Genomic DNA, 288,358 nt, shown 5'->3' on the forward strand with positions numbered 1-288,358 from the left:
TATTAAATTTTAGCTGGATAATGATGCTTAACAAAGGCTCGTAGCCTGAAGTGCACCTTAGTGTGTTACAAGGGAGAAAACAAGTTTTAGAGAGCTATTTAAGACACACTGGCAGTGAACGGAGACTTTCCTCCTTGGAGTAATCAAGACTAAATGATAACTGGAAAATACTTGTCTAACATGTAACTTAATATTAGCCAAAATTATCTCCACTGGTAAGAGTGCCACACTATAAGATAATGAGAAACACTTACTTATACTGACCCACTGGCTGCTGCCTCACATAGGATTGTGTTCAGTTGCATGTAGCCATTATTCAACTCTTGTGGCTTAATCAAATAGGTGTTTTTATTTGTTCTCACATCAGTTGAAATCTGGAGATAGAGTGTAGGGATGGGGCAGGTGCGTGAGAAGGTGGTCCATGACCCAGCTTCCTTCTAGCTCTGCTCCTCCACCTAAGCCTCCACAGAGAAACACAAGTAAAAGGTGAAAGGCAAAGAGCAGCCTGCCAAGCCTTCCTTTCTAACATGAAAAATTTCATAGCTTATTCTTCAGGTGATTTCCATCTCATTGGTCAGAATACAAGGGCTTTGTGGCAAGTAAGTCTTTTTCTGCACATTTTCTCTCTGAACAAGTCTAGGGAACTACTAATAAAGATGAAGGGATAAAGCAGTATCTGACAACAACCATACCAAACATTTCTCCCTGGAATCACAAATTATTATCCTTGATACATCTTACTACTTAGAGAAATTTGTACCAGTTGGTATTCAGGGTCACAGGACAATACCATCAGTGACCCCATACTATTGCTGGATACCATCACACAAGAATGGATCTACCTAGGTGGCAATGGAAGCTACTCAGAAACTTGAGTTTAATATGCCCTGGGTATATTACAACCCAGGTTTGTCGCAACCCACAAGTAGTTCAGTGGCCCTTTTCTGCATGCCCTGATTTCTTCCTTTTCTGACTTTCTCATATCTACATTATCATTCAAGCACACATGACAATTCTATCTAAAATATATCAGTGATATCAACAAAAGTGGAGTGTGTTTTGGTAATCTTACTAAATGTACGTCTTAGTAAATGTCTCAGCTCTTTATAGTGTTGGCTGGTTTGTTCAGACATAGAGACCAGATACATATACACACGTGATATGTGTGTGTGTGTGTGTGTGTGTGTATAGGCAGTTACATATTTTCCTTAATTATATATATACATTTTTCTCTTTTGTCAATATATTTTCTCCCCTGATACTTTGTGGTCATTCATCTAACTGCATTCTGGGATCATCTGCTTACATGAGTGATTTATCTCACTCAAATGCACAGAAAAATATCCCCTCCAAAGCAGTTTGAATACCTTAGGGAAAAAAAAGAAAATACAGTTCAGAAAAATTTTCGTTCCCAGGAGTCTAAAGTTTTAGAAACCTCTCCTATGTTTTCCATTTTTCTGTAAAATCTAAGGCTTAATGTGAATAATCATTGTGGTTACATTTTATCCAGAGAGATTATATATCTGTCAAGAAACTAAATCCCCAAGTCTACTGTAGTTGAATGAAATGCAGCAGAAAAACAATTTATTTGATAAATCAAGATTTCCCATTTTTGTCTAAACTACCCAGAACATCTATGTAGAAGTGAGTTTTAAAAATTACCATTTGCCTAATGTTTGCCCCCAGTCTTTACTTTGTTGGACTATATCTGACTTAATGTTAGTAAAATTGGTATTTTTGTTATGCTTGACAGATTTAAAAGTATTTAACCTTACATAATCTAATTTGATTCTAATTTTTATAAAGTTAGTGGAAAGTATATTATCATCTACATTTTATAGATAAAATTGAAAGTGTTTTAAGTGTCAGGTGTAGAGTCTGCATTTAGTTCTATGCTTCAGCGGTTTGCCAGACCATTGGGAAACATTTCTTTTTCCTTAATAAAAGGCAGTCTGAATTGTTATATATATTGACAATGAGCATAAGGTCCCAGGACTAGACATTTCACTGATACAGTTTCTGTGTACAATGGATAAATCTGCCATGTTCCAGATTGAGGACAAGTACCTCTCTTTACTAATCTGGGAGATAAGGTTTGAAAGAATGAAGTGTGGTAGAAGGAAGAGGAGCAAAAATTATTTATTTTTTTCCTTCATGGTTTATAACTTTGGGCATCTTATTTAAGCAGATCTTTTCCCACCCTGAAATCTTAAAGATATGCTTCTATATTTTTCTAAGAATTTTCCAGTTTTGTTGGAAATTATTCTTTTATGTTCTTTAAATTACTTGGTATTTATTTTTATGAATGATGTAAGGTAGGGATCATTTCCCCCCCAATAATCCAAGTAATGGTCTTGGATTATTTATCGATGTGTCAATCTTCTCTCCACTAACATGTAATGCTACCTTAGTCATTTGTTATTTTTGTATGCATGTGTATTTTGTATGCATGCATTTGTTTGTTTGCATGCCTGTGGATCAGCCAGGAGACCAGTGTGGCTAGAGCAATTAACATGACATTGGTCCAGATGTAAAAGTTTCCACCAGTGATACACTCTATTAATTTTCAGACTTTATAATACGTCTTTATAATTTGATAAAGTACCCAATATTTAGGGGTTGGAGGCATCAGAGGAAATGAGCAGTGTGAGATTTGGTTGAATTACAAAGTGAAAGAATGATGATCTAAACATGAGTGGTAGAAAATAAGCTCACCTGAGGTACCACACTAATGTACTAGTCTTCTAAGCTTTTGTTCTTGTCCCCTTCACAATCTGTTTTATTCTCATCAGTCGCAGTCAAACCATGAAAATTAAGCCAGATCATGTAACTCCTCTCATCAGATTCTCCAATGACTTCCCAGCTCATTTGAACTAAATCCAAAATCCTTAACATTCAGACCTACACAGAATTACAAGAGTAATTCTGACCTCACCACTTATCACTCTCCACTTTTGACAATCTGCTTCAACTCTGCTGGCCTCATTTCAGTTCCTCAAACCTGATAGCCATAGTTCAGCTGTAGGGCCTTTGCACATGTTCTGCCTGGAAACCTTCTCTGCCAGATGGTTGCTGTCATCCTTCATTTTATTCTTATCCCTGTTAAAAAGGCACCTCACTAAAGAGTCTTTGGACTACAGAGCACTTTCCCACCATCGATGTTTAACCCATTACTGTGCTTTATTTTTTTCATAGCACTTCCTACTCCTAGAAATGTCACATATTGATTTTCTTACTGTCTGGTCTTCCTCCCTTCACAACATTTATATGCCCCATTTCAGCAAGGCCCTCATCTCTTCATGCACTGCTGTATCCCAGAAAGTTAAAACAACACCTTCACTGCAAGCACATCACTCAATGTAATTTAAATAGAGAAAGTGCCATTTACCTTTAAGCCAGTTCAGGACTCATGGAGAAATTCCAGCAAAAATCATGAACTTTGGGGTCACATAGAACAGGAATTTGAAACCCTACTCGAAGACTTATTGTGTCCTGACTTACTTTAAGCCTTGAAGACTGATCATCAAAGGGATTAAATAACTTGTTCAAAGCCTATCAGATAGAAGAGCAGATTCCCATTTAAGATTTTGCCTGACACTTTCCACTGTGCTAAGTGTTTTCAACACAGTAACACTAAGGGACTAATAAAGTATTTAGCATCTCTGCTCTGATAACTGGAATAAGTTGAACCAGACAATGGTATTAAAACCAATAACAAAGGTCTGGTACCACCAGTAAGCGAGAGAACAGTGACTTGGTTTTTAAAAGGGCAGCACTCAAAATGCAACTGTAAGATTTTTTGTTTCTTTAAGCCCTGTATTCTGCACTATTTCATAGGAAGAAAGTGACATTTGTATATTTTTTATTACCTAAAAACAAATCTGTTTCCATTTATAAAAGCAAACTAGGAATAATAGTAAATGAGACAATCTGTTTTTCTCAGTTGTCTGTGCAGAAAGCATTTGTAAGACATAAAAGAGCATTCAATGGAGTTTTGGGGAGTTGGTCACAGGGGAATTTCTATATGTTCTTTCCCAAGAGACCTCATGGAATCACAATAAATGAGTAAATCTGTCACGATCTGGCCTTCTTTGCAGACTTCCTAGATTTGTTCCTAGAATAGCTCCTTCTCCTGGGAAGTACTTATTTTTAACTGCCCAAAACTCATGTACATTATTTCTTTAGATGTATTGCCATATTTGCTCTGGTTATGTGCTAGTGTTCCTGGCCAGGAGTGATGATGACAATGATGATAGTAGCAACAATAATAACACTAAATGAAGAAAAAGCACTTTACATCTATTGCTACTAATGTAGCCTCAGAACAACATGATAAAGTACTATTACTTTAATCTCTATTTTAGAGATGAGGAAACAGAGGCACAAGTAGATTAACTAAGTTTCCCAGGTGCACACAACCAGAAGGAATGGGGCCTGAACTCATACCAGGCAGCCTACCACTGGTGCCTGTGCTCTTAACCACAAAGCTGGGCTGTTGCATGTAGGTGGTTGTATATCTCTGATGGGGTCTGATCTGATCTGTGTTAATTTTGCTGTTTCGGTGCCCAGAGAGGAATCCCATTTCCCTACTTCCGAGTTATGAAGAGGCTAGGCGGAGGCACAATATCACACATGTGCCATGAAAATGACCACATTTTCAGAAGCATGTAGTGGGGGCATGTGATGTATTAATGGATGTTTGCATCAATTGCAGGGTTAAAAGATCATTTAGAACTCTGCATGATCGCTTAGAAGCATGAAATGTGGGGATATTTTGGAAATTGTGTTGGTTTGTGGAAAAAGGCATGAGAGTGTTTGAGTTTGGAAGTTTCTGTCTATATGTATGGAGAGAGAGCAAGACAGAGACAGACACAGAGACAGAGCAGAGACAGAGAAAGTCCATACCCAAAGTAAATCTATCTGCCGACCTTCAGCTGCCCTAAAAATCTGGCAGCTGATCCCAGTTAAAGGCAAAAATACCTTAGGAGGATAAAGGAAACTTTCTAGTATGCACCCAGAAATCTCAGCATTTTTGAGTGATAGAGGGAACTTTATTTATATGGTGGAATTGGGGCCTGTCCCCCAATAATAGCAATGTAAAAACTTTGTACCATATTTTTTAGTGAAGTTTCATTTTAGTATTTCTTATACTTTGTTTTTCCCCTAGGGAAAGAAAAAAGGAGAAAGAAAATGAAGGGCACCTTTTATTCCTATAGTATCCTAACACAATTTCCCTATTAAGTTATATGGAATTGAAATTATATTTGCCCAAAGAAAATTGAAGAAAATGCAAAACTCATTACAAAGAATGGGGCTATTAAAAATTGAAATAATGATACTAACCTGGAATTGCAGAAACCACGAACCTCATAATCATTAATTTCCTGTGTTTCAGATGGTATGTGTTATTGCCTTTCTGAGGCAGAGCCTCATAAGACACAATGATGGAGCTGTCTGATTAGTCTTTTCTGAATGGTTTACATGTAAACCTCTTCATTCAGTTTATGGCTATTGTTACTGTTTATAGAACCCATTCTTCTCTCCTCTTTGGCTGTAGGGTTTTGTTTTTGTTTTTTTGGTTTTTTACCCTAAAACCCATTGTGTTAAACATATTCTTAACTGCTACTTGCCATGTTGATCTTTTTGTTGTTTTCAAGTATTTCCATCAATGGACAGGTTTTTGTATTGTTTTGTTTTGTTTTGTTTTGTTATGGAAAAAGTGCCTGAACTATAATTATGGGGAAGGTTAGAACATTTTCTTTTAAATAAAACTGTTTCTGTTACACAATCTTTCAACTTCTCACCCGTAAATAAAAAATGTATTAATGTATAATGTATCACACTAGTTCATGGTGGGTTTAGGAATATACTGACTTTATCAAATATGAGCCTCTGAATCATGTATGTCTAAGTAATATTCCTCACATCCTCCGTAGCGCTGAATTTTCAAAGTTGTAATTAAAGGTTCATATAATTGTCTTTTACCAAAGGTAATTTTAAGGGATGACTTAATATTACAAGTTTTTAAGGCTTTATTTTCAAAGGGAGAGGAGCAGGGAGGAAATGAGAAAGAGAGCCTTTGCTTTCAAGGCAAAGGGATCTACTTCGTGTGAAATCATCAGTCTCAAAAAGGGAAACACTCAATGCACACTCTGTTACAATTACGGGGTCCCCTGACTCGTCCTGCCCCCTTGAAAGGATAGCCACGTTCCCACTAATTCACCTGCCACAGGACCATTTCAGCTTCCAGGCCTGCATATATGCCACTCCCCAGTTTGTCATCTATTCACTTGCATTGTTAGGTTTTGTACAGTTTGAAATACACATCAATTTAATCCTTGTATTACTGTGCAAATGCACACTCAGTGGGACTCTTTAGATGAATAATGCTTGGTACTCAGCAGTAGCATCTACATCCAAGATATTTCCATTCTATCTTAAATAACCTCTGTACACATGAAGAAATGACTCTCTTTCCACTGTTCCAACCATCCTTTCTGTTTTGAGTCTATGAGTTCACATACTGTAGTTTCCGCATATAGGTGTATGCGTTTTCGTTTGTGTTTTCTTTCAAAAAGCGTATTACTTATTCAAGGTGCATCCATTTTGTAGCACCTTGTAACATTTATGATCTTTTATGTCTGAATAGTTTTCCATTGTGTGCATGGGTCAATTTTATTTATCTTCTCTTCACTTGATGGACTTTTGGGTGGTTTCTCCATGGCTACCATGAGTACTGCTGTCGTGGACATTTGGTGCACAATTTCTGTCTCTTACTATAATGCGGATACATGTCATTCTGCATTTGACAATCGCATAAAATCCTAAGACACATAGAAGGTCTTTCAATAAAGCCTGTGAACTTGATTTCAGAAGTATCGATGTCCTTTCATGAATTGTGACATATGTAATAAGCTCACGTAAGATGTTTTGAATGCGGGAAAGTGGAGGCTGGTATATTAGGACTTGCTGTATTATCAGCTCATATTTTATATTAATCAAATCCTGTTCTCAGTCATGTCTACTAATTTCAAAAAATCTGGAATCAGTGTTTCACAGGCAGATCTATATTTATCTTGTTCAAAAGGTAGCTAATGCGCATACATTACAGTACTACATACTTTTGTACTATTCAACATGGATCCTGTGTTAACATGGAAATCCTTCTTAATTTCTATAGTTATTGTACTATGATTGACTTTATGAATTTAACTTTGTAGCCATGAAATCACTGAAAAACCTGCCTCAGCATTTTATACTGTTCTGGTAGTATAGGATAATGAATGAAAAGAATTTTTCTTAATCAACTTAATGAGTAAATTTCTACAGTACCTTCCTCTGGTTCAGGAAGAGTGTACACACTGATGCACAAACAAATGCAGTCTCTTTTCCTTATGGATGTTGTTGTCCCGGGCGGCACATCTTCTTCATTTCCACAGCAATTTCCTGGGAAATGCAGAGAAATAGAGAGTAAGGTTGGTATCTTGCTGGAAGAAGACCACAGAACAATTTGTTATGTTTTACTCATAGTTTGACCTTCCAATCTCCCTGCTCACCAGCTGCCCGACAAATCTCATGCGTCAAAAATGGTCTTATAATCAATCTGGTGCATTACTTTGATTCGAGGATGTTAAACCAAATTTGTGTTTGACAGATAATGCCACTTGTTAATTGTATGTTATTATTTTGACATATTGTTGGATTCAACTTGCACATTTTAAAAATAATTTATGTGTCTATATCCATAACAGACAATGCTCTGTAGCTTACTTGTGATTTTTTTTTTCTTGATCTGTTTCCTGGGTAATAACTGACCTCAAAAAATGTCTTGGTAAATGAATTTGTCAATTTCCCAGTTGTTTTTCCTGTTTTGGAAATATTTGTAAAGTATTGGTATGTTAAATTATTTTAATTAAATGTTTCATAAATTGAAGTGGAAATCCACATGAGTCTGGGCATTTGGTTGTGTGCAGAAAAATATCTCTTAACTCTCTTTAGTATAGTTCTATTCATATTTATATTCCTTCTTGACTTTAGTTAGACAATGTGTATTTATATAGGAATTGAATTCTAGTTGGTAGCATTCATGTTGTTATATTTTTACCAGTTGTGATGGAATAATAAGGAATAGTGAAGTAGAAAAATAAGTTTTTGGGGCAACTATAATACCAATTTCATAGATCCCTCTGTTGTAAGAAAGAGTGTTACTACACTCCTAGACTTACTACTCATCTCTATTGTATGGGAGAGATATAATACATAATCCAAACAAATAAGGAACTGTGCCACTTGATTTTGGGCTTTATCAATACCATGGAATAATCCTAATTTTTCTCTTGCATGAATATTGGAGGACATAATAAATTTTTATAAGAACATTTAAATGACATATAGAATAGCATTGAGATATGAAATATTAATGAAAGAGAGTCGTTAACATTACATATCCAAAGTTAGGCAATATTCAAATGATATCCACATATAGATATAGTTTCACAGAATTTAATGTATAAAAAATAATCCATGTAAAACAGACACTAAGACATTTAAATTATATTAAGTGATGATAAAGTTATCATAGTAATAATGTGATATATATACATATATATATCAAACAAATAAACACTTTCTAAGTGCCAAATAACTGTATTATAAAGTTTTTACAGTTCAAGTCACAAATTTGAAGTATTGTTCATGACTAAGAGAAGATGTCACAGACACACATGCCAGAGAACATTAATTTAATTGGCACATTTTAAGGCCTAAAAAATCATAAAATATATGAAAGCAGAAATCTCACATGTCATATTCTCTGGGCTCTGTGAAATTACGATAGATACTGTCAATTTAAATGTAATCAAAAATTAGTATCAAACTAAATGAATATCTTAAGACATTTTGCATAATTACGACATAGAAAATCCAAACTGAGATTACTTCTACAAAGACTTGGAAGTAAGAATAAAGCATAGCAGGTGGAGGAAAGGACTTGAATTCACAAAACTAAGCTCTACCAAGAGTAACTCAATTTTCCAGAAAAACAGTAATGCATTGTGATGCACAGACTTCATTAATAGTCACAGATCATCCCACCAGAAATTTGCACAAAATGAAGGTATTTTCAAATATGATCAAATAATCATTTTCTACAAACAATATTGTGATATGGCAACTTAGAAGATAAAAGAAATGTTTGAAATTCATAACAGATAAAATTTTATAAGATACTGTTGTCTGCCCCTATACACACACACACACACACACACACACACACATATTGATATATTTTCCTCATGTGTACAATGTGGATTTCGTGGCTTTAATTTTTAAAAAGTGTGCAATTTCCAAAACTCCTTTCATGCTATTTTAAATAACTAAAATTACTCAAAATTAAAGGAATTGTTGGGAGTAGCTAAGGTGTCATAAAGTAACGGGACCCTGGGCTTTCCTCATACCTAAAACACAGCTATATTGAGATCAGATCACTTGGAACACCCTGGAAATCAATCTGCAGAGTGGGAAAAGGATCTCCACAGTTGGAGGTAGACAGTGTAGAGGGTGGGATGCTTAATTCAACATAAAATCAAAGCACACCTAGGTAAAGCTCCAAACACTACCCATGCAAGCAAAGAGATATTCTGAAAACAATGGACCAATGGGAAAGAGCAGCTAAAACACAACAATATAGTGCATACTGAGTACACCAGAAACACTTTCTGAAATTACAGGCCCTATACAGTGTATGGTCCCTTTTGAATATAGTAGTACTTTCAGGTGCAGGAAATATAACAAGCTTTTAAAACATGCAAAACACAGAAATTTAAGTAAGATAGAGGAAATTTCCCCAAATCAAAGTCCAAGAAGAAATCACATCCAGGGTCTTGCTCAAAACAGATGTCTGAATAAGAATTTTGAAGAAAGGGTCATAAGACTAATAGCTGGACTTGGAAAAAGATGCCAGAGAAAACACGACTGCATAGATCAAAGACCTAAAAACTAGTTGGGCTGAAATAAGAAATGGTATAACTGACTTTCAGTACTGATTGGATACAGTCACAACGAGGATTGAAGAAGCAGAGGAGAGAATATGTGATATAGAAGATAAAACTATGGAAAATAATTAAGCTGAAAAAGAAAGAGGTAGAGGAAAATACAAGATCATAAGGGGAAACTTTGAGAAATAAGTGATTCTATTAAATGAAACCATATCTGTATCATAGGAGTCCTAGAAGAAGATTAGGGAAATGGAGCAGAAGTTTTATTTGAGCAATTTATAGCTGTAAACTTACCTAATCTGGGGAAGTAAACAGACATTCAAGAGCAAAGGCACAGAGAACTTCCCTCAAAATCGACAAAAGTAGGTCAACACCATGAAATACCATAGTGAAACTTGCAAATTACAAAGATAAAGAGAGAATCTTGAAAGCAGCTAGGGACAAAATGTACTTAACCTGCAAGGGTATACACATAATATTAGTAGATTTCTCTCTGAGTGGAGAAAAAATTTATAAACAAAGCAAAAAAGACTACACAGGACCAGGATATATCACCAGAAACAACCAACTCTACAGGTAACAAAATGATGCTAAATTCATACCTTTAAGTAATCACTCTGAATGTAAATGGATTAAATGTTCCAATAAGAAGACATAGGTATCACTGGGTTATTTGTTTTTCGGGTGTGGAGTTTGATGAGCTCTTTATAGATTTTGGATACTAGCCCTTTGTCCCATATGTCATTTGCAAATATCTTTTCCCATTCCGTTGGTTGCCTTTTAGTTTTGTTGGTTGTTTCCTTGGCTGTGCAGAAGCTTTTTATCTTCATAAGGTCCCAGTAATTCACTTTTGCTTTTAATTCCCTTGCCTTTGGGGATGTGCCGAGTAAGAGATTGCTACGGCTGAGGTCAGAGAGGTCTTTTCCTGCTTTCTCCTCTAAGGTTTTGATGGTTTCCTGTCTCACATTCAGGTCCTTTATCCATTTTGAGTTTATTTTTGTGAATGGTGTGAGAAAGTGGTCTAGTTTCAACCTTCTGCATGTTGCTGTCCAGTTCTCCCAGCACCATTTGTTAAAGAGACTGTCTTTTTTCCATTGGATGTTCTTTCCTGCTTTGTCAAAAATGAGTTGGCCATACGTTTGTGGGTCTAGTTCTGGGGTTTCTATTCGATTCCATTGGTCTATGTGTCTGTTTTTATGCCAATACCATGCTGTCTTGATGATGACAGCTTTGTAGTAGAGGCTAAAGTCTGGGATTGTGATGCCTCCTGCTTTGGTCTTCTTCTTCAAAATTACTTTGGCTATTCGGGGCCTTTTGTGGTTCCATATGAATTTTAGGATTGCTTGTTCTAGTTTCGAGAAGAATGCTGGTGCAATTTTGATTGGGATTGCATTGAATGTGTAGATAGCTTTGGGTAGTATTGACATTTTGACAATATTTATTCTTCCAATCCATGAGCAGGGAATGTCTTTCCATTTCTTTATATCTTCTTCAATTACCTGCATAAGCTTTCTATAGTTTTCAGCATACAGATCTTTTACATCTTTGGTTAGATTTATTCCTCGGTATTTTATGCTTCTTGGTGCAATTGTGAATGGGATCAGTTTCTTTATTTGTCTTTCTGTTGCTTCATTGTTAGTGTATAAGAATGCAACTGATTTCTGTACATTGATTTTGTATCCGGCAACTTTGCTGAATTCATGTATCAGTTCTAGCAGACTTTTGGTGGAGTCTATCGGATTTTCCATGTATAATATCATGTCATCTGCAAAAAGCGAAAGCTTGACTTCATCTTTGCCAATTTGGATGCCTTTGATTTCCTTTTGTTGTCTGATTGCTGATGCTAGAACTTCCAGCACTATATTAAACAGCAGCGGTGAGAGTGGGCATCCCTGTCGTGTTCCTGATCTCAGGGAAAAAGCTCTCAGTTTTTCCGAAGAAATGGGCAGAAAACATGAATAGACACTTCTCTAAAGAAGACATCCGGATGGCCAACAGGCACATGAAAAGATGTTCAACGTCGCTCCTCATCAGGGAAATACAAATCAAAACCACACTCAGATACCACCTCACGCCAGTCAGAGTGGCCAAAATGAAGAAATCAGGAGACTATAGATGCTGGAGAGGATGTGGAGAAACGGGAACCCTCTTGCACTGTTGGTGGGAATGCAAATTGGTGCAGCCGCTCTGGAAAGCAGTGTGGAGGTTCCTCAGAAAATTAAAAATAGACCTACCCTATGACCCAGCAATAGCACTGCTAGGAATTTATCCAAGGGATACAGGAGTACTGATGCATAGGGGCACTTGTACCCCAATGTTTATAGCAGCACTCTCAACAATCGCCAAATTATGGAAAGAGCCTAAATGTCCATCAACTGATGAATGGATAAAGAAATTGTGGTTTATATACACAATGGAATACTACGTGGCAATGAGAAAGAATGAAATATGGCCTTTTGTAGCAACGTGGATGGAACTGGAGAGTGTGATGCTAAGTGAAATAAGCCATACAGAGAAAGACAGATACCATATGGTTTCACTCTTATGTGGATCCTGAGAAACGTAACAGAAACCCATGGGGGAGGGGAAGGGAAAAAAAAAAAAAAAAAGAGGTTAGAGTGGGAGAGAGCCAAAGCATAAGAGACTGTTAAAAACTGAGAACAAACTGAGGGTTGATGGGGGGTGGGAGGGAGGGCAGGGTGGGTGATGGGTATTGAGGAGGGCACCTTTTGGGATGAGCACTGGGTGTTGTATGGAAACCAATTTGACAGTAAATTTCATATATTAAAAAATAAATAAATAAATAAATAAATAAATAAATAAAAAGAAGACATAGGTATCAGAATGGAAAAAAAGGTCCATCTGTATCATGCCAACAAGAAATTAACTTTCAGTGTGAAAAGAACTTCAGATTGAAAATGAGATGGTTGAGAACCATCTTTTATGCTAACGCATGTCAAAAACCGCCAGAGTAGTCCAACTTATAACAGGCTACATTTTAAAAAATGTAACAAGAGAAGGGTTTTATATCATAATTAAGGGGTCTGTCTTTCACGATCTCACAGTTGTAAATATTTATGCTCCCAACTTTAAAACACCAAAATATATAAATCAATTAATAGCCAAAAATAAACTCAGTGATAATAATCCCATAATAGTAGGGGATTTTAATACTCCACTTGTACCAATGGACAGATCATCTAAGCAGAAGATCAACAAGGAAACAATGGGCCTGAATGACATTCAGGACCAGATGGACTTAATAGATACATTCAGAACATAGCCTAAAGTGACAGAATATACATTGTTTTCAATTATACATGGGACATTCTCCAGACAGGATCACATGGTGGATCATAAATCAGCCTTCAACAAGTACAAAAAGATAAAGATCATATGCATATTTTCAGAGGACAACACTATGAAACTTGAAATCAACTCCAAGAAAAAAAAATAAGAAAGCCCTCCAATGCATGGAGGTTAAAGAACACACTACTAAAGAATGAATGGGTTGGTGGAGGAAGCCAACATGGCGGAGAAGTAGGAGGATCCATACCTCCCGCATCTCACAAAGAAGTGACGAGGCCAAAGGACTTTGAACCTCAGAGTCTGGGAGCAAAAGAGTCTGAATCTACCAGGAATATAATGGATCAATTGGAGAAAAGATAGGTGGGTGATTGCAAACTGGGGGAGATAATACAGGCAATTTAGGCATGGAGGGGAGGGACCCATTTCTGCAGAGAGACACAGGGAAGAGAAAGAGCCGCTAGGGAAGTGTACGACCATATGTGGACAGGAGAAAGACCTCGGACTGGGAGTGAGAGGGATCCTATCTCTAACTGTGGGGCTTTCTTCCCACCGAGGCTGGATCCCTGTTCCTGCACCTGGGGAGGAGGGGAACCAGTCCTGGGTTAGGTGGTAGGTTGTGAGTCCACAGTTGGAGAAAGCAGTCCCCTCCCTGGAGGTCTGCACGATAGTACAAAGCCTGCCTGTGCCTGCCACCCCGGGGTTCAGTGGCTGGGCATAGTCTGCAGTAGGAGAAAGGGGCTCCCTCCCTGAAGTGCTGTGCGAAAAGACAAAGCCTGCCTGTGTCTGCCTGTGTCCACCACCCCTGGGGCTCAGTAGCGTGTTCTGTGGCACAGTCTGCAGTAGGTGAAGGTGGTCCTCCCTGAAGTGTGGCAGCACAGACAAAGCCAGTCGGGGCCACATATCGGGACACACTGAGAGGTGCTTCCCCAGTGCCAGAACACATGGAATGAGACATTGAATCCTGGGCAAGTGCAGGGTCAGGGAAGTTGGAAGAGCTAGAAGGACTGCCCCACCTGCTCCCAGGGCACAGTGAGGACGACTCAAACAGAGTCACCAGGTCCAGTTCCACGGAGATTACACTGGGGGATAACCATTTCCCCACCACCACCACCAAGGCAGGGCCTCAGGAATCACTCCTGGGGCCCATAGTGGAGGTGGGTCCAGACTGCTCCAAACCACTCCCCTTGGAACTGAGTAACTGCATATATACCTGAGCTGGACAGACCCTGCTGACAGCTCCCCAGTCCAGCATTACAGCATTGCCTGGATTAACTCTAGGTCAATTCTCGATATATAAATATATTCACCCACCACCACCATTTCTCCTTCTTATCTTTTCCTTACCCTAGACTGGTTACTCTGGTTATTGGCTTGTCTAAACAGACATATTTAATCCATTGTCTTGATACATGTTCTACACATCCTTCTTTACACTCCTTTCTCTCTCTCTGGAATAATCAAGCCATATAAGTTTCTCTGTCTGGGTAACTTTATCTTCCTTTCTTTTCCCCTGCCTCCTTCTTTGTTTTTCTTTCTCACTCTCTGGGTTAAGCTTTTTAGTCTCTCAGCCTAGTCAGTTTTTATTTTTTCTTTTCCCCAAGATCCTGTATTTGTCTCTTTGTATGTGCTCTTTCATCAGCTTTGCCACCACCCTGTTCTTTACTTGTAGTTGGTGTTTTAGGATTTTTTGTTTTTAGTTTTTTTTGTTTTTGTTTATTTGTGTTATTTGTTTGTTTATGTGTTTTTGACTCCTGTTTGTCTGTCTGTTTGTTTTCATTTACAGGGCTACTCCAAGGAACAAATCAAAGTGCATCTGGTGGAGGGTCCAAAATATCACTACAAGTAAGGTAATAAAATAACCAAAGTCACAACAACAGAGAAGCAAGTAACAATCTACAAAGAACACCTCCTGAAGGGCCAGGCCCTGGACAGTGTATGACCCCCTCCCACCCCAACCCCCATGATATAGCAGTGCTCTCAGGTGCAGAGCACACAACAAGCTTTTAAAATACATAAGGGACAGAAAACTGAGCAGATGACAAAACTGAAGAATTCTCCTCAAAAGAAATTCTATGAAGTAGCAACAGTTAACAAATTGATCAAAACCGACTTAAGCAATATAACTGACAAGAATTTAGAATAATAGTTATAAAATTAATTTCTAGGCTTGAAGAAAGCATAGAGGACAGCAGAGAATCTATTGCTACAGAGATCAAGGGACTAAAAACCAGTCATGATATATTATAAATGCTATAAATGAGGTACAAAATAAAATGGAGGTGGCCACAATGTGAATTGAAGAGGCAGAGGGGAGAATAGGTGAATTAGAGGATAAAAATATGGAAAAAGAGGAAGCTGAGAAAAAGAGAGATAAAAAAATCCAGGAGTATGAGGGGGGAATTATGGAACTAAGTGATGCAATCAAATGGAACAATATCCATATCATAGGAATGAAGAGAGACAGAGAAAGGGGTTGAAGGTGTACTTGAACAAATCATAGCTGAGAACTTCCCTTATAAAAAGAGAATTCTGAAAGCATCCAGGGATAAACAGGCCTTAACATACAAAGGGAGACACATAAGGATAGTAGCAGACCTCTCTACTGAAACTTGGCAGGCCACAAAGGAATGGCAGGAAATCTTCAATGTGATGAACAAGAAAAATATTCAGCCAAGAATCTTTATGCAGCAAGTTGTCATTCAGAACAGAAGGAGACATAAAGGTTTTCTGAAACAATCAAAAACTGAAGGAATTCATCACCACTAAACCAGCCCTACAAGAGATTCTAAGGGGGATTCTGTGAGTGAAATGTTGCAAGGACCACAATGTACCAGAGACATCACTACAAGCATGAAACCTACAGACATCACAATGACTATAAACCCATATCTTTTTATAATAATGCTGAATGTAAATGGACTAAATGTTCCAATCAAAAGATGTAGCATATCAGAATGGATAAAAAATATAAAAAATAATAAAAAAAGACCTATCTAGTTTCTCTCTACAAGAGACTCCTTTTAGACCCGAGGTCACCTTCATACTGAAAGAGAAGGAATGGAGAACTGTCTATCATGCTACTGGAAATCAAAAGAAAGCTGGAGTAGCCATACTTATATCAAACACACTAGACTTTAAATTAAAGGCTGTAACAAAAGATGAAGAAGGGCGTTATATAATAATTACAGGGTCTATCTATCAGGAAGAGCTAACAATTATAAATGTCTATGTGCCAAATACAGGATCCCCCAAATGTATAAAACAATTACTCACAAACATAAGCAACCTTATAAGAATGTGGTAATTGCAGGGTACTTTAATAATCCACTTATTAAAAGGATAGATCATATATGATAGATCATCTAATGAGAGAATCAGTAAAGAAACAATGGGCCAGAATGATACATTGGGGCAGATGGACTGGAGAGATATATTTAGAACTCTGCATCCCAAAGCAACAGAATATACTTTCTTCTTGAGTGCACATGGAACATTCACCAAAATAGATCACATACTGTGTCACAAAACAGCCCTTTGAAATATAAAAGAATTGATATCATACCATGCACACTTTCAGATCACAGTGCTTTGAAACTTGAAATCAACCACAAGAAAAAGGCTGGAAAACCTCCAAATAATGTAAGCTAAAGAACATCCTACTAAAGAATGAATGGGCTAAACAGGCAATTAGAGAAGAAATTAAAAAAATATATGGAAACAAATGAAAATGAAAATACAACAATCCAAACGCTTTGGTATGCAGCGAAGGCAGTCCTGAGAGGAAAATACATTGAAATCCAGGCCTATCTCAAGAAACAAGAAAAATCCCAAATACAAAATCTAACAGCACACCTAAAGGAACTAGAAGCAGAACAGCAAAGACACCCCAAACCCAGCAGAAGAAGAGAAGTAATAAAGATCAGAAAAGAAATAAACAATATAGAATCCAAAACAAACAAAAAACAAACAAGAAAAAAAAAAACAAACACAGTTGAGCAATGAATGAAACCAAGAGTTGTGTTTTTGAAAAAATAAACAAAATTGATAAACTTCTACCCAGGCTTCTCAAAAAGAAAAGGGAGATGACCCAAATAAATAATATCATGAATGAAAATGGAATTATTACAACAAATCCCTCAGAAATACAAACAATTATCAGGGAATACTATGAAAAATTATAGGCCAAAAAATGGACGACCTGGAAGAAATGGACAAATCCTGAAACTCCTACACACTTCCAAAACTCAAGCAAGAAGAAATAGAAAATGTGAACAGACCCAGAAGTAGTGAAGAAATTGAATCAGTTATCAAAAATCTCCCAAAAAATAAAAGTCCTGGACCAGGTGGCTTCTCTGGGGAATTCTTCCAAACATTTAAAGCAGAAATAATACCTATCTTTCTCAAGCTGTGGCAAAAAAGAAAGAAAGAAAGAAAACGAAGGAAAACTTCCAGGCTCATTCTATGAAGCCAGCATTACTTTGATTCCCAAACCTGACAGAGACCCAGCAAAAAAAGAGAACTACAGGCCAATATACCCGATGAATATGAATGCAAAAATTCTCAAAAAGATACTAGCAAATCGAATTCAACAACATATAAAAAGAATTATTCACCATGATCAAGTGGGATTCATTCTTGACCTGCAGGGTTGGTTCAATATTTGCAAATCAATCAACGTGATACACCACATTAATAAAAGAAAAGATAAGAACCATATGATTTGTCAATAGATGCAGAAAAAAAAACATTTGACAAAATAAACATCATTTCTTAGTAACAACCCTCGAGATATTTGGTATAGAAAGAACATACTTAAAATCATAGAAGTCATTTATGAAAAGACCACAGCTAATATTATCCTCAATGGGGAAAAACTGACAGTTTTCCTCCTTAGATCAGGAACACTACAGGGATGTCCATTCTCACTGCTGTTGTTTAACATAGTGTTGGAAACCTTAGAATCAGCAATAAGACAACAAAATGAAATAAAAGCCATCAAAATTGGCAAAGATGAAGTCAAACTTTCACTACTTGCAGACAACATGATATTCTGCATGGAAAATCCACCACACTTCACCAAAAGTGTGCTAGAACTAATACATGAATTCAGCTAAATTGCAGGGTACAAAATCAATGTAGAGAAATTGGTTGCATTTTTATATACCAATAATGAAGCAACAGAAAGAGAAATAAAGAATGTGATCCCATTCACAATTGCACCAAGAACGTTAAAATACCTGGTAATAAACCTAGCCAAAGATGTAAAATATCTGTATGCTGACAACTATGGAAAGGTTATGAAGGAAATTGAAGAAGATACAAAGAAATGGAAAAATATTCCATTCTTATGGATTGCAAGAAGAAATATTATTAAAATGTCAATACTACCCAAAACAATCTACACATTCAATGCAATCCCAATCAAAATTGAACCAGCATTCATCTCACAGCTAGAACAAGCAATCCTAAGATTTGTATGGAACCACAAAAGACCCAAATAGCCAAAGTAATATTGAAGAAGAAAACCAAAGCGGGAAGCATCACATTCCCAGACTTTAGCCTCTGCGACCAAGCTGTAATCAAGACAGTATAGTATTGGCATAAAAACAGACACATAGACTAATTGAATAGGCTAGAAAACCAAGAAATGGACCCACAAATGTATGGCCAACTAATTTTTGACAAAGCAGGAAAGAGTATCCAATGGAAATAAAGACAGTCTCTTTAAAAAATGGTGCTGGATGGGGCGCCTGGGTGGCGCAGTCGGTTAAGCGTCCGACTTCAGCCAGGTCACGATCTCGCGGTCCGTGAGTTCGAGCCCCGCGTCGGGCTCTGGGCTGATGGCTCAGAGCCTGGAGCCTGTTTCTGATTCTGTGTCTCCCTCTCTCTCTGCCCTCCCCCGTTCATGCTCTGTCTCTCTCTGTCCCAAAAATAAATAAAAAATGTTGAAAAAAAAAATTTAATAAAAAAAAAAAATGGTGCTGGAAGAACTGGACAGCAACATGCAGAAGAATGAAACTAGACCACATTCTTACACCATTCACAAAAATAAACTCAAAGTGGATGAAGGATGTGAATTTGAGACAGGAAACCATCAAAACCCTAGAAGAGAGAGCAGGAAAAAACCTCTGTGACTTCAGCTGCAGCAATTTCTTAATCGACACCTCTCCAAAGGCAAGGGAATTAAAAGCAAAAATGAACTATTCAGACCTCACCGAGATAAAAAGTTTCTGCACTGCAAAAGAAACAATCAAGAAAACTAAAGGGCAACCGATGGAATGGGAAAAGATATTTTCAAATGGCATCAGATAAAGGACTAGTATCCAAAATCTGTAAAGAACTCACCAAATCCACACACGAAAAACAAATAATCCAGTGAAGAAATGGGCAGAAGACATGAATAGACACTTCTCTAAAGTAGACATCCAGATGGCCAAAGGACACATGAAAAGATGTTCAACATCACTCCTCATAAGGGAAATACAAATCAAAACCACACTGAGATATGACCTCATGCCAGTCAGAGTGGCTCACATTAACAAATTGGAGACTATAGATGCTGGAGAGTATGTGGAGAAACGGGAACCTTCTTGCACTGTTGGTGGAAATGCAAACTGGAGGAGCCACTCTGGAAAACAGTGTGGAGGTTCCTCAAAAAATTAAAAATAGATCTACCCTATGACCCAGCAATAGCACTTCTAGGAATCTACCCAAAAGATACAGGAGTGCTGATGCATAGGGGCACTTGTACCCCATTGTTTATAGCAGCACTTTCAGCAATAGCCAAATTATGGAAGGAGCCTTATTGTCCATCAACTGACAAATGTATAAAGAAGATGTGGTTTATATATACAATTGAATACTACTTGGCATTGAGACAGAATGAAAGTTAGCCATTTGTAGCAACGTGAATGTAACTGGAGGGTATTATGCTAAGTGAAATAAGTCAGGCCAAGAAAGACAGTTACCATATGTTTTTCACTCTTACGTGGATCCTGAGATACTTAACAGAAGACCAGAGGAGAGGGAAATGGGGGAAAAAGTTACAGAGGGGTAGGGGCAAACCATAAGAGACTTAAATGCTGAGAACAAACTGAGGGTTGATGGCAGGTGGGGGAGATGGGAAAGTGGGTGATGGTCATTGCAGAGGGCATCTGTTGGGATGAACACTGGGTTTGTATGGAAACCAATCTAACAATAAATTATGTTTAATATAACAATTAAAAAAAAAGAATGAATGGGTTAACCAGGAAATTAGCGAATAAATTTTTAAAAATATGTGGAAGCAAATGAGCATGAAAACAGAACTGTCCACACACTTTGGGATTCAGCAAAGATCATATTAACAGGAATATACATTAAGGTAAATTCTATCTCAAGAAACAAGATAGTTCCCAAGCTCACACCTACAGAAACTAGAAAATGTGCAGCAAATAAAGCCAAAAGCCAGCAGAAGAAGAGGAATGATAAACATTAGAGCAGATATGAACAATATTTGAAACCAACAAACAAAACACAGTAGAAGAGATCACTAAAAATAAATGCAGGTTTTCTGAAAGAATTAAATAAAATTGATAACATCCTTAGTCACACTTATCAAGAAGAAAATAAAGAATACTGAAATTGAAAAAATCACAAATGAAAGAAGGGAGAGCACAATGTATGCCACAGAAATATAAACAATTATAAGAGACTACTATGAAAAATATATGCCAAAAATTTGAAATCTGGAAGAAATAGACAAATTCCTTGAAAATCACAAACTACCAAAACTGATACAGGGAGAAATAGAAAATTTGAAGGGCCCTAACCACCAATGAAATTGAAATCGCTTATCAAGTATCTCTCAACAAACAAAGATCCTGGACCAATTTTCTTCCCAGGAAATTTCTACCAGACATTTAAAAGAAGAACTAATACCTACTTTCTCAAACTGTTCCCCAAAAATATAAATGGAAGGAAGTCTAGCACACTCATTCCAGGAAACCAGCATTACCTTGAATCCAAAATCAGGCAAAGATGCCACAAAAAAGAAAAAAAAAAGAAGAAGGAGAATTATGGGACAATATCCCTGATTAATCTGGATGCAAAAATCTCAACAAGATGCTAGCAAATAGAATTCAACATTATATTAAAAGAACTATACACACTGATCAAGTGGGATTTATACATGGGCTGCAGAGACGATATAAATATTTGCAAAGTAAGTCAATGTGATACACCACATTAATAATAAAAGAAAGGATAAGAATCATGATACTCTAAATAGATACAGAATATGCATTTGACAAAATACAGCACTGTTTCTTGATAAAAACCCTCAAGAAAATAAGGATAGAAGGAAAATTTCTCAACATCATAAAGGCCATTATAGGAAAGACCCACACCTAATATCATCCTCAATGGTAAAAGCTGAGAGCTTCACCCTAATGTCAGGAACACGACAAAGATGTCCATTCTCACCACTGTTGTTCAGCATATTACTGGAAGTCCTAGCCTCAGTAATCACAGAACAAAAAGAAACAAAAGACATACAAATTGGCAAGGGAGAAGTCAAATTTTCACACTTCACAGATGGCATGATATTCTATGTTAAAATCCAAAAGACACCAAAAACTGCTAGAACTGATTCATGAATTCAGAAAGCTGCAAGGTATAAAATCAACATACAGAAACTGGTTGCATTTCTTTACACCAATAGTGAAGCAGCATGAAGAGGAAACAAGGAACCAATCCCATTTACAATTGCACCAAATAAAGTAAAATACCAAAGAATAAGCCTAACCAAAGAGGTGAAATACCTATAGGGTGAACAATATAAAAAGCTTATGAAAGAAATTGAAGAACACACAAAGTGGGGCCCTTGGTGGCTCAGTCAGTTAAGCATCTGACTTTGGCTTAGGTGATAATCTCTGGGCTCTTGAGTTAGAGCCCCATTTTGGGCTCTATGCTGACAGCTCAGGACCTGTAGCCTGCTTTGGATTTTGTGCCCTCCCCCCGACTCACACTTTGTCTCTCTCTGTTTCTCAAAAATTGATAAACATTTGAAAGATTAAAAAAAGAAGACACAAGGGGCGCCTGGGTGGCGCAGTCGGTTAAGCGTCTGACTTCAGCCAGGTCACGATCTTGCGGTCCGTGAGTTCGAGCCCCGCGTCAGGCTCTGGGCTGATGGCTCGGAGCCTGGAGCCTGTTTCCGATTCTGTGTCTCCCTCTCTCTCTGCCCCTCCCCCGTTCATGCTCTGTCTCTCTCTGTCCCAAAAATAAAAAAAATAAATAAAAAATGTTGAAAAAAAAAATGTTAAAAATAAAAAAAAAAAAGAAGACACAAAAAATGCATGAACATCCCATGCTTATAGATTGGAGGAACAAATATTGTTAAAATGCTTATACTACCGAGAACAATCTATACATTCAATGGAATCCTTATTAAAATAACATCCGCATTCATCACAGAGTTTGAAAAAAAATCCTAAAATTTGTATGGAAACAGAAACGTCCTGGAGTAGCCAAAGTAATGTTGAAAAGGAGAAAATATAGAGGCATCACATTGTGGACGTCAAGCTATAATCATCAAGGTGGTATGGTATTGGCACAAAAACAGACACATAGTTCAATGTAACAGAATAGAGAATCCAGAAATAGACCCACAAATGTATGACCAACTAATCCTTGACAAGGCAGGAAAGAATATCTAGTGGAAGAAAAGACAGTTTTTTCAGCAAATGGTGCTGAGAAATCTGGATAGTGAAATGCAGAAAAAATTAAGCTGGATCACTTTCATATAGTATAAAAAAAACTAAATTCAAAATGTATGAAAGCCCTAAATATGAAACAGGAATCCATTAAAATCCCATAATAGGAAACAGACAGTAGCCTCTTTGAACTCTGCAATAGCAAATTCTTACTAGACTTGTCTCTGGGAGAATGGGAAACTAAAGGAAAAATGAACTATTAGGAACGTATCTAGATAAAATAGCTTCTGCACATCACAGGAAACAAACAACAAAACTAAAAGACAACAGATGGAATGGGAGAAGATATTTGTAGATTACACATCGGATAAAGGGTCAGTATCCAAAATAGGTACTTCTTAAACACAACACCCAAAATACAAATAATCCAGTGGAGAAATGGGCAGAAGACATTCATACACAGTTTCCAAAGAACACACCCAGAGGACCAACAGACACGAAAGATGCTTAACATCACTCATTATCAGAGAAATACAAATCAAAACCACAATGAGATACTACATCACACCTATTAGAATGGCTAAACAAACAAGAGAGGAAACAACAGATTTTGGTGAGGATGTGGAATTAGGATAACCCTTTTACACTTTTTGCGGGACTACAAACTGGTGCAGCCACTCTGAAAACAGTATGGAGGTTCCTCAAAAAATTCAAAATAGACCTACCCAGCAATTGCATCAGTAAGTATATATCCAAAGGATACAAAAATGCTAATTCAAAGGGACACATGGACCACAATGTTTACAGCAGCACTATCAACCATAGCCAAAGTATGTAATGAGTCAAAAGATCCATTGACTGATGAATGGATAAATGTATCATATAATGGAATATTATTCAACAATCAAAAAGAATGAAACGTTGTCATTTGGAAACATATGGATGGAACTAGAGTGTATTATGCTAAGGGAAATGCTAAGTCAGAGAAAAACAAATATATGATTTCACTCATATGTGGAATTTAAGAAACACAATAGATAAACGTAAGGGAAGGGAGGGAAAATGAGATAAAAATGAAGAGAGCAAAACCATAAGAGACTCTTAAATACAGAGAACAAACTGAGGGTTGCTGGAGTGGTGTTTGTTGTAGGGATGGGGTAAGTGTGTGATGGTGATTAAGAAGGCACTTGTTCAGATGAGCACTGGTCATTATTGAAAGTGATGCATCACTCTGTTGTACTTCTTAGAACAATACTACACTATCAGTTAACTAACTTTAATTTAAATAGAAAATATATATACAATACAAAAGTAAAAGAATCCTTATAATGTACAGCAAAGGTAATAATAAAATATAAAAACATCCCAAAAAGTTAAGTAATTCAAGTTAAGGATCTAAAGAAGCAATCAAAATCAGAGACCATCTCGCCATCCAAATATTGGCTGACCACATGGAACTCAAACCTGTGCAGTACTCCAACTTGTCCTCAGGGTGATTGGTACAAAGAAATAGACTATAGATATCTGCACTATGATATGTCCCAAATTTTACAATGGAATTAGTAATGGTGAAACACAATTAAATGTGCTACTAAGTATAGGGTAGAAGAAATTACATGTCACAAAATAAATATATCAGCAATATGTTTAAAATATTTGATGGACATTGAGGAGGGCACCTGTTGGGATGAGCACTGGGTGTTGTATGGAAACCAATTTGACAATAAATTTCATATAAAAAATAAAACATTTAAGTAAAGACAGGAAAATAGGAAATGAAAATAATGTAGAAAGAAAAGAAACTATACACTTGTAAGATATATTGTGAAGAAGCCTAATATAAGTAAATCTTGAAAATTAAAGGAAATGAAAATTAAATAACTCAGTTTAGTACACAATATTTTAGTTAAATATTATATTAGTCTAAGTTGATGAGAGAAATAAACTAGAATACTGAACAAAAATATTGAAGCCACATACATTCAAGAGAGAACATTCATGGAGAATAGATTTGTCACTATGTTATATGAAGATCAGAATGGGAAGAAATAAGAATCATTTAATTGTTTCACTAGTGTGTACAAAATAATAAAACAAAACTAAAAAAATGATGATTATAATAAATTTCTAATTTCAAAACTAGGCATGAAGTTACAAATAAGAAATTAATTGTAGTAAAATCAGATAAGTAAAAATACTCACCATAAATATTAATCAAACTGTGTAAACAAAAGAAATTAATTAAAGAAAAGAATTAATCAAACTGTGTAAACAAAAGAAATTTGTATATATACATACAGAGGTGAGAGTACACTCTCTGCAGCCCTAATAGACGCCAGAACTCATAGAAATAAATATAAATAGTGCTGAGAAAAGTGTTACTCAATTAAAATTAGATGCACAGCTAAATATCTTGAAGTAAAAAAGTAAATACAATTTTCAAATGTTGCATTACCAATAGGTAATTACTAGCATTGTACTGTAGTACAATAGCCATGCTTTAGAGTGTATTTCTCTTGTACAGAGAAAAATTCTCCTTATATATAAATAAACACTATAATTTGAATAACATCAAAATGATCAGTTCTAGATAACGATTTCCAGAATATGTACCTATAACTTGATTGTCATTTTCCCACACTTCCGAAACACATTTTCTATCCTTTTATCAGAACTTATTAGCACCAACACACTGACAGTGGCATAGACATTGGGCACAAGCTTCTAGAAATCCAGAATGACTGTGTCATATGCCCATTAGAGAGTGGAGGAGAAGGAGATGATGATTCCCACCTAGTACATGACCACAAAGAAACTTGCCAACAGCAGGATGGTTTGGGTGGCCCTTCTCTCTGGGGAGACTCTTGAGGAAAGATTGGTGCTGTGAAGGTGCTGGCACTGCCTCTGATGCCAGGACAAAAGAATCACAATGTACACACTTGAGAGCAGCATGCCTCTAACAAAGGAAACATCCCTGGATATAGAAAAAGTGAAGAAAGGTACACTGATGATGGAGTTTAGCGAGAAAGTGAGCTGTATTTACTGACACGCAGTGATTGCTCTGGGACATTACAAGGAGTAGCAGTATACAAGATGCAGTTACTAATGAGAGACAAACTGAGAAACCATAAGATGATAAAAGAATGGAAGATGTACTTTTTGCAAGTATGTTTAAAGCTGGCCAACCAGGAGGTGCTAGGGCTGATCATGATGGCTTTGAACATGCTCAGGAGGCAGATGGTGCTCATGGAGAGACCCCGTGTCACCCTGATCATGGAGAATAAAGCCTTGCATTTGAAATCATTTAGAAAGTTCAGTACTTCAAACAGGTCTGAAGACATTAAAAACAGTGCAGCGAAGAGTTTCATTATGTGGACAAAGGCCAAGTGATAGATGATCAGGTCAGAAGGCTTATGCCTGTGATCCAGAAGTAGCATGAAGATGTGGAAGAGAAGCGGGAAGGTGTTGGCAAAACTTCCAATACCAACTTGTAAAAACTGGCCTATCTTCATAGTAATATAAATGGAAGATATCATCATCACAGTGACAAAGAAAAAACATATTTTGTGTATCCGAAAAATTAGACCTCACAATATCAATGTCATCCATTCTGTTGTCAAAATCATCACAACACATTTTTTATTTTACTCAATTAATCATTAAGTCTATATTGTATAAAGTCTTAGAAATACAGTCTCTAAATTATTTGTACACCATTTGACTGTGTGTATATTATATACATACATATCTATCTGTTATCTTTCTATATCTATCACTCTATCTGTCTATAATATATGTATCATCTAACTTGGGAAAGAGAGAAAGAAAGAGAGGAAGGTCAGAGAGACAGACAGAAAGAGAGATCTCATATCCATATTAATGCCAGTATGATGTACCTATTCCCCATACTGCCCATACGGTACTTTCATTTCTTTTTTTGAAAGTTTGCTTTCCTGTTCTGCATTCTCCTGTCTCATATTCAGCATGAAGAATCCTAATAGTCATTAAAGTATGCATAGGTGTTTGTATAGTTGAACTGTTGTACATTTTATGCTAATGGGGAAAGAATTACCAAAGAAACAATTGGGAAAAAAAATATGCCCAGGCAAGTCCCCATCACATACTGTGACACTTTTTCTTCTCCCTCCTTCCACATTTAGAGACCATATATATTACGTTTGGTCTATCCTGTTAATTCAGCATAATCTCACCTTAAAGTTAGATAATTATTAATCATCCTTCTATCAAAACCATGAACACTTAAATTCAGGAGAGAGGACAATTGAGTTTCCAGGACACTGGCCTTGCCAGGAACTTTTAGAAAATAAGCCTTGCAATTGAGCAGAGCACAAGACAATCAAGTCTCCAGAATACTGGTCTTGTCAAGAACCACCAGACCATAGTTCTTCCAAACCAGCTCTGCAAGGAATCACGAAGACAGTGGGCTCCCCATATGCCCTTGTACCTGGAGCCCTCCGACAGAAAAGGGCACAGGCAAACAAGTCTCCAGAAAACCAGGTTTGCAAAAAGTATTCAAACCATAAACCATCCTATCTAGCTCTGCACTAGGCCAGGTAGTGACCTGGACAGTGCACTCACCACTTGCCCTTGGACCTGGAGCCCTACTAAAGAGCAGAGGACAGGACAATCAAGTCTCCAGAACAGTGGGCTTGCCAACAGTCTTCAGACCACAAACCATCCAATCCTGCTGTACACTATGCCAAGGATTCATGTGGAGAGCAGGCTTATCATGTATCTTAGAAATGCTTCCAGGGGCGCCTGGGTGGCTCAGCCAGTTGAGCGTCCGACATCAGCTCAGGTCATGATCTCACAGCTTGTGAGTTCGAGCCCCATGTCAAGCTCTTGCTGACAGCTCGGAGCCTGGAGGCTGCTTCAGATTATGTGTCTCTCCCTCTCTCTGTCCCAACCCACTCGCATTCAGTCTCTGTGTCTCTCAAAAATAAATAAAACATTTTTTTTAAAAGAACTGGTTCCATCCACCACAGCTCTGCACAAGGAATGTAGTTACTTGGACAGTGGACTCAACATGTGCCCTTGTACCTGAGGCTCTCCAAGAGACCACAGCACAGAGGAATCAAGTCTCCAGAATACTAAGCATGCAGGAGTCTTCAGAGAAGAAGACATTAAATCCAGATCTTCCATAGGCCAAGGAGTCATGTGGACAGAAGGCTCACCATGTGCCCTTGTACCTGGAGCCTTCCAACCCAACAAAGCACAGGGCAATTAAATCTCCAGACCACTGGGCTTCTCAGGATCCTTAAGACAACAAGCCCCCCAACCCAGCTCTGCATTAGGCCAAGGTGTCACCTGGACAATGGCTTACCATATGCTCTTGTATCTGGGGTCTCCAAACCAGGTCAGGAGTAGGCCAAGGAGTATCTAGGACAGCAGGATCACTCTGTGGTTTTGGGTCTGGAGGGCTCCAAACCAGCTCTACACATAGCTGAGGAATCACCTAGAGAGTTGGCTTACCAAATGCCCTAGAACCTGGAACCTTCCAACCCAGCTTATCACCAGGCCAAGGAGTCACCTGGACAGTGGATTCACTATGTGTCCTTGGACCTGGAGCCCTATAACCCAGCTCTGCTCTTAGCCAAAGAATCACCTAGGTAGTGTACCCACCATCTGCCCTCGGACCTCAATGGCCCCAAATATGCTCAGCACTAGGCAAAGGAGTCACCTGGAGAGTGTGCCCATCACATACCCTTGGACTCAGACCCCTCCAATAGAGTAGAGCACAGGGCAGTACAGACCCCAGGACACTGGGTTTGTCACAAGCCTGCAGACCACAAGCCCTTCAAACCTGTTCTGCACTAGGTCAAGTAGTCACCTGTAAAGTAAGCTTAATGTGCCCTTGTAACTGGAGCACTATAATAAAACAGAGCTCAGGGCAAATGAACACTGGGCTTGGCAGCTGGCCTCAAGCTATGAGACCTCCAAACTAGCTCAGCACTGCACCCATATGTCTACTGAACCCATGGCCAAATGGGAGTCATCAAACTATGAGCCAGCATCTGAGAAAAAAAAAACTGGGAAAAAAAAAAAACCTCACTGGGACACGGTCTTACCCAACCCCCTCTGACTTGGAGCCCCCAAACCAGCAGAGAAGTGGACAGTCAACTTACCAGAATATCAGGCCCTCTGGGAGCCCTATGGGAGCCCTATGACCCCAAGCCCTTGATTTCAGCTTGGCAATGGGCCAATGAGTCCCCTGGACACTCTACTGACCAGGGGACCTTCAACCAAATTCTCTGCATCCCAGCAGAGCACAGGGCATTTGAATCCTTTCTCACCTGGAATTTACATCAACCTTATGTCCTTGAGGTCTGACACCTGTGCAGCCTTCCTCTTTTGGGGAGTTCTCCTTTCCAGAAGAAAATGACACCAGGCCCTAAAAGCTCAGCTCCATGTGGTGGAGAGATTCTTTGTGCTACAAAGGACTTCCTGGAAGCTTTTGCCCTGAAGGTAATGTCCAAGGGGTGATGCCACCAACCATCCACCCAAGATGGCATAAACAGGGAGGTGGGAAAAATATGGTCATCTCCAGTAGTGTAGGTGTGGCATGAGTTTAAAATTTACGTGATTTTTAAATAGTCTTAAATGATCATTTCCAAATAATTAATTTAAGGGAAACAATCCCTGGGTGATTGTAATGTGCAGCCCAGCTTACAGTCACCTCTGTGTTTTATTAGTCATATTGTCCTGATGGTGGGCAGCGGTTTCCATGGCTCTGAGAAAGTATTGGTGTGGGGCGCCTGGGTGGCTCAGTCGGTTAAGGGTCCGACTTCAGCTCAGGTCATGATCTCGCAGTTCGTGAGTTCGAGCCCCGCGTCGGGCTCTGTGCTGACAGCTCAGAGCCTGGAACTTGTTTCAGATTCTGTGTCTCCGTCTCTCTCTGCCCCTCCCCCGTTCATGTTCTGTCTTTCTCTGTCTCAAAAATAAATAAAGGTTAAAAAAAATTAAAAAAAAAAAAAAAAGAAAGTATTGGTGAACTACAGGGAGCTGACACTGAACACAATCTGCCTGTCCCCATTAACACTTTCCTGCACATTGACTTCTAGTACCCATGGGCAGCTGCTGATATCAGAACATTCTGATAGAAATGAAAAGAGAAGCAGAATGAGAGCAAATGTGTCAAGACTAGAGAGCCAGGGTGGAGGGAGTCCAGAGACATTGGAATACTCCCTGTCTCTGGTTAGGGTGTGTGGTATCAGTGTGGTAGGCAGAGAGAGAGGTATGAGGGACTATGATAGTGGGTTGTGTTCTGACCAAACAAGCACTTCAGGTATTGACGGAGACCTGTGGGATTCAAATTGGGTTCTTTAGGTGCAGAGGTTGAGGGAAAGAGGCAGCATGCAAGAGAAGTGGGAAGTAGATGAACTGTGGAGAATGTAAGGTGTGCACGGGCATGAAGGCAAGTGGCCACTTTCAAGAGACAGAGTTGAGATACCATGATGAATTGGGCACTGGAAGTTAGATGGGAGTTGGAAGTTAAGGTTCCATGCTCAGACCCTCTTAGAAAATGGTCACTTTTAGCTCCAGGGATATGGGGTGGAAGCTCAGGTGATGTTCAGATCCCAGTGAGATGGGGCCCATCTGTGGTTGCAGCTGAGGTACAAGGGATGAGACTTGTCCCATGGTTCTTGAGCTGAGCTCAAGGCAGGGTGCTCTTAGCACCTGGGCATAAAGTGATGGGGGCCATGCAGAAGGCAGCTCTGGAAGTGGAACATGAATTTCAGGGGGACATGGTAATTGGTGGCTCACATCTTGAAGATGGATGGTGTCTGAGCTTAAATGAGGGCTGCTGTTTTTAGGAGTCTGTGTGGAGGCTGGTTGAGTCCAGGTCACGTAGATGTAAGGCGAATGAGGGTCGCTTATGTGATCCCAGCACTTGGAACCTCCTGTGAATGGTTGCTCAGACCCTGTTCACCACACCCTGGGTTTCCAAAAACATCAGACTGCTAGATGGTCTGAGACCCCAGAACGGCTCACTCCTTGAGTCCCCATTCTTTCAGGTGTAAAACGCAGACAACTTGGGGGTAGTGGTTGTGTGAGCAGGAGGCAGGGAGCAGGGATGAGGAGGGGATCCACAAGGGCAAGGTACAGATGGGGTCCTGAAGAGGGAAGGAAGAAGGAAAGGTCCACTGTGAGGTCTTTGTCCTGTCCCTTCCTTCCCAAATGGAAAACGTCAGCTCTGGGAGGCCCGCAGTCTGGGTGCTGCCTCTGTCCCAAACCTGGCATTCTCTGACCCACAGGGTTACAGTCTGTCACAGATCAGCACCATCCCAGTACAGTTCAGCTCCAGACCCCTCCTGCCACTTTCACTGCTGCTTGATACCCTCAGGTTATGGTGCTGAGGAAGTTTGCAGCTCTAGGGAGCCAGGGTGGGACTTCTAGCTTTAGGGAAGTATTCTGAGATGTGATGATAGGTAGAGCATTAATATAGGTAGGTATGTATGCAGGTAGATAGATTTATAGATTCACAGGAAGCTGCAGGTGGTACAGGAAGTTCCCTTCACAAAGGCACCCTGTGTTCATTTTGCCCCATTGTAATATCTTATGTCACTACAGCACAATATTAACACCAGGAAATGGACACTGTATGATGGGCATGTCTGGTTCTTTCAGTTTGCCATGTACATTCACAAATCCATCAGCACAATCCAGGTGTGGAAATGCTACATCAGCACAATGCTCTCCCTCATCATACCCACCCCAGCCCCCACCATCCCTGGCCATGGCAATCACCTATTTGTTTTACATTTTGGGAGTTTTTGGCATTTTGTTACATGAAGGTTATCCTACAGCTGTTACCTTTGATGTTGGTTTTGATTGTTCATTTTCACTCAGGATAATACACCATGGATCCATCCAAGTTTTCTGTATCAGAACTTTATGGTGTCTTTATCACTGAGTAGAGTTCCATAGAGTAGATGTGTAAGTTTGTTCATCAAGTCACCTTTTGAGGGACAATTTGGTTATTTCTACTCTTTTGGCTATTAAAAATAATCCTTCAGTGAACATCTGCACACAGCATTTTTGTGGGATCTTAAGTTTTATTTTTAAAAATTTTTATATGTTTATTTATTTTTGATAGTGAGAGACAGAGCACAAGTGAGTGAGGGGCAGAGAGAAGGAGTCACAGAATCTGAAGCAGGCTCCAGGCTCTGAGCTGTCAGCACAGAGCCCGACGCGGGGCTCAAACTCACAAACCATGGGATCATGACCTGAGCTGTAGTTGGATGCTTAACCAATTGAGCCACCCAGGCGCCCCAGGATCTTAAGTTTTAATTCCATGGCATAAAGATCCAGGAAAACGTTTGTTGAATTTTAGGGTTTATATTTAAGTGAGGTAAAAGCTATCAAACTCTCTTACCAAAGTGGCTGTGCCATTTCATTGACATTCCCACCAGTGATGATTGAGAGTGTTGCCTTTTTCCAACATTTCATGTGTTTACTGTGTTAGTTTAAGCAGCTCTTCTAACAGATGGGTTTTTAATTTGCATTTCACTCATGGCTGTGATTTGGGGCATTTTCTCATATGCTTATTTGCCACATGCATGTTCACTGTGATATAATGTCTGCCCATGTATTTTTGCCTATTTTCTGTGTGGATAGTTTTGTTTTTCCTGTTGACTGTTGAATGTTCCTTAATATTCTAAATAGAAGTTCTTTGTCAGACACTTGGTTTGAAAATTGTTTACTTAGTCTATAGCTTGTCTTTTCATGATCCTAAAAGGAGCAAAAGTTTTTACTTCAATAAAAGTTTATAATTTTGGTATAATCCTGTTTATCAAGTGTTTTCATTTACGCACTGTGATTTTAATGCTATGGTTAGGAACCCACCTAACCCTAGGTCCTGAAAATTTTCTCCTGTGCTTCATTTCTAAAAGTTTTATAGTTTTACATTTTATTTTGAATCTAGGCTATGATAAATTTGAGTTTACATTTGAATAAGGGGTGAAGTTTAGGTTAAGTATTTTTGTTTGTTTTGATTTGTTTCTTTGCCAATGGATGTCTAAAGGCCCTGACACCTTTTGCTGAAAAGGCTCTCCTCACTAAGTGCATTATTCACCTTTGTCTAAAATCAGTGAGTCATACTGGCATAGGTCCATGTTATTGTTCCCTGTTCTCTATTGATCCTGTTCTTTGCCTCCACCAACACCACATCTTTAGATGGAGCATACTAATTCCTCCAAAGTTATTACATTTCAAACCAATTTGATCTCTCCTATTTCCTTTTAATTTCCATAGAAACGCTATAAAAAGCTTGTCTGTGTCTAAAAATAAATATTTCTTGGCTTTCCACAGGAAATGAGTGAAACCAGTTTATTGATCTGGAGAGACTTGGCATCATTACTATGTTGCACCTTCTAATCCATAAGCATGATATATCTCTCATTTATTTAGATGTTTGATTTCTTTCATCAGCGCTGTGTAAATTTCAGCATACAAGTCTTGTTCATGGTTTTTTAGCCTTTGATCTTAGTGTTGTAATGATGATAAATGGTGTATTTTAAATTTTCATTTGTCATGTTTTCATTGCTAGTGTATTCATTGCTAGCATATTCGCAATACAAAGGTGTTCTTCTATGTCTGCTCTGTATTGTGACAGCTTGCTGAATTCACATGTTACATCTAAAGCAGTTTCTGTTTTGTTAGTGGTTCACTGGAAATTTCTAGATAGAAAAAGACTGTAATTTTCTACATATGCAAATATGCTATCCTAATGTATGGACACTTTTATAAAAAATAAAAGCAAAAAGCTTTCCAGTCTGTATGCCTCCCCACACCTTTCTATGCTTTATTATCCTGTATAGAATTTTAGCACCACATTGAATAAGACTGGTGGGAGAACACAACCTTGCCTTGTCCTGATCTTAGGAGAAAACCATTAATTTTTCACTTTTGTGTATAACGTGAGCGTAACTTTATATAGAGATGCTTCATGATGAATTCTTTCCTATTTTGATGTTTTCTGAGTTTTATTTATTGAACGTATGCTGAAATCTGTGAGATGCTTTCTGCATCAACTGATGGGTTCATATGATTTTTTTTTAGTAGCCTCTGGATAGGGTGGGTTACATCAATTAATTTTTAAGTATTGAAACAGTCTCACATCTCTGAAATAATCCCCATGTGGTCATGGTGTATAAAACTTTTTTCTGTAGGGGTGAATTCTATTTGATAATGTTTTGTTTTGGATTTTGGCAGGTGTAATCATGAGGAATGTTAGTGTAAAGGTTTTTTTTCTTTCTATGGCATGTTTAGATTCAAGGTAATGCCAGCTTCACCAAAAATTCAGGAAGTGTGCTTCCTTGTTTCCTTTCTAATTGCTGGAAAATATTATGAAAAACACAGGTTAATTTTTTAAATGTTTAGAATAATTCTCCATTGAAACAATGTATGCCTGGAGATAACATTTTTGGGGTGTAAATTATAACTCCAATTTCTTGCATAGTTATAGGGATGTTTCAAATACCTATTTCAATGGAGGACATGTAGTAGTTTGTGCTTTTTGGTCCTTTCATCTCAGATGTCCTATTTGTGTAGGTAAGAGTATTGCCTTCTTAATCTTTTGATATGTGCAGAGTCTGATCTTATACCCCCAGTTCATTCCTGACCCTGGGAATTTGTGCTTCTCTTTTTATCAGTTTTCCTATACTGTGGTTAATTTTACAGATTACTGTTTCATTGGGTTCTTTCTTTTTGCCAATTTAATTCATTTATGCTCTTATATTTATCATGAATATTATTTTATGCTTGTCCTCAGTTAATTTTGTCCTTCTGTTTACTAAGTTTCTCAAGGTATGAATTTAGATGATTGGTTTGATGCTTTTCCTCCTTCTCAATGTAAGCATTATGTTAATACCCTCTCAGGGCAGCTTTAACTATGCTCCACAAATTTCAGTATGCTATATCTTATTATAATTTAATACTTTTTTTTCTTTCCATGTGGACTTCTCCTACATATATATACATATACATATACATATATATACACATATACACATATGTATATATATGTGTATATATATGTATATGTATATATATATTATATAGAGGTGTGTTTTTAGCTTTTAAGTGTTTGTAAGTTTTCTTGTAATCTTTTTTTTTATTCATTAGTATGATTTCATTGTGGTTGGACAATCTACTCTGTATGATTTTAATTCTTTTAAACTTGTTGAAATTTGTTTTGTGACCCAAAATATAGCCTAGTTTGCTATACGTTCTGCAGGCACTGGAAAACAATATGAATTTTATAGTTGTGTAGGTTGTTTCATAAATGTCTATGTCAATAAGCTAAACTTGTACTATAACAATCTACAAAAAGGAAAAGCAAAGTAAACCTAAGCTAAGTAGAAGGAAGGAAAAAATGAAAATAAGAGAAGACATCAATGAAACTGAAACAATATTTACCAACTTCTCGCTGTCTGCTCACATTGCCCTTCTTTGTATGAGTGCAAAGATTGAGAGAATGGACTCTCTGGTGTTTCCATCTTCTTCGTCCCCTGGAGACGTCCCTCAGGATCCTCACAGAGAAGGCACCCCCACACACTATCCTATATACCAGACCACCCCACCCATCCCATCTGTGCGCACACTAGCCCCGACAGGCTGTTACAGTAAATGTGATTGCTTCCTCTGTCTTTACCCCACAGAATGTGACATCCAAAGGTACAGGGACTGAACTCCTAAATATAGTCCATGCCCAGTAGATATTTTGCACTTATGGATGTTTTGTTCTTTTGGGTAAGCCAATGTAAAGAAACAAACTTAATGTAGTACTATGCAGTATAGAGTTGTAGTTGAAAAGGAACTTTATATCCAAGTGTTATAAGTTTTTTTTTTTAAATGCATTAAGTGTCTGTGCCATAAAATATTGCCCCAGTGCACAGGACAGGGTACTTCCCAGGACACAGCATGTTCCTGCTCTGTTGTTGGGTTAACCATGCATTGAATCCAGACGGAGATAACCAGTTCTAGGGATGATGGGAGGTGGACATGAAGTCATACTTCCTAGGGGACCCGGTTCCAGAGGCACTTTCATCTTCAAAGTGAAGTTCAAATGGCTTATACCATGTTTATAAGGTCTTACTTTGTGGGACTCCCATTTGCCTGTCCTTCTGCATCCTACAACTCTCTCCTGTCAACCTATATCCTACAGAATGTTAGGTCATCATTCAGTCCATTTCCATCCCCTTCCTGGCCTTTTCCTAGTTCTCTCTTTGATGAGGAGCACTACCCCACACAGCTCTCAAATTCACCTGGCTCATCCTGTTTAGTTTTTCCTGATCCTGTTGGTCTGGGTTTCAATGTGAGCCCCCCTGGAAGCTTCCCTGCCTGGCTTGGTGTCTGGTACATGGCATTGCTTTACCTGTGCTGGCATGGCTGTTAGTACACTTCCTTGTAATAACCTGTTTATTATCTTTTTTCCCTTCCTAGATGTTTCATTCACTATGACATCCAGTGATGTGTTATATAGCCTATGTGTACTGACAAATGAGAGGCTGTTGTCACTTTTCCTGATTCTGCGTCCAGTAACATCATGGTAGTAGTACTTAGGCCATGGAAATCAACAAATGCTACAAACTGATTTTTTAATATATTCACTTACATAATTTTGGGAAGCCAATGATTGAAAATTTTCCAGCCCACAGTGACTGTTTCTGTGGCCCCTTTAATAGTTGGAATGTCATAGATATTCAGTTAATATTGGATGGTAGAATGAATGAATGATAAGCTTCCATTTGACCTGAGATTATCCCGTTTCACAAGACTTTGGCCTCCATATTCCAATGTGTATGCTAGAATGCACTTACTCCTCATAAACAGAACAAAGCTCCAGGCCCTGAGGACTGGACTTCAAGCATGTCCCCCCTGGTTTAGGGACACCTGTAGCTTGCCCACAGGGACTTGCTCAGCTTTGCTCTAGTAGAGGTGGGACGACATTCAGGTAGGCATTTATCTGCACTATGTGCCACGTTTCCTCAGGATGGCAAGTAAGAGCACAGCCAAGTAGTTAGCTTTCCTGAGGTCAAAACTTGCTCTCTCCACTGACTGTACGACCCTGGGAAAATCATGTAACCTTTTTAGGGTTCGTGACTTCATCTGACTAGTTAACTTTAATAGTACTCACCATTTTTGGTTTTCATAAGGAGCCATTGAATGAACTGTGTGGAGGAGCCAGTAAACACGATGCACTCAGTAAATTTCAGCCTTTATTTCTGTGTCCATCTGCTTGTAATGAGATTGTAAAGGTGCATATTATGTTGAGATGTGAGAATTACCTCATTCCATGTGACTCTCAGCTTCACAGGGAATTCTGGAATGTCCCAGTGCTTGGTTCTTGAGGCTCCCCTTTTTTCCTTTATATTCTTTCTCTTGCTTTTTTTGTCCAAACATGTGATAATGTTCTCTGTACACTGATGACTCCTCAATGAATGCCTGCAATTCAGAATGCTGCCCTGCTTTCTAGGCCCATGTATCACCAGCTGTGCATACAGAAACCAGAAGATGAAATAAAGCACTTAGAAGAAGAGAGAACAGCCTTAAATGTGAAGCTCCAGAATTCCCTGCTGGAGGTGAATCCCTCATTGGTTCAGTACTTGGGGAGATGGTGCTGGCATTGGGAGCTTCTTGTGAACTGAGATGCCAGGAATCACAGGAAACTGTCCTCACCTTCTTGCACATCCTCACATGAAAGAAAAGGTCTTCATCCTTACAAGAAGCCTTTCTCAGGGGACATGAATTTAGTTTCCAGGAATAGAGAGGGTGATTTTCAGAGGCTTTAAAAGGAGACATTTAATGTGTCACATGAAAAAAAAATCATCAGGGTGCTGTTCATATTGATTCTGTGGCTAAATGATAGCAGGCCTGGTAAATCTGTGATTCTCTTGATCTCTCCTTTGCCAGGCCACATTATCACTTCACTTTTGCCTTTGTGGGCTCCTTCCTCTAGGAAACAAAAAAAATGAAATTGTACTTTATTACTACATTGGTATAAAGATTAATGTACCAGAGTTCTATTTTTCTTCTTATTTTAAAAGGAATTCAGACATTTTCATGGCCCCTAATAGTATCGTTGTCCCTCGGTACTGTGTCTGCCGTTTCTCTTGGAGAAATCAGCTCTGAGCCCTAGGCTTTGGAAATGGCTGTCACTGTTCCATTGTCACATACTAGTTTAATCCAGGGAATGAGGGGGAATATTGCCCAGGCCAGCCACTTCCTCAGTAAATCAGAAGCATATGCAGAGGCCCCAGCTGACTCCTACTTCCATGGGTCATATCTGACTCAGGTGGACTGGCTGGGAACACAAGGATTTAGCTGTTAAGCCTCCTTGGTAGAGGCAGGCAAGGGAGAAATGGGATGGTTATGGATGTAGACCAGTTGAAATTCAGACTTTACTACATAGTCCCATGGGTCCAGACCACCTAGAGATCATGGTCAAAGTTTTTTAAAACTGATGGCCATGTTACTGGGGAGAAGAAAGAATAGGAGGGATGGAAACAGCTCTTTCTTGAGCCTAATTACACAGAAAATATCAAGAGGTTTCCTTGATTCTCCTGCCCTCCTGTACACTTCCCAGATGAGCCTTGAGTCAGGCACCTTCTCAGGAGCCCATGAAATAAGTTCTTCATACCTGGTCGAGCACCACAACCTCCTGTGGGAGTCTGTAAGAATAAAGAATCATGTACTAAAGAGTATTGATTATTCAGTGGAGTTCAGTCTAGAGATAGGCATGAGAAACACACAGACAAATCTGAACCTGTGGCCATTTCTGGAAGGGAGAGAAGACCACGGGTCAGGAAAAGTGCAGGGGCTGCAGCTATATTACAGCAGAGTGATGCATATACAAATTATGTTTCTCTCCAGTGTTTTTTTTTTTCTGTCACATGTGTCATTTTTTTAAAAAAAGATGAGCATGCAATGCCTTAGATTTGTATGAGTTCTCTAGAGGAGAGGTCTTGGTGGCAAGTCTCTGCTGCAGAGTCTCTCTTCTTCTCATCCCATGGTTGGCTGCACAAAAAGGAGTCCATTTCTCTGTCCCTCCTGCCTCTCTCCCTGGTGAGTTATATGCCAGTCTTCACATTGGATCTGGACCACTCTGTTCTGCAGACTTAGGGTGGCTTCACATAAGTGTGGGACCCAGCACAGTTATTCTAATGAGGGACACTGGGGACAAACCCTGACTGTTTCTCTGAATGCCCCAGGACACCCCTCTCTAATAATGACAATGAGGAACCTTTGTCCAGTGCTTATTTTAGTTCAGGCAGTAAGTGGTTTCCATGTATTAACATTTAGTCCTCACAACTACCAAACAACGTAGTTCCTATCATTATCTCTGGTTTATAGATGAGAAAAGTGAGGCACAGAGAAGGAGAGTCACTTCTTCAAGGTTACACAGGGAATGAGCAGGGGATCTGGGTTTCAAACCCAGGTAATGTTTCTCTAGAGCCCTACTCCTAACCACTATGCTGACAATACCTCAGGCACAGATGCTGCATCTTTGCTGGCCCAGGATCATTCAGGACCTGAATATTTGCAGATGGCAAGGCATGACCCAGAGGGTGACCTTACACATAGTGCCTCAAGCTGCTCTTCATCTTTCATTTCTTCTACCATCTTAGTGGTGCCATTATCTATTCATCTGCTGACCAAAGCTTGACATGGAAGAGTCCTCCTGGACCACATTTACTTCTTCTGTTTGCCCATCCTCACCTGAGTCCCTATCCTGCCCCACTGTCACACCCAGTCACTTGTCAGGTCCTGTGGGTCCTATCACTGAAGCCTCTCAACCACTACCCTCTCTCTAGATGACCCTCAGGGAGGCTTGTCTAGACTCTTCTCTTTACCTGCTTATAGATACTACATGAACAGTGCACAGGGCTCATTTGAATATTCATGAGCCTTAGCAAGATTCAACATAAGTAGTTCCATAATCTTTAATGTCTCATCCCCAAACATCCCTCATGTAAAGCTGGGAAGATGTTATGATGGCCTTGTGATCTCTTGTGATGTTTCTAGTGTCTTTTGAGACCTTTGTCCTGTGTCTCCTGCCTCCATATTCTCCTTGGGCCAGGACATCCAGAAGTAGTGTTCTAAATCCCAAATTTCCTCAAGGTCCCACTCCTCTTTCCTACCATCTTTAAATCTCATATAATAAAAAAAAAAAAATCTCATATTTTCCGTAATTAGGGTCCAACTTACCTCACCACCAACCCTCCCACAGAACTGTGTTTCCTCCCATCTTTGGTGCTTGGTCCTGCAATATGGATCCTTTCTTCAGTCCTCACACACATTCTACCCTCCATCTGCCATTGTCCCTGCTATTCCTTCCTGTAATGTCCTTTCTCACTCTTGCCAGTGACTTAATCCTATGCATCCTTCAGTGCCCCTAAATCTGTCCTCAAGTGCCCTGGGCGGAGTTTATTGCTTTAAACTATCTGCAGTAATACTTATCTCATAGAGTAGTTGTTCTGAGATTAAGTGAGTTAACACTGTAAAATACTCAGGTCCATGCCAGGCACCAAGAAACCACACTGTTAATGACAATGTTATGATTTTGTGCTTATTTCTACTGATGTTGCTATGATTATAAGCATGCATCTCCCTCCTCCATAAGATGACAGCTCCTTGAAGGCAGGGGCCATATGTTATTCCCTTACTGTCTTGTTTTCACTTATCCCTCCCCCTTAACTCTTAAAGCCTGGCATGGTGCCTGAGGAGTATTCGCTTTCCTACAAATATATCTTAGCTCATCTGAGTTTCCCTTATGGTTATTGTTCTTGTTCTTCTCAAAGTCTAGTGGGATAACCCATTTATCCCATCCCCCTTCCCATCTCCCTCTGATAACCATCAGTTTGTTCTCTATAGTTAATAAGTCTGTTTCTTAGTTTGTCATTCTCTTATTTTCTCTTTCTGATCCTTTTTATGTTTCTTAAATTTCACATATGTTGAAACCATATATTTGTCTTTCTCTGACTGACTTATTTCTTTTAGCATAATATTGCCTAGCTTCATCCACATCATTGCAAATGGAAAGCTTTATTCTTTTTGATGCCTGAGTAATATTCAGTAGTAGATAGATCCTACATCTTTTTATTCATTCATAAATCATTGGACATTTGCGCTCTTTCCATAAATGCACTATTCTTGATAATGGTGCTTTAAATATCTGGTGCATGTTTCCCTTCAAATCGATATTTTCGTATCCTTTGTATAAATGCCAATTTATAGATTTTACCTGTGAAGCTGTCTGATCCTGGACTTTGGGTGGATTTTTAATTACTAATTCAATTTCATTATTAATAATCACTATGTTAAAATCTTCTATTTCTTTCTGTATCAGGTTTAAGAGATTGTACATTTCTAAGAATTTATCCATTTCTTCTCATTTTTCCAGTTGTTAGCATATAATTTTTCTCTATATTATTTTTTAATTATTTGCATCTTTATGTTTGTGTTATTTCAATTCTTTTTTTCTGATCATATTTGAGTCTTCTTTTTTTATAAGTCTGGTTGAAGTTTTTCTTTTTTTTAATTTTTAATGTTTATTTATTCTTGAGAGAGAGAGAAGCAGAGTGTGAGCAGAAGGGTGGAGAGAGAGGAAGACTGAATCCGAAGCAGGCTTCAGGTTCTGACCTGTCAGCACAGAGCTCGACATAGGGCTGGAACTCATTAACTGTGAGATCATGACCTGAGCCGAAGTCGGACATTCAACCAACGGAGCCACCCAGGTGCCTCTGAAGTTTTTCTTTAAGATTGTGCTTATCAGGGCGCCTGGGTGGCTCAGTCAGTTGAGCATCCAACTTTGGGTCAGGTCATGATCTCCCGGTTTGTGAGTTCCACATTCACATCGGGCTCTGTGCTGACAGCTCAGAGCCTGGAGTCTGCTTTGAGTTCTGTGTCTCCTCTCTCTGCCCCTCCCCCACTTGAGTGCGCACGCGCGCTCTCTCTCTCTCTCTCTCTCTCTCAAAAATAAATGTAAAAAATATCAAGAAAAATAAAATTGTGTTTATCATTTTAAGGATCATGTCTTGGGTTCATTTCTACTTTCTATTCGTTTTTGTTTATATTTTAGATGGTAGTTTACTGTTTAAATTTCATACCACCAAAAAATGCGGGGACTGTTGTTGATGACCTGGTTCATACTCTTGTGGCAGGTGCTGCCAATGAAGAGAACCTACTTCATTTGTTATGTAATATATCTTACATTTTTAATATCATATATTGGAAAAATAATTTTTATTCCCAGAAAAAGTGAGAAGAAAGTATAAAGAATTTCAGTATATGCTCTGCTTCCACACATGCATAGCTTCCTCCGGAATCATACCCTACCAAAGTGGTACATTATGTACAATTGATAAACCTACATTGATACAGTATAATCAACCAAAGAACAGCATTTACATTATTATTCATTCTTCGTATTGCACAGTTTTTGTGTGCTTGGAGAAAAGTTTATTAAGTTTTAAGCATCATTATGGAATTAAACAGAGAATCCTGATTGTCCTAAAATTCCTCTATGTTCCAAATATTCCATCTTCTCTCTTTTCGCAACCACTGATCTTTTTACTTTCTCTGTATTTTTAGTTCATCCAGAATGTCTTATAGTTGACAGCCTTAATAGTTTATAAAAAGTCACTACTCAAATACTAGATATTGTTTGATACAGGAGTGCACTTGTGATTTCCACTGGGTGTTGTATGGAAGTGTTGAATGACTAAATTGTACACTAAAACTAATACTGCACTGTCCATTAACAAACTAGAATTTAAATAAAAACTGCAAAAATGGACCATAAACACATCAAGCATGATAAGATTAAGGTAAAACTTGATCATAAAAAGTTGTTCTTATGGCTGTTATAAAAGCAATTTGTCAGTTTCTAAACTTGTTTCCCTATGTGTGAAATAAAAGAGCCCTATAAGAAGATTCAACTGAGGATACCGAAGGTTGGGAGTGACAGAACACACCACCATGGGACCCTATAGGTCTAATCAAATAATATACCTTGGTAAGGGGAGTGAATATCTCAATCCTAAATCCTGCTTGAATGGAAATACACATCTGTTCAAACAGGTGGAGGATTAGATGCTGGAAGGCAGGCTACAATTTTCTCGCCATGCAGGTGCCCTGGCACAGTGCTGAGTCCCCTATAAAGACGATTACTTCATGAAAGTGAAGCGGAGAAGACATTTTCTCACTCCACAAATGTGCTGTATCATCTAGTTATGCACCTGAAACCAATTTAGAACACTTGTGAAGACTGCCAAAAGCTGTTGAACCATGGGAGATACATTGGGGAATCTGACATGGTGTTCTAGCAATCCAAAATTAGTGTTGTTAAAAGACTTTTGGTTTGTTGACAGGTACCATACAGCTCACCAGAAGGGTTATCTATGAAAATGATTTTGCATAAACAAAAGTTTGGAACCCAGGGGTTTCTCTATTATTATCCAGGAATTAGGTGATTTCGGTTTTCCCTGTGGTTTCTCTCCTTCACAACATATCCTAAAGCTAGGGATGTTTTGTTTCTACCAGTGTTGTAATGCTTAAGGGCATCATGGAGACGAGCTGAAGACATCACTTCCTTATAACTATTTCTACTCCCATGTCATGTAAACAGGATAACTCTAAAGTCTAAGTTGAGCAATGTTTCTCGGCATCATTATGAGTGAGATGGCAGGCAAGACAAGGCAGGATTTTTGTTGAAGTGTTAGAATTATATTCTCATAATTTCAGCCTTATAATGTATTGAATTATTAGAATTATCTGATGTTTCGAGATTAAAGGTAAATTTAATTAATACTATTCATATATAAATTTATATATTTATAGAATTATATTTTCATTTCTATCATGTTCAATTTTAATTTGATTTTTTTTAGTTTTTCTCACTTCCATTGCTTATGCTTTTCCCCAGGATTGCTTACTTAAATGTTTTAAAATAATGATATCTTTGTCAGCCATCATTGTTTTTATCTGCACTGTACAATTGCCAAAGAACAGTAGATGCTTTTTAGTATCTTATAATATACTCATTATCTTGGTATTTGTATGTTTTACAACAATATTTTCATGGATTTCTTCTATTCAAAAGGGTTTTTATTTTCTTTTTTGAAATTTCCAGCTCTGTTTCTCATGGTGCCACTATCACCGCTGAACGAACCACCTGCACCTTGTCACTTCCAATCCTCATAATAACTTTAAGCTGTCAGTAACTAACCATGGTTTTGCAATGTTTTTTTTAAAGAATATACTAAATTGATGAGAAAAATTATGATATACAGGAGTTTAAATAATAAAACAGAAGAGAAGATGTGATTTTGCCATAGAGATTATATAAGTGTGTGCGAGTGTGTGTGTGTGAGAGAGAGTCAGGAAGGACTATATGAATATTATATAATTAAATAATACAGCTCTACATGCAGGACTTTTTAAAAAGATGAGGAAATACGTATTTATAAAACTCTACTTTCCCCTAAGTAACATATAATCTACTGAGAAATATCACTTAGGTCCTTGTAAATGACTTCTTCCTTTTATTACACATTATCATTTCATATATTTGATGTCAATACAAAGAACTTATGAGTATTTCCCCCAGGTTTATTTAATGATGATATTAACCCACCATCATCCATGATTATGTACATAACTTGTGTTTGATATATTGAAATAAAATATTGAGAATAGTCTGGAGTGAGAACATAAAAGGAGGAGGAACTTCAGCTGCATTATCTGTCTTCTGGGACTGCTCGGGGACTTCAACCTCAACCCCAGGAAAGACTAGCTGTTTCTTCTCAGAGTGACGGGCTAGGATGTGCACTTGGATATATAAATTTTCAAGATTTGAGCTGGTACCAAGTTCCCCTGTACATTCTCACCAGCCCATCAATTCTATAGACTTTTTTTTTTGTATATTTCATTTCTACTGATACACCCAATGTTTTCTAAGCCCCATGATTTTCCCATGGTACTATTTGCAGATTTACCACATATAAACACAAGTTAAAGAGAAGTTTGAAATTAAAAAAGACAGCAATGATTTGTACCACTCTGCAATATTGCCTTAAAGTGTATGAAATAGTTGGGACATACATATACTAAAAAATTACACATTTGCCTAATCAAATTTAACTGACTGTCTTGCACTTTATTGCTCACATTGTATATGAGAAACATGGTGCTTTCCTATCCAGGCTCAGCATTAACACCCTAAGATTGTCAGTGGAAAAAAGAATTATTTCTTCATCAGGAATACACTTTTTTCAGTGTATGGCCATTTACACAAAACAGGAATGACTAAGAGGTGGTCAGCCACATATGCCATGACCTGGTAAAAAGAAATATTAAAAATTTTATCTATGTTCTTTTATTGAATAGATTTCATTATCTCTTTTTGGGGTATGATTTTTGATACATACATTCTATCTTTAAAAATGATTTACATATACAGTTAATAATTCCACAAATATTAGTGGTCAACACCAAATGCTGTTTTACTGTACTGGACTATGATCTCTAAAACTTGATATCATTGTGCCTTAAAGCCAGTATCATCCTACTCTTCAGGGCCCAACATGACAGCAGAACCTAAGTGTCCTGTGGGTACAGATACATTCATTCAAAAACTTAAAGCCAGGGGAGATGTGATGATAAATTGAAAATATATAAAGGAAAACTTTCCAAACAGGAATATTATTATTACCAGAAAAATTGTCAATCAAACATAGGAGAAAGCTGTCCTTCAAACAAAGAGATATAATGATTGTCCCAATTAAACAAAAATGATGGAATATATACACACTAGACTTGGTTTAAAGATCTGATTTTAATTTTTTTAATTGAAATAAATGGACAGGAAAAGCAACAAAAGAGCTTATGAAATTAAAAATATCAATACTTACAGTAATTATATAGATAAACAGTATATTGTAATAGTGTTTATAGTGGTTGGTAAATCATTTATAACACCAACATGCAAGAAAATGAGCAAATGTACTAATAATAATCACAAAAGTCTTTAATACATACACAACGTAAGAAATCATTCTGCTATCAAAACAAATACTTTGGAGCAATGAGAGTGCACAGTACTTTAATAATTTTGAAGTTAACTTGTTAGCAGATTAAAGAGGCATTTATATCTCTAATAGCTTTATATCATGTCTCAAAAAATTATAGTAAAGACAAAGAGAAAATAATCAAATTCTATCACTAAAAAAGGATTAAACCTCTAAGAAAGACAGCATGAAAGGGGCGCCTGGGTGGCGCAGTCGGTTAAGCATCCGACTTCAGCCAGGTCACGATCTCGCGGTCCATGAGTTCGAGCCCCGCGTCAGGCTCTGAGCTGATGGCTCGGAGCCTGGAGCCTGTTTCCGATTCTGTGTCTCCCTCTCTCTCTGCCCCTCCCCGTTCATGCTCTGTCTCTCTCTGTCCCAGAAATAAGAAACGTTGAAAAAAAAAATTAAAAAAAAAAAAAGAAAGACAGCATGAAAAAAGAGAGGAACAAGAGATCTATAAAATATCAAGAAAATTATTAAAATAATGGAAATCATAAGTTCTTATATATGAATAGTTTCTATAAAGGTAAATGGAGAAATATACCAATCAATACACATATATAGAGTGTTGAATGACAAACAAAAACAAATCTAACAATATGTTATATACAGAAGGCAACTTAGATATATAAACACATAAATTTGAAAATGAAGGGATAGAAAAATATATTTTATGCAAATGTTGACATCACTAACACAAAAAGGCAGGGGAAAGTTTGCTGACTATACTTAAACAAACACCATTAAGTCAAAGTTTGCCACAAAATAAAACAAGTTCATTACATAAATAAAAAATAAACGTTTGGATCAATAACATGATATAACAGTCATGTGTATGTCCCCAACACCTAAATATACAAAGCAAATTTAAATACATATGAAGAGAGAAATAGACAGCAACAAATATATAGTAGGAGACTTCAAGAAACCTTTGTTATAATTGGTAGATCATCCAGAGAGAATATATGTAATAATATTAAAAATAAAAAGACATGTAAAAAAGTATAAACTGAATGTGCTTGCTTATAAATCACATACAGAAAGAACATACTACCCAACAACAGCAAAATACACATTCTCATCAAGCACACTTAAATAAAACATTCTCTAAGTTGGATCACATACTAAGTCACAAAGCAAATATAAACTGATTTAAAGATAATATAATTATCCCAAGGATCTTTTCTAAGTAAAATAAAAGACTGATTTCAATAACTTAAGGAAATGAGAAAAATCACAAATACATGAAAATTAAGCAAAACACTGTTGAACAAACATCAAGTCAAAAATAAGAAAAGTAAAAAGTTATCTCCAGACAAAAATAAAAATACAACATACTAAAATTTATGGGATGCAACATAAAAACAGTAAGGTGGAAGTTCATAAAAGCCTACATTTGGAAAAAAAACTTTAGTAAATAAGATAACTACATCTCACAACACTTGAAAAAGAAAAAATTCAGCTCAAAGATAGCAGAAGTAAATAAGTAGATAAATAAATAAATAAATAAGGTGTAGGTCAGAAATAAATTAGAGGACCACAAACTTGAAAAGTAAAAACAAAAAAAAATCTAATTAACAGATGCATTTTTTCTTGAAAATATAAAGTTTTCTTTTTTTCCCCTAGACTAAGTAAGAGACAGAAGAAAGGAAGGAAGGATGAAAGTAAGGTAGAGGAAAAAAAGATGGGAGATAAGATATTATTATAAATAATTATATGTCAATAATTTATTCAACTAAAGGGAGTAATTCCTATAAACATAAGATCTACCAAGACAGAAATGAAAGGAAGTTGAAAGTTTGAACAACCTAATAATAATCATTGAGACAGAGAAACCAAAGATCTTTCAATAAAATTAAGCCAGAACTAGATGTATTCAAGGAGAATCTTATCAAATAATTTTAAAACTACTTATTGTCAATTATTTTTCAACTCTTCCTAAATGATAAAGTGGAAGCAGTTCTTAAGTCATTTTATGTGACCACATTACACATCAGTGTAAAAAGCAACAAAAATACACTACAAAATGAGAAAGTTACATGTCAATACCCTTGATGAACTTAAATACAGATTTATTTTTATTTTTATTTTTAATTAATTAATTAATTTTTAAAATTTACATCTAAGGTAGTTAGCATTTAGTGCAACAATGATTTCAGGAGTAGATTCCTTAATGCCCCTTACCCATTTAGCCCATCCCCCCTCCCACAACCCCTCCAGCAATTCTGTTCTCTATAGTTAAGAGTTTACTATGTTTTGTCCCACTCCGTTTTTATATTTTTGCTTCTCTTTCCTTATGTTCATCTGTTTTGTGTCTTAAATTTCTCATATGAGTGAAGTCATGTATTATTTGCCTTTTTTTGACTAATTTCGCTTAGCATAATACCCTCTGATTCCATCCACATAGTTATAGAAAGCAAGATTTTATTCTTTTTGATTGCTGTGTAAAACGCCATTGAATATATATAAACCACATCTTCTTTATCCATCCTTCCATCGATGGACATTTGGGCTCTTTCCATACTTTGGCTATTGTCAATAGTGCTGTTATAAACATTGGGGTGCATGTGCCCCTTCAAAATAGCACACCTGTATCCCTTGGATAAATACCTAGTAGTGCAATTGCTGGGTCATAGGGTAGTTCTATTTTTAATTTTTTTGATGAACTTCCATACTGTTTTCCAGAGTGTCTGCGCCAGTTTGCATTCCCACCAGCAGTGCAAAAGAGATCCTCTTTCTCTGCATCCTCACCAATATCTGCTGTTACCCTAGTTATTAATGTTAGCCATTCTGACAAGTGTGAGGTGGTATCTCATTATGGTTTTCATTTGTATTTCCCTGATGATGAGTGATGTTGAGCATTTTCTCATGTGTTGGTTGGCCATCTGGATGTCCTCTTCGAAGAAGTGTCTATTCATATCTTTTTCCCATTTCTTCACTGGATTATTTGTTTTTGGGGGGTTCAGTTGATAAGTTCTTTATAGATTTTGGATTTTAACCGTTTATCATTTGCAAATATCTTCTCCCATTCTCTCAGTTTCCTTTTAGTTTTCTTGATTTTTTCCTTCGCTGTGCACAAGCTTTTTATTTTGATGAGGTCCCGATTGTTCATTTTTGCTTTCATTTCCCTTGTCTCCAGAGATGTGTTGAGTAAGAACTTACTGTGGCCAAGGTCAAAGAGGATTCACCTGTTAGGATTTTGATGGCTTCCTGTCTTATATTTAGGTCTTTCATCCATTTTGTGTTTATTTTTGTATATGGTGTAAGAAAGTGGTCGAGGTTCATTTTCTGCATATCGCTGTCCAATTTTCCTAGCGCCATTGCTGAAGTGACTATCTTCATTCATTGGATATTTTTTCCTGCTTTGTCAAAGTTTAGTTGGCCATATGTTTGTGGGTCCATTTCTGGGTTCTATATTATTTTCCAAAGATTTGAGTGTCTGGTTTTTTTTTTTTTTTTTTGCATACTGTACCATACTGTACCATACTGTCTGGATGATTACAGCTTTCTAATACAGCTTGAAGTCTGGGATTGTAATGCCACCAGCTTTGGTTTTCTTTTTCGAGATTGCTTTAGCTATTCAAGGTCTTTTCTTGTTCTATTCAAATTTTAGCATACTTTGTTCTAGATCTGTGAAAAATGCTGGTGTTATTTTGGTAGGTATTGTATTGAATATGTAGATTGCTGTAGGTAGTATTGACATTTTAACAATGTTTTTTTCTTACAATCCAGGAACATGGAATATTTTCCCATTTTTTGTGTCTCATTTTCTTTCATAAGGTTTCTATAATTTTCAGCCTATAGATTTTTTTCAACTATTTGGGTAGGTTTATTCCTAGGTATTTTATGGTTTTGGGTGCAATTATAAATGGGATTGATTCCTTGCTTTCTCCTCCTGTTGATACTCTATACGGAAAAACAAAAAGATTCCACCAAAAACTGCTAGAACTGATGCAAGAATTCAACAAAATCTCAGGATATAAAAATCAATGCACAGAAATCATTTCCATTCCTATACACCAGTAATTAAATGCAGAACATCTTTTTAAAAAGAGAAGAAAAACACATTAAACAGCACATAAAAATAGTGTGTCATGATCCGCAGAATGTCTTCCTAGTATACAAAATCAATCAATCAATCAGTTTGATAAGCTTCATCAAGAAAGTTATGGATTAAAATCACAGAATCATCTCAAATGAGACAGAGAAAACATTTGACAAAATTCAGCACCTTTCATGATAAAAACTCTTAACAAATCAGGTATAGTAGTAAGTTACCATAACACAATACAGGCCCTATAACTCAACCTCACAGCTTATATCATGCTAAATGGTGAAAAACTAAAGCTTTTTCTGTATAATTTTAATAAGGAACAAAATGTCGATTCTCATTCCTCCTATTCAATATCATATTGGAATTCCTAGCCAAAACAATGGATTAAAAAAATAGAAGGCATTGAAGTCTAAAAGGAAAAAGAAATTTATGTATGTTTGTAGATGGCTGAATTCTGGATATATGTACACAAAGTAAACACAAGTAGAACCAGTAAATAAATTTAGTAAATTTTCTGGATTTAAGGTCAACACATAAAACTCTTTATAGTACCTATGAAATATCTGAAAAGTATGTCACAAAGATCATGATCATATAGTCGTTTAGTACTCTGCATTGTGAAAAGTAGATCAGAAAAACAATCCCATATTCAACACCACCTAAAGGAATAAAATACTATTGAATAAACTTATTCATGGAAGAAAAATAATTGTACATAGAAAACTATAAATCATTTAAAACTTGTATAGACACAAATAATTATAAATATACCTTGGGTTTATACATTGAAAGCATCACTATGTAAAAACAACCATAGTAATAGTGTAAATTACATATTCAACTTAAACCCTATCAATATCCCAATGACTTTTGACTTTTTTTCAGACATAAAATCATTCGCTTAAAAGTTTTTTGGAACCATAAAATACAATGAGTATGCAAATCAGACTTGAGAAGACAGAACAAAATTGGAGAAATAACACTTCCTCTTTTCAATATATATTACATATTATAAGACTAAAGTGTAGCACTGGCATATAGACATACAGAATAGACCAAATAGAGTCCTGAAACTAATGGACATATATATAGTCAATTAATCTTTGAAAGGGGGGTAAAGATCACACAATGGGAAAAGAATAATCTCCTCAACAATTGTAATTTTGGAAATTTAATATCGAACTGTAAATGAATTAAATTCAACTATTTCCTTACACCATATGGAAACATAACATATAAAAGGAATAGCATGATTTGCATCATTAATATTTACATGAACACCTAAAATTGCAAATCTCCTGGAAGAAAATATAGGGTAAAATCTTCTTGAGTGTGTCTTTGGAAATTATTTCATAAATATGACACCAAGAGCATGTAAACACAAAATTTCATGTAAGCAAGACATAAGCTCTAGAAAGCTTCTGTACAACATTCTACTTATATTCAACAATAATACATTGTTCACTTAAAATTTGTTAATAAGATTGGTTTCATGTTAAGTATTTTTTTCACAATAAACAATCTAAAAAATAACAATATAATCACTTCGATGATTTAAGTATATTCATAGATTTATCTTAATAGATTTATTCATGAATAATTTAAGTAAAATCAGATAACAAATATACAATTCAACGATTTTGAAATAATAGTGACTATTATAATCATAGCAACATTATAAATGCAGAATAGTTTCACCTTCATCCCTAGACAAATGATCTGCATTCTTTTTTGAAACACTGATTTTTTTAAATGGATAACTTTTGTCAGTGAAATAATACAGTATATGGACTTTTTTATTTGGTTTATTTCATTTCATATAATGCAATTTTGAGGTTCATTCCTGTCATATGAACTATTATCTCTTCATCTTTATTGTGGAACACTATTCAATTGTATGGATGCACCACTTATTCTTTTTGCTTATATTATATATTATTATGTGAATAAACAAAAGTCAATTGTTTTCTAGAGGTGTGTGTAGATGATGACATAGCAGGAAGTCTGGGACTCACCTAACTCTTGAATACAGCTGGATAACTATCAAATCATTCTGCATGTACAAGAAATTGACCTGAGAACAGAACAAACTGCACACCTAGAAGGAGAGAAGAGGCTACATCAAGAACAGTAGGAAATGTGGAGATGTGGTTTGGAGAAAAAGAAGATCATGGATGCTGTGTAGGGTAGGGAGATCTGCTTATGAAGAAAGATTAGAAAAAGTGGAGTCCACAGGAATATGCACAAAGACAACACTTTTCCAAAGCCATTGGCTGAGAAAATGAGAGGGATTGTTTTTTGTGAGTTTTTGGAAACAGTAGGGCTCAAAGACTGGAGTTTTTAAAGGTCAGTGGGTTTGGCTGGGATAGAGACCTGTGGGCACTGCCCTACTCCTGGAGAGCAGGCATGCAAGCAACCCAGGGGCAGATGGTACCATCTGGGGATTGCCCAAGGTACCTGATGGGAGACTGTACCCTATATTTGGCATGTATCTGTGAGAGATGACATTTGTCAGGTTGCCTCTCTGGAGACAAAAGAAATGGCAGGTGCCATTAACTCCCCCATACTTCAGAATAGATGCAGAGACACACCTGGGCAACTAACCCAGGAACTGACTGTTTACCTGCTTTGCTCCAAATCCCACATTCCCAAAATCGGGCATGACTGCCCTTTTCAGTGAAACCTGCATCACATCCAGTGTGGAAACCCTACCCTAAAAGACCAGCAGAAGTCCCTGCCATAATGGGTCTCTAAAGTTGGGAGATTTAAGAGTTAGTAAGTTTGTGTATAGTCAAAATTCATTGTAATGTTACAGGCAGGCAAGAAACTGGGAGAATGAAAGCATGAAAACAGCAATATGAAAAACAGCTGAGTTGCACAGCAGATAATTATTTACTCTCCATGGAGTGTTTGGCTGAGAGTAGCAAGCACTGAGTCCCCTCTGCAAAGACAAGGATGGTGGGTTAATGCCATAACCTTCCTCTGCCCTCCCCCCACCTCAGCATAAACAAAATGCAGTAAATAGCACAGTGCCAACATTGGCTGCCTAAACTAGTTACACCAAGTCCCATTCCCTTGTGTGCTAATGGTATTGCTTTTCTTGTGCAAGAATGCTTAAGTGCAAGTTCAGTGGGCCCCATCCACAGAGGACCAGAAGAAACCTCCACATATACCATGTCTAACAGACCACTGAGTTTTTCAAGGCTTCAGTTCTAGTGGAAATAGTATAAGGCCTCATTTAACAAGCAGGAAACTTAGTTAAAACTTATACACTCTGGCCAAGATCCAAACACTGACCATTGCAGGCAAGGACCACCCCTGAATACGACTGGCCTGAGGGATGCAGTGACCAAAACGCAGCAGCAGCAGAGTGCAGACAGCACATATCAGAGACACTCCCTGAAGCACCAGGCCTTAGACACTACATGAACTATTCTTCATAAAACCATTATTCTTAGAAGCAAGAAACATAACAGGATTTCCTAATACACACACAAAAAGGCAGAGATGTAGGCATTTTGTCAAGACAGAGGAATTCATCCCAAATGAAACAGCAAAAAATCAGGGCCAGATTCCTTTTTATTTATTAATTTTTTAATTTTGATAGAGTGAGCAGGAGAGAGGGAAAAGAGAGAGGGAGACAGTCCCAAGCAGACTCTGTGCTAACAGTTCAGAGCCAATTCAGTACTTACACTCATCCACAGTGAAATCATGATAGCCAAAAACAAGTGTCAGTCACATAGCCAACTGAACCAACCAGGCAATTCAGTTAGGGTCAGATTTCTAACTGAAACAGATATAAGGAAAATACCTGATGGAGAACTTAAAGAAACCATCATAAGTATACTCACTGGACTTGATAAGAACATGGAAGACATCAGGGAGATATTTACCACAGACATAAAAGAGCTAAAAAACTATAAGGTAGAAATGAAAAATGCAATAACAGATTAGAAATCACCTGGATGCAATAACCACAAGGATGAAAGAAGTAGAGGAACAAATAAGCGATATAGAAGATAGAATTATGGAAAATCATGAAGCTTAACAAAGAAGAGAAAGAAAAATTATGGTTCATGACAATAAACTTAGGAACTCATTGATCACATCAAACGTAATAACATTCATATCATAGGAGTCCCAGAAAAAGAAAAGAGACAAAAGAGGCAGGTTTATTGAGCAAAGTATAGCTGCAAACATCCTTAATCTGGTGGGAAAACCAGACATCCAGGGTCTAGACGCACAGAGAATTCTGATAAAAATCAAGAAACACTGGCCAGGGGTGCCTGGGTGGCGCAGTCGGTTAAGCGTCCGACTTCAGCCAGGTCACGATCTCGCGGTCCGTGAGTTCGAGCCCCGCGTCGGGCTCTGGGCTGATGGCTCAGAGCCTGGAGCCTGTTTCCGATTCTGTGTCTCCCTCTCTCTCTGCCCCTCCCCCATTCATGCTCTGTCTCTCTCTGTCCCAAAAATAAATAAAAAACGTTGAAAAAAAAATTAAAAAAAAAAAACACTGGCCAACACAGACATAATAGTAGTAAAATTTGGAAAATACAGAGATAAGGAGAATAACCTGAGAGCAGCAAGGGAAAAGAAAACCTTAACTTACAAGGGAAAACGAATCAGGTTAGCAGCAGACTTATCAAAGAAACATGGCAGAACAGAATGCAGTTGCATGATATATTCAACATTCTGAATGGGAGAAATATGGAGCCAAGAATAGCTGATACAAGATGTCATTCAGAATACAGGAGAGATAATGAGTTTCCTGACAACCAAAAACTAAAGGATTTTGTGACCACTACAACAGTTCTGAAAAAAAAAAAGAAAAATCTTTAGAAACAGCAGCCAAACAATATAATGACACTAAATAAATATCTGTCAGTAATCACTCTGAATCTAAATGGAATTATCATTCCAATCAAAAGGCATAGGATGTAATGGCAGATTAAAAAATATCCATCTATATACTACCTAGAGGAGACCCATTTTAGAACTAAAAGTATCTGCAAATCTTAAGTGAGACAGGGAAGAACAATTTACCATGCAAATAGAAATAAAAAAAAAAAGAAAGCAAAGCAAAGCAAAGCAGAGCAAAGAAAAGACAAGAAAAGAAAAGAGAAGAAAAGAAAACTGGAGTATCAATACTTACATCAGACAAACTGGATGATAAACCAAAGAATGTAATTAGAAGGACACAATATCATAGTAAAGGGACTATACACATGAAAAGTAAACAATTGTATATATTTATGTCCCCAACTTAAGAGCACCCAAATATATAAAACAATTACTAACAAACATAAAAGAACTCATTAATAATAATATAATAATAGTAAGGAATTTTAACACCCCACTTACATCAATGGACAGATCATCTAAGCAGAAAAGGTTACACACAAGGTCACAAATTAGGCCTAGACAAGTACAAAAAGATGGAGATCATACTATGCATATTTTCTGATCACAACATGAAACCTGAGTTCAACTATAAGAAAAAAAATGGAAAGACTGCAAATACAGGGAGGTTAAAGAACATGCTACAAAACAATGAATGGGTCACCAGGAATTCAAAGAAGAAGAAAGACAAACAAACAAAACCAAATAAACAAGCGATAAAGTGAAATGAAAACAAGACAGTCCAAAACCATCAGATGCTGTAAAAATGGTCTTAAGAGGGAAGTATATAGCAATACAGGCCTACCTCAGAAAGCAAGAAAATTCTCAAACAACCTAAAATTCTATATAAAGGAGGTAAAAAAAAGAAAAAAACGAAGTCAAAATGTTACAAAAGAAGTGGAATAGTAAAGATTAGAGCAGAAATCAATAATGTAGAAACAAAATAATGTAGAAAAGAAAAGATCAGCAAAACCAGGGGTTGGTTGTTTCAAAGAACTGATAAAATTGATAAATATCTACCCAGACTTATCAAAAAGAAAAGAGAAAGGACTTAAATAAATAAAATCACAAATAAGAAAGGAGAAACTATAAACAACACTACAGCAATATAATATTCATAAGAGAATATTAGGAAAAATTATGCGGTAAAAAATTTGGTAGTCTGTAAGAAATGGTTAAAGTCTTACAGATATGTAAAGTACCAAAACTGAAAGAGGAAGAAATAGTAGAATTGAAGAGACAAATAACCAGCAAAGAAATTGAATAAGTAATTACAAATCTCCCAAGAATAAAAAGTCCAGGGCCAGATGGCTTCACAGGGGAATTCTAACAAATGTTTTAGAAGAGTTAATACCTATATTCCTGAAACTATTCCAAAAAAAGAAATGGAATGAAAACTTCAAAACTGATTCTAGCAGGTCAGCAGTACCCTGATATCAAAACCAGATAAATATTCCACTTCAACGAGAACTACATGTCAATATCCCTGATGAACATGGATTCAAAAATTCTCAACAAATTATGCAATGTGAATCCAACAGTGTATTAAAGGAATCATTTACCACCATCACGTGGGATTTATTTCTTGGATTCACAAATCATTCAACATGATACAAAACAATAATACAAGAAAAGATAAAACCCATATGTTTATTTCAATAGATGCAGAAAAATGATTTGGAAAGTACAATATCCATTTGTGATAGAAATACACCACAAAGTCTGGATAGAGGGAACATACCTACACTTATAAAGGTCATATATATGAAACCCATAGCTAATAACATCCTCAATGGGGAAGAACTTAAAGCTTTCCCTCTTTGTTAGCAGAGAGGGATCTCCACTCACTCTCATCATTGTTATTTAGCCTAGTACTGGAAGTCTTAGCCACAGAAGACAACTACAAAAATAAAAGGCTTCAAAATCAGCAAGGAAGGAGTCCAACATTCACTATTTCTAGCTGGTATGATATTTAATGTAGAAAAAATGAAAGACTACCAAAAATTTCCTAGACTGATACACAAATTCAGTAAAATCACATGACTCAAAATCAATGTAGAGAAATCTATTGTACTTCTATACACCAATAATGAAGCTGCAGAAAAAGTAATAAAAAAATCAATCCCATTTGTAAGTACATCAAACATAATATACCTAAGAATAAAACTAACCAAAAGGATAAATGATCTGTACTCAGGAAAGTATAAAATACTTATGAAAGAGATTGAATATGACACAAAAAATGGAAAAAAAAAAGTCCATGCTCATGGATTGGAAAAACAAATATTGTCAAAATGTCTATACTACACAAAGCAATCTAGACACTTAATGCATTCCTTATCAAAATAGGACCAGAATTTTTCAGAGAGCCAGAACAAACAACTCTAATATTTGTATGGAACCATGAAAGACTCCTAAAAGCCAAACAACTGCAAAAATATAAGCAGGGCTGGAGACATCACAATTCTGGACTTCAAACTATATTACAAAGCTGTAGTGATCAAGACAGTATGGTACTTGCTCTAAAATAAACAAATGCAACAGAACAGAAAACACAGAATTGACTCACAAGTATGTGGCCAATTCATCTTCCTCAATATAAGAAAGAATATCCAAATATTCAATGCAAAAAACAATGTCTCCTCAACAAAATTTGTCTGGAAAACTGGACAGCAACATGCAAAAGAATGAAACTGTACCACAGTCTTTCAATATACACAAAAATAAGTGCAAATGAATTTGATGATATAATCAAAATTTTAGAAGAGAACACAGGCAATAATCTCTTTGATATCAGCCATAGAAGTTTTTACTAGATGATTTCTGAGAGGCAAGTGAAACTGAAGCAAAAATAAACTATTGGGACTTCATCAAAATGAAAATCTGCACAGTGAAGGAAACAATCAACAAAAATAAAAGGCAACCTATGGAACAGGAGAAAATATTTGCAAATAAGATATCTGGTAAAGGGTTATTATACAAAACATAAAGAATTCATCAAACTCAACATCCAAAAACCACAAATAATCCAGTTGAAAAGTGGGTAGAAAATATGAGAAGACATTTTATGGAAAGAAGACATCCACATGACTAACAGATGCATGAAAATATGCTGAACATCACTCATCATCAGGGAAATACAAGTCAAAACTATAAGATATCACCTCAACCTGTCACAACAGCTAAAATTAACAAGAAACAACAGATGTCAATGAGGATGTGGAAAAAGTGGAACCCACTTAAACTGTTGGAGGAATATAAACTGCTATAACCACTCAAGAATAAAGTATGGAGGTTGCTCAAAAACTCAAATAAAGGTACCCTATGACCCAGTGATTGCATTTATCCAAAGGATATAAAAATACAGATTTGAAGGGAAACATGCACCATATGATTAAAGTATCATTATCAACAATAACCCAATTGTGAAAGACCCCAATGTCCACTGACTGATAAATGGATAAAGAAGACCCAGGATATATGTACAGTGGAATATGATTCAGGCATCAAAAATAATAAAACTTGTCATTTGCAATGATGTAGATGGGGCTAGAGAGTATTCGCTAAGAGAAATAAATCACTCAAAGAAAGTAAAATACCATATGATCTCACTCATAGGAATAATTTAAGAAACAAACAAGAAATTACACTCAGAAAAAATGAGAGACAAACTAAGAAACAAACTTGTTAACTATAGAGAACAAATGAAAGGAGGCAGAAGGGGATAGGCTAATTGAGTAATAGGTATGAAGGAGGACAATTGTTCAGATGTGCACTAGGTGTTGTATGTAAGTACTTAATCACTATATTTTACAACTGAATCTAATATTACACTGTATGTTAACTAGTTGGAATTTGAATAAATTCTTAAAAATGTGGTTGATAAGGAAAGGAACAGTATTTAAGATTTATGCCAACACAATGAGCCAAGAGTGAGTAGAAGATGGTATTACAAGAGTGAGTAGAAGGTGGTATTGCCTTAGTTGTGATGATGATTAATAACCAACTAATCACAGACTATCAATTACACATACTAGCTTCCCTGTTATAGAACTTGATAAGAACAAGACCAATAACCATAAAAGAAACTTGGATGTGGCTAAGAAACATTTGTAGGAAATTTAATATTCCCCAGGCAACATGCCAGGCTTGAAGAGGTAAGGGGGAAGAACAGTGAGAACAAGACAGTAAGGGAATAAAATATGGCCCCTGACCCCATGGGGCTGTCATCTTATGGAGGAGGCAGATGAATGTTTATAATCACAGCAATAATCAGTAGACATATGTAAAAATTATAACATTAATGGTATATTTGCTCAGTGACAGACATGGGCCTAAGCATTTTGCAATGTTAATTCCCTTAATCTTCACAACAGCTACTATGAGATAGCTACTACTACAGACATTTTAAGGCAATAAATTCTGCCCAGGGGAGCCTAGGGAGCTTTAGGGGCACCAAAGGATGAAAACTAGTCCATTAGTGGCAAGCCTGAGAAAAGATGTCTCAGGCAGCAGGAATAGGAAGAACAATGGCAGATGGAGGGTAGGATGTATGCGAGGATTGAAGGTAGGAAGTTATTGGGGAACACAGTATCAAGGATGGGAGGACACAAAGTCATGGGGGAGGGGTGGTAGCGAGTTAGTTTGGATCATAAATATGGAAAATAGAAGAATTAAAGATGTAGGGAATAGGAGTGGGGACTTGAGCAGATTTGGGATTTAGACACTACTTCTGGAAGTCCTGGCCCAGGTAGAATGTGGAGGCAGGAGACACAGGACAAGGGTCTTATGAGACTCTAGGCAACTCTGCAGAAGCACACAAGGCCATCAGAACGTTTTCCAAGCTTTACACGAGGAATAGTTTTGGACAAGACATTAAAGATTATGGAACTACTTGCATTGCATCTTGCTAAGGCTCACGAATGTTTAAATGAGTCATGTTTACTGTTCATGTACTATCTATAAGCAGGTAAAGAAAAGAGTCTAGATGATCTGCCCTGACTGTCATGTAGAGAGAGGGGAAGGGTCGAGAGGGTTCAGCTGTAGCACCCACAGGACCTGACAAGTGACTGGGTGTGACAGTGTGCAGAGCAGGGACTCAGATGAGGATGGGCAAGCAGGAGAGGAGAATGTGTTCCTGGGTGACTTTTCCATGTCCAGCTTTGGTCAGCGGATGAAGAGATAATGGCACCACTATGGTGGTAGAAGAAATGCAGGATGAAGAGAAGCCTGAGGCACTCTACCCAAGGGCATGCACCAGGTCATGCCTTGCCATCTGCAAATACTCAGGTCTTGAATGATCCTGGGCCATCAAAGACTCAGCATCTGTTCCTGAGTCAGGGTTACCATAGCAGTTAAGAGTGGGGTTTTAGGGCAGCATTACCCGGCTTTGAATCCCAGATCCACTACTCATTCTTTTTATGACTTTGAGGAAGTGATTCTCCTTGTCTGTGCCTCAGTTTTTTCCTCATTTGTAAACCAGAGATAATGATAGGACCTAACTTGCTATGGTGGTTATGAGGATTAAACACTTTTCTTTTAATATATGAAATTTATTGTCAAATTGGTTTCCATACAACACCCAGTGTTCATCCCAAAAGATGCCCTCCTCAATACCCATCACCCACCCTCCCCTCCCTCCCACGCCCCATCAACCCTCAGTTTGTTCTCAGTTTTTAACAGTCTCTTATGCTTTGGCTCTCTCCCACTCTAACCTCTTTTTTTTTTTCCTTCCCCTCCCCCATGAGTTTCTGTTGAGTTTCTCAGGATCCACATAAGAGTGAAACCATATGGTATCTCTCTTTCTCTGTATGGCTTATTTCACTTAGCATAACACTCTCCAGTTCCATCCACGTTGCTACAAAGGGCCATATTTTGTTCTTTCTCATTGCCATGTAGTACTCCATTGTGTATATAAACCACAATGTCTTTATCCATTCATCAACTGATGGACATTTAGGCTCTTTCCACAATTTGGCTATTGTTGAGAGTGCTGCTATAAACATTGGGGTACAAGTGCCCCTATGCATCAGTACTCCTGTATCCCTTGGATAAATTCCTAGCAGTGCTATTGCTGGGTCATAGGGTAGGTCTATTTTTATTTTTCTGAGGAACTTCCACACTGCTTTCCAGAGCGGCTGCACCAATTTGCATTCCCACCAACAGTGCAAGAGGGTTCCCGTTTCTCCACATCCTCTCCAGCATCTATAGTCTCCTGATTTGTTCATTTTGGCCACTATGACTGGTGTGAGGTGATATCTGAGTGTGGTTTTGATTTGTATTTCCCTGATAAGGAGCGACGTTGAACATCTTTTCATGTGCCTGTTGGCCACCCGGATGTCTTCTTTAGAAAAGTGTCTATTCATGTTTTCTGCCCATTTCTTCACTGAGTTATTTGTTTTTCAGGTGTGGAGTTTGGTGAGCTCTTTATAGATTTTGGATACTAGCCCTTTGTCCCATATGTCATTTGCAAATATCTTTTCCCATTCCGTTGGTTGCCTTTTAGTTTTGTTGGTTGTTTCCTTGGCTGTGCAGAAGCTTTTTATCTTCATAAGGTCCCAGTAATTCATTTTTGCTTTTATTTTTATTTTTATTTTTTCAACTTTTTTTTTTTATTTTTTTTTTATTTTTGGGACAGAGAGAGACAGAGCACGAACGGGGGAGGGGCAGAGAGAGAGGGAGACACAGAATCGGAAACAGGCTCCAGGCTCCGAGCCATCAGCCCAGAGCCTGACGCGGGGCTCGAACTCACGGAGCGCGAGATCGTGACCTGGCTGAAGTCGGACGCTTAACCGACTGCGCCACCCAGGCGCCCCTGATTTTTGCTTTTAATTCCCTTGCCTTTGGGGATGTGCCGAGTAAGAGATTGCTACGGCTGAGGTCAGAGAGGTCTTTTCCTGCTTTCTCCTCTAAGGTTTTGATGGTTTCCTGTGTCACATTCAGGTCCTTTATCCATTTTGAGTTTATTTTTGTGAATGGTGTGAGAAAGTGGTCTAGTTTCAACCTTCTGCATGTTGCTGTCCAGTTCTCCCAGCACCATTTGTTAAAGAGACTGTCTTTTTTTCCATTGGATATTCTTTCCTGCTTTGTCAAAGATTAGTTGGCCATACGTTTGTGGGTTTAGTTCTGGGGTTTCTATTCTATTCCATTGGTCTATATGTCTGTTTTTGTGCCAATACCATGCTGTCTTGATGATTACAGCTTTGTAGTAGAGGCTAAAGTCTGGGATTGTGATGCCTCCTGCTTTGGTCTTCTTCTTCAAAATTACTTTGGCTATTCGGGGCCTTTTGTGTTTCCACATGAATTTTAGAATTGCTTGTTCTAGCTTCGAGAAGAATGCTGGTGCAGTTTTCATTGGGATTGCATTGAATGTGTAGATAGCTTTGGGTAGTATTGACATTTTGACAATATTTATTCTTCCAATCCATGAGCAGGGAATGTCTTTCCATTTCTTTATATCTTCTTCAATTTCCTTCATAAGCTTTCTATAGTTTTCAGCATACAGATCTTTTACATCTTTGGTTAGATTTATTCCTAGGTATTTTATGCTTCTTGGTGTAATTGTGAATGGGATCAGTTTCTTTATTTGTCTTTCTGTTGCTTCATTGTTAGTGTATAAGACTGCAACTGATTTCTGTACATTGATTTTGTATCCTGCAACTTTGCTGAATTCATGTATCAGTTCTAGCAGACTTTTGGTGGAGTCTATCGGATTTTCCATGTATAATATCATGTCATCTGCAAAAAGTGAAAGCTTCACTTCATCTTTGCCAATTTGGATGCCTTTGATTTCCTTTTGTTGTCTGATTGCTGATGCTAGAACTTCCAACACTATGTTAAACAACAGCGGTGAGAGTGGGCATCCCTGTCATGTTCCTGATCTCAGGGAAAAAGCTCTCAGTTTTTCCCCATCGAGGATGATGTTAGCTGTGGGCTTTTCATAATTGGCTTTTAGGATCTTTAAGTATGTTCCTTCTATCCCGACTTTCTTGAGGGTTTTTATTAAGAAAGGGTGCTGGCTTTTGTCAAAGGCCTTTTCTGCATTGATTGACAGGATCATATGGTTCTTATCTTTTCTTTTATTAATGTGATGTATCACGTTGATTGATTTGTGAATGTTGAACCAGCCCTGGAGCCCAGAAATGAATCCCACTTGATCATGGTGAATAATTCTTTTTATATGCTGTTGAATTTGATTTGCTAGTATCTTATTGAGAATTTTTGCATCCATATTCATCAGGGATATTGGCCTGTAGTTCTCTTTTTTTTTACTGGGTCTCTGTCTGGTTTAGGAATCAAAGTAATACTGGCTTCATAGAATGAGTCTGGAAGTTTTCCTTCCCTTTCTATTTCTTGGAATAGCTTGAGAAGGATAGGTATTATCTCTGCTTTAAACGTCTGGTAGAACTCCCCTGGGAAGCCATCTGGTCTTGGACTCTTATTTGTTGGGAGATTTTTGATAACCGATTCAATTTCTTCGCTGGTTATGGGTCTGTTCAAGCTTTCTTTTTTTTTTTTTTTTTTAATTTTTTTTTAATGTTTTTTATTTATTTTTGGGACAGAGAGAGACAGAGCATGAACGGGGGAGAGGCAGAGAGAGAGGGAGACACAGAATCGGAAACAGGCTCCAGGCTCCGAGCCATCAGCCCCAGAGCCTGACGCGGGGCTCGAACTCACGGACCGCGAGATCGTGACCTGGCTGAAGTCGGACGCTTAACCGACTGCGCCACCCAGGCGCCCCTCTGTTCAAGCTTTCTATTTCCTCCTGGTTGAGTTTTGGAAGAGTGTGGGTGTTTAGGAATTTGTCCATTTCTTCCAGGTTGTCCAGTTTGTTGGCATATAATTTTTCATAGTATTCCCTGATAATTGTTTGTATCTCTGAGGGATTGGTTGTAATAATTCCATTTTCATTCATGATTTTATCTATTTGGGTCATCTCCCTTTTCTTTTTGAGAAGCCTGGCTAGAGGTTTGTCAATTTTGTTTATTTTTTCAAAAAACCAACTCTTGGTTTTGTTGATCTGCTCCACAGTTTTTTTAGATTCTGTATTGTTTATTTCTGCTCTGATCTTTATTATTTCTCTTCTTCTGCTGGGTTTAGGCTGCCTTTGCTGTTCTGCTTCTATTTCCTTTAGGTATGCTGTTAGATTTTGTATTTGGGATTTTTCTTGTTTCTTGAGATAGGCCTGGATTGCAATGTATTTTCCTCTCAGGACTGCCTTCGCTGCGTCCCAAAGCGTTTGGATTGTTGTATTTTCATTTTCGTTTGTTTCCATATATTTTTTAATTTCTTCTCTAATTGCCCAGTTGACCCACTCATTCGTTAGTAGGGTGTTCTTTAACCTCCATGCTTTTGGAGGTTTTCCAGACTTTTTCCTGTGGTTGATTTCAAGCTTCATAGCATTGTGGTCTGAAAGTATGCATGGTATAATTTCAATTCTTTAAACTTATGAAGGGCTGTTTTGTGACCCAGTATATGATCTATCTTGGAGAATGTTCCATGTGCACTCGAGAAGAAAGTATATTCTGTTGCTTTGGGATGCAGAGTTCTAAATATATCTGTCAAGTCCATCTGATCCAATGTATCATTCAGGGCCCTTGTTTCTTTATTGACTGTGTGTCTAGATGATCTATCCATTTCTGTAAGTGGAGTGTTAAAGTCCCCTGCAATTACCACATTCTTATCAATAAGGTTGCTTATGTTTGTGAGTAATTGTTTTATATATTTGGGGGCTCCGGTATTCGGCGCATAGACATTTATAATTGTTAGCTCTTCCTCATGGATAGACCCTGTAATTATTATATAATGCCCTTCTTCATCTCTTGTTACAGCCTTTAATTTAAAGTCTAGTTTGTCTGATATAAGTATGGCTACTCCAGCTTTCTTTTGGCTTCCAGTAGCATGATAAATAGTTCTCCATCCCCTCACTCTCAGTCTAAAGGTGTCCTCAGGTCTAAAATGAGTCTGTTGTAGACAGCAAATAGATGGGTCTTGTGTTTTTATCCATTCTGATACCCTATGTCTTTTGGTTGGCGCATTTAATCCATTTACATTCAGTGTTATTATAGAAAGATACGGGTTTAGAGTCATTGTGATGTCTGTACGTTTTATGCTTGTAGTGATGTCTCTGGTACTTTGTCTCACAGGATCCCCCTTAGGATCTCTTGTAGGGCTGGTTTAGTGGTGACAAATTCCTTCAGTTTTTGTTTGTTTGGGAAGACCTTTATCTCTCCTTCTATTCTAAATGACAGACTTGCTGGATAAAGGATTCTCGGCTGCATATTTTTTCTGTTTAGCACACTGAAGATATCGTGCCAATCCTTTCTGGCCTGCCAAGTTTCAAAAGAGAGATCAGTCACGAGTCTTATAGGTCTCCCTTTATATGTGAGGGCACGTTTATCCCTTGCTGCTTTCAGAATTTTCTCTTTATCCTTGTATTTTGCCAGTTTCACTATGCTATGTCGTGCAGAAGATCGATTCAAGTTACGTCTGAAGGGAGTTCTCTGTGCCTCTTGGATTTCAATGCCTTTTTCCTTCCCCAGTTCAGGGAAGTTCTCAGCTATTATTTCTTCAAGTACCCCTTCAGCACCTTTCCCTCTCTCTTCCTCCTCTGGGATACCAATTATGCGTATATTATTTCTTTTTAGTGTGTCACTTAGTTCTCTAATTTTCCCCTCATACTCCTGGATTTTTTTATCTCTCTTTCTCTCAGCTTCCTCTTTTTCCATAACTTTATCTTCTAGTTCACCTATTCTCTCCTCTGCCTCTTCAATCCGAGCCGTCGTGGTTTCCATTTTGTTTTGCATTTCGTTTAAAGCGTTTGTCAGCTCCTCGTGACTGTTCCTTAGTCCCTTGATCTCTGTAGCAAGAGATTCTCTGCTGTCCTCTATACTGTTTTCAAGCCCAGCGATTAATTTTATGACTATTATTCTAAATTCACTTTCTGTTATATTATTTAAATCCTTTTTGATCAGTTCATTGGCTGTTGTTATTTTCTGGAGATTCTTCTGAGGGGAATTCTTCCGTTTGGTCATTTTGGATAGTCCCTGGAGTGGTGAGGACCTGCAGGGCACTTCCCCTGTGCTGTGGTGTATAACTGGAGTTGGTGGGCGGAGTCGCAGTCAGACCTGATGTCTGCCCCCAGCCCACCGCTGGGGCCACAGTCAGACTGGTGTGTGCCTTCTCTTCCCCTCTCCTAGGGGCGGGATTCACTGTGGGGTGGCGTGGCCCGTCTGGGCTACTTGCACACTGCCAGGCTTGTGGTGTTGGGGATCTGGCGTATTAGCTGGGGTGGGTAGGCAAGGTGCACGGGGGCAGGAGGGGCAGGCTTAGCTCGCTTCTCCTTAGGTGATCCACTTCAGGAGGGGCCCTGTGGCAGCAGGAGGGAGTCAGATCTGCTGCCGGAGGTTTGGCTCCGCAGAAGCACAGAGTTGGGTGTTTGCGGGGAGCAAGCAAGTTCCCTGGCAGGAACTGGTTCCCTTTGGGATTTTGGCTGGGGGATGGGCGGGGGAGATGGCGCTGGCGAGCGCCTTTGTTCCCCACCAAACTGAGCTCTGTCATCCGGGGGCTTAGCAGCTCTCCCTCCCTTTGTCCTCCAGCCTTCCCGCTTTCTGAGCAGAGCTGTTAACTTATGACTTCCCAGATGCTAAGTCGCGCTTGCTGTCGGAACACACTCCGTCAGGCCCCTCCGCTTTTACCAGCCAGACTCGGGGGCTCTGCTTGGCCGGCGAGCCGCCCCTCCACCCCGGCTCCCTCCCACCAGTCCATGGAGCACTCACCGCCTCGCCGCCCTTCCGGAGACTCAGTTCTGCTAATCCTCTGGTGGTTTTCTGGGTTATTTAGGCAGGTGTAGGTGGAATCTAAGTGATCAGCAGGACGTGCGGTGAGCCCAGCGTCCTCCTACGCCGCCATCTTCCCAGCATTCCAGGAAAGAAAGTTTTAAGTAAATTATGAGTGCTTCGCTGTGTAGGTGTTGGAAGAGTTGGGGGTTCCAGTCAGCCTCTGGAGCACTATCCTGAATTCAGATTTTTCTCACAGGAACCGCAGATAAGGAACTGACCTAGGGGACCCTGTGTGCATTTGGCCTTCACCATTCATGGAAGGCTTCAAGCATAGACCTTACAAAAATTGTAAAATACACATAACATAAAATTTACCATCTCAACCACTTTTTTTTAATGTTTATTTATTTCTGAGACAGAGACAGAGAAGATCATGAATGCGGGATGGGCAGAGAGAGAGAGGGAGACACAGAATCAGAAGCAGGCTCCAGGCTCTGAGCCATCAGCACAGAGCCTGATGTGGGGCTTGAACTCACAAACTGTGAGATCATGACCTGAGCTGAAGTCAGTCGTTTAACCGACTGAGCCACCAGGCACCCTGCATCTCAACTACTTTTAAGCATCCAGTTCAGTGGCATTAAGTTCACTTCCATGTTGTGTGACTATCATCCATGTCCAGAATTTACACATCTTGCCAAACTGACTCTCTAAACATAGACTTTTTAATGACAATGGCAAATGAGGGGGCTCAGAGAGCTGAGATATATCACTCACATCCAGAAGAAGAAGATGCACATTATACAAATTTAAATTTGTGCCCTTTAACTACATACTATACAACAATTTATAATTGTTAATAAATACTACAATGACTTAACTCTGAGTTATATTTTTAAGCATTAATGTGCTCCATGTTTTTTTTAAATACTTTATTTATTTTTGAGAGAGAGAGAATGAGTAGGGGAGGGGCAGAGAGAGAAGGAGACACAGAATCCAAAGCTGGCTCCAGGCTCTGAGCTATAAGCACACAGCCCAACACGGGGCTCGAACTCACAAACCACGAGATTATGACTTAAGCCAAAGTTGGATGCTTAAGCAACTGGGCTACCCAGGTGCCCCAATGTGCTCTGTGTTAACATGTAAAATGTACAAGTTTTGTAGGCCTGTTTTGACATTTCTTCATCTTTTTAATATACTGCTAGCCCCCAGGCATGGAAGTGGTCCAGGCCTCTTGAGCCTTTGGGAGGAAATGGTCTGCATCTTACAGGTGAGGAGGCGGGCTTTCCTTAGGCTCTTGTTTCTGGTGAGTTGCTGACTCCTAGTCTTTTCCCCTCTGCCAGCTGCTCTTCCAAGTGAGGTCAGCAAAACTTGTGGGACTATTTTTAGTGGCAGATGCAGTGACCTTAGCCCTCCTTCTGGGGCCCTGAGGCTTCTTCCCAGTAGCCCAGGGGTTGTTTTTGAGGTTCCTATAACCCTTGAGGTGTCAGCAGCTTCGTGTGCTATCCTCCTTCGTGGGGGTATTCCCTCCTGTGTCCCCAGGCTGTCAGGAGCCTGGATGTGAGCCCAGTTGCTGTGACATTCCTACCCGGAGGGAAAACCAGCAGCTTCACTGAGGCCCACCTGAGTCCATGCCCCTACTGGGGCACCGTAAGTCTGCTTGCATGAATCTCAACAAAGACAAGAACGTCCCTGGCTGTTAAGCCATTTTGGGGGTGGAGAAGACTCCTCGGGTCTGCTGTAGGGAGGTTTTCTAACAGAGGCATGATCATCCCTCACATTGTAAGTCCAGCACTGCCAGACACTCTCTAGGGGCAAGTCTCAGTTTCCTCATTGGAAAATGGGAATGGTAATGTCTGTTCTGCCTGCCCCCAGGTCTGTCACAATGATTCAATGATATCATGGATGTAAGCATGTGTTGGAAAGTCCTAGTAAAGCGCAAGGTACTGTTTCCATTATAGCATGAACAGTGTTTTTAAGTTTTTTAATTTACTTTGAGAGACGGGGAGTGAAAGCACGAACAGGGCAGGGGCAGAGGGGAGGAAGAGAGAGCAACTCCCAAGCAGGTTCTGTGCTGTCAGCGTAGAGCCCAACGTGGGGCTCGAACTCACAAACCATGAAATGATGACCTGAGCCAAAATCAAGAGTTGAACGCTTAACTGACTGAGCATAAATATTTTTGTTCATGTTTATGCAAATTACAAGAGGCTTTTGAGTAGTGGCACTGTCTTCCTTCCTGGCAGCTCTCGACACAAGGGTGGTGGTCCGGGCCTAGGGCAGAGAGAACTGCTGCAGTCCTGTCCCACCTTGAGGCCCATGTGCTTCGTCCTGCTGTCACTGAGTCATGGGGTAATGGATTTGGCAGGACCAACAATAACAATAGCTCACTTCTCCACGTGTGCATGAAGCCCAGGAATGGCCTTTGGGTGTGGGTGGGCAGGCTGGGGTGGAGGGCAACTAAACCAGCCCTGGATTATTCAGCATGCCAAGCAGGGGTGGTAAGGGGCAGGCCCTGATTTTAAGATATCTTCCTCACCAGACAACAGATTTCTTACTTGGAATTTTATAGTTTCCTGTGTAAACTTGATTATAAATCAAAGAGCAGCTAATTCAGTCAGTAGTCATCTTTGAGCCAGAACACTAGATGAATCGGAGCCTCCCTGTATTTATAAAGCACTCATCCGTTCATGCCTTCATTCTCTTGTTCCCTTGTGTGAGAGAGGCAGCTTGGTTGATGGAATGGAAAATGTCATCTTTAGATTTAATTGGAATGGAGTTTGAATTCTGGCTATGCCTCTCAGGGCTGTGACCTCCAGCAAGTGGAGGAACTCTTTAGGACCTCAGTTTCCTCATCCATAAAAAAGGTAGGAGATATTCCCCTCACAGGCTTGATCCAGAGGTCAGCACTGATTTGCAGATGGCAATCTGCACCTGGAGTAAGTGGCTGGCAGGCACCCTTTGCCCTCTATCATTGCAACTTTTTATTTATTCTGCAATCAGCAAATGTCTTTCCAGTGCTGCAGATGTCCCTGCCACTGCCCCACTCAGGTTCCGCCTCCAGCCCCGGGCACACCTGTCTGACTTCTTAATGTGGGCCTGCAGCAATTCCCAGGAAAGCCTTCTCTGCTGTGGGAGCCACTTGGCCCACCTTGCCTGACAGTCCATCAGGCCTGAAGGACCAGGGCACTATTGTCCCCTGGAAGTAGTCCTCATGTAAAGATAGGTGGGAGTTAGGATTTGTACACCCTTCAGGGGCAATATCTCCGAGGCTCCCAGAATTCCAGGCAGGACTGAGCTCCAGATGCCCACGGAGGTAACTTGCTTGGTAACGAAACTTCATTGGCTGCCCTCCTTTCCCTGCTTCACCTCCTCCCTCTCCCACCAACGTTTTCTGGGATCATCTCCCAGATAAACTCCTTGCACTTAAATCCTCATCTCATGGTCACTTCTGGGGGCTGGGAGTGGGGGCAACCTAAAGCAAGTGTCCACTATGTACTAGTGGAGATGTTCAGAGATGAACAGACAGAGTCTCTTCCCTTGGGGAATTCACAGTCTGAGAGGCAAAAATATCCCACCTAATATAGCACAATGACATAGTTAAGAGGTGTTGGGGGATTCCAAGGAAAGAGGCTGAGGGGCATGTGTTTGACACTTCCCAGGGGAGGACAAGCCTGAGCAGAGGCTAAGGGAGTCATTGCAGAGGGCAACCACTGCAGGGACAGGACCAGGTAGGAGGCTGACCTTGCTGCAAGGTGTGGTCTCTGAAAGGATGGCTGAGTGGCAGCACAGGTGTTGGTGGGATTGTGGAAAGAAGGTGCTGTTCCTAAACTCCAAAGTGATTTGTAGTATCTATAGTATGTCTTTGTGGGGTCAGTCTGCGAGGCCGGGCGATGGCCCTCCACTCTGGGAAGTGGGGCAGTCAGGGCTTGGCCAGCCCATCATACGGGCCTCTGAGACTGTGGGGGACAGTGCAGTGGTGGAGCAGGGGGCTGGGAAGGATTTGAACTGGGGCTGCTGCCTCCAGGCTGAAGGCCATTTGGGGAAGACAAGGACTGGTTGGGAATGAAGGATAGACGGTATGATGGCAGAGCAACAGCAGGAAACTGGAACAGGCATGAGGAAAGCTGTGGGCAGGGTAAGGCCCTCCTTGTGCCCCAAGCCTGCTACAATGGTCCATCCATGTGCCTAGAATCACCCCCTGCTTGTGATTTGTCCTGTTAGAACATTAATGGTAATAGTAAACATAGTAGCAGGAAACATGAATTGAGCCCTTGCTACATGTGAGGCACTAGATGTGAGGACTTTACATGGATTGCTTCCTGTCGCCCTCAACCTTTTGAGGCAGGTACTAACATTAACTCTACTTTACAGATGAGAAGACTGAGGTTCACATCTTTCCTAAGCTCAGCTTGTGAAATTATTTTTTTTAAACTTAAAAAATTATTCATTTATTTTTGAGAGAGAGAGAGAGAGACAGAGCGAGCGAGCAGAGCAGGGGCAGAGAGAGAGTTAGAATCTAAAGCAGGCTTCAGGCTCCAAGCTGTCAGCACAGATCCTGATGCAAGGCTCAAATTCACGAATCATGAGATCATGAGCTGAGCTGAAGTTGGACACTCAACTGACTGAGCCACCCAGGTGTTCCTAAACTTGTGAAATTATTAATCCCTTGCATTAGTCAGCCGGGACAACCACAACAATGTACTCCAGACCAGGTGGTTTAAACAACAGACATTTATTTCTCAGAGTCCTGGAGCTTGGAAGTCCAAGCTAAAAGTGCCAGCACAGTTGGTTTCTGGTGACACCTTTACACTGGGTCCTCACAGGCCTGTTTTCTGTGGGCACAAGCAGGAAGAGAGAGAGATGAGAGATGAAAAGAGAGCACTCTTGATTCTCTTCCCCCCAGTTGTGAGCATTCCAGTCCTATAGGGTCAGGGTCCCACCCCATAAGACCTCATTTAACCTTTTTTATAAAAGTTTTTACACATTTATTCATTTTTGAGAATGAGAGAGACAGAGTTTGAGCAAGAGAGGGGCAGAGAGAGAGGGAGACACAGAATCTGAAGAAGGCTCCAGGCTCTAGAGCTGTCAGCACAGAGCCCAAAACGGGGCTCAAAATCACAGATCGTGAGATCATGACCTGAGCTGAAGTCAGATGCTTAACCAACTGAGCCATCCACGTGCCCCTCATTTAACCTTTATTGCATCCTTGTAGATATTATCCTCAAGTACAATCACATTGCGCATTAAGACCCACAAATTCGGGTGGGGAACAACACAACTCAGTCCATAAAATCCACTAACATTTTATCATTTACAAATGTATTTTGTGTCTATATATCTTAAATTTCCATCCCAGGACTACAGTTTGGTATAGTATCTCTTTGTAAAGCTACTCACTGCCAAAAGTTCAGCCAGGCCTGTGGACTCCCAAGGCAGCACTCTGGGCACTTCTAGATGCCCGTTAGTGAGGGGAAGAGAATGGGGCACGAGCTAGTTTGCAGGATTTGGTGCACACTGCCGGCCACTTACCAAGGCCCTGAAGAATGGGTCCTGTGTCCGGGTATTGCAGTTGTCCTTTGGAACTTAGCTGGGGCTGCCCCCTTTGCAAGAGTGCTACATTCTCCCTATGGTTTCTTTACTATTTAAGTCAACTATTTTTACTATTTACTATTTAAGTTGCCATTTATCCTCATGCTTTTGATGGTTTATTTTTCTTGCATTAGAAGTAGGTAGAAAATAAAATGTTTCTTATAAGTATATTGACACAAGATAAACTCACCTCAAAATTTACAGAACCCAGGGCAAGATTACAAATGGAGCCTGGGTGGCTCAGTCAGTTAAGTGTCCGACTTCGGCTCAGGTTCCTGGGTTTAAGCCCCGCATTGGGCTCCGTGCTGACACCTCAGAGCCTGGAGCCTGCTTCACATTCTGTGTCTCCCTCTCTCTCTGCCCCTGTCTTGCCCATGCTCTGTCTCTCAAAAATAAAAGTAAATAAAAGTTAAAACACACACACACACACACACACACACACACACACACACACAGTTGGGAGCCCCACAAACCATATGTTTAAATACATATGCAAATAAAATATAGCTGTAAAATAGAGTCTATTCTGTTTTCTGGCCTTGACAAATGTACTTCCATAGCAACCTGGGAGGCCAGTTCAAATGTAGAATTCTTGGACTCTTGTATAAAGACACAGGGCATGCTCCACAACTGGTTCATTCTCTGGGGCACTGATCTGAGTATATATCCTAGCAGTGGGCTTAGAGCCATTCAGAATTCCCAGGTCTGGGGAGCTGGAGCATCATCTGGAAAGTTTAGGGCAGGATTACTGGCTACCAGTAGACATGAACCCTCTTTCCTTGGGGAGTGCAGGAGGTGCCAGAGGATGGCTGGCCCCGGAAGCCTAGGTGGGTAAGGAGGTGTGCAGGCAGTACCCAACCCAGATATAGGGCAGGACACCTGCTGAAAATCAGGGTGTCTGTAAACCTATAGTATATAGAGATATAGATAGATATAGATATAGATATAGATATAGATATAGATATAGATAGAAAGATAGATCTATATAGATAGGTATATAGATATATATAGATATATCTATGTAGATAGATATATCTATGTAGATATATATGTTTGACAAAGATATATATATCTTTGTGTTTAGCATGCAGATTTGTCTTTTGCTGAAATAATATAGCATAGGACTAAATCTTATTAAATATCTAGCATCCACTTGCCCTTGTGTTTCCATTCATTTTGGACTTTTGTCTGGTTCCACTCATGTTCCAGCTCTGTGAGCATGAGAAGGTTTCTGGCAAAAACCATAAGGGTGAAATTTGCCTGAGGCTGTGTGCCTCCAAAATCTCTCATCCTTCTTGAGATGTTGGTCAGAAGAGGCCAACAATTAAGACTGTTTTGAGTCAATTAGGGAAAATAGAACTGGACGGGGTATTGCTAACTTTGTTGGGTGTGATACTGGTATTCTGGGGATGTTTGAAAAAACAAACCTTAATGATTAGAGAAACATACTCAAGAATTTAAAGGTGAAATACGTCTGCCGGAATGCTTTAAAAATTACTCTAAGAACAACAAAACAAACAAACAAACAAAAGGTGTGTGTAGGGGTATATAGACAGGAAAAAAAAAAAGGTCAAGAGGTAGACCATGATAGAAGCTGGCCTATCAGTGTGTGGGACCATTTTATTGTTCTACTTTTGCGTGAGTAAACATTTCTCATAATAAAGAAGTTAAACATAAGAACAAAATGCTATCCTGGAGAGCTGATGGACCTCTGGCTGCAGGCGAAGCAGCTGTTCCTGAAGAATGGCTGGTCTTCACACACCCTTTACAGATGGGATCCTCAAGCCCCCATTCCTCCTGGGTGGTTTCACAGCCCTAAACTCGGTTTCCTTCTTTGTAAACTAGGCCTCAGCATATGACCTCCCCGCAAGGGCTGTTGCCAGCATTGAGCATTGACTGCAACAAAGGAGGAGAGGAGCCTGGCACTCTCAGGAAGTGTTCAGTTTTACCCAGCCTGGAAATGACTTCTGGCTACACTTGTCCCATCACAAAGTCCAAACTCCTGGGCCCGGGGGTGGAGTCTGCGAGGCCCTGCCTTCCAGCGAAGTGGGGATCAGACACCACGACCTTGCAGCGGGGGCACCCCGGGCCCGCCTCCCTCGGGCCCTGGGCGTCAGGGCCCTGCCTCCAGAGCCGGCTCCGCCCAAGGCCCCGCCTAGGCCCGCCCTCGCCATGTTCTGCGGCTGCTGGGTATGGTGGCCTGAAGATCTGGCGTTCCCTGTTTCTTCATTGAGCCCTCCCCTTGGCCCGCGCGCCTTCTGCTCGCCTCTTTCGCGCTGCTGCCCGGGAGGGGATCGGGTAAACATGGCGCTGCGCCCCAAGCGGGCCTGAGCAGGGGTGCGGGAAGTCTGGGGTAAAGCGGCGATGGAGTCCAAAGGGGGCGGTCTGGGTGGGTGTACATGTCACACTGAGGAGGCCCGGCCCTGGGGAAGCGCTGGGGTTGGGGCGCAGAGTGGGGGATGAGCAGTAGAGGGAGTAAACCCAGAGCCTTTGCAGGGGGACCTCGGGACGGGGTGGGGCACACCTGGAAAGTCCGGGGCCTGGGCAACGCAGAAGAGGACGTGAACCCAGAGCGGGGGGAGTCCGGTGGGAGGCCAGAGGCCTGCAAGAAGGCGAAAATTAGGGAAAACGGGAAGGGGAAAGAGAAAGTGGTCCCAGAGGGGCCTTGGGCAGAGGGGGCGCCTGGGAAGGTATCCAGGTAAGGGCCCAGGGCAGGGTCCTGGATGACGGACCTGGGATGGAGGGAGACAAACCCAGGGCCCAAGGCGGGTTTGGTGCCTGGGGCGGGAGCGGGGAGGCTGGGGAGGCTGGGGAAATCCAGACTGAGGGTTGGGCAAGTCTTCACGTATTTCTGAGGCTCTCTCTCCTGCATATCCAGTATCTTGGCTTACTAGGCCTGCTGTCCCCCCACCTACTTATCAGAAACTACCCAGGTGAGTATTCCAGCTGATTCTGATGCAGCTATAATTTAAGAGGCACTGGTCTGAAACATTAGAGCTTTGAGGGATTTGAAGTGGGAGAACCAGCCAGGTGCCCTGTGATGCAAGTGCATTATTACATTAATCTTCACAGCCTTGTGAAGTTGGTGCTCTAGTCCCCATTGAACAGATGAGGCACAGAAATTTCACTTTTCCAAGGACCAGCATCTAGGAAGAGGAAGAGCTGGGATTCAGACCCTCAGGGCAGACTTCAGGGTGCTCCCACTGAACCAGGTCTCCTATAAAACTACCAGAGGTAGTTTGGCCTCACAGCAGGTAGTGGGCAGCTGAGTGGAGCCTATCCATTCCAGCATTTTGGCTGTGCAGTGAATAGTTAGGACTGGCCTTGTCTCTTGCCTTGGGGTGAGCACTAGTTTGTATGAGGTCCCGGTGACCAGGTCTCAGACCTGATGTGTTGGCCCCAGGGTGCCCAAAGGCCCTAGATTCAAGGCCAGCTTCTCCCTGACTCACGGGGAGGCTCCGCATCAGTGTCCTCCTCAGTCTGATGGGGACAGACTCCCCAGGAGGCATCTGCAAGAGCAATGACCTTACAGATTCCTGTGACTGGCAGCCAGGTGGGCCCTGGTCCCCCTGCCCAGCCCTTCTCAAGGCCTGTGCCCGAGGAAGGGGCTCCAAGCACACGGGCTGTGCAGGGCTCCCACTCCACACTCTGACACCTTGGTAGTTCTTTGTTGTGGGGGCCTGTCCTGGGGCACCGCCTCCATATTGTGTCCTCTGGGGGAAAGGCTGGGTGGGAACCTCTGCCCTGGAGTCAGTGCCACCCCCCCAGGTCCCCCCCCCTCTGGGGGCTACAGGACAGGGTTTTCCTGCGTCCACAGCCCACTCTCCCGACAGAGGCCGCCTTCACCAGCAGGCCTGTCCTTCAGGACCTGGTGTGTTCATCTGTACTCATTTCTGTCGATGCAAATGACATCTGAACACATTCTCCTTCTGACACACCCCCACGTTCCCAAGGAAGCTGAGTGCCCTTGACTACCATCCACAGGGTTGTGAGGTCCCTGCTGGGGATCACGGAGGCCCCACACTGTAAGGGGCACAGGGTAGGTGGGAATGTGTGCTGGGTGCTGACCACACTGGGCCTCTGGTGCACATTTGATGAGTTTAGAGGGCATTCTTCAGTGTGCTTCCCTCACACAAGTTTCTTCTGGAACTGTTCTGTGTGGTCCCCATAGCTCTGCCCTACACCTTGAGAGGAGGCCTCTTCCTTAGCAGTCAGGGAACCCTACAGTTTAGCTCGGCTGCTGGCACTTGCCTCCTGGTGCCTACCTGGTTTCTTGGCGTATTTGGAAACTCATTTGTATTCTGTCTGAATCCCACCGCCATGAGTGAGTCATCCAGAGGGTTTCACTCATTTTGGGAGGAGAGAACGAAGCTTTGTGGTTCATGCTTCTCTAATTGTCTAGTGTTTGTGAACGCTTTTGGGCCTCTTTATTTTTTTTAATGTTTATTTTTGAGAGAGACAGATGGAGCATGAGCAGGGGAGGGGCAAAGAGGGAGGGAGACACAGAATGTGAAGCAGGCTCCAGGCTCTGAGCCTTCAGCAAAGAGCCTGACATGGGGCTTGAACTCATAGCTGTGAGACCATGACCTGAGCCGAAGTCAAACACTTAGCATACTGAGCTACCCAGGCTCCCCATTGGGCCTCTTTTTAATTGTTTATCTTGTCTGATCTGTGCCCTTCAGCTGGTAAGCCTTCCAGCTCCCTGGTTATCCTGTGACTGTGGTGATGGGTGATTTCTCCTCCCCTTCCTCTGGTTCCTGCTTTTCCCAGCGCTGTCTTGACTTTTCCACTCCTTCCTGCTTACATGCGTGAGTCTTCCTGAAGTGATGCAGTTGTGATTAAGTTGTCAAAAGCAGCTGACTAAAGTCAACAAAGGAAGGATTCTCTGATAGGCTGTATCTCATCCTTTGTTGACTTTAATTAGTGACTGATTTTGTCTGCTGATTTATTTTATTCATTATTGGCTTTATACATTTTGTATTAATTTAACTTTTCTGTTTTGATATCATAATGAACTCATGGTCCTTTGCAGATTCAACTTGTGAAGTAGTAACTATACTGTATTATTATTAGATGCTGAAGTTGTCACCAATTGACAGTGGTAGTCTATTTATAATTTTGTTCCTTTGTCATTTTAGTCCCTCTTCTGACACCTTTGAAAACATCTTATTTTCTAGCAACACCAGAGGGTTCCAGAGCCGTCTCATCTTTTCTCGTGCCCCAAGTTATGGGATTCATTGTCCTCCAAGAGTCCTGTTTTGAGTATTAGACATGAAAATCTGAGTGCAGAGATACATGGTCCCCAGACTAGGGGGACATGTTGTTGCTTTGGACTACTTTTAGAAGTGTCAGAGCCAGAAAATACATCTTGTTTTCAGGTTAGAGTTCACATGGACTTCCAGCGGTTTGATGCTCTGTACCCAACTAACTATCTGTGAAGTACATAGTGTCACAGGCAGCTAAGATTTTTCTCCCACATTGGCAGTCCTCAGCTCAGCACCATCTCTCACCCCCAGAGGAGGGCAGCTAAACTGTAAATGAAATCACAGAGCTGGAACATTGTCAGTTATCTTTTGATGCATAACAAAGTACTGCCAAACCTAGGGACTTAAACAGACAGTGATTTATCATTTCTCAATGTTCTGTGGATTGCTGGGGTGTATCTTTGGCTTCACGGGGGTCATCTGGCGTCACTCAGGGGCCCTGATCCCTTTTTAGTGGGGGAAGCAACAGAGTTGTCTTTTGAAAACATAAACAGTCACTCTGAGAAAGAAGCATGTACTCCTTGCTCTGCCTGTAAGACCCTACGTGACCGGCTGCCTTGTCCTTCTTTCCTGCCATCCTCTTGTATCTACATACCCCAGATTTGTTGGCCTCTTTGCCTTTCCTTCCTTGGAAGCACCAAATTTGCCCTACCTCAGTGCCTCTGTACTCGCTGTTGTCTGCTTGCAGGGCTCTTCCCCTAGATCTTTGCACAGTGGCTTTTTTTTTAAGTTTTATTTATGTATTTTTTAGTAATTGCTACCCCCAGTGTGAGGCTCAAACTTGCAACTCCTAGATCAAGAGCTGCATGCTTTTCTGACTGAGCCAGCCAGGCACCCCTGCTCAGGGGAAATTTTTTTATACTTAGGGTTCATTAAAATGTCACCCTCTCTTCTTGAGTCTTTGATCCTCCATCCACACCCTACCCTACACTTTCCCAGGATAGTTCCTGTCAATTCACAGTATTTAATTTATCTTGTTCACTTACTTGTTCTCTTGTTTATTTCTGTCTCTGCCTCTAGAATACAAATTTCCTGAGAGCAGGACCTTTATCTGTCTTGCTTTCCACTGCATTCTTGGTGCCTAGAAAACTCCTTGCATAAAAGGAAGGAACAAAACATTTGTTGAATGGATGATAAATCATTCATGCACCAAAAGAGGAGAGGGATGAATAGGTGGAGCACAGAGGATTTTTAGGGCAGTGTAACTACTGTGTGTGATATAATGATGGATGCATGTCATTCTACATTTGTCCAACCCATCGACTGTACAACACAGGAATGACCCCTACTGTAAACTGGACTTGGGGTGATCATGATGTGCCAGTGTGGGTTCATCAGTTGTAACATGCTCCTGTCTCGTGTGGGATGTTGGGGTATATGGGAACTCTGTGTACATTCCTCTCAATTTCTCTGCGAACCTAAGACTGCTCTAAAAAATAAAGTTTTTTTTTCTTTTTTTTTTAATAGTGCACATCCATTGGGAAGAAGTCTGAACAATATAGACTTACATATAAAGTCCAGAGGATCATATCCATACCTTCTGTACCCCAAGCCCTTTCAGTTTATATCTGCGCCTCTTGTGTTGACTGGCTGGGTGGCTGTGATGCCTTTCATGGGAAAGATGAGATTAAGAGGTGGAATGGGGAAACTACAAGCTCTGTGTTAGACCGAGGGTGCCTGAAATGACTCTCAGACCGCTGAGTGGGAAGTTGGCTCTCCGTGTCTGGATCCTGGGCTGAGGGCTGAGCTGGGAGACGTGATTGGGAGGTAGTAGCAGCATATCATTGTTACTTCAGGCTATGGGACTGGGGGAGGTCCACACACAGGCTGTAGACAGAAGACAAGTGAGGAGAGTCTGGAGTGTCAGCGTTAGAGATCAGAGGGAGAAGCCACACCAGGAAAAGAGACAGGACACCCGTGGAGTAGGACAAAATGAGGCATGCATGGAAACCTGGGAAGGGCTGCCAGATAAAACACGGAATTTGAGAGAAACAGTGACTCACTTTTCAGCATAACTATGTCCCATTTTACCTGCAAAATCTGGCAACCCTAAGCTGGAAGAAGAATGGTGTGACGTCATATCAGCCTTTCCACAGTGATGATACAGGCCAGGAATGCCTGCTGGACCTATACTACTTGTGGTGATCCCCTTGCGGGTTCCCCTCCTGGAGCCATTGTTGAAGCTGGATCAGCCCTTGTGGTTCTTGTTATATTATTGCAGGAAGTGCCTTAGCACAGTCATCAGGGATCTTTGGAGAACAAGATTTATTACTCACAGGTCCTGGCAGGTCCAAGGCATGCCCGAGGGCCACACAGCCACACAGTGCAGTCTAAGAGAGAGTGGGAGGGTGTGTGGGTCTGGGGCTCTGCATTTATTGGGACAGGATAACTAGGGTTTCATGGGTTCACTGTTTATCGGATGGCTTAAAACATGAGAGCAAGAAGTTGGATAAGGGAAGGGAGCAGCAGAGTCACTCAAGCAGTCAGTGATCTAGATTACCCAGGACTTGCTAAAAGGGGAGCTTCATGGGTGGGGGTGACCTTCTGGGGTTGGTTTGCTAGGAGCTGCCTTTGAAATGGATGCCTCAGCAATCAAAGGCTCCTTGACATGCACACACTAGGAGCCCAGGAGAAACAAAATCAGTCCCAGCACCATTAACCTAGCCTTTATGGTAGAGTGCTGAACACAGGAAAGCTCCAGAAGAGCCTTTTAACAAGGGGGAAGTGGGCAGAATGTTTTAAGGGCTTTAGGGGGAAGGTATTTGTCAGAGTTCGTGTAGATGTAGCAGGAAGGGGGCAGCACCAGTGTGGCCATTTTCGGAAATGAGAGCAGGGCATTGTTCTTGATGGTCAGCAGCTCTTCTGTGCAGGCTGGACTGGACTTTATCAGGAGGAAGGAGAAGGGATGAAAAAGGAGCAGGGGCTAAAGCCACATGCAAGAGGGGTGGGGGGCACACTGCGGGGACAAGGATGTGGGGAGGCCATGGTGGGCAAGTCTCAAGTCCTTGAGTCTCTCATGCCCTAGTGAATCTGGCTGAGACGTTGGGCACACTGAGGTCTGTGGGGATTGTTTGGCATCGTGCAGGTGGCCGCTGGTCTCGGCAAGGACCACGTGTGCAGGAAGGAGCCAAATGGGTATTGAGCACAGAGGCAAGGACATAGAGACAGTATGGACATGTCTCTTTCATTGTGCCCTGAAAGGGAGGAGAGAAATAGGGTACAAGTTAGAGGATGGCTTGGGGTCCAGGGAACTTATTTGAGAGACAGATTCTCGTGCAAGGTCCTATTGTTGGAGGATCCCGCAGAGGGAGTGCGGAGAAACTGAAAAGGCAGGAAAGGAGACCCTTGCTAGTGCTAGTTCTTGAGAAGGCCAAGGTGGGCTCCAGGGCCCAGGGGAGAGGCAGTGATAGCCCTTCTCAGGACTTGTGAGCGTATAAAGGATATGAAGGGCTGCTGCATGGGTCCTGGGTAGCTGTGTCTATTTTTTTTTAAGAGATTAAGTATCTGGCACAGCAGGGACCCAGAGACTGCCCCCTCCCCAACCCTATTCTACTAAGCATCCTTTCTCCCCTTGGGTTTGAAGGGAGCCACATAGGATAGCAGAATGGGGACCTGAGACCCTATTGATTGTTCTGTATGTGGCTCTGGATGAGGTTTTGGGGTGATAGTGGGGTTCAAGGGATCTAGAGCCAATGGCCAAGAAAGAATTCTTGAAGATGTCTTTGGTGCAAAAAGGTGATTTTATTGAAGCACGAGGACAGGACCCATGGGTAGTAAGAGCTGCCTGGGACCATGAGGAGAGACTGGGGGAGGTAAAGTCCAGGGGAAGTTTCCAGTGAGATTTTCATATGCCAAAGAAGACTCATAGGATACCAGAGGCCTAGCCATTGTTGAGCTAAGCTGGTTTTTCCCTGTAGCAAAGCATTAGCTCCAAAGAGTTCCTGGAGAAACGTTTTACTCTGCCAGCCTCAAGTAATTGTCAGTGGGCTGCAGGTTATAAGGAAATTTAGTTCTATATGCCATTTCCTTCTGCCTTTGTTTCCCACATCAGCTCCCAGTGGTGGTAGGACTGGGACTCTTCCCCTCCCCCCGCCAGCGCCATTACCTGCCTCCCCACTGTGGCCAGGCCTCCTATGTGTGCCTGAGTCAGTTTACCACTGTTGCTGCACAGCTTGTGGTGAATTTAAAAAGAATGGTTGGTTTGCCTCAAGGTTCAGGCTCAGAGGGTCTAGGGCAAGAAAGCCACTGGGAAGATGGAGTGTGGGCCTCAGTCCGAATGAATGACCTGGGCCTGGACCAACCAGGTAAGGGTTACTTCTGTAGGGGAAGGACCAGGGCAGGAGCCAGCGTGGTACCTCTGTAGCAAGAAGAGCAGACATTTCCTGTTTTGCTGCTGGGCTGCTTGAAAGCCTTTAGCAGGGGGGACTCATGGTGTAAAACGTAATTTCTGTCTTTTTTTTTTTTTTGTAGTTTATTGCTTTTTTGAGCTGAGCAAAGCCTGCCTTCACCCAGGTTCTGTAGCCTTGTGTGTGTGGACTGTTCTACCTTCAGTCGTGTCCCCAAAGATGTGAGGCTTCTCCTGTGTCCTCCTTACTCATTGCTCACAGCTCAGGCTGTCCTCACAGGCCCAGCATCTCTGTTGACTTAATAAAACTGCTGTATTCAGTGCAGGGCTCCTGGTACCTTGCCAATGGGTATCTGGGGCTGGTGGCCTTGGGCTGACTAGGAGTTAAAACATGTAGCGACTTGTCCCTGCTGTGTTCTTTCCTCTATTCTTCTTCAGTCTATAAATCCTCTGGCAAAAAAGATTTTACCAACCACTGGGTGAACTATCAAGGATGACATGAGAAATTATATAAAAATTATATCCATGCTAAAAATAGGGGTGGACAGATGTATACATTTTATTAAATAAAACAACCCAGGATCTAGGACATTGATTTAAAAAAAATAGCATGTGTGTGTGTGCACACATTGGAAGGATATACACTAGATTTAGCATTAGTTATTTGGGGGCAGTAACATGGTCAGTGATTTAAACATCCTTATTTATATCTTTGTGCTGTCTAAATTATATTTCTTATTAACACATTACTTTTATGTTAAAAAGCAATCAGGTTTTTGGGTTGTTTTTGTTTTTGTTTTTGTTTTTTGTGGGTTTTTTTGGAAAGGGATGGTTCTTCAGGAGTAGAATAGATGGATGGTGGTTCTACAGCATAGCTGAATGCAAGAATCTTCATGTCAGGTAAAAGACACCACACCTGAAGAATAATTGATCTAAATTGCGGTGTAAGCAAAACACTGTTATTTAGGGCTGTATTCTTAGTTGGTAACACTAAATACGGATGATACAGAAACGAGTGGTTCTCTCCAGAGTTTGGACAGTCGCCCCTGTGATAAGGAATAAAGGTTATTGTTAGGGGCTCAGAGAGTTTGGGAAGCTGCTAGTGTTCTGCTTCTTTACCTATTCCATAAGTAATTCATGAATTTTTTTATTGATTTGTAAATCACATACCATAAAATTTGCCCCTTCAAAATGTATAATTCAGGAGAACAGAAGATACACGTTCACACAAAACCTGCATATGTTCTATGTTCATGTAATAGCCAAAAAGTAAAAAAAGTTCATGACATGGTGAATGGATAAACCAAATGTGTTCTGTCCATACAGTGGAATATTATTTGGCCATAAAAAGGAGTGAAGTACTCATTGGTGTAACAACGTCAGTGAACCTGGAAAACATTATGCTAAGTGGTGTCTTTTTGACTTGCATTTTCCTAACAACTGATGTTGAGCATCTTTTAATGTGCTTATTGGCCATTCTCCTTTGCCAGTTTTTAAATTGGATTTATTGTTGAGTTGTAAGTATTCTTTATAAATTTGGGATACTAGATGCTTATCAGATTACATGGCAAATATTCTCTCTCTTTATGTGGATTGTCTTTTTACTTTATTGATAGTGTCCCACAAAACTTAAATTTTGATGAAGTCCAATTTATTTAATTTTTCTTTGGTTGCTTTTACTTTGGATATCATGTCTAAGAAACCATTACCTAACCCAAAGTCACTAAAACTTATACCTACGTTTTCTTTTAAATGTTTTATAGTTTTAGCTGTTAGGTTTAGGGCTTTGGACCATTTTGTGTTAGTTTTTGTATATGGTTTGAGGTAGGAGTCTAAACACATGATTTTGCATGTGGATATCCAGTTATTTTGGCACCATTTTTGAAGAGGCTCTTCTCTTCCCATTAAATAGCCTTGGCATCCTGGCTGAAAATCAATTGAACACAGGTGCATGGGTTTATTTGTGGATTCTCTATTTCATTGATCTATATTTTGATTTTTTTTTAACGTTTATTTATTTTTAAGACAGAGAGAGAGCATGAACGGGGGAGAGTCAGAGAGAGAGGGAGACACAGAATCTGAAACAGGCTCCAGGCTCTGAGCAGTCAGCACAAAGCCTGACGTGGGGCTCGAACTCACAGACCGTGAGATCATGACCTAAACTGAAGTCGGCCGCTTAACCGACTGAGCCACCCAGTTGCCCCATCTATATTTTGATTTTAATACCAGTACTATACTGTCTTGATTATTGTAGCTTTATAGTAAGTTTTGAAATCAGGAAGTATATTCTTTTTTTCAAGATTGTTTAAAATTCTGGCTCTCTTGCATTTCTGTATGGATTTTAGGATTAGCTTGTCATTTTTTGTGAAAAAGATGAATATAATTTTGTAGGAACACACTGGATTTGTAGATCAGTTTGAGAAATATCACCATCTTAACAATATAAGTCTTTCAGTCCATGAGCACAAGATATATTTTCATTTTATTAGGTTTCTCAAAATTCCTTTCAACAGTGCTTTATAGTTTTCAGGGTAAAAGTTTTTACACTTTTTTTTGGTTACCTTTATCCTTTAAGTATTTTATTCTTTTTGATGCTATTGCAGATGCAGTTTTCTTAGTTTATTAGATTGTTCATTGCTAGTGTATAGAAATAAAACTGACTTTTAAAAAATTGATCTTGTATCCTACAGCCTTGCTGAACTTATTAGTTGTATGTGTGTGTGTGTATTCCTTAGAATGTTCTATGTACAAGATCATGTCATCTGTAAACAGTTAGTTTTACTTCTTCCATTCCAATTTGGATGCTTTTTATTTCATTTCTTGCCTGATTGTGCTGGATAGGACTTCAAGTACAATGTCATAGGACAGGAGTGGCAAAAACAGGTATCCTTGTATTGTCCCTAATGTTAAGGGGGATGCTTTCAATCTTTCACCATTAAGTTTGTTAACCGAGGGTTTCTCATAAACTTTATCAGATTGAAATAATTCCCTTAAATTCCTAGTGATTTTTTTTAGTGTTTATGAAAGTGTTGGATATTGCTGAATGCTCTTCTGATCTATTAAGTGAATCATGTTTTTTTTCTTCCTCCATTCTATTAATAGGGTGTAATACATTGATTTTCACAAATTGAACCAACTTTGCATTCCTGAGATAAATCCCACTTGGTCATGTTGTATAAGACTTTTTATATGCCACATAAATCACTTTGTTAGTATTTTGTTGAGGAGTTTTGTGTGTATATTTATAAGGCTCTTATACTGGTCTGTAGTTTTCTTAGGTTGGCTCTGTCTGATTTTGGTATCAGGCAAATGTTCCCACTTCATCAGTTTCTTTGGGAGTGTGTGAAGGATGGTGTTAATTCTTTTTTAAATGCTTGGTAAACTTCATCAGTGAAGCCATCTGGTCTTGGACTTTGTGGGGGAATTTTTTTGTATTGCTAATTCAATCTTGTAATTGTTACAGGTCTCTTAATTTTTTTATTTCTTCTTAATTAGTTTGTTAGTGTGTTTTTAGGAATTTGTCCATCTCATCTAGATTTTCAAATGTCTTGGCATACAATTGTTCATAGTATTCCCTCATTATTGTTTTTATATTAGGTGAATGTGATAACCACTACACTACAGAAACAATTCTTTTTATATTTGTAAGTTCAGAAGTAGTGTTCCCTCTTAAATATTTACATCCTCTCTCTTTCTTGGTCAGTTTTAGCTAAAGGTTTGTATATTTTGTCAATCTTTCCAGAGACCCAACTGTTGCTTTTGTTGATTTTCTCTATGGTTTTTCTATTCTCTATTCCATTTATTACCACTCTAATCTTTATTGCTTCCCAGCCTCTACTTTTTTGTGTTAGTTTAGAGTTCTTTCTCATTTTTCTTAAGGTGAAAGATCAATTTATTAATATAAGCTTCTCTCTTTTATTTCTTGCTTTTTCATATATAAATTTTAAGCACTGTATTCCCAGCATCCCATAAATTTTGGTATGCTATATTTTCATTTTAATTCATCTCAAATAATTTTATGATTCCCTCGTGATTTCTTCTTTGACACTTTAGTTATTTGGGTGTGTTGTTTACACAAACTTGTGAATTTCCCAAATTTCCTTTTATTTATTTGTAATTTTATTGCATTTTGTGTGTTTTTTATATGATGTGTGGTTTATCCTACTGAATGTTCTATATACATTGAAAATAATGTCTATTCTGCTATTGTTGGGTGGAATGTTCTATGCATGTATGATCTAATTTGTTTATAGTGTTCAAGTCTTCCCTTTTTTTGTCGATCTTCTAATTGTTCAGTAGATTATTGAAAGTAGAGTATTGAAGTCTCCTATTATTATTGAATTGTATTTCTCTCTCTCCAATTCTGTCAGGTTTTGCTTCATGTATTTTGTGGCTATATTGTAGGTGTATATAATTGTTATGTTTTTTGATAATTATTGATGCATTTACCATTATCAAATGCCCTTCTTTATCTGTAGTAACAATTTTGTTTTAATGTCTGTTTGTCTGATGCTAGGAAAGTCACTCCCCCCCCCCACTTTTTTTGGTTACTGTTTGCATGGTATATGTTTTAAAAACCTTTTTACTTTCAACCAATCCATTTATATTTAGTGTAATTACTGATAAGATCGCATCCTGACATTTTGCCATTTGTTTTCTATATCTTATGGTTTCGTTCTGTTCCTGTATCCTTCATTACTATATTCTTTTGTATTAGGTGGATATTTTCTAATGTATTATTTTTATTCCATTGTTATTTTAAATATATATATATTTTAGTTATTTTCTTAGTGGTTGCTCTAAGGATTACAATTCCTTCCTTAGATAACATTGTAATTTAAATTAATAACAACTTAATTTCACTAGTATATGAAACTTTGCTCCTATATAGCTCTGTTCTCTCCTACTTTGTGCTCCTCCTGTCATACAAATTACATTTGTGTATATTGTGTACCTATATATAGTGATTTATAATTACTGAATTATGCAGTTGTCTTTAAGTTGGATAAGAGAAAATAGAGTTACAATGCATTTATACATTTTTTTAAATTTGCCTATGTAGTTACCTTTACTAGTGTTCTTTATTTTTTTATATGAATTTAAAGTACTATCTAGGTCCTTTCATTTCAGCCTCTCGGTCTTTCTTTGGTGTTTCTTGTAGGGCAGGTGTGCTAGTGGCACATTCTCTTGGTTTTTATTCATTTGGGAATCTCTTAATTTGTCCTTCATTTTTGAAGGATCCTTTTTCTGCTTTTCAGAACTGTTGGTTGAAGGTCTTATTCTTTCAGCACTTTGAACATGTCATCCCACTGCCTCTGTCCTCCATGGATTCCGATGTGAAGTAAGCTGTTAATCTTCCTGAGGAGTCCTTGTGCATGAAGAGTTGCTTCTCCCTGCTTTCAAGATTTTCTATCTGTCTTTGACTTTTGGCAGATTGATAATGGTGTGTCTTGCAGTGGATCTCTTGTAATTTGTGCTCGTATATTCTACTTGTGATTTGTTGAGCTTCTTGAATATGGAAGTTTGTCTGATCGTATTTGGAAAGCTTTTGTGCATTATGTCTTCAAATATTCTTTTGGACCCCTTTATTTTTTCATCCCTGAGACTCCCGTTATACATGCTGGTGTGCTTGATGCTGTCCCAAGGGCCCTGAGAACTTGTTCATTTTTCTTCATTCTGTTTTCTTTCTTTTCTTCAGATTGGATAATTTCTGTTGACTTAGCTTTCAGTTCAGTTGTTCTTTATTCTCCCTGCTCAGATCAGCCATTGCACTCCTCTAGGGCCATTATATTTTACAACTCCAGAATTTTGATTTGGTTCTTCTTTAAAATAGTTTTTATCTCCTTGATATTCTCCATTTTGGTTAGACTCCATTTTTTTACTTTATCTAGTTCTTCAGGGATGGTTGTTTAAGTTCTTTGAACATGTTACAGAACCAAGCTGGACACTGGCAGAAAAACGAAGCAGCACTCAGCGGTCTTGGTGGGTTGGAGATTTATTTTACACTAGTGGGCTTAGAGGAGACTGTTTCGCCAAAGGTTTCAGCCCAGAATGCAAGTGGGGAGGGTAATTTATAGCCAACAGCCTCCATATCTGTGGGAGTTTTCACACGCACAGCAAACAAAGGAAGAAGAAACCGGAGGAGGGGTCTCTAAGCTAGAGACCAGAGTTTGTTTTAGTCCAATCAGCCATCTTTGATGTACTTTATCCACTTCTCCAACATTACCCCCCTTTGATGCCTTTTAAAAAAACTTTTAGTAGTCATCACCTTTCAATTTTATAGGTTGGTACTCTCGGAAGGCTAAAATATACAGGTTGGTACTCTCAGAACGCTTGGAGTACTTTGGCAAGCAGCAGTGTTTTCAATAAAACGTACCATGGCATTCAGTATACAGGGGCCAATGGATACAAGTAAAATTATGGAGAGGAGGGGCCCTACCAGGGCAGGAAGCCAGGATGCCCAGTCTGTGAGATCCCATCCTTTCCATTGATTGATATTTTCCTGTTGTCTATGTTGAATTCTTTCCTTGAGTTCCTTAACCTTAGTTGTAACTATTCCTGACTGGTTTACAAAATAGCAACATTCCTCCCCCAGAAAGATACAAGTCCCTCCTTTTTCTGAAGTGAGGAGGTCCAGGGCTCACCTGTTTTGGAGGGTCACTGCTGCCAGAGAGTTTATTTGGCTGTGTAAGGTTACCAGACAATCTGCCACCTGTTCCATGTCTTCATTTAGCTCTTGAGATAGTCTATGGTATAGTCCTATGGATGAACCTATGCCCCCTATTCCAGTTCCTATTCCTGTCGCAATTCCTGCTGCTATCAGAATGGGTAGCAGGATTGCCCATTTAGTCCAGGCGGTGGGGCTAAAAGTTGTTAGGAGCTGATCTTCAGTGTATACACATATCTCTGGGGTTAGGAAAATGGAATAACATCTCTGAGTCCATTTGGCCTGTAAGCATTGGTAGGCTGAATTAGAACATAGATAGAACACCCCAGGGGTTGAACATAGGGTTGTATTCCTCTTTAAGGTTATATTTCTTCCGTATAGAGAGGTACCATTCATACCTTCAGGGACAGATTAGATTGTTGGCATTTGTGAGATGGATCCCAGTGGCCAGGGGTCCAATTAAGACAGAAATGTTGGTTTTGAGATTTTCAGGAGCTTCCTAGGTAAAAGGGATAGGAGTGGCTAAGTAAGCCCTCCTGCTGAGGGGAAGCACATCCAGCAGGTTTGGGTGTGATTATGTATTTTATGGAGGACTGGTAAGGTAGTGTTAGTCCAATGTTGGAGTGGGAAATTGGTAAGCATCTGATTGAGGGCTGAAAGGCTCAAACCCTGGTAGGCTGCCGGTGGAGTGGTCACCTTTATGGCTTATATTACCCCGTTCTGGGTATCCTTTATAACCTTTTGAAGGGCCCTGTCCTGTATCCCTTCCCTGCCCGAGATTCCTCCATTGAGGAAGGTAAATGTAGCAAGCTTCCCTCTCTGGAGGCCCTTGTTGTGACATGGGCCTGACATTTTGGGTTATCTCTACAGTCCAATACTTAGTCCTTGAGGCACCAGGTAACTGACAGAGAGTGGGTGTTTTTCCCTTGTAGCAATCTTTGTGGAGGGAGGTGAAGGCGCTGAACGCTCTTGACTCCCTTATTGCCATATAACAATTCTGGGGGCAAAGTGGGTAAGCAACAGTTGTAAGGGTGAGAGAGGTTATCATAATATACAGGCAATGCTTAATAGTCCTCCCATCCAGAGGAGGTATGTGAGATCCAGCATGCATCTTTTGTCCCATGTCCAGCTTGTTGGTGCAGTCTCTATCAGCCCAACAGTAAGAAGTTAGATGAGGGCTATGACACCAGTGAGGGTCAAGGGCTGGCAGAGTTGCATCCAAACCCCTGGGCTCGGTCCACGTGTTGATTCCTCAAGCTTCTGTCTTGTGCAGGCCAGCCAACTTCCAGGGTGTGGCTGGAGCAGGGCTGGAGATCTCAGGGGCCAGTGTCTTTTTGAGGGTCTGTTATTGCTGCTTTCTGTAGCTGTTGTTGGTTTAGCGACCTTTCTAAATGACTTCTTTGGTTTGTATTCTGTGTTGTACTTAGCTCCTGAGGACTCTGCTCTGTGGTCAGGTAATGCTTGGTTAGAGATTTCCTTGAATGCCGTGTGTGGAAGTGATGAATCCCCCAGTCTTTGCCTGGAGGTTCTGTGTGCATGTTGGGGCACACCTTCAGTACATAGTGCTGTCGTTCACAGCCCTGCCTTAGTCTTCACATCTGCTTATGCAGAGCCTCCAGATCAGCTGGGGGTTAGAGCTTCAAGCCTTCTCAGCTCTTTCCTGAGCATATGCCCAGCTCACCATGAGTGGCCTTCTAGATTCCCAGGATTTTTAGGAACTTTTCAGAATTTAGGCATCTCATTCCCCAGCATTTCCTTTTAGGCTTTTGGTTTCTGTATTATTTACCCCAGCTATTACCCACTGCCTTAGGCAGCTTGAAGTGCTTATAATTGTTTTCAACAAATATCCCCCAGGGAAAAGGTTTTTTACACTATGTGAATTTTATAAGTCAGGTGAGGGGCACCTGGGTGGGTTAGTTGGTTGAGCTGTTGACCTGGGCTCAGGTCATGATCTCACAGTTCATGGGTTCAAGCCCCGAGTCAGGTGCTGTGCTGACAGCATGGAGCCTGCTTCGGGTCTGTCTCCCTCTCTCTGTCCCTCCCCCTATTCGCACTCTGTCTCTCAAAAATAAAGAAATGTTAAAAAAAAATTTTTTACTGTCAGGTGAAATACAGAGTCTGTAAGTGGCATTTTGCGGTGAACCACCTGATAGGTCAAATAGTGATAGTCCTTTGAGAATGAGGCTTTGAAAGAGCTCCAGCCCATTCTGCTCTTTCCACGCTGTTGGTTTTTAAGGGTGCTGCAGAGCTGCAGAGCAGGGGGTGGGACTAAGGCACAGTAAAAATATCACAAACACCATGGACACAACAATGTGGCTGTTCTTGCTGAGGATTCAGCATTTTTTTTTTAAATAAATACTCCTCGTGCTCGCTTCGGCAGCACATATACTAAAATAAATACTCCTGCATTGCTCCAAGCCTTTGGTGAATTTCCAGAGTTCTGAAAAACTGGATTCTGACATTTTTTGCTAGGTATCTTGTTCTTCTCTGGAGGAAAGAATTTTCCTCCACCTATACCACCAGTTTTGCTAACTCAAATTCGTAAATATTGAGTGCTCTCTTCTGTGATATTTTATTTTTCTCAAACGTGCATATTAAATAAAAACTGTTTAAATTGGGATTGCAGGAGACCGTGTGGAGCAGTCCCTGAGCGAGGGGCTATTGATTGGGTAGAATGATGCCAGCCTCTGCTGGACAGAAGGGCCTGAGGGCTTACAGGGTATCAGTCCTATGGGGGTCAGGAACTCCTCTGATCAACCACTATTGCTTTGTGTCTCCCAGGTTAAGGCTGCCAGGGGCTCAGCTCTGCTCACATGGATGGGACAGAGACCCGACAGCGGAAGCCAGAGGAGCTGGCTCTGCCACACGCCTTCAGCCCTGGAAGACTCTCTGGAGCCTCAGAAGATGGACTTCCGAGTGTGTCTGAGAGCCACAGGGTGGTCTCTAAACCACTGGGGTCTGAGTTCAGCAGGGAGACTGCCTTGTCCATTGGCCTTCAGGTGATGGTGCCCTTCATGTTTGCAGGACTGGGACTGTCTGGGGCTGGTATGCTTTTGAACTATTTCCAGGTAAGAGGGAAATAAATGGGAATGGTGGTGTTGGGGGCACTGTTGAATGCCATACCTGAAGAGTAGGCCTTTACACTTTGAATCCAGCTTGAGGGACAAGGGACAGGACGTCCTCTCCTTAAATACCATTTTTCTATAAATTGAGAAAGATTCTTTTATTTACTGGTGGCAGAGACTAAAATTAACCCAGGTTAAGCTTTAAAAAGACAATTTATTAGGTCATATAATTGAAATATGTAAGGGGTTAGATTTCAGGCATGGCATGATCTAGGTGCTTAAATGATTAGCAGGATGCTGGCTTTTTCTCTGACACTCATCTATGATTTATTTTCAGGTAGGATTCTATACATAGAGGGGAAGATGGCCCTTGGCATTTAATTTCAACTTAATACATGCGTTCTTAGAAAAAAGAGAGACTTCTTTGTCAATGTCCACATCAGTCTCTAAAAATTGATGCTGATGTCAGGTGTCCACTCCTGTTCCAGTTCCTGTTCCCTGAGGGAGAACATTCTCTGGCTCGCTGACTACATTGTCATCACTCTTGGAGGGGAGGCAGGGTGCCTTGATTTGCAGCCTTACCGAAATGCCACAGAGTGAGGAACTGGGAGTTACCCATCAGACAAAAAAGTTACCAATGTACCCTGACTTTCTTGTTCTTCTACTGTCATTCCTTTCATTGGTATGGTCTCAGAAGTCCTCCCTGGAAGGGCATAGTACCTAAGAATATTCTAAGTCATGACTGGCCACACTGTCATTCCTTTTATCAGTGTGGTCTTCAGAAGTCCTTCCTGGAAAGGTATAGTCCCTAAGAATATTCTAAGTCATAACTGGCTAGATCTCTCCTAGTAGTTAGCAGTCAGCGGAGATCAAAGGCTGTCTAGGGTGAGGCAGACTGGGAGAAGCAGGGCTGATCTGTGCAACAGTTCCTGGCCTGTGCCTCACTCAGTGCTCCAGGGGCTCTGTGTCTGGTAACCTAGGCCCTGCCCCTCATGGATTTAAGTCCCAGTTCTACCACTTAGCAGTAAGACTGGTGGTTTAAATTTTTAAAAAGTGTTTTTTAAGTTTATTTATTTATTTTGAGAGCGAGAAATAGCAAGTGGGGAGGGGCATAGAGAGAGAAAGAATCCCAAGCAGGCTTCCTACTGTCAGCTCAGAGCCTGATGTGGGGCTTGAACCTATTAACCATGAGATCATGATCTGAGCTGAAATCAAGAGTTGGATGCTTAACTGCCTGAGTCACCTACCCCTAAATTTTTTTTAATGTTTTTTTTATTTTAGAGACGGTGTGAGTAGGGGAGGGGCAGAGAGAGAGAGGGAGACGCAGAACCTGAAGCAGGCTGCAGGCTCTGAGCTCTCAGCACAGAGCCCCGTCATGGGGCTCAAACTTACGGACCACAAGATCATGACCTGAGCTGAAGTTGAATGCTTAACAGACAGCCACCCGGGCGCCCCTAAATTCTTTTTAAACTAACACTAAAATCAAGAGATTTTATGTAAAAGTCTGAATTTCTGTTTTGTCTTGAAACTTGGCAACTCTCGCATAATTGGCCCCACTTTCTCTCACTGCACAGTGGACGGCTGCAGCTGCCTCTAGGCAGCCATGTTCTCTGATTTGCCACAGTCCCCACCATCCCACTGCATTCCACCACCTGCCTAGCCCTGCTCCAGTCTGGAGTTCTCAAAGACCCTTCCAGTACCCAGCTGTCTAGTTCCTCATGACGTCACAACACCAGTGACCACCAGCTCACTCCCAGAATCCACCTGGACCTTGCCCAGCCCCAGGATGGCTGTCTCTTAAACCAGAGCGCCTATCCCAGTCTGATTCAGTCCCTGCCTGCATGTTTGGTCTCTCTGTGCCCTCCAGACCCCTCAGCCCTCTCCTTTTTCCTGGTGACCTAGTCCACATTTTTCTTGACATGGTTAGTCAGCACTGCGGTAGCCTCTGGAGCACCTCAGTGTCCCAGCCTCCTCACCGCCCTACTTACTTCAGGTGCTGTTCCCTGCAGTCCATTCTCAATACCACTGATTTGCAAGATGCCTATTTTATTGAATGTTCTGTCAATATGGTGTCACTGGGGCATGTACCCCTATACAGACACACACACACACACACACACACACACACACACACACCTCACACTTATATATTTATATATACATCCATATATATCAACCCCCTAAACATACACACATTGGTTTAGAGTGTATACACACAGGTTTATAGATTATATAGGGAGAGTCAGTATAATAGTGAGCTGAATTGCTTGAGAGTCCAGACTCTGGAGCTAGTCTAACTGGGTTTGAGTCCGACTTTTGTTACTTACACAAGTTGCTCTTTGTTCCCCTGTTTTCTCTTCTGTATATTAGAAATGAGCCCCGAAGTTTGTTACGAGGTCTGTGAAGTGGAAGTTACAGGGCCTGGCACTAGGCAGTGAAGGTTAACTGCTGTTAACTCCTGTTGTCATTGATATTCTGTCAGTGCAACAATTCAAGAGGATAAAATTAGGCAGAAATACCCATTCTACAGTTTTTTTCATGTGTTTGTTGGATCCACATGAAGGTCATGGCCTAACTGCCATCTCAGGGGGAACTCCATGATGCAGATCTGAATTTTATTTTTATTATTTTTATTTTCTTAAGTTTCTTTTTTGAGAGAGCAAGCAGGGGAGGGACAAAGAGACCTGCATGTTTGCAGAGAGAGAGAGAGAGAGAATGAGAGACAGAATCCCAAGCAGGCTCCACACTGTCAGCACAGAGCCCGATGCAGGGCTGAACCCATGAATCATGAGATCATGACCCGAGCCAAAATCAAGAGTCAGAAGCTTAACTATCTGAGCCACCCAGGTGCCTTGCAGATCTGAATTTTAAAACCTCTGTTGATTTCTCTACTGACTGTGGAATAAAATCCAAACTCCGCAAACTGGCATCCAGACATCCTGAGCTCACCTTGGCTGTATCAGTTAGGATGGTTTCAGCCACACATACCAGAAAAAACACCTGTAGTAGATTAAATAAGAAGGAAGTCTGTCATCTCCCAAAATGGAATTTCCAAGATGGGTAATTCCAGGCTTGGAAAGTATTACCATAACCGGCCCACAATGACTCCAAGGAACCAGGATCTTTCCAAGTTCCTGCCAAGTCAGCAGCCAAAGTTGGCTTTGCCTTACAGCCCCATCATATCCAGAGGGAGAAAAATCGGTCTTCTGCTCTGGTTCCTTCTCCTTTTTCTTACTCATTTCCAAAGTTTATTTATTTATTTTGAGGGAAAGAGAGAGTGAGCAGGGAGGGGAAGAGAGAAGGAGAGAGAGAGACAGAGAGAGAGAGACAGAGAGAGAGAGAGAATCACAAGCAAGCTCCTCGCTGTCAGTGCAGAGCCCAATGTGAGGCTCCGTCCCACAAACTGTGAGATCATAACCTGAGCTGAAACTAAGAGTCAGAAGCTTAACCGACTGAGCCACCAGTTATGCCTGGTTCCTCCTTCTTAAGCACAGGGAACCTTTCCTGGTTATCCCCAACACAACTGTTCAACTTCTCATTGGCAGATTTGAGCATGTCCTATTTCAAAACCAAAAATTGGGAAAGAGAATGGAATGGCCATGATTGGCTTGGCTTGATTGAGCTGAGAAGAGGAGAAGGTCCCCTGCCCTGTGGATGGGTTCCTGTGTACAGTTGGTTCTGTCGGGAAGGTGAAAACAGTCAGTGGTGCCACACTGGCTCAGCTGACTAAAGCCAGCACTACTGGACAGACCTCTGTCCGCTCTGTCCAGTGGTGCTGGCTTTAGTCAGCTGTGTGGTAACCCCCAGCCTCACTTAGACTGCCCTCTCCCTGTGCCTTCTTTCCCACCAACCCTGAGGGAAGAGGTCTCCCATCATCCCTCCCACCCCGTTTCACATGGACAGCCTTACATGGAGCCTTTCTTGAGGTGCTAGCCTCACCAGCATGTCACCTTCTATAGATGTTGGGATATTTGCCATTTCCTTTTACCATGTGCAGGATCTGATGCTCTCCCTGGCTTGAATGTGAACTCCCTGAGAAAAGAGGCTGTGGTTCAGAATGTAAAAGGTTCACGAATATGCACAGGGACAAGGTCCCCAGTCTATACCAAGGCAGCCACTGGGCCCCAGTTGGTTTTGTTTTCTCCTAAAGATATTTTATGCACGTACAAACAAATATCTATATCTGTTCATCTGTCTCTGTATATTTTGCTCACTCTTTTTTTTCAAGTTTTGGCATATACAAACTCTTGACTTTTGGTGTTTTCACCTCACAGTATAGCTATACAGTATATTCACTACACAATATATTCACCTTACAATATTCTTTATAGATACATTAGAGGTTTCCTTTTTTAGAAATGGTTGTTCAGTATTCCATTATACAAATATACCAGAATTTATTTAACCATTTCTTTTCTGATGTGTTTTTAAACTTAATTATTAGTTTGCTAGGGCAGCCATATCAAAGGACCATAGATCGGGCAGCTTAAACAACAGAGACTTATTTTCTCTCAGTTCTGGAAGCCAGAAGTCCAAAATCAAGGTGTCCTCAGGGCTGCTTTCTTCCGAGGCCTCTCTGTGAGGCGTGCAGATGGCCACCTTCTCCGTGTCTCTTTACATGGTTGTTCCTCTGTGCATGTCTATATTCAAATTTCCTTTTCTTGTAAGGACACCAGTCATATTGGGTTAAGGCCTACCCTTGTGACCTCATTTTAATACAATACCACTTTAAAGGCCTTGTCTCCAAATACAGTCACATTCTGAGGTGCTGGGGGTTAAGACTGCAGTTGGGGGGAGGGGTGCATGATTCAGCTCATAACAACACCTTAAAATAGTCTTACTAATGAAAGCTGCAGTGAATAATCTTTCTTTTTAAATTTGTTTGTTTATTTAGAGAGAGAGCAGGGGAGGGGCAGTGAGGGAGACAGAGAACCCCAAGCAGCCTCTACGCTCAGCACAGAGCCTGACTTGGGGCTTGAACTCCTGAACCATGATATCAAGACCTGAGCCAAACTCAGGAGTCAGGATGACTACCTACTGAGCCCCCTACAGGCCCTTGCAGTGAATAATCTTGATGTTTGCTACATGCTGGAGTACATGAGTAGGGTACATGTTGCAAGTACAAGTGCTGGGTCAAAACATCATGCATTTGATAGATATATCACCGAATCACCTACCCTTGGGGTGGGACCAATTATACTTCCTCCAGCACCATAGGGAGATGCCTGCTTGCCAATACTTAGCAACATAGTTTATTTTCAAACTCTGTGATCTTTAACAATCTGATAGATGGAAAATTGCATTTCCTTGTACAATGTATTAGCTTCTATCACTATGAAACATGTCATCCCCAAATTTAGCAGCTTAAAATGGTACTCACTGATTACCTCATGGCTGCCATGGGCCAAGAATCCAGGAGACCTAGGTTTTCTGCTTCCATATCTCTCAGGAAGCTGCTGTCCAGACGTCAGCCACAGCTGTGGCATCATCCCAGGGCGCTCATAGGCTGTGGGAGGGATTCAGCTCCCAGCAGGTTGTTGGACTGAGGGCCTCAGTTCCTCGCTGGATGTTACCCAGAGGCCACCTTCAGTTCTTTCCTCACTGGACATCTCCAACATGGCAGCATCATCAAAGCATGCAGTCTGAGAAGGAAATAGAGTCCGCTAGCAAGACAGAAACCACCTTTTGTAAATCTTACCACAGAAGCAACATCTTTCTTATCTTGGCTGGAAGCAACTCACTGAGTTCAGCCCGCATTTCAGGGGAAGGGATTATACCCAGTGTCAGTAGAGGAGGCAGGGATCCTTAGAGATCATTCTCCAGGGCTGCCTGCTGGGTAGTGCAATTTGTATTTCTTACATTAGCAAGTGAAGTTGAATATCTTTGGATGTTTGCTTCTATTCTTTGCCTGTATTGTTATGGAGTGGTTATCCTTTTACTGGCACCTGAGGGCTTCTTATATATTAGGGGAATTGACCTTTTAATTGTGATATGGATTATAAATATGTTTCTCATTTTTCTATTTGTTGACTTTGCTTTTGATGGTTTTTGTTGTGCATATGTTTATTTTTTATTTATTTTTGTTTGTGTATGTAGTGAGATTAATACTCTTTCTTTTAAGGCTCTATGCCAGTGTCCTCCTTAGAAACAGAGCTCCAGCCCCCTGGGTGCCCACACAGGGCAGCATATATGACAGGGTTTTGGGAATGTGTATATAGGAAGAAGAAAGAACCCCATTCTTTGTGATGAATCTGATCTCTTTGTATTACATGTAGCAGAAATTCAAACTGGTGGTCCACAGACATCATGCTGGTTTGCAGAGTGGTCAGGAACCGTGGGCCCCATGGAGGTGGAGTGGGGGTAAAGAGGAAGAAGGGTCTGGCAGTGATGGTGCCTTAGCAAAGACACGGAGCCCTCTAGAAAGGTAGGATGGCAAGGGGCTGATGGGAGGGGAGAAGCAAGGGCATGGAGAGTTATGTGAGGGAAGGGAGTGAAGCCTGGACTGAGTGCCACAGGGTATGAGGCCAGCCTTGATGAGGGATAGATTCCCATCGTTGAGCTGTGGGGATGGTCGAATATAGGGCATCCGGCCTTGGACTTGAGAAATATAGCAGGTCATTAGTTATTACATATACTCCTAACCTGAGAGGGGGACAGCAGATGCTGTGAAGGGCCCTCAGAAAGGAGCGCTTGGGAGCAGAGTGAGCCTGCATGGGCTTGGGGAACACTGTGTGCTATCGGTGGGGGAACCCTCCACCACCCCTGTTTCTGAAGAAGGGTGTGCCTGGCTCCTTCACAGGCCGGCAGGGAAGCAGACAGAGCCCGCTCCTCAGGGATAGGAAGGGTTGTGGGAACAGAGTGGGGTGGAACTTATGGTTAGGTTCCTCATGGCCTTCCTGCTTTCCCCCCATGTAACAACACATAATACTGCTAGTTTTAGGCCTCATACCACATTGACCCCATGATGCCGTGACACCAACTTAAATCGTGGTGATGACTGGGACTTCTAGGGAGCAGGTAAAGAACCCCCTCACCCCCCCAGCAAGTGAAGCAGTCTCTTGACCTGGAGGGAGAGGGCCCCCTGGTGAACTTATAAGGGTTCCCCATTGCAGCCAATAAAGGTAGTGGAGGGGCTTGTGTTGGGGTGCAGATAGCATGTATCCCCAGGAGCACAAATCCGATTAAAATCAGTGCCAGGGGTGCATGGCTGGCTCAGTCAGTTAAGAGCGTCCAGCTCTTGATTTCAGCTCAGGTCATGATCCCAGAATGTGGGATCAAGCCCCATGTTGGGCTCTGCGCTGAGTGTGGAGCCTGCTTGGGATTCTCCCTCCCTCAGCCCTTCCTCCTCCTCCTTTCTTCTTCTTCTTCTTCTTCTTCTTCTTCTTCTTCTTCTTCTTCTTCTTCTTCTTCTTTTCTCTCTCTCTCAAGAAAAAAAAAAATAAGAAAAAACTCAATCAAACAATACCACATTAATCAACCTCCAACCTCCACTGGGGCTTATTTTTCACCTTATAGCTTAAGTTTGAGGAGACCACTGTGCCTCTCAATTCTTCTGGCTGCTCAGGGTCTGCAGAGGAGGTGGGAGTTTATTGAGTCCTTCTTGTAGAGCTAGCACTGTGTGTCCTCAGAAGCAAAATGAGGGCTGGCCACGACCTGTAATGTTGGAAAATAAGGAGGACAAGCAGTGTCCTGGTGAGGCCTTGTATTGTGGCCTTAGTGCATGTGAAGACATCTGTGATTTTGACCTATATTTTGGGTGTCTCTGAGGCAAGAGTGCCCTAGTTCCTTAGCGTAAAAGTTTTGGAACAGCTCCTAGGCAGTGGCCCAAGAGTTTGTAAAAAGTTGCAGATGGAACCATTTTCTGGCCAGAGCATCCAGTGCTAAAATGGCAGCCTAAATTTGGCCACTTTTGCTGACTGTTGGGTGAGTTGTTTCCTTTATCAGGGACATAAACATTCCACTGAGCTCCATGATGTAGTATGGTGGTCATACCACCCATAAAGTATACAAAGTCCATTGCTGTTCACTAGGTTAATGTCAAGGGGGCTCCCTACATAGCCAAGGGGACTGGGGGAGGGGTGACCTCCTCTGGTATGGTAGCATCTGGCAAGGGACTAAGGAAGGACAGAGGAGGCATCCTTCTGTAGTGGCATATGCCAGAGAGTCCAAGTTTGGCTCTATCCTGTATTGAGTCCTCAGTAGCTATGCCTCCCAAGGCTCAGTGGGCTGCTGCATAGGGAGGGTCACAGGCCAGGGTCTGTGAGAGCCTCCCTTTCCAGGAGAGCCCAGTATGTAGCCAGCAGTTGCTGCTCAGTTGGTGTAAAGTTAGGCAAGGAGGGTATTTTCTTGCACCCAAGGGCTTCTTGGGCAACATAGATCCATTATAGGTGTGTGGTCCAGGACTCCAAGAAGCATAAGAGGAGGTTGCTAATGCTTTGTCAGTGAAGGAATTTTTGAGGGCACTGATAGCAATGCCTGTTGACTTTAATTTGGACAGATTCTAGAGCCTTTTGTTGGAGGTATCTGTTTAAAACAGCCTCCTTTGCAAGTGACAGCATAAATGGACTAAGTCAAATGTGCAGAGGAGGACTGTGTTGCCTCCAGAATTCAAAAAGGACTACAAGGTGTTGGGCTTCTATGAACAGTTTATTAACAGTGTGGGTGCTGAGAGTCAATGGCTGTTTTCTGATAGTGTCAAGAATGGAGTTGCCCTCGGTTTACCAAAATAATTTTTAGGAATTTGCCAAGGTGTCTGGCTTTGCCCCACATGTGGAGTAATGGCCCATCCTCTCTTTGTGAGCTTCTGAGTGTTTTGCCTTTAGTGAATGTGTCACATGAGTCTCCCTGGAGGAGGACATCATAATGTAACTTTAGACCTGTGCTCCTTGAGAAAGGTGCATGCAGTTAAGATGTTGCCTGCAAGACCGTGCGTGCCAGAGCTGGTTGAGGTACCCCGTGAGTAACTTGGAAAGTCTACTGTGTCCATTCAGAGTTGAAGGTCACCTGCGCCTAAGAGGGTATGGAAATAGGCATTGAACAGAAAATATTAGCCCAATCTATAGTAGCAAAATCCTTACTGGTGCTGATCAGGGGGAGTCGGTAATTTCAGTTACATTGGATGTTGTGTATGGGGCCACAGTGGATGGAACCAGACCATGAAGGATGCAGTCATTCACCCTGTGGCAGGTTCTTTCCAGGTTTAAGAGCAGGCCAAATTGGACTTTTAAAAGGAGAAGCAGTGGGGGTAATCACCAAGTAGGTCTTGTATGATAAATTTCAAACCTTGAAGGCCCTGTGTTAGCTTACATTGGGCTGTGTTAACTATTTTATTTTTAGCTGGGTGGAGGGGGGTGTTCCATGGGGTCCCATCTTGGCAGTTTAATTTATAATTCAGACTAGGTGCAGGAGTGCCACAGAGCACTTGCCAGATACAGATTGCCCTGAGGTGCCTCCTGCTGGGCTATGGCCAGTTGGCAATAGTTCTTGCCTTGGTGATGGGAGGAGATGGCATTACCCGGGAGAGACAGTGGGACATGGAACAGGCTAATAATGCACAAGCTGGCCAGCAGTTAGTGGCTCCATCCCAGGCAGCACTGACCATGTCAGGAGCTAGTCAGGCAGCAAAGAGCAGTTACAGTGAAGGCTGACCAGGCGTCTTCTATCAGGGCTGGGCAGTCCTGTTTGTGATGCCAGCTGCTGCAATCACCCTCTCCTTATTCTGTTGGTGAAGGAGGGGTTTCCACCCTAGCATATGGAGATGGCCAAACACATGACCCCAACACTGGACTGAGGAAATCACAGTTTATCGGTCACACAAACTCACACCCAGGGACACGCAGGGTTGCACTGGAAAGCAGAGTGAACCATGAGGGGTTGCAGGAGGCAGGCTTTGTAGTAGCAATAGCATGAGTTGCTCCAGTTCTCATTGGAAGGTGTGATTGACTTGTTTGAATAATTCTGTGGGCCGGCAGGAACTAAAACCCCCTACTCAGGGATAAGTGGGAACTGTGCCTGGTCCCCTTGGTAAGGACCGTTGCTTGACTAGGGGACCTTGTCCACTGGAGAAGAGGGGGAGGGGAAGTTGCAGGTAGACCCTGTGAGGCCTTCCTGGTTTTAACACATGTCAAGGCAGCAGATCATAATAATTTTAGGGCCTTACACCACTCAACCTACAGAAGGCTGATTGGGTTTCTTCTTTTCTTTGTTTCTATGATTATATATATTTGTTTTTTCACTCATTAATGCAACACGTGTGTGTCAGCAGTGGGGGAGAGAGGACCAGCACTATGCTGAACCCTGTGGGGGATACAAGAGCCAGGCTCCACTCTCACAGCATCACAGTCAAGCAAGGAGGGTAGCAGATGCATTAGTCAGTGTTAGCAGAAAGAGCTATGAGGCAAGAAGGCCAGCTGTGTCTCAACCTTGGAGAGGGAGGTCCCAGAATGCCTGAGTGACATGAAGGAGCTGCTTGGAGAAAGTGCTTGAAGACAGCCAGCCCTAGGTAGGCATGAGTGCTCTGGTTCTGTGTTTTCACCTGTGGGTGGGTTCTGCCAGCGACATCAGAAGCGGGAAGTAAAGAAGAAGCCCTCCATTATTGAGAATGTAATCAGCTTGATCTCTGAGACCTTAACAGGATGAGGAAGAATTCAGGCCTTTTAAGATTGGCATTTTGGCTCAGAACCAGCCCAGGCTCAAGATGACCATGAAAGGAATAGGAGTCCATTTAGAAGGTGTGCTTCTGGGAAGACACCCAGTTCCCACTGAAGAATCAGAAATGAAAGCCAGGAATGGTGATGTGCTTTCCAACGCTCTCTGCCCACCCTCTGCAGGCCTTCCTAATTGTCCTCCAAAGACACACTCCCAAAGAATCAAGGGGGTTGGAATAGATGAGTAGGTCATGCCGCAGGCCTTGGGATCCTGATTCTTTGGTCTGGGCTTGGGCTTGGGCTACACATTTCAGGAGCTCCCAGGTCATTCTGATGGCAGAGTAGACTGAAAACCACTGATGCAGTCCCACCTCTCATGTTTAGAGTTTAGAGGCCTGTACAGGGGCAGGGCCTTGTTCATGGTCATCCAGGAAACCACCTAATGCTTGACCCAGATTCCATCTGCTGCTCAGTGCAGCCCCAGAATCTAGTTCAAGGTCTTTGAGCTTTTCTCCTGTGCTAGCTGTTTTTAAAATTACATTCCTGATCTTCTGGATTCTGACCCAGTAAACCATGTTGACGTATTTTGTTCTCAAGTTGCATGGGAAAGTAATCTTTCTCATGTAATGACATCTTTTATTTATTTTTGGTGACAGTTTATGTTTTGATGGTTATAAAAGCAAGTAATCACAATAGAATGTTAGAACATTATAAAATAAAGGTCATTTTAAATTCTGCTTCTCAACGGTAGTCACTCTTAGCATCTTGATGACTATCCTTCTGAACTTCACTACTTGCGTATCACATACATACACACATGTATTATGTGTGTGTGCATTTATCTTAATTTCTCATTTGGTTTTTTAAACAGAAATTAGAAATATTTTTTAATAATTAAGAACTTAATCAGAAATCTCTTTCTATATGGAATTATGTAAATTATTGTCTGTTTCCATATCTTCTGTACTGATGAGAATGGTTCAAGGCCCACTGTGTATGATTATACATTGTATTAGGATGTTTGACCACATTCAAAACTAAATCACAGGAGTTGTTGAAGTCAGAAGAAAGCAATCGCTTGTTGGGGGTCCCTCCAGCTGAGTTCTGTGGGAGCCGTGTGGTCAGTGTCCAGAGAAACCAGCCCAGCCCAGAGTGCTTCTGTCTGAAACCAATTAACTTCTCAACTCTTTTCTCTGAAATATGCCATTTGTGTCTGCCTCCTCCTGGTTCAGACTCTTGTTTGAACACAGGAACCCAAACCACAGATGCAGGCAGCATCAGACAGGAGAAGGGTGTGGAACAGAGAGCATGGAGGGTGGTGGAGGCAGTCTGCCCCCAGAGTTGGGAGCTGAGGGTCTTAGTCCTGCCTCTGATACTGACTTGGGGTGTGGTCTTGGGTAACCCCTCTCAGGGCCTTTGTTTTCTCATCTGCAAAACTGGTTTACTTCCTGCTGGATATCCTAGAGATATTTTGAGAGTTTGGTGATTGAACATGAAATCAGTGTGAAAGGGCAGTGAGAGGCACAGATGGGTACACAAGGGAATGAAGATCTTTCATTCATTTCTTCATTCCTTCATTTGCAGGTCGTTGGGTGCTGTGTATGGTTGGTTGATCCTCATTTCTTGCTCCCATTCCTTGGGTTTCCTTCAGAACACTTATCACAGGTCATAATTACATTTCCATTTTTATGATTATCTGCCACACTGAAAAGCTCTAAGTATGTGCTGTTCAGCTAACAGATGTACCACAACACTTAGACCAAGAGTCTGGCAAACATAAGGCCCTCAGTACTAATCTGTGGAGTAAGTGAATGAATACTTTCCCCTGCTCTGAAAGATTGTGGCCATGAATCAACCAGACTCCACCTCAAGAGGAGTGCACTTTGGGATGGGAGGGTTGATGTATGTACATTTCATTGTGTCATTAGGCATATGTGGACTTCCCTCAGAGAGGTTCAAAAAAGAGCTTTGGTAATTCTGGGGAAGATGTTAGGCTCTGGCCAGGACACTGGAATGGCCTCAGAGATGAGAAGGCACCTCAGTTGGCCATGAGGTTTGGCAAGAGTTTGGCCTGAGCAGCAAATGGAACATGCAGAGGGAATAGTGTGAACATAGGCACAGCCCATGTGAGGGTCCACAGGAAGCTCCTTTTAAGGCATGCGGTGTATGATCATGTACTAGGCAGAAAGAGGGCTCAAAAGGATGCTTTCCCCCCCAAATTGTGAGAGACATTGAATGTCTGGCCACAAAATCTGAACTCTCTCAGGTAATGAGTTGACAGCTATTGAGGATATTTGGGCAAGCAGGTGACTTGAAGACATAATGTAAGATGTTAAAGAGCAGGTATTACTTTTGGTGGACAAAAGGGTTAGGAGGTAGTTAAGGGCTATGGCGAAGGTGGTGTCCATGAGCTGGAGAGGAGGGGAAGACATGGGGACAGGTAGACTGGATGTGGGGTTGAGTTGGTCAGGGAATGGGCAGTCAGAATGCAGTTTGGGCTTCTGGCAGAACCATTTATTGAGGCAAGAGGCTTGGGGGAGGAGTTGGAAGGAACAAACGTGAAAGACTAATTGAGTTATACAGGGGTTACACAGAGCCTGAAAGCTCAGGGGAGGGGTCTGGACTAGAGAGAGGTTTGGAAATTGTTAGTTTCTCTGAGATGAGAAAAGTAAAGGGTGGAGATGAGGTTCCCCAGATGTCCCAATTATCTATTGCTATGCAACACACTGCATCCACATTTAGTGGCTTGTTTAAAGCTAGTCATTCAGTTTGATCATGAATCTACAGTTCGAATAGGGCTCTGTGAGAATGGATGTCTGCTGTGTGCAGCATCTGCTGGGGTGGCTTGCCAAGCATTGTACCCAATCCAGGCTAGCTCACTCACATGACATGACAGTTGCTGCTGTCACCTGGATCCTCAGCTGGAACAGTCATATGTGGCCTTTCTGTGTGACTACTTGGGCTTTCTCATAGCATGGTATCTGGGTTTCAAGTATGAGCATCTCAAGAGATGGGAAGCGGAGACTGTTTCTCAAGAACCAGACTGACACAGTGTCTCTTCCACTGTGTTCTACTGGTCCAGCAGTCACAGGTTGAAGGAAGGAGACAGAAACTCCAACTCCCAATGGGAGAATGTCCAAGAAGTTTAGAGCTCATTATGTCTGGCTCCAAGGAAGGGCTTAAAAATATCTATTGAATGAATGAGCAAATGAATTGTTTGAGGACAGATGTAGAGAGAGGAATATTTGGGGCATGAGGAAAATAGTTGTTGGAGAAGTTTGGCTGGAGTTGGGAGAGAGGTGGATAGGCCTGGGGAGGTCAGTAGGATCTAGACTGTGAACTCCAGGTTAAGGGGATGGGACCTGAGTGTGGGATAGACTATCCAACAGAGGGGAACCAGGAGGTTGCCCAAGAGGGCCCTGGTTTAGGAACAGGAGCAGAAGTTGAGGCTCAGATCAGGAGCATGGTCCAGGAGAAGTCCCACAGGGTCAGTAGTTGAGTGTGCTTCTGACCTTCAGCCTTGGGCTTCTTCTGGCTGTGACCTTGATCCCTGTTCCAGCCAACCCTCATGCCTGACATTCCATCCCTGCTACCTGTGGAATGCCCAGTGCACACCCAACAATAGACTTGCTGGCAGTCAAAGGTGATATCCAAGCCTACTCTCTGGAAGGGGGCAGTAAGCTGGGTATCAGGGCTGGTCTAACCTTTGTAATGGATGAGAGTGGAGTCTCTTCAGAAGCATCTTTAAAAAAAATTTTTTTATGTTTATTTTATGTTTGAGAGAGAGACTGAGCATAGGTGGCAGAGGGGCAGAGAGAGAGGTAAACACTGAATCCAAAGTAGGCTCCAGGCTCTGAGCTGTCAGCACAGCCCAATGCAGGTCCCGAACTCAGACTGCGAAATCATGACCTGAGCCAAATTCAGACACTTAACCGAGTGAGACACCCAGGTGCCCCTATGTTTATTTTTGAGAGAGAGGCAGAGCATGAGCAGGGAAGGGGAAGAGAGAGAGAGGGAGTCACAGAATCAGAAGCAGGCTCCAGGCTCTGAGCTGTCAACACAGAGCCCAACACCGGGCCTGAATTCACAGACCTGAACTCACAGACCTGATCATGACCTGATCAGATCATGACCTGAGCCAAAGTCAGACACTGAACTGACTGAGCCACCCAGGTGCCCCTGCAAGTGTGTTTATCAGTTTTCTGGGCCCTTGAGAGTAAAGAGGGCTGCATTTCCTCTGTGAACATAGCTTCTTCATATGGTCAAGAGCCCTTGGATTCTGAAGTCAAGATGATCACAGGATGTGGCTTCTTTCTTGGGTACCTGCAGCCCTCTCAACCTTGAGGCATGAAACTCCTCAGGGGGGCTGTAAGAGTGGGTCCTTTAGGCTGAGATTTCTCCAGGCCCTTGTCTGCCAAGAGTAGAAGCAACTGGGGAGCGTGTGCAGAGGCGGGCAGGATTCTTTATGGCCCTCACCAAGGTCAGGCCTCATGTGGTTCTGTCTCCCTGGGTCTAGCCCAAGCCAGTGTAGGCTGGAAGGCTGGATGCTATCAAGGTCACTGTGAGAGACTTAGCTGAGGGACGTCCTGGATGACAGAGCAGCTACTCTCTGAGGAGAACCTGATCTGTAGGGGGTGGAGAGACAGCAGGAGTTCGCCAAGGCCCCACATGAGGCTCTGAGTCACACTGGCCTTTGTTCCTTGCTTGCTCTGGCCCTTGGCTGAGGGGCATTCGGGGATCCTGCCAGCGGCTCAGGGCACTGGCAGTGTTCCCTATGTGCACATCTTTGGAAGCATATCCTGGTGCAGGAGGAAGACAGAGGACACAAGTGGACGTCTTGCTCCTGTGAACGTGGTTGGCAGCCTGATCATGGTGGTCACCCAGCTGAACCTGTAGTTTTGCTTCTAGGACAAGAAGTTGCGAGGCTTCAGCTGTGAACTCACCCAGTCCCCCCATGGGGTCTTCCCTGAGACCGTCTTCTCTATCATGTGCCAGATCATGGTGCCCATTCTACTCTCAGGCTTGGGCATGTTGACAGCCGGCCTGGTGATGAACACTATCCAAGTGCGTACCAGGCATTTGGGGGCCTGGGGGGAGGGGGGTGGGAAACCAGGCTCCCTAGGCATCACAGATATGATAGGCCAGGGGACACCAGAGGCCCTGAGTCGGGGTGCAGCCCAGGATTCCCGGGCTCAGTGGTGCCAGCAGGAGGATCCTCCAGGGGGCCTTGTGTCTGAAATTCCAAGAAGCTTCTGACGACCCTCTCCAAGGTCAGCCCACACTAACCACGTTAGCTCAAACCATTTTCCTTCCAGATTCATCAGGCAGGGCCTGGAGGGGTTCAAATCCTCTGCCATTCACTTACTACTTGAGGGAATTCATTAGCTTCCCCCGTATCAGTTTCCCCATCTACAGATGGGGCTAATGAATGCACCGACCTCACTGGGTTGTGAGGGTGAGACACCCAGTGTGCTTCGTGTTGTGACTCCAAGGGTGATGGGCACTGGTTCCCTCCAGTCCCCAGAATCTTTGTGGGGCTCTTCAGTGAGGGGACAAGGTCCAGATCCCGGGCTGGGGTCCAGACGAGTGTGGGGATGTGGTGGTCTCTGTTGATTAGAAGCATTGTGGGGAGGCCCTTAAACGAGCACACACTCTGGCATTCACTTCTCCTGGTCTCTTTATGCCCTGGGGTTGGTTCACGTAATGCTGTTTGAATCATTGAGGGTTTGCTCTGTCTACCTAAACATTTTTATAGAGTTAGTGTGTGATAGAAAAATTAGCAAATATGCACAAGTGAAGAAGGAAGGGTGCCCATAATGTCCATCCACATCGTGGTGTGTGTCTATCAAGAATGTGTAAACATAAATATATGGGATCTTGCTATGTAACGTGCTTTTATTATATATTTTTTAAAAGAGTGTGTGCATGTGTGTACGTGAGTGAGGGAGGGAGGGGCAGAGAGAGGGAGAGAGAATCCTAAGCAGGCTCTTTGCTGTGAGCACAGTGCCAAATGTGTGGCTCGATCCCATGACTCTGGATCATGACCTGAGCCAAAATCAAGAGTTAGATGCTCAACCGACTGAGCCACCCAGATGCCCCTGTAATGTGCTTTTTAATCAGTGAAATTAAATTTAAATTTAGTTTTGCAGCCCATGGGGACATTGCAGCTAGTGCAGTGCCTTCCTCAGTTCCACAAAGCATCTCCTTCCTGATGACAGTTCAGCATTCTTTGTGCATCTGTGTGTGAGTTGAAGAAGGGTTATCAACACCCACCCTGTCCCCTGGTCTCTGGATGAGGCTCTTGATGACTCTGCCTTCAGACTTAAGTGGATGGGACACTCACCCCTCCTGGGGCTAGGGCAGCCCTTTGTGTACTGGCCAACTTGCTGTTAGAAAGCATTCATTTGGGCTTGCAACCTAGATCCCCGTCTCTCTCACCTCAGAGCTTCACCCCTTGGGCTGCTCTAATAGTCTCTCACCCCCTTCCTAAGACCCTTCTCCAGAGAAAGACTCTGCCCTGTGTCTCTGTTTTGACCTTCCATGGCCACTTCATGGAACATGGTTTTGAGCCCCTACACCACAGTGCATGTCCTTCAGTTGCTGCAGCCTGAGAGGTTATATATCAGTCAGTTGGGGGATCTCAGCAGAGTCTGGAAGATTGGATGGGATGTCAGGGGAAGAAGGGCTCGGGATTGTACCCGACCATCAGCAGGGGTGACACAGGAGGCCAGTCCAGGAGGAAGTCCAACTGGAGGGCCGTTTCCTGACCTCTGTGTTAAGTCTCCATCTGGGAGTCTAGCATGAAGAAAAGGGGATGTCTTGGGAAGCAGGCCCAGACCATACTTGGGCAACTTTGCAAATCCAGGCCTTGAGCCATCCAGCTTTGGGAGGCCCAGCTTTTGGGAGGAACAGAAAACAGCCCTGGAAGACACAGCTCATTCTTTCTCTCCAGTTTGCAAATGTGCAGTGACTCCCAGGTCAAGGGCACTCAGGTTTTCGTGGCTCCTGCACGTGCACCACCACCTCCCTGGTCACCCCCGCTCAGTGGTGCAGGATGTGGCCTTGTCAACACTGTTCCAGGGGGAAATTCCATAACATAGGAGGGTGGCCTGGCTCCCACTATACCCAGGCTGCCACATTCTGGGGCCTCATAGCCCCATGAGCCTGCAGCAGGGATAACCTCCTGGCAGGGGCACCTCGTGGCTGTCTCTGGCATAGTGGGCTGGCCCCAAGAGTACTGGTTAGGTGATAATTTTACCTACTGTAGATTTGGGGTCAGGAGTCTCTCTGTTAATGGGGTTTGGGGTCAGTCTATAGTTGGGTCCAGGGATTGGGGCCCAGTAAGGGGCCAGAGTATCAGTTCAGTTTTTTTTTTTCAAAAAATTATTTTTCAGATACACAAGTAAGGTATATATAAATGTTTCTCTCCCTTTCTCTTTTTTTAATGTTTATTTTTGAGTGTGGCGGTGGGGGTGCAGGCACAGAGAGAGAAGGCGAAAGAGGACCCCAAGCAGGCTCCAAGCTGGTATCAGCGAGCCCAATGCAGGGCTTGAAGTCGCCAAAGTTGGATGCTGATCCAACCGAGCCACCCAGGAGCCCATGTTTCTCTTTTTTATAAAATAAGTATTTCAGCCCTCAATCTCATCCCTGGAGGAAGCTTCTATTATCATGTCATGTGTATCCTTTCAGGCCTTCTTGGGGGTTTATGTAGACCCGTGGGCACCAGAGACAGTGACAGCAGTTGTAATTGTTAGAGTGTATGTAGTCTTTCTTCACTGAATCAGAGATGAATCAGACAGGGTGTCTGCTTTTGAGCAGCTGGTAGCTGAGCACAGAGTAGGATAGATGAATTCATTCATTCATCTGGTTCCTCGTTTATTCATTCAGCATATCTTGTTGAATTCTGTGTTAGCTGCTCTCAGGCCCCAGGAGTGCAATGGTGAGCAGAAACAGACCTGTCTCTGCCTCCCTGGCTTTTGTAGCTTAGGGGGTGAGGCAGGTGCTTCATCCCACGAGCCAGTGTTAAGGGAGTAGAGCAGTGAGCAGACATTTGCCTGTGAAGAAAGAGGGAACAGTTCATTTTTCCCAGAGGAGTCAAAGAATCTGCAGTTAGTAGGACAGTCGGAGTTGGACCTTACAGGATAATATAATAGTTTCTGGGATGATGTGAGAGAGAGCAGACAGTCCAAGCAAAGGGATCCGTGTGTGCAGAGATACAGACAAATGAGTGGGCATTTGCAAGGAGTGAGGAACAGCAATTGGCCATGGTCATGGGGGTGGGGTGCAGGAACAGCCCGTGAGAAGGGCTGTCTGCTCTGCTCAAGTTGTATGCTGAGTACAGAGGGGTTGTTGATTTTTGTCCTCGTTATTTTAAAATAAATATGTATTTTATTGAAGTATATCATGGATGTGTTGAAAATTATACGTGTTATGTGTACAGTTTGAATGACCATCTCAGGATAAATGCGCCTGTGTGATCCCCATCCAGGTCAAGAGCATTTTCAGCCCCGAGTGGGCTCCTCCATCCTCTGCCCCACCTAAACCAGTCTTCTGCCTTCTAATACTGGGCATTAGTTTTGGATGTTTTTGAAGCATGATACTACCATAGACATTCCTGTCTATTTCTTGTATGTTTTGAGGGGACAGATCTATTGGGTGTATGCCCAGGATCAGAACTGGCCAAGGGGCTGAGTGACAGGGTCATAACTGTAACAGAACTGAACTGTGGCAGCAGGGTGAAGGCCACAGGGAAGAGCTGGGAAGCTGTGGCTGTATCAGAGCCCCGCGAGTGCAAGAACCATTACTAACTCTAACTGATTTTGATCTCCCCAGTGCCCCTCATAAGATTTATTTGAAGCATTGCCAGAGAGGGCAGTGGTGGTGGAAATTAAGACAGTTACCATGACTTGGATGCCAGGCTGTCAGGGAACACAAGGGGTTACTTAAGTCCCTGCTGGAAGAGCAAGAATGCCTGGAGCCACAGTGGGCAGGGCAAAGGGTCTGGGCAAGGAAGGTCAAGTCTGGAATCCTGATTTTGAAGGGCCCATGGGATGTCAGGATTCAGTCAGCAGTTGGGTAGGCAGGTGTGGTGCTCAGAAGACAGATCTGAGCCAGAGATGTCGAGCATCACCAGCACAGAGCACAATGTCTTAGTCAGAAAACCCTAACTCCAAGTGACTAGAGTCATTTAGGATTCCTATAAAGAAGGCTACAGATCAGACTGCTCTAGTACTTGTTAGTTCCCTGGATTAACAGTGTCAGCGAGGATCCAGGGTCCTACTGCTTTTCTGCTTTAGTCTTCCCTGTTAGTTGACTTTGTCCCATAATAGACCCCTGGTGGTTATATGGTGCCTGATGTGTCTAGATGTGACTTCTCAAGTCTCTGTGGCCATCATTGTGTCCCAGCCCACACCCACATGACTGATGCAAAGGCTCTCCTCCTGCCCTTCACCCCCTTAGGGCCACTTGTTAATGTAGGGAGGATGGAGATGGCTGTGGGTGAGGTCATGTAGGGTGTGCAGTAGAAGGTGACTCAAGCCTTGGGAGGGAGAGGAAATGGCAGGGAAGGAGAACGAAGATGAAGCATGAAGGACTCAGGATTAATAGGTTAGGAGATCTACAGCCTTTGGTCTCCTGACCTCTGGGAGCCACTGTTGGCAGAAAGCAGACTTGGAATGGATGGGTCAGGAACCATGAGTGCCGCAGAGCAGTAAGTGGTTTGATGCCAGCCTAACCTTACCCTTGGCTTGGCGCTGTCTGTTCTGTAACAGGGAGTTTCTCAACTGTGGAGTTAGAGGACAGGCCTCTTGAAAACGATGGACTGTTTTCTTGAGCATCAGTTCCATAAAGCTATTACGTAACCCAAGGACGGTCCAGAGTTGAAAAGCCTGTGTCCATTTGGAAGAATCAAGAATTATTGTTAGACCTTGGTAAAATTTCTAGCTTTGCAGCCTGCCTATCTGGAGAAAGGAAATAAAATTCTTTAAATTAAATAATATTAAGAAAAAGAGGTCAGGAGCAGGAAGAGGAGCCCTCAATGGAGGTCAACATGGAATAAGCAGAGGTCAGTTTCGGACTGGGGGAATGTGGTTGTGAGTTCACAGGTGTGACATGGAGTGAGAGGTGTGCCTGTCACACAATTGGAGCTTAACACCAGCTGGGACTGGGGGTAGGGGAGGTCCATAGCTCAGAGAGCCAAGGAGTGAGGAATGGAGGTTAGAAGAGCCCAAGGAAAGGGCATTGCTATGGGGTGGGGAGGGACAGCAGCTAGCATAGCATCTGAGAGGGTGAGAACAAGACTCACTAAGTTCAGTGGTGCTGAGGAAGACAAGGGCAAGCTTCTGTGATGGGATGCAGAGAGAGGGGATTTATTTTTACACTTGAGTTGGTGGGGACTTGGTCTTGTGTGTCAGCGAAAATGAAGGTGCTTGGGAGCAGGCTGAGGTGGGAGGCCAGAGGAGGCTTGGGGTAGAGGATGCCGGCCTCAGGGGAGGCTGGAGCCCAGGGAGGGGTGCCTGTGCCAGGAACTGGGCTAGGGACTTCCGTTCCATGCATGCTGTGGCACACTGGTGAGATAGCTGCATAGGGGCCAAATGCTTCTGGAAGCCTGGGAGCCACTGGAGGCCGCTGACAGACAGTGGGAGCACCTTCTTGCCTGGTGACATGGTTTTCTTCTGAACTTTCAGAGAAGGGTAGACTCATAGCTCCATCAGAGCTGGGATTGGATTCTGAATTTCCCAGCTTTGCCAATGAGGTAAAAAAAAAAGAGGGAACCAGCAGCCATGAGTGCTCTTCCTCTCTCTGAGGACATGAAGGACGCCTGACCCTTTCACTCCAGACCCTGTAAGATGTTTTGTTGGGCTGCTTTAGAGGACTCTTCTGGGCTCTACCCCTATTCTCCTCCCCCCCCACCATATCTTCAGTCTCAGGCAACAGGGCCCAGACCCAGGGCTCCTATCTCCTAGCTGACACAGTAGGAGTGTTGTTTTAGGTCTAGAATTCTAAAACCCGGAGGAGCTCTTAGCGTAGGGATCACAGAAATCTATAGGGGACTGAGAAGTAAATTAAGTCAATAGAATCAGATGAGGTATTGAAAATTGATGGGGGTAGGTTGGGGATAAGCAATCTAATTGCATATAAATTGGTGGGAATAATTTTCACCTCACAAAGAAGTTATTTTTGAGAGAGAGAGAGAGAACACAAGTGGGGCAGGGGCAGAGAGAGAGGGAGACACAGAATCCAAAGCAGGGTCCAGGCTCTGAGCTGTCAGCACAGAGCCCGATGTGGGGCTCAAACTCACAAACTGTGAGATCATGACCTGAGCCGAAGTCAGACGCTCAACTGACTAAAAGACCCAGGTGCCCCCCTTTCATACTTTTTTTAATCTTTTACCTTTGATAGAGACCTGGATAGAGCTACATTCTGTCTGTTTTGACAAATCCAGTGTCCCCACATGATACTCTGGGTCACCGGGAAATCTGTGTCACTCCTTTGTCCCAGATGTTCTCACCAGCTCTCCCATTCATGAGAAATCTCCCAGTTTTGAAACTGGTGACTTGTTCCTGTTGCTACAGACACATGGGCCACCCTGGGTATGTCGTGTTTGCAGGCTGGATCCCGCCATTCAGGCTCGGACACAGTCTGGACTCCAGTTTTCCTAGCTGCTGAAGTTGCCACAACTTCTCTCAAGAAATTTCGAAGATGTGCCAATATGTGTGTTTGGATTGATCTTACTCTTTCCCCACCAGCACTGGCCTGTGTTTATGGAGGTTAAAGACCTATTGACGTTGGTGCCACCCCTGGTGGGCCTGAAGGGGAACCTGGAAATGACGCTGGCATCACGACTCTCCACTGCTGTAAGTAGATAGTTGAGCATCTGGGCCACCTGCCTCCCAGGGACGGACACATGGGCACCTCCCAGTTTCTCCTCATAGCCTTGTTAGACAGGTGGGTTTGCCTCTCCGAAAAGACAGGTGTCAAGAGGTTTTGTTCTGTCATGATGCTCCACCTGGTGACTCCTCATAGCCTGCTATCTGTTGTTCCACAGCACAACTGGACTTCTGGTGAGGGCCAGGTTCAGCCCCGTGTGCCCTTGGTTTCTCCTATAACCTGCTGTGTCCCAGAGCCTGGCTCCACACATTCACACAGAAGCTGTAATGAGCAATGCAGCCTTACTGAAGGGTTTTAGAAATGAAACAGGATTTTTGTCACCACATCATCCATCTCTGTTAGAGGATTTTCTTTTCTATGATGGCTCTGAAATGCCCCGTCAGCAGAGGGGTCTTCTCAGGACTCCCTAACTCACTCTGTCCCTCGGGCTGTCACTCATTCTACCCCTCCTAGCTATCCTGGGAATTGCAGTTCTTTTCCTTCTATTATGCAGAATGCTCTTTCCCCTTCTGTGAAACCCATTTCACGTTCAGGATGTGAACAAGGCTGATGGCAAGAGTAGGTATGTTGTAGTCAGGAAACTGAAAGAAGAGTGATGTAATTGGAATAGTGAGGGAAAGAGGTGGGGCCTGCCTGGAGAGTGGGTGAGGGGTGGCTAGCCGGACAGTGGCCCCCAAAGAGCCACATCCTAATCCGTGGGACCTGTGCATAGTTTCTTATGTGGACAGGGTCTTTGCTGGTGGGATGAAGTGAAGGGCCTTGACACGGGAGATGATCCTGGATTATCCACATGGGCCCAGTGTCATCACAAGGCTCTCTAGGAAGGGGCGGACAGGGACGTTTCAGAAGCAAAGGCCATGTGAGGGAAGTCAAGTCAGAGAAGATGCTATGCCACTGGGTTTGAAGTTGGAGGAATAGCCAGGAAATGTGGCTTTACCTGCTGGAGAAGATGAAGAAACAGATCCCTCCCTCGAGCTTTCTGAGGGAGTAAGGCCATGTGGACACCTTGATTTTTGCCCCATAAGATGCATTTCAGACTCCTGGCCTCCAGAAGGTAGGAAGTACAGAAGTGTATTTCTGTGTACACACTAGAAATAATCATTTACAAAATACAGTTGGAAAAGAGGTATCTTTCAAACCATTGATTTTATTTTTTAATTTTATTTATTTACTTATTTACAATAGAATGTGCTTTTAATAACACTAGAAACCAGAGGAAATAAACAAGGCTGCATAGGTGATCTCATTTGCACATTTCACAAAGCAATCATGTACGATAATGAATACCCTAATTACTCAAGAACGTCCATATTAATACAGAAAAAGAATTACCAGAGGTTACATAATATTTGTTTTCAAAACAGACAAGATGGCTTTCACTGGACTTCACTGTACCCCAGAGAGATACCCAAGGTCCATGTTAGAATTTCAACACAAAGAAAAATTTGCAGGAAAAAAAAAAGATACACAGACTCAGGAAAAAGAAACATCTTTTGAAAAGTTACTCTAGGTTGTAATAAGATTTTAAGAGTGATTTCAGCTGGAGTTGCCTCTTTAGTGAACAAACAGGGGCTCTGAGGCTCACTGTGTGATGGCACAGGAGGAAGAAAGAAGCGGGACACAGTAACAGAGATGAGAACCCAAGCACTCTGGCACCAACAAGTGCTATTACATATGCAGAAGGCACTGCTTAGAGGAACTAGGGTTTCCAAAACCAGACATATTTTGGAGTGGCTAGCAGCGAAGATGGTTGGACAGGTGGCTGTTTAATGAATTTTGAAGACAATAGAATTCACAGTGGGAAGCTTACAATAGAGCTGGCCTTCTATAGGAAATCTTTCAGGAACCCTTGTGTTCTTGTTAAACATATAGGAAAGACCAAGCCAACAGATCTGCAATTCACATGCAAGACAAAGCAAGTGTGATCTGGGCTAAATACACAGAAAGGAATCAGAGCCTTCTCAAGAAGGCAAGAGGAACATTTTTGTGCACCTGCTTCTTTTACTGTGCTGACTTAGGGCATTCCACAAGAGTTGAAAATAGTGATGGATGCAAAGCCAATTAACCTGGTCTGTCAGTTATAGGTAACTGCATAATATTAAAACATAATGATGAAGAATTATAGTTGAGGTTGCTAAAGGCTAAGGAAATTCTCCAATTCTTAACTTACAATAAGAGCATTTACAGTAAATTCAAACATACAACTTACAGCTGGTTTGTTGGCTTTCCAATTCATTGCCCCAGTTTGTAAACAAGCTCTAATCACTTTGGTAGCCATCTGCACTCAGGGACACAAAGCATTCTGCAAATCACTAAAGTCCTATTTAAAATTTTCCTCCTTCCACCTAAATTTCCAGTGTGCTAAGTAATCTGCAGGACAGAAGGCAGAGAGGAATGAAGTGTGAGTCTGAACGTAATCCTGCAAGGCAGAGTACTGTGAGTCTGAACGTAATCCTGCAAGGCAGAGCTACCAAGCCAGCCTCCACCTAGACCAAAATAAGAGCACAGAAATATGAGGGAAAACATTTCCTGAAGCTCAATTCCAAAAGGTTAAGTTGCTCAAAACTCCCAGTTTGAGAGAGGAGCATGGTTTTAGCCTCAGGTCTCCCTTTCTGGTCTATAAACATCACAAGGCCCCTCAGGAGTCACTGAAACAACATAGCATAGAAGCATCTATCAGAAGACTTAATGCTTTGCGGTGCACTTAGTTCACAGGATAATAGGAGCAGATGGAATTTCTTTAAAATACATACATAAAAGCTTACTAAGTTCTCCTAAAGATTAAACACAAAGTGTCCATAACTAACCATCACTCTCCTGCCAGAACAGAGCCAGAAATGTTGAGTATGCAAGTACTAATTACAAGGATTTTAAGATTAGTCAGAAACAGTACCAGGTAACATCCCAAAGTGTACAAGCCAGTTAAACACATATAAAATTGGTACTAATCCAGTTAGATATACAAAATGAAAATTATGGATGTTGCCTCAAATATCTGGGATTCCACAAATTTACAATCAGCCTATGTAACAAAGTAGACTGTAGTTTTAAGAAAACATTACCGTTCAATATCTATTTCAAAAATGATCTCAAGTCCCAATGATGTCAAAAGTCATTTATCTGGAAATTAGAATCATTTAAATGTTTGTACAAATTTGCAAATAACAAACCAAAAAATTAGAAAAGACCTGTACAAGGCTGGCCTTTAATCTATGTTTTTCCCAAATGTGTTTGACAAATCCATTAATTCAGCAGAATGATAATGGGCTATTGGTTCTCATGTAAATTGGGTGGCCTTGTGAACAGGCCCAAAGCTGTTCCATGGAGGCACAGGATGGAGAGCTTGGTTCTCTGTGGTTCATCTGGTCAGCAGAACACAGGTGGTACAAACAAAAGTTTAACTTATCAAAGACATGAGACCATCACAGTATTACAAAACTTTCCTTTGACCTAATGGATATTTAAAACAACAATGACAACAACAACAACAAAACACACATAGTTCTGTAGCTACTGCTTATGTAGAAAACTTGAAAGCACACCAGTATCTGCATGTCTTTTCTGCAGTTATATGGTGTAATGAGTTTGGCACTTCATTGTAATGAAATTTCCAATGACACAGTCCTTACCTACAGTGGCACATAACCTGCAAACATCAGGCAAACATCCTGTACAGGAAAAGTGTCTTCGCTGCCAAGTCTGACGAAAGGAAAAAAAAAAAATTGCTTTCCACCCCCTTTTTTTTTTTAATCAAGAAAAGGAAAATGAGGGGTGAAGGACATCTTTGGACTACTTCTCTCCATTCCTGTTGTCAGACAATCTGAAGTCCTTTAAACTGTAGCCTGTTCACTAACTCACTGTTAGCCTGATACCCAGCTATGTGTCATCGTCTTAACGCTGTGTGGGAAGCTTTGGTTGGGCAACACATTGTCAGCGTCAAAATCTAATATATCACCGTCCATGAGGTTGTTCCAAATGATGGACTCCATGTGAATCAACATGCCATCCAAGTCACTTGGGAGCCTACCCTGGTTGAGAAGGCCCATCCTGCCATGGTCATTGCAGCTGCTCACTGAGGAGTAGGCCCCCAGGGCTTTCATCTGCGTGGTGTGTGATAGCAGCACTTGTAAAGCTGTCTTCACTGGCGGCGGTTCATTCCTGAGGTGTGGAGCATGGTGCTGACCGCATGGGGCAAGGCACCCCCATTAACTGCAGATGTTGGCTGGGTATGTCCGGGGTGGGTGTGGGAGCTGGGGTTCATCATTTTGTTATGAGATGCCTGACTACCATAGGTTGACATGACCAAATTAGGGCCCATTAACATATTGTGACCAAGGACCTGGCTGTTGGGTTGGGTGATCCCAGGATCAACTACTGTCATAATGTCCTGATGGGGAGGAGAGTAAGTAAGCAACTCCTTCAAGAGTCCCGGTGCACAGTTACAATGATTCATACCTCCATAGCTCAATTTGTTGTCCTGAAGTGTTTACATAGGCATGTGGGGAAAAGGACTCCTGCTAGACTGGCCGTGTGTATATTTTTGGGAGTTGGGGCTGGGTGAATTCAGACTGGTGTTTGGTAGTACATATGAGTAAGCATGGTGTCTGTTGCATCATGGTCCCAGGTGAAGACTGAGTTGAAACAGTTAGTGGCATTGGTGATGAGACAAGGTTGAGATTATCCAAAAGGTTTTCCATATTTTCAGGATTACTTATCTCAGACAGACTGGGTGGAGCAGAAGCCATCTTTGCAGCAGATAGTGGGTACACCATAGAATGCACATCCCCATCTCTAAGATCATCCTGTTCTGTCATAATGGGATAAAGTCTCCCACTAATAGTACTAGCATTTGAGCTAGTTGGAGGGTGAAATGCATGCCAGTTATCAAAGCCATCACTGCTGTGAGAGCCAGGGCTGTCCCAGGCACTCTCCTGACCAGACTGTAGAGACACTTTTTCTCTTAACAGCTCAGCCCTGGCTCTTAGCAAATTTACTGTTGTCCAGAGACGCAGCTCTTCTCTAGGGGGATTTTCCACTCCTACCTCCCTCTGGATTGAGCATCCACCAAGAACTTTTTCCGGTTCCTTAATTCTGCACACGAATGGACTTGGTGTGTAGGGCCAGATTAAAGCAAATTGAATTCTTCCAGCCCGCCGAGCTGTTGCTGTCACTCTTACCCTTGAAGTATGGCACATACTTGACCATCTCCTCTTAGATCTGCGACAGCATGAGCTGCTTCCACCCTGAGCTCTTGATGGACTTGGTGATGAGGTGGGCATAGGACAGGTTGCCTGATGCATTCCTGAGGGATGAGCTCCTCTTGTGGCGACCCTGCGAGGGGCCTGGTGGCGGCTGGAGGCATGGGCAGGTGCCAAGACAGCGGACTTGTGCAAGCAGCCAGCCTCTGGGCCCTGCAAGTCCCTGCACCAAACCCTGGTGGTGGCCCCAGCTGGACCCAGGCCTGAGCTGGAAGTTCCTGCTCTCGTCCAACAGGCTCAGGTTGCTCAGGAAGCTTGTGTTGACAGCAGCCGCTGAGGGCAGGCAGGGCTGGAGTGGCAGAGCTGGGCTGGCCTAATGCCAGCCTAGGCGGCGGCCAGGTACACAAGCGTGGCAGGGCCATGGGCTCCAAGTCCTGGTGGATCTCCAGAACCCGGGGCGGGGCGCTTCAGCCACGGTGAGCCCTTCCTCCCCCAGCCGCGGGAGAGCCAACCAGGAGGGGGCACTAAGAGCTGGTCCGAGATTTGGAGGGGCGACATTGGTGCCTTGAGCCCACGAATACAGGAGGAAGGTGCAACGGAGTGGAAGCACGAGCCCCAAAGTTGACTTCTGACTTCGCGGATCCATCAAGCTCTAGGCTCTTTCAGGTTCGCTGCTCAGGCTGGACGGCAGGCAAGAGTCCCCAGGTCAGAACAGGGTCTGTGGACTGAAGACAGACTGACGGACGCTCGCTCTGCTGGGGGCTAGACCGCAGCACTGCTGTCTGTTGAATATGGCGGTGGCCGCTGCAGCAACTCTTATGTTTACATTTTTTAAATGTTTATTTATTCTTGAAGGAAAGAGAGACAGAGCCTGAGTGGGGGAGGGGCAAGAAGGGAGGGAGACACAGAATCCAAAGCAGGCTCCAGGTCAGCACAGAGCCCCATGCAGGGCTCGAACTCAGGAGCTGTGAGATTATGACCTGAGCTGAAGTTGAAAATTTAAGTGACTGAGGCACTCAGGTGCCCCAACATGGTCCTTTTTAAATAATTTTTAATTGTGATAAATGCACATAAAAGAAGACTTACAAATTAACCATTTCTGAGTGTCTAGTTCAGTATATTATTAAGTATATTCACATTAAGTATAGTCACATTGTTTTTTTTAAGGAAATCATAAATTATTTAACCAAAAATCTAATTTCCTTTGAAAGACATAAATTGTTTATTAAACAACCATTAATCAAGAGTACTATTATACTAATTAAGAGAGAATGGCATAATATTGAGCAGAGTTCTTTGAGAACAGGTCCTGATTGGAAATATATGGTAAAAATTTTTTAACTTTATTTTTTATTTTTTAAAATTTACATCCAAATTAGTTAGCATATAGTGAAGCAATGATTTCAGGAGTAGATTCCTTAATACCCCTTACCCATTTAGCCCATCCCCCCTCCCACAACCCCTCGATCAACCCTCAGTTTGTTCTCCATATTTATGAGTCTCTTCTGTTTTGTCCCCCTCCCTGTTTTTTATTATTTTTGTTTCCCTTCCCTTATGTTCATCTGTTTTGTCACTTGAAGTCCTCATATAAGTGAAGTCATATGATTTTTGTCTTTCTCTAATTTCACTTAGCATAATACCCTCCAGTTCCATCCACGTAGTTGCAAATGACAAGATTTCATTCTTTCTGGTTTCTGAGTAATACTCCATTGTATATATATACCACATCTTCTTTATCCATTCATCCATCGATGAACATTTTGGGCTCTTTCCGTACTTTAGTTTTTGGTAATAGTGCTGCTATAAACATGGGGGTGCATGTGTCCCTTCGAAACAGCACACCTATATCCCTTGGATAAATGCCTAGTAGTGCAATTGCTGGGTCGTAGGATAGTTCTATTTTTAGTTTTTTGAGGAACCTCCATACTGTTTTCCAGAGTGGCTGCACCAGCTTGCATTGCCACCAACAATGCAAAAGAGATCCTCTTTCTCCGCATCCTTGCCAACACCTGTTGTTGCCTGAGTTGTTAATGTTAGCTATTCTGACAGGTGTCAGGTGGTATCTCATTGTGGTTTTGATTTGTATTTCCCTGATGATGAGTGATGTGGAGCATTTTTTCATGTGTTAGTTGGCCATCTGGATGTCTTCCTTGGAGAAGTGTCTATTCATGTCTTTTGCCCATTTCTTCACTGGATTATTTGTTTTTTGGGTGTTGAGTTTGATAAGTTCTTTGTAGATTTTGGATACTAACCCTTTATCTGATATGTCATTTGCAAATATCTTCTCCCATTCTGTCGGTTGCCTTTTAGTTTTGCTGATTGTTTCCTTCACTGTGCAGAAGCTTTTTATTTTGATGGGGTCCCAGTAGTTCATTTTTTCTTTTGTTTCCCTTGCCTCTGGAGACGTGTTGAGTAAGAAGTTGCTGTGGGCAAGATGAAAGAGGTTTTTGCCTGCTTTCTCCTCGAGGATTTTGATGGCTTCCTGTCTTACATTGAGGTCTTTCATCCATTTTGAGTTTATTTTTGTGTACGGTGTAAGAAAGTGGTCCAGGTTCATTCTTCTGTATGTCGCTGTCCATTTTTCTGAGCAGTACTTGCTGAAGAGACTGTCTTTATTCCATTGGATATTCTTTCCTGCTTTGTCAAAGATTAGTTGGCCATATGTTTGTGGGTCCATTTCTGGGTTCTCTATTCCATTGATCTGAGTGTCTGTTCTTGTGCCAGTACCATACTTTCTTGATAAGTATAGCTTTGTAATACACTTGAAGCCAGGGATTTTGATGCTTCCAGCTTTGGTTTTCTTTTGCAAGATTGCTTTGGCTATTTGGGGTCATTTCTGGCTTCATACAAACTTTAGGAATTTTTGTTCTAGCTCTGTGAAGAATGCTGGTGTTATTTTGATAGGCATTGGATTGAATATGTAGATTGCTTTGTGTGGTATTGACTTTTTTTTTACATTTATTTATTTTTGAGAGACAGAGTGAGACAAAGTGAAAGTGGGGGAGGGGCAGAGAGAGAGGGAGACACAGGATCGGAAGCAGGCTCCAGGCTCTGAGCTGTCAGCACAGAGCCCGACGCAGGGCTCGAGCCCACAGACTGTGAGATCATGACCTGAGCCAAAGTCAGACATTCAACTGACTGAGCCACCCAGGTGCCCTGGTGTTGACATTTTAACAATATTTGTTCTTCCAAACTATGAGTGTGGAATATTTTTCTTTTTTCTTTTTTTTTTTTTTGTATTTTCTTCAATTTCTTCCATAACCTTTCTAAAGTTTACAGCGTATATATTTTTCACTTCTTTGGTTAGGTTTATACCTTGGTATTTTATAGTTTTTGGTACAAGTGTAAATGGAATCAATTCCTTGATTCCTCTTTCTGTTGTTTCATTATTGGCATATAGGAATGCAACTGATTTCTGTGGTTTGATTTTCTATCCTGCAACTTTGCTGAATTCATGGATCAGTTCTAGCAGTTTTTTGGTGGAATCTTTTGTGTCTTCCATATAGAGTATCATGTCATCTGTGAAGATTGAAAGTTTGCATCCTCCTTGCTGATTTGGTGTCTGTTATTCCTTTGTGTTGTCTGATTGCTGAAGCTAATACATCTAATACTATGTTGAATAACAGTGGCAGGAGTGGACATCCCTGAGGTGTTCCTGACTCTAGGGGGAACAGTCTCAGTTTTTCTTCATCTAGGATGATATTAGCAGTGGGTTTTTTTGTATATGGCTTTTATGATCTTGAGGTATGATCCCTCTGTCCCTTCTTTCTTGAGGGTTTTCATCAAGAAAGAATGATGTATTTTGCCAAATGGTTTCTCTGTATCTATCGAGAGGATCATGTGGTTCTTTTCCTTTCTTTTATTAATTTGATGTATCACATTGATTGAGTTGCAGATATTGAACCAGCCCTGCATCCCCGGTATAAATCCCACTTGGTTGTGGTGAATAATTGTTTTAATGTATTTTTGGATTCAGTTGGCTAGTATCTTGTTGAGAATTTTTGCATCCATGTTCATGAGGGATATGGTCTATACTTCTCCTTTTTAGTGAGGTGTTTTTCTGGTTTTGGAATTAAAAAAATACCATTTGATTTTGATGGAAGCAGTAGTAATGTACCTCTTTCATTTCTAGTTTTGAGTCCTCTCTTTTTTCTAATCAATGCAGTTACAGTTTTGTGAATTTTATTGATCTTTTCAAAGAACCAACTCATGGTTTCATTAATCTTCTCATTTGTTTTTCCATTCTGTATCTGTGATCTAGTCACTATTATTTCCTCGCTCCTAGTAGCTTTGCGGTTAGTTTGTTCTTCTCTTTCACATTAAAAAAATTTTTTTTAATCTTTATTTATTTTTGAAAGAGAGATAGAGTGAGATCAGGGGAGGAAGAGAGAGAGAGGGAGACACAGAATCTGAAGCAGGCTCCAGGCTCCAAGCTATCAGCACAAAGCCCGATGTGAGGCTCGAACTCACAAACCATGAGATCATGATGTGAGCTGAAGTCGGCTGCTTAGCCACCTGAGCCACCCAGGCGCCCCTTCTCTTTCACATTTATTAAGTTGTCATTTTTGTGGTTGACTGAGATTATTTTTTTTTTTAATTTAAGACTGTTTACAGCTAGAAATATCCAGCTTAGTACTGTGTTAACTGTATCTCTTAAGTTTTGGTATGTTGTGTTTGCATTTTAATTATCTGAATATATTTCCTATTTCTGTTGTGATTTCTTATTTGATCCATTGGTTGTGAAGAGTAATTTTTTTTTGATCTTCATGTATTTGCTGATTTTCCAGTTGTCCTGCTATTGATTTCTAGTTTCATTCTAATGTGACTGGAAAAGACATTTTATATGATTTCAGTGTTTAAAAATGTATTGAAACCTGTTTTGTGGGGTAACATATGGTTCATCTAGGAGAATGTTTCAAGGCTACTTAAGAAAAATTTGCGTTCTATTTTTGGGTGGAGTGTTCTATCTATGCCTGTTTGGTCCAGTCATTCCATATTGTTAGTCATATACTCTATTTCCTTATTTGTCTTCTGCCTGGTTCTTCTGTCCATTATTGAAAGTCTTCAACTATCATAGTAGAGCTGTCCATTTCTCCTTTCATGTCTGTCAGTGTTTGCATTTGTTTAAGAACTCTGATATTTGGTGCATTTATAATTGTTATATCTTCTTGATGATTTGACCCCTTTACCATCAAATAATATCCTTGTTTGTTTCTTACAACAGTTTTAAATGGAAAGTCTATTTTGTCTGCTAATAATATAGCAACTCCTGCACTCTGGGTTGCTCTTTGCATGAGATATTTCCATCCTTTCATTTTCAACCTAGGCATCTCCCAAATCTGAAGGGAGTGTTTTGTAGAAAGCATGTATTTGGACCCATTTTTTTTCTTAATTCTGCCAGTCTATGTCTTCTGATTGGGGAGTTTAACCTATTTATAATGAAGTAATTACAGATAGGTAAGGACTTATTATTGCCATTTTTAAAATTGGTTTTCTGTATGTCTTACAGCTTTATTTTTGTGCCTTATTTCTTTCTTTAATGTCTTCCTGTATGATTAGGTGATTTTTTATAGCAATACATTTTGATTCTCTTGTTTTGTTTTTTGTTTGTTTGTATTCTATAGTTATTTTCTTTGTGATTACCATAGTGATGACATATAGCATCCTAAAATTACAACAATGTATTTTAAACTAATAATAGTTAAGTTCAATCACATAAAAAAGTCTACTCCTTTATACCTCTGCCCTCTTCTACCCTTGATTTTATGTTACTGATGTCACAAAATATCTATTTTTATTAGAGTATCCATTAGCATAGTTTCATTGTTTTTATGCTTTTGCTTTTTAAATTATATAAAAGAATAAAAAATGGAGTTACAAAGCACAATTAAAATAATATAGGTTTTTATATTTATCCAAATATTTACCTGTACTGGATAACTTTATATTTCCATACAGCTTTGAGTTCCTGTCTAGTGTCCTTTCATTTTAACTTGAAGGGCTCATTTTAGCATGTCTAAAGTCCTGTCACTTTAACTTGAAGGACTTCTTCTAGGGCAGGTCTAGTGGTATTGAACTCTCCCTCAGCTTTTATTCATTTAGGAATGCTCTTGTTTCTCTCTCTCTCTCTCTCTCTCTCTTTGTTGTTGTTTTTTTGTTTGTTTTGTTTTTTGCAGTACAGTTCTGCTGTATATAGAACTTTTGGTGAATTTTATTTTTTCTTCCAGCAAAAAATATATTTAAATATATTATCCCACTACCTTCTGACCTGCATGGTTTCCCCTGAGAAATCTGATATCTTACTGAAGATCCTGTATTTGTAAGGAGTCTTTTCTCTTGTAGCTTTCAAGATTATCTCTTTGACTCTGACTTTCAGTGGTTGGGTTATAATGTTTCTTGGTGTGGGCCTCTTTGAGTTTGTCCTCCTTGGGTTTGTTGACCTTTTTGCATTTGGATATGCATGTATTTCCTCAAATTTGGGGAAATTTGGCCATTATTTATTCAAAAAAGCTCTCTGCCCCTTTTTGTCTCTCTTCCCTTTCTGGGAAACACATGAGATGGATGGATGGGTGGATGGATGGATGGACGGATGGATGGATGGATGGATCTGATTGATGGTGCCCTATAAGTCCTGTAGGCTCTCTGTTCACTTCCCTTCATTTTTTTTTTGTTGTTGTTTCTGAGACTTGATAATTTCAAATGACATTATCTTCAAATTCACTGATTCATTCTTCTTCCTGTTTGAGTCTGCTATTGAACCCCTCTAGTGAATTTTTCAATTCAGTGACTATATTTTCCAGCTGCATATTTTTCTTGGTTCCTTTGTAAAAGTTTCTCTTTGTAGATATTCTCATTTTGTTATCATCATTTCCCTAGATCTCTATCCATGTCCTCCTTTAGTTCTTTGAACATATGTAAGACAGTTATTTTAAAGTATTTATTAAATAAGAGAGTGAGAAAAGTGGGGCTCACCCAGAGTGGGGTTTGTGCTCACCCAAAGAGGGCTCAAGCTCATCTACCATGAGATCGTGACCTGAGCTGAAGTCAGATGCCTACCCAACTGAGCTACCCAGGCACTCCCTGCCTTCTCATCTTTTGTCGAAAAATTGGCATTTGAGAAAATAGATACCTCTCCCAGTCTTTGCAGACTTGCTCATGAAAGGGAGGACCTTCACTAGTCAGTCTGGTGTGAAGGCTTAAAGTCTTTTCAGGCTTTTTCTGGGCATGTGTCTTCCCTGGGCCTGTATATGTACTTTTTTTTCCATTCCAATTCACCACACATGGCTGCTATTAAATGTTTTAATTACCTTGGGCGCTTGGGTGGCTCAGTCGGGTGAGCATCCAACTTTGGCTCAGGTCATGATCTCATGGTTAGTGAGTTTGAGCCCTGTGTCAGGCTCTGTGCTGACAGGTCAGAGCCTGGAGCTGGCTTTGCATTCTGTGTCTCCCTCTCTTTCTGTCCCTGTCCAGCTTGTTCTCTCTCTCCCTCTCAAAAGTAAATAAAAAGACATTGAAAATTTTCTTTAAAAACCTTTTTTTTTTTTTTTTAATTTTTTTTTCAACGTTTTTTATTTATTTTTGGGACAGAGAGAGACATAGCATGAACGGGGGAGGGGCAGAGAGAGAGGGAGACACAGAATCGGAAACAGGCTCCAGGCTCTGAGCCATCAGCCCAGAGCCCGACGCGGGGCTCGAACTCACGGACCGCGAGATCGTGACCTGGCTGAAGTCGGACGCTTAACCGACTGCGCCACCCAGGCGCCCCTCTTTAAAAACCTTTTAATTACCCTAAAAAACTCAGCATTGCTTCTCCTTGGGGACTTACATGCTTTATTGTACTTTTCCGTCTATAGTCTTTGCCCCAGGCATGCATGGGCCTGCAATTCCCTGCAGCTGTACTGTATCCAGCACCCTGGATACAGGGTTTCGGCAGCTTGGAAACTGATATCCAAACTATGCCAACTTTTCCTTTGATCTCCAAGTCAGGCAAAATGGAAACTAGACCCTCAGGTATCCTCCAGGAAGGCCAGGATGTTGCAAACTGGTCCACTGTTTTCCTTCTATCCTGAGGAAGGCACCATGCACTGCACTACTCTGTACCAAGGAGGAAGTGGTGCAAGGATAAGCAAAGACACTGTTGGATTTTCTACTGTTCTAAGTGTGGGTTTTTCTTGGTGAGGGGTCACTTGATTTTGAAAATCCTTGACTGGTTTCTAGAGCTCTCACAAAGCTGTTTTGGTCAGTCTCTTGTTTTACTTGGTATTTGCATGGGGGGAATGAGGCCTGGAGCTTCCTAGCCTTCCATCTTGCTGATATCATTCTCCCTCACTTTTCTTTTAACTTTGTTTTTTTGTTTTACTTTAGTGTGTCTTCTAGTAATCAGATAGGATTCGTTGGAAGTGAACTTTTTGGACATTTGCAGTGTGACAATACTTTATTTTATCTTCACAATTGAATGCCAACCTGGAAGTATAGAGAATGCATGGTTCACAATTATTTTCCGTCAGTACTGAGGCATATTTTCAGGGTCTTCTTGTGGTCAGTGTGGCTGATGGAAGCCTCATAACTTTTAAAAATAAAATTTTATTTTTAAGTAATGTCTATACCCACTGGGGGGCTCAAACGCACAACTCTGATATCGAGAGTTACCTGCTCTACTGACTGAGCCAGCCATGCCCCCCTGGAAGCCCCATTAGTTTTAGAATCTAATTTCTTTTAGATTATGTGTTCACCTTTCTATCTGGACTTTTTGGTATATTTCTCATTATCAGCTATGTTCATCATGGTGTCTCTGGCAAGGGCCTTTTCTCATTACCTTACGTATATCTTAGATTTTTCTATCTAAAGGGTTATGCCTGTCTTCAGTTCTATGGAAACCTTGTTACTGCTGTTACTTATAATATTTTGGTATTCATTCTTTCTGTCACCCCACTCCGCACCCCCTACTACTACTATTGGGTGCACAATGCAACTTCTGAATCTACCTTCTGAGTTCCTTAACTTTCTTTTCACATTTCTTGTATTTGTGTCTGGTCTGGGGGAATACTTCTGCTTGATGTTTTATTTCACTAAATCACTTTCCATCTCTCTGACCATTGTGTTATTGAGGTCATCTAATGAAGAGCTTTTGTTTGTTTCTGTCTTTTTTTTTAATCCTCTCTTTTAAATTCAGAGATCAAGTTTGTACTTTCTAGAATTTAAAATTGTCTTTTCACTTACGGAAGCACCATTCTCCCACATCTGTTAATTTGCTTGCCCTAGAGTCTTATTCAATTTCCTGTTTTGACTGTTTCCTTAGATTTTTGTGCTTCCATTTGTTGACTCTGATGAATCTCTTTCATGATTGTGACCTTCCTTTCATGAACAGTGATTTTTGGTTGGTTGAGCATCATTTTATTTTAGCTTTCCTCTTACTCTGTGAATCTCTGAATGCGGTCCTTTAGAGGAGGATACTTGTAGTGATTGGGGTTGGGGGGGGGGGTGAGTCAAAATAGGTTACCTGGAAGTATGTGCTAGTAACTGGGCTTATGGCTCTAGAGACTCTTTGTCCATCTTATCATGGCCACTCTGGGCACTGCTTTGCCTTTTTAACCCCAACACACACACACACACACACACACACACACACACACACTACTGCTTAGAGCCCAATGGCCAGGTGTCTCATTGTTGGCAGACAAGGGAAGAGGCCAACTCTTCTGGATGTTCCTGCTCTGCTCTCTGGGCCAAAGCCCTTTCAGTTGTCCCAGGCTCCCTTCTGCTCCCATCATCCTCAGGGCTACCTCTGCTTTGTTCAGTAGACCTTTTGGTTATGGGCCCTTCCTCCAACCTAACTCCTGCTTTACATTATTTAGGGATGCCCTCTTAAGCTGTGTTAAACTATAGATACCTCTTTTTATTTTCCACAACTTGTGTCCATTTTAAAAATCATTTCCTCAATGCTAGAATGAACCCTATGATCCTGGGTTTGACTCAGAAATATGAATATGGACTCACGTTTGTTTTAATATGTATGCAGATAGGTACAACAATAGACATGGGTATGTGTATATTCATGGGTTAGGATCCATACATACATTTCCTAGCTCTCCCACTAACAGAACCTAGAAGCAGTACCATCCCAGTGGCACCTAACACATCTGCCATCTAGGTCTTGATTTCTGATACCATTCTTCAATAAAAGAAGCCAACATTCTTGGGAAAATGGCTCATCTTAGGACTGGGGCAGAGAAAATACAAGATGTACCTGGAGTATCAGATAGTGCCAGAAAGTAAGGAAGTACTAAACAGCATGTGGGTGCATGGCAGAAAGACAACCTTAATGAGCTCCCAATGGCCACAGTGGGAGCAGTGTTAGTGACAAAATAAATATAATAGTATTATGACCTGAAGAATAAAATAAATACCCATGAGTCCAATCATACCATGTAAATAAATGATTTAAGAGGGGGAGAAGGGACCACTGTATCTCAGAGAAAATTTTATGTGCAAAGAATGAAGGAAATATAAAATCACCATTAGAATACCATACTGATCATTGTCACAGGCAAAATCCACTAATGAATTAGTAGGTGGCACTTGAAGGAGAAATAGGATCTTTGCTTGGCCCCAAACTATCTCCCCAAATACTTGTGAATCACTATAGTAGTTTGTAGATGTCCTCAAATCTTTGATACGTTGTTCTCTAGGGGGTGAAGCTGGATTCCCTTGCCTTGAATATGGAATGGGCCTAATGACTCACTAGTAAATAACAGAGTATTGGAAGGGAAACACAGTAAGTTTATAGTGGAGAATCCTGGCAGACACCACCTGAACCAAGGACCAAGGTTAAGGCCACATCTCATCAGCCATGTTGGTATGACAGCTCTCCAGATACCATGTGAAGAGAAAAGCACTATACCTCTGTAGCCTAATTTCCCTCAAAACCCAATAATCTCAGTGTAATCATGAGGAAACACCAGACAAACCCATTTGAGAGACATTGTACAAAATATCTAATCAAGTACTCTTCAAGAGTGTCAAGGTCATGAAAGACAGTGAAAGGTGAGGAACTGCCACATATTGAAAGAAACCAAGGAGACATGATGACTAGCTACATGGGCAGCCTGAATTGACACCCTGGGACAGAAATAGGACACTAGTGAAGAAACTGGAGGCATCTGAATATGTTCTGTCATTTAGTTAATAAAGTTGTACTAGCCTTAATGTCTCAGTTGATAATTGTCCTGTGGTTATATAAGGTGTTAACATCAGGAGAAGCTGAGTGAAGGGTATATAGGAAAGTATATTAACTTTGGAACTCCTTTGAAGTCTAAAATTAATTCAAAATAAAAAGATTGTCTTTCCCTATCCTTCAGTTTGGTTAGGAAGGATAGTAAAACATTCAGTCCTCCATCTTAATCCAGTAAGTCTTTTTTTTTGTTACTGGAAAATAGTTGGTATATTTGTTATTGGGAAAAAATATACAAAATAATGACAAATTGGGGTTTTTTTATTGTGAATAAGCTAAGTGTCCTTATGAAGATAAAACTCAGTGGATAAGTCAGGATCCTGGCAGGAGAGAGGTGGCACATACAGATGGGAGCTGAGCAGGGTTTAATGAAGAGTTGACCACATTGTGGGCAGGATTATGGGAAACTGCAAAAGGGCAGTGAATCACCCTAGGACTGGCAATAACAGGAAGTGATGATCAGTCTAAGCTGAAAGGGGCAAGAGGATGAGTAGAGGTAGGGATGATTCTCAGAACCTGGGAGAGCTGTAGGAAAGGGCCATCTGGCTGGTGCTGCAGGTCTGTGTGGAGGAGCACAGCCACTGGGGCAGCGGGAAGGGCACAGAGATGCTTATACCCCACCCTCACTCTTGCTGTCCCTCCAGTGACTTTCCATGACTCCCCACTGACCAAAACCAACCAGAAGCAACAGGGCAAGGGAGCTTGTATATGCATCTATATGGGTCAGCCTTCCAGGTACAATCCAGACCCAGAGAGGTGCCCAGAGGATATGTCATCTTCATGGTCTGAATCCGTTAAAGCAACCTGTTACGATGTAGCCAATAAGGAAAGATTTAGAAAATCTAGAACTGAGATAGGACCCCATAGGATTTCACATAGCAATTTATACTTGTAAGACATTAAAAGACATTTTAAAATGTTCAAGTCTGTGTGATCCAAATGAACATTTGGGAAGGGCCTCCCCAAACGTCACCCACTGAGATGAATCTAGGTCAGTCTCCATAATAGATGTCCCAAATTCCCACTGATTTTCTCTTTACATTCTTAGCAAAAAGCCACCGAGCCTGTGCTTGGACTGGCTTTGTCTCTCCAGCTCTTACCCGGACATTTCTGGGACCACCATTCCAGGGTAAAGCAGTATCCATCTACCTTGATGGAGACCTGCTCCCAAGTGCCCCCTCCCTGTGGGTTATCCTGCTAGTCTGGTTCTGCCCTGCTTCCTTCCCTACCTTTTGCTGCCTTGGTCTGTTCCCCACTGGAAAATGGTCCATCCATTCCACATGCTCTGAAATCCTATTTCCTTACCATCTCACCCCTTCTCACAGCTTCTTTCCCTCAGGTCCTCCTCCTTCCTTGTTTGTATGAGTTCTGCAAGCTCCCCAGCCCTCCAGTCCTCCTGCTGCACCTCTTGGCATCACTCCCTTTCCAGTTCAGCCATTGAGGAAGGAATGCCCTTCTAATTAATACTCAGGGGTCATGGGCCGGTAGCTCCCCCTTATCTGATGAATAAAGGGTTAGAGTTGGTGGATTGATAGGACACAGTAAATGCACTGGTTGAGTCCACCAAGCACCCAGCATAGCATGGAGCAGAGAAGGGAAATGAGCCTGTTGGCCTTGCATGTTTGGTGTGTGGCAAGCTGTGTAGCTTCGTTCTGTTCCACCTTAGTCCCTTGTCCCGATGGGTACTCCCAAGGTGCATATTAATCTACCTGTGTGAAGTAAAAGTCACCTGGCTCCATGGCGTGTGCTACACCTGAGGTTTCCATCATGCTGAAAAGAAAAGCCTCCCCTTATTTGAAAATGAAAAGTAATTTTATTTTTTCTTTGGAGTTCAGGAACATAATGAACTAATTACAAAGGAGCTAGAAAAGTATATTTGCTTGAAACCTTTTCTTATCTACATCTTGAATTTTGCAGTAAAATGCTATGAAATTAGAAGCTGACTACCATTTTTTAAAGGAGAAAATTGTATTTCTGATCATGTTTTTTTTATCCTAAGAAGGACTTAAACATTTCTTAAATGGGATGATTTGCAGAAGTGAGATTGAGGAGGTTAGTGGTCAGCTGAGATGTGACTTGCTGTTAGTGGGAAAAGGGATTGCAGGTGCTGAGGAGAACATGGCTGAAGACCTAGCTGAGGATGCAAACCAGCTTCTCAGCAGGGGTCCTCCCCCTGCTGCCCATGGATGAGTTTGAGAGGTGGCTCTGAAATTGTTGGTGACGCTTACCTCTGTGTGTGCTTGAATACTCGAGTATGGGAGAGATGGTTCATGACACCATCTTATTCTCAAAGGGATTTGTGTCTTACCTTCCCATCCCACATCAGTTTTGAAAGTTGGGCAGAATAATTTGTTCTGGTGTTAATGAAATGGTATTTGCTGATTTCTCTCCTGAGAGATTGCCTTTTCCAGGAAGGCTTCACGTGGCTTTTTGACCAGCCAGACTTACCCTTTGCCCTTTTCTTTTCATCCTAGGCCAACACTGGACAAATTGATGACACCCAAGAGCAGCACAGAGTTATCAGCAGTAACCTCGCCCTCATTCAGGTGACTCTCCCCTTTGTCCATTTGATGAATCTCCTTCCTGCTTTGAATCTGCAGTCAGGCCTGCTCCAGGTAGGAAGAGCAAAGACTAAGTGAGCCCTTGTCCCTGTACTCCAGACTGAGCTTTGGGAATGGGCCCCTCGTCCATTCTGTAACCACCAGACCACACTCATATGGCAGCTGGAGGATCAGCCCAACTACAGGCACTGGCACCGGAGTGTAGATGCCTCTTCTTGGAACCCAAGTTCGCTCCAGCTTCTCTACCTCCTTCTTTCCAAGACAGACTTATTGAAAGATTCGCCTATACTTACTTACTCCTGTTTCTCATAGCATAGACAGGGCTAACTGCCTTCTCTTCCCACTGTCTTGACTTAAGCTGTGCTTGCCAAAGTCACTGACATCCTAATTGGTGTACCCTCTGACTGCCTCGTGCATATGATCCTGCTTATAGTTTCTGGAGATTCTTCCTGTCTGGAAGTTCCTCCTTGGCCCCACTCCTGCCTCTCAGCCTGTGCCTTCTCAGCTTTTGCAGGATATCCTCCAACCCCCACACCTTTGTCCCTTAAATGTTTCATGCTTGTTCAAACTTGAACCTCCTTCTAATAGACCCTAGTTGGGCTAAGTTTTTATCTGAGGAGTCTCAGAGTATTACAAAATCAGGAAGCCTAGGGCAGGGGGAGACTGGGAAGAGATTGGCTCAGGACAAGAGAGGAAGTAGTTTTATCCAGAACCTTCTGGGCTTCTTTGACTGGGGGCAGCCTGAGGCTGCACAAAGCACCTGGACTCTAAGATCAGACAGGCTGGTGTTAAGGCTGTCATTTATCAACAGGTTGGCCTTGGGCAGACCACACAAGACTTGCTTAGCTATATCTCCCTGTCCATCAGAGTAGGTGGATATCCACTTTACCTCTCATCTGGGTTCTAGAGCCACTGTTTCTGGCTGTCTACGGGGCATCTCCATCTGCCCCTCCCCGAAGCATCCCTGAAACACCTTAGCCAGATCTGGCGTCATCACCTTGTCTCCTCACACTTACCTCTTGTGAAGTCCCCAATCCCTAAGAGTTTGATGGTTGAAAGTTCATTTTGGGGGTAGACCCTTGGGCAAATCACCTCACCTTATCTGTAAGATGGTCTGTTGTGAGGTTTCAATCATGTAAGGCCATGGCACCTGGCCACATGTGGTAAACTCCCAATCATAGTAGCTGTGCCTAGTGAGGAGTCTTCCCATTAATCAAGCCTGAGACCGAGTCTCTCTCAGCATCTCTGCTCCTCAACCTTATGACCACTCGCGGAAGAGTCTGCCTCTGAGCTGTACTTGAATCCAGCCCTGCTTCTTTTCTTCCTTGCCTTGGCCTCTTGGTCTCCTGCATCACTGACATCAAACCTCTTCATTGCCCCAGGTTCCTTCCCCTCTGGCTCCCCTCTACTTGGACACCTGAGTGACCTTTTCTAAATCCTAGAGCTGATCAAACTCTCTCCTCCTGAAGCTCCTTTGTTGGTTCTACTTGTCAAAGTGTAGGCCTGGCCCAAAGGTACTCCTGGTCTGGTCCTGTCCCTTCCACAGCCTCATGTACCCCACACCTGCTGCCTTTGTGTGTGTGGTTGCCTCTCCTTGGAATGTCCTGTCTCTTCTTATTCTTCTGGCAATGAAGTTCCAATCAGGTCTCAGTTCCAGCCCGACACCAGGTACTCTTTGGGGCCTTGCACATGCAGCTGTAGCTGACCTGGTTGCAATTCTGTGTGTAGATGTCTGCCTTCTCCACTTGAGCCGAGTCACCTGTGCCGGGACCATGGCCTATGGCTGAAGAGCTTTGGAGATTAAATGAGATGCTCGTGATACCCTTAACAGAGAGGCTGGCAAGGGGCAGGTAATAAGTGCCTGAGCTACAAGGTTCCAAATCCTTGGGGCGCCTGGGTGGCTCGGTCGGTTAAGCGTCCGACTTCGGCTCAGGTCATGATCTCACAGTCTGTGAGTTCGAGCCCTGTGTCAGGCTCTGTGCTGACAGCTCGGAGCCTGGAGCCTGTTTCGGATTCTGTGTCTCCCTCTCTCTCTGCCCCTCCCCTGTTCACGCTCTGTGTCTCTCTCTGTCTCAAAAATAAAATAAACGTTAAAAAAAAAATTTATACAAATCCTTGTCCATATGTATGCACATTTCCACATGATCGATTCTCAACCAACATTCATTAAGTCCTGACCTGGGCCAGACACTGGCTTGGCACATTCTGGTTCATAGCATGGATATAAGTTTGTCTCTTCTGTTTGTTAAGGAGCTTAACATTGAGTCACACATGGTCCAATAAATTTCATGATAGAACTTCTAGTAACTTCATATTCTATCACAAATACACCCGACAGTAATATTTAAAATATACCCAAGAGTGATTTTTAACAACTGGTGGGGCCCAGGAACTCAACTAGTAAGACTGAAGTGCAGCCACTAAGAGCTGGTCCAGCAGGGCAAACTGTCCAAATTCAGCCCTATCCCACCTCATTCGACCTTCATCACATAGGTGCACATAAAATTGTTTGTAGGCTTCTGCTCAATAAATTACACCACAATGACATTGTTCTCTTTTTGCACGAATTTCTGAAGATAACTTCCCACAAGTTCACAAGGTATGAGCAATTTAAAGATCTAGATTTTTCCAAAAAGGATTATAAAATATTTCAGTGCTTAGTATTAAGTAATAGCACTAGTGTTAATGTTTTAATTATTAGCTTCTCCATAACCTCACCAGCATTGAAAGTATTCTTCTAAACTACTTTGTATTTGCCATATAGGTGTATGTGGCCATAGATAATATATGCTATGACTTCCTGTGTTTTTTTAAATATTGTTTTATTTAAGTAATGTCTACACCCATCCTGGGGCTTAAACTCACGACCCCAAAGTCAAGAGTCACATGCTCTTCCAGCTGAGCCAGCCAGGTGTCCCTGTCTTTCTGTGTTTTTTTTTTTTTTTAAGCACAAAAAGTATTATGCTGTACATATAATTCTGTAACTTGTACTTTTAAGAATGACTTAATGAATGAAAATCACTTAGAATAGCAGATAGCATTCGGGAAATGTCAGCTCCAGTCATTGTTGTCATTATTACGTGGTTCTTCATTCACATGTGCAAATGTTGTACTGAGAAAATGCTAGATCATAAGGTGTATGGGTAAATTGTAGCCAAGTTTCCTCCCAGAATTCCTGTACCAATTTTACCACCATCTATATGTAAGAGAACCATTTTCCCACATATTTGTCAATGTGTATTTTATATTATCAACCTTTTAGATTTTTAAAAATTTATTTAATGTTTATTTCTGAGGGAGAGAGAGAGAGCAGGGGAGAGGCAGGGAGGGAGGGAGAGAAAGAATTCCAAGCAGGCTCCGCATAGATGGCACAGAGCTCACTGCAGGACTCAAACCCATGAACCTTGAGATCATGAACTGAGCTGAAAGCAAGAGTCAGATGCTTAACCAACTAAGCCACCCAGGTGCTCCTAAACCTTTTAAATTTTAATTTTACCTAGTCTGGGGGATAAATATAGTGTACCCATGCACTCATTGATTGATTCATTAATTGGATAAGCACAGACAAGGGCTTAGCACCTGCTGAGTTCCCCACCCACCCCCGCCAAAACTGAGAGGGCACTGACCTTTTCGTAGAGGAACACCAACATCAATTACAAAGAAATAAGATACCTACTTTCAAATTGGGATTAAATTTTTTTTCCTATTACTTGGGAAGCTGGTCACATTTTTGTTTGCTTTTTAGCCATTTGTATTTCCTTTTCTGTATCTTGTCAATTTATACTCCTTGTACATTTTTCTGTTGGGTTGTCTTTTTTAAAAAGTTGGCGTCTGGGCGCCTGGGTGGCTCAGTCCGTTAAGCGGCCGACTTCGGCTCAGGTCATGATCTCGCAGTCCATGAGTTGAGCCCCACGTCGGGCTCTGTGCTGACAGCTCAGAGCCTGGAGCCTGTTTCAGATTCTGTGTCTCCCTCTCTCTGACCCTCCCCCGTTCATGCTCTGTCTCTCTCTCAAAAATAAATAAACGTTAAAAAAAATTTTTTTTTTAAATGTTGGCGTTGCTTGGGGTGCCTGGGTGGCTGAGTCTGTTAAACATCTGACTTTGGCTCAGGTCATGATCTTGCAGTTCGTTGAGTTCAAGCCCCCCATCAGGCTCTGTGCTGACAGCTCAGAGCCTGGAGCCTGCTTCAGATTCTGTGTCTCCCTCTCTCTCTGCTCTTCTCCCACTCATGTTCTGTCTCTCTCCCCTTTAAAAATAAATAAACATTAAAAAACCAAAAGTTGGCATTGCTTTGTAAAATGGACTTCATGATTTTGATCACTAACCCTTTATTACTTATAAATGGAGATATTTTCTCCTGCTCAGTTTCTGTCTTTGAAGTTTGTGGTATCACATAGAAGTCATACTTGGATTTATATACAGCTTATTTCATTTTTCCTCAGAGATTTTACACATCTTCAGAAGGAGTATTTCTCTAATCCAAAATCTGAAACACATTATCCTATATTTTTTCTTTTCATACATTAGGTTTCATGTTTAGTGGGGTGTGTGTATGAATGGTATAATGTAGGAATCCTTTTTTTCCCCTAGATATCCACTTTTCCTTACCCCGTTTATTCAGTACCCATCCATTCCATACTGATTAGAAATGCCACCTTTATCATATTAAATTTCCATATATAAATTTTCATCTATTCTTGATGGTGTTCCTGGACTCCAGTCTGTCCTGCTGATCTATTTGTCTATTTTTGTGCCAGTACCACCCTATTTTAATTACAGTAGCCTTAAAACTAAATATTGATAATGAATGTGCCAAACTCCCTCTTGATCTTTTTTCTCAAGGTGTCTTGGCTGTTCTTGCACATCTACTCATCTTTGTGGAACTTAAGATAAATTGTCAAGTGCCATGAAAAGTCTTGTTGGGACTTTCACTGGAATCACGTGGGTTAACTTGGGGAACATTTTCATCCATATATATGGTAGAGTTCTTTGTGTTTTTAGTCTTCTTTAATAATACAGCATGTTGGGGCGCCTGGGTGGCGCAGTCGGTTAAGCGTCCGACTTCAGCCAGGTCACGATCTCGCGGTCCGTGAGTTCGAGCCCCGCGTCAGGCTCTGGGCCGATGGCTCGGAGCCTGGAGCCTGTTTCCGATTCTGTGTCTCCCTCTCTCTCTGCCCCTCCCCCGTTCATGCTCTGTCTCTCTCTGTCCCAAAAATAAATTAAAAATGTTGAAAAAAAAAATTAAAAAAAAAAATAATACAGCATGTTTCCATTGAGACATTTGAATTACAGTTGATCCTTGAACAATATGGGTTTGAACTGCAAGGGTCCACTTATAGGCAGATTTGTTTTCATAAATACAGTACTGTAAATGTATGATTCCTTATGATGTTCTTAATTTTCTTTTCTCTAGTTTACTTTATTATGAGAATACAATATATAATATAGCATACAAAATATGTGTGAATCAAGTTTGTGTTACGGGTAACGCTTCTGATCAGCAGTAGGCTGTTAGTAGTGAAGTTTTGAGGGAGTGACAAGTTATACACAGGTTTTCAACTTTACCCAGTGTCGGTGCCCCTAATGCCAGTGTTGGTCAAGGGTCAACTGTACTGATAACATGCCAGTATTGATACTGAGATCTGGGCACCTCATGGTACTGGCCTGCATGAGCAGCAGAGGTGTGACGCCACTGAGATGAGATGGGAATTGCAGCCGGGATGGGGGAGAATGGAGAGAAAGAGGGCCACCAGCATGAAGGGCAATTGCCAAGGAAGGTAAGTCTGGGAGAGAGACAGAGTATGCACAGAGACTTCCAAGGCGTAGCTGTGGATCGTGGAGTTTCCACATTGCAGGGGAAGTTGCTTGTCTGAGCAGCTGGGGGCTACAGAGCACTTTTGCCCAGACCAGTGAGAGGAGCCATGAGCAAGAGACTGGTGGCCCTTGGCCAAGGGCTGAGTAGGAGGTGAAGATTTTGTGATGGAAAATGGCATCAAACAAGTTGCAGAACAAGAAAACAATAGTTTTCAAGGGAGTTGGATTGAAGCAAGGTGTTTGTTTTTTCCAGGTTGGAGGGGCTGTTGGCAAATTTTAGGGTGAGGAAAGGAGGTTGGGTGACCTCAACGTCAGAGAGGAGGCAGAGGCAAAGGCAGGGAGGAACATTGATGGTCAGAGACACCTTTCCTCATGTTTCTGATTTCTGCCCTGACAGGTGCAGGCCACCGTTGTGGGGTTCCTGGCTGCTGTGGCTGCCCTGCTGCTGGGTGCTATGTCTAGGGAGGAGTTGGACTTTGTGAAGGTGGAGTTGCTGTGCGCCAGCAGTGTCATCACCGCCTTTCTCGCTGCATTTGCCTTAGGTGAGCTGTGCCCCCACCCCAGTTACCACCCCCTCCTAGCTCTCTCTGTCCTCCATTCCTCAGTAGTCTACTCTCAACTCTTTGTGTTTCAGTTCCTTGAGATGTGGAAGATGGGTGCACTAATGGTGGGGCCTCACATGTCCTGCCAGAGGGTGGGGGAGAGCCTGTTAGTTAAATCTCCAGGCCCTACCTTATGGATGGGCAAGGAGGACAATGAGTCCTTTCCTAGGCAATGTATGTGCGCAGGAGTGAGATGCTGACTCCATTTCTCTTCCCTCTGCTTGTTCAGAGAACTGGCTTTTGCTCAGTGGACACATTCATCTGTTCATCCATTCTCCATCCATTCATTCACTCATTCAGTCAGTCAGTCTTTAAATGTTACTTGAGCACAGCTTGCGAATGGGCCTGTGGAAGATTCTGGCATCTGCAGTCCTGTAGGGAGCAAGACTCTAGCATTAGCCTCAATTTCATCTCTGCAGAGAGGTCTTTTCTGACTCACTCAAGTTCTGCCCTCCATCCTTCTTCCCAGCTGCTGACATGCTCTTCTGCACTCTGCACCTGTTTTCCTTATTGAGCACTTATAAACATCTGCAATTGTTCACTTCATTTTCTTCATTCTTTTCTGTCTCACCCCTTTGCTAGAATGTCAGCTCCTCAGAGAGGTGCCCTGTTAGAAAAGGGCTTCTCCTATTCTGCTCCTGTCACACCGCCTGTCACACACACATCAGATGCTTCCTCCATGTCTGCAGAAGGCAGAACACACAAGGAATGACAAACAACCCTGTCTTCAGGGAGCTCACCCATTTCAGGGGCAACCACAGTTGCCATGCAATTACCATAGAATGTCCCCCCATTCACTCCTTACTCAGTACTTACTGAGTGTCTACTGTGTGCCAGGCACTGGTGCAGTGGAGGGGATGCACTGGTGAGTAACTGTACTGTTTTGTGATGTGTATGTTCTGGTTTGGGGTGAGACATCAGTATGCAAGCACATAGCAAATTTCAGCTAAGTGCAAGTGTCTCCTTTTTGAAGCCTCTCTGATCAGCTCTCTAGCATCACACCCCCATTCATAGTCCTGCTTTCTTTTCATGTCCTGTTTTTTACTTCAAATGCTTGTTCACTTACTTGTGTGCTGTCTGTCTCTCCACCCAAAAAGCATTTACTGTATGAGCCCAGAGCCTGATGGCTATTTTCAGCACCTAAAATAGGCATATTACCAGCTGCCAAATGTTTGCTGAATGAGCGGACTTCATTTTGGTTCTCTTCTGGACTGCATGTCTGAGTGTCTCTCGCAAACAATGTGCACATATAAGAAAGAATAAGTGCTAACTGGGAATTGGATTTGCATTTACTCTTCTGTTCTTCATCTGCTCATGAAACACCTTTGAGCTCAGCTCTCTGTAAGGATAATGTGGCGGGTTATTTATTGGTTTCTCTTCCTTCCTGTGCTAGTGTATATAATCAGGATGGAGGATAAGAGTGCAGAAACCCAGGAGCAAATTCATAAACTGCACTTCCCTGGGCAGACGGCTCCTGGTCAGGTACCTGTGCCTGTGCACATGGGGCAGGGGCTAGGGTGCCATCACTCAGTCTGTCCAAGGGAAGAGAAGAATGAGTATGCCACACCTTGTGGAGAAATAGAGCCCAAGAGATACTTGATATGAAGTCTCCTCTGAAAACAACACAATCAAATGATTCCAGAGGCCAGCCCTGTTCCTATGGAGTCTTGTAGAGAATGCCATTCCTAGCTCCCCATTTTCCAGATGATGAAAGTGAAGCATAGATGAGGGGTGAAGTTCAGCAGCATGGACATAAACTGGGTTGTCCAAAGATGTGTAGAAGTTGAGGAGCATGGCTGGTGGCTCATAGTGTGACCTCAGCATGACTGCTGTAAAGCCAGGTGGTGGTGGTGGTTTTTAATAAGTGCTCTCAAACTGGTGGTTTCTATGTAGTCCCTGTTTTTCACCAGACCACCAGCCACACAGACTCAACCTCACTTAGAATTGGCATTTCAAAAGAGATAAAGTAGCTATGACCTGGTCACAAAATAGGGCACAAACTGTGGCCAGTGGCAGCAGTGTTAGTGGGCCTTGAGGTGATAATTCTAATTATATTTAGAGTTACAGAGTAGTGAGTAAAGTATTTAAACACCAAGAGCCAAGATACAATGTGTCTTTTAAAAAATGTTTATTTATTTATTTTGAGAGAAAGAAAGAGTCAGTGGTGCGAGCTTAAGCAGGGGAGGGGTAGAGAGAGAGGGAGAGAGAGAATCCCAGTCAGGCTCCGTGCTGTCATCACAGAGCCTGACATGGGGCTCGACCCCACAAACCATGAGATCATGACCTGCGTCAAAACCAAGAGTTGGACGCTTAACTGACTGAGCCACCCGGGAGCCCCCAATGCTGTTGGATTAAGTCCTAGGCAGTAGATGAGGGCTGGAAGATTGTATGTGTCAGTCATCTCAGAACACAGAGTCAGAACACAAAATAGGACTCAGGAAGGTATAGAGGCCACGAGAATGTGTCTCTTGGGTTTCCAGTGCTATACCCAAAAATTTACCCCCACTCCCCGCTGTTAGAGGTTACCTGCTGCCTTCGCCCAGTGGTGGCCCTGCCAGGATCCTGAAATGGGCCTGTTCCCCAGAGATGTGGACCCGCTGACAATGCTGTGCTGTAGTCTGCATGTGCTTCCCCTGCCTGCCTTCCTGTCTCCCACTGCAGGTGGCCTACATGCCATCTCGTGGCTCTCCCAACACCCCTGTGGCCCCCCATTCCCCCTCACAGGCTTTGTCCCTAACAAACCTCTCACGTGGCTAATCCCACTGGGGCACCTGTGTCCCCAGGGACCCCGACAGACACAAGATGCTGTGCTCTGCCCCTGGGGCTCTATTGCTCAGAGTGGTTTTGGAGTCCTCTTCCTGTCAGGGAGCAGCTGTGAGTTTCACATCTGTAGTTTCTGGTTTGGGAGCCTAGGAACCACCTCCCTGCTGTCTCCCCCATGGGTTTGAGTGTATCATCAAAGCTTTCAGGCTACTTAACACCACGCCTGCAAGTCGCAGGGTCCACCCTACTGCAGCCTTCTCAGGCTTCAGCATAGTGGGGAAACTGAGTGTTAGGGCAGCCTGGCTCCAGGGGAGGGCTGTGTGGATAGAAGCAAGTTACTGAGCAGCCTCCTGACCACTTTCTCATCCTGTGCTTTGAGTTTCTTCTGCCACCTCCCTGCAGGAATGCTGATGGTCTGCATAGTAATTGGTGCTCGAAAGCTTGGGGTCAATCCAGACAACATTGCCACGCCCATTGCTGCCAGCCTGGGAGACCTCATCACGTTGTCCATCCTGGCCTTTGTTAGCAGCTTCTTCTATAAACACAAAGGTAAGAGGTACCCCTTGAGGTGGGGCACACGAACAAGGCTGGGTCCAATGTCGGCAAACAGCAAGCTCTCCCATCCACTCAGGTCAGCAGATAAGTTCAGTCTCCACCTTAGGGCAGGGGTATGCAAGGAGACCAGGGAGGGCCAGAGGATGGCCTGGCCACTTCAGTGCGCCCTCATAGGAGGGTTAACAGACCCTCCATGGGTAAGGCATGTGTCACACCAGACACATACACACCAGCTGGGAAGGGACTCCCAAGGAGGCATGTCATAGCCATGGGCATCAGCATATGCTCTCCCTGCTGGTGTGAGGCAGGAAAAGCCCAGGTCTCCTGAGAAGGTGGCCAGCCAGTGCCCTGGTCATCAGCTAAGGAAGGCGTTCACACCTCTTGTATGATAGACCCTTGTGGCCAGAGGCTCTGACTCCACCAGGGGTCTCCCTAGATCTGCCCTGGGGGCACACTGAACATGTTCTGCCCTGGGCATTGTGGACAGGTAGCATCTCCCTTCCCCAGCAGTCCTAACCTGCTGACTACTCCCCTCTGAGCATCACAGTTTTTGCTTTCCACCTAAGCTGGCTGCCCACAGTTGTTTGGATCTAGTAAGTGTTGATTCTGTGCATGGTCATAACCCCAAGTACCTAGGGGCAGGTGGCATCAGTGAGTGGAGTGGACAGTGAAGAAGATGGTGGACAGCAGTGGGGAATGTGGTGACACTTATTTGGAGGAAATACCTAGACACAGGCACAGACACAGCGAAGCTCTGGCTTATCGTTGCCCTGTGGGAACTCAGACTCCGGAGCAAGAGAAATCACCCAGTGCTTACATGCTGGCAGCTGAAGCAGACTAACAGAATACCTGTGATTTAGTGTATCTGGGCATTGAGACCCTCTCCCTCTCAGCTCTGGGACCAGCTCCTTGTCACCCCAGGAACTGCCTGCCACCAATACTGTTTGATGATTGGGAGATCCTCAAAGTTCCTGTAAGTGGCAATGAAGATCTAATGATAAGATAACCTAATTTTATCTTTAAACCATAGTGAATTTAAAACAAGATTTGTGTGTGGGTTGGTTAATCGAGTTTTACTTATAAAACAAATTTGGGTCACTGGTGTTTCCAGACCCTTCTTCTCTGCCCTACTGTGCATGTTGCAACACATGACTTAGTAGCTGTTGAATCATCGTTGGGTTGTCCGACCCTCAGATTAGACTGTGAATTTATCTTGGGTGCACTTACAGGTTCACTGGGCCTGGCACATATGAGATAAATCTTCACTGATGAAGAATGAGCTGTTGACTGTGTCACCTGTCAATGTAGTTGGGAAGACAAGCCATGTGTGGGGGAAGTATTCATCATGGTGGTGGAAAATATGAAGTGGAGCCTCTGCCAGGGCTCCTGAATCATTCTAGAAAAATCAGACTGAAAAAATGTCCTAAAAGCAGCACTCCTGTAGGCTGCTGCTTCCTAGAGCTTTTGAGACTTGCTTAGAGATTCCTTGGCCTGTCTCCCACCTCCTGGGATGGCAAAGAGGCTGGCCCCTTCCATGATGAGTTATTTGTCTGTAGTCCAAGTTGAGCACCTGTGGCCTGTGCTTCCATGTAGCTGCCCAAGGAGATGGGCCTCCCTATGGCAGAGGAATGAACCATGATTGTTTAGTGCAGAGAAAGACAAGAGGGGAGGGGTCCTCCTAATGATGCTGCTCAGAGAAATGGGATGTGGGGCACAGACCTACGTGCACACCTCTGCGTGCTGGGGTCCACTTGGCAGAGGACTGTGCACCACCTGAGCCTGTCCTTTAGAGGTGGGGCTGGGGGTGAGAGGATAGCTCTAGAGAAAGCTGGTGTCTTGTTTGGAGTGATTGGGAAGGTGACACACAAAATATAAGGGAAGAAGGGAGTGAGTGAGAATGGTGGTATGTGGGGCCCTGACCTGGCTCCAGGAACAGTCAGGTGTCCCAGAACTGTCAGAGTTCTGCTGGCTCCAACCAGCAGAGAAGATGACACAGGGGTATATGTAGCTGCAAAGCTGGGTGTGGTCTGAGCCCTGAGGGACCCATAGATGCTGGGGAGGCCACCTTAGGCTGGCCTCAGCCAGGAGCAGATTGGCATCATTAACCAACTCTGACTGTAGCCCTGATGTCTGTATGCTGGCTCGGGTGCTGGTGGGCCACCTCTTCATGCTGTAGTCTCTCCTATGCCCATCTGAGGGGGAATGGAGAACATGACATGAGTTTGTGCTCAGAAGGTGCTGGGCACAGTGCTGGCCTGTGGACACAATCCCATAAATGTAACCATTAATAATAATAATAAGGTTGAGATAGAAGGAGATGGGAGAGGTTATGTATGTCAGGAAAATAGCAAAAAAGAGAAGTAAAGGGGCTTGTGACAGGAATTGAGGATAAAGAGGAGCTTTTCCAGTTGCTTAATAAGATGGACAAAATCTTTAGAAGTATGGTAGGTTGTCCACCCTAAACTGCCAGAGACAGAAGCATCTCCTCAGCTCCAAGCCCACCTTTAATCATTGCAGCCCAGACTGTGGCCCCACAGTCCATGCTCATGTGCCCTGGCACACTGTCTGTCTGTCTGTCTCTCTCTCTCTCTCCTCCCAGATAATCGATACCTGTTGCTGCTGGTCTGTATCAGCTTCACGGCCCTGATCCCCTTGTGGGTCCTCATTGTCAAGCAGAACCCGCCCATCATGAGGATCCTGAAGTTCGGGTGGTTCCCAATCATTCTAGCGATGGTCATCAGCAGGTGCGCATGAGTGAGGGCTGCCACCACCCCTTTGCTCTCCATGCCACCCCTGTCTGGCCTCTGCAGACAGGGAGAGTGGCCTGAGGCCACCAAGCCTCCGGGGTGAGGATGTAAATCATGTGGGTTTAAATCATTTTCTGGCTGATCATGGTTGGAGGGAATCATTGCTGTGGGCTCCTTCACTAAGTCCCGGTGCCGGTTGTTGAGTCATACCTCTTTGTTCTTCATCTCTTTCCCTCTCACCAAGAACCTTAGGCCTTATTTATTCTGAGAGGCAGTCCTGTTTACCACTGCAGGAGTATCAGAGCCAGGAAGAACTGAACCTGGAAACATCAGATGAACACACTGATGCCAGGACCTCTTGTCCCCTCGTGGCACTGCAGGACACCTGTCTCCCCCATCCCTGCTGCCAGAGTTCCCCTGCTTGGGCTTCAGGGGGTCCCTCACCTGGCCCCACAGTGATGGCTCTGTGAATACCATTTCCTCAGCATGGCTGCTGGTGTGACCTAGTTGGGCTGAGGGATTCGTCCCCCTGGGCCCTTGGGCCTTCAGCTGAGCTCAGGTCTTCCACCCTTGAACCTCACTCTCCAGAGCCCTTTATGTTAGTAGACCTGGATGAGCACCACCCCAGTGCTTTCTGGGGTGCTTTCCTAACGTTGACTCTTAGGGAGAAGTGGTTGTGGTCCAGGTGTCTTTGATTCCAGAAAGCTCCTGGGCTCCTTTTACAAACTGATCCAATCTCGCCAGGACTGTAGGAGCAGGGCAGTCTTTGCTAAACTCCAGGGGCTGGTAGGAGCAAGGTCTTATTACAACATCTCTAAGAACAAGGAGCAGAAGTGGATTCTCATGCAGGTTCCATTTACTGCTCAGGAAAGTAGCAGTTCAGTTGTGGTACATGAGCTGTCACATGGGAGAGTCCAGCCAGCTATGTGACCTCAGAGAGTTTGTAACTTGTTTTTAATGGGCTAACATTATCTGATGGGCCTTCTGTAACAGCTGAGGCTCAGAATAGAGGCAGAGAATCATGTGCGTGGTGGAGAGGACACTGTGGATACCAGCCTGTCTATATCAGATATTTTGTGTAGGGGTCAGGAAAGTGTTTGCTACACTGAGAAAGGAAACTGGTAAGACATTTTGAAAAATTTTTTATTTTAATATTTGTTTATTTTTGTGAGAGAGAGAGAGAGAAAGAGGGCCAGCGAGCATGACTGGGGGAGGGGCAGAGAGAGAGAGAGAAAATCCTAAACAGGCTCCAGGATCTGAGCTGTCAGTATATAGTCCGACGTGGGGCTCGAACTCCAGAATAATGAGATCACGACCTGAGCTAAAGTCAGATTCTCAACCGACTGAGCCACCCAGGTGCCTCTGATAAGACATTTTGTATAGAGGTGTACCAGGTCCCCTACAAGGATAAACTAATCATTTGCCCTCTGCTCTCTCCCCAGTTTTGGAGGGCTCATCTTGAACAAAACCATTTCTAAACAGCAATTCCAAGGCATGGCCATATTTACTCCCATCATATGTGGTAGGTATTGGCAGTCACCATCACCTGGGACCCCTGGGCTGTGTTAGCCCCCAGGGCTTGGGCAGTGGGACCTGAAAAGCAGTGACTTCAGAGCTCCAGCCCCAGGCCCTCAAAGGCAGAATCTGGAAACTGAGCCATGGCTGTGTTTCTGCTAGGCAGAGACTACCGGGCTGGTTTTTCTCATATGGAAGGAGACCCTCAGGGAGAAAGCCCTGACCACTGCTCCACCAGCTCACATTCTTCCTCACAGTCACCACAGAGGCTTGAGCTGTCCCACAGAGCTAAATCCCATGCCTTGAAGGCACATCTATGCCAGGATTCACTGGCACCTGATCATGGCCTTCAGAACTGGGGTGTTGGCTTCTCATGGTTTGTTTGTATGTTTGTTTGTTAATTTCTTAAATTTAGATTCATTGATGACATTTAAAACTAAGAATTTTGCACATAAAAATCTAGATTTCTGCCTTCTTCAAAAGCAAGACTGTGACAATACTGAGTTTACATTCTGGGTGAGGAAACAATCAGCTGCCACTCAGACAGGACTTGTGTTTGTCAGGTTTGCCTGAATCCCCTCCATTCCCTGTTGTCTTCCACCCAACCCTTCATTGATCTCCCTTCTAGGCTTAGATCCTATGGGCTCTTTTAACCAAAGCTTGGTTTGTGTCTGGCTTCTGATGAGGATCTGTAAATGGGACTGACCAGTCAGGGAGGGAACCAAATGTGATAGCTTTTTGCACACTTTGCTTGGTCCCAGACCCTGGTGTTCTGGGGCTGCAGAAACAGGCTACGGAGGCCTTTGGGCACCCCCTCTCCCCATTTCCATGGGAACACAGGTGACTATTCCTTGAATATCAGTGGGCCACCCAGCAGGTCTGTCCCAGTAGAGGCAGGGCTTGCCCGTCATGCAAGGAACTGGCCATGTGGAAGACAACAACTGCTAAGGCAGGCTAAAGCTTGGAAAGATTTCCTTGGATGTCACCAACTCAGATGACTGTGGGGCAACATGAGAATGTTAAATGAGTTCAGCCAGTATGACAATAGGTGGGCAGTAAGGAGCAGCAGGGAATAGGTCATGCTGCAGAAAGTGTTCCTGCTATGGAGGGAGAGGGGCCTGCTTAGCTCCAGCCAGTTGCTGCCTGGCAAGTTTGGAGGTCCAGAGTTGCCAGAACTGACTTCTTAGGAGAAGCCAGCAATTTATGTAAATGCTAACAATTAATTTGAGTTACATTTTTAAATCCACTCCTCCCCACATGATTTTTAAATCATGTGGATTGAGCAAAATAGATCTGCAGCCATCCTCTGCCCACAGACCTTTGCATCCAGGGTTGTTGGTCTCTACCTCTGGAGATCACTGGGACACATCTGGCCCAATGAGAGGTTATTCCCCAATGGGCTGAGGAAACAGGATGGAGGCAGCCTGCCCACTCTCTAAAGATGGTCCTGAACAGGCGCTCTTCTCTGTCAGCCTGTAATCCTGTCCCTGCAAAGACAGCTCAGCATGGCCTTTGTCATCTTGGCATGGTCCATTCTCTGTGGAAGCTGGGAGTCTCAGCCATAAGCCCCAGGCCTGTTGCATATGCTATCCCCTCTTCCCTTGCTGCTGTTGCCCACCTTCTCTTCCATCTCCTTTCCACCTTAGGTGAAAAAATCTTTTCATTTTCTCAGATGTTCCAGTCTGTAATCTGATCCCTGTCACTTCCCACGGCCTTGAGGGCCTTATCAAAATATCTTCCCATAGACCTTTCCATCACTCTCCCTCCCTCCCTCTACTTGACAAATCTGTATTGTAAACCTACTTTGCCAGTCACATTTCCTTCACCATAAGAGGTAGCTGTCAAGGTGATACAGTTACTACCCTGGCGCTTCACTCACAAGGTCGAGTTTACCCTTGCTTGCAGCCAAATAAAATCTGTTGTAAAGTGGGAGGGAAGGAAAAGAGACCAAGTGCTACATCAATCAAGGGAGGCTTCTGGAGGAAGTAGACTTAAAATAAGGGCCAGAACTGAGAGACTGGCATAAAAAGGGGGAAACCATATTCTTTTTCTCCTCCCAGGTGTTGGTGGCAATCTGGTGGCAATTCAGACCAGCCGGATCTCCACCTACCTGCACATGTGGAGCACACCTGGTGTCCTACCCCTCTGGATGAAACAATACTGGCCTAACCCATGCTCCACTTTCTGCACCTCAGGTGAGTCTGGTATCTTCTGGAAGCCACATGGCCATTTCTTTCAACAAGTAAAATTTGCCATTAGTGGAATCTGGTGTCTGTAGCAACAGAGGTCTAAGGCCAGTGCTGACTTCAACAGAGATCATCTTCAAGGTCATGAGTCCTTCTCCCAGAGACCTGACTCCCACCCTTGCCTTTAGTTGATTGATTGATTGATTGATTCATTCATTCATTCATTTAAATATTCAAATATTCAAACATTCAAATATTTATTGAAGGTCTGCCAGGTACTAGATGTCATATTATTGTGATGAGTCAGAGAAAGCTGAGTCTTGCCCCCATGTATATACATGGTCCAGAAGAGCAGATATAGGGAGCCAGTGTGGCTGAGTTGGTTGATCGTCCCAACTTTTTATTTTTGGCTTAGGTCATGACCCCAAGGTCATGGGAAAGTCTCTCTCTCTCTCTCCCTCTCCCTCTCTCCCACTCTCCCTCTCCCCCTCTTCCTCCCTCCCTCTGCCCACAGTACTCTCTCCCTCTCTAAAAGCAAAAACAAACAAACAGAAGAGCAGATAAACACACCAAAAATGGAGCTCTTGACTAAATATTGTGGTATGGTTTTTAGGGTTTGTTTCTTTGTTTATTTTTTTTAATTTTATATTTATTTTTTAAAATTTACACCCAAATTAGTTAGCATATAGTGAAACAATGATTTCAGGAGTAGTTTCCTTAGTGTCCCTTACGCATTTAGCGCATCCCCCCTCCCACAACCCCTCGATCAACCCTCAGTTTGTTCTCCATATTTATGAGTCTCTTCTGTTTTGTCCCACTCCCTGTTTTTATATAATTTTTTCCCCTTCCCTTATGTTCATCTGTTTTGTCCCCTAAAGTCCTCATATGAGTGAAGTCATATGATTTTTGTCTTTCTCTGACTAATTTCACTTAGAATAATACCCTCCATCCACGTATTTGGAATGGCAAGATTTCATTTTTTGTGATTGCTGAATACTCCATTGTATATATATGCCACATTTTCTTTTTTTTTTTTTTTTTTTTTTTTTTTTTTAAATTTTTTTTTCAACGTTTTTTATTTATTTTTGGGACAGAGAGAGACAGAGCATGAACAGGGGAGGTGCAGAGAGAGGGAGACACAGAATCGGAAACAATGCCACATTTTCTTTATCCATTCATCCATTGATGGACATTTGGGCTCTTTCCATACTTTGGCTATTGATGATAGTGCTTCTATAAACATGGGGTGCATGTGTCCCTTCAAAACAGCACACCTATATCCCTTGGATAAATGCCTAGTAGTGCAATTGCTGGGTCGTAGGATAGTTCTATTTTTAGTTTTTTGAGGAACCTCCATACTGTTTCCTAGAGTGGCTGCACAAGCTTGCATTGCCACCAACAATGCAAAAGAGACCCTCTTTCTCCACATCCTTGCCAACATCTGTTGTGGCCTGAGTTGTTAATGTTAGCCATTCTGACAGGTGTCAGGTGGTATCTCATTGTGGTTTTGATTTGTATTTCCCTGATGATGAGTGGTGTTGAGACTTTTTTCATGTGTTAGTTGGCCATCTGGATGTCTTCCTTGGAGAAGTGTCTATTCATGTCTTTTGCCCATTTCTTCACTGGATTATTTGTTTTTTGGGTGTTGAGTTTGATAAGTACTTTGTAGATTTTGGATACTAACCCTTTATCTGATATGTCATTTGCAAATATCTTCTCCCATTCTGTCGGTTGCCTTTTAGTTTTGCTGATTGTTTCCTTCGCTGTACAGAAGCTTTTTATTTTGATGGGGTCCCAGTAGTTCATTTTTTCTTTTGTTTCCCTTGCCTCTGGAGACGTGTTGAGTAAGAAGTTGCTGCGGGCAAGATGAAAGAGGTTTTTGCCTGCTTTCTCCTCGAGGATTTTGATGGCTTCCTGTCTTACATTGAGGTCTTTCATCCATTTTGAGTTTATTTTTGTGTGTGGTGTAAGAAAGTGGTCCAGGTTCATTTTTCTGCATGTCGCTGTCCAGTTTTCCCAGCACCACTTGCTGAAAAGACTGTCTTTATTCCATTGGATATTCTTTCCTGCTTTGTCAAAGATTAGTTGGCCATATATTTGTGGGTCCATTTCTGGGTTCTCTATTCTGTTCCATTGATCTGAGTGTCTGTTCTTGTGCCAGTACCATACTGTCTTGATGATTACAGCTTTGTAGTATAGCTTGAAGTGTGGGATTGTGATGCCTCCTGCTTTGGTTTTCGTTTTTAAGATTGCTTTGACTATTCACGGTCTTTTCTGGTTCCATACAAATTTTAGGATTATTTGTTTTAGCTCTGTTAAGAAAGCTGGTGTTACTTTGATCGGGATTGCATTGAATATGTAGATTGCTGAGGGGATGGAGAACTATTTATCAGGCTACTGGAAGTCAAAAGAAAGCTGGAGTAGCCATACTTATATCAGACAAACTAGACTTTAAATTAAAGGCTGTAACGAGAGATGAAGAAGGGCATTTTATAATAATTATAGGGCCTATCCATCAGGAAGAGCTAACAATTATAAATGTCTATGCGCCGAATATGGGAGCCCCCAAATATATAAAAAAATTACTAACAAACATAAGCAACCTTATTGATAAGAATGTGGTAATTGCAGGGGACTTTAACACTCCACTTACAGAAATGGATAGATCATCTAGACACACGGTCAATAAAGAAACAAGGGCCCTGAATGATACATTGGATCAGATGGACTAGACAGATATATTTAGAACTCTGCATCCCAAAGCAACAATATACTTTCTTCTTGAGTGCACATGGAACATTCTCCAAGATCACATACTGGGTCCCAAAACAGCCCTTCATAAGTATACAAGAATTGAGATCATACCATGCATACTTTCAGACCACAATTCTATGAAGTTTGAAATCAACCACAGGAAAAAGTCTGGAAAACCTCCAAAAGCATGGAGGTTAAAGAACACCCTACTAACGAATGAGTGGGTCAACCAGGCAATTCGAGAAGAAATTAAAAAATATATGGAAACAAACGAAAATGAAAATTCAACAATCCAAACGCTTTGGGACGCAGCGAAGGCAGTCCTGAGAGGAAAATACATTGCAATCCAGGCCTATCTCAAGAAACAAGAAAAATCCCAAATACAAAATCTAACAGCACACCTAAAGGAAAAAGAAGCAGAACAGCAAAGACACCCCAAACCCCGCAGAAGAAGAGAAATAATAAAGATCAGAGCAGAAATAAACAATATAGAATCTAAAAAAACTGTAGAGCAGATCAATCAAACCAAGAGTTGGTTTGAAAAAATAAACAAAATTGATAAACCTCTAGCCAGGCTTCTCAAAAAGAAAAGGGAGATGACCCAAATGGATAAAATCATGAATGAAAATGGAATTATTACAACCAATCCCTCAGAAATACAAGCAATTATCAGGGAATACTATGAAAAATTATATGCCAACAAACTGGACAACCTGGAAGAAATAGACAAATTCCTAAACACCCAAACACTTCTAAAACTCAATCAGGAGGAAATAGAAAGCTTGAACAGACCCATAACCAGTGAAGAAATTGAATGAGTTATCAAAAATCTCCCAACAAATAAGAGTCCAGGACCAGATGGCTTCCCAGGGGAGTTCTACCAGACATTTATTTTATTTTTTTTTTAATATATGAAATTTATTGTCAAATTGGTTTCCATACAACACCCAGTGTTCATCCCAAAAGGTGCCCTCCTCAATACCCATCACCCACTCTCCCCTCCCTCCCATCCCCCATCAACCCTTAGTTTGTTCTCAGTTTTTAACAGTCTCTTATGCTTTGGCTCTCTCCCACTCTCACCTCTTTTTTTTTTTTCCTTCCCCTCCCCCACGGGTTTATGTTAAGTTTCTCAGGATCCACATAAGAGTGAAAACATATGGTATCTGTCTTTCTCTGTACGGCTTATTTCACTTAGCATCACACTCTCCAGTTCCATCCACATTGCTACAAAAGGCCATATTTCATTCTTTCTCATTGCCACATAGTATTCCATTGTGTATATAAACCAGAATTTCTTTATCCATTCATCAGTTGATGGACATTTAGGCTCTTTCCATAATTTGGCTATTGTTAAGAGTGCTGCTATAAACATTGGGGTACAAGTGCCCCTATGCATCAGTACTCCTGTATCCCTTGGATAAATTCCTAGCAGTGCTATTGCTGGGTCATAGGGTAGGTCTATTTTTAATTTTCTGAGGAACTTCCACACTGCTTTCCAGAGTGGCTGCACCAATTTGCATTCCCACCAACAGTGCAAGAGGGTTCCCGTTTCTCCACATCCTCTCCAGCATCTATAGTCTCCTGATTTGTTCATTTTGGCCACTCTGACTGGCGTGAGGTGATATCTGAGTGTGGTTTTGATTTGTATTTCCCTGATAAGGAGCGACGTTGAACATCTTTTCATGTGCCTGTTAGCCATCCAGATGTCTTCTTTAGAGAAGTGTCTATTCATGTTTTCTGCCCATTTCTTCAGTGGGTTATTTGTTTTTCGGGTGTGGAGTTTGGTGAGCTCTTTATAGATTTTGGATACTAGCCCTTTGTCCCATATGTCATTTGCAAATATCTTTCCCCATTCTGTTGGTTGCCTTTTAGTTTTGTTGGTTGTTTCCTTTGCTGTACAGAAGCTTTTTATCTTCATAAGGTCCCAGTAATTCACTTTTGCTTTTAATTCCCTTGCCTTTGGGGATGTGTCGAGTAAGAGATTGCTACGGCTGAGGTCAGAGAGGTCTTTTCCTGCTTTCTCCTCTAAGGTTTTGATGGTTTCCTGTCTCACATTCAGGTCCTTTATCCATTTTGAGTTTATTTTTGTCAATGGTGTGAGAAAGCGGTCTAGTTTCAACCTTCTGCATGTTGCTGTCCAGGTCTCCCAGCACCATTTGTTAAAGAGACTGTCTTTTTTCCATTGGATGTTCTTTCCTGCTTTGTCAAAGATGAGTTGGCCATATGTTTTTGGGTCTAGTTCTGGGGTTTCTATTCTATTCCATTGGTCTATGTGTCTGTTTTTGTGCCAATACCATGCTGTCTTGATGATTACAGCTTTGTAGTAGAGGCTAAAGTCTGGGATTGTGATGCCTCCTGCTTTGGTCTTCTTCTTCAAAATTACTTTGGCTATTCAGGGCCTTTTGTGGTTCCATATGAATTTTAGGATTGCTTGTTCTAGTTTCGAGAAGAATGCTGGTGCAATTTTGATTGGGATTGCATTGAATGTGTAGATAGCTTTGGGTAGTATTGACATTTTGACAATATTTATTCTTCCAATCCATGAGCAGGGAATGTCTTTCCATTTCTTTATATCTTCTTCAATTTCCTTCATAAGCTTTCTATACTTTTCAGCATACAGATCTTTTACATATTTGGTTAGATTTATTCCTAGGTATTTTATGCTTCTTGGTGCAATTGTGAATGGGATCAGTTTCTTTATTTGTCTTTCTGTTGCTTCATTGTTAGTGTATAAGAATGCAACTGATTTCTGTACATTGATTTTGTATCCTGCAACTTTGCTGAATTCATGTATCAGTTCTAGCAGACTTTTGGTGGAATCTATCGGATTTTCCATGTATAATATCATGTCATCTGCAAAAAGCGAAAGCTTGACTTCATCTTTGCCAATTTTGATGCCTTTGATTTCCTTCTGTTGTCTGATTGCTGATGCTAGAACTTCCAGCACTATGTTAAACAACAGCGGTGAGAGTGGGCATCCCTGTCGTGTTCCTGATCTCAGGGAAAAAGCTCTCAGTTTTTCCCCATTGAGGATGATGTTAGCTGTGGGCTTTTATGATCTTTAAGTATGTTCCTTCTATCCCGACTTTCTTGAGGGTTTTTATTAAGAAAGGGTGCTGGATTTTGTCAAAGGCCTTTTCTGCATCGATTGACAGGATCATATGGTTCTTCTCTTTTTTTTTATTAATGTGATGTATCGCGTTGATTGATTTGCGAATGTTGAACCAGCCCTGCATCCCAGGAATGAATCCCACTTGATCATGGTGAATAATTCTTTTGATATGCCGTTGAATTTGATTTGCTAGTATCTTATTCAGAATTTTTGCATCCATATTCATCAGGGATATTGGCCTGTAGTTCTCTTTTTCTACTGGGTCTCTGTCTGATTTAGGAATCAAAGTAATACTGGCTTCATAGATTGAGTCTGGAAGTTTTCCTTCCCTTTCTATTTCTTGGAATAGCTTGAGTAGGATAGGTATTATCTCTGCTTAAATGTCTGGTAGAACTCCCCTGGGAAGCCATCTGGTCCTGGACTCTTATTTGTTGGGAGATTTTTGATAACCAATTCAATTTCTTTGCTGGTTATGGGTCTGTTCAAGCTTTCTATTTCCTCCTGGTTGAGTTTTGGAAGAGTGTGGGTGTTTAGGAATTTGTCCATTTCTTCCAGGTTGTCCAATTTGTTGGCATATAATTTTTCATAGTATTCCCTGATAAATGTTTGTATCTCTGAGGGATTGGTTGTAATAATTCCATTTTCGTTCATGATTTTATCTGTTTGGGTCATCTCCCTTTTCTTTTTGAGAAGCCTGGCTAGAGGTTTGTCAATTTTGTTTATTTTTTCAAAAAACCAACTCTTGGTTTCATTGATCTCCTCTACAGTTTTTTTAGATTCTATATTGTTTATTTCTGCTCTGATCTTTATTATTTCTCTTCTTCTGCTGGGTTTAGGCTGCCTTTGCTGTTCTGCTTCTATTTCCTTTAGGTGTGCTGTTAGATTTTGTATTTGGGATTTTTCTTGTTTCTTGAGATAGGCCTGGATTGCAATGTATTTTCCTCTCAGGACTGCCTTTGCTGCATCCCAAAGCGTTTGGATTGTTGTATTTTCATTTTCATTTGTTTCCATATATTTTTTAATTTCTTCTCTAATTGCCCAGTTGACCCACTCATTCGTTAGTAGGGTGTTCTTTAACCTCCATGCTTTTGGAGGTTTTCCAGACTTTTTCCTGTGGTTGATTTCAAGCTTCATAGCATTGTGGTCTGAAAGTATGCATGGTATAATTTCAATTCTTTAAACTTATGAAGGGCTGTTTTGTGACCCAGTATATGATCTATCTTGGAGAATGTTCCATGTGCACTCGAGAAGAAAGTATATTCTGTTGCTTTGGGATGCAGAGTTCTAAATATATCTGTCAAGTCCATCTGATCCAATGTGTCATTCAGGGCCCTTGTTTCTTTATTGACTGTGTGTCTAGATGATCTATCCATTTCTGTAAGTGGGGTGTTAAAGTCCCCTGCAATTACCACATTCTTATCAATAAGGTTGCTTATGTTTATGAGAAATTGTTTTATTTATTTGGGGGCTCCGGTATTCGGCGCATAGACATTTATAATTGTTACCTCTTCCTGATGGATAGACCCTGTAATTATTATATAATGCCCTTCATCATCTCTTGTTACAGCCTTTAATTTAAAGTCTAGTTTGTCTGATATAAGTATGCCTACTCCAGCTTTCTTTTGGCTTCCAGTAGCATGATAAATAGTTCTCCATCCCCTCACTCTCAATCTAAAGGTGTCCTCAGGTCTAAAATGAGTCTCTTGTGGACAGCAAATAGATGGGTCTTGTTTTTTTATCCATTCTGATACCCTGTGTCTTTTGGTTGGCGCATTTAATCCATTTACATTCAGTGTTATTATAGAAAGATACGGGTTTAGAGTCATTGTGATGTCTGTACGTTTTATGCTTGTAGTGATGTCTCTGGTACTTTGTCTCACAGGATCCCCCTTAGGATCTCTTGTAGGGCTGGTTTAGTGGTGACAAATTCCTTCAGTTTTTGTTTGTTTGGGAAGACCTTTATCTCTCCTTCTATTCTAAATGACAGACTTGCTGGATAAAGGATTCTCGGCTGCATATTTTTTCTGTTTAGCACACTGAAGATATCGTGCCAATCCTTTCTGGCCTGCCAAGTTTCAAAAGAGAGATCAGTCACGAGTCTTATAGGTCTCCCTTTATATGTGAGGGCACGTTTATCCCTTGCTGCTTTCAGAATTTTCTCTTTATCCTTGTATTTTGCCAGTTTCACTATGCTATGTCGTGCAGAAGATCGATTCAAGTTACGTCTGAAGGGAGTTCTCTGTGCCTCTTGGATTTCAATGCCTTTTTCCTTCCCCAGTTCAGGAAAGTTCTCAGCTATTATTTCTTCAAGTACCCCTTCAGCACCTTTCCCTCTCTCTTCCTCCTCTGGGATACCAATTATGCGTATATTATTTCTTTTTAGTGTGTCACTTAGTTCTCTAATTTTCCCCTCATACTCCTGGATTTTTTTATCTCTCTTTTTCTCAGCTTCCTCTTTTTCCATAACTTTATCTTCTAGTTCACCTATTCTCTCCTCTGCCTCTTCAATCCAAGCCGTCGTTGTTTCCATTTTGTTTTGCATTTAGTTTAAAGCGTTTTTCAGGTCCTCCTGACTGTTCCTTAGTCCCTTGATCTCTGTAGCAAGAGATTCTCTGCTGTCCTCTATACTGTTTTCAAGCCCAGCGATTAATTTTATGACTATTATTCTAAATTCACTTTCTGTCATATTATTTAAATCCTTTTTGATCAGTTCATTAGCTGTTGTTATTTCCTGGAGATTCTTCTGAGGGAAATTCTTCCGTTTGGTCATTTTGGATAGTCCCTGGAGTGGTGCGGACCTGCAGGGCACTTCCCCTGTGCTGTGGTGTATAACTGGAGCTGGTGGGCAGAGTCGCAGTCAGACCTGATGTCTGCCCCCAGCCCACCACTGGGGCCACAGTCAGACTGGTGCCTTCTCTTCCCCTCTCCTAGGGGCAGGATTCACTGTGGGGTGGTGTGGCCCATCTGGGCTACTTGCACACTGCCAGGCTTGTGGAGCTGGAGATCTGGCGTATTAGCTGAGGTGGGTAGGCAAGGTGCACGGGGGCAGGAGAGGCAGGCTTAGCTCGCTTCTCCTTAGGTGATCCACTTCAGGAGGGGTCCTGTGGCAGCGGGAGGGAGTCAGATCCGCTGCCGGAGGTTTGGCTCCGCAGAAGCACAGAGTTGGGTGTTTGCGGGGAGCGAGCAAGTTCCCTGGTAGGAACTGGTTCCCTTTGGGATTTTGGCTGGGGGGTGGGCGGGGGAGATGGCGCTGGCGAGCGCCTTTGTTCCCCACCAAACTGAGCTCTGTCATCCGGGGGCTCAGCAGCTCTCCCTCCCTTTGTCCTCCAGCCTTCCCGCTTTCTGAGTAGAGCTGTTAACTTATGACCTCCCAGACGCTAAGTCGCGCTTGCTGTCGGAACACACTCCGTCTGGCCCCTCCGCTTTTGCCAGCCAGACTCGGGGGCTCTGCTTGGCCGGCAGGCTGCCCCTCCGCCCTGGCTCCCTCCCACCAGTCCGTGGAGCGCGCACCGCCTTGCCGCCCTTCCTACCCTCTTCCGTGGGTCTCTCGTCTGCGCTTGGCTCTGGAGACTCCGTTCTGCTAATCCTCTGGCGGTTTTCTGGGTTATTTAGGCAGGTGTAGGTGGAATCTAAGTGATCAGCAGGATGGGCGGTGAGCCCAGCATCCTCCTACGCCGCCATCTTCTTCAATCCCCCTCCATCCCCTTATTTTCAATCTGAAGGTGTCTTTAGGTCTAAAGTGGTACTCTTGTAAACAACATATAGATGGATCTTGTTTTCTTATCCATTCTGTTATCCTATGTCTTTTGATTGGAGCATTGAGTCCAATGACATTTAGAGTGAGTACTAAAAGATATGAATTTATTGGATTATGATGCTTGTAGAGTTGGAGTTTCTGGTGGTGTTCTCTGGTGCTTTCTAATCTTTTGTTGCTTTTGGTATTTATATATATATGTATATATATATAATGTGTGTATATATATATATATATATATATATATGTATATATATATAATGTGTGTATATATATATATATATATACACACACATACACATGTGTATATACACGTGTGTATATATATATTTTCATCTTTTCTCCCCTCAGATTCCCCTTAAAATTTTTTGCAGGGCTGCTTTATTGGTCACAAATTCCTTTAATTTTTGTTTGTCTGGGAAACTTTTTCTCTCTCCTTCTATTTTTAATGACAGCCTTGCTGGATAAAGCATTCTTGGCTGCATATTTTTCTGATGCAGCACACTGAATATATCCCACCACTCCTTTCTGGCCTGCCAAGTTTCTGTGGATAGGTCTGCAAACCTGATCTGCCTTCCCTTGTAGGTTAGGGACTTTTTTTCCCTTGCTGCTTTCATGAGTCTATGCTTGCCTGAGTATTTTGTGAATTTGAATATGATATGCCTTGTTGATGGTCGGTTTTTGTTGAATCTAATGGGGGTACTCTGTGCTTCCTGGATTTTGATGTCTGTGTCTTTCCCCAGGTTGGGAAAGTTTTCCACTATGATTTGCTCACATAACCCTTCTACCCCTATTTCTCTCTCTCTCCCTCCTCTGGGACCCCTATGATTCTGATGTTGTTCCTTTTTATAGAGTCACTGATTTCTCTAATTCTTAAATCGTGCTCTTTTTCCTTAATCTCCCTCTTTTTTTCTACTTCGTTATTCTCTATAAGTTTGTCCTCTATATCGCTGATTCTCTGTTCTGCCTCACCCATCCTTGCTGCTGCTGCATCCATCCATGATTGCAGCTCAGTTATAGCATTTTTAAAATCATTCTGGCTATTTTTTACTTCTATTTTCAGCTCCAGCTAGTATTCGTATTATCGTGATTCTAAATTCCAGTTCAGACATCTTTGCTTGTATCTGTGTTGGTTAAATCCCTGGCTGTCATTTCTTCATGCTCTTTCCTTTGGGGTGAATTCCTTCATTTTGTCATTTTGAAGGGAGGAAAGGATTTAATGAGGTAGAAAAATTGAAGTTAAAAAAATTAAAATTCAAAAAATGTTAAAATTAAAAATTAAAAACACACACATAAAATCGAATGAACAGATGATGCTAGATCCTAGGTATGTTTTGGTCTTGGTGTTGAAAGTGGTGTGACCGATTAGAGGGAAAAAAAAGAGGGGGGGATGGGTGAGAAAAAAAGGAAATTGTGTGAGAATTTGCAAAAATGAATACACTGAAGTAGACTAAAATGAGATTATGGGGTAAAATAGAATTTGAATAAATATATACAAAAGTAAAGAATATAGTAGAAAAAAATTAAAGAAAAATATTTTTAATAAAAATTAAAAATAAATATAAATTTTTCTTTTTCTGTAGTTAAGAAAAAGGGAAAGAAACAAAAAAGAGAAAAAGGATTTAAAAAAAGGAAAAAAGAAATCATTTGAAAATTTGAAAAAGTGAATACAATGTAGTAGACTAAAATAAAATGATGGAAGTAAAATAGAATTTGAAAAAATTTACATAAATGCAAAAAATCTAGTATTATATTTTTTCAGTATTCAATATAGTATTGTATTTTTTCGCTTTTCAGCACTTGAAAAAGTGCCACTTCTGATGAGAAATTACTGTCATTTGAATTGTTTCTATTGTATACATAAGGTGTCATTTGTCTTTTGTTTATTTCAAGAATTTTACTTTACTTTTTACACTATGAGTTATGATATACTTTGATGTCTATTTCTTAGGGATTTTCCACATTTGGGGTCCACTCACCTCTTTGAAGAAATAGACTTAAATTTTTTCAAATTTGGGAAATTGTAAGCCATTATTTCTTCAAATACACTTTCAGTCCCACTCTCTTCTTCTTTTCCCTTAGGACTCTGATGACATGAATGATAGATCTTTTGTTCTAGTCCCATAAGCCCCTGAGTCTCTGTTCAATTACCCCATGCCAGCCTATTTTACCCTCTCTTGTTCAGATAGGCTAATTTCCATAGTTTTTCCCTTCAAATTCACAGATTTTTCTTCTGTCCTCTCCATTCTGGTATTCATTCCTTTCATTGAGTTGTTTGGGCTTTTTGGCCATTATGTGTTTTTTCCATTCTAAAATTTCAGGTTCTTCTTTGTATCTTTGTTTCTTTTCTGAGACTTTCTGTTTTTTTATCAAAACTTTCTATTTTTATCATTTGTTTCAAGTGTGTTTGTAATTGGTGGTTGAAGCACTTTTATAATAGATTCATTAAAATTGCTTTCAGATAATTCTACCTTCTTATCTCATTCTTAGTTCCTGTTAGTTGTATTTTCTCATCATGTTGAGACTTTTTTCTTTTTCCATTTTTTTAAAATTTACATCCAAGTTAGCCTCTAGTGCTATAATGATTTCAGTTGTCAATTGCAGTGATTCATCCCCTGTGTATAACACCCAGTGCTCATCCCAACAAGTGTCCTTCCTAAAGCCCCTTACCCATTTAGTCCATCCCCCCAGCCACAACCCCTCCAGCAACCCTCAGTTTGTTCTCGGTATTTAAGAGTCTCTTATGTTTTCTTCCCCTCTTTGTTTTTATATTATTTTTGCTTCCCTTCCCTTTTGCTCATCTGTTTTGTGTCTTAAGTTCCTCATATGAGTGAAGTTATATGATATTTGTCTTTCTCTGGCTGACTGATTTCACTTAGTATAATACCCTCTAGTTCCATTCATATAGTTGCAAATGGCAAAATTTCATTCTTTTTGATTGCTGAGTAATACTCCATTGTGTATATATACCACATGTTTTTTGTCCATTCATCCATCGATGGACATTTGGGCTTTTTCCATACTTTGGCTATTGTTGTTAGTGCTGCTATAAACATTAGGGTGCATGTGCCCCTTTGAAACAGCATACCTGTATCCCTTGGATAAATGCCTAGTAGTATAATTGCTGAGTCACACAGTAGTCCTATTTTTAATTTTTTGAGGAACCTCCATACTGTTTTCTAGAGTGGCTCACCAGTTTGCATTCCTACCAGCAGGGCAAAAGAGATCCTCTTTCTCTACATCTTTGCCAACATCTGTTGTGGCCTGAGTTGTTAATGTTAGCCATTCTGACAGGTGTCAGGTGGTATCTCATTGTGGTTTTGATTTGTATTCCCCTGATGATGAGTGGTGTTGAGCCTTTTTTCATGTGTCAGTTGGCCATCTGGATGTCTTCTTTGGAGAAATGTCTATTCATGTCTTTTGTCCATTTCTTCACTGGATTGTTTGTTTTTTGGGTGTTGAGTTTGATAAATTCTTTATAGATTTTGGATGCTAACCCATTATCTGATATGTCGTTTGCAAATATCTTCTCCCATTCTGTTGGTTGCCTTTTAGTTTTGCTGATTGTTTCTTTTGCTGTGCAGAGGCTTTTTATCTTGATGAGGTCCCAATAGTTCATTTTTTCTTTTATTTCCCTTGCCTCTGGATATGTGTTGAGTAAGAAGTTGCTGCAGCCGAGGTCAAGGAGGTGTTTCCCTGCTTTCTCCTCGAGGATTTTGATGGCCTCCTGTCTTTTACTTAGGTCTTTCATCCATTTGAGTTTATTTTTGTGTATCGTATAAGTAAATGATCCAGGTTCATTTTTCTGCATGTTGCTGTCCAGTTTTCCCAGCACAATTGCTGAAGAGACTGTCTTTATTCCATTGGATTTTCTTTCCTGCTTTGTCAATGATTAAATGGCCATATGTTTGTGAGTCCATTTCTGGGTTCTCTAATCTATTCCATTGATCTGAGTGTCTGGTTTTGTGCGATTTCCATACTGTCTTGATGATTACAGCTTTGTAATACAGCTTGAAGTCCAGAATTGTGATGCCTCCAGATTTGGTTTTCTTTTTCAGGATATCTTTGGCTATTTGGGGTCTTTTATCATTCCATACAAATTTTAGGATTGTTTATTCTAACTCTACAAAGAATGCTGGTGTTATTTTGATAAGCATTGCATTGAATATGTAGATTGCTTTGGGTAGTATTGACATTTTAATAATATGTGTTCTTGCAATCCAGGAGCAAGGAATATTTTTCCATTTTTTTGTGTCTTCAATTTCTTTCATAAGCTTCCTATAGTTTTCAGTGTATAGATTTTTCACCTCTTTGGTTAGATTTATTCCTAGGTATTTTATGGTTTTTGGTCCAACTGTAAATGGGATCGATTCCTTGATTTCTCTTTCTGTCGCTTCATTGTTGGTGTATAGGAATGCAACTGATTTCTGTGCGTTGATTTTATATCCTGCAACTTTGCTGAATTCATGGATCAGTTCTAGCAGTTTTTTGGTGGAACCTTATGGGTTTTCCATATAGAGTATCATGTCATCTGCGAAGAGTGAAAAGTTTGACTTCCTCCTTGCCAATTTGGATGCCTTTTACTCCTTTGTGTTGTCTGATTGCTGAGGCTAAGACTTTTAATACTATATTGAGTAATGTAACTTTTAATACTATATTGAGTGGCAAGAGTAGACATCCCTGTCATGTTCCTGACCTTAGGGGTAAGCTCTCAGTTTTTCCCCACTGAGGATGATACCACATATGGCTTTTTATGATCTTGAGGTATGATCCCCTTATCCCTACATTCTTGAGGGTTTTTATCAAGAAAGGATGCTGTATTTTGTCAAATGCTTTCTCTGCATCTATCGAGAGGATCATGTGGTTCTTGTCCTTTCTTTTATTAATTTGATATATCACATTGATTTTTTTGCAGATATTGAACCAGCCCTGCATCCTGGGTATATATCCCACTTGGTCATGGTGAACAATTCTTTTAATGTATTGTTGTATCTGGTTGGTCGGTTTCCTGTTGAGTAATTTCACATCGGTGTTCATCAGAGAAATTGGTCTGGAGTTCTCCTTTTTTCGTGGGGTCTTGGTCTGGTTTTGAAATCAAGGTAATACTGACTTCCTAGAATGAGTTTGGAAGCTTTCCTTCCATTTCTAATTTTTGGAACAGCTTCAAAAGAATAGGTGTTAACTCTTCTTTAAATGTTTGGTAGAATTCCCCTGGAAAGTTACCCAGCCCTGGACTTTTGGTTTTTTTGGGAGATTTTTGATTACTAATTCTATTTCTTTACTGGTTATAGGAGATTTCTTTTGTAAGAAGTGATTTTCGATTAAATCCCAGGCATTTGGGGTATAGGTTATTAAATTCTGGATCTTATTTAAGTCTTTTTTAGGTACCTCCTCTGACAGTGCACCACTGAAGGAAAGGGAATAATACATTGCTTGCTTACTGCCAGGTAGGGCTGGAAGCCCAGGATTCCCCTATCTCTATTCACACACTGGGCGAAGAGGAGCACCTCATTGCTGGTGGACTGGCAGGGAGTCTGTGTTCTTCTGATCCCACCTTGTCCAAGAGGGAGAGGGATGCCTTATTACTGTTCCCCACATGGCCTTCATCAACATGAAGTGGGGAGCTCATTACTACCAGGCAGAGTACCACTTACTCTCCACTTAGTCTTCTCTTATCCCACGTCAGCCAGAAGGGGTGAGCACCACATTCCACATAGATTAGGTCAGAGTCCAGGCTCCCCACTTGGCCTTTGCTGATGAAAGTGGGGCTGCAGTCTTTCCTGTGATGTTTGTCTGGAATAGAGCAGCTGTTGTCTAGAAGTTCTGTGCTTTGCTAGGCTGTCCCTCTTCTGGACCTTTGGCTAGACAGAGCAGGCTTTTGTTGAGTCTTTTCTTTTGAATCTTGCCCATTGATTGACATTTCTGGCTTGCTGACTTCTCCAGCATCCAGTCTGGGATATATGAAATAAACCAGCACCACCCACCAAAACACCAAAACAACAACTCAGGTAACTTACCTCTGTGTTGTTTATTGAATCCTGAGGTCCCTGGCCAGCCACTTTTTCTCTCCACCTTTTAAAATCTTATGTTTATTTTATATATAATGTCCAGCATTTTTAGTTGTATTTAGTGAGAGGATTAGGAAGAGATGTGTCTACCCCATCTTGTCTTAACATGGAAATTCCCGTTATTTTTTCTAGTACTGGGAACCACATTTTATCTTTTTTTTCTTTAATTTTAATTTTAGTTAACATCAATGCAATGTTGGTTTCAGGAGTAGAATTCAGTGATTCATCATTTACATACAGCACCCAGTACTCATCACAACAAGTGCCTTCCTTAATACCCATCTCTCATTTAGCCCATACCCCCACTCCCCTTGCCTCCAGCAACCCTCAGTTTGTTCTCTATCATTAAGGGTCTCTTATGCTTTGTCTCCCTGTCTTCTCTTTCCACACCCTCTTCCCATATGTTCATCTGTATTGTTTCTTACATTCCACATATGAGTGAAATTGTATGGTATTTGTCTTTCTCTGATTGACTTATTTTACTTAGCATAATACATCCTAGCTCCATCCACATTATTATAAATGGCAAGATTTCATTTTTGATGGCTGAATAATCCACTGTGTGTGTATATATATGTACACATACACACACACACTATATGTATATATGGTGTGTATATATATGTGTGTGTGTGTGTGTGTGTGTGTGTGTGTGTATATATATATATATATATATATATATATACACACATATGTATATATACATACCACATCTTCATCCAGTCTATGGACATTTGGGCTCTCTTTGTAGTTTGGCTGTTGTTGATAATGTTGCTATAAATATTTGGGTGCATGTACCCCTTTGGGTCTTTATTTTTGTATCCTTTGGGTAAATACCTAATAGTGCATTTGATGGATTGTACCTATTATATTTTCTGATTTGTCACTTGTGTTTGGAAAATCTATTTCAATTTCTGTATTTTTGTACCTTTCCTGGTTCAGACTGCTATAATGCAAGCATAAAATGATTGGCTCATAACCACAAGAAACTTGTTTTTTATAGTTGTGGTGGGTGGAAGTTCAAGATCAAGGCACTAGCAAATTCTGTGGTGATGGCCTGTTCCTCCTTCACAGCTGTCTTCTCACTATGTGCTTACATGACAGAAAGGGTGAAGAGGCTTTCTGAAGTCTCTTATAGCTTATAAGTTATAAGCACTAATGCCATACATGAGTGCTGTACCCTACCCTTATGACTTAATCACCTCCAAATACCATCACACTCGGGGTTAAGTTACAACATGGGGATCTGGGTGGTGAAAGCAAGGGGGATATGGACAAACATCCAACGTATAGCAGCACCTAAATATTTTACTGAATTCTTACTCTCAAGATTGTCTTGAGTTTTAGTGCCAGCTGCCATTAGTAATTATTTATTTTGCTTCTACTTTTTCTTTTTTTCTTTTTTTTTATTTTTTAAAAAATTTTTTAACGTTTTATTTATTTTTGAGACAGGGAGAGACAGAGCAGGAACAGGGGAGGGTCAGAGAGAGGGAGGCACAGAATCTGAAACAGGCTCCAGGCTCTGAGCTGGCAACACAGAGCCTGACGCGGGGCTTGAACTCACAGACCGTGAGATCATGACCTGAGCCGAAGCCGGCTGCTTAACCAACTGAGCCACCCAGGCGCCCCTACTTTTTCTTTTTTTAAAAGAATCTTCTCATACCTTGTCTAATTTTTCATCACAAATAGACTTTGGAGCTCTTGTGTTTTCTCACCCTCTCTACATATTATTTTATGGTAGTGTTTTTGGCTTCTAAGCTATATGATTTCCCCCCTCTTTCTTAGGAATTTGATGAAATATATTAACTCAGAGGCAAATGGAGGCTTTTTACTGAAACTCTTTATTTCTGTTTGAAGAGTCATTTGCATTTACACGTGACGCTCTTAAAAGTGTGTGTGGTTGGGGCAGGGAAGTCACACTTCTTGCAGAGTCTCAGATTCCTGGAGGGCTGAAGCCAAAAGAGAATGTGCTGAATGGATCTCTCAGGCTTAGCGTGAGGAAGGGGCTGTCTGAGGCCCCCTATGAGTGTGCCAGCCCTCCCTGGATCAGACTTCACATTCTGAGCCTTCATTCCCCTCACATTCCAGAGCTCTCTTCTACCTTCAGCCCCTTGCAAATCCTCTTTTCTCTGCCCAGAATACTCTCCTCCGGATGTGTGTCTCAGCCAAGTTGTCCTCTTCTCGAGAGAGCTTTTAGTATCCAGTAACTTATCTTGCTAGTACCCACCTGGTTCTCTAAAACAAAGACCCATGCTTCCTAGCACTGGTCACCCTTTGAAATGACCTTTCTTGTTTGTTTCTACTACTCAAGTCTGTTTTTTTTTTCTCTTCCCTAAAGTGTCATTTCCTTGAAGGAAGGGACAGAGCTATATCCGCATCTGCTAGAACATGCCTGCAGTATAGTAGGTGCTCAGGAAACACTCGTGTAGTAGATAAATGAATGCGGATGCCTCACGGGAAACTAAAACATGCCAAGGTGGTCCCTGCTGCCTGTCAAGTCACACACACCTCTATGGTTGTCTTTTCCAGAAATTAATTCCGTATCAGCTCGAGTCCTGCTCTCTCTGGTGGTTCCGGGCCATCTGATTTTCTTCTATATCATTTACTTGGTGGAAGGCCATTTGGTCCCACAAAGTAAGATGTTTGTGGTGTTCTATCTGCTAGCAAGTCTGATGCAGGTAAGGATGACTGTTAGTAGCATCAAAGCAGCATTCAGTGCTTATTCAGCCAGCAAGATTTATCTCCCTGACCTGGGAAAGATGCTGAGGGGGTGAGGTTGGGGGGGTTCCTGGACATGGCAGGGCATGGCCCCCATCTTCCAAGAATCAACATATTCAAGCTCAAGGGTGTGAACCAGACACAGAAGTCACACCACACTCTGCATTGCATGCATTCCACATTGCATACTGCACAGGGCACATTTCATACTGCAAGCAGCATGCTCCACAGTACACACAGCACACTGCACATGACACACTTTACACTGCACACTCGTTAATCTCCACTTCCCACAAGGCACCATCCATACTGCATATAGCACACTGCTCAACTGTCACCAGGAGATCAGAGGATGGTCCTGAAGATACAGCAAGTTGCCATGAAGCAAGCTGATGTGTGGTTCTGGCTGGTGAACTGGGCCATGCACATCATTCATCACAGACAGGGTGGGCAGGGACCAGGTCCCTGCTGGGATGTTGCTAAAACACACACAAGGACTTTTAGTCAGCGCTGGGTGGTGATAAGGGCGTGATGAAAGGTTAGGCTGGTGCCTGCCTGTGGGTAGTACTCAGCAGACTATCTGCCCAGACTAGTTGTCGGATGCCCCTCGTGAGCCTAGGATGTCCACAGGGATAACGGTGGGCCTTGATGGGCAGTTCTAGGAGGGCAGTGCTAGAACTAGGGACTGATGTTTTCAAATCCTCTGAGTTAGGGCATTTGCAATTGCAGCATGTCCCTGATCATGAAGGATAGGGCGGGGTACTTTGAGAAACTGTCCCGAGGGGGACAGAGGGGCTGCGGTCAGCCTGTGACAAGACACTGAGGAGCTCTCAAGTGAGACCAGCACTGTGGTGCTTCCAGGGAAGGGTTACTCTCCAAAACTGCTCAAGTGAGGCCCTCTAGGGAACCCTATCTGAAGTCTGTGTCTTGAGTTTCTAAGGAAGGTGAGAGGAGCCTGTGTAGCAGAGACGATCTGTCTGCCACCTCAGGATGCTGCAAGCAGGTCCTGATGACAGGAGGGAGACTAGGCAAGTGTGGATGAGGGTGGACTTTCTGGCCTCTGCATGAGCTCAGAGCTAGGCATTGACCCCAAGAGAAGCTGGAGGAAGTCCAGCTGGGGTTGACTCCCTGGGGTTGACATGTCCACCTTAGTATCTGCCTTTGAAATCTAGTGTTTCTTGGTGACACTTGGCTTTCTGACTTAGTTGTCATCTTTTGTGTCTGCTTGCTCTTATGACAGGTGACAATTCTGCTGTACCTGGCAGAAGTGATGGTTCGGCTCACGTGGCACCAGGCTCTGGATCCAGACAGCCACTGCATCCCCTACCTCACAGGGCTGGGGGACCTGCTAGGGACTGGCCTCCTGACACTCTGCTTCCTTATCAACTGGTTATTGAGGAGTGAAGCAGGGCTGAATGGCATCTCAGACCCAGCATCCGGGCCTCCCTAATGAGCCCAGGCAGCCGTATTTGCTCAGTAGAATTTTCCTTCCCACCAGCAGGGTACAGAATACAGTTTCTCCCTGACTAGGTCCTCAGGAAGGATGGTTAACACCCTGATTCTGCAGTGACCCTTTGTCAGTCTTCCAGGGACACTCACACATCTTGACTCTGGAGTTGGAAGCTGAGCCTGTAAAGGTGAAGGAGACCTGAAATCAGAGGCAGTGTTTGTGTACATGTGACTGCATGCTCCTGGGCTTGAGTGTGCACTCATGTGCTGGGTGAGTGCAAATAAGTGCATGTGTGTGTGTGTGGAGAGCAGGAGACTCTGGCCTGAAGACGCTGAAGGAAGAGGCATGTCCAGTGCACTGGGGGGATGTGTGGGCAGTGTTCTGTGTCCACACAGCCTGTACTTGGAAGGAGCAGGAAGGAAACACTTTCTGTGCCTATACCTCAGGACTGTGCTGTGACTTACCCACAGGCTGACTAGACCCAAGCTTCATGGGCTATTCTGCTGATGTTCCTGCAAATGTGCAACCCTTCCCAGGACAGCCCTTCCTTGCATACCCTTGTGATCTGCTCTTGGTATTTAATCCTGTCACTATTTTTCTTTTTCTTTTTTTATGTTGAAGCCAAACTTCTGTTTAGATTTTAGTGATCACAAAAGTATAAAATAAAACATAGATTATATTGTACTTGGCCTTTTGTGTCTTTAAAGGTAGTTAATGCAACCATGAGACTTGGGGTCTGTAAGTAACAAATACCTCTGGCATTTCTCTAGTGTCTATTTCTCAAACTGTGGTCTCTAGCAGAGAAGCATCAAAGTCAGGGAAACTTGTTAGACATGGAAGTTGTTAATCCTCCTTCCCCTGGGCCTGCCAGTCAGCCTGTCTTGGGGTGGGGTCAGCAAGGTGGGTTTAACAAGCCCCATGTTGTTCTGATGCACTCTTACATTTGAGAAGCACTGCCCCAGAATGTCCTCACTTTTTAAAATGTTTACTTCCTGTTTCTTAATCACTCATCATAACAACTTTAGCCATGATTTGGGTTGAGGATTATTATTTTCATATGGTGAAACAGGTATTTACTTATTCATGTCATCTTGGATGAAGACATGTGTGAGACAGGTCAGCACTGGAGATGCATATAGTTCCTTGACTGAGGACATCACCAGGTATATACCCTCTTGCTAGAATGAGGGAAATTTATGGGATGAATTTTTCTGCCAGGTTGAAGTCGACATTGGGGAGGAATTTTTCTGTACAGAGGAGGTAAACATGAGGATTGAATACAGCTTTCACATTGAAATCATCACAGATGTATCCATGTGCAGGTCTGAGATCATCATCAGAGATGAACCCAGATGAGGTAAGGTTATCATTGGAAATGATCCCTAATGCAGGGCTGAAGTCAGAATCTGGGATGAATTTTCCTATGGGGTAAGGTCATCATAGGTGATGAACCTAGCTGCAGAACTGAGGGCACCATCAGGCATAAATCCAGGTGGTTCTCATAAGGACAGTCCTGCTGCAGCTCCAGTACTGAGGTCAACATCTAGCTGAATGTGGCTACAGTGTTGAAGTGGCCATCAGGGTTAAATCCACACACAAAGCTGAGGAATTATTGGGTATAAATCTGGTTGTGGAGCTGAATATCTTAGTTGGGATGAATCCTGCTATGGGACTGAAGTTAGTAGCTGGGTTAATTTTATCTATGGAGTTTTGATAAGAGTGAGGGGCAGGAAGTGGGTCAAGGTGAATATAAATTTAAGATTGAAGCCAAACTCAAGGTTCGATTAAACCTTACATCGCAAAGCTGTACATGCTCTGGCTGATAGTGTCAAGGGCCTGAATCAGGCAGAAGGATAAGGTCAATTCCTTGGTCAAAATCATGGTTGTTTAGATCCAACTTAATTCACAGATGTAGATATGGTCTGGACAATAGGAAGATGATGAGGATTTGAATCAAGGTGAAAGTCAAGGTCAAATTCAACATCAGTATCAAGTTTAAGGTCAATTTATAGTTAAGGTCAAGATCAGTTCCAAGACCAGGAACATACAGATCATCCCTGATGTATGATGATTCGACTTCTGATTTTTCAACTTCACAGTGATGTGAAAGCAATCTGCATTCAATGGAAACCGTACTTCAGATTTTGAGTTTTGATCTTTTACTGGGTTATTGGTATGGTATGATACTCTGTGGTGACGTGGGGCAGTTAGCAACAGCTGCAGCTGTCTGTCAGCCAAGCAATTGTGGGGGATAACAATTACTATCCTTACAGCCATTCTGTTTGTCACTTTCAGAAGAGTATTGAAATTATAGGAGATAGTCAATACTTTGTTATCTAATAGCTTTGTGGGAAACAATTAAGCTCTGATGTTTGATAGGTTAGGTGTATTCGATGCATTTTTCACTTATGTTTGACTTAAAATATGTTTATTGGGATGTAACCCATCATAAACTGAGGAGGATCTGTATTTAAGTTCACAATCATGGCTACACATGTCCTCAATGATTAGACAAAGAATTGGGTGTGAATCATGGACAAAGTCAAGATCAAGGTCAAATTCATAGTTTGATCTAGATATTATCTTGAACAACAATCAGGAACCTGATGAGGAACAGAATCAAGGTCAAGGTCAATTTCATGGTCACTTTAAGGTCAAAGTCCTTATGTATTAAGAATCAAGGGGTCAAGTTTGTGTTTGAAGTGAAACTTGATTAACATATTAGGGACAGATTTTCATTGAGGTCAGCATCAAGGTCAAGTATAAGGTTAAGGTTAAGGTCATGTGTTAAGACCTAGACATAGTTCAAGGTTAATATCAAGATCAATTTTAAGTTCATATTCTGGAGTAGACCTATACATGAGAGTCTGAGACAGGTGGTGGTCTGAATTATGAACAAAGTCATGATAAAATTCAAGTTCAGGATCAAAAGTCAAGGTTAAGTTCCAATTCAAAGTCAAGATCGGGGTTAAAATCAAGTTTATATTTAGAAGGTCTGGATGATAATCTGGGTCAGAATGTGGTCTAAACCAGGGTCAAGGTAAAGGCAGATTTCAATATGTTAAGGTCATGTTAAAGGTGAAAGACAGGAGGGGTTGGGCAACACATAGTATGGATTATAATCAGGAGCAAAAAGTAAATCTGATTTAGTGTCAAGGTCAAGATCAAAGTAAAATTCAAGCTCAGATTCAAAGTCTGGGCCAAGTTCAAGACTAAGATCAGTTAAAAAGACAAATCAAACTAAACTTCAAGTCAGGGCAACACTACAATAAGGTCAAAGTCCAAGTCCAGTTCAAGTTCTACGCATGATAAAGTGGGTCTGAACCAGGGTTTACATCAAAGTCAAGGAGAAATTTAAAGTACAGGTCATCCTTGAGGCACCTGGGTGGCAAAGTTGATTAAGCTTCTGACTCTTGGTTTTGGCTCAGGTCATAATCTCACCGTTTGTGAGATTGAGCCTGCTTCTGGCTCTGCGCTCACAGCATGGAGTCTGTTGAGATTCTCTCTCTCCCTCTCTTCCACTCTCCTGCGCTCACTCTCTCAATCTCTCTCTCAATCTCTATCTCTCTCTCTCTCTCAAAATAAATAAGTAAACTTAAAAAAAAAACGCATTTTCCTGCCTTGTCAAAAATTAGTTGGCCATATATTTATGGGTCCATTTCTGGGTCTCTATTATATTCCATTGATCTATGTGTCTTGTTTTTGTGCCAATACCTTACTTGCTTGATGATTACACTTTATAATACAGCTTAAAGTCCGGAATTGTGATGCCTCCAGCTTTGGTTTTCTTTTTCAAGATTACTTTTCTTTTCAGGGTCTTTTGTGATTTTATACAAATTTTAGGATTGTTTTTTCTAGCTCTGTGAAGAATTTTGATAGGAATTCCATTGAATGTGTCAATTGCTTTGCATAGTATTGACATTTTAACAATATTTGTTTCTCCAATCCACGAGTGTAGAATGTTTTGCCATTTCTTTGTGTCTTCTTCAATTTCTTTCATAAGCTTTCTATAGTTTTCATCAGATAGATCTTTATCTCTTTGGTTAGGTTTATTCCTAAGTATTTTATGGTTTAGGTGCAATTGTAAATGGGATAGATTCCTTGGTTTGTCTTTCTGCTACTTCATTATTGGTGTATAAACTTCTATATATTGATTTTATATCCTGTGCCTTTGCTGAATTCATGGATCAGCTCTAACAGTTTTTTGGAGTCTTTCAGGTTTTCCATGTAGAGTATCATGTCATCTGCGAAGAGTGAAAGTTTGACTTCTTCCTTGCCAATTTGGATGCCTTTTATTTCTTTTTTGTTGTCTGCTCCAGCTAGGACTTCCAGCAGTATGTTGAAGAGCAGTGGTGAGAGTGGACATCCCTGTCGTGTTCCTGATCTTAGGGGCAATCTCTCAGTTTTTCCCCATTGAGCATGATATTAGCTGTGGGCCTTTGATATATGGCTTTTATGATATTGAAGTATGTTCCTTCTACCCCTACTTCCTTGAGGGTTTTTATCAAGAAATGATGCTGTATTTTGTCAAATGCTTTTTCTGCATCTATTTTAAGGATCATATGGTTCTTATCCTATCTACTCATATGGTGTATCACATCGATTGACTTGCAAATATTGAACCAGCTCTGCAGCCCAGAAATGAACCTCACTCAATCATGGTGAATAATTCTGTTAATGTACTGTTGAATTCGATTTGCTAGTATCTTGCTGAGAATTTCTGCATCCAAGTTCATCAGGGATATTGGCCTGTAATTCTCCTGTTTAGTGGGGTCATTGTCTGGTTCTGGAATCAAGGTAATGCTCCCTTCATAGAATGAGTTTAGAAGCTTTCCTTCAATTTCTATTGTTTGGAACAGTTTGAGAATAGGTATTAACTCTTTTTTTTTTATAATTGTTATTAACCTTTATTTATTGTTGAGAGACAGAGTATGAGCAGGGTAGGGGCAGAGAGAGACACACACACAGAATCCGAAGCAGGCTTCAGGCTTGAGCTGTCAGCACAGAGCCTGACACGGGGCTCGAACCCACAAACTGTGAGATCATGACCTAAGCCACAGTTGGACACTCAACTGACCAAGCCACCCAGGCGCCCCAGTATTAACTGTTTTTTAAATGTCTGGTAGAATTTCCCTGGGAAGCCATCTAGCCCAAGACTCTTAATTGTTGAGAGATTTTTGATAACTGGCTTCATTTCTTTCCTTGTTATGGGCCTATGCAAATTTTCTGTTTCTTCCCTGTTTGAGTTTTGGTAGTGTGTGAATGTCTAGGAATTTGTCCATTTCTTCCAGATTGTCCAGCTTGTCAGTATATAATTTTCATAGTATTCTGTTATAATTATTTTTCTATAGTATTGGTTGTGATCTTCCCTTTTTCATTTGTGATTTTATCTATTTGGCCCTCTTTTCAAGTAGTCTGTCTAGTGGTTTATAAATTTTGTTTAGTCTTTCAAAAAACCAACTCTTAGTTTCATTGATCTGTTTTTTTTTAATGTGTGTTTTTTTTAATTCTATATTGTTTATTTCTGCTCTAGTATTTATTATTTCCCTTTTTCTACTGGCTTTGAGCTTTATTTGCTGCTCCTTTTCTAGCTTCTTAAGTGTAAGGTTAGGTTGTATATTTGGGACCTTTCTTGCTTCTTAAGATAGGCCTGAATTGCAATGTATTTTCCTGTAAGAACTGCCTTTGCTGCAACTGAAAGGGTTTGGACTCTTGTATTTTTATTTTCATTTGCTTCCATGTATTTTTTAATTAACTCCTCTTTGACAAAACAGGAAAGAGCATCCAATGGAAAATAGAGAGCATCTTTAGCAAATGGTGCTGGGAGAACTGGACAGGGACATGCAGAAGAATGAAACTACCACTTTTTTACACCATACAGAAAAATAAATTCAAAATGGATGAAAGATGTAAATGTGAAATGAGAAACCATCAAAATCCTACAGGAGAAAACAGGCAGCAACTTCTTACTTGACATGCCTCTGGAGGCAAGGGAAATAAAAGCAAAAATGAACTATGGAGACCTCATCAAGACAAAAACTTCTGCACAGCAAAGGAAACGAAAAAAAAGGCAACTGATGGAATGGGAGAAGATGTTTGCAGATAACATATCAGATAAAGGGTATCCAAAATCTACAAAGAACACCCAAAAACAATCCAGTGAAGAAATGTGCAAAAGACATGAACAGACACTTTTCCAAAGAAGACATCTAGATGGGTAACAAACACATGAAAAGATGCTCAACATCACCCATCATCAGAGAAATACAAATCAAAACAGCAATGGGATACCACCTAACACCTCTCAGAATGGGAAAAAATGAACAACTCAGGCAACAACAGATGTTGGTGAGGATGTGAAGAAAGGGGAACCCTTTTGAACACTTGGTGGGAATGCAAACTGGCTCAGTCACTCTGGAGAATAGTGTGGATGTTCCTCAAAAAAATAAAAATAGAACTACCCTACTACCCAGCAGTTGCACTACTAGGCATTTATCCAAAGGATACAAAAATGCTGATTTGAAGGGGCACATTCATCCCAGTGTTTATAACAATGTTATCAACAATATCCAAATTGTAGAAAAAGCCCAAATGTCCATTGGCTGATGAATGGATAAAGAAGATGTGGTACGTACAGACACACACACACACACACACACACACACACATACACACACACAATGGAATAGCATTTGGTGATAAGAAAGAATAACATCTTGCCATTTGCAACAATGTGGATGGACTGGAGGGCAGTATGCTAAGTGAAATAAGTCGGTCAGAGAAAGATACATGATTTCACGCATATTTGCAATTTGAGAAACTCAACAGATGAACCTAAGGTGATGGAAGGAAAAATAAGATAAAAACAGAGAGGGAGGCAAACCATAAGGGACTCTTAAATACAGAGAACAAACTGAGGGTTACTGCAGGGGTGTTGGTTGGATGCATGGGCTAAATCGGTGATAGGCATTGAGGAGGACACTTGTTGGGATGAGCAATGGGTGTCATATGTATGAGATGAATCACTGGGTTCTACTCCTGAAGCCAAGACTACACTGTATGTTAAATAACTTTAATTAAAAAAAAAAAAGTACAGGTCATGTTTAAGTTTGTACTTAAAACCAACATTGATGCCAAAACCAAGTTTTAGGTGAAGTTCAAGGTTAAATGCAACTTCACATTCAGGGCTATACATTGTCTAGACACTTTATAGAAAAGGATGAGTGAGTCACAAGAAAGCTCAAGGTCAAGATCATAATCAAAGCTAAAATCAAGGCTAAAAGTAAAGAAATGTTAAGTTTGTCTGAGTTAGAATCAAAACAAGGCCAAGGAACATTCAAAGTTAGCATTAAAGAGAAGATCAAGACCAATGTCAAGAAAGAAAAATCTAAAGAAAAATAAAAATCAAGGTTAAGCTCAAGAATAGCACATAGTATTCAAGGAGAAGTTGTAGACTAGCCAAGACTGAGTGTGAAAGTAATGGCATTTAGATGGAGGGGAATGGGTGTGAAAAGAATGGTGGTTGTATCATACAGTGAGTGAGCATAGAGTGGTTGTTGAATGCACAAAGTTTAGTGTGCAAGGAGTGGAAGTTGGGTGATAGGGAATACTTGTAGAGTGATTGCTAGATTACACATGAGCGCACAATGAGTGGAAGAATAGCACAGTGAGTTTGCAAGGATTTATTGTTGAATGGCACAGTGTGCAAAGAATGGAAACTGCAAAGTGCAGAATGAGTTAAAAAAGAGTGCCTATTGATTCGCATGGAGCAAGTGTGCAGGAAGTGATTGTTGAATGGCAGAGGAGTGGTACTGGATGGAGAAGATGGAGTGCATTAAGAGAGATTGTTGAATAGCAAACAGTGAGTGTTCTAGGAAAGGGATTGGGCTGTACATAATGCATGTGCAAAGAATAGTTGTTGAATTTCACACTGTGATTATCCAAAGAGTGGTTTGCAAATCACAGTGAGTGTGGAAAGAGTGGTTATTGAAACACTAAATGTGCACAGAGAGGATGTTGAATGGTATACAGTGTGAATATCAATTATTAATTGGAAAATAATGGGTTTGCAAGGAAAGGAAGTTGGTAGGACCTGCCAAGAATACATATAGTTTTGGAATTTCACACGGAGTATGTAAGGGATGATTGTCCAATGGCATGGAATGGGTGTAGTGAATGGAATTTGGATGGTGCAGAATGAGTATAATGTGTATGAGGTTGTTCTTGAAAAGCATACAATGTGAGTGCAAGGAGTGGCATTGGAATAGCAATAATGAGTGTGGGAGGAGTGGATATTAAGTCACAAGTGGTGGTGAGTAATCCAGTGTAATTGTTAAAGTACAGTCGGTGTGTGAGAGATGTTTGAATAGCTCAGAATGAGTGGGCAGGTATTGTAAGTTGGATGGAACAGAACGAACATACATAGAGTATTTATTGCAGATAGTGAGTGTGCCAAGAGTGAGCATTGGATACCATGATGTTGGTTTTAATGAGTGGAAGTTGGATTGTGCAAAAGGATTATATATGAGAGGTTGGTCATTTGCACACATAGTTTTGTGAGTCACAGACACTGAATATGCAGGCAGGTAGAGCTAACTGGCACTGAATGAGTAGCCTGGAGTGAAGATTGGATTGGAGGTGGAAATAATGTCTGTTGGAAAACCCATAGTGAGTGTGTGAAGAGCGACTCTTGAATGCAGGCAATTGTGCACAAAGAACATATTAAATAGCACACAGTGTGCAAGCGATGATTGTCAAATGAAAAACATGAGGTTAAAGAGTGACATTTGAATAGAGCAAAAGAAATGTGCAGAGAGATTGAATTATACACAATTTGCTATGAATTGGGGAGTCAGTGTGTGTGTGAGTATGCAAAGACAGTAAACAGAATGTGTTTAGAATGAGTAGAATATGGATGGTGCAAAACTAGTATTCAAAGACTAGTTTTTTAATACTTATTTTTTTAAGTTTTTATTTAAATTCCAGTTAGTTTAACATGTTTTTCAAAGGGACACATGCACCCTGATGTTTATAGGAACGTTATCTACAATAGTCAAATTATGGCAACACCCCAAGTGTCCATTGACTGATGATATCATCCATTGATCCATCCTTCCCACTTTACTCTCGAATCCTCACTCTGGAGGTGGATTCCCTCCCTGGCCCCAGCCTATTCCCTCATGGCTCTGGAGGGCAACAGGAGGCCACTGAGCCCTCTCCCTTGCTGGGATTCTGCTGACCCCAGTTCTCTCCTAAGACCACACCCCACCTCCTCCCTCAGCCAGGCGCTGCTGATACCTGGTGTACCCCTTCACTGCCATCCTACAGAGAGGGCCCTTAACCCTGGACAGGGGAAGATGAGTGGTTTCTGTCCCGTGACAATGTGTGTTCTGTCCCCAATCCCATTCAACTGGCTGTACCTACCAGGGTGAGTTTATATTCCCATTGGCCTTCCTGGGTAAGGGCCATCTTTCTTCCATCTCTGCTAAGGCCCAGAAAGGGTGGGAGATGAAAAAAGAGACAAATAAGAACAAGGGAAATGGAGTTGAGTAAGGGAGAGCTGGGTTCCAAACAGATGGTAAAATAGAAGATGGGGGATGGGTTGGGTGCAGATGACTTGGAAACGCTCATTAAGCATGACAGAGAATGACCTGGGAAAGAAGCAGAGGGAGAAATGAAAATAGACAAATCAGCAGAGAGAGGGAGGGAGGCAGAATAGAGAAGGAGGCCCTGATCATCAGTAACAATGTGGGCAATAGAAGGGTAGATCCAATCATACCTCAAGATCATAAAAGCCATACATGAATGACCCAATGCTAATATCATCCTCAATGGAGAAAAACTGAGAGCTTTCCCCCTAAGGTCAGGAACAAGACAGGGATGTCCACTCTCACCACTGTTATTCAACATAGTATTGGAAGTCTTAGACTCTGCAATCAGACAACACAAAGAAATAAAAGGCATCCAAATCAGCCAGGAGGAGGTCAAACTTTCACTCTTTGCAGGCGACATGATACTCTATATGGAAAACCCAAAAGATTCCACCAAAAAACTGCTAGAACTGATCCATGAATTCAGCAAAGTTGCAGGATTTAAAATCAATGCACAGAAATCAGTTGCATTCCTATACACCAACAATGAAGTGACAGAAAGAGAAATCAAGGAATCGATCCCATTTACAGTTGGACCAAAAACCATAAAATACCTAGGAATAAATCTAACCAAAGAGGTGAAAAATCTATACACTGAAAACTATAGGAAGCTTATGAAAAACATTGAAGAAGACACCAAAAAATGGAAAAAGATTCCATGCTCCTGGATAGGAAGAACAAATATTGTTAAAATGTCGATATCTACCAAAGCAATCTACATATTCAATGCAATCCCGATCAAAGTAACACCAGCATTCTTAACAGAGCTAGAACAAATAATCCTAAAATTTGTATGGAACCAGAAAAGACCGTGAATAGTCAAAGCAATCTTGAAAACGAAAACCAAGGCAGGAGGCATCACAATCCCACACTTCAAGCTATACTACAAAGCTGTAATCATCAAGACAGTATGGTACTGGCACAAGAACAGACACTCAGATCAATGGAACAGAATAGAGAACCCAGAAATGGACCCACAAACGTATGGCCAACTAATCTTTGACAAAGCAGGAAAGAATATCCAATGGAAGAAAGACAGTCTCTTCAGCAAGTGGTGCTGGGAAAACTGGACAGCGACATGCAGAAAAATGAACCTGGACCACTTTCTTACACCACACACAAAAATAAACTCAAAATGGATGAAAGACCTCAATGTAAGACAGGAAGCCATCAAAATCCTCGAGGAGAAAGCAGGCAAAAACCTCTTTCATCTTGCCCGCAACAACTTCTTACTCAACACGTCTCCAGAGGCAAGGGAAACAAAAGCAAAAATGAACTACTGGGACCTCATCAAAATAAAAAGCTTCTGCACAGCGAAGGAAACAATCAGCAAAACTAAAAGGCAACCGACAGAATGGGAGAAGATATTTGCAAATGACATATCAGATAAAGAGTTAGTATTCAAAATCTATAAAGAATTTATCAAACTCAACACCCAAAAAACAATCCAATGAAGAAATGGGCAAAAGACATGAATAGACACTTCTCCAAGGAAGACATCCAGATGGCCAACTAACACATGAAAAAATGCTCCACATCACTCATCATCAGGGAAATACAAGTCAAAACCACAATGAGATACCACCTGACACCTGTCAGAATGGCTAACATTAACAACTCAGGCCACAAGAGATGTTGGCGAGGATGTGGAGAAAGAGGATCTCTTTTGCATTGTTGGTGGCAATGCAAGCTGGTGCAGCCACTCTGGAAAACAGTATGGAGGTTCCTCAAAAAAACAAAAATAGAACTACCCTACAACCCAGCAATTGCACTACTAGGCATTTATCCATGGGATACAGGTGTGCTGTCTCGAAGGAACACATGCACCCCCTTGTTTATAGCAGCACTATCAACAATAACCAAATTATGGAAAGAGCCCAAATGTCCATCGATGGATGAATGGATAAAGAAAATGTGGCATATATATACAATGGAGTATTACTTCAATCCAAAAGAATGAAATCTTGCCATTTGCAACTACGTGGATGGAACTGGAGGGTATTATTCTAAGTGAAATTAGTCAGAGAAAGACAAAAATCATATGACTTCATTCATGTGAAGACTTTAAGAGTCAAAACAGATGGACATAAGGGAAGGGAAACAAAAATAATATAAAAACAGAGAGGGGGACAAAACAGAAGAGACTCATAAATATGGACAACAAACTGAGAGTTCCTAGAGGGGTTGTGTGAAGGGGGATGGGCTAAATGGCTAAGGGGCATTAAGGAATCTACTCCTGAAATCATTGTTTCACTATATGCTAACTAATTTGGATGTAAATTTAAAAAAATAAAAAATAATTTAAAAAAATAAAACAAAAAGAGGTGTCTCCATTCCTCTTTTCCTGGTGTTAATAATGAATTGGCATGGACAAGGTAACCAGGAGTTTGGACCATATAGCTTAGTCTAGCTGAAGTACTAGAACAATTAAATTCCAAGAAAGAGATGATGAGTACTTAATAGGGCTTTAGGATTAGTTGCAATAACAACTATTATAGTTTGTTCCAATAAACCTGGTAATTAAATTTGCCTCTTAGAGATTCGAGCATCTTGAAGGCCGAATGAGAGATTTGTTCATGGAAGCACGGACTATGGCAGGTGTGCCTATAACATCAGCTTACCAGTGAGTTTAGCTGCAGTTGCAGCTGATCCTGTAATCCTAGGTTCTTCCAAACTAAAATTAGCACCATGGAATTTTCCAATTTTTTCCTCAGGGCCTTCTCCAAAACCACAGGATACCATTCATCCATTACCCAACAGAAGCCCAGAATTGATGGGGAAAGATAACAATGCTGGAGGTAACCCTCAATCAATGAGCAAAAGTGCCTGGTGGATGAATGCCCCAGCCTCTTGTGTTTGGGAAAGACAATGTTGGAGATGATTTTATGCACATCTTTATGATCCCAGAAAAATTTAACCCTAACTATTCAAAGCAAATATTTCAATAGTGCACCATTAGTTTTGCTTTTCTCTGTATCACTCTGCCAACTTCCTACTCTATCTCTGGAATTATCTTGCAAATAAACCACCTGCAACTCAAAAAATAAATAAATAAAAATAAATAAATAAAATTTTTTTAAAAAGGGTAGATCCAAATTCATTATATGCTGTGATGGTTAATTTTATATGCCAGCTTACTTGGGTTAAGGGGTACTCAGATAGCCGATAACATTTTAATTCTGGGTGTATCTGTGAGAATGTTTCCAGAAGAGATTAGCAGTTGGAGCAGTAGATTGAGAAAGAAGATCACCATTCCTCATGAGACTGGGCATCATCCAATCCACTGAGAGCCTTAATAGAACAAAACAGCAGAGGGAGGGCAAATTTGTCCTGTGATTGAGCTGGGGTATCCATCTACTCCTACTCTTGGACATTTATGCTGCTGTTTTTCAGGCCTTTGGACTCAGACTGGGACTTAGCACCACTGGCTCCCCTGGTTGTCAGGTGTGAAAGTTGGGACTAGAACCATACCACTAGCTTTCGTGGGCCTCCAGCTTGCAGATGGCATATTGTGGGACTTCCTTCTCATCTTCCATTATTGTGTAAACCAATCCCACCTAATAAATCTTTTTCTGGATATCTATATATATCCTATTGGTCCTGTTTCTCTAGAGAACACTGACTGGTACAGATGCTTTTAACATTTCCAATTCCCCCTATACATTTATTTTGTCGGATTCAGAGTGAGGTCTCAATGCTTCTCCGGTCTTTTTCACATATCAAAAATACAGGCATACCTTGGAGATGAAAAGCATTTCACCTTTTCTCAAGGTTCTTCTATGTTGTAGCCTAACTTCCTTCTTTTTCAAGACAGGAAAATATTCTTTTGTATGTATAGACCACACTTTGGTTATCCATTCATCCATTGATGTACATTTGGGTTTTTTCCACATTTTAGCTATTGTTTACTATGCTACTATGAACGTGGATGTATTTTATTTAAAATCAATTTTGTCTGATAGTATAACACCCCTGATCTTTTTGGGTGCTATCTGTATAGAATATCTTTCCATACTTTCCCTTTAACTCTATTTATGTCTTTTGATCTAAAATCAGTCTCTTGTAGACAGCAAATACTTCAATCATATTTTTAAATCCATTCTGCCAATCTCTGCTTTTTGACTGGAGAGTTTAATCCACTTTTGTTTGAAGTAATTACTGGTAAGGAGGGATTTGTTTTTATCACTTTGCTGTTTGCTTTCCGTGTGCTTTATAGCGTTGGGGTTTTTTTTGTTTTTATGTTTGTTTTTGGTACCTTATTTCCTGCATTACTGTCTTCTCGTGTTTAGTTGATTTTTTCTAGTGAAATGTTTACATTATGTTCTCATATCCTTTTGTGTATAGCTGCTTTCTTCATGGTTATCATGGGAATTACATTTAACATAGTAAGTTATAATACCCTAATGTGTATTTATACTAGTTTAACTTCAATAGCATGGAAACACTCTGCTCCTTTACAGCTCTGACCCCACCTCCTTTCAGTTAGTGATGTCACAAAAGTATATACTTTTGGATTGTGAGTCTAAAACATAGAGTAATACTTCTTTTTAAAAAACTACATTAGTCTCTTAATGTAGAAAGGAAAAAGTAGAGATGGAAACTAAAGTTATAATGATACTAGCTTTTATACTCATCCATGTATTTCTTTTTACCAGAGTTCTTTATTTCTTCATAAGACTTTGAGTTACTTTCCATTGCCTTTTAATTTCAGCCTGAATGACTGCCTTCATTGCAGGGCTGGTCTAGACATAGCAATGTTCTAAGCTTTGGCATATCTGGGAATGTCTTAATTTATCCCTTGTTTTTTTGGGGGGAGGGGGGAGAATCCCTTCATCCATCCTCCCTCCCTTCCATCCTTCCTTCCTTTTCTCCCTCCCTCTCTTTTTCCTTCCCTCCCTCCTTTTCTTCCTTCCTCGCTCCCTCCTTCTTTTCTCCTTCCATCCTTCCTTCCTTCCTTCCTTCCTTCCTTCCTTCCTTCCCTCCCTCCCTCCCTCCCTTCCATCCTTTCTTCCATTCCATTCTTCCTTCCAAATCCTTTCTGCTGGTCCCTCTCCTTCCGTTCCCTTCCTTCCTTCCCTTCTTCCCCTTCCTTGCCTTCCTCCTTTCCTTTCCTTTCCTTTCCTTTCCTTTCCTTTCCTTTCCTTTCCTTTCCTTTCCTTTCCTTTCCCTTTCCTTTCTCCCCTTCCCTTTCCTTCCTTACCACCCTCCCTCCCTTCCTCCCTTTGTCCCTTCCTCCCCTTCCTCCTTCCTTCCCTTCCCTTTCTCTTTCTCTTTCTTTCTGAACTTTTATAAACATATGATGTTATGTTAGTTTAAGGTGTATAATATAATGAATCAACAATCTCTCTCTCATTTTTTAAAGACAGTTTTGCCAGAGTAGGATTGTTGGTTGACATTTTTTCCCCAACATTTTGAATAGATCAACCCACTGTCATTTGGCCTCTGAGGCTGCTGAAGAAGACTGTGCTGATGATTTTATTGGGGTAAATCTCATAAATGCTGTCTTCCTTCAGGAAGGTCATTAACAAGAGTCAGCAGACCTCCAGCTTCCTAAGCCTTTTCTGTGAAGTCCATAGCATGAAGGGCTGTGATCACACCAATATCATAAAAATGCTCCAGGTGACTGACAATACAGAAACACTCTTCCTCAGAGTACATTAGTGGGGGTGACATATTTGGTTATTTACTGGGCCATGGCTGCATGACACAGAAAGAGTCTCAAGGCAAATTCTAGCAGCTAGTATCCACTGTGCAGTACTACCAGTGTCATCAGCCTTCAGGGACTGAAGCTGGAGAGACTACTTTTTGGTGTTAACCTGAACATAAAAATTGTAGACTTTGGCCTCAGCAATGAGTTCACCATCAGCCATAAGCTGAACGTCTACTGTGGCAGCCCCCACCCCCCAACTTATGCTCCCTCAGAACTCTTCTGGCCCCGTGATGGATGTGTGGATCCTGGGAACCAGTCTGTCACCATGGTCACTGGTGCCCCTGCCTTTTGTGGGAGAGGACTTCTGGCAGCTATGGAAGCAGATCCTGAAGGGGCAATACTATATCCAAAATTCTTCCTTCTTGAATGTGAAAACCTCTTGAGAAAACTGATGGTCCTCAACCCCAGTGACAGAAGAATGTTAGAAGATATTATGAGAGATCCATAATGTGGTGCAGGAGAAGGAACTCAGGCCTTACAATGAGCCACTCCATGACACCAAGGACCCCCGGGTGACTCAGGTGATGATGAACATGGGCTATGTGTGGGACCAGATCTAGGACCCATCAACATCCTGGAAGTTTAACAGTGGGACGGCCACCTCCTGGATTTTGAGTTCTGAGAAACCCAAGATGGAGGGCCATGCCATCACAACAAGGCCCTCCCCTTCTGCTGACTCCAACAGCTGCAATCCTTCCCAAACCCAGGAGGCTCAGCAGGTGTCAGAGGCAGTAGAAAATGCTGCCGGCATGAGCCAGCTATACCTGCCTGGTTGTTCAGTAAAGAAACACAGAAGCCTAAAGGGGACCAGGAGACAGAGCAGATAGTGCCTGCTATTCCCCACCCAGCCTGAAGTGAAGCACCCCCATCTCCAGCACAGCATCTCAGTGTGGCCCTGGAGCATCCTCTGCCTCCAGTTCAGCCCCCAGTGTGGCCCTGGTACCTCCTCCACCCAAGGCACTAGCAGCAGTAATAAAGCCCTGGAGTGTGTTCTCAAAAGGAAACTCCTCCACACCAGGCAGCTTGATGGTATGACCCCAGCCTCCTCCTTTGGCCAGAGCCAGGGCTGGCATAGAGTGACCATCATGTTCCTCATGTCTTATTCTAAGACACTTGTGTTTTAGGCTGCCAAGCAAGAACCAGAATGGCAAACAAAATAAAGTTAAGTCAGTTTAATCTGTCATGGGGGATGGCCAAGGCAGGGATCAAATACTGGGGAGGTCGAGCCATACTCTATACATTTTAAATGGAAAGAAAAAAAGATGCTGAGCTCCAGGCAGTCTGGCGACATGGTACAGGAGATTGGTCAGAGGCTGGAAGGGGTACAAGAAGTACACGCTGGGTGTGCAAGGGCACTTAGACCAGAGAACTTGGTTCCATGGACAGAGAGGCTTGCAAGCTGCTCTGGAGTTCTCTGCATGGGATTCAAATCAAGAGGGTATCCCACGTCTATGGCCTACAAGAGGAGAGGTCACTCTAGTTGCAGATTCATCCCTCTGTCCCCGTCATGACTGGGTTTTTTCTTGGAACACTTCTCCTCTCCCCTGCTCTTCTCTGTCTTTTCTTCCATGTTTAGAAAAAGGGGGGAAGTTCTACCAAATCCTGTAATAAAAGCTCCAGAAAGATGTATCATAGATACTGTTTTGCATCCTCCCCACACAGAATTGGGGCTGCGCATGCCCCAGTGGGAGGAGTGTATAGTGATGTAGTACTTGGGAAGTCACCAGAACAACTAAATGAAAAAAATGACTTAAGGGAATTATCACAAGAGGATTGCAGGGCAGAAATGCAGAGATTGTGTATTACCCTCCTACACTAACATTGCCCAACATTTTCAGAAGGACGAAGGGGAGCATTTGGGTCCTGTGCCTGTGGTAATTGTGACCAAGAGTTCACAACAGGGTAACAAAGTCCCATGAACCAGCCTGTGTGGGAGTCAGAAGTGGTGTGGGGGTGGGCCCCAAAGTGGCTTAGGGGTCACTGAAGCTTGCCACTGAGTTTCCTGACTGTAATGCAGTAGTTGGATCTCTCCACTGTGATGGTTTTTCCTTTTTATAACAGTAGTGTGGAGCAGTCCTTCTAAGAGGCCTGAGGTATTGGCTGTTTATCCAATTCAAAGTTCAAAGGGGCACTCCATGAGGATCCAGACATTCTGGGGGATTTATGGCAAGAGACAGCAGCCTGGAGGGATGTAGGGGATGCCAGAAAGGTGGCTGTAAAAGCCTGGTTTCCAGAAAACAGGTATTTACATTTTTTTGGCAGTGAATTTGTGGTTTCAGATAGCTATCGGGGAGCTACCCTGTGGGCTTCTAAGAAACACGAGGAATCTCCAAGAGGTCCCCTGACTGCTTTGGTGACGCCCAGCTGCACTGTGTGCACAGTCTTTCAACATGCTGTGACCCTGCCCAGGGATGGTCCTTGCATCTGACCAGAGAAGATGCTCCATCCCCCCTTACAGCAGGGCCAGGGGAAGCAAGAAAAAGTACTAGGGACAGGGTGGGGGTCTTGTGGCTCCCCCCACTGAGTTTTGGTTTTCTTTATGATGGACAATTCAATGTGTGGTCAACCAGTTTTGCTCTCCTTAGAATCCATCCATGGCTCTTCTCCCCTTCAGGGCAAGTCCCAGTCATTTAGTGGGCTTTTAGGACTCTCCTACCTGTCCCCATGAAGACTTTTTCACCATCACCCTGCACTTGCACACACTGAATCATTCACTTTCCCACAGATACATTGCCTATGTGCCTTCCTCTCTGAGAAGCCCATATGCTGGATATTCAGCCAAATGACATTGCCCCCCCCCCCCCAAGATGAACCACACATAGATCCCACCTGAAGAATTCATGGTCCAGTTGGGAAGACAAGGCAGGGACATAACTACAGTACAGTCACCTGTTCATAGGTGCAAGGGGAGGGATATTCAAAGCACAGCACATATTCATCTGCTGCTGGAGGTATCAGGGTGGCTTCCTGAAGCAGGTGGTGTCTAGTAGGCCCCAGGTGTATGGGTTTGACACAAGAAGTGGAGAAGGGGCATTCTAGACAGAAGAAAGCTGGAGTGTTAGGTTAATTGGATCAGAGATAGAGAGTGAGAGTAGGGAGGGAGGGATTGGACTAGCACCCTTTGTGTACAGGACCACCCCACTGGTGCATTTTGCTATGTGTCTCTAAAAATGAACATCCCACAGCTCAGGGCCTGGAAAGCAATCAGCTCTGATGGTGAAATGCTCTGCTAATAAAACTTTCTTCTTTTGTGAGCTGTGGGCCTGGCTGCTGGGCCAGTGGCTTCCGCTGATCTCCCTCATTAGTCAAAGCTCAGTTTCACAGGAAAGGGTTTGGGTTTTGTTCTGAAGAGCAGGGGATCCACTCCTGCCAGGGGTCCGGCAGGGATTGATATAGTCGACTTCCATTGGGCAAGACATATCTGGCTGCTGTGGGCTCTGGGTGGGAGAGTGGGAGCCAGGGCCCCTCCCTAGGAGAAGTAGTCATCTGTGGTCATCTGAAAAAGGAGACCTAGTGTACTGGGAATTTGGGGGTTAGGGAGGGCAAGGCACAGAGGAATGGAGAAGTGGAGGGGATAGGAGAGAAGGGCACTGAGGGGGAAGGAGAGGGTGGCCTGGAGGTCTTAAAAGGTAGTTTCTGCAAAACTGGCCTAGGAAATGACTGTCCAGTGACAGAGGAAGAAAACAATCAAGAACAATTTTTAGATTATTGACTCAAACTGTGAAGACAGTGGTAGTTTTTACTGAGAGTGAAGATGGGGGCAGAAATAAGATTTGTTAAACAAGACTGAGAGTCCCCTTTGGGACCTAGGAAGTTTAGCAGGCCTCATTAGAAAGCTCATTTCTAAGCTCATTGTATCTCCCCACAGTACCAAAGCTTCTTCAGAAACATGATTTTTAAGCAGTATGGTAATTATTATGTAGTACAATACATACCTGATCATCTTATTGATAAGGCATTTAAATTGCTTCTAATTTTTGGCCATTATACTTAACACCACAGTGAACATTTTGTACATTAATCTTTGTCAGCATCTTTGATTATTTTATAATTGTGTATTTTATTCTTTTATTGAAGTATAGTTAACATACAATATTATATGAGTTTCAAATTGTACAAAATGTAGTTTAACATTTATATACATGCAAAATTAACACCATGGTAACACTACCTACCCTCTGTCACCATACAGAGTTGTTACGCATTATTAACTATATTCCCCATTATGTATGTTGCATCCCCACGTCTTATTTATTTTATAACTGGGAGTTTGTACCTTTGTAACTGGAAGATTACCCTTTCCCCATTTTGTCTACCACCATCCTCTCCCCTCTGTCAACCACCAGATTATTCTCTGTGTCTATGAATCAGATTCTGTTTTATTTGTTTCATTTTTTAGAAATTCCACATATAAGTGAAATCATATGGTATGTCTTTCACTGATTTAATCCACTTGACATAATGTCCTCCAGATCCACCCATTTGTCACAAATGGGAAGATTTCATTCTTTTTTAATGTAATACTTCATTGTGTATATGTATATTACATTCTTCTTTATCCATTCATCTATTGATGGACAGTTGGGTTGCTTTCATATCTTGGCTATTGTCAATAATGCTGCAATAAACATTGGGAGACATAGATCTCTTGGAAGTAGTATTTTTGTTTTCTTAGAATAAATACCCAAGAGTGTAATTGATGGATTGTATGATAGTTCTATTTTTAATTTTTTTGAGGAACCATCACACTGTTTTCCACAGTGGCTGCACCAATTTACATTCCCACCAACAGCGCATGAGCATTCCCTTTTCTCCATATCCTCACCAATACTTGCTATTTCTTACCTTTTTTGATAATAGCCATTCTGACAGGTATGAGGTGATATTTCATTGTGCTTTTGATTTGCATTTCTCTGATGATATTGACCATCTTTTCATCTTTTCATGTTGATCATGAGTATGTCTTCTTTGGAAAAATATCTATTCAGATGTTGTGCTCATTTTTAAATTGGATTGTTTACTTTTTTAATGTTTATTTATGTTTGACAGAGAGAGAGAGAGAGAGAGAGAGAGCGAGCATGAGCGGGGGAGGGGCAGAGAGACAGGGAGACACAGAATCTGAAACAGACTCCAGGCTCTGAGCTGTCAGCACAGAGCCCATGGGGCTCAAACTCACAGACCGCGAGATCATGACCTGATCAAAGCCTGATGCTCAACCGACTGAGCCACTCAGGCGCCCCTGGATTGTTTACTTTTTATTGAGTTGTGTGAGTTCTTTATCTATTTTGGATGTTAACTCCCATATTTGCAACATTTGCAAATATCTTCTTCCATTCAGTGTACTGCCTTTTCATTTCATTATTGGTTTCCTTTGCTGTGCAAAAGTTTTTTAGTTTGATGTCATCAAGGTTGTTCATTTTTGCTTCTGTTTCCCTTGTGTGAGGAGGCAGATCCAAAATACATACATACATACATACATACTGTTCAGATTGATGTTCAAGAGCTTACTGCTTATGTTTTCTTCTAGATTTGTGGTTTCTTGACTTACATGTAAGTCTTTTTTTTAATGGGGAAATTTTTATTTTTATTTTTAAGTATAATTTATTGTCAAATTGGTTTCTACACAACACCCACTGCTCATCCCAACAAGTGCCCTCCTCCCTGCCCATCACCAACTTTCCCCTCTCCCACACCCCCCATCTACCCTTAGTTTGTTCTCAGTCCTTAAGAGTCTATTATGGTTTGCCTCCCTCCCAATCTGTAACTTTTTTTTCCCTCTTCCCCTCCCCCATGGTCTTCTGTTAAGTTTCTCAAGATCCACATATAAGTGAAAACATATAGTATCTGTCTTTCTCTGCCTGGCTTATTTCACCCTGGAGGGCATAATACCCTCCAGTTCCATCCACATTGCTTCAAATGGCCAGATTTCATTCTTTCTCATTGCCAAGTAGTATTCCATTTTATATATAAACCACATCTTTATCCATTCATCCATCGATGGACATTTGGGCTCTTTCCATACTTTGGCTATTGTTGATACTGCTGATGTAAACATTGGGGTACCTGTGCCCCTATGCATCAGCACTCCTGTATCCTTTGGGTAGATTCCTAGCTGTGCTATTTCTGGGTCATAGGGTAGTTCTATTTTTAATTTTTTAAGAGACCTCCACACTGTTTTCCAGAGTGGCTGCACCATTTTGCAGTCCCACCAGCAATGCAAGAGGGTTCCTGTTTCTCCACATCCTCTCCAGCATCTATAGTCTCCTGATTTGTTCATTTTAGCTACTCTGACTGGTGTCAGGTGATATCTCATTGTAGTTTTGATTTGTATTTCCCTGATGATGAGTGACTTTGAGCATCTTTTCATGTGTGTGTTTGCCATCTGGATATCTTCTTTGGAAAAGTGTCTATTCATGTCTTCTGCCCACTTCTTCACTGGATTATTTGTTTTTTGGGTGTGGAATTTGGTGAGTTCTTTATAGATGTTAGATACTAGCCCTTTATCCGATGTGTCATTTGCAAATATCTTTTCCCATTCCGTCAGTTGCCTTTTAGCTGTATTGATTCCTTTGTAGTGAAGAAGCTCTTTATCTTGATGAGGTCCCAATAGTTCATTTTTGTTTTTAATTCCCTTGACTTTGGAGATGTGTCAAGTAAGAAATTGCTGCAGCTGAGGTAAAAGAGGTTTTTCCCTGCTTTCTCCTCTAGGGTTTTGATGGTTTCCTGTCTCACATTCATATCCTTCATCCATTTTGAGTTATTTGTATGTATGGTGTAAGAAAGTGGTCTAGTTTCATTCTTCTGCATGTTGCTGTCCAGTTCTCCCAGCACCATTTGTTAAAGAGACTGTCTTTTTTCCATTGGGTACTCTTTCCTGCTTTGTCAAAGATTAGTTGGCCATACATTTGTGGGTCCAATTCTAGGGTCTCTATTCTATTCCATTAGTCTATGTGTTTGTTTTTGTGCCAATACCATACTGTCTTGATGATTACAACTTTATAGTAGAGACCAAAGTCTGGGATTGTGATGCCTGCCATTTTGGTTTTCTTCTTCAATATTACTTTGGCTATTCGGGGTCTTTTGTGGTTCCATTCAAATTTTAGGAATGTTTGTTCTAGCTTTGAGAAGAATGCTGGTGCAATTTTGATTGGTATTGCATTGAATGTGTAGTTGCTTTGGGTATTATTGACATTTTAACAATATTTATTCTTCCAATCCCCAAGCATGGAATGTTTTTCCATTTCATTGTATCTTCTTCAATTTCCTTCATAAGCTTTCTATAGTTTTCAGCATACAGAACTTTTACATCTTTGGCTAGGTTTATTCCTAGGTATTTTATGGTTCTTGGTGCAATTGTGAATGGGATGTTTCTTTATTTCTCTTTCTGTTGCTTCATTATTGGTGTATAAAAATTCAACCAATTTGTGTACATTAATTTTGTACCCTGCGACTTTGCTGAACTCATGTATCAGTTCTAGCAGACTTTTGGTGGAGTCTGTAGGGTTTTCCATGTAGAGTATCATTTCATCTGCAAAAAGTGAAAGTTTGACTTCATCTTTGCCAATTTTGATGTCTTTCATTTCATTTTGTTGTTTGGATTGCTGATGCTAGGACTTCCAATACTATGTTAAACAATAGAAGTGAGAGTGGACATCCCAGTCGTGTTCCTGATCTCAGGGGGAAAGCTCTCAGTTTTTCCCCATTGAGGATGATATTAGCTGTGGGCTTTTCAGAAATGGCTTCTGTGATGTTTAAGTATGTTCCTTCTATCCCGACTTTCTTGAGGGTTTTCATCAAGAAAGGATGCTGTATTTTGTCAAATGTTTTTTCTGCATCTATTGACAGGACCATATGGTTTTTATCTTATCATTTGGTATTTTGCTATTATTCTCCCACTCTCTGGCCCAGTCACCTTTGCCAGCCAAAAAGCTTCAGAGTTCATAATGGGGTTACACTAGCAATTTGCTAGCAAATCTAATGAAAAGCATCCACTGGCCTATGATTTTCAACTGGTTCTTGAATTATGAAGTAATGCAATTTATCTCATGGACAATCTCTTATAAAACATGAACTTGGGATATGGAGTGGTTGGGTGGTGGGAAGGAACGTTTTTTAAAGGGATGTGGCAGACATGTCCATGTGGCTCCCGGTGGCATTATCCACTACTGCAAGTAACCAGACACCTGACTTTGAACTGCGCATATGGCTGCCCAGGCTACAAATTTCCCAGCATCCTCTGTGGCAGGGCTGGTTATGTGACCAGGATGTCCCCCCTGGACGGGAAGCAAAGTGATTTGTACTTCTGGGATGTCTCCTAGCAGAGAGAATCAGGCACTTTCTGCTTCTCTCCCTGTCCTGCTGCTGGGATGTGAGCTCCATCCTGGCCTGTGTGGACAAGGGCAACTCCTCTGGGATGACAGGGCTTCAGGGAGAGGGGCTTCCTGGAGCAGCCCTACCAGGCCAGCCCTGGACTGTCTGCCTCTAGACCAAGCAGGAGAGAGATGCAAACTCATGCGAGGGACCTCTTTGACAGCAGCTGAACCTTATTCTAACCAGGACAGCAGTCTTGGGGAAGAGTTTTCTGTGTGGTTCCTTTGGGCCAGGCTGCTCCTAGAACCACAGCCCTCTGAAATCTCAGCCCTTCCTTCCATAGGGTGAACAGCCAAGTTCGACTCCAGCCATCCCCTCTCCAGGCACTTCTCTGGAAATTCTCTGGAAGATTGATGTTCCCAAATAAACAAGTCTGGAGCTATTATCTTCCAGGGGGCTTCGTCTTGTTCTTTCTTCTATCACTTGTGCATTCCCAGTCTCTTCCCCAGATGCCTGGTCTCATCCATATAATTTCCTATAGGCCCTTCATTCTTATGAAGTCTGAAACTTTATGGGGGAAAGGAACTCTAATATATTTTAATGTATTAAACTTAAGAATATTATGAAAAGATGTATAGTTTACTCATTTGTCCACTCTTCAAAGTGCCTAGGAGGTCTCTTGACATTCACTATTTTAAAATATTGTGTATTCATAAGTGTGTTATAGTAAGGTAAACGTATCAGGAGATGGCCTCTTATTGAAAAGACAGTTTTTACTCAGAACTCCCAGAGGAGGGGGCAAATCACACCGTACAGGGCTATATGTGCCATGATGGTCAGGAGGCAGAGGGAGTGAGTGGGAAAATGTGAGAAAGTTCCTTATTGTAGTTTCCTTAGAAAGGAACAGGTAAGAAAGGTAAGCAGGCTTAGGACTGGCTGGCTTGAATACTTTCAGGACTCTGGAACATAGAGGTTGTCCCTAGTTTCTGGTACATGGTCCTGGCATTATTAGGGCAGGTGGATAGTGGCCCCAAGTGTGAGAGTCTGATAGATGAAGTGGTTGGAGTTGTGGACACTGGATGGATTGGTTTGTATTTGAAAAGGAAACCCCTTGGAGAATGATTCCTCTAAGTTGAAATGGTGAGCAGGAAGGCTGGAGGCTTAGATGAAGTGACTCAGACATACCAATGGGTTGTTACAACAAGCGTGTCCAGTGTACACATGTAGGCAGATGCACATGCTAAAACACCACATTTAGCAAGCTAGAAACATGGTCCATACAAGAGATACATATCAGCTCACATGTCACTTCCTAAGAGAAGGCTTCCCTGCCTACACAATCTATAGTGACAGCCTCCCCCACCCCAAGTCTCCCTAACCATTACCCACTCCATACCTTCAGGGCATTCAGAACCTGACCCCTGCTCAGCACAAGCTGGCCCACCTGGAGGAAAAGTCCTCTCAGCGGGCACGATGTCCTGTGCAATTTCTTCAACATGACTGTCCCCTGCCCTGCTGTTCCTAGCCCCCTCCTGTCCACTCCAGCCCACTTATAAGCTTCCTGAGTCCCCCTCTTTCCTCTAGCACATACCCCTTCTAACATGCTGTGTTCACTGTCTCCCCTCCAAAGCATCAGTGCCACATTCTTTCCCTAAGTGAGTGAGGCAGGCATTATACCATAGGCCTTGCCACCATTCTGTCTGTGCTATGATCTTAATGTTTATTTCCTTCCCCCTCCCCTGCTCCAAATTCATATGTTGAAATCCTAATGCCCAATGTGAAATTGTTAGGAGCTGGGGCCCTTGGAACGTGTTTAGGTAATGAGGCTAGAGTTTCATGAATGAGATTAGTGCTTCTATAAAAAGGCTCTACACTGACACCTAGTCCCTTCCACCATGCAAAGACATAGCAAGAAGCCACCAGATATGAACCAGGAAAAGGTCCCTTACCCAACCATGCTGGTACCATGATCTTGACTTTCAGCCTCCAAGTAGGTTTGCTTTTTATAAGTTATCCAGTCTGCTGTATTTTGTTATAGCAACCTGAATGGACTAACACACCCAGTGTGCACTGTGTTTCAGCCCTCAGCATGGGTGAGCTTCCCTGCTTCATTCTCTGCTAGATGGATAGCCATTCATTCATTCGTTCATTTGTTCATCCATGTGTCATGTTTTTGTTCCAGCTCAGTGGCTGCCCCTGGCTCATCTTGTAGACCCAACTCAGATGGCACTTCCTTCATGAAGACCATCTTGGGCCTCACTCTCTCCTGCAGGCCTCTATGGTCTCACTTGGGTCCCTTAGTCTGTTTAGTGTCAGTCTCAGTCAATTGATAGTGATGCTATCAGTTAGGAGTGCCTGAGGCACTCACCTGGGCATGTACTACTTGCGATGAGTACCCACAGGCATTTCCCCATCCAGAGCCACTGTTGAGGCTGGACTGGCCCTTGTGGTTCTTATTATGATTGCAAGATGCACCACAGCAACAACCACCAAAGAACTTTGAAAAAAAATACTCACAGGTCCTGGAGGGTACACAGCACACCCAAGGGCCACACATTAGGGTCTCAGGTAGGGAGAGAAAAGCAGACTTGGGAGTGTGCCTTTATTGAAGTCTCAGGAGGTGTGTCAAGGGTTTCAAGGTTCACTCTTTATTGGAAAATTATAGGGATTAAAGTATAAGAAGGGAGTCACTCAAGGGGTCAGTTATCCAGGGCTTAATAAAAGGGGAATTTCATAGTTGCAGTGACCTGGTTTCTCATCTAGCTGTTTCCCCAGTAGCTGTGTCAAACAGCTGGCAATGGGTTTATTCATAATGGATATCTTTGAAATGGCTACCTTGGCAATCAAAAGCTGCATGTCAGGCAGGTTGTGTAGGTGCCAGTGCTGTGTTTACACTCTGATGATGTCTCCAGCCTGTGAGCTCTATGAGGACTCTGGGCCAGATGTGGAAAGGGGCTCAGAAAAATGTGATTATGGATAAAACACTGAATAGATGAAATTTTTAAACAGAGGCTCTATGTGGGTCAAGTCCACCAAAGGTGAGATTCTTCTCCCTTCTCCCTCCCTCCTGGACCAAGCCTCAATCACTAACAGGAGTCTGAGAGACCTCCTGCCATCTTCACCTCATCCAAACCATTAGCATTCTACATGATTTTTATGTGAAATTTTAATTTTGTTAGCCTTTTACATGACTCTACGTCTGAATAATAAACTTAATCTTCACTCCAGAGGCAGAGATCCCTCTGTTCTATCTCAGACTGGACAGGACAATAGGAAAGTGCAGGATGTTTAGAAGGAGATGGAAGTACAGGGCTTCCAGGCAGTAGGAAGGAAGTGAGGAAACAGACCAATCCAGGCAAGAGCCAACCCCCACCCCACGATGACCCATTTACTCTTCTACAACCTGTTTCTGTGGTAGATGGTCTGTTCTTTAGACACAGCTTTAGGGGTCACCACACCTAGGTTTTAATCCTTCTACTGGACTTAGGCAAGTCATTTGGGCCTTTGCAGCCTCAGTTCCTAGCCTAAGTGAATCTGCCAGTGGCCACCTCACAGTGATGCTGCGCCAGATGTGGTATCAGAGGCAGGGCTGGCCAGGCACCTGCACTGGTCACTGTGAAGCTGAAACTGTGGTTCCACCCTGTCCTGTTAGTGTCATCCATAGAGCAGAAGCCAGAAGTATGACCAGTGTTTAAGGAGGGCCTGGGTGGAGCAATGCATGAAGGAGTAAGAGAAGGGCAGGAAGTTCAGGTTTAGCACAGAAAATGAGCCACTTGGCTTTTCTCCCAGACACTTCAGCTACCCAACCCTGAACCTGGGTGAGAGACTGCCTGGGAAAATAGGGTGCTGTAGGCTTATGCCTCCCACCCTTTTCTGCTGCTGCTGTCACCACCTCAAGTGAGGCTCCCTCCAGACACCTCCTGCCTCTTTCCCTCCCTACCTCCAACCCCCAAACTTCACCTACCCACTTCAGTCCCTGTAGCCATCTCTGTCCCCCTACCACTGGGTGGGCAGACAGCATCCCAGCCTTTCCCCTTCGAACCTTACCCAGACCCAGGGCCAACCAGGGGCTCCCTATAACCTCTTCCCCATGGAATCCTGGGAGCCCCAAGCAATCCACTTGGTACCCCAACATCTAAGCCCTGGGATGAGGCTCCAACTTATGAAGAGACAGCCCTTCTTTTCATGATACTCAGGCTGCTTTACCAAGGGACGGACATCTTCCCCCTAGAGCAAGTAAAAAAACCCATCCAGTCTTGAGGAGACAAGAGTGATCCAGACCTCAGGCCCTACTGTCTCTCTTATTGCTGCTGCTCTCAGGAAACAGCGAGCCACTCTCAGCAAGTCCAGGGTCACTTGACATAAAGACAAAACTCAAAAGCAAAGAGAGAAACACAGAAACACATCCCAGTTGCACTTTGAGGCTGGGCAGGAATCAGAGTGGAACCCTCCTCAAGAGATGGCACTTCTCAGGACCTTCAGGTGACTGCCAGCCCCAGGGCACTGCCTCCTGTCCTGACCCAGGCCATGCATAACCACCCTCCTTTTCAGGAGCTGCACTCCTCTTCAGAGCCCCCCTCCCTCTGGAGCTCTCATTTTTGGCTGCTGTTGAGAGGATAGCTTTAGCTGGGTCCTGGTTTGGGTGGGTGGGTGGCACATGGGACTCCAGGAAGGGCAGCATGGCCTGGTTGGTTCTTCTGGTTGTGATGATGGTTGTGGTTTGGTTAAGGCAAGTTGGGGTTGGGCAAAAGGGGCAGTTAGGGCCAGGGCTGGGCTGCACTGAGGGCCAGAAGGGGCTCCAATGACCTTGGGCTCCGCAGCCAGATGCCTCTGGCCACACCCTGCTCCTGAATATGCTGGATCTGGGCAGGTCTCAGGAGCAAGGCCAGGGGTGGGCCTGAAGAGTCTCAGATGTGACAGCAGGGTGTTGGAGGCCCCTGGTACTCCCATGGGTAGGAGAGCACTGCCAGGACTGGCTCCCTGCTGGCCTTCTGGTAACCAGAGGTTAGGTGGCACAGTGAGTTCCTAAGAAGGGCTGGGCTGCTGTCTTCTGAGTGTGCTGCTGTCTTTGAGTGGGTGGGGCAAGTTGTGGCAGGGCAGGAATGTAGTACTTAATGGCACTGTATTGAGTCTTTTAAAAAAAATTTTTGCTGGGCCGAAGCTCTTATTTCCAGGATCTGTGTGGATAAGCAAGTCAAATTTAAACACTCTATTTGAAACATAAAAGAAAGAAAAATATAACAATGTGCACAATTCAAGGGGCAGAAATTTCTAGAGAAAGACTAAAGTTGCACAGTAGCAGTTATGACCTTCAATAATATTTTGTTACATTGTAACATATATTCTGCCACATATCTTGCAGGGGAAACTTCTTTCAAGAGGTGTCACACCTAATCTATTTCACATAGTTAAAAATGGCTAAATCTGTAAGTCTTTTACTTTTAGCAATGAAGAAGTAGGACCACAGAAGCTAGATGACATTGTTTATGGCAATCACGAGCCGGCATTTTTATTATCTAACCCCCAGGATGAAAGACTGTTCGTCCCCTCTACCACTCTGCCTTTTACTATCCTTTACTGCCAGACTTCATCTTACTAAAAACCCCATGCCATCAAATTTCCCTTGTTCTATCCAAAAAATGTCCTGCAGTGCAAGCCACTTGCCTCTTTGTTTTCTGTGAGGCTAGAATATAGCCATCCAAGATTTTAGTACAAGGACCTTTCCCACTCTTGAACTGGTTATCTCTATCTCAGTGCTATGCCAACTTCTCTAATGTTTTCTCTCTGGGGATTATTTCCCAAACCTGGCTACTCTTCCCAGGACAGGCACCTGTTCTGCACATCTCTCAGGCTGTGTAGCCCTGAATGTGTCAACTGTCCTAACAAAGGTGAGTTCACAGGCCAACCTGAACAAGCACTAGCTGTGAAGATGATGTGATATTAAACTGGTCTGAAAAGCAGCATGGGAACAGCAAACCGATCTGAATTGTTCAGGTGCAAAAAGTTAACCCTTCCCTCCTATGTGCTCTGCAAAGGAATAAACTTCCCTTGGGAATGCAGCCCAAGGCTCCTGGACTGAAGGACTACACTTAGTGTAGGTCGGGACAGGTAGCACCAGACCTGGACGGCTGAGGCAGATGAATGAATTGCCTGGGGCTCCCAGTATGAAGGGAAAGGCTGAGGACACAGGGACCCTGAAGATTCAGGGTCCTACTGGCTCCCAGTTCACTTAGGCCTTAAAGGAGCTGGGAGGTGGAGGGGCTGGGATGTCAGCTGCCTGCCAGAGGACTGTAAGTAGGAGACAGCAGACAGGAGGAAGTGTGGCTTGGAGTTTATGAAGCCAGTGTTGTTTTTGACTGTTGACACCAGGATATAGGAAAGACTTTATTCTTGTCCTTCACAAATGTTTAAGCTATTCCAATTCCTTGCCTTTCCATAGAAGTTTGAAAAAGTTTCATATGTTTTTTTTTCTGTCTACACTTTGACAATCTAGCACTTGCTATATTCATTTAGCAATTCATGAACATGTTTCTATCTCAGAACCTACAGCTCTATCTCATTATAATGATATAAATAAACCAAAAATGGATAGTATTGCATTGTATGGATGTGCTGCAATTTACTTCCCTGGTCCCACTTAATGATTATTTATTACCAACATTCTGTATGGTCAAGCTTATCAATCTTTCTCTTATGACTTCTAAGTGGTTTTAAAAAATGTTTTGAAAGTTCTCCACACTGGAATTATGAAATAAATATGATAAATACACAATTCTTCAAGTACTTTCATGGTTTCAATTTTGCAGTCTGTGCCTGCCCATGCCCCTGTAGATTTCCCAAGGCCACTGGGAGCCTGGGAACAACTCCTCTTGCTCTGAGAAGCCTCTGAAGGGATTTCCTCCTCTTCTTTCCCATGGCATTGGGAAATTTTTTATGTCCCTCCAGAGCTTGGAAGTAGTCCCAGTAGGCATGAGATTCTACTCAGGAGACTCTAACCTTTTTAGCAAACATCTTTCGAAAAATTACCATCCCCAGGACCTCCTGGAAAACATTTCCAAGTCCATTTCCAAGGCTTCCAAGGTCACACCTTGCAGGCCATGAAGTTTGCTTCAGAGGCACCCAGGATCATGCTTGAGACACTCCATGTATCCTTGGCTTGGGAAGAAGATCCGAGGCTCAGGCAGAAGTGATCCATGTCCTTCCTGATCATGATTGCTCAGGTGTTGTGGATACCTGGTGGATGCTTTTAGGTAGCTTTGTCCTCCAGAGCTCCAGGGAAATGGGCAAGAGATAAGATTTCAGTGCAGAAAGGGAAGCAGAGGTCCAGGAGCCTGACATCACTAGCAGGATCATTACTGTGGTGTCAGAGGATTGGTGCACTATCCACCCACCTGAGGGTGGCTCTGGAGAAGGGTGCAGGGCTAGGCCAGCATTGTGATTCCAGGTCACTGAGGTGTCAGCAAAGGTCAACCCACATGCTCTAGGACCTTCTGCACACAGGGTCCTATTGGGGCTGCTGGGCACAAGAAGACATAGGTCTGGCTCCTGTGCCCTTCTTTATGGTCCCAGTGGTCATTTTTCATTTCCCAATATTTCCAAACCTCACCTAGAGCTGGGGACCTGCCATGGAGGTACAAGGAAGGCACCAGAACTCCCACCTTTCCACATAGATTCCAGTTGTGAGAACATCAAAATTACTACAAGGCCCCTCTCCAGAGCTGGGGCCCTTCTCAGGATGGCTAATATGAGGAGCATACCTGTCTTGCCATCATTGAGTACTTGAAGCCTTGGGCCCACAGTCACCTGGTGGTCCACTCTCATCACCTTGGGTCACAGACCCATTCTAGTGCCATCTTCACAGGTTGTTCTGTTTACTTGTCACCTGTTGATAGTTTTTTCCAGAATTCCATGGGAAATGTTCATGGGAGCATATCTGGACATGCTGCTGGAGGTCTACTTTGGGAGGCCATGTGCATGAGTTCACTCATCCCGGTGAGGTCCTGGGATACTTACTAGTGACCTTCTCAACAGCTGGCTGTCACTTGGTGCCTGCTCCCAGGATGACCAGATGGTTTTTTGGTTGAAAAGAAAATGGAGTTAAGAATTGATTGACTCTCACTGAAGTCCAGCACAGGATGGACTTTAGCAAGGTGGAAATTCCTAGATGTTGTGGTACTCCAAATTACCACTGATGTTCTTACTCACCATTATCATAATTAGTACCATTGTTTGTAATGAAATATGAAAACACTGAATCAAATTTCTCATTCCATACAGTACCTGATTAAAGGCAATTAAAGACAAAATTCCTAGACAAAGGAACTCATCTCAAATGAAAGATCAAGATGATGTTATGGCCAGAGATCTAAGTGATTCGAAGTGCTGAAGGGGAAAACTATTCAGCCAAGAACACTCTATCCTGCATGGCTATCATTTCGCATAGAAAGAGAGATGAAAAATTTCCCAGTCAAACAGAATCTAAAGGTGTCTGTTACCACTAAACCTGCCCTGAAATAAATATTAAAGGGGACTCTGAGTGGAAAGGAAAGAAGAAAACTGATAAAGACAAAAAAGCAACAGAGAAAATGTCCAGAAACAATAACAAAATGAGTAATAAAATGACACTAAATACATATCTAGCAATAATTACCCTGAATGATCAAATCAAGATGATCTAATCAAAAGACATAGGGTGTCAGAATGGATAAGCAAAAACAAAAACAAGATCTATACTGCCTACAAGACACTCATTTTAGACTTAAAGACTCCTGCAGATTGAAAGTGAAGGAATGGAGTAACACTGGTCCTGGAAATAGAGGTGCAAATAAAGTAGGAGTAATGATACTTGTATCAGGCAAACTAGATTTTAAACCAAAGATAGTGACAAGACATGACAAAAGGCACTTTATTATAATAAAGGCATCTATCCAACAAGAAGATGTAAGAATTTTAAGTATTTATGCACCCAAGGTGGGAGCACCCAGATATATAAAACAATTACAACATTAAGTAAACCACTGATATTGATACAATAATTGTAGTGGATGTTAACACCTCACTTCCATCACTAGACAGATCATCTAAGCAGAAAAGCAACAAGGAAACGTCATTGAATAACAAACTGGGCCAGATGGGTTTAAGAGATATATTCAGAAGATAACATCCTAACATTTTGACATTCTTTTCAAAAGCACATGGGACATTCTCCAGAATAGACCACATACTAGGTCACAAATTGGGCCTCAACAAGTGCAAAAAGATTGAGATCATAACATGCCTGTTTCCTTTTTTATTTTTTTAATGTTTAATTATTTAAAAAAATTTAATATTTATTTTTAAGAGAGACAAAGTGTGAGCAGGGGAGGGGCAGAGAGAGAGGGAGACAGAATCCAAAGCGGGCTGCAGGCTGTGAGCTGCCACCAAAGAGCCAGATGCAGGGCTCAAATTCACAAGCCATGAGATCATGAGACCTGAGCTGAAGTCGGACACTTAACCAACTGAGCCACCCAGGAACTCCACTGTTTATTTTTGAAAGAGAGAGAGACAGAGAGAGAGAGATGGAGCATGAGCAGGGGAGGGGCAGAGATAGAGGGAGACACAGAATCCAAAGCAGACTCCAGGATCTAACCAGTCAGCACAAAGCCTAACACAGGGCTCATACCCACAAACGGTGAGATCATGACCTGAGCTGAAGTCGGACGCCTAACTGACTGAGCCACCCGGCCACAACATGCCTGTTTTCTGACCATAACACTATGAAATTGAAGACAACCACAAGAGAAACATTTGGATAGGCCACAAATACACAGAGTTTAAACAACATGCTATTAAACAAGGAATTGGCCAACCAGGAAATCAAAGAAGAAATTAAAGAATGCATGGAAACAAATGAAAATATAGCAATACAACACCTTTGGGACTCAGAAAAAGCCATCCTAAGAGAGAAGTATATAGCAATACAGGACCAAGTCTAAAATAAATAACCTAAACTCACACATAAATGAGCTAGAAAAAGAACAAATAATGAAGCCTATGGCCGGAAGAAGAAGAGAAATAGTAAGAAGTAGAGGAGAAATAAGTGATATAGAAACAATAGGACAGATCAATGCAGCCAGGAGCTGGTTCTTTGAAAATAAATTAGGTTTGCAAGGAAGATGGTGGCGTAGGAGGATGCTGGGCTCACCTCGTCCTGCTGATCACTTAGATTCCACCCGCATCTGCCTAAATAACCCAGAAAACTGCCAGAAGACTAACAGAACAGACTCTCCGGAGCCGAGCATAGACAAGAGGCCCACAGAAGAGGATAGGAAGGGCAGAGAGGTGGTGCGCACTATCTGGACTGGCGGGAGGGAGGCGGGGCAGTGGAGGGGCAGCCCACCCGGCAAGGCAGAGCCCCTGAAATCTGGCTTGCAAAAGCGGATGGGCTGGACTTCGTGAGTTCTGACAGCCAGAGGGACTTATCTGGAATGTTAAAAGTCAAGAGCTCTGCTTGGAGAGCAGGAGGGCGAGAGGACACCGGGAGGAAGATTTGTTGAGCCTGAGAAGACAGAGTTCTGCTTGGCAGGGGAACAAAGGTGCTGGCAAGCGCCATCTCCCTTTCCCATCCCCCATCTGTAATCCCAAAGGGAACCAGTTCTCATCACCGAACTTGCACCGTGCAAACACCCAACACTGTGCTTCTGTGGATCCATCCCTCCAACAGGTCTCCCTTCCTCCCAGTGCTGCAGGGCCCCTCCTGCAGGGGACCACCAACAGCAAAGCAAGCTAAGCCTGCCCCCCCCTGCCCCTGTGCACCTTGCAGATCCACCCCAGCTAATACACCAGATCCCATCAAAGCAGGACCACAAGCCTGGCAGTGTGCAAGTAGCCTGGACAGGGGCCACACCACTCCACAATGAATTCTGCCCCCAGGAGAGGGGAACATAAGGTACACACCAGTCTGTGGCCCCAGCGGTAGGCTGGGGACAGACATCAGGTGTGACTGCAGCCCTGCCCACCAACACAAGTTGCTCCTGACAGCACAGGGGAAGTGCCCTGTAGTTGGGAGCCACCCTAGGGACTACCCAAAATGACGAAACAGAAGAACTTTGAAAAAAATTAATAAAATTGCTAAACTCATTTCCAGACTTACCAAAAGTAAAACAAAAGGGACTCAAATAAATAAAATCTCGAATGAGACAGGAGAGATAACCACCAATACCACAGAAATAGAAACAATTATAAGAGAATCTTATGAAAAACTGTATGTCAACAAGTTGGACAACCTGGAAGAAATGGATACATTCCTAGAAACATATAAACTAAATAAGAAGAAATGTAAATCCTGAATAGACCTATACCCAGCAAAGAAATTGAATCAGTAATCAAAAACATCTCAACAAACAAAAGTCCAGGACCAGATTCCTTCACAGGTGAATTGTACCAAATATTTAAAGAAGAGTTAATATCTATTCTTCTCAAACTATTTTAAAAAATAGAAGGAAAAATTCACAATACATTCAATGGAGCCAGCAGTATCCTCTTACCAGAACAAGATAAGGCTCCACTAAAAAAGAAAATTACAGGCCAATATCCCTGATGAACAAGGTTGCAAAAATTATCAATAAAATACTAGCAAACTGCAACCAACAGTACATTTAAACTCATTTACCATGGTCTCGTGGGATTTATTGCTCAGCTGCAAGGATGATACAATATTTGAAAATCAATCAACATGATATATCACATTAATAAAAAATGGTAAGAATCATATGATCCTTTCAATAGATGCATAAAAGGCATTGACAAAGTACAGCATCCATTCTTGATGAAAACTATCATTAAAGTAGTGTAAGAAGGTATATACATCAACATAATAAAAGGCATATATGAGAAGCCCAGAGGTGATATCATGCTCAATGGGATAAACTGAGAGCTTTTTCCCAAAAGTCAGGAACATGACCTTCAGGAACACACCAGTGTTCTTCAACTTAATACTGGAAGTCCTATCCACAGCTCTCATACAACACAAAGGATAAGAGGCATTCAAATAGGCAAGGAAGAAGTTAAACTTGAAGTCTTTGCAGATGACATATTACTCTATATAGAAAACCTGACTCTACCAAAAGAATTGCTAGAATGGATACACAAATTCAGTAAAATTGCAGGATAGAAATTCAACATATAGAAATCTGTTCCATTTCTAAACAACAATAATGAAACAGAAGAAACATAAATCAAGAAATCAACACATTTACAATTGCACAAAAAAACATACAATACCTAGGAATAAACCTCACCAAAGAAGTTAAAAATCTAAACTCTGAAAACTATAAAATGCTGAAGAAAGAAACTGAAGATGGCAAAAAGAAATGGAAAGATGATCCACACCATTAATTGTAAGAACAAATGTCAAAATGTCTACATACCCAAAGCAATCTACACATTTAATATAACTTCTACAAAATACCAAAAGCATTTTATACATTGTAGAACAAACATTACTAAAATTTTTATAAACCACAAAAGATCCCAAATTGCCAAAACAACTTGGAAAAGAAAAGGAAAGCTGGAAGCATCACAGTTCTGAACTTAAAATTATATTACAAAACCAAATTGATCAAAGCAGTGTGGTACTGGCACAACATAGATCAGTGGAACAGAATAGAAAGCCCAGACATGGACCCATAACTCTATGGTCAGTTATTCTTCAACAAAGCAGGAAGGAACATCCAATATAAAAAAATTAGTGTCTTCAACAAATGGTGCTGGCAAAACTGGACAGCAACATGCAAAATTGAAACTTGACCACTTTCTTACACCAAATAAAAAATAAATTCAAAATAGATTAAAGATCCATATGTGAGACTGGAAGCCATATAAATCCTAGAGGAGAACACAGGCAGTAAGTAACCTGTTTGACATCAGCTCTAGCAACTTCTTAGCAGACATGTCATCTAAGGCGAGGGAAACAAAAGCAAAAATAAACTTTTGTGCCTTTATCAAAATAAAAAGCTTCTGCTGCACAGCGAAAGAAACAATCAACAAAACTAAAAGGCAACCTGTGGAATGGGAGAAGATATTTGCAAATGACATATCTGATAAAGGGTTAGTATCCAAAATCTCTAAAGAACTTACAAAATTCGACAGGAAAAACCAAATAAGCCAGTTAACAAATGGACAAAAGACATGAATAGACATTTTCCCAAATAACACAGATGGCAAGCAGATGGGAAATACTCATCATCAGAGAAATACATATTAAAATGACAGTGATATATCACCTCACACCAGTAAGAATGGCTCAAATTATCAACAGAGGAAATGACACGTGTTGGCAAGGATGTTGAAAAGGGTAACCTTCTTACACTGTTGGTGGTAATGCAAACTGGTGCAGCCTCTCTGGAAAACAGTATGGAGATTCCTCATACAGTTAAAGATAGAACTACCCTATGTTCCAGCACCTGATCTAGTAGGTATTTACCCAAGTGATACAAAAGTATTGACTCAAAGGGATAAATACACCCCCATGTTTATAGCACCATTATCTATAATATCCAAATTATGGAAAGAGCCCAAATGAATGGGTAAATAAGAGGTGATACATATTATATATATATATATATATATATATATATATATATATAATCACAGAGCCCACAAGCTGGAAAAATCATAAATGTATGACCATAACACTCAGAGCTCACAGATGTACCTGAGGGTACAGGGAGAAAGTGTGGACAAGAAGGGCTTCAAGGAAGGAGTGACATCTAACCTGGAATTTCCAGAAGTAGTTATCATCTAGCCAAAGCCTGGCACCCAGCAGGCCCCAAATACATGAAAAATGAACGAGCAAGTACATGAATGAATGGCAATCCCCCTAACACAGCATGAAGAGGCACAGCACATCCAGACCAAGGTATGGAGATAAGAGGTACACTGGGGAAGAAGTGGGAAGGGGCTACAGCCTGACCTTCTTTACTTATAGTAAAGCATCTTATAGTTACAATAGCATAAGTTCAGCTCCTCGGGGAGCCATTGTTTGTCCTGAATTCTGGGAAACTGCTTTTCATTTACAACAATAGTGCCTATGAGCCCTCAGTGTCCCAGTGTGAAACCGTACATTCCTCAAAGGGCTTTATTAAAGAGAGAGAGGTTGAGGCACATCTTCAGACTGAAGGGGGGAAGGAAAGATGATAGAGGTTCCTTCATAAGTGCAGTCATTGCAGGGGATGCATTGGAGGATGTGGCAGAAGTGGCCTTGGGGCATGAGAATGGGACTTTGGGGGTTTACCCCAAAGAGAGGGATTTCTGTTTGCAAGAGGAGGCAATGGATGGATCTCAATGGATGCCAGAGAGAATGTCAGTTTGGGATATGCACTGTGAGGTGCAAGGGGACACATTGGTGGAGAGTGCTGGGTATTACTGCACATAGACAACAAAGTGTGACAATTAGGGTCAGAGGTCATGACACACTTGACATGAGTAGGCACAGTGGAAGGGGCCTGACATGGAGGAAGTTCATTAACTGTAGTCATCATGGTGGAGAGCCTGCTGTGCTCACGTCACAGCCTCTTCATCATCAGCAGAGTGCTGGGCCAAGGGAGGCCCCTCAATACTCATGTGCTGACTAGACCCAAAATGACCTCTGTTTCAGTTTGAATCACTGGAATAGAATTTGCTGAATTCAAGTGACTGGTGACCAGGTGCAAGTTAATTATCTATGAAAGTGAACCTAGCATTACCAAAGGAAGCAAAATTCCTACTCAAGGCAAAGCTCAGAATCCAGTCTAAAAAGCTGGACTCTCCACATGTAGTCTATCTTGATCCCATGGTCTTTGTACTTGCTGTTCTCCCAGACTGAAATATAGCTGCACTGCATTGTCTGCTCCCCAAATTCCTTCATAATTTCTCAAACTTCCTTACTGAGTTTATATTTCTTCATGGTACACATCACCACCTGACTTTCCAATAAGTAGGTTCTACTTATTTTTTACTGTCATCTTGCTAGTCTGTATGAGAATGAAGAAGCTCCCCCCTCTCCTGCTTCACCCTGTTGTGCCTGGTGTCTGGTAAAGCCTGGAAAACAGTAGGCCTAGGTGAATGTACACCAGGTGAGGGAGCACTGAGCTTGAAGTGGGGACACGTAGGTGTCATGGAGCGTTGCCCCAGATTGAGAAAAAGGACTTCAGAAGGACAATCTGATGAAGCTTTTGTTGTAGAGAGTTCTCCTTGTGTTATCTAGGAAGCAATGAGAACTCAATCTAATAGGAAGGCTGAAAGAAATCAGTAGGAGGATGGGCAAGAAACAAAACTAGGTAATGAACTTGTTTTGCTTTGACAAACCAGCATTTCCAGCCCAGGGGAAGACCAGCTGTTAGTTGAAAGACTGTTTCTCCATAGTATTTTTTCACAGTCGAGTGTATGTCATTTTCCTCATAGTTCCCCGAAAAGGTTTTCAAAAACTTCTAACTTAGTGAAACTAGATGTTTGTTGAAAGATAGTTTCACCACAGTGTTGTTTCACAGAGTTGAGCATATGGCATTTTCTGTGTGGAACCCACATAGGTTTTCAAACACTTCCAATTTCATTGAACCAGAGGTTAGTTGAAACACAGTTTCTCTGCAATGATGTTTCACAAAGTTGAGTAAATGGCGCTTTTTGTTATACTTCTAAGATTTCAACAGGTCTAACTTTGTGAAACAAGTTGTTATTTGAAAGATTTCTTCACAGTGTTTATTCACAGCATTGAGTATATGGCACTTTCTGTGTAAGCCCCGCATGGTTTTCGAAACACTTCTAACTTAGTGAAACCAGATGTGAATGGGTTGAAAGATGGTTTCAGCACATTGTTGTTTCACAGAGTTAAGTATATGGCACTTTCTGTGTAAGCCCTACATAGGTTTTCAAACACTTCTAACTTAGTGGAAGCAGATGTTAGTTGAGAGATGGTTTCCCCACAGTGTTGTTTCACAGAGTTGAGTATAAGGCACTATCTGCATAGGCCCTGCATTGGTTTTCAAAAATTCTAACTTAATGAAACCAGATGTTATGTGACAGATGATTTCCACCCAGTGTCTTTTAACAGAGTTGGGTATGTGACACTTTCCTCATAGGCACTGCATAGGTTTTCAAATACTTCTTAGTGAAACAGGATGTTAGTTGAAAGATGCTTTCCCCACACTGCTGTTTCACAGAGTTGTGTATATGGCACCTCCTTGTAGGCCGTGCATGGGTTTTCAAACACTTCTACTTAGTGAAACAAATTGTTAGTTAAAAGGTGTTTTTACCAGAGTGCTGTTTGACACAGTTGATTATATGACACTTTCTGCATAGGCTCTGCATGTTTTCAAACACTTCTAACTTAGTGAAGCAAGATGATAGTTGAAAAGATGGTTTCCCTCAGTGTTCCAAAGAGTTGAGAATATAGCACTTTTGGTGTAGGTCCCACATGGGTTTTCAAACACTTCGAACTTAGATGAACAAAGTGTTCAAATACTACACCTAGAAGTATAAAAAAAATGCAATTTACTCAACTTGGTGAAATATCATTGTAGAGAAATGATGCAGGGCCTATGCAGAAACTGCCATATACTCAACTCTGGCAAACAACACTGTGGGGAATCCATCTATCAACTGATATCTTGTTTCATTGTTAGAAGTGTATGAAAACCCAAGTGGGGAACTATGAGGAAAGTGCCATATACTCAACTCTGTGAAATAAGAGTGTGGTGAAACCATCTTTCAACTAATATATAGTTACACTAACTTAGAAGTTTTTGAAAAGCTTTGGGGTAACTATGAGGAAAGTGACATAGACTCGACTGTGTGAAAAAATACTGTGGAAAACGATCTTTCAACTAACAACTGGTTTCGCTAAGTTCAGAGTGTTTGAAACCTATGCAGGGCCTATGAAGAAAGTGCTATATACTCAACTCTGTCAAAGAACACTGTGGGGAATCCATCTTTCAACTAATATCTGGTTTCACTAAGTTAGAAGTGTTTCAAAAACCTATGCTGGTCCCACATGGAATATGCCAATTACTCAACTCTGTTAAACACCATCGCGGTGACACCATGTTTCGACTAACATCTGGTTTCATTAAGCTAAAAGTGTTTGAAAACTATACAGGGTGTATGTGGAAAGTGTCATATACTCAACTCTGTGAAACAATCGTTTGGGGAAACTGTCTTTAACATCTTGTCTGAGAACAAATTGAGGGTTGATGGGGGGTGGGAGGGAAGGGAGGGTGGGTGATGTGTATTGAGGAGGGCCCCTTTTGGGATGAGCACTGGGTGTTGTATGGAAACCAATTTGACAATAAATTTCATATATTGAAAAAAAACTAACATCTTGTTTCACTAAGTTAGATGTTTTTGAAAACCTATGCAGGGCCTATGCAAAAAGTGGCATATATTCAACTCTGTGATACAACACTGTGAGGAACCATCTTTCAACTAACATTTTCTTTCACTGAGTTAGAAGTGTTTGAAAACCTATGCAGCAAATATGTGGAAAGTGACATATATTCAACTCTGTGATACAACACTGTGAGGAACCATCTTTCAACTAACATCTTATTTCCCTAAGTTAGAAGTGTTGAAATCGTAGACCCAGAAATATAACGAAAGCACCATTTATGCAACTTTGTGAAACATCATTGTAGAGAAACCATCTCTCAACTAATATCTGAGGTTCAACTAAGTTGGAAGTGTTTAAAAATCCATGCAGGGCCTATGCAGAAAATGCCATACACTCAACTCTGTCAGCACTTTGTGGAAACAATCTTTCATCTAACACACCAACTAACATCTTCTTTCACATACACCACAAAATAACCAACATGTAGCTAACACACACTAAGATCTAGGCACCAAACACACACCAGACACATACCATTATAGACCACAAAGAGCACACATAATCCTTACACACTGCCTGTGTAACGCATTAGCCCCCAACATATAACACACTTACGAATCAAACCACAACATACCTAAAGTAGCACACAGTCACACTTCTTATGTAGAACTCTCATGTGGTCTTTCCTGCTTATAAATCACATAAAGACACACACCACATGTACACAACCCTCAGTAACTTACACATAAATACACAACACACATACATCACAAACATAAAACATAAATCACACAGACCAAACACCACACATACATCCCACTACATACACAGCACACATATTCCACACACATGCTTTCCCCACAGAAATACACATACACCAATGACATACTGCTTATAAACCACATATATACACACACCCCATACATAAACACACCACCCACCTAACAAACACAACCCCTACACATTCCACACATACCAAATCCTGAACTATACACACACACACACACACGCACACACACACACTACAGATACTACAAATTCAAAATCCACATATGCACAACCCACATGACATGTGTGCCACATATCATACCCACAACACATACACAATTATATAGCCAGCAAACACACCCCACCTTCACCACACAAGAATTACACATAAATCACACAAATACCACACATTTTTATAAACATCTCACATATAGACCACAAATACAACACACATATATTCCGTATACACATACAACACACAGGCCACCAAAGTGATCTTTCACATATTCACCAGATACAAACTACACACACACCACACAGAACACACACATCACACATCACACTCACATCACACACAGACCCACACACACCAAGCTTACATAAACCAACAAGCATATATGTGGAAAACACACACAGTACCAACATCAGACAACACATTTACACACACACTCACACCACTCAAACACTATTCACACACCACGCATATCACAAACACACACACACACATCAAACATACACTAATCACACATATGTCAAAAAAAACACAACACAAACCTTACACACAGACATAGAACACACCACACCTACCGCACACACACATCTCATACAACACACATGTAAAACAGACTGACATACACTATAGATATAGAGCACACATATGCCATGTATACACCTTGGATACACAATATAGAAATCACAATTTCATTGCACACACACTCTACATGCATCGCACTTAGGAAACATAATTTACAAACACATCACACGCACACAACAGACACATTACATATACACCATAAACACGACACTGAGAACAGTGTCACCAAACAATGACACATCGACACATCGACACATACACACACACCACACATGCAACACATATAACACCTACATCACACACACCCACATACCATTCAAATGTACCACACCAACGAACACACCAGATTCACGGTATATGCTCCCCACACACCACACATTCATCACAGATAAATCACACATCCAACACACATTCACCAAGCACACAATACATATATACATGTAACACACACAATGCCCCAATCAACATTCACCAGAAACATGCACACACACACACACACACAACAGAGAATTCGTATAATGCACATACACTGGTCAGCACACACCCTGAATACATAACACATACACCCCAAACATCACATATTTGTAAAACACACATGATATAAACCATGCACAGACAACATATACTACAAATACTCCCAGACATCCCACAAACACCACTCACACACTACACAAATATCACACATACATCACACATAGAACAACCACCAAACTCACTTATTCCAAACACACGCATAGCACATGCACACCACACTTCTACATCACCCACACCATACCTATACCATCACACTACACAGTGACCTCACACATGGTACACAAAGAACACACAGAGAAATCAAACTGACTTACACCACCATACAGCACAGATACACCCCACACATATACCACCCAATACATGCTAAATAAATGAATACATTCACCACACATACAGAGCATACAGCACCCAGAATTCACAAATACACACTGCACACCCCACAGATGCAAAACCCAGACATCACACACAGCCTCACTTACACCACACAAATACCATTCCCATACACACATACACCACACTCACACACATACACCAGACATTCACAGCTCATACACTATGTACACCAGAGAAACACAACACATATACCTTATGCACACACCACACCCATAACATCCATGATACATCATGCACTCACCACACATGACACACAAACAAGCCAGGCTTTCACAGAAATGCTACTTACAGTAGACACATAGCCCACATACACTGCACAGATACCACATGCAAAACTCCACATGTACAACCCATGCATCCCACATATATACCAACACACAGCATGCCATACCCCTCACACAGGACACATATGCCCCTATACCCCACAAACATATGACACACACACTACACATATGCCACAAATATACCACAGAGACAGCACACAAACAAGGCATATGTTAAACAAATATACATTACATACGCAACGTATGTTTCCACATCCACACAACAGGAACACCACTCACATAACACAGATACCACACACAGGGAAAGAAAGCACCTAAGCCAAACATCAAACATGCAACACACATGCCAAACATTCACCAAGCACATGCCACACATACTAACACACACAGAATACATATGACACAGATGAATACATATGACACAGAATACAGGGGCGCCTGGGTGGCGCAGTCGGTTAAGCGTCCGACTTCAGCCAGGTCACAATCTTGCGGTCTGTGAGTTCGAGCCCCGCGTCGGGCTCTGGGCTGATGGCTCGGAGCCTGGAGCCTGTTTCCGATTCTGTGTCTCCCTCTCTCTCTGCCCCTCCCCCGTTCATGCTCTGTCTCTCTCTGTCCCAAAAATAAATAAATAAATAAATAAATAAAAAACGAAAAAGAATACATATGACACACACACCAAACAACACACATACAACACAGACATATGCCATGCATACACCACAGGTATACCTCCCACATACCCCATGTATACCACACCCATGCCAAATATACATGACACACAACATAGCCACTCCAATTTTACACCACACATACCACACACTTATATGTACCACATACAGAAGACATATATTTCACTAATATACCTTGCACACACAATTCCACGCATCTACATCGCAAAGACACCACAACTTAGACATGTGTGTTTAAACACACATACCATACATATGTCAATCACTGCCACACAAATAACACACACATACACACACTGCACAGACCACACTTACATTGCATTTACTCCACATATAAGCCACGTTCACAACTCATATATATCAGACAAACAGTTCCCATACACCACACCATAACTCACTAAGATCTATATATACAGTGCACTCATTGAGTACCACAGATAATCCACACACAATATACATACAAACCCTACACCTACACTGCAGACACACTGCACATATTCAACACACACACTCAAATACACCACACAAATACCACTCACAGGAACACATACTTCACACTCACACATACAAAATTATACCTTCACCACAAATACACCACACATATACCTCACACATGCTCAGCACATGCACATTATACACAACACATATTCCATATACACATACCAGACTCCATTTATTTTCCATACATACAACACACACAGAAAACACATGCACCATACACACAAAATACACCCCACTCACACCCCACAGATACACTATTCTTTCACAGCAATACACACACACCACACATACTACACCGAACCACCACGTAGACACCACACATACAACATGTACATCACAATTTCACCACACACACTACCCATACTTCCCATGCACCACACCTACAACACTCATATTTCACAGACACCACACACAAGAGTCTCAGCATATACACGACACCACATATTCACAAAGTCACAGCACATACATTATACACATGCCACAAACACACACCACACAAACACCAAACATTAGGACACATATAGCAATGTACACGCACAACATGTATATGCCACACACACTACACATACAGCATTACCACACATATGCATGTACAACCACAGTATACATAAAACATATCCCACACACAACATATATACCACACACACACAAACAGTATATATGTCATATGATAACCACCCATATGGCACACACTCACAAACTACACAGACACCACATTCACAGCACAGATACACTGCACACACAAATATCACACATATGACAAATACACTATAAAAAACCTTATAGATACAAATAGACATATTCTACATCTATGCCACACACATTCCACATGCACCGCTCACATAAACCACAAAGAAAAACCCTTTATGCCCAGGCCAAACAAACACACACTACAAATACACAACACATACATTACACATATACCACAAATATACCACACACACAGCATACAGTCAGCAACACACACCACACACATAAGTACCAATACCACAGACACATCACACATGCAAACATTCACACACCACAAACAACAGCCCCAAATACACCACACATGTGACACACAAACCAAATATGTCACAAACAGTTCACACACACCACACCACATACACACCACAATACATCAAAATATACAAAATACACATGTCACTCAGACACCACACATATTGCATACATATATCACATACATCACACCTAAGACATGCATATATTCCTTACATGCACCATTCCCTCAATGCACAAAAACACATAACTACAAACTCACCATACACACACCACACACAACACACAGACCATTGCACACACATTACTCAATCACTTCAAACACGGATTGTATATACCACACTCAACACACACACAACAAACACCAACCACACACATACCAAACACTCACACACCACATATACATATAAACCAAATCACCCAATATAAAACACACAACAGATACACATCACACACACTAAACAGGCACCACAAACACGCCACACAATATCAAAGACAAACACACACCACACAAACAAGTGTAACACAGATTTACACCATGTATGCACAATGGATAAACCACACATAGCACACATATACACCATCCACGTGACAAATATACACCATACACACTTAACCTATTCAACCCAATTTCACCACACTCACCAATGCACACCACAACACACTGCACATAAATCACACCTAACCCACACACACAAAAGATATATCTCACACAGAAACAGCAGACACACACCACACAACTATCACATGTAGGCCATACACACTAATGCCCACACATCAAAAAACAACAGATACAGTGAAAGTTCACAGATACATCAAAAACATACCACACATGGAAACTCAGCACACACATCACAAACACACTATATATATACACAACACATATAACCACATGTTAGCCATACATACGACATGCATACCACACACATCACACACATGTGACTTATAAGCCAAAACACGTGCACACATATACCATAAACATCAAACATATGTATATCCCACACGAAACACAAACCAAACCTGCTACCAACCGCAAACATAGACCACATACAGAATTTTTATAACCTGTATTTAATATTCGTAACACACACAAACCGAACCGACAACACATATATAGCACATACGGACATATGCCACACACACACCATAGTTACACCACAGACACATCATATCACATTTATACCAAACCACATGTTAGACACCACACACAACATATACAACATCATTGCAACACACACACACATCACACATATACACTATACTTAACCCACACGTATACAACACATCTACTTCACACATGCACACCACACACAAACCACACATATGCCACACACACAAACCTCACACACCAAAACAACAGACACAGCACACAAATTACACAATACACCACACATATTCTACACATAAAAACACACTACCCCTACCATACACACATTACCTATACACAACATACACAACATACTTGATTCACCTATGCCACACTCACACACGTCAAACACATATCACACACACACACACACATACTTACCACATATACCACATGTAAACACCACACATAAGAAACACAATATGCCCACATATACTGCAAGCACAATCAGATACATGACACATACACCTCACACACCACACAAACAACACAGATGCCATACACAAAAACTCCACGCATACTTCATACACATCCCACATATACCACAACTCACCACCACACTTACTCCCACACATCACAGACATAACACACCTATCCTACACATACAGAGACAACTCAAATTCACTGCACACATACCACACTGATACCACACAAACACACACCAGACACCATGCACACCACAAGACACTTCACAACCCACACCTACACCACTTCCACTCCATCCCACCACCCATATGCTGCATTCCAGCACAAATATTTATTACACACATCACAAAAAACACAAAGATCACACATATGCCACACACTGCACATAAACTACACACACACCACATGTATACAACACCCACACCACTCATATCCTGCACGTAAAAGACGCATACACAGTATGTCATATCACTTATACTCAACACACAAAGTAAATGCACAAGAAACACAATACACATAAATATATGCACATGATACATACACCACACCACACTGCCCATACACCACAAATATACCACATGCACACCACACACACCACAGACACTCCCATATGCACCTGCACATTCACATGCACACACACATTACATGCTCTTCCCAAACCATACATGTCACACAGAAACACACATACATCACACCCACACCAGACACATACCTCACATATATAACACATGCGTGCGCGCACACACACACACCACATACATGCCATATACCTCACATATCAAACTTCCATCACATATACACCGTACATATAGTACACACTCTCTCACTCATATACACCACAAACACTGAACACACAGGCATACCATACATATATCAGAAACACACTGATATATATCACATGCATATCTACACAAAATAGCACACACCCATCATGACACAGATACACCACAAATATAGCACATATACATGTCCCACATATATGCCAAACATTCATGAGATATATAACTGACAAACAGCAAATACACACACAAATGTACACAAGCAAATCTACAAAACAAATATCAACACCACACATATCCACACAAAATACATAAGGCAAACACACACCACATGTGCAAACACAGCACAAACACCACAAACACCACACACAGCATGTGTGCCACACAAATACCACATAAACACAACTCTACATGGAGAACAAACGCATCAGAGATATACCATCATCACAACTCACATGCCATATGTATAGCACATATGAACACACATAAACCTACATAGCACTGAGACACCACGCACACTCCACACACACCACACGGATAGTATAACCACACACACACTACATATGCCACACGTATCAGACATACAAAACACGCAAAAACACTTAAAACATAACCACTTTAAACAGATAGCACACACTGTACACATAACAATACACCAACAAACCACACATATACCAAACACCACCAGGTACGCAGGACATCACTAACCCCACAGCTCATGAGTGTGCTCCTTGCCTTAAGAGGCATGTAATGCAGTAAGGCTGTGCTCAAACAGTGGGTCTTGAGCAACCATCCCACCCCACAACCACCTACGATTCCCAGAAAAAAAGCCATAGATATCAACCAGGCAAAGCACTATGTCTCAGAATCATAGAGTCTACTTCCACACCTGCCTCTCCTGCTAGGCCTATAGAAATAAGTCCTTCAGAAGGGCATAGATCCTTTCCAAAGTGACACAGTGCTCCAGCGGTCAAGTTCTTGCTTTGGTGTACGGTGAGATTCCGGCACCTGCAGTGGAGGTCAAAGTAACAGTGGCACAAAAAAAATGCACATGTGTTTCTTCATACAAATGAAACGCGGATGGTGCTGGTTTATAATTATGCCTTGGCCACCATGGGAAAACAAATATCACTGATCTCCCTGCTCTAACATGCCAGCCAGGATTTCCTGTGTCAAAATTTAAAAGAGCAGAGTCTATACACTGAATGCAGTATGATGTGGCTGCAACACCCCGTCATTGACGTAAGAGTTCATTGGTCCTGAAAACCATTCCTTCATTATAAGTTCACATTCACTGGAAATGGTAAGTTGAAGTATACTTTTTGATATTCATCACAGAATTGAAGTGTTTTATGGCGTTCCCTGGAAAAACTTTATCCCCAAACATCCCGTGGTCGTAGATGTCTGATTGCAACATTGGGCAAGCACAGCACCGAAACCAAATTGTGTGCAGGAGCTAAATTCGCCAAGATAGAATGTGAGTCAGGACAGCAGCGTCAAAATGGAGTGCAAGACGAAATCATTCTGCTCATTTACCCCCGTTTCTGCCAAATTTTTATGTAATTCTAGTTAACATACAGAGCAACATTGGTTTCAGGATTAAAATTCATTGATTCATCACTTATAGACAACACCCAGTGCTCATGATGACAAGTGCCCACCTCAGTAACATCACGCATCTATCGCATCCCCCACCCAGAAAAAGAAATCACTGAATCGCTCCCATTGACAATTGCATCGAAGGTACTTCAAAAGGTACTCTGAAATCAACCTGACTAAAGCGGTATACGATATGAACTCTGAAGACGTAGGAAGGTAACGGAAGGTGATACAAAGAAAAGAGAAAACATCCCATGCTCATGGTTTGGAAGTACATCATGGTTAGAATGTCTAGAGTACCCAAAGCAATATACACAGTTAATGCAATCCCTATCGAAATACCACCTGCATCATTCACACAGGTACAACAAACATTCCTCAAATATGTCTGGAATTACAAAAGACCCCAAATCAGAGCCAAAGTCATCCTGAGAAAAGAAAAGCTGGAGATTTCATTGTGGAACATATGCACTCAAAAGAAAAAAATGCAAAAAAAAAACCAAAAAAACAATAAAAACCCCCACAACCCTAATGATTTGTTGTGACCAAATCATGATTCCAAGAAGGCTTGTTTTTATTTTGTCTTTTTGCTCAACGGTAATTTCACAAAAATGTTTGCCATTCAAATGTTGAGAATTCAAAAAAAAAAAAAATGAGAGCAGAATGTGCAACCTTGAATATCTCCAAAGTTTCTTTATGACAATTTCCCATCAGAAGGGTTTCAAAATAGTCAAATCACCATTCTCAGGTGCTCGTTAGTAGAGTTTGACAAAATCCAACATCCACAAATTACAGACTGCCTTTCACATGAATGTAGGTATTTCTATATTGGGTCAGATATCAGTTGTCTGGAGATCACACAGAATTACTCAAAGCTTCACCTTTGGAAGGCTTCCCCCTTTAGTCCAAAATGTTACATTAATGTCTATACAGCCACATACATGAAACCAAAGGTGATGCGTCCCTGTGTGTTTAATGCAATCCAAAGAGAGGTTTCCCGCTGCAAAGCGATCAGGTTAGATGCGAAATAGAAGAGAGAATAGAAAACCCAGTTGCACTTGAGTGCAGGTGGTGCTGGAAAGAGCCCACCTCACTTCAGGAGCAAGAGGAGAGAGATCAGGGGTCAGAGCCAGGAGCGACTGGTCTGTCCTCAGACAGTGAAAACAAACTCTAGGCAACTCCCATTCTGGTGGTGTGCTGCCACACAATTAGGTTATGATGTTGGGGAAGAAAAGATGTTCTGTTACTGAGAACGCAGGGCTAAGCAGGAGTTTGATGGCCCATATGGTCACTCCCTGCTCTCTACCCACCTCCTGTAATGCCAGAACTTCCTGCCTTCTGAGATAATGATGGTTTGCCTGTGCAAAGTCCAGACTTGGGAGTGGTAAGAATAGAGACAAGTAAACTCAATAACTAAAAGAACAGAGCCCATATCAACAAACTTGGGTGTGAGACAAGAGCCAGACAAGAGCCCCCAAACAACCACTGTTCAATCACTGACGGACATAGGGCTTTTGCACACAGGGCTCCTAAGTGTAGATGAAGGATGTTCCACTCATATCTGGCCCACTTACATTGGTGATGACATCAAACTTGCCTTGGGAAAAGTACTCGTGCCCTCATGTGAAGCCCTCATGCCATTTTCATCTGAGATGCAGACATTTGGCACTCGTTTCATCCTTTCAGATTGCCTTGCTCTTTCACAAATGAGGATTTCATTAAGGGATATTCACAGACAAAATCTGACAGTGTTTTCTGATTGTAATCATGGAGTTTTGACTGGTTCCCGGTACCTGGAATAAGCTGGGCAACAGGAGTCCATGGAACTCTGCTGCAGGACGAAATTTGGCCAAAGGAGGCACAGGGCCTTTGACAGTGTTCAGCAGAAGAGGTTTGCAGGTAATCAGGGGCAGATGACATTGCGAAGCATGTGATCTCATTTATGGAGCAAGGGCCTAGGGTCAAATACAGGAGATACAGGGCTCTCTTGTATAGACAGCTCCCAGTCGTTCCTGGGGAGACTGCACTCACACCGTGTGTCATCACATAGCAGTTAATTTCTGATGTAGAAAAGTATATGTTGGCATCTTGCCGGGAAGAACTCTGTGTTTTGCAGGATTCTCTTGGCCTGCAGCCATTGCCCTGCTCTGAGTCCATCCCTTTCAGTGAAGCCCGAGCTACAAACCTCCTGAGTCACTCAGGGTTCATGCACGTCAAGTTCATTCACTGAGCAGGTTGGGACAAAAAAAGTATGCAAAGACTGAAATAACAGAGCCCGAATCTGCAGACTTGCCAGGAACAGGATCCAGCCTTGTGAGTCCAACTGCCTCTTTCCCAAGGGAGGCAGTACAACTTGGGCACTTGTGACGGTTAGACACATGCCAGACCTTACTGAAGTTGGAGTGCATGACTTTTGCCTATGCAACTCCCTGGTATAGCTAGTGGATGTTCCACTTCTCTTCAAGCCACAGGACTTTCTCCTTGGACACCAAACTTGCCCAGGAAATTGTTTTCGGAACACTATCTAGAACTTCATTCACTTCTCATCTGAGATGAAGAACTTTCGCCTTTGCTCTATCCTTTTCAATTCCCATACACTTCTAAGTATGCGTTCACTGTGACACATTCAGTGCCAGAGTCTGGCAACAGTTCTCTCACATTTTAATTGTGGAGTCATGCCAAGTTCCCATAACTTTGGAATAGCTTTAGTAACAGGTGTCCTTTGGGGGGGGGGGGTTGCCGGATCTGCCTTGGGAGCAGATAACAGTGAATGTATAAGGACTAAAAGCTATAACCAAAAGACATAAAGTATCGGAATTGATTAAAAAAAAAAACAACAAGACCGATCTATTTGCTGTCTACAAGAGACTCATTTTAGACCTGAGGACACCTGCAGATTGAAAGTGAGGGGATGGAGAACTATCTATAATGCTACTGGAAGTCAAAAGAAAGCTGGAGTAACCATACTTATATCAGACAAACTAGACTTTAAGTTAAAGGCTGTAACAAGAGATTAAGAAGGGCATTATATAATAATTACAGGGCCTATCCATCAGGAAGAGCTAACAATTATAAATGTCCATGTGCCGAATATGGGAGCCCCCAAATATATAAAATAATTAGTCACAAACGTAAGCAACCTTGTTGATAATTGCAGGGGACTTTAATACCCCACTTACAATAATGGATACATCATCTAGACACAGAATAAAGAAACAAGGGCCCTGAATAATACATTGAATCAGATGGACTTGACAGATATATTTAGAACTCTGCATCCCAAAGCAACAGAATATACTTGCTTCTCGATTGCACATGGAACATTCTCCAAGATAGATCACATACTGGGTCACAAAACAGCCCTTACTAAGTATAAAAGAATTGAGATCATACCATGCACACTTTCAGACCACAAGGCTATGAAACTTGATATCAACCACAGGAAAAAGTCTGGAAAACCTCCAAATGCATGGAGGTTAAAGGACACCCTACTAAATGACGAATGGGTCAACCAGACAATTAGAGAAGAAATTAAAAAATATATGGAAACAAATGAAAATGAAACCACAACAATCCAAACCCTTTGGGATGCAGCAAAGGCAGTCCTGAGAGGAAAATACATTGCAATCCAGGCCTTTCTCAAGAAACACGAAAAATCCCAAATAAGAAATCTAACAGCACACCTAAAAGAACTAGAAGCAGAACAGCAAAGAAACTGCAAACCCAGCAGAAGAGAAATAATAAAGATCAGAGCACAAATAAACAATATAGAATTCAAAACAAAACAAAACAAAACAAAAACCCCACAAGAACAGATCAATGAAACTGAGTTGGTTTTTGAAAAAATAAACAAAATTGATAAACCTCTAGCCAGGCTTCTCAGAAAGAAAAGAGAGAGGATCCAAATAGATAAAATCACAAATAAAAAATGGATTTATTACAACCAATCCCTCAAACTGGACAAACTGGAAGAAAAGGACAAATTCCTAAACACGCACACCACGCACTACCGAAACTCAAACAGGAAGAAATAGAAAATATGAACAGACCCATAACTAGTGAAGAAATTGAATCAGTTATCAAAAATCTTCCAACAAATAAGAGTCCTGGACCAGATGGCTTCCCAGAGGAATTCTACAAGACATTTAAAGCAAAGTTAATACCTATCCTTCTCAAGCTATTCCAAAAAATAGAAATGGAAGGAAAATGTCTAGACTCCATGTAAAAAGCCAGCGTTACTTTGATTCCCAAACACCAGACAGAGACCCAACAAAAAAGGAGAACTACAGGCCAATGTCCCCGATGAACATGGATGCAAAAATGTTCAACAAGATACCAGGAAATCAAATTCAACAGCATATAAAAAGAATTATTCATGGGGCGCCTGGGTGGCACAGTCGGTTAAGCGTCCGACTTCAGCCAGGTCACGATCTCGCGGTCCGTGAGTTCGAGCCCCGCATCAGGCTCTGGGCTGACGGCTCGGAGCCTGGAGCCTGCTTCCGATTCTGTGTCTCCCTCTCTCTCTGCCCCTCCCCCGTTCATGCTCTGTCTCTCTCTGTCCCAAAAATAAATAAAAAACGTTGGAAAAAAAAAAATTTAAAAAAAAAAAAAAAATTATTCATCATGATCAAGTGGGATTCATTCCTGGGCTGCACGGCTCGTTCAGTATTCACAAATCATTCAATGTGATATATTACATTAATAAAAGAAAAGAACCATATGATCCTGTCAATCGATGCAGAAAAAGCATTTGACAAAATACAGCATCCTTTCTTAATAAAGACCCTCGAGAAAATCAGGATAGAAGGAACATACTCAAACATCGTAAAAGCCATTTATGAAAAGCCCACAGTTAATATCATCCTTCATGTGGAAAAACAGAGCTTTCCCTTGAGATCAGGAACACGACAGGAAAGTCCACTCTCACTGCTATTGTTTAACATAGTGTTGGAAGTCCTAGGGTCAACAATCAGACAACAAAATGAAATAAAAGGCATCAAATTCAGCAAAGAAGAAGTCAAACTTTCACTTTTTGCATACGACATGATGCTCTACATGGAAAACCCGACAGACTCCACTAAAAGTCTGCTAGAACTGATCCATGAATTCAGCAAAGTCTCAGGGTACAAAATCAATGTCCAGATATCAGTGCATTTTTATACACCAATAATGAAGCAACAGAGGGAGAAATAAAGAAACTGATCCCATTTACAATTGTACCAAGAACCATAAAATACCTAGGAATAAACCTAACCAAAGATGTAAAAGATCTGTATGTGGAAAACTATAGAAAGCTTATGAAGGAAATTGAAAAAGACACAAAGAAATGGAAAAACATTCCATGCTCACAGATTGGAAGAATAAACATTGTTAAAATGCCAAAACTACCCAAAGCAATCTACACATTCAATGCAATCCCAATCAATATTTCACGGGCGCTCTCCTCAAGGCTAGAACAAACACTCCTAAAATTTGTGTGGAACCACAAAAGCCCCTAAATAGCCGAAGTAATATTGAAGAAGAAAACCGAAGTGGGAGACATCACAATCCCAGACTTTAGCCTGTACTATAAAGCTGTAATCACCAAGACAGTATAGTATTGGCAAAAAGCAGACACATAGGCCAATGGAATAGAGACCCCAGAATTGGACCCACAAATGTATGGCCAACTAAGATTTGACAAAGCAAGGAAGAGTATCCAATGGAAAAAAAGTACCTTCAACAAATGTTGCTGGGAAAACCGGACAGCAATACGCAGAAGAATGAAACTAGACCACTTTCTTACACCATACACAAAAATAAACTCAAAATGGATGGAAGACCTGAATGTGAGACAGGAAACCATCAAAATCCTAGAGGAGAAAGCAGACAACAACCTCTTTGACCTCAGCCACAGCGATTTCTTCACACATCTTCAAAGGCAAGGGAATTAAAAGCAAAATGAACTATTGGGACCTCATCAAGATAAAAAGCTTCTGCACTGCAAAGGAAAGAATCACTGAAACTAAAAGGCAACCAAGGGAATAGGAAAAGATATTTGCAAATGACCTATCAGACAAAGGGCTAGTATCCAAAATCTATAAAAAACTCACCAAACACCACACCCGAAAAGTAATCCAGTGAAGAAATGGGCAGAAATGTGTGGCCAACCAAAACACTAGTTTATTTGAAGGTTCCCAGGGAGAATGCTTGTAGATAGGCTATGCCAGTGGTTAGGGGCAGATCCCACCTCCCATGTGCGACAAGAGAAAGGGAAGGCAGATACCTATTTTCTAGATTTGACCAATGCCCATTTGAAATGCAGGACCATGACTCACCTCATGGTGATTCCGATCCCATTGCTGCTTTTCTAACTTCTTCTCAGTTCACACACCAAGACCAACGTTCTGTCCCATACCAACCAAGGTCCAAGGATTGGAGTGAAGAACCAGGCCTTTCCTGAGTCACTGTAGAGCTCTCAGAGTCAGATTCCTGACAGGACAGCTAGCACGCCTGTCCCTGAGCCCTCGATGCATAGCAGGCCACACTATCATGGGAATGGGTAGACACATGAACCCCAGACCCTAATTGACTGAGATACCCTCATTTGGAATAAAAGACAGTGAATGTGCACAGTGAACCGATCAGCACACAAAAAGCCTTTTGAATCAATGGTGCACCATAGCCTCGTTCAACCCTATTGATCATCACAGGAAAGCATATTCTTCATGACTGAGAATAACTGCTGCCCCTATCTCCCGACATGATGTGCAAAAGGACAAGAGAAGCCAAAGCTTCCCTCTATTTCTTAAGAGATAATGTGGGTCTCTTGCTCACAAGGCTCCAAGGGGCATCCTTTGAGGTACTCCTTTAGCCAACCCAACAAGGGTTCTTCTGATGCCTTAGCGAGCCAGCGTGCTAATATATTGTGCTGATCACACTGTTCTAAACATTACCCGATCTCCTTTAATGAAGAACTCTGGCCCTCGGTGTACCAAGTTTCATGACATTGCTTTCTTCACCACGGTTCCTCTTGGGATCCCCACAAATTCAGTTGCCCAGAGTCATAGCACTGGCTCCCAAATGTGCAATGTGGACTAGCCCTTGTGTCTGTGGGACAGGTTGAGTAAAAAGGGGCCCTGGCATTTTGGTTTCAGGATTCCGTGGACATCCAGAGCCTTAGGCCATTCGAAGGGGTCCAGCTGAGAACTGTTTCTGTGGAGGCTGAGCCACATGTAACTGAGGGAAGCTGGCCTCGATGCCCATAGAAAATTGAGTTTAACATGCCCTTGCAAATGGATCACATTCCCATTGGATGGAAATGGTGAACGTACATTGGTCTACTGGAGCCATTCCCTTTCCTTCTTGTCATTCTGACTCAGTCTGTGTTCACCCTTCTGAGCCATGGAGCTGGCACTGACACAGAGGGCACCAAAGGATGAGGTTTTGTTGCCCACTCAGTCCCTCGCTCAGTGACATCCATGAGCATATCCGAAAGGAGAATAGCCCTCCAATTCCTGGGCTTGGTGACTGGCTGTTTGTAGCAAGGGGTGGGGGAGGCTAGCCAGCTTGCCTCATTGTTCTGCCTGATGGAGGGGCCTTCCTTCTGAAAAGCAGACAGTTCACACAGGAGTAGGAGTCTCCAGAAGCTGGTCAGCACAAGAAGAGCCCTTTACAGGAAGAGGGCCCCAAATGCCCCTTTCCACACTTTGGAGGAAGACTTTGGAGGAACCATGTTCCTCTTGTCCCAGAAGTGAAGATAGCTCCCTCCTGACACCTCTGACCCTGACTACACACCAGCATTCCTGCTGGGCACCTTGAAATGCCCTGGGCTTATCTTTGTCCACAGAGTACTGAGAGGCCATTTTTGAGGGACCCTGTGGCCCAACATATCCCAGAGTGACAAGAACGGGGCCAGACTCCCTAGATAAGCATAGAGGAAATGGCTCTGTGAAAGTGTGCCTCTAATGGACAACAGGGAGAACTGAGCTTGAAAAAGAGCAACAGGGTGGAGGAGAATATACAGAAGTCCAAAGTTCTTTATCAACAGGAGAGAATGGGTTATAACAAAAACTGAAGTGACTAGCACAATCTCCTGGCAAGTTGGTTGTCTCAGGAGTAAGAATACTGTGTAGGCTAGGACAAAGGGAAACCTCCTGCATTGTTCCTTCAGAAGGAGAGGGAAAGTTTCTGGCATTGATTTTTTTTTTTTTTTCCCCTGACCTCTGAGGCAGTCATGCTACACAGTTACCAGTTTCTGGCTTGTGGCTGACCCTCAAGTATTTGGAAACGTGGCTCTGTTGCACTGGTCCTCAAATGGGCTATTTCTGCACATTCTTCAGGTCCTGAAGAATACTGCAAATGGGTGAACTGTCTGTGCTTCAGATGAAGGCATCTGTAGCAGCCAATGGTTGGAGTTCTGCTATTACCACAACAACTCCAGGCTTTCAAGCACCAAGCCATCAGTGACTGTGGTCAGTGCATCCTTTTGTGTATCAGAAACTGAATGCTTTCAGTTAGAATGGGAGCAGCGTGAAAACTTTCCACCAATGCCTGGTTTGTCACTGAGTTATTGACAGACTCACTGTGCCTAGGGGGGACCAAGATATAATTCGACAAAGCACAGAGGATGGGGCACCTGGGTGGCTCAGTCGGTTAAATGGCTGACTCTTGATTTCAGCTCAGGTCATGATCTCATGGTTGTGAAGTCTAGCCCCACATGGGCTTTGTGCTCACAGTGTGGAGCCTGCTTTGGATCCTCTGTGTCCCTCTTTTTGCCCCTACCCCACTCATGCTCTCTCTCTCTCTCTCTCTCTGTGTGTGTGTTTCTCTTTCATCAAAAATGAGAAATGTTTAATAACAAGTTTCAAAAAAAAGAAAGAAAATCAGTGATGGAATGGGAATGGCCAAAGTTCTTCCTTTCTTATGAGAAAGGGATCAAGCAGAGAATAGAATGACTAGTATAATCTATTTGAAGCTGGCTGTCTTCAGAATAGGAAGCACATCTGCACTGGGGAAAGGTAAAAACACCACTGGTTTTACCTGGAAGCTAGTCTGGAGGAAACCTTCATCTGGAATTCAAGTGAGAATGGGGTACAACTAAACATGTAATGTATGGCTCAGTGTTTTCTTGTTGCAGAAGGAGGACTGCTTTTCTCCTTACTCCTCTCAACCTGTCTACAGGCAAACATTCCATGCTGGGCCCCTCAAATGCACGAGGTTTCCTGATGTATGTATGGTTATAAAACACATGTGGTGCAAGGCCCCATAGCCCAAAGTATCCCAGAGTCCAGAGAACTTGACCCAAGCCCTCAGTTAAAATGAGCCAGAATTGGTTTTAAAATCTGGCCCCAAATGTCTACCAGAGGAAACCTAGTTTGAAAAAAAAGACCAAAAATGGACATGGATACACAGAGGCCCAAAGTTCTTTCTTACAGAGGAGAATTGGATAAAGCAAAGAATAAAGTGACTAACATAATCTCAAGTGTAAGACACACCAATGGTTTGGGCCCAGGGAAATGTCCATTGACTACACCTGATGCCCCTATCGCAAGAAGTGTTCATCCACAAGGTTGGTAAGCCAGGGATTCTTCTGGCCATTGCCCTTTCTCCTGCCCTTTCCATCAAGTATAGATGCAATATTCCTTCAGTGATTCAAGGTCAGTCTCCCTTCAGACCTTCAAGTGTTTGGAACCAGGCTCTGGTGGAGGAGTCTTTGCCTGGGCTCTTTCTGCACTGACCCATGTCTGGGAGCAAACTGCCCATCTGAGAGCCTTCTGCTTTTCAGAATGAAGGCAGCTGAAGGAGCCCGGTGAGGCACACAATCAGGGCAAACATTCCCATGCCACCTGCAGCCTGTCAAGCACCACACTTTCAGTCCAAGGAGAGCAATATTCTCTTTGTGATGTCAGAAACTGATTGCTCTTGGTTAGCGCAGGCAGTGACGGGGAGCTCTCAATTAATCTTTGGGTGCTTTTTTATGTGAATGACAACTCCATCTCTCCTGTGTGTGACCCAAATCCTCCTTAGAAAATCCTCAAGGGGTGGGGGGTGGCATCTGGGTGGCTCAGTCGGCTAAGCGTCCGACTTCGGCTCAGGTCATGATCTTGCGGTCTGTAAGTTCGAGCCCCGTGTCGGGCTCTGTGCTGACAGCTCAGAGCCTGGAGCCTGTTTCAGATTCTGTGTCTCCCTCTGTCTCTGCCCTTCCCCCACTCATGCTCTGTCTCTGTCTCTGTCCCTCTCTCTCTCTGTCAAAAATAAACATTAAAAAAAAATCCTCAAGGGGATGGGAACTTATGGGGGTCCAGAGTTCTTTATTTTTGGAGAGATATAGGATATAACAGAGAATGCGGTACCTAGCTTCTTTTCCCCTTTCTGCAGAACTGAGGCTGGCTCCATCCCCCTCCTCTGTCCCTGTCTACATGCAAATATTCTGTCCTCTGCTGCTTCCAATGCCCTATGTCTTTGTGGCCAGTGGTAAGGCTGAAAGGCAAGCCCTGTGGGTGGGCCCATGTTGCCCAACTTTTCTCCAAGTTGGGAGGACGTGGCCCGACACCCCACCTGACAAGAGACAACATGGCTTTTACATTCTGGCCCTGAATTCCCACAGTGAATGCCTAGGTAGAAAAAGTGCCAGGGGATGGGAATGGAGACATCGATGGCCCAAGTTCGTCACTGCAGATGAGGACAGCATAATGCTGAGAGTGAAATGAGTAGCTAAGCTCCTTCTGGCCCCACAAGGGAGTCCATCTCCCTCCCAGCTCCTCTGGACTTGGCCTATGGGCAGAAATTCTGTTCCGGGCACCTTGCAGTACCTTAGGCCTCCCTTTGTCAATAGAGTTAGGAAAGGCAGGTCTCAAGGGGCCCCATTGCTCAAGCTATCCCTGAGAAAGTAGAGCTCAATACGACTGTCCAGTTAAAAGCAGAAGAGATCTCTCTTGGACACTGGCTGGGAATCTCTCACAGGGAAGACCTAGTTTGAAAAAGGGAAAAATGATAGAAATGGATAGAGTGCCAAATTTCTCCTTATCAAATGAGAATGGAATAAATCTGAGAATGAAGTGACCATTACACTCTTTTGGCAAGCTGGCTGTCTTGGGAATGAGAAACAACACCTCTTGGCTGGGGCTAAGGAATTCTCCATTGGCTACCCTGGCAACTGAAAGAGCGGACCTACGCCGGCCGACTCCATCTTGTTCTGCGTCCTCCATCTTGAGTGACTATGTCCCTGACCTGGCCCCCTTTCGGGGAAAATCGCAGAAACCTCAGACCACGCCTCCTCCCCTTGAGTAACCTCCTGCTCACCCGTTCAAACTTCCCGATCAAAACACGCCCGGCAACCTGCGTAACGGGACTCCGACCCTTTCCCAGGCAATCGGCTGAGGCCACGACCCTTCACCAGCCAATAGGCTAAGGCCACAACCATTACCTCACCAACTGCCCCTAGACCCCTATAAAACCTTTGTGCTTTTGAAACTCGCTGGCTCTCTCCGGCATCTCACCGCTGCGTGGGTGCAGGTAGGGGATTGAGCTCGAGCTAGCTCGAATAAAGGCTCTTTGCTTTTGCATCGGACTCGGCTCCCTGGTGGTCTTTGGGGATCACGAATTCTAGGCATAACAGCAACCACTTTTGCAAGAATTCTTCCTCTGGGATGTCAGAAAGGGATGAGAAGCCTCTGGCACTGAGTGAATTTCTTACTCTGACCTACAGTGGAGAGTGACCAGTGTTGACACTTACGTTTTTTGAATCAGGCTCTGTGGAAGTATTCCTTCAACAAGCAATGCCCTGGCCACTTCTGGAAGCTAAATGCCCATCTGGGAACCATTTGCTTTTCCATATGAAGACATCTCAAGCAGCCACAGGAGACAGGCAACCACCAATACCAAGCCCCACAAGGTCAGTCATAGGTAGTTAATCATTATTTGGGGATATCAGAAACTGATTGCTCTAGGCTAGCAATAGGAATGCAGTGGGAGCCGGCCACCAATCCCGGGCATTCGCTGTGTGAGTGAAAGCCTTACCACATTTCAATGTGACTCAAGACCTCCTTAGAAAAACAGCTAGGGGATCAGAGTGGATACATGATGGGTCAAAGGTCTTCATTTCTGCAGAGAATAGGATAAAACTGAGAGGAAACTGACGTTCCCTGTTGCTCTTCTGCCCACAGTTGATGATGCTTCTTCCCAATTCTCTGGCTTTACCTATATACACCAACATTTTGTCTGGCACCTTCAAGTGCCCTATGTCTTTTTCTTGGCAAGCCCCAAGGGGCTTTTTGCCCAACCTATGCCAGAGTCAGGATGACTTGGCCAGTCTCCCCAATTAAAATGAGGGGACATTGCTCTTAGGTCTGGCCTTGAATTCCCCATAGTGGGGACTTCAAAAAAAGCAAGGGGATGGGAGTGGGTACCCAGAAAGCCAAAGATCTTCATTTCACCTGAGAATAGGATAATTCTGGGAAGAAAGAGAATAGCACAGTCTCCTACCAAGCTCGCTGTTTTCTGAAGGAACAAACACATGTGGGCTGGGTAAATGGGAATCATCCATCTGCTTCATGAGGGAGCAGAAGGAAAGCTGAGGGCCAAACACAAGCTAGCATTACCTGACCACCCCCACATAAGATATGTGTGACATTCCTCAGGCACTCCTGGCTGCCCAAGGGCAAAGAAAATGACAGAAAACAAATGGAGACTCCATCAATGGACAAGTATCTTAGTAAATCACAAGAAAAAGGCAGAGGCATTGTGAGACCCAAGGAATTTAACAAAAACCCCCTACCCCTGGACAAGCAGAGCAAGACTAACTCCATTTTGTGCTACACCCACCATCTCATGTATAACCCCCACATGACCTACTTATTGCTTAAGACAATCCCCCACCCTAGTCAAGCCGCTGAGCACACTCTTACTGGAAACCGGCTCATACAGGAATGCGGAACCCCTAACCGCCAAAGAATGTAAACTCCGCCTTTTGCCCGCCAAACTTGCGTGCCAATTCTGACCAGAGTGATAGGCTAGTTCAAACAGTTACTATAGAGTAAATTGTAATTCATTTGGCCACCTGCGTGCGGACTGACATGACTATGCAACTTTCTGTGTGTGTTACAATCTCATTGGCCACTGGCCCTTATAAAACTGCTACGCCTCTTAACCTAGGGGTCCAAGTCCCTGCTCCGCTGTGTCGGGTATACTTGGGCCCAAGCTCGAGCTTGCAAATAAACCCTCGTGCGTTTGCATCGGTATCGGCTCCTTGGTGGTCTCTCGGATTCGAAATCAGGGGCATTACAGCATAATCTCCAGAAACCTATAGACTCAGTTTCCTAGAGCTCCAACATCACCCTGCCCTCCATAGTGATGTGAGTAACAAAGGCAAGAAGGAAATGGCATATAAAACTGAATTTCCTGGGGTGCCTGGGTGGCTGAGTCTCTTAAGCCTCAGACTTTAACTCAGGTCAGGATCTCAGTTTCTGTGAGGTCCACAGGGGCTCTACTGACAGCTCAGAGTCTGGAGCCTGCTTCAGATTCTGTGTCTCCCTCTCTCTCTGCCCCTCTCAGCGGCGCAAATTCTCTCTTCTCTCTCTCTCTCCATCTTTCTCTCTCAAAAGATATATAAACATTAAAAAAAAAATAAACTCTTCATTTCCTTGTTGCCTTCAGCCTATTCACAAATACTTGAGGCTAGTAGAGTCAAATGTTTCTCCAGGGATTCCCTTCTGTCTTAACGTCAATGTTCTGCTAGAGGGAAAAACCATTTTAGCTTGACAATTAGCTAGGCCTCCAGCAATCTGTGAGTCACTAGCATATGAAAGTCTCCTTGTAAACTTAACATTTGACTTTACCTTGCCCAAGCCCTTGGTATATAAATAGGCTTCCTTCACATTAATAATAACAATAATAACTAAATCAGAAGAAACACACTGAGGGCCAAAGTTGTTCACTCAGGTTAAAATGGAATGAAGCTGTGACTGCTGACATGAGCACCATTTCCTAGGCAAGCTTGCTATCCTGAGAATAAGAAGGAAACACCTGGGGGGCTGGGATGAAAGGAAGCACCAGTCACAAGAACATTGCATACTGACCTAGATAAGGCAGAAAGGCTTCTGGATCTTGCCTTACTCTTCCATTCAGTAGGTGGGGGCACTCGTGAATTTTGGCTTCTTTGTGCTGGCTGGCAGCCATGTCTGTGGAATTAGGTGGTGGTCCGAGAGTCCTTGAATGGACTCTCTTCCCTGACCACCTGGGGAAGAACAATGCTCATGCTCCGACTTTGGTCTTCTCAGAATGTAGTGTAATAGGTCAACTTATAAGATATCAGAAAGCGTATTGTATATAAATTTGGCTTAAACTCACCTTTCATGAATAATTGAGATAAAAAGGCTTATGTAGTTCCCGATTAAGGTTATCAGAAATTACTAACCGCCCTATTTCGCTTCTGGGACCTCGTCTGCTTGCTAAATAGATAACTTAGGATGCAAACGCTCCCCCACCCCCTCTACCAAGATCTGGCCTAGGCAAGACCAACACGTAAAAAGTCACGTTCTCGCTCTCCTACAGCATCTCAGGTGTCTAACTATGATTGGTCATTGTAAACCCTCTTAAGACAAAGAACTTTAAATTGATAGGTTCCCGCCAAAGCTAACTAACGTCTGTGTGTCACAGTATAATTGGCTACCATGAAATGCTGTAAATTGTAATTGGTTAACCAAATAATGATGTATTCTGACTTGCTAAAATCCATATAAGCTCACCGCTACCTTTGCTCGGAACCAATCTCTGCACTTTTCTCAAGAAGGAGATCAGGTTTGGCCCGGCCGTGAATAAAATCTTGCCTCACTTCTATTCGGCGTCTGGTGGTTTTTTCGACAGCACCCTGTTTCAGCAGGAACCTCACAGGGGTAAGTGGAATCAGGGTAACCAACACCCCTCAGGCCAACAGAAGCCTGCCAAGCACACAGGTCTCAGTAAAGGAGGGCAATATGTCCTTAGTAAGCGATCCTCATGTGTTAGCTGGTTGTGAATGCTGGGCACTCTCTGAGACAAAGCCACATATTTCCTGACTCTGACCTCTGATCCCCATCTCCCCTTGCACACAAGTGAGGATGCCTCCCTCCCAATAACACTTACCTCTTTCCAAGACTTCTGTGTCTTCTGTTGCCAAGATAGGTCTCACAGGTGAGCCAGTGGAGAACCCATTGCTAAGATTTAGGGAAACTTAGCAGGACTCCATAATTAAAATTGGAGAGAAATACTTCTAGGCTCGGACTCTCAGTCCCTCACAGGAAAACATGGATAGAAAAAGATCAAGGGAATTGGAAGGGATGAACTTTGGTCCAAATTCTTTGTCTCAGATGATCATGGAATAAAGCTGTGAATGAAGTGACTGGCACAATTCCCAGGGAAGCTTGATGTCCTAGACTGTGCAAAACCTGTGTGCTATAGAGAAGCGGAACATATTTTACCTACCCCTGGGAGTCCTAAAGTAGCATAAAAACCCTACATTTGAACTCAAATAGTGTAGGAGGGCTAGGGCACTTGCCAGCTTTCCAGCTTTTCCTGCCAGCAGGTAAAGCAGTATGATTTGGAAGGCAGAGTCTCAATATGGGCTGATGCCCAAGTCTGTGGGACTGGGTTCTGAGTTTTAGGGTGTTGAGTAGTTTCTTTCATGTTGACCTGCTGTGTAAATGAAGTGGACAACTGGGAACCCTTAGAGGCTCAGAGAGCAGGATATTCAGACAGTCTATGGCAGGGGCACAGAGCACAGTAATAGTTACTGCACAAAACTAAGACCTCAGTGCCCCAAGTTTTTAGGAGGGAAACCTTTTCTCCTTGATATCAGAAATTAGTTGTTCTGGGTATAGAAAACAATCTTCATGTACGCTCGCTGGAAGTTATTCAGCTCAATCTGTGTGACGTTTTTTCCTTCTGACTGTGGCCCTGAAGGCCACATCTCCATCAGCTTTTGTCACAGAAGTGAGGCCAACTGTCTCCGAATATCACCTGCCTATACCCATAAGCAATCCTCCTGTGCTTAACACATTCAAGTCCCAAATACCTCCTGTTCCCAAGGTAGATCTGGCAGACATCCCAGGGGCACCTGTTCCCAAAGCTATTCCAAACTTACAGGAACTTGGCACGACTCCACCATGAAAACTGCTGCCAGACTTTGGCACTGAATGTCTCACAGTGAACACACGGTTAGGATAAGTGTAAGAGAATTGAAAAGGATAGAGTGAGGGCTAAAGTTCTTCATCTCAGATGAGAATATTATGAAGCTGTAGATAATGTTACGAGCACAATTCCCTGGGCAAGTTTGGTGTCCAAGGAGTAAAAAAGACCTGTGGCCTGAAGAGAAGTGAAACATCCACGAGCTATACCAGGGAGCTATACCAGTAGAGGCAAAAGTCATGCACCCTAACTTCAATAAGGGCTGGAATGCGTCAAGCCATCACCAGCTTTCAAGCACTGCCTCTCTGTGGAAAGATACAGTTGTGACTCACAAGGTAGGATCTTGCTCCCGGCAAGTCTGTGGATTTCAGTCTTTGAGTATTTTTGTGCCCTAAGCTGCTTGGGGAATGGACCTGACATGCATGAACCCTGAGTGTCTCAGGAGGTAGGGAGTGTTGCATCCACACGACTCCTGAAACATAATGCTACGGCCACCAGTGACAGTCACAGCAAAGTTTATTACAATGAGAGGCAAGGCCGACCAATCAGGACCAACACTCTTGATAGGAGTGCGGCCCCGAACAGCCAGGGTACAGAGTTTTTATAGCTGATCACATTGTTTTATCATCACCTGGGAACAGAACAGTTTCCAGATGAGTTAGAAACAGTTGCCTAATGAGGTGTTTATTTTAGACTTTCTGCCTCTAAGTTGCAACCAGCGGATCTCTTTGACCCTGCCTCTGATGCTCTTTTCTTTGAGTGTTTGTTTCCTTAATTGGCGAAGCCTAATTTACAAGAGTATGAGGTGTAATTTACACGAGTAAGGCAAGGCTGTTATCTCTTAACCTTCAGTGTCAACACAAAGCTGTTATTTTTCAAGCTAAGCGTTAGCTCTACACTACAATTTAACCCTTACAGGAGCTCAGGCTTTCCTGGAGGGGGACAGAGAGAAGGACAATGGTCCCATGCCAACAGAATCCTGAACACAGAGTTCTTACTGGCAGGAGGTCCAGATTTCCTCTTCGATATCAAAAATTAACTGCTATGTGATGACACACAGTGTGAGTGCAGGCTCCCTGGGAATTACTGGGCCCTGAGTGACAGCCCTGTAGCTCCTGAATTTGGCGCTAAGCCCTTGCTCCAGAAAGAAGATCCTGTCCTTCCCAACATCATCTGCCCATCTGCCCATGTGCACATGCAAACCTCCTCTGCTGAACAGTTTCAAAGGCCCTCTTCCTCCTTTTGCCAAGGTTTAACTTGCAGAAGAGTTCCATGGACTCCTGTTGCTCAACCTATTTCAGGATACTGGGAACTAGTTACAGCTCCATGATTAAAATCAGAAAATGCTCCCTGATTATGTCTATGAATGTTCCCTAATGAAATCCTCATTAATGAAAGAGGAAGGGAATCTGAAGGGATGCACCGGGGGCCAAATGTCTTCATCTCAGAGGAAAATGGTATCAAGCTTCACATGAGGGCACCAGCACGTTTCCCGAGGCAAGTTTGGTGTCATCACCAACATAAGTGGGCCAGATCTAAGGGGAATATCTTTGAGCTACAATTAGGAGCCCTGTGTACAAAGGGGTGTTCACTCTTTTCCATTCCTTTCTTTCAGTGATAGAACAGTGCTGGCTTGGGGGCTCTTTTCTGGCTCCTGGCTCTGTGGAAATGGGCTCTGTTCTTTTAGTTATTAAGTTTACTTTTTTCTATCCTAACCTCTCCAAGGTATTGACTTTGCACGGACAAACCTTTAGTGTCTCAGAAGGAAGGAAGCTCAGGCATTCCAGAAGGTGGGTAGAGAGCAGGGAGTGGCCATCTGGGCCAACGCAATGCTGCCAAGCACTGAGCTCTCAGGAACAGAACAACCTTTCTTCCCCAACATCAAACACTAATTGCTGTGTGGCAGCCCACCACCCGAGTGAGAGCTTACCTAGTGTTTCTTGTCACTGTCTGAGGACAGACAATTTGCTCCTTACTCTGACCCCTGATCTCAGTCTCTTCTTGCCCCCTGAAGTGAGGTGGGCTCTTGCCAACACCACCTGCATTGAAGTGCATTTGGGCTTTATATTCTCTTCTCTATTTCATGTCTAACCGGATTGCTTGGCAGCGTGATACCTTTCTTTGGATTGAATTAAACACACAGGAACACATCGCTCTGTTTTATGTCTTTGGCTATATACACAGTGGGAAGCCTTCCGGATGTTGAGCTTTGAGTAATTCTGTGTGATCTCCAAACATGTAAGTGATATCTGACACCAGCATAGAAATATCTAAGTTCACATGAAAGGCAGTCTGTCACTGGTGGCTGCTGAATTTTGTTAAATTCTACTCACTGTCACCTGGGAATGGTGAGTTTGAATATTTTGAAACACTTCTGATTAGAAAATGTCATAAAGAAACATTGAAGCTTCATGATGTCACATTCTGTTCTCATTTTTTTCTTAATGTATTCTAAATATTTGAGTGACAGTTGATTTTGTGATGATTTTTGATGATTTTGATGATTTATGATGATTTTATGATTTTTTTTACTGATGAACGAACTATAAGCATAAAGACAAAATGAAAAAAAACGTACTTGGACTCATGAGTCAGTCATAGTATATCATTAAGCTTTTGTTTTCCTTTTTCTTCTTCTTTTTAGTGCTCTTTGGAATATGTTCCACAATGAAGCCTCCAGCTTTGCTTCTCTTTTTCAGGATTACTTTGGCTATTCGGGGTCTCCTGGTATTCCACACAAATTTTAAGATTGTTTGTTGTACCTGTGTAAAAGATGCTGGTGGGATTTGGATAGGGATTGCATTAACTGTGTAGATTGCTTTGGGTACTATAGACATTTTAACAATATTTGTACTTCCAAACCATGAGCATGGAATGTTTTCTCATATCTTTGTATCATCTTCCTTTTCCTTCATAACTTTTCAGAGTACATATTTTATAGGTTTTTGGTCAGGATGATTTCTAAGTATCTTACAAAATATCTTTGGTGCAATTGTCAATGGGATCAATTCATTGATTTCTTTGGGTGGGTGGGGTATTGGATACATGGATGATGGGTACTGAGGTGGGCGGTGGGCACTTGTTATGAGGAGCACAGGGTGTTGTCTGGAAGTGAGGAATAACTGAATTCTAATCCGGAAACCAATATTGCACTGTATATTAACTAACGAGAATGAAAATGTGGCATAAAACTGGGAAAAAATGAACACATGGTTTAATCTTGCTCTTTTTACACCGCCATTTTGACTCTGCTATCCTGACTCAGACATATTATCTTGGAGAATTTAGCTCCCACAGGCAATTTTGTTTTGGTGCTGTGCTTAATAACCATTGGAATAAGACATACAAATATGGAGTGTCATGGGTTAAAGTGTTTCCAGGGAAAAATAATAAAGCACTTCAATTCCTTGATCAATTTTAAAAGGTACAGCTCAACATAACAGTTCTAGATGAATGTGCTTCCATGTGACAATGAAGAGGTGGGAAGGAGGCCTTAGTGCACTACTTACTCAAAAGGCATTTTGTGCACCGATCAGGTCTTGGAGTGTGCTGCACATGAACAGCCTGTCTATTCTTGTGAATGAGGGCTGCTCCATCCATTAGGCTGGGGGGGGGGGTCCATGTGTCTATCCACTCCCACAATACTGTAGCCTGCCCAGAACCAAGAGATCAAGGACAGGGATGCTAGCTGTCCTCTGGGATATCAGACTATGTGCGCCAAACATCTGCTGCTGAGTCCCTTCAAATGCCCTGGGACTCTGAATGACTGCTTACCTCTGAAACCCAGTGAATTAATGAAGAAGGAGCCCTGTGGCAAAACCTCACCCCCAGTCACAATGACTGAACCTGCCTCCTAGGCTGAAGGCAGAGGATAGGACTCTTGAGACACTGACTGAACGGATTTGCAGGAAGAACCTTGTTTCTACAGGAGAGCAAAGATGTGTCAAGGTGGATAAGGAGGACCGGAGTTCTCCTGACCCTGACTGGGAATTCTATGGAGAAGGGAGTGCCCAGCACCAGCTCCTGGCAATCTGGCCCAGAGAAGAAGAAACACCAGAGGGCTTAGGCAAAGGTGCCCTCTAGTGTCTCCATCTGGGACCCTGTCAGCTACAGGCTTGCCTTCTTCCTTCAGAAGGACCTAGAGAGTCCTGCTTTTCTTGATCTTCCCATCATGAAATGGAATAGGCAGTGACAGCGCTCTAGCTGGGAGCTTCCCCCTTCTCCCATAGTGTGGAGAGGGGCATTGGTGCCTTCTTGTGGTAAAGGGCTCTTTCTGTGCTGGCAAGCTTCTGAAGCCTACTTCTCTTGTGGGAACTGTATGCTTTTTAGAAGGAAAACAAACACCTCAATCAGGCAGACCAAGGAGGCGATCTGGCTCCACTGCCCCACGCCTTCTAACAAACAGCCAAGCCCCAAGGTCAGGAATAGGAGGGCTATTCTCTTTGGGATATTTGATGATGCTCAATGGCTGTTACTAAGCACAGGACCCAGTGGGAACCAGACATCCATCCTGGGTGACAGATGACCGAGTGCCAGCTCCATGGCTCCTAAGGGTGAATGAAGAGACAGTCAGAAATAGATGAATGGCTAGAGTCAAGACCAAAAGGCCTTCAATATTTCCATCCCATGGGATTTGATCAATGCTTATCTTCATCTCCCCTAGGCCCAGCAAGGAGACCAGCTTGCCGCTAATACATCTGGCTACACTTCCACACACTCATCTCTCATCTGGACTCCTTCCAATGCCCTAGGGCTCTGGATGTCCATATAATCCTGAAATGAAATGCCACAGCCCGGTTTGGTCCACCTATCCTATAGTCACAAGGGCTGCCCTCCATTGGACATCTGCAACTCAGAGATAGTACTCTGAAAAACTGATTTTGTGTGGACCCCAAGATGAACCTTGATGGATAATAAAGCAATGTCATGAAACTGGATACACCGAGGGCCACAGTTCATGAAGGATGAGAATGGATCTTGTTTAGAAGAACCTGATGAGCATAATGTATTCACAAGCTGGCTTGCTCAGGAATCATAAGAACCTTTTGGGGGAGTTGGCTACAAGAGTGCTCAAAATGATGTCCATTGGAGCCCTGTGAACAAGAGGCCTACATTTTCCCTCAAGAAATAGGGGCGGAACACTGGCTTCTGGTGTGCCCCATCGTATCCATCGAGAGGGGTGGCAGTGGCTCTGAAATATGAGGAATTTGTTCCATGTGAGCATCAAGAGGTGGGAATGAGACCTTGGTATACTATTTATTCAAAAGGCATTTTGTGCACTGATCAGGTGTTGGAATGTGCTGCACATTCACAGACTGTTCTTCTGAATGAGGGTAGCTCCATCCATTAGGGGTGGGGTCCATGTGGCTACCCATCTCACTATACTGTAGACTGCCCAGCACCAAGGGCTCAGGGACGGGGGGGGGTGGGGCGGGGTGCTATCTTTCCTCTGGGATGTCAGACTCCGTGAGCCCTTCTTTGGCTCAGGGAAGGCTTGGAACTCATCTCCACACTGGGGAACTTGTGTGGTGTACAGACAGACACAGGGTCTCCTTGTGTGAACTGAAACAAAGTTAGGAAAGCAGCAATGGGAGAGGAATGACCACAAAGTGAGTCAAAGCTGTGTATTCAAATGGGCATGGGGGAAACCTAGGAAGGAGACACAGACCTTCTCTTCCCCTCCCCTTGTCCACACAGGAGGTGGGATCCACCTCCAACCTCTGGGTTAGCCTACCCACAAACATTCTCCCTGGATACCTGCACATATCGGGGTTTTGGAGAGGGCAACATCATTCTGAAACCAAATTGGGAAGGGCCAAATACAACATCTCTAGCAGTATCATAAAAACACCACCAAACCCCCATGCTGAAAGCAGATGATATGACTTTGAGACACTATCTCAGAATACTTTCCATGCAAACAGCCTTCTATTAAAAGGGCTAAGGGTTGGTAATGGAGATGCATATTGCCAGAGTTCTTCATCACACATGAGATGGAGAAAGTTGAGAATGAAGTACCAAGCACACTCTCCTATCAACCAGGTTGTAAACAGAATAAGAAAAGTCGGTGGGATTAGGCCAAAGAAGACCTCTGAGGGACTACACCATAGAACCCTGTCAGCAAGTGCCTGCATTCTTTTCTCAGGAGCCAGGGGTTTCTGGATTGGTCTATCCCAGTCACTTTTCCCATCAGCTGAGAGAGGCAGTGATGCTTGAGCTGTAACTATTGTGTTCTGAGGGCTCTTGCTCAGGAATCTGCAACAAGGGCTTGTTCCCTAATTCCTGGCAAGGGCTCTTCCAATGTTGACCCCTTCCTCGTTCATACCGCCCATGTGCAAACTGTCTGCCTCTCAGAATGAAGTCAACTCAGTCATCCAGGTCAGAGAAGCAAGCTGCCTCCCCTTCACCTTCCATAGCACAGAAGTCCAAGCACCAAGCACCCATGGACTCAAGGTCTTCTTTCCTTTGGTAGAACTGAGCCTGATATCTCTCACTGAGCACAGAAGCAGAGAGAGTTTGTGGGCACCCAGGGGTGCCATCGGGGTGATTGATGGCTCCATGGCTCCTAAGGGAGAAAAAAATAATTTGTCAGAAATTCAGCAAGGGAAAGGAAATGGACACCAGGTAAACCAAAGCTTGACAATTCCAGTGGGAATGGGGATCCACTTGGAAAGAAGATGCCTTGCTTCGACTGCCCTCGGCCCGGAAGGAGGCCAGCTCCCTGCCCAAATGTCTGGCCCAGGCTACACACCAAACATCCGCTGCTGAGTTCCTTCAAGTGCTCTGGGATTCTGAAAGGCTGATTACTTTTGAAACCCAGTGAATTAATGAAGAAGGAGCCCTGTGGCAAATCTCGCCCCCAATCACAAGGACTGAACCAGACTTCCAGGTCGAAGGCAGAGGATCGGACTCTTTGAGATGCTGAGTGTGATGGATTGTGGGTAGAAAATTGTTTCAACCAGAGAACAAAGATGTGTCAAGGTGGATAAGCAGGGCCGCAGTTCTGCAGACCTTGGATGGGGAAATTTATGGAGAAGGGATGGCCCAACACCAGCTCCTGGCAATCTGACCTACAGAAGAAGAAATACCAGAGGGCTTAGGCAAAGGTGCCCTCCAGTGTCTCCATCTGGGAACCCTGTCAGCTACAGGCTTGCCTTCTTCCTTCAGAAGGACCTAGAGAGTCCTGCTTTTCTTGATCTTCCCATCATGAAATGGAATAGGCAGTGACAGCGCTCTAGCTGGGAGCTTCCCCCTTCTCCCATAGTGTGGAGAGGGGCATTGGTGCCTTCTTGTGAAGGGCTCTTTCTGTGCTGACAAGCCTCTGGAGCCTACTTCTCTTGTGTGAACTTTTTAGAAGGAAAACACCTCAATCAGGCAGAACAACAAGGTGAGCTGGCTCCTCTCCCGCCCATCCCTTGCTTCCAACAGCCAAGTCCCAAGGTCAGAAATAGGAGCCCTATTCTCCTTTGGAATATCCAATGCTCATGGCTGGATCAGGGGACCCAGTTGGAATCTGACGCCCATCACTGGATGCCTGTGGAGTGAGTGCCAGCTCCATGGCTCCTAAGGGTGAATGAAGAGGCAGTGAGAAATAGAGGAATGGCTTCAGCCAGGACCAAAGGGTGTTCAATAATTCCATCCCAAGAGAATGCAATCCGTGCGGAATGGAGATGTTTATCTTCATTTGTACTAGGCCCAGCAAGGAAGCCAACTCCCAGCTAATACATCTAGCCCAGCCTCCCCCAAAAGAGCTCTCAGCTGGTGTTAGGGGAGGTTGATGCCCTAGGGCTCTGCATGTCCATGCAGTTCTGAAACCAAAAAGGCTGGGCTCCTTTGTCTCCACCTTTCCCACACTCATAAGGGCTTTCCCCTTTGGATATCTGCATGCTGGAGATAGTACTCTTAAAGACTGAATTTATATGGACAAGATGAACTGTAATGGATGATACAGCAACGTCATGAAACTGGATACAAGGAGGGCCAGAGTTCTTCATGTTTAGAAGAACCGGACTAGCACAATGTATTCACAAGATGGCTTGCTCAGGAATAACAGGGACTTTTAGTAGGCTTTTGCTACAGGAGTGCTCCAAACGATGCTCATTGGAGCCCTCTGAATAAGAGGCCCTTAAGAAACAGACAGGAAATTTGTCTTCTTTTTTTTTTTAATTTTCTTTTTAACGTTTTTTTTTGAGACTAAGAGAGACAGAGCATGAACAGGGGAAGGGCAGAGAGAGAAGGAGACACAGAATCCGAAACAGGCTCCAGGCTCTGAGCTGTCAGCACCAAGCCCGACGCGGGGCTTGAACTCGCGGGCCGTGAGATCATGACCTGAGCCGAAGTCGGACGCTTAACCGACCAAGCCACCCAGGCGCCCCAGGAACTTTGTCTTCTGATGTGTCATCCATTGAGAGGGGCAGTAGAGATTCTGAGATATAAAGAAGTTGCTTTCATGTGATGATGAAGAGGTGGGAATGAGGGCTTGGTGCAGTGTATATTCAATAGACTTTTTGCGTGTTGATCGCACAGTCTGTTCTTCCGCATGAGAGTAGCTCCATCCATTAAGGGCAGCATATGTGTGACTATCCATTCCCACAATACCGTTGCTTGCCCAGCACCAACGGCTCAGAGACAGAGGGACTTGGCTTCCTCTGGGATATCAGACACTGAAAGCCCCACATTGCCTCAGGAAAGGCTTGGAAACTCACCTCCACTCCAAGGACCTTGGTTGGTGTAGGGGGTCTCTGTGTGTGAAATGAAGATCTTTGGCTTTCTGTGTATCCATTCCCATCCCCTTGCCCTTGTTGTAAGTCCACACTATAGGGAATTCAAGGCCAGATCTAAGGGCAGTGTCCCCTCTTTGTAAGGGGAGAGCTTGGCCAAGCCATCCTGACCCTGGCATACGCTGAGCGAAATGCCCTTTGGGACTTGCCTTTTAGAAATGTTTCGACAAGAAAGAGACGTAGGGCCCTTGAAGGTGCCACACAAACTGTTGGTGCCTAGGCAAAGCCAAAGAATTGGTAGGAAGCACCGTCAATTGTGGGGAGAAGAGCAACAGAGCTTGTCCTTTTCTTCTCAGATGTATCCTAGTCTCTGCTGAAATGAAGACCCTTTTTGACCCATCATGGATCCATTCGGGTCCCCTAGCTTTTTTTCCTCAGGAGGTCTTGAGTCACACTGAAATGTGGTAGGGCTTTCACTCACACAGCGAATGCCCGAGGATTGGGGGCGAGCTCCCACTCCATTCCTATGCTAGCCTAGAGCAATCAGCATCAGATATTCCCAAATAACGGTTCACTACCTGTGACTGACCTTGTGGGGCTTGGCCTTGATGGTAACCCAGCTTGCTTCCCTCCCCTGGCTGCTTGAGATGCCTTCATAAGGAAAAGCAAATGCTTTCCAGATGGGCATTTAGCTTCCAGAACTGGCCAGGGCTTTGCCTGTTCAAGGAATACTTCCACAGAGCCTGATTCTAAACACTTAAGTGTCAATACCCATTTACACGCAAACCACTGGTGTCCATCCACCGTAGCTTAGGGTGAGAAACCCACTCAGTGCCAGAAGCTTCTCCTCCCTTTCAGAAGTCCAGAGGAAGAATTCTTGCAAAACTGGTGGCCAGGGTAGCCAAGGGAGGATTCCTTTGCCCCAGCCAAGAGGTGTTTCTCATTCCTAAGACAGTCGGCTTGCCAAAACAGTGTGCTGGTCACTTCATTCTCACATTTCTTCCATTATCATTTGAAAGGGAGAACTTTGGCACTCCATGCCTCCATTTCTATCATTTGGCCCTTTTTCACACTGGGTCTTCCCTGCGAGATGTTCACGGCCAGTGTCCAAGAGAGATCTCCTCCACTTTTAAGTGGACAGTAAGCATTGAGCTCAACTTCCTTAGGGATAGGTTGAGCAACGGGGGCCCCTTGAGACGTGCCTTTCCTAAGTCTATTGACAAAGGGAGGCCTAAGGCATTGCAAGGTGCCCAGAAGAGAATGTCTGCCCATGGGCCAAGTCCAGAGGAGCTGGGAGGGAGGGCCTCCCTTGCGGGGCCAGAAGGAGCTTGGCTACTCATTTCACTCTCAGCATTATGCTGTGCTGGGAAGCCGAGCTATCCCAGATGAGTGGCAAGGCTCGGGCTTTGGACGGATTGGTGACTACAAGGCGACCCACTGACAGTGAAGCTTCTTGTAGTTCCGCTTTTAGGTAATTTGGCCTTAAAAAATAAAGTACCTGGGGTATTGTCTGTTGTGGAATTGCCCTCGACAGGCCCCCTAGGAAAAGAACCATTAGGGAAGAAAAGGTTCCGCAAGAAATTGAGCGGCCTTACATATAGCCCTTGCCATCCCCTATAGAGACTCCTCTACTTGCAGGAAGGATAGCCTCATGTAATTGCCAGCAAAGACAGCCGACTAAGAAGAGACATATGGATTTGCAAGCCTCACTCCGGCAACTAAGGAGTGTATCTCTGGGCACAGGTGACTTCAAACCCTAGGCCCACCTGGCCCTCTGGAGGCATTCGAGATGATGACTGAACCTAGTCGGTTAAGGTACAGAATGGTTCATTCGTTCCTAGGTGCATTGTCTCTCTGAGAATGTATGAGGCAAGGGTTTCTAAGGCTTTTTCAGCCCCTTTCTGACACCTCAGGCGTCACCTTAGGCAATGTTAGAAAAACATGGATGACCTATGTTATAAGGAAATCATTAGCAAATACAATGCCACCTTGGCTACAATAAATCGGCCAGTTCAACACACTGCTGTTGTCTGTGTTCATTTTTATTTTACTTTTAGTTTTTCTTCTTTAGTTCTGTTTTATTTTCACCGACGCTGTTCATCCTTCGGGAAACCCTGGACCTGCTGGAGCTGGACTCCAGCAATGCTGTCCTCATCTGCAGTGAAGAATGTGGGCCACTGATATCTCCATTCCTATCCCCTCACCCTTTCTCTACCTAGGCACATTCACTGTGGGGATTCAGGGCCAGAATGTAAAAGCCATGTCCTCTCTTGTCAAGTGGGGAGTGGGGCCACGTCCTCCCAACTTGGAGAAAAGTTGGGCAACATGTCTCCCCCCCCCCCACAGGGCTTGCCTTTCAGCCTTCCCTTTGGCCACAACAGACATGGGGCATTGTAAGCAGCACAGCACAGAATGCATGTAGGCAGGGACAGGGGAGTGGGATGCAGACAGACTCACTTCTGCAGAAAGGGGAAATGAAGCTGGCCCCGCATTCTGTCATAGCCCATTTGTCTCCTAAAATAAAGAACTCTGGCCCTCCGTTTGTTCCCATCCCCTTTGCGGATTTTCTAACAAGGTTTTGGGTCATAGGAGAAATGGGGTCGTCACTCACATGAAAAGCACTCGGGGATTAATGGAGAGCTCCCCATCCCTGCTTGTGCTAACCAAGAACAATCAGTTTCTGACATCCCAAAGACAAACTTGCTCTGCTTTGACGGAAAGTGAGCTGCCTCCCAAGCTGCAGGTGCTATGGGGACGTTTACCCTGATTGTGTCCCTCACCAGGCTCATGGAGCTGCCTCCATGCTGAAAAGCAGGAGGCTCTCAGATTGGCAGTATGCTCCCACACATGGGCCAGGGCAGAAAGAGCCCAAGCCAAGGATTCCTGCACCGGAGCCAGGTTCCAAACACTTGAAGGTCTACAAGGAGACTGACCGTCAATCACTGAAGGAATACTGACTCTATACTTGATGGAAAGGGCAGGAGGAAAGGCAATGGCCAGAAGAATTCCGGGCTTACCAAACTTTCTAGATAAACACTGCTTGCAGTAGGGGCGTCAGGTTTAGTCAGGGGACATTTCCCCGGGTACAAATCATTAGAGTGTCTTACATTTGAGACTATGCTCGTCACTTTATTCTTTGCTTTTTCCTTGTCTCTACTCTGTGAGAAAGATCTTTGGGCTTCTGTGTATCCATGTCCATTTTTGGTCTTTTTTCAAACTACGTTTCCTCTGGTAGGTATTTGGGGCCAGATTTTATGACCAAATATTTCTCATTTTAAAGTGAGGGTTTGGGGCAAGTTCTCTTGACTCTGGGATATTTTGGGCTACGGGGCCTCTCACCTCGTGTGTTTGAGAACCATGCGAACATCAGGAAACCTAGAGCATTGGAGGAGCCCAGCACAGAATGCTTGCCTGTATGCGGGCCCAGAGGAGTTAGGAGAAAACGAGTCCTGCTTCTGCAACAAGGATCAATGAGCCTTACGGTACTTTTCCAGTTGTATCCCGTTTTCTTTTGAATTCCAGAAGAAGATTTCCTCTGGACTGGGCTTCCAGGTAAAACCAGTGGTTTTATTCCCCCTTCCTCACTGCAGAGGTGCTTCCTATTCTGAGGATAGCCAGCTTCACATAGATTCTACTAGTCGCTTGTTTTCGTTCTCGTCTTTAAGGAAGAACTTTGGCCTTCCATCTGTCCATTCCCATTCTGTCACTCGTTTGCTTTCCTTTTTGGATCCTGATTTTAAACATTTTTCATTTTTGAGTGGGAGAGAGAGAGAGAGAGCTAGCATGTGTGGGGGTAGGGACAGAAAGAGGGAGACACAGGATCCGAGGTAGGCTCTATGCTGTGAGCACAAAGCCTGATGCGGGGCATGGCCTCACAACCATGAGATCGTGACCTGAGCTGAAATCATGAGCCAGCCACTTAACCGACTGAGCCATCCATGTGCCCATCCCTTGTGGTTCATCTAATTATATCCTGGTTTCCACTAGGCACAATGGGCCTGGCAATAACTCAGTGAAAAAGCAAGGATTGGTGGAAAGTTCCCCTGTTGCTCCCATGCTATCTGAAAGCATTCAGTGTCTGCTACACTGACCTCCCCCGTCCCCCCACCCTCCCCCCCATGCACACACATATTGATGACTGGAGTTGCATGGGAATAGACAGCAGAACTGCAACCACTGGCTTCTACAGATGCCCTCATTCTGAAGAGCAGACAGTTCACTGAATTGCAGAATACTTCAGGCCATGCAGAATGTGCAGGAAGAGCCCATTCAAGGACCAGTGCAACAGAGGCACTTTCCAAACACTTGAGGGTCAGCCACAAGCTAGACGCTGCTCTCTCAGAGGATAGGGCAAAAAAAAAAAATTCCAATGCCAGAAACTTTCCATCTCCTTTTGAAGGAACAATGCAGGGGGTCTCCTTTGTTGTAGCCCACACAGTGTTCTTACTGCTGAGACAACCATCTTGCCAAGAGATTCTGCTAGTCGCTTCATTTTTTTAGCTATGTGCCAATCTCTTCTGTTCATAAAGAACTTTGGCCTTCTGTGTAGTCTCCTCCACCCTGTTGCTCTTTTTCAAGCTCAGTTCTCCCTGTTGTCCATTAGAGGCACACTGTCACAGAGCCATTTCCTCTATGCTTATCTAGGGAATCTGGCCCCGTTCTTGTCACTCTGGGATATGTTGGGCCACAGGATCCCTCAAAAATTGCCTTTCAGGAGGCAAAAGGAAAAATGCACTATTGGGGCCTCATCAAAATAAAAAGCTTCTGCACAGCGAAGGAAACAGCAAAACTAAAGGCAACCGATAGAATGGGAGAAGATATGTGCCAGCGACTTATCAAAGGGTTCGTATCCAAAATCTGTAAAGAACTTAAACTCGACACCCACAAAACAACGAATCCACTGAAGAAATGGGCAAAAGACATGAAGAGACACTGCTCCAAAGAAGACTTCCAGATGGCCACCAGACACATGAAAAAATGCTCATCACTCATCATCAGGGAATTACAAATCAAAACCACAATGGGACACCACCTTATACTTGCCAGAAAGGCTAACATCGACAGCGGAGGCAACAACTGAGGTTGACGAGGCTGTGGAGAAACAGGATCTCTTCATATTGCTGGTGGGAATGCCAGCGGTGCAGCCACTCTAGACATTACTCAAAATATTAAACATGGAACCTCCCTATCACCCAGGAATTACACTACTAGGTATTTATCCAAGGGATACAGGAAGGCTGTTTCGAAAGAGCACATGCGCCCTAAGTTTTATAACAGCACTCTCAACAATAGCCAAAGCATGGAAAGAGCCCAAATGTCCATCAATGGATGAATGGATAAAGAAAGTGTGGTGTATATATATATATTCAATGGAGTGTTGTTCAGCAATAAAAAAGAATGATATCTTGCCTTTTGCAACTACGTTGATAGAACTAGAGGGTTTTATGGTAAGCAAAATTAGAGAAACACAAGTGTCATAGGACTTCACTCATCTGAGGCCTTTAAGACACAGAACAGATGAACATGAAGGAAGGGAAGCAAAAATAATATCCAAACAGGGAGGGGGCAAAAATATAAGAGACTCTTAAATATGAAGAACACACAGAGGGTCCCTGGAGGTGTTGTGGGAGGGGGTGTGAGCTAAATGGGTAAGAAGCGTTAAGGAATCTACTCTTGAAATCATTGTTGCACTAGAGGCTAACTAATTTGGATGTAACTCAAAAAAAAAAAATGCCTTTCAGCACCCTGTTGACAAAGATAAGCCCAGAGCATTTCAAGGTGCCCAACAGGAATGCTTGTGTGTACACAGGGTCAGGGGTATCAGGAGAGAGCTCTCCTTATTTCTGGGACAAGAGGAACATGGAGCTGGACATTTGCTTCTCAACTTTATCTCATTCTCAGCTGAAATGAAAACTTTTGGCCGTGTGTGTAGCCATTCCAATTCCCGGGTTGCATTGATAACTATTTCCTCGGTCCCAGGCAAGGCTAAGGAGGCCAACCTACACATAGTGAGTGCCCAGATATTCGTAATGAGCTCTGACTCTTGTCTGTGCTAAACCAAGAGCAATCATTTTCTGATATCCCCAAGGAAAGATTGCCTTCCTGGGAGTACTTGGTGTCTGGCTGGCTGAGAAAAGAAATAATGGTTAGCCAACTTGTCTCCCTCCCGGCATGTTAAGGATGCTTTCACTCTGACGACCAGTTGGTTCACCCGTGGCACCACTCTCGAGGACCTTGTTAGCACTGAAAGAGACCATTCAAGAACTACTGCACCACAGACCAGTTCGAAACAATTGAACACAAAACCACTCCCCTGGTAACACTTCTGCCTCTACCCATTGGCCAGGTGACAAAGGGAAAATAGCGAACCCCCAAGCTTTTCTTCTCTTTCCCGAGTAAGAATAAGGTATCTTGCCGTGAAGGTTCCTACTGTAATGAGCGGAGGTTTCCCTTTGTCCTTGCCCATATGTGTTTCTTATTTCCTGACCAGATTGCCAGGAAATTGTAGGAGTCATTTCATCCACACAATTATCCCATTTGCATCTCTCATAAGAACACTGCTTCTCTATGTACCAACTCCACCATGTCCTCTCTATTGTGTGTTTTTATTACTTTTCAGAGAGAGGGAGAGACAGAGGGAAAGAGGAGAGGGAGACAGAGGCAGAGAGAGCAGGCAGTGAGGGGTAGAGTGGGACAGATGATCCCAAGGCGCCTCCCTGCTCACAGGAGAGAACTGATGTGGGGGTGGGCTTGCAAACCCTAAGATCATGACTTTAGCAATGAAGCGATGCCTAACCAATGAGTCACCCAAGAACCCCTAAGTAGCCCCATCTCTTTTAATATTTTAAACCATTTATTTTATTTTTGAGAGAGTGAGAGAAAGAAGGACAGTGCAAGCAGAAAAAAAGCTGAGAGAGGGAGACAAAGACTCTGAAGCAGGCTCCAGGCTTCAAGCTATCAGCACGAAGCCCGACTAGGGACCCAAACTCAACAACTAGGAGACCACGAGCAGAAACCAAGAGTTGAGGTTTAGGCGAATGAGTCGTCGAGGTGCCCCCCTTTCACCCTTTTTAAAACGAGAATCTCCCATGGACACATCAGGGCCCATGGTTCAGAGCAATTCCCTCTGATTTTAATTGGGGATTCTGGATGAGTTCTTGTGATAGCAGAATAGTTCCTGTGGTAGCAAGGCCCTAGGAGCCTTGCAACATGCCTTCCAGATCTATATTGACAGCATGAGATGTAGGTCAGGGGAAAGTACCCACAGAGAATGTGTGTAGTTAGGGCCAAAGGGTGTGGGGAGGCAGCTGACCTCACTTCTGGCACAAGGACAATGGCACAACCCGTTTCCCTCTCAGCTCTCTTCCATTCTCACCTTAAAGGAAACTTTGGCTGTCCTTAGAGCCATTCCCATGCCAATGCTATGTGCTAACTAGGACTTGGTTTGCAGGCTGGGTGAGCCAGTGAGGCTGTCAATCACACAGTGAGCTCCCAGGCATGGATGGTGAGTTCTCACGCTGCTTCTGTGCCCACCAAGAGTAATTATTTTCTGACAACCCACAGGAGAGATGGCCATGCTGTCAGAGAGCACTTACTGCTTGGCCTCGGATTCTGAGGAGCACAGAATCCACGCATACGAGCTACATTCCAGGACCTGGTCAGTGCAGACAGTGGCCCTTTACAACCTAACGCGTCACAGGAATGGTTCCAAACACTTGAGCAACAGCCTGGAGCATGGACCCACTACCCCTGAATCTCTGCTGCCTCTATCTCCTGATGGGAATGGCAGGGAAAACACCCAAGGCGGGAAGCTGTCCCTCTCTTGCAGAACAATATTGGCAGACCTCTTGCAGACTGGGCTTTCCGTAGGTTTTCCCTTAGAGTTTTAGTTTTTCTCTGCCCTCAGGTGTTTCTTCCTCCTTATGCAGGACCTTGCCAGAAAATTCTGCCACTTCATTCTAACCTGTGTCCCCGTCTCTTCAGTAATGAATCACTTTGGCCATTCGCAAGTCCATTTCAATGAATACCTTTTTTTCTGTATACAAAGTCCCTTCTCTCTGGGTGCCATTCCGAGCCATTGCCCCAGAGAAATATCCGGATATGTGGAACTTGGGCCCTCCCATGTTTCTTTAAAAATTTCCCTGTTTTGACTTAGCCATAGAGCTGTCACTCACTCGACCCGTGCCCAGGGATAGATTTTTCACACCAGCCTGTGCCTGTTGCAGGTGGGGCCCAGCAAAGCAGCCTAACCACTGCGAATGACAGCACTTGCACTTACCTGTCTTGGATCTAACTTCCATCTGGGGCACAGATGGGCCGCAGGACCACAGGTATTATTGGGTGCAGGTCACTACCAATAGAGATTAGAATTGAGAAAGTCTAATATTCTGAGAAGAATCTTGCTCACTTCCTGTCCATGTGCGGTCATTTTACTATCCCCACATGTGCATTGGCACATACATACTGTGACGATGTTTTAAAGAAAAAGTAGACCCTAGGGAAGTGACTAGGGAGAAAGAAGAAAGGGGGTAGAGAGAGCTCTGCCATGGGGCAACCGCATCCATTTGCTTGGCTGCATGCTCCATGGCTCAAACATGGACAAGGAATGGCCCTAGTCACTGCATTATCCACATCAGCCCATTCTCATTCCTCGTGAAGACCTCTGGCCCTCTGTCGATCTATTTTCACCCTTTTGCTCTATTTTCAAAGTAGTTCCTCTTTGGCGTGCTGCCGGAGTCCAGCTCCAGCATGTCCAGGGGTTCCCGAAGGATGAATGGCATTGGTGAAAAAGTGAAACACAAAAATAAAAAATGAAAATGGACACAGACAACAGCAGTGTGTTGAACTGGCTGCTTTATTGTGACAAACGTGGCATTATATTTGTGAGCAATTTCCTTCTAACGTACGTCATCTATGTTTTCTGGCATTACCTAAATCTAAAAATGTTCTTATATGTAATCACCCTTTTAGGAAAAACATGGTTATTTTCTCATAACGTTTCCTCCAGTCCTTTGCTTATTGATTAATTTCTTATATATTTTTTCAGTATGTATCTATGTTTATCTATAATCTATAAAGCATTTGCTTTGCTGTTTTCATGAAAGGTCATCCATCTCTCAACACCTCAAGTGGAACAGTTACAGGGACATGACCTCTTAGTTGTTTCCCTGAACCATTTGTGGTTTGAAGAACAAAAGCATTTGTCTCGGTCTGAGGTGCCAGGAGGAGGCCAAGAGGGCCTTAGGAACCCACGCCTTATATCTTCTCAGGGAGACAATGCACCTAGGAACTAATGAACCATTCTGTACTCTAACCAACTAGGTTTCGTCATCATCTGGAATGCCTCCTGGGGGCCAAGTGGGCCTAAGGGTTGGAGTAACTTGTGCCCATAGATACACTCTTTTGTTGCCAGAGTGTGGCTTTTAAACCCATTTATTCCTCCTTTGCTGGCAAATATATGAGGAGCCTTTATAAGGGGTGGCAAGGGCTAAATGTAGGGCCGCAAAATTTCCTTGCGGAACCTTATTTTCTTTCCCCAATGATTTGTCTTTTTCCCAGGGCGCCTGTCGAGGGCAATTCCCCAACAGACAATTCCCCAGGTACTTTTATTAAGGCCAAATTACATAAAAGCGGGAGCATAAGAAGCTTCACTGTCAGTGGCCTGCCTTGCAGTCCCGATCTGTCCACCGCCCAGGTCCTGCCATCAGGCTGGTTGGATAGCTCAGCTTCTGGCAGGGTGCATTCCATCTTCCATGTTTTCAGAGGCCGATCCTCAGTGTTCAGCTGGGGATCCTAGTCCCATCCTTGTGACTGTGCCGTAGGTTTGGTCACAGGGCCCCTGGCTGCCGGAGTCCAGGTCCAGCAGGTCCAGGGGTTGTCGAAGGATGAACGGTGTTGGCGAAAAAGTGAAAATAAAATAAAAATAAAATAAAAAATAAAAATAAAAATGGACACAGACAACAGCTGTGAGTTGATCTGGCCGATTTATTGTAGCAAACCTGGCAGTATATTTCCTAGTGATTTTCTTTTAGCCTACATCATCTATGTTTTTCTAACAATACCTAATTTTAAAAATGTTCCTATGTGTAATCAACATTTAAGAAATAACATGGTGATTTTCCCTCATTTTCCTGCGTACCCTTTAATTTATTGATTAATTTCTTACATTATTCCATTATGCATCTGCGTTTATCTGTAATTATCTACAGTCTATAAAGCATTTGCCTTGCTGTTCGCATGAAAGTCCTCCATTTCTCAACACCTCAGGTGGAACAGTTACAGGGACATGACCTCCTAACCACATGAGGCCAGAAGAACAATGTGTTTGCCTCGGTCCAAGGTGCCAGGAAGGGGCCGAAAGGACCTTAGAAACCCATGCCTCATACATTCTCAGAGAGTCAATGCACCTAGGAACGAATGAGCCATTCTGTAGCCTAATCGACTAGGTTCAGTCATCATCTGGAATGCCTCTGGGGGACCAGGTGGGCTTAGGGATTGAAGTCACCTGTGCCCAGAGATACACTCCTTAGTTGCCAGAGTGAGACTTTCAAATCCATATGTCTCTCCTTTGCAGGCTCTCTTTGCTGGCAATTACATGAGGCTATCCTTCCTGTAAGTAGTGGCGTCTCCATAGGGGATGGCAAGGGCTAAATGTAAGGCTGCAAAATTTCTTGTGGAACCTTATTTTCTTTCCTAATGGTTCTTTTCCCAGAAGGCCTGTCGAGGGCAATTCCCCAACAGACAATAGCCCAGGTAGTTTTAAGGCCAAATTACTTAAAAGCAGGAGTACAAGAAGTTTCACTGTCAGTGGGCTGCCTTGCAGTCACCAATCCGTCCACAGCCTGGGCCTTGCCACTCAGGCTGGGACAGCTCGGCTTCCAGCACCTGGCAAGTTGGTGTCAAAACCACGCAGGCTTTCAGAGGCCTAGGCCCTTGTAAAAGCCCAAGTTAGAACTTTTGCACTTAGCCAGGGTCAGAGGACAGGGAAGGGGGCTGGCCTCCTTCCTTGTCGGAGGGCACATGGACTTACACAGCCCCTTTCCAGATTGGTCCCATTTTCATTGAAATATTGAACTTTGGCCCTCCTTATGGCCACTCCCTTCCCATGACTCCTTGTCTAACTATGTCCACTTGTAGACTTAGGAGCCTTGGAGCTGTGACTCACTAAACCCACATCCAGAGATTGATTTTCACACCAGCCTCTGCATGTTGGACATGGGACCCAGGCAAGGCAGCCCAGCCTCTGCTATTGGCAGCACTTGCACTGACTCAGACATGGGTTTACCTTCCATCTGGGGCACAGAGGGGCCAGTGGGACCCCAGGCATCGGTGGTGGGTCCAGGTCACCAGCACAAGGAAGATCCTGGTTCAGAAGCCAAGACACGAACAGCCCTGTGCATCAAGGCAGTGCCCTAGCAACCTCAATGGCCCAGCAAAGCCATTCGATGCTCATGGTATGGCAACCATGGCATTGGCCTGTGCAGGGCTGTCCTTCTTCAACATACTCCACAATAGCCACAGTGAGAGTTCTGGCTGGCAGGCCTAGGTCCACAGTAGCCCCCAAGGACTGTGGTAGAAGGCAGGACTAGCACCTAGGGTGGAATCCATTGGGGCGTGAGCACCAGATGTTTGTCTCCTTACCAGTTCACTTCTCCCAGCCTCCATTTGGAGCATTAAAGTGCTCTCACATGTGTCCCCTGACAGGAAACGGATAGGCATGGTGCGATGTGTTGAACAAAGCCAGGATTAACCTATAAGAAGGATTTACTGAGTCGCGGTGTTGGTCAGTGTGCAGTATGCCTGCAAGAAATGCAGAGGTTGGTACTAGAGCAGCGTTGCCTCATCCGTTCACATATCATTAAGGGTGCGCTGGTTTAAAATGAGTTGATCTTGCCCTGAGCATCATTCAGAGAGTGTAACAACTTCCCATTTTACAGTGGATCTTATCTCTTCCAGATGCTTGAAAACCAGAGAGGCCCTGGAGGGGTGATGGGAGGTGTAAGTCGTTGAGGGGGAGCCAAGGCCAGTTGACCCATTATGATCAGATGGAACTCTGGGGAAACCCAACACTCTACAGGAGAAGGCGGAAGCCGTTTCTTCTGTAGCTACTGTCTAACCTAAGAATGACCTTCCTGTCCATGACCTCTTGTTACTTTACTGACCCAGGTAATCTCTTGGATGGTAGCCACTTGCCTCACTTGTTCGGCTGATTGAATTGTCTTCATTGTCAAAGGCAGAAGGATGTGGCATGCATAGTAGACTGCAATACAATTCAACCCAAGAAAGCCTTACAAGGAATACTGCAACAGGACTCAGTTAAAAAACCTACAGCACCCTCGGGAGCACTAACTGTTAACATTGAATTGCTTCCGTGAAGTTTAGGGCATAGAAAGGAGCCAAGGTCAGGAGACTTCCTTCTCTTTCAGAAAGAAAACTGCAAGTTTTGCCAAAAGGGCACCCAGGTGTAGACAATGGATGGTTCCCTTTTCCCCTGCCCACAGGTGTTGCTCATAGAGACAACACCGTCTCCAGAGATTGTGTTATGCTCGTTCTTGTCAGCTTCATTCTGCTCTGCTTTGTAATGAAGCATTTTGGCCCTCTGTCTATTTATTTCCCTCTTTTTGCTCTTTTGTTCAAATGAGGATCTTGTTGGATTCCATTGAGAAAGAGTGCCTGAGAGCAGTTTCCTCCACTTCCAACTGGAGACTCTGAGTCCTGGTGACTCTTGCATAGATTGGCAAAAAGACCTCTTGAAACTTCCCAATTAGAACTGTGTTCACAATGAGGGAGCTAGGGCATATGAAGGTGCCTAGTTGGCTATGGGTGGATGTGTGTAGCACGTCCCAGAAGTTTGGGGAAGGACAGGCCTTACACATGCAGCAATGAGAAATTAAGGTACATATACATGCCCAGCATTACCCCCTTCCCATCTGTCATGTAGATTCTGGCCTCCCTTGTAGCCATTCCCACCCATCTGCTATTTTCTAAGTCCTTGGTCACATTCATGGACAAAAGGGCTTCCACTCACTTCACACAATCCGAGCCCAAGGATTGGTGCTAAACTCCCACCCTGGTCCTTTGCTGTGTGAGAGTGAACAGTAACTTCAAGTCAAAGGAAGGATGGCCTTCTTGCCCCTGAGTGCTTGGTGCTTGGCCAGCCTTGGTAAGTTCAGTGAAGGATAGATATGCCTTCATTCTGAGTCAAACATGATTCCCATATGCACAGTATGCTTTAGGACCTGGTCCGAATCAAAAGGGACCTTTCAAGAACTACGGCATCAGGTCGACGCTCCAAACACTTGATCGCCAGCCAGGTGTAGCAACCCCTTACCTCCAAATCAATGGTGCTTCTCTTTCCTGAGAGGAAGGACAGGAAAATCCACCAAATCCAGCATTTTCTGTTTCTTATTGAGCAAGGCAGACCCGCAGAATTTCATTCTTGGGTGTCGCCGATGGAATTTTCCTTGTACGCTAGCCCTCAGGTCTTTTTTTACTCCCCCAGGCAGCATTCCTGCCAGGAGCTAAGAGTAGGCACTGCATTCTAACTTTAGCCCATTCTCTTCTGTAATGAAAACGTTTGGTGCTCAGGTTGCCTATTTGCATTGTATTGCTCTTTTTTTCAAAGTATGTTCGACCTGGGAGACTCTCTCCTGAGAGCACGAACCTCAGAAGAATTTACTCTGTTTGAACTAGAATATTGCAGGATCCATGGGTCTGTGTCAGGTACACAGCCCAGGTGCAAACATTGGTGTGGAGTTCCCAGTCAGTTCCTGAGCCTATTGACAGCACTCAGTGTCTGGTATCCCAGAGGTAAGTAGGTCCCTCTTTCTCTGGGGACTTGGCGCTTAGTCAACTAGAGTCATGGCAGGGACGGGTAGCCAGCTGGTCTCCCTCCCCTGGCTGATGAGGTGCCTTCATCCTGCAGTTTAGATGGTACATGCACGTGCCCCCCGATTCAGGCTGTGGTTAGTGCCCAAAGGGTTTTGCAGTGAGTTTTGGACCCAGACCGGGGGTTTACCATTTGTCCATCAGTCAGGAGCCCCAAACAGCTACAAGTGAATCACGGCTGCCCCTGTCCTCTATTGGGAAAGGGTGAGAAACAGACCCAAGCCAGTGCTTTCCCTCTTTTTCTGAAGGAAGAATACAAACCCATTGCTGACAGGGCTCCCGGGTGTAGCCTGTAAGGGGCTCCCTTCACCAAAGTCCACATGTCCTGCTGATTCCTGTGAGAGCCAGCATGCAAGGAGATGGCCCTAGTCACTTCATTCTCCACATGATCCCCTTCTCATTCCTACTGAAGAACTCTGGCCCTCCGTGGATCCATTTTCACCCCCTTGCTCTATTTCCACAGTAGGTCCTCTCTGAGGTCCATTCCATGTAATCACTCAGAGGAATATCCGTGGAGTTCAGCTGGGCACTCCCGTGTCATCCTTGTGACTGTGTGTTAGGTTTGGCCACAGGACCTTGGCAAGTTGGTGGCAAAACCATGCAGGCCTACAGAGGCCAGAGGCATTGGGAGCACCCAGGTTAAATCATTTGCAAGTAGGCTGAGCCAGACGACTGGGAAAGCAGATAGACACCTTTTTTTTGGCTGATGGGGACATGAATCACACAGCCCCTTTCCAAATTGTTCCCATTGCCATTGGATTTGTGGAACTGGGGCCCTGCTTATGGCCCTCTCATGGTTCTTTATCTATTTCCCTGTTTGGGCATAGGAACCATAGAGCTGTCACTCACTCAACCCATGCCCAAGGATAGATTTTTACATCAGCCTGTGCATGCCGTAGGTGGGGCCTAAGCAAGGCAGCCCAACCACTGGTAATGACAGCACTTGCACTTACCCCATCTTGTATTTACCTTCCATCTGGGGCACAGATGGGCCGCAGGACCACAGGAATCATTATTGGATGCAGGTCACCACCAATAGAGATTTCTCGGTCAGGAGTGAGGGCACGAACAGCCCTGTGCATCAGGCAGTGCCAAAACAGCTTCACTGACCCAGAAAAACCACCTGTGTTCACGGTGTGGCAAGCATGGCACTGGCCTGTGCAGTGCTGTCTTCCTTCAGCATATTGCATAGTGGCAACACTGAGAGTCCTGGCTCGCAGGACTAGGCCCTCAACAGCCCAAAGGATCGTGGCTGAAGGCAGGGCCTGGCACATACGGTGGAAACCATTAGAGCAGAACATGGTGTTTGTGTCCTTGCCAGTTCACTTCTCCCAGCCCTCGTTTGCAAGATGAACATGCTCTCACACGTGTACCCTCAGATGAAATGGATAAGCATGATATGATGTGGGGAAGAAAGCCAAGGATAACCTAAAATGAGGATGTTCTGAGTCAAGATCCTGGCTAGTGCACAATATGCTTGGAAGAAATGCAGAGGTTGGTACTAGAGCAGAGTCGCCTTCTCTTTTCAACTATCATTAGGGTTGCACGGGTTTAAAATAAATACTTCTTGACCTGAGCATCATTCAGATACTCTAACAAATTCCTCTTTTATAGTGATTCTTGTCTTCCAAAGATGCTTGAAAGCCAAGAAGCTCTGAGGATCTTCTGTGGCAAAACAAAAACAAAAACAACAACGAAGGCCTACTTGGCCAGCATTCTGAGTTCTGTGAGACCCATGCAGAGATGAACCATCATACAGGGAAAACTATCCTGCTGAAGAGCCAGGGGCCCTTAGGCCAAACATCTGCCACAGTCACCATGACTAGGCCAGAATCCCCAGGTCAGGGCTCAGGGTATGACTGTAAGAGTTAAAATAGAGCAAAGGGGTGAGAATGGAGAGAGGGAGGGCCAGAGTTCTGTATCAGGGATAATGAAGTGAGGTGACTGGCACAGTCTTCCGCAGCTCGCTGACTGACTCAGGAAGAAGCACCTGTGGGCTTTGGCAAATGGTGGCATCCATAAGTTCCCCCTGCAGGCCTCATCAGCAAGAAGCCTGCCCAGATTCTTCCTTCAGAATCAGAGGGAAAGACCTGGCTCTGGGTATGCGTCCTGCCCTTGCCATCAGTACATGGGGGTAGCAGTGATACAGCTGTAGGAGGGCTGTGTCCCCCGATGGTGGCAGTGTTTGGAAGCAGGAAACTATAAAAGTCTAGTAAACAACAAGAGCTCAGGGACATGACAACCAATTGTCCTCTGGGACATCAGACCCTCAGAGCCCTCCACTGGCTCAGGAACTGACTGGAAACTCACTTCCAATCCTTCTAACTCAGTTGCATATTGGAGAGTCACATGGTCTCAGTGTGTGAAGTGAGACCAACTTAGAAAATCAGCAATGGGAGAGGAATGACTACAAGGTGAGTCAAAGCTATGCATTCAAATGGGCACGGGGGAAGTCGAGGAAGGACCTCTACTTTCTCTTCCTTTTGTCCCACAAAGGAGGCGGGATGCACCACTAACCTCTGGCCTCTAGCCTACCCACAAGCATTCTCCCTGGGCACCTTCACACACCTTAGGTTTGGGGAAGGCCACATCATTCTGAACCCAAATTGAGAAGGACCCAATGCAATGTCTCTGTTACCATCACAAGGACACCATGAAACCCTCAAACTGAAAAAAGAGGACACTACTCGAAGACTGTTTGGAATTTTCTCCATGCAAACCCTCTTTCATCAAAAGGGCTAATGCGTGGCAGTGGAGACACACACTGCCAGAGTTGTTCATCACACATCAGATTTGGAGAATGTTGAGAGTGAAGTACCCAGGGCAGTCTCCTATCAACTAGGTTGTATCTGGAATGAGAAAGTCCTGTGAGTTTAGGCACGGGAGTCCCCTGATCAACTACACCTGAGAGCCCTGTCAGCAAGAAAGCCTTCATTCTTTCTTTGGGAGCCAGGGATTTCTGGATTGTTCTGTCGCTGTCACATTTCCCATCAGTTGAGGGAGGTAGCAGTGTTGGAGCTGTAGTTGTGGGGTTCTGAGGGCTCTTGCTCAAGATTCTGCAAAGAGGACTTTGTTCCCTAATTCCTGGCAAGGGCTCTTCCAGTGCTGACCCATACCCGTTCATACTGCCCATGGGCAAACTGTCTGCTTCTCAGAATGAAGGCAACTCAATCATCAGGTCAGCGGGGCAAGCTGGCTCCACTTCACCCACCAGGCTGGCTCCACTAGCACACCAGGCCAAGCCCCAAGCACCTAGGGACTAAGGGCCTTCTTTTCTTTGGCAGAGCAGAGCCTGAGACCTCTCGCTGAGCACAGGAGGAGAGTGGGAGTTTGCAGACAATCCAGGGGTGCCAGCTGACTCAGTGATGGCTCCATGGCCACTACAGGAGAGGCAAAATAAATTGTCAGAAATACAGCAAGAGGAAGGAACTGGGCTCCAGATAGGCCAAAACTCGACAATCAGAAGATGTTTTGCTTCATTTGCCCTCAGCCCAGAAGGAAGCCAGCTCCCTGCCCAAATCTCTGGCCCAGTCTACACACTAAACACTCCCTGCTGGTCTGCTTCAAATGCCCTGAGCTTCTGAATGATGGCATACTTTTGAACCCCAGTGAATTAGTGAAGATGTAGCACTGTGACAATGCCGCACCCCCAGTCACAAGGATTGAACCAGACTTCCAGGTGGAAGGCAAAGCATAGGACTCTTGAGACCCTGACTCTGAACTGATCCTGAGAAGAACCTCGTTTCTACAAGACAGCAAAGCTATGTCCAGGTGGACAAGGAGGGCCAGAGTTCTACAGACCTTGGATGGGGAAATCTATGGAGAAGGGAAGGCCCAGCACCAGCTGCTTGGCAATCTGGCCCTGAGAAGAAGAAACACAAGAGAGCGAAGGCAATGTCGCCCTCTAATGTCTCCATCTGGGAGTCCTGTCAGCGACAGGCCTACCTTCGTTCAGAAGCATCTAGAGCGCCCCGGGACTCGGTCCGCTTTTCTTGTTTTTTGCGTCTTTGAATGGAGTGAGGAGTGACACTCTTGCAGCTGCGCGCTTCCCCCCATCTGTAGCCCCAAAGTGTGGAGGGGGCATTGGTGCCCTCTTCCTGTACAGGGCTTTTCTGACCAGGCCAGCTTCTGGAGCCTACTGCTCCTGTGTGACCTATCTGCTGGTCAGAAGGAAAACACCTCATTCAGGCAAAGGTAGGAAGCGATCTGGCTCCACTCCCCTTCCCCTCCCTCCCCCCACACCGTTTGCTACAAACACCAGGAGCCAAGGTCAGGAATAGGAGGGCTATTCTCCTTTGGGATATCCGATGCTCATGGCTGTTACCGACCAGGGGACCCAGTTGGAACGCGACAACCCTCCCTGGATGCCTGCCGAGTGTCAGCTCCATGGCTGTTAAGGGTCAATGAAGAGGCAGTCAGAAACAGGGGAAGGGCTGCAGCCAGGACCAAAGGACGTTCAATAATTCCATCCCATGGGAATGCAATCAGTGTGGAAAGGAGATGTTTATTTTCATGTCCCTGAGACCCAACAAGGGAGCCAGCTCCCAGCTAATCCATCTGGCCCAGCCTCCCCCAAAACAGCTCTCCACTGGACCCCTTCGGATGCCCCACGGCTCTGGATGCCCATGCAGTTCTGAAACCAAAAAGACTGGGCTCCATTGTCTCCACCTTTCCCACACTCATAAGGGCTTTCCCCATCAGGCACCTACAGGCCAGAGATAGTAGTCCCAAAGCCTCAATTTGTACGGAGAAGACGAACTGTAATGGATGATAAAGCACTGTCCTGAAACTGGATAAAACGCGGGCCAGAGTTCATCAGGTTTAAAAGAACCTGACTAGCACAATGTATTTACAAGCTGGTGTGCTCAGGAATCACAGGGACCTTTTGTGTGTTTTCGCTACAGGAGTGCTGCCGAGGATGCTCGTTGGAGCCCTGTGAGGAAGAGTCCCACGTTCTTCCCTAAGACATACACGGGAAGTATGTCTTCTGGGGTGCTTCTGCCCATCCTATCCATCAAGAGAGCGGCAGCACAGCTTCTGAGATATGAAGAAGGTGCTTCCATATGATGATCAAGAGGTGGGAATGAGGGCTTGGTGCAGTCTATTCAAAACGTTTTTCGTGTGTTGAACAGGTCATGGAGCAGGCTGCACACGCACATGCTGTCTGTTCTTCTGAATGACGGTAGCTCCATCCATTAGGGGCAGGTTCCACGCGACTACCCATTCTCACGATACCGTTGCCTGCCCAGCACCAAGGGCTCAGGGACAGGGGACCTTGGTGTCCTCTGGGATATCAGACTCTGTGCGCCCTGCATTGGCTCAGGAAAGGCTTGGAAACGCACCTCCACTGCAGGGACCTTGGTTGTTGTAGGGGACAGACACAGGGTCTCCGTGTGTGAACTGAGACCACGTTAGGAAAGCAGCAATGGGGGAGGAATGACGATAAGTTGAGTCAAAGCGGTGCCTTCAAATTGGCATGGAGGAAACCGAGAAAAGAGACCACGACCTTTTCTTCCCCCTTGTCCCACAAAGGAGGCGGGATCCGCCCCCAACCTCCGCCACAGCCTACCCAAAAGGCAGTCTCTCTGGACACCTGCACACACCCCGGGTTTGGGGAGGGCCTCATCATTCTGAAACCATATTGAGAATTGCCCAATGAAGCCATCTACTAAACACCATCTCCATCACCACCACTAAAGCACCACCAGACCCCCAAGCCGAAAGAATACGATAGTACTCTGAGATACTGTCTCAGAATAGTTTCCCTGCAAACAGGCTTTCATCCAAAGGGCTCAGGGGTGGCAAGGGGGACATACACTGCTAGAGTTCTTCATCACACATGATTTAGAGAAACTAGAGAACGAAGGATCCAGCACAGTCTCCTTTCAACCAGGTTGTACACAGAATAAGAACGGCCTGTGGGCTTTGACCAAAAGGGTCCTCTGAAGGACTATACCTGGGAGCCCTGTCAGCAAGATGCTTGCCATCTTTCTTCAGGAGCCAGGGATTTCTGGCTTGGTCTATCCCCGTCACGTTTCCCATCAGTTGAGGGAGGTAGCAGTGCTTGAGCTGTAACTATGGGGTTCTGAAGGCTCTTGCTCAGGAATCTGCAGCAAGGACTTGGTTCCCTCATTCCTGGCAAGGGCTCTTCCAGTGATGTCCCCCTCTTGATTCATAGTGCCCACGTGCCAAATGTCGGCTTCTCAGAATGAAGGTACCTCAGTCATCCAGGAGAGTGAGGAAAGCCGGCTCCCCTTCACCCTCCGTAGCACCGCAGGCCAAGCACCAAGCACCCAGCCACTCAAGGCCCGTTTTCCTTTGGTAGAGCAGAGTCTGATCGCTCTCACTGAACACAGGAGCAGAGTGAGAATTTGTGGCCTGTCCAGGGGTGCCAAGGGACTGAGGGATGCCTCCATGGTGCCTAACGGAGAAAAAAAATACATTCTCTGAAACACAGCAAGGCAATAGAAATGGGCACCAGGTGGGCCAAAGCTCAACCTTTCAAAAGGGAATGGGGTTCCCCTTGCAGAGATGTTTTGTTTCATTTGCCTTCGGCCCAGAAGGAGACCAGCTCCCTCCCCAAATCTCTGGACAGCATACACACCAAACATCCTCTAGCTGGGTCCCTCCAAACGCCCGGGGCCTCTGAATGCATGCACACTTCTGAAACCCAGTGATTTAATGAGGAAGGAGTCCTGTGGCAAAAACTCCCCCACAGTCACAAACACTGGACCAGACTCTCGGGCCGAAGACAGAGGATAGGACTTTGGAGACCCTGGGTCTGAAGAGATTGTGAGAAGAACCTTGTTTCTACAAGACAGCAACAATGCATCAAGCTGGATGAGGAGGGCCAAAGCTCTTCAGAGCTTGGAAGGGGAATTCTATGGAGAAGGCAGTGCCCTGCACCAGCTCCTGGCAACCTGGCTATAAGAAGAAGAAACCCCAGACAGCTTATGCAAAAGCGCCATCTAGTGTCTCCATCTGGGGGCCGTGTCAGCACCAGTCCCGCCTTCTTCCTCCAGAAGGACCTAGGGCACCTTGGGTCTTGGTCAGCTTTTATTGTTTTTGCAACATTGATTGGAGTGAGCAGTGACTGTGCTCTAGCTGCGACGTTCCCTGCTGTGGTTCCAAAGTGTGGAGAGGGGCACTGGTGCCCTCTAACTGTAAGAGGCCCTTTCTGTACGGACCAGCTTCTGGAGGCTTTGGCTCCTGTGTGAACTCTGCTTTACAACTCTTGTAACCCTTGCTACAAACAGCCAAGCCCCAAGGTCAGGGTATGGAGCCCCATTCTCCTTTGGGATACGTATCAGATGCCGATGGCTATAAGTGAGCGTGGAACCGAGTGGGAACCCGATGCCCATCCAAGGATGCCTGCTGAGTGAGCACCAGCTCTGAGGCTCCTAAGTGTGAATGAAGAGGCAGTCAGAAACACAGGAAGGGAGAAGATATGGCTACAGCCAGGACCAAAGGGCATTCGATGTTTCTATCCAGTGGAATCCATGCAATCAATGTGGAATGGAGATGTTTCTCTTCATTTCCACTCGGCCCAGCAAGGGGGACAGTTCCCCGCTAATACATCTGGCAGAGCCATTCCCACACGTAGCTCTCGGCTGGACCCCCTCCGATGCCCTTCGGATGTCCATGTAGACCTGAAGCCATAGCCACTTTAGCTCCACCTATCTATCCCACAGTCACAAGGACTGGTCCCCATGGGACAAGCGCAAGCCGGAGAGAGTGCTCTGAAAGACTGAATTTGTATGGACCCCAAGACGAACCTGGATGGATGATAAAGCAACGTCATGAAACTGGACACGAGGGCTAGAGTTCTTCATGTTTAGAAGAACCTGAGCAGCCCAGTGTAGTCGCAGGCTGGCTTTCTCAGGAATCACAAACACCTTTGGTGGGCTTTGGCTCCAGAGCTTCTGCCAAGGATACCCGTTGGAGCCCTGTGGGCACGAGGCCCACATTCTCCTTTAAGAAATAGAGGGGAGGGGCGCCTGGGTGGCGCAGTCGGTTAAGCGTCCGACTTCAGCCAGGTCACGATCTCGCGGTCTGTGAGTTCGAGCCCCGCATCAGGCTCTAGGCTGATGGCTCGGAGCCTGGAGCCTGTTTCCGATTCTGTGTCTCCCTCTCTCTCTGCCCCTCCCCCGTTCATGCCCTGTCTCTCTCTGTCCCAAAAATAAATAAAAAACTTTGAAAAAAAAATTTTTTTTAAAGAAATAGAGGGGAACTTTGGCTTCTAGTGCGTTTCTGCCCATCATATCCATCGAGAGGGTCAGCACTGGATGTGAGAAATGAAAATTGTGCTTCTATGCAACGATCAAGAGGGGGGAACGAGGTCTTGGTCGACTGTTTATTCAAAGGGCTTTATGTGAGCTGATCAGGTTGTGGAGCATGCTGCCCTTGCCAGACGCTCTGTTCTTTTGATTGAGGGTAATTCTATCCATTAGGGAAGGGGTCCCGGTTGGTACCCATTCCCATGATACTATAACCTGCCCACCACCTAAGGCTCAGGGACAGGGGTAATAGATGTCCTCTGGACATCAGACTCTGAGAGCCACACGTCAGGTCAGGAAAGCCTTGGAAACTCACCCGCAAATCGGGGACCTGGGTTGATGTAAGGGACAGACACAAGGTCTCCATCTGTGAACTGACAACAATTCAGCAATTAGAGAGGACTGATTCCAGGGTGAGTCAAAGCTGTGCATTCAAGCGGGCACGGGAAGAACCGAGGAAAGAGACCAGGACCTTCCTTTCCCCTTGACCCACACAGCAAGCAGGTGGGATTCAGCCCCGACTTCAGGCTTAGCCGACCCACGAGCACTCATTCTCCCTGGGCGTCTTCACACACACTTGGTATAGGCAGGCCCATATCATTCTGAAACCAAATTGAGAAGCGCCCGATTCAATAACGCTATCACCAACACAAGCACACCACCAAACACCCAAGCTGAAACAAGAGGATGTTACTCTGGAACACTGTCCCGGAATAGTGTCCACCGAAACCCTCTTTCATCAGCAAAATTCAGGAGTGGCAATGGAGACACACACTGCCAGGGTTCTTCACCACACATGAGATTTGGAGAAAGTTGACAGTGAAGAACCCAACGCAATCTCCTATCAACCAGGTTGTATCCAGAGTAAGAAAGGCTTGTGGGATTAGGCCACAGGACCCTCTGAAGGGGGGGGGGAGCCCTGTGAGCAAGAAGCCTGCCTTCTTTCTTCAGGAGCCAGGGATTTCTGGCTTGGTCTATCGCTGCCACATTTCCCATCACTCGAGGGAGGCAGCAGCCTTTGAGCTGTAGCTATGAGGCTCTGAGGGCTCTTGCTCAGGAATCTGCAACAAGAACTTGGTTCCCTCATTCCTGGCAAAGGCTCTTCCAACGTTGACCCCATCCTCATTGCCACTGTCCATGTGCAAACTTCTTCTCAGAATAAAGGCAACTCAGTCATGTGGGTCAGTGAGGCAAGCTGGCCCCCCATTCACCCTCCATAGCACAGGAGGCCAGGCACCATGCACCCAGGCACTCAAGGCCTGCTTTCCTTTGGTAGAGCAGAACCTGATAGTTCTGACTGAACACAAGAACAGAGTGGGAGTTTGCAGCCTAGCCAGGTTTGCCAGCTGAGCTAGTGATGGCTCCTTGGCGCCTAAGGGAGAAAAAAAAACAAACCATTGTCAAACACACTGCAAGGGAAAGGAAATGGGCGCCAGGTGAGTTGTGATCCACATTTATGGTGGGAACCATAAATTTTCACTTGGAAAATTGGCTTCCTTCATTTGCCCCTGGCCAGAAGGAGGCCTGCTCTCTGACCAAATCTCCAGCTTTGCTTAAACACAAGACATCCTCCGCTGGTCCCCTTCACATCCCTGAGCTCTGAATGGCTACATGCTTCTGAAACCCAGTGAATTAACGAAGTAGTAGCCCTGTGGCAACGTCTCTCCTATAGCCCTAAGGTCTGGATCCGACTCCCAGGTGGAAGACGGAGGATAGACTCTTGGGACGCTGATTCTGAAGGGATTGCGGGAAGAACCTTGTTTCCACAAGAGAGCAAAGATATGTTAAGGTCGATAAGGCGGACCACAGATCTTCAGAGCTTGGAAGGGGAATTCTATGGAAAGGGCAGTGCCCAGCACCAAACTGCTGGCAACCGGGCTGGCTGTGAGAAGAAGACACAACAGAGGGCTTAAACAAAAGCACTCTGTAGAGTCTCCATCTGGGAGCCCTGTCAGCACCAGACCTGCCTTCTTCCTTCAGAAGGACCTAGAGAGCCCTGGGACTGGGTCGGCGTTTGTTGGTTTTTGCATCACTGAATGGAGTGAGCAGTGACAGTGCTGTAGCTGGGAGGTGCCGCCGGTGGTGGCTCCAAAGGGTAGAGAGGGACATTGGTGCCCTCTTCCTGTAAAGGGCTCTTTCTCTGCTGACCTGGAGCCTACTGGTCCTGGGTGAACTGTCTGCTTTTCAGGAGGAAGGCACCTCAATCAGGCAGAGCAAGGAGGCGACCTGGCTCCTTTCCCCCCCACCCCTTGCTGCAAAGAGCCAAACACCAAGCTCACAGTTAGTTACGAGGAGTGTTCTCCTTTGGAAAATGCGATGCCGGTGGCTATAACAGAGCTCAGGATGGAGTGGGAACCCGATGTCTGTCCCTGGGCGCCTGCTGTGTGAGTGTCAGCTCCATGGCTCCTAAGGGTGAATCAAGAGGCAGTCAGAAAGGCAGGGAGACAGAGGAGATGGCTGCAGCCAAGACCAAAGGCCACTCAATATTTCCATTCAATGGGAAGGCGATCAGTGTGGAATGACGATGTTTATCTTCGTTTCCCCGGGGCCCAGCAAGGGAGCCAGGTCCCGGCCTCTACGGGTGCTGGATCCTCCCCGTGCACAGTTCTCGGCTGGACCCGTTCTGATGCCCTAGGGCTCTGGATGACTCTGGTTCCACCTGTCACGCAATCACAACGGCTGGTCCCCATGGGACATCAGCTGCTGGATAGAGAACTTTTTAGAGTCTTTTAGGACTCACTTTTTATGGACTCCAAGACCGACCTTGACAGTTGATCAAGAAATTTTCTGAAACTGGATACACCGAGGGCGAGTGCTCTTCATGTGTAGAAGAGCACAATATATTCACGATCTGGCTAGCCCAGGTATCGAAAGAACTTTTGGGGTCTCTGGCTACAGGAGTGTTCCACAGGATGCCCTTTGGAGCCCTGTGAGCCAGAGGCCCACCTTCTCCCCTAAGACATTGAGCAGAACTTTGAATTCTGGTGTGTTTCAGCTTGTCGTATTGGTAGAGAGGGTCAGCAGTGGTTCTGCGATATGAAGAATGTGCCTCCATATAATCTAGATGTTGGAATGAACCTTGGTGCGCTTTTTACGCAAAAGGCTTTTAGTTCCCTGATCACGTCATGGAGCATTGTACATTTTCTCAGGCTGTTCTTCCGAATGAGGGTAGCTGCATCCATTAGGGCAGAGGTTCACGTGGCTCCCATTCCTACAATACTGTTGCCTGCCCAGTACCAGGGACGCAGGGACATGGGGGCTAGCCCTGCTCTGGGACATCAGACCCTGAGAGCCCTGCATTGGGTCAGGAATGGCTTGGAAACTCACCTAGAAACCAGGGATCTCGATGGTGTAGGGGAAGATACAGAGTGTCACACTGTACTTTTAGGCACCTGGTGCTAGGTCATTTCCTGGTGCTTCTACACAAGGGTTTAAGAATACTTCTGACTACATATCCCCAAGAAGATTTCTAAAACCCTCTGGCAGCAAATTGTACGTTTCAGCAATAAAGCACGAGGGTCTACTGGGGTAGTGAAGAAAGACTCTATTTCTCTATCAGTCACAAAAAAAGGCACTTGAAGCACACTAATACTCTGAGCACTTCAGCACGGGGCCTTTGCCTACGCTAATACAGAATGCTTTTTAAAGCCTTTAATGGAAGTTCCAGATAGTTAACACACAGTGTAATAATAGTTTCAGGTGTTGATTTCAGTTGTTCCACCCTTCCCCACAACACCTGGTGCACATCGCAAAGTGTACTCTTTCATTCCCATCTCCTATATATAACCCAATCCCCACACCCATCTTTCCTCTGGCAACTATCATTTTGTTGTCTATAGTTAACAGTTTGTTTCTTGTTTCGCCAATCTCTCTTTCCACCATGATTAATTTTTTTTTTGTTTCTTCCATTCCACATAGGAGTGAAATCATACGGTATCGGCCTTTCTCTGACACTTATTTCACAGAGCGTTACAATCTCGAGTTCCAGCCAAATCGTTGCAAGGGAAAATTACATTATCTTTCCTGGCTGCGTAATATTCTTTTTTGTGTGTGTTGTGTGTGTGTGTGTGTGTGTATATATACCACATCTCCATCCATTCCTCCGCCAGTGGACATTTGAGCCCTTTCGATCTTTGGCTAGTTTTCATTGTGCTGCTAAAAAAAACTGGCGTTTGAACTGGTATTTTTGTATCCTTTGGATAAATACCTCGGAGTGCAAATGTTGGATCATAGGACAACTCCCTGTTTTAAAAGGCTATTGTTTTCATTAGTTAATTGATTTGAGTGGGAGAGGGAGAGAGGGAGATATGGGGAGGGGCAGAGACAGAGAGAGAATCCGATGCAAACTCCCTGCTGCCAGTGAGGAGCCCAGCGAGGGCTCAGTCCCATGACTGAGAGAACCAGACTTGAGTGGATATTGTCAGTCACCTGACTGTGCCATCCAGGTGTTCCAGGTCCATCTTATTGGTGACTTTTGACAAAACTTTGTACTGTTTGCCAGAGTGGCCACACCAGTTTCCATTCCCACCCACAGTGACAGAGGGTTTCCCGTTCTCCACATCCTTGCCAACACCCGTTGTTCCTTGTGTTGCGAAATTTAGCCCTTCTGACAGACGTGTGGTGGCATCTCACTGTAGTATTGATTTGTATTTCCCTGATGATGAGTGATGTGGAGACTCTTTTCATGTGTCTTTGAGGAAAGGTTCACCTTGTGTGTTCCCCTGTGTGCTGCTCTCCCTCCCACACTTTCCTCAATGAGGGCTCCCTCTCCTCTGCAGCACCCTTGATATATTTCTCCCCCAAACGCCCTGTCTGCACTTCCTCCCTTTCTTTGATGTGGCTTCTTCTCTCCCTGTAGCTGTGGACTTGGTTCTGTCCATCTTCAGGTTGCTTTCTGGGGTATTCAGAATGAATTGCTGGTCATCTCGCTATGTTCAAGGGATGAGCCGACACGCCCGCCATGCTACCTCTCCCAACACACACTAATAAGGAAGGTTTCAACAAACTGCGTCTGAGATGTATGTGAAAGCTTACATGAAAGACACTTGAGCAGTGTCATTTCGGGCCGTAAATCACAAGGCGTGGGTGGCGTCTGGTGGGTGCGCGTGGGGTACGTGTGTGGTGTGTGTGGTGTACATTGGGGTGGTTGTGGTTGAGTGCATGATCCTGTTCTGTATGGATGGTATGTATGTTCTACATGCGGTTTCTGTCTGTCTATGGCATTTGTGTGGTGAGTGTGGTGTGTGCATAGTGCGGGTGGTTATAAGTGGTGGATGTGTCTTTTTGTGTGCTCTAGGTGTGGGATATGTGTTGGGATTGTACTATATATGCCATGCGTGTAGGCTCCACCTATGATGTATGTTTGCGTGCCGCCATGTATGGCGTGCGTGTTTGTACGTGCTGCCTGGTGTGGTGTTGGCGTGTGGCAGACAGGTGGAGAATGTGTAATATAGATGTGGGGGTGTGTGTGGTGTTTGTGGTGTCTGTATGTCATACATGTATGGATTATCATGGTGTGTATAGTAGAAGTGGTATCTGTGCAGTGTACGTGTATTGCGTGTGGTATACGTCTGGCATGTGTGTGGTGTATATAGGGGGTGTTTTTGTGTGTTTTATGGGTGTAGGTTGTGTGTGTCTGTGTGGGGGTATGTGTGGAATGTGTATTGCATGTAGTAAATGGTGTGTGGAAGATATCTGTGTGGCGTGTATATGATGTGTATGTGGTGAACGAGAGAGGTGTTTGTGTGGTGTTCGTGTCATGAGAGGGATGTGTTTGTAGGATGTGTTGCTGTGTGTTCGGTGTAAGAGTGGTGTAGCTGTATGGTATATGAGTCACATTTGTAGCGATACGGGTAATGTGTGTGTGGCGTATGTGTAGGTTTTGTGTAGAGGAAGTGGCATGTCTTCTGGATATGTGGTGTAGGTTTGGTGTCTGTGGTGTGTATGTGGAGTGCGTTTGTGTGATATAAGAAAGGTGGTTTGTTTGGAAATTGTGTGTATATGTTGAATGTGGTTATAACTGGGTGTTTGGGGCTTGTACGATCTGTGTTGGATATGTTGTGGCCTATGTGTTTCTAGAGCTAAGTATATGACACTTTGTAGTCCCGGCCAAAGTTTTTGAAAAATTCTAACTTACTGTAACCAGAGGTGACTCCAGATAGTTTCCCCACAGTGATGTTTCACAGAGTGGAGTATACGGCCTTATCTACACAGGACACCAAACGGTTTTCAAACATTTCTAACTTGGAGAAACAAGATAGTTGAAAGTTGAGTTCCACCCCCCTCAGTTTTCACAGAGTTGAGTGCACGGCCCTACCCTGTAGGACTCACATAGTCTTTCAAATTTTACTTGGTGAAACAAGTTGTTAATTGAAATGTTTCCTTACAGTAATGTTTCATTGAGTCCCTTCATAGATCCTCGTATATGTTATCAAAAACTTCTAAGTGAAGACTGTTAGTTGAAAAATGGATTCCCAAAGTGGTGTTAACCAGAGTTTATGCCACCATCTCTCGTTATGATCCGTTTGTAAATGACTTATTTCAGAGATGGCTTACGCCCAATTTTTCACAAAGTTGAGCCTATGGCACTTTGCGTGTAGGCCCTGCTTGGGTTTTCTAACAATTCGCACTTATCACTTCCTGAAACCAGATATTTGCTGAAAGGTGGTTTTATCACAATGTTTCACATAGTAGAGTATATGGCCCTTTCCTCATAGCACCCTCATAAGTTTTCAACAACTTCAAACTTTGTGGAATAAGATGTTAGTTGCAAGAGAGTCCCTACTGTATTGGTTCACAAAGTTGAGTATGCAGCAGTTTCCCTGTAGGTCCTGCATAGATTTGTAAACTCTTTTAACTTTGTGAGACGAGGTGTTAGCTGAAAGATATCACCACCGGGTTTTCACAGAGTTGAATGCTTTTCCTCTTAAGCCTCGCGTAGCTTTCCAAACACTTCTCACTTACTGGAAGAAGATGTTACTTGAAAGGTGGTTTCCCCGCAGGGTTTCGTATGCTTCATTGTATGTTACTTTTGGTTTAGTCCCCGCATGGGATTTCAAACACTTCTAACAGTGATACGAGATTTTTGTTGTTAGAAGGCATCACCACTCTGGTGTTTCACAAGGTTGAGTAGATCGCAATTTTGTTGTTGGCCCCGCAAGCGTTTTCAAACAATTCTAACTTAGCTGAACCAATGTTATTTGAAAAGTGGTTTGTCTACAATCATGTTCGACAAAGTGAGTAAAGGGCTCTATTGTTATACATCTGTGTCTAGGATTTCAACTCTTGTAACCCTGTGAAACAAGTTGTTAGTGGACTTTTCTGCACACTGATTATACAGAGCATTGAGTGCATAGAATTTTATGTTTGTAAGCCATTTTCAACTAAGTCCCTTTTCACTGAGATTTGAAAATGTATGAGGGAAACTATGAGGAAGGTGATTTGTACTTGATGCTGAAATGTGGAGAAACCGTACTTCAACTAACAGGTTAGAGTTATGTTAGAGTTACATTAGAGTTACGTTTGTTATGTTTTCATGCAATGTTCTGTTACAGGTATTTGAAAACCTTATGCGGGGGCTGTGTATAAACTGCCATATACTCAACTCTGGGAAGTAACACTATGCGGAAAAGATCTTTCAACTAACATCTTATTTCACTACATTAGAAGATTTGGAAAACCCTGTGGGCCTGAAACGAATAATGCCATGTACTCAACCTTGTGAAACAACTCTGGTGAAACTTTCATTTTAGTGGCTCCACTAATTTAGACCCATGAGGACCCATGCAGGGACAACACCGAAAGTGCCAATATACACAACTGTATGAAGAAACACTGGGGAAATATCTTGCCACTAAAATCTTGTTTCACTCAGATCTGTGTTTGAAAACATATGCTGAGCTTATAATGAAAGTGGCACACACTCATCTCTGTGAAACAACACCTTCTTTGAAACATTCAACTAACCTCTCCTTTCACAAAGTTTGAAGAGATTGAAAACCTATGCAGGACCTACAGAGAAAGAAAAGGTCGTTTTCATCTCTATGAAACAAGACTGTGGGGAAATCTTTCACCTAACCTGTTGTTTCACGATGTTAGATTTGTGTGAAAACCAGGTTGAGACCTATGCAGAAAGTGCTTTATGCTCAAATGTGTGAAACCACAGTGTGCGGAACCATCTTTCAAAAAATATTCGGTTTCACTAATTTGGAAGTGATTGAAAACTTATGGGAGGAACTATGAGAGAAGTGCCATAAACTCAGTGAAGAACACTGGTGAAAACATCACTCAAAGACCGTCAGTCTTCACTAATTTAGAAGTGAAGACCCATGCGGGCTACTATAAAGAATGTACGATTTCTCTTGGGGCGCCTGGGTGGCGCAGTCGGTTAAGCGTCTGACTTCAGCCAGGTCACGATCTCGTGGTCAGTGAGTTCGAGCCCCGCGTCAGGCTCTGGGCTGATGGCTCGGAGCCTGGAGCCTGTTTCCGATTCTGTCTCCCTCTCTCTCTGCCCCTCCCCCGTTCATGCTCTGTCTCTCTCTGTCCCAAAAATAAATAAAACACGTTGAAAAAAAATTTTTTTAAAAAAGAATGTACGATTTCTCAACTCTGTGCCTCAACAGTGTGGTGAAACCATCCTTCATAACATCTTGCTTCCATGTTAGAAGGTTTTGTCAAAATTTTCAAGGAATTATGACTAGAGTGACGTATACTCTATTGTGTAAAAAATATTGTGGAGAAATGGTCTTTCAACTAAATCTTGTTTCACTAACGAAGAAGTGTTTGAAAACCTACGATAAGCCCAAGGAAAGAGCTATATTGTTACTCTGTGGGGAATCCATTTCCAACTAATCTCTTGTTTCCCTAACAAAATTGTTTGAAAACCATAAAGGGCTTACACTGAAATTGCCACATGACTGTGAAATTGCACTGTCGGGAAAAATCTTTCTCTTAACATCTGGTTTCACTCAGGTGCAAATATTTGAAAACAAAAGCGGGGCCTATGTGGAAGGATAGTGCCATACCTTCAACGCTGTGAAAGAAATACTGTGGGGAAACCGCTTTTCAACTACCATTTCATTCCTCTGTTAGAAGTGTTTGAAAATCTATGAGAAGCCTACCTGGTAACGGCCATATACTAAACTGGGTGAAACTACGTGGTGACTCGATCTTTCAACTAACATCTGGTTTCACGAATTGAAAATTGAAGACCGTTCGGGGTCTATGCAGAAAAGGGCATATACTCAAATCTGTGACACATGTGAGGAAAAGATCTTTCAATCAACATCTTGTGTAACTAAACTAGAAGCGTTAGAAAACCTATGGGGAGCCTATGCCGAAAGTGCCATATACTCACCTCTGTCAACCTGCACTTCGTGGAAACCATCTTTAAAGTAACATCTTGTAGCCCAAAGTTAGGAGTGTTTGAAAACTCATGAGGGTACGATGCTGGAAGGGCCAGATACTGAAAACTGTGGAACACTGTCAGAAACCGTCTTTCAACTAAAATCTTCTTTCATTTAAGTTAGAAGTGTATGAAAACATATGCACGGCGTATGAGGAAAGTGCCATTCATTCAACTAACATCGGATTTCACCCAGGGAGAGCTCTTTTGAAAACCAATTGCCGGCCTACACGGTATGTGCCATATACTGAACTCTGTGGGGGAAACCGTCTTTCAACTAATATTTTGTTTCCCTAAGTTAGATGTGTTTAAAAAGCTATGCGTGACCTATGCAAAAGTGCCATATACTCAATTTTCAAACTGCATTCTTAGGAAAGCATCTTTCGGCTAAAATTTTAATGTAACTACATTAGAAACATTGGAAAACATATGTGGGGAACAATGTTGAAAGTGTAATATACCAGACACAATGAGAAAATAGAGTGGACAATCCATCCTTCAACTATTTTTTTCATTGTTTTAAGTGTTTGAAAACGTATGCGCGGCTTATGGGCACACTGCCGTAAACTAATCTCTGTGAACAAATTTGTGTGGGCAAAGACTTTGTTAACTAACATCTTGTATCCCTAAGTTTGAAATGTTTGAAACCACACGCGGAGCCTGTTGCAAACACCACTGTGGGGAAACTCCTTCAACTAACATCTCGTTCACTAAGTTAGAAGGGTTTGAAAAACCATGCAGAGCTTTGCCAAAAGTTCCATATACAGAAGTCTGTGGAAACAACACTGTGGTGAAACGTTCTTTCAACTAACATCTCGTTTCAAGCGAAAACTTTTTGAAAAACTTTGCGGGGCATCTGTTGACAGTGCCAGACACTAAACTCTGTGATACTGCACTTTGTGGGAGTCATTTTTCAACTAACATCTCCTATCACTAAGAAGTGTTTGAAAACTTATTTGGAGAATGATGAGGAAAGTAACACATACTGGATACTGTGAGAAAATACAGTGGATAATCCGTCTTTCAACTAGCTCGTGTCACTGTTAGAAGTGTTGGTAAACCTAGGCGCGGCTTATGTGGAAAGTGCCGTATACTCGACGTTTTGAAAAAAGCATTGTGGACAAAGACACTGAATATCTGGTTTCACAAAATTAAAGCAGTGTGACCGTGCTTGACCTACGTGGAAAGTGCTATATACGCAACTCTGTGAAAAAAAAATTCTGCGGAAACGATCCTTCACCTAATATCTGTTTAAGTTGTTTTTGAATGCAAACGCCGGCCTAGAAGAATAATACATGTACTCAATTCTGTGAAAGAAAATGTGGTGATACAATCTTCCGACCACCATCTGCTTTCACTATGTTAGATGTGTTTGAAACAACTTACAAGGAGGAAAACATAAAATGCCATATATCCACTATGTCGAACACCACTGCGGTGAAACATTCTTTCAACCAACCTCCGGTTCATTAACTGGGAATGGTTTGAAAAGCTATGCGGGGCCTACAGGGCAAGTGCTTTATACTCAAATCTGTGAAACACTGTGGAGACACCATCTTTCAACTAACATCTCGTATCACTAAGTTACAAGTGTCTGAAAATCTATGCGCGGCTTACGGGGAAAGTGCCGGATAGGGGAGAAAACATCTTTCACCGAACATCTGCTTTCACATAAATAGTTTGAAAACCTCTGCATGACATACAAGGAAAATGCCATATACGCAACTCTGTGAAACTAGGCTCTGGGGGAGCCATCGTACACCTCAAATGTAGTTTCACTAACTCAGGGGTTTGAATACACGTGCCGAACCTAGGAAGATAGTGCAATACACGTATCTCTGTGAAACGGGGTGAAACAATCTTTCATCCACCGTCTGGATTCACTGTTAGATTTATTTGAAAACCCTTACAAGACCAACACATAAAGTGCCATAGACTGTATTCTGTCAGGCAAACCCGGCGTGAAACAGTCTTCCAACGATCATCTCCTTTCACTGAGAGGTGTTTGCAAACAAATTATGCATGTTCTATGCTGAAAGTGCCATGTACACAACTCTGTTAAACTGGCCTTTGCGGAAATCATCTTTCAACTAAAATCTTGTATCAACTTAGAAGATTTTGAAAACGTAGGCAGCAAACCATGCGGAAAATGATTTATTCTCGACACTGAGAGAGAATACTGTGGACAAAACGTGTCTCAACTGTCTTGCATCACGAAGAACTGAAAGGCTATGCGGGACCTATGACGAAAATGCCATATACACAACTCTGAGAAACCACTCTGGTGAAATTATCCTTCGATTAACATCTGGTTGCAATAAGTAGCAGCTCTGGAAGTCTATCTGGAGCCAACATGGTAAGTGCCACATACTCACTTGTGGTCACTGTGTGTGAAAACCTATGCGGTCCTTAGGTGGAAAGACCAATATACTGCGCTGTGCGGAACAAAACTATGGGGAGAACATCTTTGATCTAACAACTCCTTTCACTAAGTGAGAGCTTTTCCAAAACCATGGCGGGCCCTAAGCAGGAAGCGCCTTATACGCAATTCTGTCAAACAACACTGGGGAATCCATCTTCTCACTAACATCTGGTTTCACTAAGTTACCAGTGTTTGAACAGCCCGGCAGGGAACTATGCAGAATGTGCCATATACCAAACTCTCTGAAACAACATTGTGCTGAAACTATCTTTCAAAATTTGGTTTCAGAAACTTAGTTTCAAAACCTAAGCATGACCTACATGGAAAGTGCCATATGTGCAACTCTTGAAACAACACTGTGGTGAAACCACTTTTCACCTAAAACCTGCTTCCACTAAAGCTGCCATCAATGTTTGAATACACGTGCGGGGCCTAGGAGGATAGTGCCATATACTACATTCTGTGAAATATAGAATGTGAGACATTTTCTCAACTAACATCTTGATTTCACCCAGTGAGAACTATTGGAAAACTTACTCAGATTGCAGTAGACGCAACTCTATGAAAGGCCGGGGAAGTTATCTTTCTTCTGTCACCTAGTTATATTGTGAGAGAAGTGTTTGAAACGTCATGCGAACCCTATGAGGAAAGTGCTTTGTACTCAACTTTGTGAAACAGCGCAGTGGCGAAACCGTCTTTTTTCTAGCATCTGATCTCAGAGAGAACTGGTTGAAAAGGTATGGCGGGTCTACAGGCAAGATGCCATATGTTCAACTCTGTGAAACGGCACTGTGGGGAAATCATCTTTCACCTAAACTTCCTTTCACCAAGCTAGAAGTGTTGGAATGCACATGCGGGGCCTAGGCAGATAGTGCCATAAGCTCCATTCTCTGAAACGAACTGTGGGTGGAACATTCCTTCAAGTAATATCTGATTTCACTGAGAACTCATTTGAAAACCTATGCAGGGCCTACAGGGCAAGAGTCGTATACTCAGCTCTGTGAAACAACACTGTGGAGAAAGCATCTTTCAACTAGTGTCTCGTTTCACTAAGTTAGAAGTCTTTGAATAGCTACCCGGAGCCTAGGCCAATCGTGCCAACTACTCAAATGTGTTAACCTGCAGTTTGCAGCAACCAACTTGCAACTTACATCTTCCTTCACTAAGGTAGAAGTGTTTGAAAACATATGCAGGGGATGATGTGAAAAGTGGCCTTTAATCGACCCTGTGAGAGAGTACTGTGGACAAACCATCTTTCAACGGACATCTTGTGTCACTAAGGTAGAAGCGTTTGAAAAACCATGCGCAGCTTAGGTGGACAGTGCCATATACACAACTCCGTGAACCAACAGCGTGGAGAAGGAATCTTTCACCTACCATCTGGTTTCACAAGTCAAAATGTTTGAAAACCTCTGCACGATCTACGTGGCAAGTTCCATATAATCGACGCTGGGAAAAAACACTCTGGGGAAATATTCTTTCACCTTTACTGGCTTTCTCCAAGTGTGAAATGTTTGAATACACATGCGGTGCCCAGGAGGATACTGCCATACACTCCACTCTGTGAAACAACGTTGTGGTGCAACAGTCTTCTAATCTGGTTTCACCGAGTGAGAACTCATTGAAAACCTAGGCAGGGCTTATACTGTCAAACTGCACTTTGTGGCAACCATCTTTCAACTAACAGCTTCTGTCACTACATTAGAAGTGTTTCAAAACCTAGGCGGGGAACGATGTGGAAAGTGACCCATAGTCGACACTGTGAGAGAAATACTCTGGACAGATCATCTTGCAAGTAACATCTTGTTCCACCGTGATAGAAGGGTCTGAAAACCTAAGCACAGACTAGACGGAAAGTGCCAGATCCTCAACTCTGGGAAAACACACTGTGGTGAAAGAGTCTTTCAGCTGGCACCTGATTTCAGTCACAACTCTTTGAAAACTTATGCTGGGCCTACACGGCAAGTGACAAAGAATCTGTGAAGCAACAAGGCGGGGACACTTGCTTTCAACTAACATATCGCTTCACTAAATTAGAAGTGTTTGACAAACTATGCGGGGCATGTGCCGACAGGGTCATATACTCAACTCTGTCGAGCTGCACTTGGCGAAAACCATCTTTCAACTAACATCTTGTATCACTAAGTTAGAAGTGTTTGACAACTCAAGTAGGGAACGATGCGGAAAGTGACATATACACGGCCCTTTGAGAGAATACTGTGGACAAACCTTCTCTTTACTGACATCTTGTATCACTAAGTCAAAATTGCGTGAAAAAACAAGCAGGGCCTATGGTGACAGGGCCGTATACTCAACTCTGCCAATAAAGTGAGGGAACCATCCTCAAACTAACGTCTTGTTTGACGTAGAAATATTTGAAAATCTATGAGGGAAACGACGTGGGAGGTGACATATACCACCGTCCGTGAAAGAATCCTGTGGAGAAACAGTTTTTTCAACTATCATGATGTGTCACTAAGTTACAAGTGTTTCACTCTTTCAGCTAAAATCTTGTTCACTAAGTTATAAATGTTGGAAAACCCATGCAAGGCTTATGCGGAAAGTTCCATATATGTAACTCTGTGAGAAACCAGTGTGGCGAAACCGTCGTTAAGGAACATCTCGTTTCACAAAATTAGAAGAGTTTGAAAACCTATGCGGGGGCTACAGGGAAAGCGCTATATACTCACCTCAATGAAACACTTTGGGAAAACTTTCACTTATCTGATTACACTAAATTACAGGCGTTTGAAAACACAGGCGGGGCTTAAATGGCTAGTGCCATACACTCCGTTCTGGGAAACAACACTGTGAAATCGTCATTCAACCAACCCCAGGGTCTCACTAAGTGAAAAGTGGAAAAGCTATGCGAAGCCTACAGGGAAAGTCCATAACTTTGTGAAAAGCGTGTGGTGAAACGCTGTTTCAAATATTATCTAGTTTCACTAAGTTAAAATGGTTTCACCTCTATGCGGGATCTATGAGGAAAGTGCCATATAGGCAACTCTGAGATAGACCATTGTGGGGAACCCCACCTTCCGACTCATCTCTTGCTTCCCTAAGTTGGAGGTGTTAGAAAACCACGCGGGGCCTACACCGAAAGGGCCACATACTCACCTCTGTGACACAAGTCTATCTTGGAAAATCTTTCTCCTGAGGTACGGTTGCACTCAGTAACAAGTGTTTGAAAACACACACAGGGCCCAGGAAAACAGTGCCATACACTCACGTCTGGGAAACTAAACTGTGGGGAAACCTCCTTTCAACTACCGTCTGGGTTCTCTGAGATAGAAGTGTTTGAAAACATAGGAGAAGCCTAGGCTAGGTGCCACATAATCAACTGTGGGAAACAACAGTTTGTTGAGACGATCTTTCAGCTAACATCTGGCTTCACCAATTGAAAAAGGTTTGAAAACTATTCGGGGTCTAGGCGGAAAGTGCCATATATTCAGCTATGCGAGACAACACTTTGGGGAACTATCTTCCAGCTACCATGTTGTTTCACTAAGTTAGTAGTGTTTGAAAACCAGGGGGAGACTACCCAAAAGTCAACTCTGTAAAACACCACTGTGGGGAATCCACGTTTCAAGTAACCTTTTGTTCCAGTTAGTTACAAGTGTTTGAAAACCTATGCCGGTTCTAAGCAGGAAGCGCTATAGGCTCAAATCTGTAGACATCACTGTGGTGAAACCATCTTTCAAAGGTCATCTGGGTACACGTGTTAGTATTTGAAAACCTATGGGGGCTTATGCGAAAAGTGCCCTACGCTCAAATATGTCAAGCAGCTTTTGGGGAAAAAACTTTTCAACTAACACCTTGTTTCACCGTGTTAGAAGTGTTTCAAACACTCTGTTAGGAACGATGAGGAAAGTGACATAGACACAGTGAAAACGTACTGTAGAGAAACCGTCTTTCAAATCACTTCTACTGTGGCTGTTAGGTTTGAAAACTTCTGCAGGGCTTATGCTCAAGTGCCGTGCACTCCATTCTGTGAGACAACACTGTAGGGAAACAATCTTTCGACTAACATCTGGTTTCACTCAGTGTGAACTGTTTGAAAACTTATGAGGTTCCTACAAGGTAAGTGCCATGTAGTCAACTGTGTGAAAGAGCACTCTGGATATGGCTTCTTTTAACCACTTGTTTTAGTAGGTTAGAAGCATTTGCAAAACTATGCGAGGATGAATGCAGAAAGTGCCATATACTCAACTCTGTCAAGCTGTACTTTGGCGAAACCATCTTTCAACTAACAACTTTGAGTCACTACCATAGAAGTGTTCTGAAAACCTATGGAGGGAATGATGTGGAAAGGGATATATATACTCAGCTCTGTCAAACTGCACTCTGGGGAAAACATCTTTCAACTAATAGCTGATTCAACTAAAGTGGAAGTGCTAGAAAGCCCCTGTGGGGCCCAAACGGAAAGTGCCACACACTCACTCTATGAAAGAACACTGTGAGGAAACCGTCTTTCAACGTTCTTTTTTCACCAAGTCAGAAGGGTTTGAAACTATGCAGGCAACGGTGGGGAAAGTGACATTTACTCGACGTTGTAAGAGAGTACTGGGGAGAAACCATGTTTCATCTGACATCTTGTTTCACTGAGAACTGTTTGAAAACCTATGCACTGTCTACAAAGCGCCCTAGTCAACTGTGTGAAAGAACACAGTGGGGGGGGGGAGACCATCTTTTAACTAACATCTTGTTTCACTCAGTCGGAAGTGTTTGAAGGCCTATGTGGGGAACGATGTGGAAGGTGACATACACCAGGCACTGTGAAAGAACACCGTGGAGAAACCATCTTTCAACTGATATGTTTCACTAGAAGTGTTTGAAGAACACTTATGCAGAAAGTTCCATATACTCTGTCAAGTCCCTGAACGTTGGGGCACCATCTTTCATCTAACATCTTGTTTACGACAGAAGTGTTTGAAAACTTATGCAGGGAACAATGTGGAACGTGATGTGTATTCAATAGAAAGAACACAGCGGAGACGCTGTCTTGCAAATAACGTCTTGTTTGACTGTTAGAGTTTGAAAAGTATCGGAAGTATACACTAAGTGCTGTATCCTCAAGTATGTAAAACAACCCTGGGGGAAACCATCTTTCAAATAAAAGATCCTTTGTCTATGTTAGAAGAGGTTGAAGAGTTATGAGAGGCCTATATTGAAAGTGCCATATACTCACCGCCGTCAAACAGCACTTTGGGGAAGCCGATCTTTCAAGTCACATCTTGTATTACTAAGTTGGAATTGCTTGAAATCCTATGTGGGGAGCGATGTGGAAAGTAATATTTACCCGAACCTGTGAAGGAGTACTGTGGAGATACGATCTTTCCACTAACATCTTGTTTCACAAAGTGAGAACCGTTTGGAAACCCGAAGTATAGGGGCCTATGAAGAAAGTGCCATATACTCAATTCTGTGAAAAAATACTGTGGGTAAGCCATCTTGCAGCTACAACGTCATTTCACTAAGTTAGTAGTGTTTGAAACCTATGGGGACTTATGAAGAAAGCCCCATGTGCTCAATTGTGTGAAAGAATACAGTGGTGAACCACAGTCTTTCTAATGATATCTTGTTTCACTATAAATGAAAGCATCTGAAAACCAAAGCTGACCCTACAAAGTAAGCACCACATAGTCTGTGTCAAAGGACCCTGGTTAAAGGATCTTTTAAGTAACATCTAGTTTCACTAAGTTAGAAGGGTATGAAAAACCATGAGGAGACTATGTGGACAGTGCCATATACACAACTCAGACAAGTTGCACTTTGGGGAAACAACCTTTCAAGTAACATCTGATTCAACTAACTGGAAGTGTTTGAAAACATGAGGGGACTAGAAAGAAAGTGCCATATACTCAACTCTGTGAAACCACACTGAGGTCAAACCATCTTTCAACTAACCTCTTGTTTCACCATGTCAGAAGGTTTTCAAACACTTTGCTAGGAATGACGAGGGAAGTGACGTACACTCGACTCTGAAAATATACTGTGGAGACACCGTGTTTCAACTCACATCTGGTGTCTCTTAAGTTAGAAATGTTTGAAAACAGGCGGAGCCTAGGAGGAAAGTGACAAATGCTCAATTATGTGAAACAACACGATGATGAAACACTTTCAACTAGGCTCTTATTTCACTAAGGGAGAACTGTTTGAAAACATATGTGGGGCCGACTAAGTACCATTTAATCAACTGTGGGAAAGAACACTGTGGGTAAAGCAACTTGTCACTAATATCTGGTTTCACTAAGACAAAGTTGCTTGGAAAACTCTGCGGACTATGCACAAATGGCCAAACACTGAACCTTGTCCAAAGGCACTTTGGGGGAAATATCTTTCAAATAACATCTTGTATCACTCCATTAACATTGTTTGATGTCCTATGTGGGGATTGATGTGGAAGGTGACATACACCAGCCACTGTGAAAGAACACTGTGGATAAACCATCTTTCAACTAACATCTTGTGCAAGTAAGTTAGCAGTGTTTGAAACCCTAGGCCTTGCCTATATGGAAAAGACCGTATGCTCAACTCTGTCATACTGCACATCAGGGAAACCACCTTTCCAAAATCATCTGGTTCAACTTACTTGGAAGTGTGTGAAAACCCATGTGGGTCCTGGTGGGAAAGTGCCATACACTCAACTTTGTGAAATAACACTGCGGGGAAAAAATTTTCAAATAAAATCTTGTTTCACCGTGTTGGAAGTGTTTGGAAGACGTTGCTGGGAACGATGGGTAAAGTGACATACACTCGACTTTGTGGAAACATACTGTGGAGAAACCATCTTTCAACTCACATCTGGTTTCCCTAAGTTAGAAGGGCTTGAAAACCCATGCAGGGCTTAGGCGGAAATGCCCTACACTCCATGCTGTGAAACAACACTGTAGGGAAACAGTCTTTCAACTAATATCTGGTTTCACTAAGTGGGAACTGTTTGCAAACCAATGCGGAGCCTACAGGGTAAGTGCCATATACTCAACTCCATCAAAGTGCACTTTCAGGAAAACGTGTTTTAACTGACATCTCGTTTCACCGAGTTAGAAGGGTTTGAAAACCACCCGGTGTGCAAGAATCTTGTGCAAAAACCATCTTTAAGCATCATTTCGTTTCAGTAATTTAGAAGTGTTTGAAAACCTATGTGGGTCTATGAGGAACGCGCCATGTACTCAGGTCTGTCAAAGTGCACTTTGGGGAAACCATCTTTCACCCACATCGTGTATCATGAAGATAGAATTGTTTGAATCCTATGAGGGGAACGGTGTGGAAAGGGACATTTCCTCGACATTGTGAGAGAGTACTGTGGAGACACCATCTTTCATCTGACATCAAGTTTCAGTGAGAACTGTTTGAAAATCTGAGGACTACAAGGTCAGTGCCATACGCTCAAGTCTGTGAAAGAACACTGGGGAAACCACCTTTTAACTACCATCTTGTTTCCCTCAGTTACAAGGGTTTGAAAACCTACGTGGGGACTAGGAGGAAAAGTGCCACATACTCATCTCCGTCCAACTAACTGCACTTTGCGAAACGATCTTGTAACTAATATGCAAACACAACCCACCAATTACAGAAAAACACCACACATATATCACACACACCACAATACACATATACACAACACAAAAACAGGAAACATGAAAAATACACCACACAACACCTGTACATTACACTTAAGGCACGCAAAATACACATACACGCACACCCTGCACATACCACACATCTTTCACACCGCATTAGCCAAGTTAATACTACTTGCACACCGATATCACACATACACCATGTACACATCCGTACATTACACACACCACACAAACACCACACAATCACCACGCAAAGGCCACAACATATCCAACAGAGATCACACAAGCGCCAAACACCCAGTTATAACCCTGCCACAGTATTACCACATTCAACAAATACACACAATTTCCAAACCACCTTTCTTATATCACACAAACGCACTCCACATTACACACCACAGACACCAAACCTACACCACATACCCAGAAGACATGCCATCTCCTCTACACAAAACCTACACATACGCCACACACACATTACCCGTATCGCTACAAATGTGACTCATATACCATACAGCTACACCACTCTTACACCGAGCACACAGCAACACATCCTACAAACACATCCCTCTCATGACACGAACACCACACAAACACCTCGTTCACCACATACACATCATATACACGCCACACAGATATCTTCCACACACCATTTACTACATGCAATACACATTCCACACATACCCCCACACAGACACACACAACCTACACCCATAAAACACACAAAAACACCCCCTATATACACCACACACATGCCAGACGTATACCACACGCAATACACGTACACTGCACAGATACCACTTCTACTATACACACCATGATAATCCATACATGTATGACATACAGACACCACAAACACCACACACACCCCCACATCTATATTACACATTCTCCACCTGTCTGCCACACGCCAACACCACACCAGGCAGCACGTACAAACACGCACGCCATACATGGCGGCACGCAAACATACATCATAGGTGGAGCCTACACGCATGGCATATATAGTACAATCCCAACACATATCCCACACCTAGAGCACACAAAAAGACACATCCACCACTTATAACCACCCGCACTATGCACACACCACACTCACCACACAAATGCCATAGACAGACAGAAACCGCATGTAGAACATACATACCATCCATACAGAACAGGATCATGCACTCAACCACAACCACCCCAATGTACACCACACACACCACACACGTACCCCACGCGCACCCACCAGACGCCACCCACGCCTTGTGATTTACGGCCCGAAATGACACTGCTCAAGTGTCTTTCATGTAAGCTTTCACATACATCTCAGACGCAGTTTGTTGAAACCTTCCTTATTAGTGTGTGTTGGGAGAGGTAGCATGGCGGGCGTGTCGGCTCATCCCTTGAACATAGCGAGATGACCAGCAATTCATTCTGAATACCCCAGAAAGCAACCTGAAGATGGACAGAACCAAGTCCACAGCTACAGGGAGAGAAGAAGCCACATCAAAGAAAGGGAGGAAGTGCAGACAGGGCGTTTGGGGGAGAAATATATCAAGGGTGCTGCAGAGGAGAGGGAGCCCTCATTGAGGAAAGTGTGGGAGGGAGAGCAGCACACAGGGGAACACACAAGGTGAACCTTTCCTCAAAGACACATGAAAAGAGTCTCCACATCACTCATCATCAGGGAAATACAAATCAATACTACAGTGAGATGCCACCACACGTCTGTCAGAAGGGCTAAATTTCGCAACACAAGGAACAACGGGTGTTGGCAAGGATGTGGAGAACGGGAAACCCTCTGTCACTGTGGGTGGGAATGGAAACTGGTGTGGCCACTCTGGCAAACAGTACAAAGTTTTGTCAAAAGTCACCAATAAGATGGACCTGGAACACCTGGATGGCACAGTCAGGTGACTGACAATATCCACTCAAGTCTGGTTCTCTCAGTCATGGGACTGAGCCCTCGCTGGGCTCCTCACTGGCAACAGGGAGTTTGCATCGGATTCTCTCTCTGTCTCTACCCCTCCCCATATCTCCCTCTCTCCCTCTCCCACTCAAATCAATTAACTAATGAAAACAATAGCCTTTTAAAACAGGGAGTTGTCCTATGATCCAACATTTGCACTCCGAGGTATTTATCCAAAGGATACAAAAATACCAGTTCAAACGCCAGTTTTTTTAGCAGCACAATGAAAACTAGCCAAAGACGGAAAGGGCTCAAATGTCCACTGGCGGAGGAATGGATGGAGATGTGGTATATATACACACACACACACACACACACAACACACACAAAAAGGAATATTACGCAGCCAGGAAAGATAATGTAATTTTCCCTTGCAACGATTTGGCTGGAACTCGAGATTGTAACGCTCTGTGAAATAAGTGTCAGAGAAAGGCCAATACCGTATGATTTCACTCCTATGTGGAATGGAAGAAACAAAAAAAAAATTAATCATGGTGGAAAGAGAGATTGGCGAAACAAGAAACAAATTGTTAACTATAGACAACAAAATGATAGTTGCCAGAGGAAAGATGGGTGTGGGGATTGGGTTATATATAGGAGATGGGAATGAAAGAGTACACTTTGCGATGTGCACCAGGTGTTGTGGGGAAGGGTGGAACAACTGAAATCAACACCTGAAACTATTATTACACTGTGTGTTAACTATCTGGAA

General features: G+C 42.8%; 1 protein-coding gene and 1 pseudogene across 12 annotated transcripts; one reads left to right on the plus strand and one right to left on the minus strand.

The window, feature by feature from the left end:
- Positions 1-25,561: 25,561 nt before the first annotated feature.
- Positions 25,562-26,612, minus strand: LOC131508442 (putative vomeronasal receptor-like protein 4; annotated as a pseudogene).
- Positions 26,613-68,367: 41,755 nt separating this feature from the next.
- SLC41A3 (solute carrier family 41 member 3) lies at positions 68,368-198,968 on the plus strand. 12 transcript variants are annotated; one of them, XM_058725728.1, is made up of 11 exons: positions 68,368-68,466; positions 91,463-91,749; positions 114,140-114,247; positions 133,184-133,255; positions 139,482-139,626; positions 142,852-142,998; positions 145,604-145,748; positions 147,194-147,273; positions 149,327-149,461; positions 167,670-167,818; positions 169,099-169,992. In XM_058725728.1, exons 2-11 carry the CDS (start codon positions 91,495-91,497, stop codon positions 169,306-169,308), a joined length of 1,446 nt encoding a protein of 481 aa, XP_058581711.1. In that variant the 5' UTR covers positions 68,368-68,466; positions 91,463-91,494; the 3' UTR covers positions 169,309-169,992. The 12 variants fall into 12 exon arrangements, 10 of the variants coding, with proteins under 10 accessions (XP_058581711.1, XP_058581714.1, XP_058581709.1 ...); XR_009260659.1 differs by lacking the exons at positions 68,368-68,466; positions 169,099-169,992 and adding exons at positions 74,559-74,703; positions 163,988-164,519 and having other exon boundaries at positions 167,670-167,779; XR_009260658.1 differs by lacking the exons at positions 68,368-68,466; positions 167,670-167,818; positions 169,099-169,992 and adding exons at positions 74,559-74,703; positions 163,988-164,519; positions 165,016-165,667.
- The last annotated feature ends 89,390 nt before the right edge of the window (positions 198,969-288,358 follow it).

Source organism: Neofelis nebulosa, chromosome 4 (genome assembly GCF_028018385.1).
Source record: "Neofelis nebulosa isolate mNeoNeb1 chromosome 4, mNeoNeb1.pri, whole genome shotgun sequence".
NCBI lineage: Eukaryota > Metazoa > Chordata > Mammalia > Carnivora > Felidae > Neofelis > Neofelis nebulosa.

What these genes read in the sequence shown, in the direction of transcription:
- SLC41A3 (XM_058725728.1), top strand. Translation starts at nt 91,495, where the DNA reads ATGGATGGGACAGAGACCCGACAGCGGAAGCCAGAGGAGCTGGCTCTG. An exon ending in ATTTACTCCCATCATATGTG is followed by an intron (nt 147,274 to 149,326) that starts GTAGGTATTGGC and finishes TTCTCCTCCCAG; the next exon opens with GTGTTGGTGGCAATCTGGTG. An exon ending in TGCTAGCAAGTCTGATGCAG is followed by an intron (nt 167,819 to 169,098) that starts GTAAGGATGACT and finishes CTCTTATGACAG; the next exon opens with GTGACAATTCTGCTGTACCT.